The sequence below is a fragment of the Amblyomma mixtum genome, chromosome 4 (assembly GCF_055824585.1).
Source record: "Amblyomma mixtum isolate Tamu chromosome 4, ASM5582458v1, whole genome shotgun sequence".
In the NCBI taxonomy this organism is placed as follows: Eukaryota; Metazoa; Arthropoda; class Arachnida; order Ixodida; family Ixodidae; genus Amblyomma; species Amblyomma mixtum.
The window spans coordinates 72,913,404-73,198,051 of record NC_143015.1 but is presented as its reverse complement, the minus strand read 5'-3'; the positions used below and the strand labels follow the sequence as shown (position 1 = coordinate 73,198,051).

General features: G+C 47.0%; 6 protein-coding genes, 2 long non-coding RNA genes and 3 pseudogenes across 18 annotated transcripts; 8 read left to right on the top strand and 3 right to left on the bottom strand.

Moving 5' to 3' along the window:
• The first annotated feature begins 4,040 nt into the window (after positions 1–4,040).
• LOC149347003 (uncharacterized) lies at positions 4,041–4,903 on the top strand (annotated as a pseudogene).
• Positions 4,904–6,436: 1,533 nt separating this feature from the next.
• On the bottom strand, positions 6,437–12,131 carry LOC149347002 (uncharacterized). 2 transcript variants are annotated; one of them, XR_016292492.1, is made up of 6 exons: positions 11,656–12,131; positions 11,543–11,590; positions 10,172–10,330; positions 9,489–9,584; positions 9,060–9,214; positions 6,437–8,427 (listed from the first exon to the last, which is right to left on the bottom strand). It is a non-coding gene; the product is annotated as an uncharacterized LOC149347002 (long non-coding RNA). The 2 variants fall into 2 exon arrangements; XR_016292491.1 differs by having other exon boundaries at positions 6,437–9,214; positions 11,656–12,128.
• A 31,894-nt stretch (positions 12,132–44,025) lies between these two features.
• Positions 44,026–74,319, top strand: LOC149347001 (cytosolic endo-beta-N-acetylglucosaminidase-like). Of its 5 annotated transcripts, none has more exons than XM_089586817.1 (11): positions 44,026–44,794; positions 45,002–45,193; positions 45,765–45,913; positions 48,666–48,814; positions 50,989–51,306; positions 51,724–51,827; positions 52,342–52,450; positions 56,460–56,650; positions 61,963–62,205; positions 62,626–62,804; positions 70,398–72,708. In XM_089586817.1, the coding sequence occupies exons 2-11, from the start codon at positions 45,027–45,029 to the stop codon at positions 71,390–71,392; spliced, it is 2,604 nt and encodes an 867-aa protein (XP_089442943.1). In that variant the 5' UTR covers positions 44,026–44,794; positions 45,002–45,026; the 3' UTR covers positions 71,393–72,708. The 5 variants fall into 5 exon arrangements, with proteins under 5 accessions (XP_089442943.1, XP_089442942.1, XP_089442941.1 ...); XM_089586816.1 differs by having other exon boundaries at positions 44,026–44,839; XM_089586818.1 differs by adding an exon at positions 72,812–74,319 and having other exon boundaries at positions 44,028–45,193; positions 70,398–70,778.
• A 3,565-nt stretch (positions 74,320–77,884) lies between these two features.
• LOC149346997 (uncharacterized) lies at positions 77,885–140,707 on the top strand. 3 transcript variants are annotated; one of them, XM_089586823.1, is made up of 11 exons: positions 110,864–111,080; positions 111,288–111,479; positions 112,051–112,199; positions 115,040–115,188; positions 117,363–117,680; positions 118,093–118,196; positions 118,711–118,819; positions 122,831–123,021; positions 128,322–128,564; positions 128,986–129,164; positions 136,786–140,707. In XM_089586823.1, exons 2-11 carry the CDS (start codon positions 111,454–111,456, stop codon positions 137,778–137,780), a joined length of 2,463 nt encoding a protein of 820 aa, XP_089442949.1. In that variant the 5' UTR covers positions 110,864–111,080; positions 111,288–111,453; the 3' UTR covers positions 137,781–140,707. The 3 variants fall into 3 exon arrangements, with proteins under 3 accessions (XP_089442946.1, XP_089442949.1, XP_089442948.1); XM_089586822.1 differs by having other exon boundaries at positions 110,864–111,125; XM_089586820.1 differs by lacking the exons at positions 110,864–111,080; positions 111,288–111,479 and adding an exon at positions 77,885–78,457.
• LOC149347000 (uncharacterized) lies at positions 78,744–97,316 on the top strand. The gene is made up of 10 exons (XM_089586020.1): positions 78,744–78,771; positions 78,936–79,118; positions 80,884–81,032; positions 82,585–82,902; positions 83,318–83,421; positions 83,938–84,046; positions 84,795–84,982; positions 86,134–86,376; positions 90,200–90,378; positions 93,475–97,316. Exons 1-10 carry the CDS (start codon positions 78,744–78,746, stop codon positions 94,374–94,376), a joined length of 2,403 nt encoding a protein of 800 aa, XP_089442146.1. The 3' UTR covers positions 94,377–97,316.
• LOC149346999 (uncharacterized) lies at positions 101,788–102,704 on the top strand (annotated as a pseudogene).
• LOC149346998 (uncharacterized) lies at positions 107,133–108,997 on the bottom strand. 2 transcript variants are annotated; one of them, XR_016292489.1, is made up of 4 exons: positions 108,926–108,997; positions 108,816–108,863; positions 107,887–108,045; positions 107,133–107,302 (listed from the first exon to the last, which is right to left on the bottom strand). It is a non-coding gene; the product is annotated as an uncharacterized LOC149346998 (long non-coding RNA). The 2 variants fall into 2 exon arrangements; XR_016292490.1 differs by lacking the exon at positions 107,133–107,302 and adding an exon at positions 107,346–107,727.
• A 3,899-nt stretch (positions 140,708–144,606) lies between the features above and the next one.
• LOC149346994 (uncharacterized) lies at positions 144,607–270,173 on the top strand. The gene is made up of 21 exons (XM_089541459.1): positions 144,607–144,823; positions 145,358–145,506; positions 147,262–147,410; positions 148,964–149,281; positions 149,698–149,801; positions 150,318–150,426; positions 151,175–151,362; positions 152,526–152,768; positions 156,377–156,555; positions 159,649–160,549; positions 161,288–161,328; positions 176,147–176,465; positions 176,995–177,143; positions 178,901–179,049; positions 180,221–180,538; positions 180,965–181,068; positions 256,328–256,436; positions 257,184–257,371; positions 258,573–258,815; positions 261,198–261,367; positions 265,935–270,173. The coding sequence occupies exons 1-21, from the start codon at positions 144,657–144,659 to the stop codon at positions 266,918–266,920; spliced, it is 5,283 nt and encodes a 1,760-aa protein (XP_089397585.1). The 5' UTR covers positions 144,607–144,656; the 3' UTR covers positions 266,921–270,173.
• On the bottom strand, positions 212,486–249,103 carry LOC149346995 (cytosolic endo-beta-N-acetylglucosaminidase-like). Of its 3 annotated transcripts, none has more exons than XM_089586824.1 (10): positions 248,481–249,074; positions 247,759–247,904; positions 244,990–245,138; positions 243,092–243,409; positions 242,562–242,665; positions 240,012–240,120; positions 239,065–239,258; positions 228,590–228,832; positions 227,981–228,159; positions 212,486–215,073 (listed from the first exon to the last, which is right to left on the bottom strand). In XM_089586824.1, the coding sequence occupies exons 1-10, from the start codon at positions 248,645–248,647 to the stop codon at positions 214,082–214,084; spliced, it is 2,601 nt and encodes an 866-aa protein (XP_089442950.1). In that variant the 5' UTR covers positions 248,648–249,074; the 3' UTR covers positions 212,486–214,081. The 3 variants fall into 3 exon arrangements, with proteins under 3 accessions (XP_089442950.1, XP_089442951.1, XP_089442952.1); XM_089586825.1 differs by lacking the exon at positions 212,486–215,073 and adding an exon at positions 218,744–218,923 and having other exon boundaries at positions 248,481–249,092; XM_089586826.1 differs by lacking the exons at positions 212,486–215,073; positions 227,981–228,159 and having other exon boundaries at positions 228,596–228,777; positions 248,481–249,103.
• Positions 240,435–241,708, top strand: LOC149346996 (uncharacterized; annotated as a pseudogene).
• Positions 270,174–276,812: 6,639 nt separating the features above from the next.
• LOC149346993 (E3 ubiquitin-protein ligase PPP1R11-like) lies at positions 276,813–278,683 on the top strand. Its single transcript, XM_089585480.1, has 2 exons — positions 276,813–277,000; positions 278,219–278,683. The coding sequence occupies exons 1-2, from the start codon at positions 276,864–276,866 to the stop codon at positions 278,490–278,492; spliced, it is 411 nt and encodes a 136-aa protein (XP_089441606.1). The 5' UTR covers positions 276,813–276,863; the 3' UTR covers positions 278,493–278,683.
• The last annotated feature ends 5,965 nt before the right edge of the window (positions 278,684–284,648 follow it).

Genomic DNA, 284,648 nt, shown 5'->3' with positions numbered 1-284,648 from the left:
AGGGGGGGGGGGGTATGTTCGTAGCAAAAAGGCACTATTTGCGGAGTAAATTTATTTATTTATATACAAATAAAATAAATAAGTAAAATACACACATGAAAGAAAAATTACAAACAGCAAATTAAAGCGAGGCTAGGAGAGATACATTGGAGTTTATCAACGAAGAAACAATTAAAATTAATAAAAATGCAAAAAGATACTATCACTTCGTGGAGAAGAGTGCTCAGTCTTGCTGCATACGGGTTCTCGACACACCCGGATTGATGACCAGCACACAGCACAATATGTTCACAAACACGCAACGACAGTCACTCAGTCAGTCTTCCTTGAACAGAAACTGTAGACGCCTCGGATTTTTCTGGGCGAATTGCGTGATGACACTGGTGATAAATTCATTTCTGTGCTTCATTACACGCTCTCGGTGCACACTCATCATACAAAGGCCGTCCAGTCTGTCGTTTGTCATCGTTGAGCGTAGCCACGTTTTCACTCTCCTCATTGTACTGAAGGAGCGTTCGACCGTACAGGTAGTAACTGGCAAAGCCAGAGCCACCTCAATGGCTTTTGCAACACCAGGGAAGAATGTCTTGGCCTGATGTAGAAGCTCGCAGTAAGTTATTTCTGATGGGTCCCCAGTTTTGTTGCACCACATCTCGTACCAAGAGATGGCCTCTTCCTTGAAGTTGTCGATGCCGTAAAAGCACTGGAGTTCTTCGGCGAGAACAGCGAACTCAACACGGCTCAAGTGCTTCATTTTTGATGGATGCAGCTGGAGAAGTTTGAAGCTCCTCTCATTGCTTTCAGAAAAGCGCCGAGCTAAAGAAGCAGTGAGGGAGTCCAAGTACGGCACATATATTGCCACACGGTAGTATTCCTCTGGCGACTGAATCCCGTAGTTGTCTCGGTGGGCCTGACGAGAGACTTGTCTTGGTACAGATATCACCACATTTAAGTGATTGGCTGCCTCCCTTGCTGCATTCATGATGTTAGAGAACTCCTCTACAGCGTTTGTCCGGTGGCCGCGAAAAATACGTTGTAGCTCAGTGATGTGGCCATGCACAGAATGGAAGTCCATGGATACACCTTGCAGAATGTTCGTAGCTGGTTCGAGCCGAGCGCTGTACTTCGCTACAATATGCAAGCAGACGATGAAAGATGAGCTTGTTGTTGCGCAGTAGAGGATGTGAGCTCGTTGTCTAGTTGCAGCGTTCGAGCATGATTCCGTGGACGCGAGCTGCTCGAGTGCTTCGACTATGGCCACGTAATGCTGAGAGAAGATCCTAATAGACTTGTACTTTGCAGACCATCTTGTCTCACACAGCATCGGAATGTTGGGCACCAATTTTCTCCGGAGCACGCTCTCGCGGAAGAAGTTTATGGTTTGTTTGATTATCCCAATTGTGTTTCGAATTTCAGAGACGTCGTTCAAATCGTTGATGACGAGATTTAGTTTGTGACTTGCACAGTGGAAAAATAGTGCCTTCGGGAACTGTTTTTGTATAATTTTGTTCACTCCAGCTTCTTTTCCAGGCATTGTAGAGCATCCATTGTACCCCTGTCCAACGAGGTTCGAAAGAATCAGTCCGACATTCGTCAAAAGCTTCAAGATTGCCGCGGCGATGCAAGCGGAGTTTAATTGCTCCAGCTCTACAAATCCCAAAAACTGCTCTCGAACGCACACTTCGACTTCCGCCTTGTCAATAAAGCGAACGCCTATAGACATCTGCTCTTTCCTGAAATATCTGCAGTTTCGTCAGCAAGAACGGAAAAAGCAAACGCTTTGTTAGTTTCGGTAACTATCTGCTCTCTCAGGATGTCGCCACAGATTGTGATGATCTCGTTCTGGATGCGGACAGAAGTGTACTTGGCATTGCCAGCAGAAGAAGCGAAATGCTCCTGAAGTAGAGTATCTCCAGCTTCTACACGAAAGTCAAGCAGATCATTGAAGACTCCACTATCGGACTGCTTGCCGCGAATCGGCAAGTCATGCGTCGCGCAAAAGACAATGGTGGAAACTATTGGAAATAGTTTCTCACGGTTCCTTTCAACTTGCGCGTGCAGTGCTCTGTTCAGCTGCTGTACAACGGGTAGCTACTTGCCTTTCATCACATCCATAAAGTTCTGTGAGGCCGTCATTGCCTCCTGGTGCCATTGGGATTTTACGTGATCCCTGCACGCCTCGTGCATTTTTCTGTAGTTACTGAAAGCGCGCACGATAAAACTACCTTGAGTACCCCGGTGAACACGCGGAGGAAAAATGACGCAAAAACGACAAAAGGCGCCTTTCGCTGTCGCTGAGTACGCAAGCCAGGGGGCGTAATCTCCCAGCCACTGATGTCGAAAAGGCCTCTTTCCAGGTGTTACATCCTTCTTAAAATCATATGTGACATTTGGCGACCATGGCTTAGTAAGAAGACGTAACTTCAAAAAGTCCGGTATGCCAGTGAGTTTAGCTTTGCCTAGAAACTCTCCTAAGTCATATTCTTGAGGCAAGTTATTTGTTTTCTTGATGTTGTCTCCGGACTTCGATCCCAAGCAAGGAGAAAGGGAATCGTTTCGGCTTACTGCGTGACCGGAGCTCGCCGGTGGAGTTCCTTCCATGGAGACGACGACGCCGGCTACTGTCCGGTGATGAAAGGTTGCATCGCTCTGGTCAAATCCGGACTTGAATCCCAAGAAAGGAGAAATGGAATCATCTCGGCCTGCTGCATCACCTGAACTCACTGTTGACAGAGTCCCTTCCATGGAGTCGACGACATCAGCTACTGTCCGGTGATAAAAGCTTGCATCACTCTGTTCAAATGCTACACCGTTGTCACATGTCACACCAGAATCTGCAGGGGCGCATTTGGATAATGCTTCGTCAGACAACCGCTGACGCTTGAAGAAGCGTCGAATATCCATCATTCGGGACCGCGCGAGACAAAGCTGGCTATGGAGTTCCTCGGGGTTGGTAGTGTTAAAAATATATACACATTGATTGGAAAAACGGTTGAATGCGTACGTTGAAAACAAAAAATGACTATGTATGCAGCGAAAACTTATTTACAAGATAAATGCACGCTCGCAGCTTCATACACCTCGCTCCATCTTGCTCGCGCAACCGCACAGTCGAGTATTTGCACACACACTACTCGCCGCTCGTCGTTTTCTCGTCCGCTGTCTTGGTTGTTCTCAGCTTCGTTGACAACCGGCCACTAAACACCGAAGCACAAACAAAGAGGCGCGCACACGCAAGGAACGCCGCGCGACTTCCGAGGGGAAGGGACACTCGCCACTCCGGTCGGAAAATTTGTTTTGTGTGTTTTTATGAGGTTCAGAGCCCCAAAACGACTCAGGCTATGAGGGACGGACGGTCTCTTTACCATGCACTGACATCGCACAGTACATGGGCGCTGTTGGGATTTGAGGCCCAGCCAGAGGTGACAGGCGAGCCAGGCAGGCGCCATCGGGCTGCCTTGACCAAAGGCGCTGGTTTCCGGAGAAGACGCAAGGAACGCTGGTGTGGGGGCGCCTCTGGAGACTGCGTCGCCGTGAACAAAAGCAGCTAATCCCCTTTGCCGAAAATTCTGAAAGCGGCGCTTGTACCGAACTGCGCTCTCCCGTGGATCGGAGAAGACAGCGAGCGGCGGCGGCGCCAACTCATCGCCCGCTTGCCCCTGAGCAGTCCGACAAAGCGGGGATGGACACGGCTGATTTGTCCCTCCTTCCTGAAGAATTCATCGGTGGCCGGGGTGTGCACTGTCTGCCTCCGTGTCGCTATCTCTCTAGAGATCAAAGAAACAGGCACACATCTCAAGACGGCTCGAAACACATGCTCGCCGGTGCCGCTGTATGTCTGCAACGACGCGTCCCCTGACGCGGCACTTTGCAGATGTGACCCAAAGCGTGGAAGCAGGGCCGCTTTTACTCTTTTGGCTGAGCACACCGCCGCCCCTGACGTGCGGCCATCACTCACGGTTCGAGTGAGTGATTTTCCAGGGGGGTGCAGCCGCCCCCCCTTGCCCCCCCCCTCCGGACGCCCATGATTGTGAGGTGTTTAATATGCCGAAGGACCGGCATCGGCACTGCTACGCGCCTGGCTGTCGCACCGGTTACGCTGGTGTGGAAGCCACTCGAAAACTCTCCTTGTTCAGCGTGCCAAAGGACGAAGCCCGTAAGAAGCTGTGGGAAAAGAATCTACATCACGCCCACAAGCCGTTGGATAGCAAATGTGCTGTATGTGAACTGCATTTCGAGGACCGCTATATTCTCCGTGAGTACGTGCACATTGTGGGCGGGAAAGAAGTGTGGAGTGCCGGCGCTCGCAAGTGATGCAGTGCCTACAATACTGCCAAATGCCCCTAAATACCTAAGCAAGGCGGTCCCGGTCGAACGTGCGCCTCGCAAAAGGGAAGCGTCTACAAAGCTGCAGGGTGCAAGGCGAAAAAAAAGGAGGGAAGAGAGCCCATGCTCGACAACAGCTTTACAAGATGAACTAGAAAGCAACGATTGCGGCTCGCCAAGCATTGATGCGGATAATTTGAATCATCTTAAGACTCCGTCAGCCAAGTGGTCATTACACCGTTTCGAAAACTTCGAAGGCACCGTATATGCGCTCACACACCTGGAGGCGTGCACTGGAACAGTGCGCTCGATCGGACAGAGCGGTTCTTTTCAGCCTCAGTCAAAAGAAGGATGTCTCCTTCAAGGCATTTCTCGGAGGGAAACAGGTTTCCGAAGGAACTGTAAGAACTGTACTTGAAGCAGAAGAAGCCCTCCTTCTTGCCTCAAGTTTAATTACATGTTCTGGTGCCATTTGTGCGTCAACAATTAAGAGGATCTTACAAAATCACTCCTGCAAAAAACAGATGTCAAGCAGGGAAGTTTATACAGCAAAAAGTGCATGGTGAACAGAGGGTAAATATTTCTTCATCATCTTTATTGTCAGTTGCATGGATTTGGGCATTATTTTCATGTACTGATGCTAAACAGGCGGCTCGCTACAGGCTAAAAATCTAAAAGCTGCAAACTTGTCAAAGAGCTCGAATCATTCTTTTACAGTGCCTTTACTGCCCAGGGATAAAAGCACTCAGTCATTTCATTACCTATTCCTTGCTTGCAGCATATTTGTTGACTAACAAGATTGTGACTGCACATTATTTCTAGGATTGCCCTGCATGTCCTGTCGCTACCTGCGAAAAGCTCTTCTTACAAGAATCTCCTGGCTGAAGAATCAACGTGTCAAAAAGACCAAGACCGCTGCGCAGAACCCAAGCAACCACAGATATCCGTCGGACGTACGAGCTAGATCCGAACGTCCTTTGCCGCGATCGGACGTCCATCGGACGTACGAACACAATCCGATTTCGGATATCCGTATTCGTACATCCGCCGGACGTACGGACAGTGTCCACTTTTGTATATCCGCATGAGAGACGAGGTGTACGTCCGAAGGATGTAAGGCCGAGTATTTTCCCAGGCCATGAGTATGGACGTTTTTTATTTCACAGAATATTCGCGTCTTTCGTGTATGTATACTGTTTTATTTGCATCAGTTGGAGGGTTTAACGCGAAGATGTTTGTAAATTGGTGCGATTCCACTCCTACCTGCAGTGCAAGAGCCGCCAACGAGCTAAATTTATCTAAGAGGAGAAGCAGGTGTTGCAGAATTTTGCAAGAACTCAATGCCTAGTTTTATAATTCTATAACTTCTCCAAATTAGTGGAGCTCTGCGACATGTCCACCGTTTTCCTAGCTAAACTTGCCATTGAAACCATTCGTAAGTATCATAGAGTTTCTTACTATTACCTAGCGGGAAAGCTGGCAAGCCGTCTATGGGAGTTTGCATGGAGACCCCACGTGACCACCTCAGCCATAGAGTTTCTTACTATTGCCTAGAGGGAAAGCTGGCGGCGCTGCACTTCAGCCACCATGGACGCTCAAAGCATCATGGGGCTAGAGTTCCTGTATATGCTACCTTTGGTAGCATATACAGGAACTCTACATGGGGCGGTGAGCTACTTCCCAGACAACACACCTACATCCTAAGGACGTCCTTGGGAAGTCCGCGGCAGGACTTTACGCACATCCCGCGGATGTCCTGAAAAAATCCTGAAAACATCCGAAGTGAAACGCTGAAAGAAGTCCTTCGGATGTCTGACGAGTACATTTTTGGGACCTTCGCAGGACTGCAATAGGACGTTACTATTTTTATTTTTTCCTTGGCCAGGACCCAATATAACCTCGTGTCCTTTTCAAAAGTGTCACTACTGGTCACGCATGACGGACCAAAATACCAGAAGCAGAAGCAGTGCCTCATGGCCGCAACAGAACCAGCGTCAGCTTCTGGCATTTCGGCCAATTGCATATGGCCGAGAGCGATGCTATAGTAAAAACGACACAAAGTTAGAACACAGGCCTGGATTATGCTGCACAGTGATTTAAAACACGAAGCTTTGGCTAAAAGTTTTATTCAAATATATGGGGCATGCTGATGATCAGGCCGAATGCTGATTCACAGCTGAATTTTATTTTTAATAACAGCACATGACACAGAACTCACATAAAGGAAGCACTAACACAGCTTTAACAGCTCCTCTCAGGCATTTCTCGTTATTGAGAGCAAGGTCATGGATGGTGTGCACGTAGACCTTCCTTCGCAGTGTGTGTAATAGGCTTCATTAATTTTGTTTAGCTTGTCTGGTTAGTATTAGCCAAAATTATCACGTTTTCAAACTTGAAGCAGTAGGATTCCAATACAATAAGTAGCCAAGCCAACCCCAGATGCAGAGTTGCAAAATAGAGAGATGCAAAATAACTATACGGCTAAAACAGCAGGTATAAGACATATAAGTCATGTAAGGTCTAAACAGGCTTCGGGATGATTATCTTGGTCAGAACAAAAAATATTAATTGCACTGCAAAGGGTATGACATTAAAACAAACAGTAGCAGCAAACTCTAAGGCATAAATATTACATGACTGTCTTATAAATAATGAACGCAACAAAACACAAATATGCCACTCAGTGCCTCATTGGTCATATGGTGCTCGGCTGCTGACCCAAAAGACGCAGGTTCGATCCCAGCCATGGCAGTCCCATTTCGAAGGAGGCGAGAAGTTGAGAGGCCAGTGTACTGTGCGATGTCAGTGCACGCTAGAGGACCCCAGGTAGTCGAAATTATCTGGAGCCCTCCACTATGGCATCCCTTATAGCCTGGATCGCTATGGGATGTAAAACGCCAAAAAAAACAAACTAAAAACACAAATGCAACTTTTTTTTACTGAAACAACAATACAAGCATACGCAGCAGAGGTACAAAAATCTCGATCACACTGCACGTAGCATAGCTAAAATGAGGCAAATTATGTGACTGCAATAAGGTATAGGAACTATTGTCTTATTTAGAATAATCAATGTTGTTAAAACACAAATGACCCTTTCTTGCTATAACAGTAATACAACCCAACTACACAGATTAGAGATTAAAATATTAACACAAGCACTATCTGTCAGGATCAAATTTCAGCAAGCATGCAACTAGAGATAAAAGCAGGTATATAGCTGTGCATAAGTAGTAGGTGGCCTTCAAGGCAATTAGCCAGCATCAACCACAACAACAAGGCAAGATAAACATTTCAGTCAAGCTGCATGTCGAATGACTAAAATAAGACAGGTTGTCTGACTGCTACAAGGTACAGGAACTATGCTTGTCTCACTCAAAACAATAAAGATTATTAAATCACAAATAAGCCTTTTTTTGCTATAACAGCAATACATGCACACAGATCAGAGGTTAAAATACTGACACAAGCACTACCATTCAGACTCACATTTCAGCAAGCACTGGACTAGAAATAAAAAGCACACATAAGTGTGCATAAGGAGTAGATGGGCTTTAAGGCAACTAGCACGGCCAGAAAAAAAATCTAAAACATGCTGCATATGTATGATATTAACATTAACAAGTTATAAGACTGCTACAAGCCACAGGAAGTATGGTCGTCTCTTACATAGACCATAAAAGTCATTAAAATCCACATATCCTCTTTTTTTGCTGGAACAGCAATACAAACGCACTATGGGGGTGAAAAATAACTCTAGTAGTAGCAGTCAGGAACAAATTTACACAAGCATAGTGGGACTAGAGACAAAAACAGCAAGTATAGCTCGATACAAGCAAATTTCAGATGGGCAACAAAATGCCCAGCTTGGTCAGAGAAAAAAAAAATTGTTCATGCACAAAGCATCGCATTTCTAGACACTTAAGTATACTACAACTGCTAGGTATTAATAAAGTGACACATTTTCAAGATATTGCTTGGCTTCTCATTCTAGGCAGTCTTCTTTTCGGTTCTGCTATAGTGTCATCGAAAAGAAGAGTTATGTATACATGTAAAGCAGAAATCCTGTCACCTGGGCCAATGCTGAAATAGGCTGCCTTGCTGGAAGGAAGACAAAAAAGACCCTATACATATAGACACTTCTTTCAGTTCACCTTTTTTTTTTAAATCACTGACTGCATTTGAGAAAAAAAAAAAACTTGCAGCACAATATACAAATTGCAGCACCTTCACATGGTGTTGGCACCAAATGGTACTTGCGGCAAGGAATTAATCCTTGCAGAAGTAAATGTACATACTTCCAGGAGTAAAACCACCACAAACAGACGGCCAAGTAAAGAGAGGTGCATGAGGACTTAGCAGGCTAAGAATACCCAAGTTAACTTAAAGATACATTTCATGATTCTACCTAACTACACAGGCTGATATGCAGAAGTTTTCACAGTATTGTTACGAGGTGGCAAGCCTAGGAAAAGGACGACACATGATGAAAGATGATAATATGGTTTAATGGCTGTGGGCCTAGTTCAAGCGCTCCGTCCTGCACCACTGCCCTCTTCTTTGTCTTCGTAACAGTATCTATTGAAATAATCTACTGAATTCTGTGCTCTCTCAAAATCAATCATCTCTCAGCACAGTGTCACAGGAAAAATATCAACAGTTTGGAATGAAAAATCCTCAACCCAAGATGTTAACATCAACAAAAAAATGTAGCACACTAGCAACACACTCACCATTCAGTTTTGCTCAGGAGCACAGCTTTGTTCGCCAGTTTTCTTGCGCATTACCCGTTCAGTTGAATGCCGAAACTATGACATGGCTGCCTTTTGGATTTCTTTCAGCGTAGTTTGCCGAGCCTGAGTTGAGGTCTGCTGGTCGGTTAGGCAACCTATATACAAATGAGAGGGTATATGTTATGTATTTTTTATAGAAAAATATATCTCACCTCTAAAAAGTTTTGTAGCCAAACTTTACTGCATTTCCTTAATTTTGAACCAGCAGGCAAAGGGCATGGCAAAGGGCATGGGCTTGAGTAACAAAGGATGGCATATTTCTACACATCTTATTACCAATTCCATTGCTGGACCATGCCTTCTGTGCAGGCAGTATGAAAACAGTCCCAAATGCACACTATGAAAGCTGTAATTCTAGCTTGTTCTAACCTGTGGTAACATTCATGGCACTGCAGCCATAAGCCAATGAACCAGATGACAACAAAAATCCATGTGGCTAGTTGTGAAGTGCGTGAATGTGCAGATCTGAAAATAAACAATGAAAATTTGGCATTTTTTTTTCGAAGCAAATATCACTGGTCTTGATGCAATCCTACCAAGAGCTACAAATTCAATTATAAACACTTGCTGTAGATATTGATTCTGTGATCTGATTTATATTCGAAGTCTTAAAGGGATACAGACACAGTGTTTTGAGGTGTTCATTTTTCTGCTTTTAATGAGACGTAAAAGCCTATTAATCATGGAAATGAGCTTAAATATCTAATCCACAGTGTGAACAGTTAAACTGTTTTATATGAGTACTTTTGGTCTCTGTCAGGTCAATGCCAGTGCTGGAGTCCATTATGGCATCATGTGATGGCATGGTTAGGACTTACCCCATGTTTTGCTAGTGACTCTGCCAACCAGTCCATATATAGATGATAGATGTCAGCATTGGCTAACAGCTCCTCTGTCAATGATTTTTGGCATGTGGAATCAGTGAAATCAGAAAATTTGGAAAAGTAAGACCCTTTGCGCCCAGGACACAGATCGGATCACTTATTTGAGTTTAAAATTTTATATCTGTGCTCCTTTAAGATTTGAAATAGCTTCCTCCAAATAATACTTACTGCACATGATTTTGCATATATTCAGCTCACAGAGCCTGTTCTTCCCTTGGCACCATACCAGCTGTAGCTAGAAGCCAGTTCAGATGTTAGAATACTTCGCAGAATCTGAGATGTCTTTTCTCTTGCAGTGTCTCCATCTTGCACAGTCATGTGATTTCTCTAGATCAAAACAGAATTAGGTTCGAAATCAGACCAAGAAAATAAAATCAGGATTTCTCAAGTTAACAGAGGGGAACTCTATTGCTATAGTCAGTTTTTATCATATTGAAGGCAGCTGGCATGCTGTTGTGAGGTATCCCTAGGTGGTACAATTAAACATGCATATGCCGTCCATTATGAGCCATCCATATGACACAGGGGCAGATTTGGCCCTCGCCAGCAAAAAATTCATAAGTAAAAACATGCATGACCTCATTTTTTGGATGCAAAAGGCCCAAACAACACATATAGTTAAAATGAAATTGCAATAGTTCTCCAGGGTGGAAATTTGGGCAGGTCGGTATTGATCCATAGCATAAGAGTAGCCCAAAACCAGGATGACGGACACAAGGGGAGAGAACACACACCAACAACATAGGAGCCTGTGTTGTTGGTGTGTGTTCTCTCCCCTTGTGTCCGTCATCCTGGTCTTGCGCTACTCTTATGTTATGCAATAGTTCTTTTCAATACTATATATATCTAGGTTACAAACCAATAAAAGAAAATCTGTGCGCATGCAACAGTTATAAACAGAATACAAAATTAAAACAGCCCCGCCCCGGCAAAGTGGTTACTGCGCTCGGCTGCTGTCCCGAAAGGTGCGGGTTCGATCCACGCCGTGGCGGTCGAATTTCGTTGGAGGTGAAATTCTAGAGGCTCGTGTACTGTGCGATGTCAGTGCCCATTAAAGAACCCCAGGTGGTCGAAATTTCCGGACCCCTTCACTACGGTGTCCCTCTGAGCCATAGTTGCTTTGGGACGCTCAACCCAAACAAACCAATAAACCAAATCAAAATTAGAACAGGAACTTTAGGCGCATATTCAGTCGAATGTTGAAGGCACGGAACATGCGACGAGCTAGGATCTAGCTGCTCTTGCGACTTTGCAACAGCACACGGATCAGGAAGGGCCGTATGCAACACCATCGCCAGCAGCCGACGCTATTAGCTTAATATCACGACGTGCCTCTCGGCGTGCACCCCTGTAAGCAGTACTCCTCGGCACCGTCGCCATTATGCTGTCACCAAATTAATATACTGACCCCCAGTAAGCTTCTGCTCATGTTGAGCCAACATCAGTCACTGAACTTTAATACCGCCGCTAAAATTACTTCAAAAGCTAGAAATCACGCTACACGGCTCACACACCAGGCTCACACACACTGCCACTTACTTTCACTTGCCGCATGTGCCATCCGTGTTTCCCGCTGCTGGAACCTTGCTGAATACGTAAAAAAAATTACACTCGTTACGCAACGAACATGCAGTAGGAGCGTCAATAATTACCTGAAATTTTGGTCCAAAAAACGGAAAACTGGCTAACACACGCCTCAAACCTTCAGTTCATGCTTGTTACTTCAGTAGTGCGATGACGATGGTGGTGCCATTGAGCTAATGAGCAAAGAGCCTTTTTTTAAGCAACATGCACCTAAGACAAATATAGAACTGTGATCCTAAATAAACAAAAAAATAACTGCAGAAAATGATGTGTGTTATTAATTTTTATGATCACGGCTCTAAGAGCACGAACAAGTGGCCAGTTGTTTTTGCTGTGGTGTCACTGTCATCGTCAGTGGCTGTTATGGTCGGAAGGCGGGAATACAATTTTGCGTCAAGGTGGTTATGTTGTGAGCTTGGAGGAGAAGAGTGTAAGCTCACCCTCGATAGCTATAACAAAACGGGAATTAGACTATTTGAGCCAGGTTCAGTTAGGGTAATTAGGTCGCCCTTCCCTAATTTCGAAGTTTTAAAATTTAGGGTTTCTGTATTCAGCTAATGGCCGTTTTGGAATTGCTTATTTTCGTCCTGCTTTTAACAGGTTTTTTTTTGGCTCTTTCAAAAAATAAGTACTGGGTTGTGTATTACTTTGTGACATCTTGCGCTTATACATCGCATGGATTATTGTTTACTTGTTCTAAACAGCTGTATCAAGCCCGCTAGCCAAAGACGTCGGAAAAGGACAGTGGAGCGTGCCACTCGAGCGCTCATGAGAATTGTATGGCCATCTGCACGATTCAGACCCTCTGAATATAAACACTTCCTTGTAACAACCGATCTGCGACTGTTTTCGGGATGATCCCACCGCGGCTTTTATACGGATGTCATGTCCGTATAACGTTTGAGCCGCGACTGTTCCCGGGATAATCCCAGTGCGGACTTCATACGGATGTCCCAGGGACGTCCTGTTAGGGATGTGGGACGTGCGTACATTTTTGGGACGTCCTACGGATCTTTGGTGTTGTCTGGGTTCCCTAGTAGCACGCTTTGTTGCCTCAGTGTGGCCACAACGTTACCTTCTAACATTGCCTTAACGTGGCTAGCGTCCTCTTTTTGCCACGTTAACGCAACATACATAAGACAACGTTGAGACAATATTGCTCCAATGTTACACCAACTTTCAGTCAATGTTAAAGCAACTTCTGGAGACAATATTAATGCAACATTGCTACAACATTTTCTTAATGTTGATACAACTTTTTATTCGCACACATGCAACATTCCCACGACAATGTTACTACAATATTGCTGCAATGCTGTCATAATGTTTCAGAAACATTTAGACAGCATTCTAAATTACTGAAATATTTCAGCGACCAATAATGGCTGCTGCTCCATAAAGTGATCTCTTGAAAGACTAAACTGTGTACAATGGCATCATCATACCAGAATGGTTACAGCAGCTTAAGGTTACAAGAATGAGCAATTGAGCATTACTCCTTGCTACACAGTAATGCGGTGCTTGCTATAGAATACAAATACAAGACTGCACTGCACAACACATTGTATTTCCATACTTTCCAGACCGCTTGCTCTAAATAAATCCTTAAATGTTACATTCATTAGCTCTCTACCAGTGCTCCTATCGTTTAGATGCAACAAGATTCCATGACATGGTTATTCCGACAATTAGACTGATTTATTTAAATAGACAGAAATATAATTTCGAAAAAGGAAGCAGACTTATAATACACTCAACAATACAGCTTGAAAAATGCAACACGAGGGCTTACATTTTCACGGATATGATTTATTTATTTACTTCATAAAGAATTTTGCAACAAATCTAAAAAAACATGTGAGCTACTCGGGAACAAGAACCAGAGCTAATGTTTTAAACAGTTACTAGGCACATTACCATAGCATGAAAACGTGCACACACCTCTCAACTGGCATGTTATAAATACAAAACACTTGAGTAAACTATTTACACAACAATAGCACACCTTGAAAACATGCACCACCTGGACTTTGTATTTCCCAAATATAACACATTCATTTTGTGCACAAAATTGCAACAAATAAACAAAGTAGCAGTTCAACCTAGTTGGCCATTCAGAAACAAGGAGCAGAGGTATTATGAACAGCAGAGTTAGTTGTTGGGCTGTTTAACATCACTGATTTAAGTGCATAGTTTTCCAACCCTACGGAACACACACACACAGATACATGAGCCGCCGCGGTGGTTCAGTGGTTATGGTGCTCGCTGCTGGCCTGTTAAGACACGGGTTCTATCCTGGCCGCGGTGGTTGCATTTCGATGGAGGCAAAATGCTAGAGGCCCATAAATGCAATCTGCATGCAAGAGATCTAAAGAATGAAGACAGGTTCCAAACTTGTCAAGCACTGCAGTGATTGTACAGAGATTTTCAAGTGCGAAGATCCTTAGCAGAAGCAGACCACAAACCACATGTGAAGCGACAGAGACGCATCATATTAAAAAAGCTGGTTCACAATGTGCGAGCAATACTTCAATTGTATCATATAATGCAGATATGAAGTTTCTTTCATAGTTTTTATGATAAAGGCTGGTCTGAGGGCATTTAAGCAGTGTCTGTGCCGTTAAATAACCAGTTGTCAGTGAGCGCTGTGTTTTATCCTTCTTCCCAACTTCAGTAAAACGGCAAGTTGGTACATACTTGAAGAAAACAGCGCAGCAACAAGCACAAGAGAGAAGATGGGACAGGTCCTGACCAGCAACTGAAGGTTTATTGAAAAGGAACGCATAAAATATACTCACTTTACAACCAAGAGCGCACATGAGCTGCGCAAACAACACCGATAAGCTATCAACTTCAGTCATGGTGGTCAAGATTCAACAGTTCACAGTCATGAACGACTGTCCGTCCTTGTTCATGATTGTGAACTATTGTATCCTGACCACCATGACTGAAGTTGACAGGTTATCAGTGTTATTCGCGCAGTTTATGCGCACTCTTGGTTGTGAAGAGAGTATGTTTTATGCGTTCCTTTTCAATAAACCTTCACTTGCTAGTCAGCACCTGTCTCATCTTCTCTCTTGTCCCTGTTGCTGCGTTGTTTTCTTCAAGTATCCTTCTTCCCTTCTTTGGTCATGCACCGTTGCACTGGAAAACTACAAATTTAAAGTACTGTCAACATTTGCCTGAACAATTTAGCACGTCTAAAATATGCTTGTCTTCTGGTAGCCTCCAGCTGCTCACGATGATGGTCTCTTCTAATTCATGATGTCACAAGCGAAGCTGCATCCCTGCAAAAAAAAGAACAAAAAATTTCTTAATATAAGCATACACGTCTAATAACAAATCTTCTACACTCCTCAAGGAACACAGACATTGGACAGCTCTGTTTAAAGAACTTATGTCCAGTCACTTGGCTCAAACCAAAATAGTGAAAAAAAAAATGCCCTTCCCTGGCACCGCGAGCATATTTTAACAGCCTGAGCAACAAATTGTTCTGAAAGTGGCTAAAAAATGCATTCATTACATAAAGGAGATCGACTATTCATGCCACCTAAAATTCCTCCAAAGCAAGCAAATAATTTATAAACAAAAATTCCCATTCCCGCACCTCACAGCGATTGCCAGTGCTGCTGTCTCGCTTGAATCTTGCCTTACAAGCGGACATACTGATGTCATCCATGGGGACGACCATTCAATTGCTTAAAACCACAAGGGCGTTTGTAGATGAAGGCGTAGCCGGCTGGAGGTGGTTGCACATCACTCCCTTTGTCTTCCCTCAATTGTGCCATGGCGGGTGGCCAACAAAGTAAACCAAGCGAAGAGGGCAGGCCCAGCCTATAGTCTTTTTCAGTCTCACTGCTGTGCACAATTTGAAAGGCAAAGTTGCTAACGGCCGATTCTTCCTGGGCTACATAAGCTAGATCACAAACTGATGATGGGTGCAGGGGTCAAGTGGATGCAGCTAGCACAGGAAAGGACTAATTTGGGGAATATGGGAGAGGCTGTTGCCCTGCAGTGGGTATAGTCTGGCTGACGATGATGAAGGATGATTGAACACCAATGAATATTTCACTTTTCTTACCTTTGGCGCAAATCGCTGCACAGTCCCATAAATGTTGGTTATAAGGGTATACATCTGATTGGGAATGAGAGGGCAAAGACTAGTATAATGCAGCAGCGTCAGTTTCGAGTGAAAGAACAAATTCTGGTTCCTTGCTTAAAATGCCGCTGGATTTATACTATCTTCCAGTAGAATGCATGAGAACTGGTGTAATGCCCTCGCACAAAGTGCAGACGTTAAGGAACATGCACATGTTCTTCCAGAGAACGAAACATTCCAAAGTAGTGGTAATGACCATCGGTCATCACTGCTGGATCAGTATGCCTCTGCGTCTTTAGTAATTTTCTAGCATCCGTGGGTAACTCTGGATGGTATGGCTTCAGCACTTTAAGCAGGGAATGCAGGTGAGAAGCAGGCTATTAATTGCCCACTCGCGCAAGTCGTGCTCTAGACATTGAGTAGCGGCACCAGACTCAAGTGTCATCCTATCTTCATAAACCACCAACTCCTTATTGTCAGAAATCCGCGACAACTCCTATGTTGCCCTTTCTATGTCAGAGATGCTGCTAGCGGTGCTAAAATCCGACAAGTGAACTGCGGCTTTCAACTGCGTCCTCGCCTGGCGCTGATAAAGAGGATAAAATAATATTATGCGATCAAAAGGCATCTTGATACTGTTCCGCTCATGTTGCGTACAATCTGCTGCCATGACCATTATCAAGCCTAACAACAGAAAAACAGTTTTCTAGTTCGTCGTGAACAACCTCTGCTGTTCTTCGGCGTCGTTGCTGAATGGACACTTCGCTTACCGAACACTTCATTCTCTTCATGATACAACGAATGTAACACTTTATCAAACTATCACGAAGAACCAACACAACTCACAGCACAACAATGGAAGTCTAGAAATCACTCACCATTGAGGTCATCCTCTGGGCAAGCCTTTGTTGTTTCAGCTGAATTCCAGTGAAACCACAACGAAACACAGCAGCGCGGGCACGGCGACCGCAAGAAAAACTGTACTAGAAGAACAAAAAACGTGAATATCTTGCCACGACTGCCGCTGACACGCAACGCAGGTACAGTGCTCTAGAACCTTGGGCAGTGTGTCGTGCGGCGGCGGAGGAAGGGCTCTTTTCGCGATGACTGCTCCGCTGGCGGCCAGGGGGCGCTGCGTGTAACAGGTGTGCCAAGCAAGGCCTGCTCGGCTGCTCCGCGAGCCGTGCGCTGCGTTGCCGCGGTAGGGCCGCGGTACGTTGTTTAAGTACTGAGTGGTGCATTTTTGAGGTATTTGCTGGCTGCTGATGGCACATTTACCTAAGCAGGTGCAACATTTCAACAATAATGCGTTGTTTCGTGCAGTGCGCAGCAGTAGAAAACCGATAATACCAACGACGAAAATTTTGATCGGTGCACGCTTTAACGGCCGTTAGCCACGAGCTAAAGTACAGGTCGCATTCAGCGTGTGCTTGCTGGATCTCACGTTTCCGATACTGTGCACACAAGCTGGTAAATTCGTTGCGTGGAGGCAATTGTTCGAAGCCTGCGGCGTTTTGAAACTCACGCCCCGGACATTTTCATTGGTTTAGAAAGTTCGCGCATTGAGCGAAAACAACGGGTCAATGTGCTGACATTTATTTATTCAAGTTCCAAACATGACACAGCATGCAAAGCAGTGCCTTGGCAGGCTACATGCACCACAATCATTTGCACCTCCTCAGCTTAAGGTGCTTCAGTCGTTCTCGCTGAGAGCTCCTGTCTTTGTTCAAAGATTTCGTGTAGAATCTGAACCTGAGGAGCACATAAAACTTAACAATTCGAAGGGAGACATCACTATCATGGGCAGGACAGCCAACCATTGGAAGGGAAATACCATGCAGAAAGGAAGCAAAATCAGACATGCTTGCTGCACTAATCTTTCTGGTGCTAAAAAAAATAGTGAATGAGTCTTCCAGTGTGGTGATTAATTTTGCAAGTTGACCAGACGGATACAATAGGCCGCCACAATCAAACTGCCGGATAAACTCATTTTGCGAGATCTGGTTTGCAGCCACCTTGGAAATTGTCAAGCATTCAGCACAAAGGCTGCATCCTGTGCTCTGCAGCGCTTTACGGGCCACATACCCAGCAACGTAGTGCACGAGGCGGCTTGAACTCTTTTCAGCAATATAGTCCAAATGGTCTTCAGGAGGAAGAGAATTCAAAGCAGTTTCTGCCTCATCCAGCCTTCCTTCGTTAAGCAGCTTGTCCAGTGTATCAATAGGGTTTGCACGACTTTCAGTGGGCGCCATTCCATGATGTCCAAGCAATGAATTCATTACATCGGGGTTGCAGTTTCCAGTTTTGGGGGGCTGTGCTAAGTTATAAAAAGCGAGTGCATTCACTGCGACAAGAAATTGTGCTGGGGTTGGATGGTCATTATTTCCATTAAATTGCCTCACAATTCCGAATAAATTTTCTAGCTTGTCTTGGCTAAGTTTAGATGGTAGCAGGTATTTAAAGCTGCAACGTGAACAAAGGTAGTGCACAAGATCAAGTGTTGACTGCAGTGTCACACGAAGTCCCTCTGCTGTACTGTCGCTGAGAAAGCCATTTTTCGAGCTGTGTGCATGCAATTCCCATTCTGTCAAAAAATCGAGGAATTCCTGCAAAAACACGGCATTAGAAGAATCTGGTCTTAAAGCAGACTTCGAAATTCGTGCTGTCATGACCTTAATTAACCTCGACATCCGCGAGATGAATTCTTCAGTCTTTTGTGCTGAACAGCCATATGCCTTCTCCACCTGCTGGCGGTAAAAGAATAGTCCTTTTAGTACTTCTTCACTAAACAGCTGAAGCGCTGGGGCAACTCGCATCTTCTCAAAGTTGTTCGGATGAAGATGTAGTTTAGTGATGTGAGGCATTACTTTCAAGGTTACATTTGCACTGTCGTGTTTCCATGCTTCACGTATGTAACCAGCATGCACACGACCATTCGGTGTGTTAAATCCACTGCTTAGAAATGCATTGCGGACGTTTTTGACTAAATGCGGAAAGTCTGAAAAAAAGTGGAGATCACGACTGTCGTCCGCTGGGTGAAGGCATTTGCACCGGATGCTTGTGGCGGAACCTGCATTTCATGGAGAATAAGAGAACAGTTTATAACAAAGGCGGACTTTGATAAACATTCTGTGAAACAAGTGTAAAGTGCTGGCACACTTGTCAGTTCCAGTGCCATTTGACATGGCTTGCCTGTCAAATATCACAAGTTCCACAAAACAATGGTGTGAATAAACATTAGAAAAAAAATATGCAACCGCTTACCTCTAATCCCGAACTTCCTCCACATGCTGCGGTTCCAGCTCGCCCCATCGCAGGTCACTCCATCAACAAATAGGCCAGCCTTTTCACACAGTAACGTTGCCTCAAGCACTATCTTTGTGAGAACTTCTGCCTTCACATTGCTTTTTGATACAAAAGTTCCCAAAATTTGCATCCATTTTCCTGAAACAAGATACAGAGGTCGTAATACTGAGAAATTAATTCAAGCAACGAATGTTTGGTTAATTATTATTCCTAATTGTGCATTCCAAGCTAGAGCAAGAGAAAGTGCAGATTCTGGGAAAATAATATTTTTGACTAAAGTGTGGAGTGTTGAAGCCTCAAATTCAGTTACTTACCTGTAAAGGGTTGGAATGCAACCACCAAACCATGATCAGCGAGCTCTTCTGCGGAATTGTCTGAGTCGAACTGCCCTAAATCCACAAACCCTTCAATGGAGCCTGCACAGAATAGTGAATCATGCAGCATGCCAAAAATTATTATCACTACAACAAGGTAAGGCCACCAATAAATCGGTATACTGTGCATCTTCATTTTCTATCACGACTGATAGTCAGTCAAACTAGCCAAACATTTGAAAAAATATGAAAAGTGTGAAATCATACCTGAAGATTTTACATCGATGTGTTCAGACAGCTTCATTTCATCAAAAACTATAGTGCCGTGCCTGCTGAACTCGTCCATTGTCCTTGTTTTTTCATTGATTGTTGTAAAAACACTTGGATTGAAACCAAAGCCACTATTAAAGTGCTGTGTGGCTTTCTTGAGGCAGCTCCGGCCAGGCAAAGTCAGAATTTCATGCCTCCTCAAGTGTTCATACAGCTTAGGACTTCGCATTCTCATTAGAATGCACTCGAGAAGCCATTCATTTTCATATTTCATGCCCTTCTTCGACTTCCTTTGAGCTGCAAGAAAGCATGCGCGAACGGCAGCTTGTTGCTTGCAAGGCAGGCCTTTAATTCTCTCAGAAAGGACTTCCTCAGGCAGCTGCTCGTTTTTTGCTTTCAGCTCATCAAGATTCACGTTTGCTTTGCGCAGCTTCACTTTCATTCGTCGCAGTGCCCGGCGCACGTTAGCAGTTTTGCTCCTGGCGGCCACCTTTCGACACCTTCTTCGAGACAGCTGGTTCTGTATTAATTTGCGCTGGTACTTGCAGTGAACACATGCAATGGCTGTACCGTCATTCACCACAAGCGTGCACCTCTTGGAAAAGAAATTCCCATTGAATGATGAGCAATTACCAGTAACGGGTTGCACGCCTACACCAGAGCACAGATTCAGCTTACTGACGTGTTCAATCAGCGCCTCCGCATCTGCTGGCTTTGAAATGTCTCGCTGAAACAACTGTTTCCCTCTTATACATGCTTCAGCCACAACAACAGACTCCCCTACTGACTGCGTAGCCGACAGGTCAATTTTTATAAGCTTTTGCAAAGCCAATTTGCCTGTGTCTCCGGCAGCATCCAATGCACACTCAGCGTAATGAATGCACTTTTCGCAGCATGGCAAGGCGATTTTTGACCACATATCTGGTATTTTCAGGCTTGCATAATGTAAATACGCGTTTTCCTCGGCGGAAACCGCATTGTTTGGCTCCTCAGGAATGTCACAATCCGGCGTAGCTGTTCGCCGATTTCCTTGCGTGCTTAAACGACGCCTCCGTTTTGCGGCAGGAATAGTCTGCTCACAGATGTTCCTGTCCTTCCTCTTCTTTGGTAGCGACTTAGAAACATACTTTGGTGCATCCGGAAAGATGGTTGGAACAGCGTCATCTGTAAGCAGCGGCCGGTCTCGAGGGATCTCCACGACTTCGCCGTTTATGGTTGTTTTAAACGTGCGCTGAACGAAAATTGGTTCGAAATGGCGCTCGCACACAACGCTCCCTTGGTTCAGCACTCGATCTCCCCTCTTGATGTTCCGTGACCAAATCTCGCGGCGATCAGGGTCAGTGGGTACACGGAAAAGGGAGCGAGGTTCCTTGCACGACCGGTAACCACTGTTGCAGCCCGGCACAAAACAAGTGGTGTCCCTTTTGTCTCGTCGTCTCTCCGTCATTGTGCACGCATTACTCGCTTAATCCAACTCTTAAGCACAGTCAGACGTCAACAATACACCAGAAAAACGCAACACACGGCGATGCAACGCGCACAACAACAAAACACAAATTCTTCTCTGCCAGCACGTGAAACGACTGCGCGCTCGAGCTGCGCTTCCACCACTCCTTGGTGTAACCAGCCGGAGGAACGACGCTTACAGCAGCATGGTCAGTGCAAGAATGAACCACTGTTTATTGAAGGCACAGCTTTTATAGGCACCAGCAAGAGCGCTGTACCGGAGGGACGCGCTTGCCGGCGTTCTGGGCCAGCCGAGTGGGACGCGCGCCGGCGTTCTGGGCGAGCCGAGCGGGACGCGTGCCGGCGTTCTGGGCAAGCCGAGCGGGACGCGCGCCGGCGTTCTGGGCGAGCCGAGCGGGACGCGTGCCGGCGTTCTGGGCAAGCCGAGCGGGACGCGCGCCGGCGTTCTGGGCGAGCCGAGCGGGACGCGTGCCGGCGTTCTGGGCAAGCCGAGCGGGACGCGCGCCGGCGTTCTGGGCGAGCCGAGCGGGACGCGTGCCGGCGTTCTGGGCCAGCCGAGTGGGACGCGCGCCGGCGTTCTGGGCGAGCCGAGCGGGACGCGTGCCGGCGTTCTGGGCAAGCCGAGCGGGACGCGCGCCGGCGTTCTGGGCGAGCCGAGCGGGACGCTGTAACACGACACGACACGAACACGAACACGACACGTGTCCGTTACACTTGGCACTCCTCTTACTAGCAGCGCCCCCTGGCCGCCTGGCGCGCCTGTCATCGCTGCGACGGCCGCGCCTCCTCCATTGCTTCCCAGCCCGGACGGCACACTGCCCAAGGTTCTAGAGCACTGTAACGCAGGTTCTCCGATGAGCGCGCATCGCAGGATTGGCTCTCGGCGCGGCCGCGGTTTGGATTTGGATTTGTGATAGTGATCTCCATGGCCATTAGACTGCGGGGCGTCAGTGAAACCAGAACTAAATTTCTTCGGCAGTTTTAATTTTTTCTGCATGTTTAATTGAAAAACAAAGTACTTCCAGCTCATTAAAATATTTTAGATAGAAATATATCTTTCTACATTAGTGTCGCAGAGTGCAAGTACACTTGGACTGCTCACCATTTGCACATGCAAACAAACTTGCCCTCGAAGTAAAAATTAATAAATAAATAAATTAATACTGTCATGGTGAGTAGAAGTGATCTGGTACCGGCTTTTCTATTTGGGCTTCAGAAATAGCCCGAGAGGGCAGAGAATTAACCTATAGCATGAATGTTATATCAATGTCATCGTATGTGATTCAACATTTATTCATCATTTGACAATATTGCTGCAATGTAAAAAGACCACTTTAGGGCAACGTTATCAGCATGTTGCTTAGTAACATTGCAGCAACATTATCTAATGTTGAAGAATGTTAGCACAACATAGTACAACATTGGCAATGTTGTTGCAACATTGCAGTAACATACTGTGCTACTAGGGTTGTTGCGGAACTGCAACTTTTGGCCAAAAAATAATAAAAAAATAAGGCTGTTTGATAACTACAAACGTCCTAACATTCAATATCTTGTCTAATGATTACAACAACCGAGCAGAAAAGCATTTAAGTGCAAAGTTTGCCTAAATAAGAGATGACTAGCTTTCCTATTGGCCAAGTGATGAACACTAAAAAAACTAATATTTCGTAATTAACAGGCGCACTTTTAAAAGTAAATATGTTTTTAAAAAAATGTTGTTGCTTAGATACTTTAAGGCGTTTTTAATGGCATTTCGGAAGAGTAAAATCTTTATTGGCGTCGTGGGTCGTCGCGTTTTTACTACTATGACTTTTGCACACTGCGTGCGCGCGAAAGTCGTCTGCGCCATGCATTGACAAGAATGTGGCGGAAGTGACGTCAAAATTTAGGCTTAAAAAGTCGGGCCACTAGCAACGTTGTCGTTGTTGCTAAGAAAACTCGGGCCACTAGCAACGGCGTACGGCGTGTGTTGTTGTTGCTAGGGGCCCGAGTGTTTCTCGGTGGCGGTGTACGGGCCTTCCGGACGGTGTGTTCGGCCTTGAGTGTTAAAGTCTACATGCATGGCGTCGTGACGTTACGCGCGCATCTAACATTGCTTTTAAATGCAGCAAATAACCGCTCATTTGATATTCTGTTCGTCAAACTTGGTGTCGTTACGCGGAGCGATCGATGCATTGAAATGAATCTCGCGAAAAGGTGGCACTCCGGAACCGCGCTTCGACACACGAAGAAGCGTTGATTGTTTTGATCAGCGAACTTTCGAACCTCACCAAACAGCGCAGAAACATGAAGCCGCTCTCGGCGATGCTGAGCTGCGTTTCGAAGGCCACACGGCGGGTGTACGGTAGCCCGAGGAGGATGGTGAGCTGCTATAAGCGGCGCGCAATGTCGTCTTTCGTCGCCTGGCGTCGGAAAAGGTTCACCGCACCTGTGCGCCGGTCTGTGTCTAGGTGCGTGTTTGCGGGGAGGGAGGTGTAGGAGTGTAGCGGCGAGCGGCGCGGTTTTTTTTATACCTTTCTTTTACGAAGCGCTTGCGAGCCGCGCGCGATCCCCGCACCGTAGCTCGGTGGAGAAGGAAGATAGTGAGGAAAGCCGAGCCAACTTCCGGTTGCGGGGCGGCCTCGATCACCTCGCACCAGGTGCGCCCCGAAACTAGCGCGGTTTCCTGCGCACCGCGGCTATAGTGCCTAGAATATACCAGTATATTCTAGGCACTATACCGCGGCGGTGGCGCACCGGCGAAGGTCAACATCGAGGACAAATGATGCACCCCGGAGGGGCTCGTGCATGCAGCGCCGCCTTTAGGGTGCCTTTCTTCTGGCGCGTGCATTTGATTGTAAACCACAACACCGGTCACATTTATTTATTTATTATTTATTTATTTGAAAATACTGTTGGCCGTGAGGCAGTTACAGTGGTGGGGCGTGACACTTGGAAAGCAAAAAGGTTTCGACGATTATACAAAAATACAAAGTGAATCTTCATCTATACAATCATTTCTTACCGCGTAATGTTTCACTTTTTATACAGAAGCAGTGTTAATAAATATTAACTTGAAAAACAGTTATTTCACACAGAAAAGGAAAAAATAACAACAAAAATTTCTACATTCCCGGCCTTCACCTGATTAGGCGTATGACACACACACACACAAAAAAAGAAGAAAAAAAACTTTTTAGTGCGAAGTTGAGATAGCTTTTTCGAAAGTTGTTAAAAGAGAGATGCTGGTAAATTATTCCATTCTGCTATCGTCTTCGGAAAATAAGAATTAGCATACACATTAATGCGTGGGTTCGGGGTTTGGTAACAGTATTCATTGCTTGCTCTGAGATGTGTAAGTTGTTTTGGGACCAAGTAATGGGAGCTATTGATATTGAAGGAATTTCTTGAGAGCTGAAATAAAAATTTTAGTCTGGTTACTCGGCGACGTTCGGCTAGAGGTGGTAAATTGAGAACACACAACATCTCTGTTACAGAATCAGTACGTGCATATCTGGACAGTATGAATCGAGCTGCTCTTCTTTGCACATTTTCAAGTTTTTTTATCAAGCCACTTTCTACAGGATCCCATATAATGCAGGCATATTCTAATGTTGGTCGTACATAAGTTAAGGTGTGAGGCCACCTTTTTCAAAATTTTTTTAAATTTTGACCACTAAATTTTTATTTCACATTTACCTTATAAAGCACCACTTTATATGATATTCAAAAGCAAATAAGAGTGAAAAAAGCCATGCTGGCAATTATTATTCACAAAAAATTGCCCAAACATGGCTGTTATGCAAACACTCATAACTAATGAATGAAGAGCAGGAATTGTAAACTTTTCCGCACAGAGTGAGCCAACTAACCATACTGTGCAACCAACTAGGATCTTTGCCATTCGATAGTTGAGAAAAAAGTTATAGCAAAAATGCTAAAGAAAACAAAAAAAATGTGTCATTTTTGCCTACCTTCCTTGGCATAAAACACGATTATATCAAAACTCTCCATTCGATTTCATTTATCCTAGTTCATTGCACAGGCTAGTAACAAAGGAACTAGCGTGCAAAGTTTCATTGAAAAATATGTATTCATTTGGAAGTTATCATTGTTTGCGCAACACGAAAGTGCGAGAAATAAAGTTTTGAGAAAAACAAGAATAAAGTTTTTCAATCCTTGTAGAAACACGTCATCATGCCCTAGAAAGTTAAAATCCTCCAGGTTCATAGCTAGGGCCCTCCTTAGCTGGCACGAGCTCTCTTTTGGCATTTGTTGCTGCCCGTCTTTTCTTGCCCAGATGTTTTGCCTCGCCCGTTGATTGACGCTGGGCCTTCGTCACACGGTAATGGTCACTGGTGCAACATGCTACGAGAGTGTGGTGGCCAGATTCGATGCCTGCTTCCCTCAGAATATCTGCTGTACTTCTGCTGCCATCATTTGGACGAATCCGGTAGCATTCAAAGCGATAGCGTCAAGTGCGCTCAAAGTAAACAACTGAGACGCTTGCAGCCATTCTTGTAGCGTCTTGCATCCCCCTTGCGGAAATTTAAAGCAATGTTTAAAAGAAAGGAAGCATTACAAATTCCCTTTGAATAATCTTTTACATATCAGACTAAAAGAAAACAGAAAATTTTCAATATACGCCGCTGATTAAAGCTGAGTTATCATTTTCTGTTACCAAACCACATCAGTTTCGGTTTCAGAACTGTTCACCACCTGTTCGAAAGTTGGCTATATCTTTTGAACAAAATAAGATACGAACATTATTCTTGCTGCAAAAGATTTTTGAATGTTTGGGGATTCGCGAAATATAAAAAAGAAAAAATGTCATTTTTACAAAAAAAAAAAGATTTTTCAAAGGTGGCGACATACCAGCTAGCTTGGCAGACTGTGAGGCCAGTTTCAATCTTCGGCGCAAAAACCAGAGTTTCTTTTCAGCGGCTGAACAGATTTTTAGTACATGATTTTTCCAGCTTAGATCTCTAGAAATGAGGACTCCCAGGTATTTAAGTGTTTCCAATGTAGTAAGTGCGGTAGATCCTAGCGTATAACAGTACTCATGGACATGTTTTGTCCTGTTCGTGACGCGTAAAACTACTGTTTTCTCTTCGTTGATTTTCATTTTCCAGCATTGGCACCATTTTTCGACAGCTACGAGAGCATCATTAAGCGCTTTTTGATTATCTGTATTATTTATACAACAGTAGAGCAGGCAGTCGTCAGCGAAAAGTCTCACTGTTACATCTTTATCAATATGGGAAGCAATGTCGTTAATATAGATTAAAAATAAAACGGGACCCAAGACGGACCCCTGAGGTACACCGGAGGTTACGTTTAATGTTACGTCCTTTATTGCTGGTGGCAGGGTACAGACTGGCGGGAAAGCCGCCAACACGTGACACATGGTAGCTCAGGGTTGCTTGGCCCTAAAGATTGTCCCGCTATAACACTCCTTCCCCCTACGTCACGAAGTCCTTCAGATACGCAGGGCGGCTGCGTTGGCGCTGTGGTCGCTGGACTTGAAGGGAAGCACTCGCTTCACGGTCCTCACCACAGGAAGCAGATTCGGTACTGGGCGCTGCAGCCTCCTCCAGTCTTTCTCCTTGGTCCCGTCTTCCAGGGTCCTCTAGGCTTGAAGGAATGCCAAGCCCGGAACACCCTGCCGGGGAAGCAACCAGCGGTTCCTCCTCTTCACACATCCCAGAAGCGAAACTGTCCAATGCGTAGCTGGCAGAACGACTTCTGAGTTGGTCAACATGACGTCTCCATCGACGACCGTCCTTGGTGACGACCAAGTACGACACTGGTCCTGTGACAGCATCCACAATGCCCGGCAACCACTTGGGCCCATAGAGATAGTTGCGCACAAACACTCGATCCCCCACATCAAACAGTCGCACTGCCTGGCTACGGCGCTGCATCACCTGCTCTTGTTTCTGCTGCACACTGGACTGCAGGTCAGGATGCAGACGCTCTAACACAGTTGAAAGTTTCCTGCCCATTAGCAATTCGGCCGGGCTCTTGCCTGTTGTAGCATGAGGCAGGATATGCTGGGTCATTAAAAACCTAGCCAGACGTGTGTCGATATCGCCTCCAACCATTCGCTTGAGTACTCCCTTGGTTTCGCGCACCATGCGTTCTGCTTGACCATTCGAAGAAGGGTGATATGGGGCAACGGTCACATGTCGGATTTGATTCCGGCACATGAAGTCTCTGAACTCCTCCGAACAAAAGGCAGTGCCATTATCAGAAACAACAGTTTCTGGAATGCCATGGGTAGCAAAAAGGAAACGAAGCTTCGCACAAACTGTAGCTGTCGACATGGAATTCATCCGGCACACTTCCAACCACTTTGAGTGAGAGTCCACCACAATGAGGAAAACTTTGCCTTGGAAGGGCCCAGCAAAATCGATGTGTAGTCTTGTCCAAGGACGCTTGGTGAATTCCCAAGGGTGAATCTTTGCAGCTGCTGGCGCAGACCTGGATTCCTGACAACGTGCACAGTCTCTCACCTTCTGCTCAACATCTCTGTCGATTCCTGGCCACCACACGGCTCCTCTGGCAAGCCCCTTCATCTTGACAATTCCTGGATGAGCTGTGTGAAGAATGTCCATGACATACGGTCGAGCTGGCTCTGGAATGACCACACGACTGCCCCACAGCAAACAACCTTGGTACACCGACAGTTCATGCTTGCGGCTCACAAACGCTGCAAACTCTTCTGGCAGCTTACCCTCTGGCCACCCATGCTGCACCCAATTGCAGACTCTAGCCAACAGCTTATCCCTTGACGTGAATCTTGCCACCTTCCTAGAGTTCCACGCTACTTCCGGCGCCATTTCCAGCATCCCTACTTCCCAAAGACGCTGCTCCTCTTCCTCTGCCCTACTGGCTCTCAGTGGTAAACGACTGAATGCATCAGCATTGGAAAGCTTCTCCGCTGGTCGATACTCAATTTCATAGTCATAAGCCGATAACATGAGGGTCCAACGCAGCATCCGTGGTGATAGCACCTGGGGAATGGGCTTGGCATGGTGCAACAGTCCTAAGAGGGGTTTGTGGTCTGTCACAATTTTGAAATGTCTCCCATATAGAAACTGATGATACTTCTTTATGCCAAAGCCGATGGCGAGCGCTTCTCGGTCTGTCTGGGCATAATTCCGTTCTGCCGCACTCATAGTTCTCGACGCATATGCAACCGGTCTCTCGCTGCCATCTTCGCACACATGACTCAACACAGCACCCAGTCCGTACGGGGATGCGTCACAGGCCAGCACTAGGGGTTTGTTGACATCATAGTGCACCAGAACATGTGATGACTGTAGCAGATCTTTCGCCTGGCGAAATGCTTCCGCCTCAGCTTCCATCCAACGCCACTCGCGACCCTTGTCCAACAGCCGGTACAGTGGCTCCAAGGCATGAGCTGCTCCTTTAAGAAACTTGTTGTAAAAGTTCAGAGCTCCTACAAAGGCTTGAAGTTCCTTTTTGCATGTCGGCTCTGGGGCCTTGTGAATAGCACGCACCTTGTCTTCTGTCGGCTGTACACCTGCAGAGTTCACACGGAATCCCAAGTAACACACTTCCTCAACACCAAATTGACATTTGTCAAACTTTAGTCGCAGACCGTCTTCATGAATTCTTTTGAGCACTTCTTGTAAACGAGCATTGTGCTGTACCTCATCCTTTCCACCGATCAAGATGTCATCCAAGAACACAAGAACACCATCAATTCCATGCAACAGTTCTTCCATGTACCTCTGAAAGATAGCCACTGCCACTGCCACGCCAAATTGAAGACGGGTTACGCGGAACAGTCCCCGATGTGTTGTAACCGTCAACAAGTCAGCTGTTTCTTCATCAACAGTCTTCTGTTGATACGCCTGTCCGAGGTCTAGCCTTGAAAACTTCGAGCAACCTGCCAGCCTGGCAAACAGCTGCTCCGGTGTCGGCAGGGGATACGTCTCCCACTGCACTACACGATTGACTGTGCTCTTGTAGTCCCCACAGATCCTTATCGATCCATCTTTTTTGACAACTGGAACGACAGGTGTTGCCCACTTCGAGTGCCGCACAGGCTGGAAAATGCCTTGGCTCACCAACTTGTCCAGTGCTTCGTCCACCTTCGGTCTCAATGCAAACGGTACTTGTCGTGGCTTCAGAAATCGCGGCGGAGCTGCCGGGTTCACCTCTATGCGTACAGGAGGCCCTTTACTTGTCCCAAGTCCAGGCTCAAAGACTGAAGAATACTTCTTGAGCAAGGCTGTTGTTCCCCTACTGCCAGTTCGACTCGGCTCGTACACACTGTGAACACCACTCAGACTTATTCCCAAAGACTTGAACCAATCCCGACCGAGAAGTCCGATACTAGCACCCTTAACCACCACCAATCGCAGGCGATGTTCCTGCCCCTTGAATTCCACCTTCACGGTCAGTTCACCCAACACTCGTAGTTCCTTGTTATTGTAAGCTCGGAGATGAAGATTACTTGGGCGCAACGCCCTTTTCGATATTCGCAGCTTCTGCATAGTCCGGTCGTTGATGACTGAACACACTGCACCAGAGTCCACCTCCATCTCTAGGGGACTTCCGTTGACGCGCACTTCCACTCTCACGGCTGGCTCTTCACCAGACAGCACGAACACGTCGTAAACGTCCGACGCAGCATTCTTGTGACGGCCTCCACTGGCCCGTTTTTTGTTCTGAGAGTTGGGTTCAGCCGAAGCGCGAGCTGCCGCCTTCCTCCTGCATGCTCTCACTATGTGCCCTCGTTGCTTGCAGAAGTGGCACTGCATATTCATGAATGGGCAACTGCTTGGCGAATGCGCACCCTTGCAGCGGAAACATACGCTTGTGCTCCCAGGCGAACCAGCCTGCTTATGGGTACCCTCCTTGGCTGTCACTGGCGCAGAGACCTTCGCAACACACGGGTCGAAACGCTGCCCGCTCACGCTGCCAACTTCACACGATGCGGCACTGCCGCGAATTTGCTCGGTCTGTCGCTGCGCAGATTCCATTGCAATGGCTTTCTCCCGAGCTGTAGCAAACGTAAGCTCCGGCTCCGCCAGCAACCGACGCTGAAGGGTCTCGCTTCGCACCCCGCACACTAGCCGGTCGCGCAACATGTCATCGAGCGACGCACCGAAATCGCAGTGTTCCGAGAGACGTCGCAATTCTGCGATGTAGTCGGCAATTGACTCACCGGGCTGCTGTTGACGTGTGCCAAACTTGAAACGCTGTACTGTCACCGACGGTCGCGGCGAGAAGTGGTTTGAGAGACGCCTGACGATCTCATCGTAGGCCACGGCCGACGGCGCATCCGGAGAACAAAGGGAGCGAACGATGGCATACGTTGCTGGGCCGCAAACGCTGCAGAGCGTTGCTCGCTTCTTCTCGTTACCGTCGATGTCGTTTGCTTGAAAGAAAAATTCGAGGCGCTCCAAATACAAGGGCCAAGACGTCGCCTCTGTTGGAACGAATTCCCCAATCGTGCCCAGCGCAGTTGCCATTTTTACCTCGTCGCCAATTATATGTTACGTCCTTTATTGCTGGTGGCAGGGTACAGACTGGCGGGAAAGCCGCCAACACGTGACACATGGTAGCTCAGGGTTGCTTGGCCCTAAAGATTGTCCCGCTATAACAGTTAATAATTCTGATTTACTACCATTGATTTCGACAAATTGAGTTCTTCCGCTTAGATAAGCTGATATCCAGTGCACGATTTTATGATTAATACCCATTAATAGTAATTTGTTAATTAAATCACTATGTTGGACCCTGTCAAAAGCCTTCGAAAGGTCAAGGCATATTGCATCGATTTGTTGCTTGTCGTTCAGAGCCTTCGCGAAGTCATTAACGGTCTCTACTAGTTGTGTTACAGTAGACAACTGTTGCCGAAAACCATGCTGATTTGAAAAAAAAAAAGCTTTTGTTGATTCAAGATGTGTATAGATTGCCTTTGATATTATGTGCTCTAGAAGTTTGCAACAAACGCAAGTTAAAGAGATTGGCCTGTAATTTTCAACTGTCTGCCGGTTCCCAGTTTTGTGTACTAGGGATCACTTTAGCGGTAAGCCAGTCATTTGGGATCTGTTTCTGTTCGAGTGAGGTTTTGAATATAATAATCAGATAATGTAATGGGTTACCCATTCCGCATACCTGCGTAAAAAGGTGTTTGGTATGCTGTCCGGTCCAACAGACTTTTTTACGTTTATATTTAGTACAAGAGATAACACGCCTTCATAAGTGAGCTCAATATCGGGCATTGTTGATTCTTGTATTTGTGACGACAAATTCGATGACACAGTGTTTGTTGCTGGGGTGGTAAACACAGACTGAAAAAACTTACCCTGCTTACCCGAAAATGCTTTCGGAACTGCAGATAAATCACACATTTCACATGTCAAAGGTCATGCGCACTGCAGCTATACATGCCAAGCAGTGCAATGTAAATAGACGCTCACTCCGGTATCGGCGAGGCGCCTGAAGAGCCGATAAACGAATTTTCGGTCGTTCATCACCGTGTTTAGGCTGTCAAGTCGACTATCATGTCATCTTCGCTATCAGACGAACTTGACAGCAGTTCATCAATAGCGGCAACCATCCGTATTCTCTGCTCCATCGCGTGAGGGTACGCAGACACGAGCAGGATAGTATGGGCCACCGTGTACGGCTAAAGGCGGCTTGTCCGCAGCACGCGCCCCGCAACGCTTGCCGGGATTGCACCCTTGCGAACCGCCGATTTTCTGGGTGCGAGTCGGAGCAACGAAAAACTGACCCGGTAGGGTGCGCTTCCGGTGATCGGTGATGTAAATGTAACAATGGCGGCTGATCCCAACAAAATGGCCACTAGGAGGCCCAGAAAGAAAACTACGAAAAAGAAATTTAACGCCAGGATCAGTTACATAAACATGCAAGGGGGTAGAAAGAGAGCGAAATGGCTAGAAATAGAACAGCAGTTAAAGGACGAAGCAGTAGGTGTGTACGCTCTATGCGAGACACATCTGAGGGATCACCTTTCATCGATGGCTATGTCTGGGAAGGGTGCAACAGAACAACAACGGAGAAGAAGGGAGGAGGAGTAGGTATGCTGATACATCAAGGAACAAATTGGCAAAGAATAAAATCAACTTGCAAAGAACATGTCTGGGTATCAGGTACAATTGCTGGCAAAAGGACATGGCTAGAGGTAGTTTATTTAGGGACCGGGGACAAATGCAGGCAAGAAAACAAGGATCTAGTTAAGTGCCTCAATGACGATATAAAGCAGATTGGAGACGGTGTCGATATTATTTTGCTTGGAGACATGAACGGCCACATCGAGGATCTGGATGGATACACAGATTGTAACGGGAAGTTAATGCTAGACTTGTGTGAGCGGCACAACTTAGTTATTGTCAATAGAGAAACTAAATGTGAGGGACAAATCACGTGGGAATCCCGTAACAGGCAAACAACCATTGACTACTGTCTAATGTCGCAGGACATCTATAGCAAGCTCGCAATAATGGAAATAGACGAAGAGGGGAAGGAAAGCCTAGGAAGTGATCATAAACGTATTAGTCTACAGTTGGGAGCCCTAGTCAAAAGAGAAATGCAACGAAGTCCAAAAGACAACACAAAATTAAAGGGTCAGTCTACTGAATTTTATCGACCATATTTTCTTTGCGGCAACCGATAGCTCTCTACTCAAATTACCGTTTAGCCAGCTGTGGTTCCAAGAAGCGCGGTAGAACATTTTAAAATAGAATTTATTGATGTGGGAACACATCTGTATGAGATGGTAGTCTTATCTGGCAACCATCTGGATTTCCGCCGCGCGGCGACAAACATGGCGGCGCTCGTCGAAGCCGGACCTCTCGCTTCGGACTGAATTCTCGTTGTTGCTGCCTTTTTCAGTGCGTTCACTGACCATAAATTGGGCGCCGGTCTTTCGCTTCGTCTCATCTCGCCTATAAGAAAACGTATAAGAGATAGATTTGCTTTATTTTAATAATTAGAGTGACGACTCTGCCGCTCCTAGGCTTAAGTGGAGAGTCGGTTTGTTTACTGCAATGGTTCCCGTCCTGACAACCAGATGGCGCCACTATAGGCTGAGTTCATTTTTGCGTCTCTGCTAGCATACGCTGAACTAAAAGTGGGAATGTGCCTGCGTTTTGCGTACGTGTAACTATAAATATTCATGTGATTTAGAGAAAAAGCGAGCGCTACGCCTTCTACAGTTTATTAGAACAAAACGTGCTTTTCTCTGACATTGGGGCACACAAATGGTACGTAGTATATTCACTTATGCTTCTACAAAAAAAAGACTACCACTTTCTTGAACAAAATGAACGTTTGGGGTCGCCACCACGCATTTTTACGCGACTTTTAACGCCGAAATAAAATATAAATTCCTGCCTAAAGCGGGAGCAGTTCCCGTGTTATTGATGTTATAGGGTGCCAACTACCAGAATATGCCATTATTTATACACTCATCTCGGTGAGTAGACTGACCCTTTAAATGATGAACAAATAGCGCTAATATCAGCCGATATAGAAGAAGTAATTGAGAAGCGCCACATGGAAAATTGGGATTATAATCAGTTGGAACTGCTCATCGCTACAAAAATGAAACAAGTGAAAGGAGTTAACCGCTGGAGAGGAAAGAGGAAGCCACGAAGCTGGTGGAATATGGAAATTAAGGAGGCCATCGAACAACGACGGGTGGCTTCAAGGGAACACAGAGAAGCAAAGAGGGCGCAGTTATCTGTAGAGGAAATAGGAAAAAAATGGGAATCTTATCGACAAAAGAAACAGCAAGTTCAGGTCCTAGTCCAGGCTAAAATAAAGCAGTCCTCTGATAAATGGCTGGCTGATGTTCGCAAGGCAAATAAAGGGGGGCCAAGAAAATTCTGGAACCATATAAGCTGGTTGGGAAAAACAAATCAAAGAAAGCAGGAACAGATTATAGATGCTGAGGGAAAATGTTTGGAGGGAGACGATGCTGTGGACTACATTACGTCATTTATAGCTGCGTCTTTTAGCGACGCCAATGGGGTAATCTCCCCAAGAAGGCAGCGGATATCATTAACGAGCATGCGAAATGCGTGGGTCTCAGTTGCTCTCCGCAAAAGTCTGAGCTATTTGTAGCAATGAGCAAGCGCAGTCAAAGGATACCGGCAATCGAGGTTACACTTGAAAATAGAACGATACCAATTGTCGAGGAAATAAGAATCCTAGGCATGTATATTAACAGAAAAGGGAAAAACAAAAGTACGCTAGACAAGCTCACAGCGCAAGCTGAACTTGTCGTCAGAGCCTTCAGAAAGGTATCTAGAAGGGGGGAAGGACTCTCAGAGTCCAGCAAACTAAGACTCGCGCAGGCCTTCATCGTTAGCAGGATATGCTACGCAACCCCATTCCTGAAAATAAACAAAACCGAAGACAAGGCATTAGACACAATCATCAGAAAATGTGTCAAACGAGCGCTAGGGCTGCCCATTTCCACGTCCAATGATATACTGGAGAAAATGGGCCTGCATAACAATTGGAGAGAACTGACTGAAGCGGTTAGAACATCGCAAATCGAAAGGCTAACATCCACACCCGCAGGAAGGAAATACCTACAGCTAGCGAAATGGGCAACCGTAGATAGCACAGTGAACACCAGAACAGATCTGGGAAGAGAAATAAGAGAGCATCTTATTATCGCTCCCATACCTAGAAACATGCATCCCATCCACGACAAAGGCAGAAGGAAAAGCAGGGTCGCACAGCTGACTGCTAAGCTAGGCAAGATGCCACAGGGAACCGCGGCCTACACTGATGCCGCGGTAGGCACGCTAGGAGACACCGTCTCCGTAGCCGTCGGGGACTCAGGCAGAACGTTACGCGTTGTAAGACACCTTGACTTAAAACCCCTTGTGGCGGAGGAGGTTGCAATAGCGATCGCTCTAACTCAGCCAGGTACCAAATACGTAGTAAGCGACTGCAAAGCCGCAATTAGAAATTACAGCAAGGGACGCATCCACGAAATGGCGGCTAAATATCTAAAAGACTTTATCCCAGCCCACAATATTCTAATTATCTGGACCCCAGCCCACTCGGGTCTGGTTGGAAACGAGGCCGCCCACAGGCTCGCCCGCTCCTCTTTACCTCGGGGAGCCGTGGACACCTCATACGAATTCAGCACTAAAGAGGAAACCAATACCTTTAATAGCATCACAGACATTCAGAAAAAGAACAAAAGGATCTATCCTCCTCCGGATAGATCGCTTAGCTCGGCTGAGGCCTATGACTGGAGAAGACTCCAAGCTAGAAACTTCGCATCCCCGCTCTGGAGGAGCTGGACAGGAGGTGACACGAGGGAGGATGCGGAGGTGTGCGAGTTCTGCGGGCATACCGCTACACTCGAACACATACTATGGAGATGCCCCAGTGCCCCAGGATATGGCAGAATCAATAATGCAGAGGAATGGGAGACCATACTCAGAAGTGCCGACCTTAGCATACAACGATACGCTACCCGCCTGGCAGCAGAAGCTGCGCGACTATACCGTTGCTAGTCTTCCAGCTGCGACGCTGCCCCTCCCCGGACGCCTGCGTGCGGACCCGGAGGGGCACGGGTCTTCTTCTGGCGGAAATAAAGTTTCTTCACTCACTCACTCACTCACTCACTCACTCACTCACTCACTCACTCACTCACTCACTCACTCACTCACTCACTCACTCACTCACTCACTCACTCACTCACTCACTCACTCACTCACTCACTCACTCACTCACTCACTCACTCACTCACTCACTCACTCACTCACTCACTCACTCACTCCCCAAGTGAGGCGGCAACACAGGACAGCACAAAAGAGAACAGCTTAGAACTGACTAGTCTTAACTGGGAAAAGGCGGAAGCGAATATTCCTAAAACCACATCCGCAGGGATAGACGAAATTCCAATTAAGCTGATTAATGAACTTGGCCCAAGAAGCAAGGACGCGCTGATAAAAGCATTGGAGGCAGTCATAACAAATCAGCAAATTCCGCACAGCTGGAGACAGATAAAATGAATTTGATTTATAAAGGGAAAGGAGATAAGATGAACATAAAATCCTTCCGTCCGATTACGATAACATCTGTTATGTACAGGCTGGCAATGCAGGCGGTGAAATTAAAAATGCAGTCATGGGTAGAAGGGAATAGGATACTCGGAGAACTTCAGAATGGGTTCAGAAGGGGTAGGCGGTTAGATGATAGCCTGTTCGTGCTTACCCAATGCATAGAAATAGCTAAGGCGGAAAATAGACCTCTGTTTATGGCCTTTCTAGACATAAGCGGTGCATACGATAACGTGAACAGGGAACTCCTGTGGAGCATATTGAAAGATTTAGGTATTGGTGATGAGGTAATTGATTTTCTACAGGAAATCTACCGAGATAATGAAGTTGAAATTACATGGGAAGGGAAAAAAAGTACCACAACTGTAGGGGTGCACAAAGGATTAAGGCAAGGTTGCCCTAACCGCTGCTGTTCATGCTTTACGTGATAAATATGGAAAGAAGGCTAGAAGAAAGTAATCTGGGTTATAATCTATCGTACAGATTAGGCGGAAATGTAGTTGAGCAGCGACTCCCGGGTTTAATGTATGCGGACGATATTGTACTGTTAGCAGATAGCCAGGAAGACAAACTTTGGTTAATTGCTGTGGAGACGAAGGAGACGCTCTAGGATTCAGTTTTAGCGCAACTAAATCAGGTGTGATGATTTTTAACGATACAATTAACTGATCAGGTGCTTACAATACAAGGCCACGAAATACCCAAAGTGGCCGAATACAAATACCTCGGGATATGGCTAAACGAAGGGCAGATATACACGGAAAAGCATGAACAGGCTCTTAGGGCAAAAGGACGAAGAGACGCCGGGATAATGAAACATAGGGCATTATGGGGGTACAACAAATATGAAGTACTAAGAGGTATTTGGAAAGGAATAATGGTGCCGGGACTTACTTTCGGCAATGCGGTTCTGTGCTTAAGGGCAGAAGTTCAGTCGAGATTAGACGTAAATCAGAGAGCTGTTGGAAGATTAGCACTAGGTGCCCACGGCAAAACCACAAACGAGGCAGTACAAGGGGATATGGGCTGGGCATCGCTCGAGGCGCGGGAAGCTAAGAGTAAAATACTATATGAAGAACGCCTGAGGAAATTGGACGATAACAGATGGGCAGCTAAGGTATTTAAATATTTATACAGAAAGAACGTTGACTCACAGTGGCGGAAAAGAACTAGAAAACTAACCAGTAAGTATGCCGGTCATGAGGACGGAGAAAGAAAGAGCATTAAACGACAGGTCAAAAACGCGGAAGTTAAAAATTGGATGAATTCAATGGAAAAGAAACATAGTGTAGAACTATATATCGATTCTGGAAAAGGCAGATCAGGAAAGAATTTTTCTATGATAACTCAAGAGGCAGTGCCCTACTTTTTGAAGCTAGATCAGGGTGTCTTAGAACGCGCAGCTACAAAAAGAAATTTAACGAAGAAGATGACACATGTGCAGTGTGTGGTACCTCATAATCAAATGTGATGGTATCCATCCGGATGTCGATGCAGGCACAGTCACTCTTTCTGAGGCCCTAGGGTTTAAAGATAACAATGGTCATGTAAATAAATCTGCAGTGGAAGTCAGCAAAAAGCGATTGGAGGATTGGTGGCTGAAAAGCAGAGATGTGGCATAAGGTTAGAATAGTAGGAAACCGTAGGCAAAGGTGATGGAGAATCTTAATGAGAATTGCCAACACAGTAAACAAAAAAAATAATAAATAAAGAAAAGCTGAGCATGGTGGCAATTGCCACCACCCCGTTTCAAAGGGGGCGCTCCTATCCATCCATCCATCCATCGACCGCGGGTGCGCACCGGTGCAGTCACAGAAACTCTATGGGTGCAGTTGATCGAGGATGGAAGGTGCGCACCAAGGCGCCCCGGTGCGCACCGGTGCAGGCGATCGAGGATGCTATTAGTTCTTTCCTTCCTCCATGCCTGCGATTGTTCGCTCGGCTGCTCGTAGCCGTGCATGGAGGAAGGAAAACTAAGGAGAGGCCCTTCGTATTCCCAATGCATTGACGAAAATGTGGCGGAAGTGACGTCAAAATTTAGGCTTAAAAAGTCGGGCCATTAGCAACGTTGTCGTTGTTGCTAAGAGAACTCGGGCCACTAGCAACGGCGTACGGCGTCTTTAGCGTCGTTGTTGCTAGGGGCCCGAGTGTTTCTCGGTGGCGGTGGACGGGCTTTCAGCACTGTGTGTTCGGCCTTGCGTGTTAAAGTCTACATGCCTGGCGTCGTGACGTTACGTACGCATCTAGGATTGCTTTTAAATGCGGCAAATAACCGCTCATTTGATGTTTTGTTCGTCAAACTTGGTGTTGTTACGCGGAGCGATTGATGCATTGAAATGAATCTCGCGAAAAGGTGGCACTCCGGAACCGCGCTTCGACACGCGAAGCGTTGATTGTTTTGATCAGCGAACTTTCGCACCTCACCAAACAGCACAAAAACATGAAGCCGCTCTCGGCAATGCTGAGCTGCGTTTCGAAGGCCCCACGGCGGGTGTACGGTAGCCCGAGGAGGATGGTGAGCTGAGCAATAAGCGGCGCGCAATGTCGTCTTTCTTCGCCTGGCGTAGGAAAAGGTTCACCGCACCTGTGCGCCGGTCTGTGTCTAGGTGCGTGTTTACGGGGAGGGAGGTGTAGGAGTGTAGCGGCGAGCGGCGCGGTTTTTTTTATGGCTTTCTTTTACGAAACGCTTGCGAGCCGCGCGCGATCCCCGCCCCATAGCTCGGTGGAGAAGAAGATAGTGAGGAGAGCTGAGCCAACTTCCGGTTGCGGGGCAGCTTCACAAAAAGTGACGTCAGGGCCTCTCCTTAGTTCTTTCCTTCCTCCATGTAGCCGTGCCTCGTAGCCACGTAGCCACGTGCCGCGCGTGCCAACAGTGCGCTGACTTCTGCTACAGGCATGGCTACATGGAGGAAGGAAAGAACTAAGGAGAGGCCCTGACGTCACTTTTTGTGAAGCTGCCCCGCAACCGGAAGTTGGCTCTTCTTCTCCACCGAGCTATGGGGCGGGGATCGCGCGCGGCTCGCAAGCGTTTCGTAAAAGAAAGCCATAAAAAAAACCGCGCCGCTCGGCGTGTTTTTTTTTCAGCGCAAGCCCAGCCAGGCCACTGCTCATTGGGTCGCTCTACTGTTCACGTCACTTCCGCTTTAATTAGTACGCAAGCACTAAAAGTAAATGGCTGTTCTAAAGAAGTATCTATACAAACCTTTCATATGCATACAAAATATAATGAATCTTTGAGAAACTAAATTTCAAAGTTTAGTTTGGTCACGTGACTAGTGGTGGCGGGCGGCATGCAGACGACGCCCAAGAGTGTGATCACGTGACATGACGTCACTTTTGTCAACAGTCAAAATGGCCGCTTGAAAGGTCGTTGCGGCTGGTCGCGGCAGTCACGGTGTCTTCGGGCAGTTGTAAGCAAGTAATTCCAAGACCAATGCAAGCCGCCTAGTTGGATCCAGGATACTTGCCTCTGAATGGTTAAAGTGCGCCGATTCCAAGGTGCTATGTAAGCCGCGCGGTTGGATGCTAGATATGCGTATTGCATTGGTTTTCGAACCGACGTAGGACCTATGCGGTGGCGATGTCACGAAGCGTTTGCGGCCGTGTTGCAAGCGTTTCTAATTCCTGTGAGGATCACCACGGACAGCGACGAGTAACAGCTGCTCACCTTAGAGAAAGGAGGCTGCTCATGGTGAATTTCCTGTGCGTGCATAAGCTACACAGCACAGTGGCAGTGTCCGAGAAGTGAAAGTGGTTGCGGTCGGAGCTAGTGCTTCTCCGCCGAGGCAGAGAAATACGCACGTGCGAAGGCTCACTACGCACGCAGTGTTTTCCGAATGCTGATATGAACTTGGCGTTGAGCAGCTAATCGTACTGGTTGCAGTGATTGCGACCGAAGCGAGCGTTGTTATACGACGTTGTTTCTGTTACGTATCTATCACCGATTTTGATCGCGCTTCCTGTGGATACTGTGCTTCGAAACTGCTGTGTGCGACGTGACGCGATCTTGGCTGCGCAGCCGTCGAACTGTTTTCTTCCGCGACAACCACAGCGTCGCCATTCTTCGGCGTGTTGCTGCTTCATACAGTACATTGTGTGATTACGGATGCTCGGGTTACGACGTGCGAAAACATCGGTGTGTAGTGCAGTGGTCTCTTGTGGAGCGTCGATTTTTTTTATTTCCTGCCTGCTATGTGGACCTATGTCTGCAAAAATATTTGCGTTTAGAATTGGCGACATCACAAACTTCTCTGCATGATGGTGGGCTGAGCCAGAGTAGTAGTTCTCGGTTTAGGTTGTGACAACATGGTGCACTCCGTTTAAAAAGTGCTATAGCATTGTGGGCTGCGGAAAGGTTATAATGTAAGCTTGCGACTCTGTTCTTTATTGTTAAGCAGCTTAATTTATTTTGTGCATTGAGTAATCTGAGCCATGATGTGAGTCGCCGAGCACTGACAATGCTTTTGACACCAGAAAAAGAAGTGCTTTGGCATCCAGAAAGTGTGTGAGCAGGAGGAGTTGCTGGGCCTGGCAGTTCATGGGTTAACACAAAACTCTCTGCACACAGTGCGACAAGCAGTATGATGGCAATTACAGTGTGTAACAAAAGCATATGATTCAGGCTGTGCTTGACTTATCTACTCAAATTCAAGAAGTCTTAACAGTCTTTGCACTCTGCACAATTATGCGACAAAGGGCTGTATTCATTTTCACTCTGTCCACTGTGTTATGAGCGAGTTTCCATGTTATCGAGGTGTGAGTGCATTGAAAAAGTTTTACCCCCAGAAATACTGTCCATAATTTGAATCCATAATAATGGGGTCTGTATTAACGAGGCATGACCTTATAAATGAAATTATAGTTATTTTTAGTCCTGATGATGACAAAAGTTATTCAGCTGTGTTATTTGCCTAGACGACTTATGAAGTAAATTTGCCATTGCAAATTATGAAAGCTGATTAAAAGAATGTTGTATGGCACAGCAGTTTGGTGGGTGTAGAATAACAGTTGGCTTTACCTGACACCACTTTGAAACAGCGGATAGGAGAACAAGGCCTGTGGAGCTAGTGAAACTGCAAGGAACAAAGACAACAGGAAAGAACACCACCACCGCCGCACCCAGTAGAAATTCTTGTTCTGTCATTCTCGCCATTAGTAGCTCGTCGACATGCTGTCTTTCCAGCAGTTCACCCGACAGCACACTTAAGCCCTGTGAAACCTGGAGAATGCAACAGCAGGACAGGACACAGTGTGTACATATATCTTCTGCATGTCTCATCATAGCTTGGCCCCTGTATGTGTCTTGCCAGTCATCATTCAGCACCTATGACCCTATTTGTGCCGTTGGCATGTGCACCCAATTGTAAACATATTTTATACTCTTGTGGTGCTATAATGTTTTGGCCGATTAAGTTGTTTCATCCAAATTGGCAAGGCTTTAGAAAGCGTTCCTGCGATAGCCAACTTGCTCTCATTCTCCCTGAACGGCAACATCCCCCTTAACGCTTTTTTTCTGGGCTTTGAAAGAGCGTGTGATAAAATCCCTCATTCATATAAATAAGGTGTATTTTCTCATGCTATAACTTGGATCCAATTGCTCTAAACTGATTCCAAGCTTTAACAGCCAGCCGTCGACAGAATTCCCATACTAATTCTTACGCGTCCTGCTTTTTTCCTGCAATCTCGGGCGTCCCCAAGGCATTGCCCTTGGGCCCGAGGTTTTATTAAATACAATATGACCTTCCTTTCAGTGTTTCCTAACATGCCTTCATTGACAACAATGGAGTCTGCCCTCTGCAATCAATAACAGTATTTCAATTCTCAGAACAATATTTCGGATGATCTCGACTAGCCTGTTTGCTAATGTTATTAAGAATGCACCAACGTTTTTTACTTTCAGGATAACTACATCTTGCCTACTTATAAGGCCTTACTGAGAAAGACATATTCACTGCATACTGAAAAAAAAAATTGGTTTTTGAGGAACGGAAATGACGTAGTAAATGTCACATATCTCAGTGGATACTCGAACTCGCTGACAATGTAACATGGTCTCACCTAACAATCCTTCCTTATACAACTACCCACAGCCCAGGATATTTACACCATAGCATGTCCTTAGTGTCACCGTCTTCCATGTTGCTTGCATTCAAATCTCCTGTGCAGCATCAGCAGAATATTGTTATGCCACATGGCACAAATCTAATTTTTCTCAGATCCTGGGATGAATTCAGAACTGAGCTGCTTGTTTTATTCTCTCAGACTATTGTAGAAGCTCCAGCGTCACAGCACTAAATATGAATCTTCTAATTTCTTTGTCTCATGCAGAAACTGCGGGTTTTTTTTGCTCTTTACTGTCACATAACCAACTAATCTTTTCCTGCTCATGGTTCCTTCTGCACTAGCTGCACAAGCACTGTCCCTCCCTTAGCTTATGCCATTGCATTTCAAGATTCAATTTTGTTTTTGCCACGAAAGGCTAGAATGGTCTTCCATCTCGCAAGGCTACGCTTACTAACCTATTGTCCTTCGAACTGGTCACTGTAGAAATCCATGCAGTTAATGACAATGTAAGTTCAATATTTTTGAGGGATCCCCCAGTGTGGAGAACGTTTGCAATAAGGAAGTAATTGTTCATTTTCACCCACCCAACCGTAGCCATACGGCTACAAAAGAAAGCTACTCAGGTTCCACATAAACTTTGTATTTAGAGGAAAAGTTACCCTAGTCTAGGGTTCGAACCCGGGAATACTGCCTCACCGGGGCAGTTGCCCTACCAAGTGCGCGAACTGTATGGCTAGCATATGATGGGGTGAGCTCGAAATGGGAGCGGTGTTAGTCAAATATTTTAGGCGACTCCCTCAAAGTTGAAATGATTTCTAATAAGGTAGTCATTACTCATTGGCATCCACCCCAGCACGGCCATACGGCTACAAAAAGAGCTACAAAGCTTTTCTTTGCAGCTGCATGGCTGCGCTTGGATACTAATGAGTAATTATTCCCTTATTAGTACATTGCGAACTCATCAAGCTCCTACTTGCCTCATCATGTCAAAGTTCACCGCTCAGGTATTGCTACTTAGGACCGTTGAGGTATAATAAATATCAAAATAAATTGATCTAATAAAGTGCCTACTGACTCGTTCACTTGGGCAAACCAATAAAATGCTCTATTATGCATAATGTGGTCATCGAGAACTTTCCTCTATTTCGAGCAATATCACGGCGTATAAATATGTCGTTTGCACAGCCGCTTTTAGAAATGCTATCCTTTACTATGATACATGTAATGCCCCTCTGCTAAAGTTTTAGCCAGAGGCTGGCAGTGTTCCAAATAAATAAATATATGCGCACAGTAGTTGCATTCAGGCTAACTTGCACACTGTGCACACGAATCCTCTATCGGGCCGAACACACTGAGTGGAACAAGCCAGGCTGCAGTACAAGCTGCTAACAACCGTCATAATTACAAAATCACATTTTTCAAATAGCAAGGTTATATATTTTAAATTATTAGTGAGCGATTCAAAATAGCACACAGCAGTGATTTTGCATTTTTGATAGAAAAAAAAATACTGGCGAAGGGAAGGCGCAAAAAGGACGATCAGGAGAGAAGAGACAGGATGGGACGAGCGTTTCCCTAGCAGTGCACAGTAGTTGTCACTGTAATATGTAAACAGGCTTCCTCCCTGCTGACAGTCATTCTCGGACACTGCCACTGTGCTGTGTAGCTTATGCACGCACAGGAAATTCACCATGAGCAGCCTCCTTTCTCTAAGGTGAGCAGCTGTTACTCGTCGCTGTCCGTGGTGATCCTCACAGGAATTAGAAACGCTTGCAACACGGCCGCAAACGCTTCGTGACATCGCCACCGCATAGGTCCTACGTCGGTTCGAAAACCAATGCAATACGCATATCTAGCATCCAACCGCGCAGCTTACATAGCACCTTGGAATCGGCGCACTTTAACCATTCAGGGGCAAGTATCCTGGATCCAACTAGGCGGCTTGCACTGGTCTTGGAATCACTTGCTTACAACTGCCCGAAGACACCGCGACCAGCCGCGACGACCTTTAAAGCGGCCATTTTGACTGTTGACAAAAGTGACGTCATGTCACGTGATTGCAATCTAGTCACGTGACCAAAACGTTCAAATCTAGTTTCTCAAAGATTCATTATATTTTACATGCATATGAAACGTTTCCGTAGATAGTTCTTTAGAACAGCCATTTACTTTTAATGCTTGCGTACTAATTGGAGCGGAAGTGACGTGCACAGTTCAGCGAGCCAATGAGCAGTGGCCTGGCTGGGCTTGCGCTGAAAAATAAACACGCCGCCGCTCGCCGCTACACTCCTACACCTCCCTCCCACAGGAGTCTACGCTAGCGCCACGCCGCGGCAACCGCATTGAAAGCCTCACAGGAAGAGTGTCGCTTGTGTCACTACAGTATTAAAACACTGTACCCTATGGTGGATGAAGGGTAGCGCCGCCAGTTTTCCCTCGAGACAAATGACAAGGTTCGGCCCCGGAAAAAAACTTTCAAAACAGTGAAACAAGGCGATTACGGCGAGACGATTTTCAAATCATTGACGATGCAGCTACAGTGATGAATGCATCGAGATACCTTCGGCTCCATGTGTGAATTGTGACAAGAAAAGGATCAGCGGATCGAAAGGTTCGAGTGCTGAAAAGTTCTAAACGATTGGAACAAATGCTTGTGGTATGTCGTGCCCGATAATTTCGCTCGGCTTCGAGCTGCTGTTTCGCGGGTTTTTTAAAAAAGAAAAGTGTTCCTAGTGTTCCTAGAGCACAGACACTGCATATTTGTGCTGGTCCAGAACGTGCTCAGTCTTGATGCCTGTGTCATTCTTGTCCATGCAAGTTTGTCTCGGACGTCCATCGACGCGATGTCTGATCAGGAGGTCGCCGCACTGAAGACACTGGAGGAATTTCTGGGCTTCAAGAAACCGCTGCCATGTGCTGTCGAACTGCTCAGAGACGTGAAGCGGGGTGAACCGGATAACCCGAAGATTCTTTTCTGTCTCGATATGATGGGTGGCTCTCTGGAAGACAGGTCAGCAGAACAGCACTACACACGCGATCTAAACCGGTCAATACTGACAACTCTTGAAGGAAAAAAAGAGTGGCTCTGTTCGATGCCGAAAAGTAGTGCTTACTATCGCGTGCAAATTGAATACGAGCAGGGCAGCTAAACGGTTGCGTAAGGATAAAAATACTTCGGTTGTTAATGGCATTTCCATCCATAAACACGCGTAGCACGCTCGTTCAGCGATTGCATGTTTGTATAAATATCCGAAGTTGACCAATTGCACTTTCTTCGGACATGAACTTGCTGCATTGTTCTAGAGTGAGAACAAAAACTTAAATTTCGGAGGGACGGGACCCAAAGAGAAACTGGGGTCTGTTAGTGGCGCTAATTATGAAAGAAACAAGTTAGCACATGCTATTTTGTATTTCCTGCGACTGCATGCATCGCTGTCAGTATTAGCTGAATTTTGTCATAGTTGTTATTGTAACATTTAATTCCTATTAAAGTGTGTGAACACCTGTTAGCCGGCAGCCTTGTGTTTTTTGTTCTTTTTCATGGTAGCAGATGTTGAAGGCTACCACTTGTTTCCTACTAGGTTCATCCACGGCTGTGAGAACTCTGACAGCTACCGGTTCCACCACTGGCACTTGATCAACAGCTTCGTCTACTCTTCACACCACCTGGTCACGATCCCGCCTCCTGGGTGGATTTCTGCTGGCCATAAGCATGGCGTCAAGGTTTTAGGTGGGTAGCTCAATTCATACAACGGTTCAGCAGGATGTTTGCATACAGTTGCTGCAGCTTGGGTACTTTCTTTTTTCTGAGCAAAACTCTGAATATTATAGTCCCCATCATCAGTGTTTTCCTCATGGTATAATCATGGCCTTTTATGGTTTATTACAAACTTTTCAAAATTAGTAAACCGTTTGCCAGCAATAAAATGTTCCAAACGTTAAAAAAATGGCAACGATTCATTGGAGTTGAATGCGTGCCGGTGCCTGTTGCCAGGATGGCAACTGGAACCTGCAACAGCTACTTCATCAGGACAATGAGAGCTGTTAGCAAGTGAGAGACCATACCGAGTGTGTCGACCCCCAGGAGTTTAGACCTCTAGGAAGAGCACTCATCAAAGTGCAGGGGGTTGTTGTGTCAGAACTAGCAGTGTGGGGAACTGGGCAGCGACATCCTTGATCATGGAAGCATGTACCATTCTGATTGCTCGTAACAGCAGTCAGGATTTTGTGTACGGGCTCAGAATAAAACATTGGTTACTTACCTAACACTGCATAAAAGAGGCAGTGCTGGAAATGTTCTTATCTCGTGTGTGAAGTGCAGTATGCCGAATTCCTGCCTCCACAGGGGCTTCCTGTTCAACGTGCACAGCACCTAAAAGTATTCGCACACAAGACGGCTGTTGTACGATGCTCTAAAGCGTTCACACTACTCTCTGGCTGAACAAGCCTGCCCTATAACACAGCAGCTTCAGCACCTCTTGCTGCCTCTCCCAATCGAGCATGCCTGTGAGGAGCAACAGGGGCTTTCCTTGGGCACCAGTCCGAATGTTTGAAACGGAGTTTTCTCTCTTGGTGCTTTCCTGCAGCTCGCCTAGTGTCACTGGCTGCAGTTCCTAACAGAGTATCTTTCATCATCATCATCATCATCATCAGCCTAACGACACCTACTGCAGGACAAAGGTCTCCCTCGTATCTCTCAAATTAAGCCTGTCCTTTGCCATCTATGACCACCTTAACCCATGCAGAATTTTTTACCTCATCCACCCAATTAACTTTCTGCCAACCCCTGCCTTCTCTTGGAATCCAGTCTGTTGCCCTTAACAAACATTAGTCATCTTCCCTTCGCACTACATGCTTTGCCTTTGCCCGTTCCTGATTTCGACATCGTTAACTAGCGTTGGTTCCCTGACCCACTCTGCTCTCCTCATGTCACTTGACTCTTATGCAGAATGCAGAAATATGCAGAAATATTCCACAGTAATAGTTTGAATGCCTGCCCTTGTTCTTGAGCAAGGGACGTCATGTATTGTTGCTCGTCTCTGGGAGCTGTAATGCAAGGTGCTCTAGTCTATATGGATGCCATTAGCTGAAGCTCTTGTCCCTGTTACAGTTTCAAAGCAGTGTTAACGCAAGCACCGGTGAGTAAGAGTTACAAATTAGAAGTGCATTGTTTGGTCGGCTGTTTTACTGTATTTCATTGTGCCACACTGCTTTGTTATGTGTCGCTTGTATTTGCGATGCTTTTGGAGCCAAATGTCACAGCTTTGAAATTATCTGAGGGACCTTAAATTGGGACTTACTGGAACGTGTTGATGCTCTCTGCAGATTCACCAGCTTCTACACTGTACGCTCCATGAATAATGCGTAATGGCAGTCTGGTTTCTGAAGGTAGGGCCTTTGTCAGTAAAAAGCAAAGCAGGTCTGAGTTGGAAAGCACAGCTAATGTCACATTTGGTGGACATTCTCAGGGTGTAGGCTCCTGGATTAAAGGTGCCCTGCGATGTACATAAAGCATGGGTTCTTTATTCTTTGTATGCAGAGTAAGGGTCACTGTGAGTCCTGAACGCACAATGACATCACCGAAATCATAATATTTGATATTTTAATCTTCGCTAGAAATGCTTGTTTCGAGCCGATGGTGTCGCAACGCGGCGGCCATTTGCGGCTGCGGAAATGAGGTGGCATTCAGATAGGGCGCTGCCTTTCTCATTGGTTGGGCATCCAGTTTGCATATTGTTCCTTTATACTTGCGAAATGGATCCAAAATATTATGTCTCTGAGTACTGAAAGCTTTTCGCATGCCACAAAAACTGGAAAGAAGCAGGGAAAGCGAACGAAAACTAACAAGAATACAGCTAGGGGGCGACACTTTCCATTCCGCTTCAAACCTTCGTGGCGGCCAGCGCTGTTCAAAAAACGTTGGCTCAGACCAGAAAGCACGCGCGTCGAGACCGGCCGTGACCATACCAAGATGGCAGCGAAAAAAAAAGCCAGTCGACACACCTTGCTCAAAATTGTGAAGAGAAAGGCCGGACAGGAGACGGGAGTTGAGTTTGGGGGGGAGGGGGGCTACCACTGACTGCCTAACAGTCCGACTAAAAAAGAAACTTCGGGAGCTTCCTTTGTTGTTAGTCACCCCTGCCCTGACTACTGCGTCGCGTGCACGGGGGGAAGACGCCGTCAAAATGCGCAGCTGTCTACAGCCTCGACAAAGCAACAACTGCGTGTGCGCTAGGCGCGGTTCTGGTTGGTAGCGCCCAATCTTGGTACTGGGTGAGTGAAATGGGTGAGTGAAATGCGTTTTCATCTGAGCTTTTCATTTCGAATTTTCAGAGTGGAATAACTTTCGTTTGCATGCTCCGATTTCAATAATTCTTTTTGCTCTGGTCTCTGGAAAGCATGATGAATCTATTTAATGATATTAACTGGTACTGAGGAAATCATCGCGGTGCCCCTTTAAGTGACTGGTTCTGGCCTTTCAGGGGCCTTTACCGTGGAGCCAGGTCCAGGCTCCAAGATCCTCAGCAAGATCAGAAAAGGCAACCTTGTGTCCATAGTTGCGTCCCAGCTGGCCCACATCGCTGCTTCATGCAAGTTTGACGGATGGCTCATCAACATCAAGTGTGGGATGGTTGGTGTCATTTGTAACTGTGTCTCACTTCCTGGCATACATTGGTTTCAGTGCAGAAGGTGGTTGAGGATTCACATCCCTACCATTAATTAGCGTTTTTGTCGAGAGAGTTGTTGATGGTGCTGGGTGTATCTTTTAGTCTCTGTGAAGGTGCTGTATGCGTGGCGTCATTTTGAATGGGTGAGGAATTCCCATTCAGAAAGTTTAATTCACAGTAACTGTGTAGGTCTTCTTTCATGCACCCTAGAGCAAAATGTTGATTCTTGGGCATTGTCATTTTCAACATTCTGCAAGTTATCTCGGACAAGAGAGTGGGCACACCTCTTAGGTTCGGATTGTCGGAATGACCTTTGGTTCCATGCATATGGTCAAGAAAATGGGAAGTTTGCTGCAAGACACTGCATCGCTTTTCAAGAAGATATATTGACTTTGAATGACTGCTGAGCAGGACGGAACTCTTGCTAAGTAAGACAGCTGATTGTACAAACACGCCGAGGGTGTCCGTTACTTGACACCTCCCTGTGTGAATCAAGTTTTTGCTTTGCAGCACTTACAGTTCATGGGCAACGTCACACCGCGACTGTAAACATTTAGCTTGTGATACCTGGGTTGGTTTGAGGGACTAAAATGGTGGAAACACTGCCAGCTAAGCTGCTATGTAAAGATGTAAGCCTGACAGACTTGATTGCTACCGAACCAGTCTACCTCATCCTTTTTGTTGAGCCATGAAATCTGCTAGATACTTCAAAACTTTGGCTCAGCCAGACTTATTTTACACATTTCTGAAGTCTGCAATCAAATTATGCCATTCCTGAACAGTGGCACAGAGCCAGATGTCTCCTCGATCGAATGTGATTACAGATTTGACTACACAATTTCACCTCTTTTGATCTGGTGTATTGTGGCTGCAGCTCTACATAAAAGTTGTTCTTGGATGCATACTTTGTGTGCATACGCTTTAGGAATGTGACGTAAAGAAACACAAATATCTTATTCACTTGATTTAGCGCACTTTAAACAGGATATTATTAGGGAATGCTGTTTCCTTGCTGACTACTTCAGTATTGGTTAATTACAGAGCACACACAATTTCATCATTTGCTCTGTGGCTGATTTGCTTGGCCCTTGAGCACGAAGTCAGGGGGTGGAATTCCAGCTGTGACAGCCACAATCGATGGAGATGAAATGCAAAAAATGCCCGTGTACTCTGCGATGTCATTGATGTTGGACCCTGCGTACTATAGCTTACCTATAGCATGCAGCTCAGCCACCATTGGCAGTTAGCCTCTTGTTTTATACACACTTTGAAGTTCTTGGAGATAAAATTTATTGACTACTTTAGCTGTGTCTTAGAACTCTCAATGGCTCAGTCATTTTGACTTTGCAGCATTGCAAGAACTTTCCTCATTTTATTTGCGATGTGGTTTCAGACTTCAGTACTTGTTGTATCGACAACTAACAATATTACATTGCGTCATCAAATTGTGCTTGATGCGTTACTACTTCTCTTGCTGCCTTGCTCCACATCCCACGTAGCACCACTGCTGCTGCTTGAGCCTTTCTTTTCCATCTGGAGTTGATAGTGTGCCGAAGTTTTGAGGGACAGATCTTATATTTCTTTAATTTTATAGTATACCACTAGGTGCAGGAGAAAGAGGGGATGTGGTTATCATGGCACGGAGGGAGGGAGTTAGCAGTTATGAACAGATTAGGGTTAAGCAGCATGTAAGCCAGTTTGGTGCAGGGAAACACGCGCACGGTGTGACAGTATACATCAGCTGCAGTGTTCAGATGCCTCTTGGCACCATGTAGAAGTGGCAGTCAGTGTGGATGGACTAATGCAACTTGAATGGCACTTCATACTTGTCTAGTTGTTTGGGAACACCTCGAGATTTGGCAAGGCATTAACTTTCTTATACAAAGGGTCTGCAGATAGAGCTCAGGTGCCGTCCAGCATATTGCTCGCATTTGGAGAGCACGGAACGTAGGAGTTTGCGATGGTGAAAGTTTGGCAGCCCTTTAGGTGTGAGGATGTGTACAGCTAATAAAAGCACTGGAACCTAAATGGCAAATGTGGCAATGTGGACAGTAGTGTTTCAAGGCCGCTTAGCAGTCATGTGCTTGATCGGCATAAAGCAGACTGAGACAAATGGCATCGTGGCACCTGTTTCCAGGACGAGACCTGTGGCCCTTTTCTCTTGGAGTTCCTCAGGGCCGTAACCACGGAAACTCACCGCTCTGTGCCCGACTCATTGGTCATCTGGCACGACAGTGTGCTGCTGGACGGCAGGCTGGACTGGCAGAGCGAGCTCAACGAGAAGAATGCGTGCTTCTTCGACCTCTGCGACGGCATCTTCCTCAGATACAGCTGGACTGAAGACATGTTGCGGAAGTCCGCGGGCCATGCTGGCAACCGCAAGAGTGACGTCTATGTCGGCGTCGATGTGTTTGCACACCAGACAAAGCACTTTGGCGGCAGTGAGGCAGTCAAGGTGTGTGCAGCTCAGCCAGTCCTATGTCGTCTCATTTGATTGACTCGGGATAAGAACTGTGGGTCAAGGGGATCAGTTAATTAACAGAGACACCAGTAGTTGTTGAGAGTGTGAAGACCACTGTGCATGCTCTTATATTTGCAGTGGGGGAAGTCAATTGCAGAAAAAAAATTTCGGTGCAAAAACAAACAACATTTCTAGCACCGAGGAAAGTACAGCAAAATAGTCGTGCTCCTATTTTTGCTTTGGAATTGATCTTTGCTATTTCTGCAGATTGGAAAAAGTGCATGCCTTCTAGAAATAAGCAGAAATAAGGCAATCGCTTTCACAAACCTCACATTTTAATTGAATGTTTAGGCAATGTGCTCACTGCAAGGGATGACTGTGGCAGCCTTGGGGACTCAAATTTTGTTTCAGGAAGTTGAAGTAGCCCGCAAGCATGGTTTGTCGTCAGCCATTTTCGCTGCTGGCTGGGTGTACAAGAACCAAGACAAGGTGGAGTCTGCAGCCAGTCAGCGCCGGTAAGTTGTGCTGAAGATCTCTCTTTCCTGTGCTCAGTGTGGAACGTGCACTGCAGAGTGTGATTCATCGCTAACTACCAGTTGTGGAATCAGTTTTGAAGTGGAGACTAAACCTTTCTGCTAGCTAAGTTGCTGGGTAGTTAGCTCTCTTATTTCGTGCAGAAGTTGCATTCTGTCTCGAGTTTTGTTTGCCTTTGTATACTTAATTACACCGCAGTTATGATGAACAGTACCCTTGGCCTTCTTATTACATTTAATTCTACATTTGGTTGTATCACCTGCTTGTTTGTTTTGTTTATAACAAATAAATTGTGTTAGGTCATCTTGGACAGGTTGAACTTTACACCAGTGAGTCTCAATTTCAGTAAAAAACATTGCTAGCACCATGTGTTTCTAGAAATATGAGACTGCGTGAAGGAGCAGAATATCTGCGAGGCTTCTGCAAGACGTGTTAGGTAGTTTTTACCTCGTGATGGTTTATCTTTATTCTTGCACTGTGTTGCAACCTTTGCAGGTTCTGGGACTGTCTACAATGCTGCTGTCCCGAGACGTGTGTTAGGACACTGCCGCTCCAAACCAGTTTCTGTCAGGGATTTGGCCAAAAACTCTTTAAGGCAGGCCAGGTCAGCCATTTTCTTTGCATCTTTTAACTGCATTAGAGGGACAGTCTACTGCCGGAGACAAGCATGTAAATACTGGCTTGTTATTGCATATTTTCTCTTATGAGGACAGCAGCATGGGAACAGCTCTGATGTTTTTGCAGGATTACTCCAAAAGTTTGGCCAGAGCTGACAGTTGCATCTTGCTGTGTTAAAACTTCACAGCTGTCCAGGGAGTCTGGTTACAACGCCTGGAGTTGATATAATACACTTCATTAGCAAGAGTGATTGGAAAAAAATGTCATCTTTGTTATTTTTCTTGAAGAAACTCCAGACTTGGCTTAATTTTTTTCACTTGCAGCTAGTTACCCTGTTCTGTCTTATCATCACTTCTAATGTTTTCAAAAAGGCAGGCTGCCACTATGCTGCCAACGGCACTGCCATTGGAAATGCCACGAGCTATGAACTACCTACCTTATAAACGCGTGTATGGGCTGCACTCGTATATGGCCGCACCCCGTTTTCCCGAAGGAAATGTTTAAGAAAAAAAAATTCAGGGGCACTTTGACTGTCTAAAGTGTGTAGAGGCGAAAGTGTTTTCCGCACCACTTTGGCTCCTTCTGTGGCACTGGTGGCGTCACATGTAATTGAGTAGTAATTACTAAGTGATGGCAAATCACTACTTAATGGTTAATTACTGATTAATGCGTGAATACTGATTAACTGCTAATTAATGACGCTTAAGCTTCACCTTTAGGAGTGGAACGCGACAGCGTGTTGTAGCGCTGCCACGGAACGCCACCACCCGTTCCGCGCGATGCCTTGCCAAATGGAAATGGCGCAGTAATTCTCTATCTCAGTGGACGCGGTGTAGAGGAAGGGAGGAAGCGGGAGTGAAAGAAGAAAGACAAAGATTGCCTGTAATGAAGAAAACGAAAATTGTATTTGAGGAAAGGAAATTACGCAGTAACTGTCTCACATATCTCGGTGGACACCTGTCAAAATTCAGGGGGGGGGGGGGGGGGGTTGCACTTTTTTTACCTCAAGTGCGGTCACTGATGTGTGGTCAAGATGTTAAGCTTCGCCTCTAAGAGTGGAACCCGCCTCTAAGAGTGGAACCCGACAGCGTCTTGCAATGCTGCCAGGGAGTCCATACAACGCCATCGCCTTTTTGGGGAAAGGAAATCTATCTGTCTCTCATATCTTGGTGGACACCTAAACCTCGCCGGAAGGGAAGGGAGGAGGATGGCAGGGAGCGAAGACACGAAGACACCTATTCACTAGACGCGCCTTTGTTCATTCCAAACCATCGAGCTGGCATGGCGGAGTGGATAGCATGCTCGTCTCGCACTCCGAAGACCGGGGTTCGATTCCCGAGCTCGACCAATTTCCTACTCGCTTTTATTTATTTATATGGCCTGACTAGAAAAGTTAATTAGGCTAATTGTGTTAATTATGCTAATTAAGCAATTAACTAAGCTCAGTCCTACTTTCTTGGAGCGTCACTATATGATCCCTTCAATTGGTTGCATGGTTACTAGCCAAAGTACAATTGGCCCCGTTTGAAATTGGCGCACTGTGACGTCACGACCGTTTCGACCAACTGAAAAGCGTGACATTTCTGTCGACAACTGCTACTTACAACGATGAGACATTAAAGGCTTTCGACTTAATAAATTCTTGTAAGGGCCGCACCCCAACTTTCCACGACCCAGGTGGGAATAGCCTTTTAAATGCACGCGCTGTGCACTCCGTGATCAGCTCTGCCTGCGAGGAACGGTGCGCTTGATCGCGGAGGCCACGCACGCGCACAGGTGCTTCCATGTGCCGTCCTTGGATGGCGCCCGCGGTCGCAATCATCATCATCGTCAACTTCTTTTTTTTTTTTCCCCACGATCTCTCGCTATTCACGTCGGTATCGCCAGCTGCAGTCTTTTGTTGTTTTTGTGGCGTGTTTGTGTGCTCACCGTAGTCACCGTAGTTGTGGTGGTTGTGGCTTTCGCGTGCTGCCGCCGAGCATTGCAGTTTTTGCATGATGGGCAAGCACCTTAATAGCTACAAGGCTGGGACTTAGCTCTCGAACACTGCAAGTGTGTGGCGGGCAGGAAATTCGACGTGGCCGAGGAGTGCGTCCGATGATGGTGCAACTAAAAGTATGCATTGGGAAACACAAGCTATAAAAAGCGCTCTCCGAGGCAAGCCGTGCAGGTTTCCCGGACTAGAAGAAGAGCTGTTCCTCTGCGTGATGGAATTGCGGAACAGCAGCTACGCGTTGACAGCGGACATGCTGCGCGGCTTCTTTTGGGTTGAGCGTGCACCAGAGCACAGCACCAGCTCAGAGTCGAAATACTCCGCAAGTGATGATTGAACGCAGTGTAAATGCCGCTCATTCCCTGTTTGGGGTATTTTTAGATTAAAAAAAATTTTTTTAGAACATCGCTTGTATGGGCTGCGCCCCGAAAATTGGCCCTCAAATCTGGAAAAAAAGTGTGGCCCTTACATGCGTTTATACGGTATACCCGCTTGGTATACTACCTTGGATATAACGAACCTTAGTATGCCACCTTGGGGATAACGAACTTTAGTTCATCAAACTCTGACATACTGAACCTAAGTATGCCACCCCAGATGTCTGTATGTTAACCTCGGATATACAGTCGCCGACCGATTTTTCGGACTCGGTGGGACCCGAAAAATGGTCCGAATAATCGAACAGTCCGAAAAATCCGTGAACTTAAAAAAAAAACTTTTCAGCGTAAAACCAGCTTTCAAAATCGCGAAAATTGCCGCTCCCCATGTTCCGCCTACAAGCGATAATATTAGACTATATCTGAGTCATAGCCGTGCTTTCTTCATGTCCGCAGCCTATCTCATCATGATACCAGATAGTGGGGCGCAAATTTCCGGAGCCCTTCACTACCACTACGGCGTCCCTCATAGCCTGAGTTGCTTTGGGACGTAAAACCCCAATAAACCAATCCAAGATAGTGCGGCGCAAAGGGCGCGCGATCGCATTGATAACGGTACAGCGGGACAGCTGCAGCATCCGCCACGGCTTGGACGACGCACCCCGTGGTGCGTGAACTTAAAAAAAAAAACTTTTTTGCGTAAAACCGGCTTTCAAAATCACGAAAATCGCCGCTTCCCATGTTCCGCCTACAAGCGATAATATTACACTCTATCTGAGTCATAGCCGTGCTTTCTTCATGCCCGCATCCTATCACATCGTGATACCAGACAGTGTGACGCGGCCGCGGTCATGCCGTGAATGAATGAACTCGCTGCGCGAAGCAAGAACAGTCGGTTTGCATGGGGCAATAACGTTCGCGAAGACCGTGAGGTAACCCATGGGTAACCTGCGGGAAAACGCGAGCGGGAGTGAGCGCCTCTGATTGCACTCCCACCCTCGCCCCCGTCTACCGCGTTTGCTGTCCCGCTGTACCGTTTTCAATGCAATCGCGTGGCCTTTGTAGGCCATCTCGATGGTAATGGAGAGCATCTCATATCTCGACGATAGAGAACAAATAGCCAAACCTATCCAAGCCAGTCCGACTGCGCCCGCCGAGCCGATTCCGTTTAAATCCAAGATGCCGCCTTTCGCGGTGGTGGCAAACGGTTTGGTAGTGACAGCGATGCCCGCTCGCGTCTACATTAGGCCAAAATAACAAATTTTCGGTTGAAAAACGGTCACTGCAATATTGTTGGCGTCTATTTTAGTCCGCAAATTCGAACATTTAGACTCCGCAAAGTCCGAAATATCGGTCGTGAAAATGTACACGTTCCTATGAGGAGCGCGACGGTTCCTCAGCGAAGTCCGAAATATCGCGCTAGTCCGAATTATTGGAGTCCGAAATATCGGTCGACTACTGTAGTGAACCAAAGTACACTACCCAAGTAAGGTACACAGCACTAAATCTTCTATCTGAATGCTAGACGTCATAAGAAACAGCATAAGGGAGGGCACATTTTTTCTAGTTATGCGCACAAGTTACAAGTGGACAGTACACTGCTCCACACGACCGGGTCGGTGCAGGAGGTGAGCTCCGTGGCCTGGTCCGACCTGTCCCAGCAGCAGCTGCAGCCTCGCGACCAGGGACGCTCGCTCTGCGACGGCTGCGGAGTGGCCGAGGTGTGCACGGAGTGGGCGTACAACGGAGGGGGCTGCCTCCGCCTGCGCTTCACCCCAGAGGACGGGGCCAAGCCCAGGGCAGCCCCTTACTTCAGGTGAGGCGGCAGCAGTTCTCTGGGAACCCAGAGGAAGCAGGTCTTATGGCCCTGAAGACCTCATCAGGGGTGTCATGGGAGGGGGTGTTGTTACAGAAAAGATCAACACTCCTTTTGGAGACGAGGGCTTTAGCTATGTTCCCATGTTCCATAATGGGAGTTCGTTAATATGGGGCACAGTTAATACAACCAAGCATTGACTGCTTCTTAAGCACTGTAAAAACAGTACAGTGGACTGATTTCACAAAGTCCACTGTGCATGCGTACGTTTACCAGAAGCAGTCAAGCACCATGTTGGCTGTCCTTCACGGCAGCGTCTGTACGACTACCCACCTTATTTGGTGCCTTGACTGGCATTAAAGGGATCCTGAGAAGTTGAAGTTTCGCTTGTATCGACAGAATACCAGCTCCTGATCACAAAAAACACTCTTGCTTAAATCAAAGCTCCTGTAATGTAGAAAAGGGCAAAAACTGAAATACAGGTACGCTGCCACAGGCCAGTCTCGTAATTACAAGCGGTGTGATGAAATACCGGACTACTACACCTCGGATTTCTGAGGCTGACAATTGTGCATGAAGTTCACATGTTTGGATATTGTACTATGCAAGTTTCGTTTCGAAACTGCTTGTGCACTTTTATCACTTGTGGAAGATGGAAAAATGACAACCTGTATGTTGGAAGCCAGTGAAAACCTATACTTGGCGACGTAGCAGGTGGCCAGCTGAGCTTCAGTATGTTTTCGTGCTTCGTGGCTGTGCGCTTTGCATGCCCGCGTGGTTAGGTTTTTGACGCGCCTCGATTTACATGTGCGGAGCAGCAGAGGAACTTCAGGTGTCCGTCTAAGTGCTCCTTGGAAGAAGTTGATGCCGTGGTACACACCTGCGATGAGGAGAACGTCTGTGGCTAGCTAATTTTGCAAGCGCTTCAATGTTAGCTAACCCACCGCTCAGCGAGTTTGCTTTGGCAACGTACGAAGACGCTGAGCTGCGTAACCACTGCTACGAGGACTGTTATTACAGAATTGAAATATGTCCGTGCATAGTCTGCTCATTAACAGAACTTGCTGTTGGCGAGTTGGTTCGACATGAGTGTAGCAACCGGCGCTGAGAGAGGGACGAAAAAATTTTTGAAAGACACACGTAAGGCGCACTGACAACTCGAAGTTTGTTTCCTGTTACACAGATTACCATTCAAACACATGTAGGGGCCGCACCTTTCTTTCCAAGTTTCAGGGCCAATTTTCTGGGTGCGGCCCATACACAGGATGTGCGAATTATTTTATTTTTAATTAAAAACACGCCGATCAAGGAATGAGCGGCATATATTCTACATTCACTCATAACTGGCGGAGTCTTCTGACTCCGAGCTGGTGCTGTGCTCTGGTGCATGCTCATCCCACAAGAAGTCTCTCAGGATGTCCATTGTTAACGCGTAGCCGTTGTTCCGCACTTCCATCTCATAGCCAGCGCCTCCTCTATTTTTACAATGCCTGCCGAGTAAAGCCGATCTGACCGTCCAAGGCCCTCTCCTGTCCTCCTTTCCTACTCTCTCCCATCGGCTAGCCTTTGCGCCTGCTCTGCTTCGCTCCGGTGGGGGATAGTACCATCTGAGTGGGGCCTGACGACAGAAAGCGGACAAAAACAATTTGATGAAGACCTTCCCCCTTTCTTCTTGAGGCGGCGCTCTTCATCTCTGATGATGATCAGGCTGCCTGTCAGGTATGGACGCGTCACAGGGCGTGCCGTTCGTGCCGCTGCTCATCGTGTCGCTGCTCATCGGGGAACCAGTGCAGGCACTGGTTTTAAAAGGAGCCACAGAGAGTGCGGCGCAGCGGCGGTGGCATTGCGACGAAAGGCTGTGGCGGCTTGTTCAAATAGTGTTGGTCTTTTAGCTACAACGCTGAAACATTGCAGGAGAGGCACTGAAATCGCTTGGCGGAAGTATGAAATCAGATGGCAAATGTAGTCAGTAATAAGTTGTGCTATTTTGGCTTGCGATTCAGTCATGTTCAGCAAGGAAAATGGGAGAATGAAATAATGAAGGCATGGTAAATCTTCCAGAGAAGGCATTTTTTGAAACTACCAGGTAGCAATAGCTTTCAAGTCATAGCTCTACTTGTTGCAGGATAAGCTGTCATCGTTACGACAACTAGGTAAAGATTTCTCTCTGTCCATGGCAGCCTGCAGGTACGATTGATTTATGAAGCAAAAAGTGAACTTCATTCGCAAATGCGCGGTCGTGCACAACCAGACACTAATAAGATTATGCAAAACTGAAAAGAAGCGCTTGAAGAAAAGGAGGCAAGATAAAACTGAAATCGAGTTCGCTTGAGCACGTGATCAGGGGCAGTCACTGTTAAGCCGAACCACAAGGCAGCGTTTCTTCGACGCCTTGTCAGCTTCTCTTCTACCGGCGTTGTTGCTCGCCGCTGCAGGAGAGGGCGATCAAACACATGAGGGCGTACAAACTAGTGTCTCCACACGGGCTTTAGGTGTTTTGTTTTGTTTGTTGTTGTGCTGAGCTCGCGCATAAGGTGCTTTGTCCTCCTCGCGCGTGCAAAAGTAGTTGCGCTACAATGCAAATTTCTTACAACTGTAAATATACGTGTAAATACAAGCAAGTAGACAAAAAGTTTATGCAGTTAAATGGCTATAAATACAGAGTTGGAGTATATATAGCAGCAGATACGTACCAAGTATTGTATATATGCTATTCCTGTAAATAGGTGTGAATATATGTAAATAAATGCACTAGACGTCCCCTTCTTTTCTACAGTCTGTGCAGCGAAGTTCCTCAGCTCCACGTAAACAAGCCTAAAATCTCCCAGACTTCACGCAGAACTGAAAGCAGCAGCCCTACTGCACATAATTAACCGGTGCCATTTTACTGCTGTTGCGAGCACACCTCGTCAGCTTCGCGAACCACGCCATTTACCCACACAAAACAATTTTCGATAACCATGATGTCACGAAATGAACAAACATAACAGCACTTTATTCGTCTGGCAGGGAACAGCAATTAGCGGCGCACACAGCTCAAGCAGCACCTCAAGTATGCCAGCCGCGATCCTCAAGTGATCAGTGGAGCGAACGCCTCATCCCACCTCTGCAAATGACGAGCAAAGCTGCCGCTCCAGCGAGTTGTCGTTGGAAAAAGCGCCGCACCGTGGATGAAGCGAGGGCTGCACAAGAAGCGGTAGAAAGGAAGGATCTGACAGACGTGTGGGGTAGGAGTAGGACAGAGCTATCGCCACCACGCGCCCATGCGCAAGCGTGACGCATGCAGTGCTGCCATCTGGGTGGCGCCGCAACGTGGCAACTAACTGAAATGAGGTCTACCGACGGCTTCCATTGCAAAGCGGTAGATGCAGCTGGCATTGTAAAAATAGAGGAGGCGCTGACATAGCAAAGCAGCTCTTCTTCCAGATCCGGACACTGGCATGGCTTGCCTCGGAAAGTGCATCCTTTTGGTTGCGCCATCGTCGAACGCACTTCTTGGCTCGCACGCTTGCCGTATTTGAGAGCAAACTCCTAGCCGTGTAGCTATTAAGGTGGCGGTTGCCCATCGTGCTAAAATTGCAAAGCTCGGCGGCAGCACCCGAAAGCCACAGCTACGGTGAACTAACATGCTACCACAACTCGCATGCCTGTGACAGCCACAAAAAGCTGGAGGGGATGATACTGATGCTGATATGAATAACGAGCTTGCGGCGGAAGAAAAAATTGATAGGGGCTTAACGTGGTTAAACCGAGTAGACCTGCGAAAGCAGGTGCTCACTCTCCAATTGGAGGGGGCACTTAAACTCCGCCTTAGGGGTGTGGCATGATATTTATGGTGGGTGCACGTGTATGCTGAATTGGTAATTCATACTTAAGATTCATAGATGGCGGCTAGCCTTCATATACCACTACCAGCGCAATGGTTGAGTGATGCGCCACTGCACTGGCAGGTGGCCGTTTCTATCCCAGCCACCCATAGGGATTTTGCAACCCATGCTGCTCTTCCCGAGCAACCTCTTGCGCAGATGGCACGACGCCCGTCCGAACTTACTCGGGTTGCTAGGCAGCGGCACAAGATTGTATGTGCCGGTTTTGCCTGTCCACTTATGGTGTTAGCTTGTGGTTAAGCGTCTGGTTTAGCTCGTACCGGCTCCCTGGCCGGCACAGGGAGCCGGCATGACGCTGTCATGAGCTGTGACACCCAGCGCCTGTGCGAGGGTGGTGCCCTCTGAGTGTGTAGGCGGCAGCGGCGAGTGCCACCTGTTGGGGTGCAGCTGAAGCGGTTGCTAGGCAACAGGTCATTTGGTAGCTGCACCGCCACGAGCATACGCGATGAGCTCAGCTGGGCTCCAGTAATGTTGCTTTCGCCACAAAAGTTGATGATGATGATGATAACTCTCGGCCTTGGGCACCATCCATGGGCGCCACCTGGAAGCACCTGTGCGTGCGCGTGTCCTCCGCGAGCGAGCGCCCAGTTGCTCGCAGCCGGAACCAATCGCGGAGGCCACGGCGCGTGCATTTTGAAGGATGTTCCTGCGTGGGTCGTGAAAAGTTTGGGTGCGGCCCTTACATGGATTTTTTTTTAATACCTATTTCCTTCGGGAAAAGAGGGTGCGGCCCATACACGGGTGTGGCCCTGATATGCGTTTATATGAATTATATATCTGCGGCCATGAGATAAACGTGAAGAAAAACTCACGTCATGCACGAGATGTGCTTGACGTGAGTTTTTATGTACTAAAATAAATAAAAAAATCTCGTGAGAACAAGTACCATTTGTGCACTGGACCCCAGAAATGCTACCTCCTTTGCCGATAAAGACACTGACTACTACTGATGCAAGATTTGCCACGCTTCCTAATTTCCAAAGCTTCAGGTATTTCTCTGGTTATTTGGGTCTTAGCTCTTTTTAGTACGCATGTGTTCTTGAAGTCGGGTTGGCATTTATGTTTTTCCGGTTTTTCTCCCAGCAGAAATTGGTTTCGGATTGATTGCGCTTTTCAGTAGGGGTTTCGATTGGAACCCTGCAGCGCGGCTCAGGGTGTCACTCACTCTTAGTGCTGAACACTCAGCAGTGAATGTGGCTTTCAGCAGTTGTACGTTTCTCCTTATAGTCGCAGCCGCACTTCAATTCCGTGAGACTTTTCCAGTTAGTTGGTGTTTTTTTTGGGGGGGGGGGGGGGGGGTATCCTTTTTGTAACTTGGGACGCTTTTTATGTGGCTTATATTCTTTGAACCTCCAGTGTCATGTAGGTTGCTAGACTTTCTCTCAAGGTAGGTGCTACAAATCTGTGCGATGCTTTCTTTGACAGGTTGTTTGCGTGCGACATCGCATTGGGCTCCCTGAGTGTCAGCTACACCTTCCAGATGTACCCGGGCAGCTCCGAGACACTTGACATGGCACTCGTCTTGGTGGTTCGGACGGCAGTGGGAGAGAAAAAAAAGCTGCTGCTGGGTGCCACAGCCTCCATGCCTGAAGGCGAGTGGTGTGAGGCAACGCAACACATTTCTTCTCAAAGCTCTCCAAGTGCTGCCAAGTCCTCTTGGCAGACAAGGTGTGTAGTATCTTCATCATCATTTGAAATTGCATCCTCTGCAGAAAAAGGGCCCTCTCCGATTACATCCTAACCAGCAGTGGCTGCCCTTCCCCTGTATGATTCCAATTTCGTCTTTCCACACCTCAGTGGCCAGAGCTGGCTGTTTTCCTTTCCTTGAAATCCATTCTGTGGGTTCAATCACCTGTCAGTTTCTTTTTATTTCTGCAAATTGTTCATGCCGAAAGTGGTCCAGCTTTGTGGAAAAGCCCAACCGCATTTGTATCGAAATAGCTTTGCATTTTAAGAATTGGGTGTCCAGATAGGAAAGCATAGACAACACCTTTTTTTTTTCTTGACACAGTAAAGTGTGATTCCAGTGCACTACCTACAACCTTCAGATGGAGTTCTTTAATTGAGAGCTGCCCTCTTTGCTTTCAGAAAATTCCAGGTGAAGGATACCAACAGCGTGCCAAATGCCGTTCTCGAAGAAATCGGCATCTCCTTCTTGTCTTTTGACGCATCAGTGGCCAGTGTTTGCCTTTTGGGAGAACTCTCCATAGAGCGTGCAGCTGACAAGACTGGAAACAAGTCTGCAAATAACAGTTGCAGCGGTGAAGGTAACTGCTAAAAGTTTGCTTGCGAAGAGTGAACAACAGGCATCAAGGGTTACTGTAATGACACAGGCATGAAGCCTCTCTGATTCATACCTCGGCACCATGAGAGGTGGCTCAGTCACACTCATGCTCACGGCCACTCGCACTCACACCCACTCATTCACACTCATACACACTCACAACCACTCACTCACACCTGCACTCATGACCACTCGCACTCACAGCCACTCACTCGCCCTCACACTTATGACCACTCGCACTCACAACCACCCACCCACCCTCACTCTTATGACCACTCGCACTCAACCGCTCACTCACACTCATCATCACTCGCACTCGCAACCACTCACTCACACCTGCACTCATGACCACCTGTACTCACAACCACTCGCTCACTCTCACACTTATGACCACTCGCGCTCACGACCACTCACTCAGCTTCACACTTATGACCACTCACGCTCATCATCACTCGCACTCACAACCACTCACTCACACCTGCACTCATGACCTCGCACTCACAACCACTCACTCACACTCACACTTATGACCACTTGTACTCAACCGCTCACTCACACTCATCATCACTCGCAACCACTCACTCAGCCTCACACTTTTGACCACTCACACTCAACCACTCACACTCATCATCACTCGCACTCACTCGCACCTGTACTTATGACGACTTGCACTCACAACTACTCACTCAGCCTCACACTTATGACCACTCACACTCAACCACTCACGCTCATCATCACTCGCACCTGCACTTATGACCACTTGCACTCACAACCACTCACTCAGCCTCACACTTATGACCACTCACGCTCATCATCACTCGCACCTGCACTTATGACCACTTGCACTCACAACCACTCACTCAGCCTCACACTTTTGACCACTCACACTCAACCACTCACGCTCATCATCACTCGCACTCACTCGCACCTGCACTTATGACCACTTGCACTCGCAACCACTCACTCAGCCTCACACTTATGACCACTCACACTCAACCACTCACGCTCATCATCACTCACTCGCACCTGCACTTATGACCACTTGCACTCGCAACCACTCACTCAGCCTCACACTTATGACCACTCACGCTCAACCACTCACGCTCATCATCACTCGCACCTGCACTTATGACCACTTGCACTCGCAACCACTCACTCAGCCTCACACTCAACCACTCACGCTCATCATCACTCGCACTCACTCGCACCTGCACTTATGACCACTTGCACTCATAACCACTCACTCAGCCTCACACTTATGACCACTCACACTCAACCACTCACGCTCATCATCACTCGCACTCACTCGCACCTGCACTTATGACCACTTGCACTCACAACCACTCACTCAGCCTCACACTTATGACCACTCACACTCAACCACTCACGCTCATCATCACTCGCACCTGCACTTATGACCACTTGCACTCACAACCACTCACTCAGCCTCACACTTATGACCACTCACACTCAACCACTCACGCTCATCATCACTCGCACTCGTACCTGCACTTACCGTATAAACGCGTGTAAGGGCCGCACCCGTGTATGGGCCGCACCCCGTTTTCCCGAAGGCAATGTTTAAAAAAAAATAAATCCGTGTAAGGGCCGCACCCGAACTTTCCATGACCCAGGCGGGAATAGCCTTCTAAATGCACGCGCCGTGGCCTCCGCGATCGGCTCCGGCTGCGAACGGTGCGCTCGATCGCGGAGGCCAAGCACGCGCACAAGAGCTTCCAAAAACCGTCCATGGATGGCGCCCGAGGCCGCAGCCATCATCATCGTCCATTTTTCTTCCCCCCCCCCCCCCTTCTTGCTATCTAATCAGCATCAGTATCGCCAGCTCCAGCCTTTTATGGCGGATTAGCGCGTTCGCAGTAGTTGTGGCTTTCGCGTGCTGCCGCCGAGTAAGCACCTTATCAGCTACACGGCTGGGAGTTAGCTCTCGAACGCGGCAAGCGTGCGGCGGGCAGGGAACTCGACGTGGCCGAGAAGTGCGTCCGATGACCGTGCAATCAAAAGGGTGCATTGAGAAACACAAGCTGCAAAAAACGCGCTTTCCGAGGCGAGCCGTGCGAGTTTCCGGAACTGCTCTGCTAGTGATGGAAATGCGGAACAACGGCTACGCGTTGACAGCGGACATGCTGCGCGGCTTCGTTTGGGATGAGCGTGCACCAGAATAAATGCCGTTCATTCCCCGATTGCTGTGTTTTTGCTTAAAAAAATTTTTTTTTTCTAAATCGCGTGTATGGGCCGCACCCCGAAAATTGGCTCCCGAATCTGGAAAAAAAAGTGCGGCCCTTACACGCGTTTATACGGTATGACCACTTGCACTCACAACCACTCACTCAGCCTCACACTTATGACCACTCACACTCAACCACTCACGCTCATCATCACTCGCACTCACTCGCACCTGCACTTATGACCACTTGCACTCGCAACCACTCACTCAGCCTCACACTTATGACCACTCACGCTCAACCACTCACGCTCATCATCACTCGCACCTGCACTTATGACCACTTGCACTCACAACCACTCACTCAGCCTCACACTTATGACCACTCACACTCAACCACTCACGCTCATCATCACTCGCACTCACAAGCACTCACTCACACTTGCACTCATGACCTCGCACTCACAACCAGTCACTCACACTCATGTCCACTGACACACACAACCACTCACTCGCACTCATATCCACTCGCAACCACTCACTCACACTCATCACCACTTGCTCTCACAATGACTCACTCACGCTCATAACCATTCACTCACTCTCATTCACGTTCCTCACTCTTTCCTTGTTTGCTGACAACGGAGGAGATGAGAGATTTACTGCCGTGGCCGACTGCCCTCGTGGCTCCCCTCGCATAGCCTGAGTCGCACAGATGTGGTGGTGAGCCGTCCGGTGCTTTGTCGGTCTCTTTGGCCAATTTTGACAGTTTCGATGCTCGAAGGAAGTGGTCACGCGTCAAGCATATTCCGTGCACCCAATGCTACGTGTGCTCCCACGCTTGCTGCTGAGACGATGATTGCCTGTTTAGCGTTAGCTCAGATGCTTAGGCATGTTTTTGAAGAGTGTCTATAGGCGTACGCAGGGTTCTCCATGCGAATGAGCCAAGTTTCAGCTCACTGCCCCACCCCCAACCTCCTCTTACCTAGGCCCCTACACCCGAAACGGAGCAGATGAGGAATGACTATAAAGCATTTATTTCCATGTGATGGAATTGCAAAATGTACAAGATATTATTCAGCAGTAGTTTTTATCTTAATCTGTAAAACATCGGCAGAAGCCTGAGGGTGCTTGCCAGCGTTTCCACACGAGGTCTTGTCTTCACCCAGACGAAGGCAGTCCTCTTGTTGGAATGTTCGCAAGCACCCGGAGCCTTTCCCCTCCCTTGTTCACCACATGAGTACCAGCAGAGGAAGGCAGTCACTGCGTCGCTGAAGCAGCAGTGTAACAGTAACCGGCAAGGTAACTGCACTAACATCCACCCAATAAATCATTGGGGAAAGGAAAACATCAACAATTGGGAAAGGGCAAAATAGCCAATAAATGATTTTGGAAAGAAGATAACTCATCTCGGCAAAATCTGTACAAATGTGTACACTTTCCACCATCAAGATTCTCCCTTCCTCCCGCGAGCTTCGCGAACATTCTCGCTTTCCCTTGGTGCAGGTTGTTTCAACCTCTGGTTGATCCAGGTTTGAGGAAAGCCACCTCAAGGCCCATCTGTTCAGTACCGTCACTTACAAACTGTCTTTATGCCTGCAGCTAGCGTGTTAATGTCCTGTTGACCACGCCTCAAGCTGTCAACAGACACACGATGTGGATCTGCCTTGCCACAAGAACGTGCACAGTGGGATGCCATCTGACGTATACGTTTCCGGAGGGGGTTTGACCTTTCCCGTATTCTCGGAATCCTCCGCTGTCCGGCTCCCCTTATCCCGCTGGGTAGCGAGTGTGACTCACCCCCTCCTCTGCAGTTGTGGTGAGGGCAGAAAAAAAAAACACAATGCACATTCTTTTATCGCAAACCCAGACGCGGCAAACAATGCACAGCACCACGTGCTTCACTATCACCACCGGCACGAGACAGCCATTTCTGGCGCAAATTGAAACATAAAATATTATCATTTTGGATGTCTCCTTTTGCGTCAAAGGCATCATCATGTCTGATGCTATGCATCCAAAAATAAAAACCACATGCTTGATTTGAGATGCTGGGCTCGCTCAAGTACTTGATAGAAACAATAATCCTCTGGCACAACGTACCAGAGGATTATTCGCGTCGTTTCCGGGCTTGAGCCAAGCTTGTGCAGTTCAAGAGCTGGGTTAGGTCAGGCCATTCCACCGTACGAACCAATCAGTGGCGATATAAACAATGATAAAAGGGAAACTGCTGAAGCTGTCATTGTGAAACTTCATGAACTTAGAACGAAAACCACGCAAAGGACAATACACAGGGAAGAAGTAGACAGGACGAGCGCGGACTTGCAACTGCAGGACAGGACTTGCGCTCGTCCTGTCTACTTCTTCTCTGTGTATCGTCCTTTGCGTGGTTTTCGTTCTAAGTTCATGCATTACCAACTATCCCTCCATCGTACACTCCTTGAAACTTTATATCTGATTGTTTGAGGCTGTTTTAAGCCAGTCTGCCAAATTTCATTGCTGTAAGTCAAAAAATAGAAAAGTCACCTTCGATCCCCTCCCCCCCCACCTCAAATCTTTGTATTTGAGATAGAATCGTGCAAGAAGTGTGGCAAGAGACTTCTATTTATATTTTCAGTATTGGCAATGCAAAATTTGATAAAGGATCTCGCAAAACTCCTAGCGGCTTATGGCATCCGTAAAAGGCCTGTGCCCATGCCAACAGTGAACCACAAAAGCAAAGAAAGGTTGCCTTTCCCGTGCCAGCAGAATCCTCTGTCTCGGTTGTCCAAAGACACCAGCATGATGCCTTATGCTTCTTCTAGCACCATCAGTAGTGAATATTTGCTTCCCTCAGCTGTCAACAACATGAAAATAGCTAAGCCGGTATCGTCATCACAAAACATAGGGACCGACTTCATTGTCGCGTCCACTCACGTCCACTCACACTCGCAACCACTCACACTCATTGCCACCGACACTCATATCCACTCACTTGCACTCACGACCACTCACTCACACTGATGACTATCGACACTCACAACCGTTCACTCACTCCACTCACACTCATGACCACCCACACTCGCATCCGCCACTGACACTCGCGACCATTCACTCTTACTCACAGACGTGAGTGTGAGTGAGGCAGTACGAGGGCACTCGGGAGTGAGTGTGCCGACCTATGGCCTGAGTTGAAGACAGTTGCGCCAGTGAAGCAGATTCATTCGCTTATTTGTCCTGCTTGTTGAGAGTCAGTGCATTGGGCTCCAGGAGCTGCCAATGAGTGCCATATGTGCAAGACAAAGGCATTTGTGCGCTTCGAACTTCTGCCCCTAGCGAACTGTAAAACCTGGCTGAATACGAGGGGGTACCCAAAAGAAACCGGACTAATTTTTTGAATCGGCACAGCTTCTGTGGTACCGCGTTTTGCCGCTAGGAGCGCATAGAACGAACATTTCAGAGTCAGTAAGCCGAGTGCCGTCGCTGAAGGAGGTCAGACTACTTTAGGCAGAGTTTTAGAGTGACGACTGTTTTGTGTGAGTGTCGTTTTTGCAATGGCTGATTTTCGTGAACAGCGTGCGCCGGTGAAATTCCGATTCTTTCTCGGAAAAAGTGGAACAGAAACTCTTGAAATATTCAGAAAGATGTTCAAGGACGATGCTATGGGGACAACTCAAGTGTTCCTGAATTAAATCCTGAATCAAAGCAACAGTCATGCCAATGGAAAACTTCAAATTCACCTCGCCTCAAGAAAGCTCGTCAGGTGAAACCGAACCTCAAAACAATGCTGATTTGTTTTTTCGACGTGAGAGGAGTCGTCCATTCAGAATTTGTTCCGCAGGGTGAGACATTTAACCAGGCTTTCTGTTTGGATGTTTTGAAAAGATTGGGCAACAGTGTTTGGTGGAAGCGGCCTGATTTGTGGCAGACGGGTGACTGGTTTTTCCACCATGGCAATGCCCCTGCTCACACAGCCCTGTCTCTACGACAAATTCGGACCAAAAATGGCATGACCTCTGTTCCTCAACCTTCATACTCACCCGACCTTGCCAAGTGCTACTTTCTTTGTTTTGTAGAATGAAAAGACAGGTGAATGTAAAGCGTTTCGCTGATGTTGCTGAGGTGAAGAAAAAAACGACGGAGGGACTGTCAAGAATCCCAAAAGATGAATTTAAACAATGTTTTGAAAAATGGAATGAAAGATTCGACAAACGTATCATTGTAAGTGGAGAGTACTTTGAAGGATATTGAAGGTCTGTGCTGAAAATGTGAACAAATAAGTTCAAACAAAAATAAGTCCGGTTTCTTTTGGGTACCCCCGCGTACCTGCAAGCTGATCATGATTAATTCACTTTAATGTAGTGAGGCAAGCCTGGCCCAAGAGCTAGAGCAGTTAGACTGCCAGATGCACTTCAGTTTATCATCTTGTCAGGTAGGCACTGATTTCGCATTGTTTTGTGTGCACTGCTGATTTGGTAATGAAAACTGGCAGTACCACAGCAAGAAGGGCTCAGTCACTTTGACGGCACGAAAAACAAAGCAAGGAAAATAACTTTGTAGGTCTGCATGATTATTTGCAGTTTCTTGAGGCAGCGAGAGGGCTGATCTATGTTTTAGCTTGAGGTTTGTTGGGAAAGCACTAGCTTTGAAAATTTAGGCTAATTTTCAAATGCTGCACTGCTCACTGTTGAACAGCAAATATTCTTGTGGTTGTATGTGAAATTTCTTACTTGAATATTTTGCCGTTGTGGAGAGGTTAGTAGCCACTCGGACAATTTTTTCATCATGGAATTTGTGAACCGTACATGTTACATTTTCTTCGTTTTAGTCTGATGTGCATGGAAACGGACATAAAGTGTTTATTGTAAATGTAGCATAGTTAATGGCTCCGGCCGTCGCGGTGGCTCAGTGGTTATGGTGCTCGGCTGCTGACCCGAAAGATGCGGGTTCGATCCCGGCTGCGGCGGTCGAATTTCTTTGGAGGAGAAATTCTAGAGGCCCGTGTACTGTGCGATGTCAGTGCACGTTACAGAACCCCAGGTGGTCGAAATTTCCGGAGCCCTCCACTACGGCGTCTTTCATAGCCTTAGTCGCTTTGGGACGTTAAACCCCATACACCAAACCACCAGTTAATGGCTCCAGTCTCCTGTACTGCAGGTTATAACTCAGTGCTAACTTGTTTTTAAAAAAGCTGTCTTCTGTTTTTGGTCCTATCGATGAACTATTTGCAACCTGAAATTTTGTCATCTTTATCTTGAATTCAGAGCAGAAAAGGTTTGCAGAAAGCCCACTTTCTAAATTTGACTTTACGCAATCTAGCGCAGCATTGCCATTCACATTCACTATCTCAAGAACCTAGCACCAGGCCAGGCCAACCTTGCATCATATTGAAATTACTCTGGTGTTCACACGCAGGCTTGACCTCCGAAGACAGCAGACAAGACGCTTCTGGACAAAATTCGCCTGGAGAAATGTGCCCTGTGAGCCGCGGCACGACAGCTGCTGCTACCAGTGGGGGTAACCGCGAGGATGAACCCAAGGTTAAAAAACTGCATGAGTGTAGCCACTGTGGCAAAGCCTTCAAAAGGAGAAGCGATCTGAAAGCTCACATCCGCACCCATACGGGCGAACGTCCATACTGCTGCGACTACTGTACCAGTGCCTTTGCACAGAAGGGGGTCCTAGTCAGACACATGCAGCTCACTCACACGGGTGATTGTCCGTACAGTTGCGACCACTGTGGCAGTGCTTTTGCTAAAAAGTTCCACCTGGTCAAGCACATGAGCGTTCACACAGGTGAGCATCCTTACAGTTGCGACTACTGTGGCCGTGGTTTTCCTCTGAAGAGCCGTATGGTCGTCCATATGCGCACTCACACGGGTGAGCGTCCTTACAGTTGCGATTACTGCGGCAGCGCCTTTAAAGATAAGTCGAGCCTGGTAGTCCACCTCCGCTCCCATACAGGGGAGAAGCCACACCAGTGTGGATTGTGCCCCAAGGCCTTTGCACGATCCAGTTCCTTGGTGTCACACCTCCGCACTCACACAGGTGAGCGCCCTTACAGTTGCGACCACTGTGGCAGTGCCTTTAAAGAAAAGGTGAGTTTAACCAAGCACATGCGCACTCACACGGGTGAGCGTCCTTACAGTTGCAACTACTGTGGCCGTGGTTTTGCCGTGAAGAGCCATATGGTCGTCCATATGCGCATTCACACGGGTGAGCGTCCTTACAGTTGCGAGCACTGTGGCCGGGCCTTTAATGACAAGTGCGCTTTGGTAGTCCACCTCCGCTCCCACACGGGGGAGAGGCCATACCAGTGCGAGCTGTGCCCTATGGTCTTTGCACAAAATGGACACCTCAAGAGACATGTGCGGCGGAACCACAAGCACAAAAAAAACAATGTCGTGTGACTTGTGCCCAAAGGCATTTGCTAACAACCGGTGTTAAAAAAAAGTCAAAGCGACTATCACAGCTGGAAGAGTGAAGTTGTGGCACTCTTTTAGAACATGTTTTGTTAGCTATCTTGTTCTTACTTACCAGCTGACAACATTCCTGTGGCACGTGTTGCTAGTCCAGCTAACCTTTGCCAGTAGTTGCATTATCTGGTATCCTTGTTGAGAAGCTTCTTGTTTGAAATTGCACTTTACATGCCCTCTTTGGGTCCTGCTTAAGTGTTTCCCCCCACTAGAAGCTGGAGGCTGTAAAGGGGGGACACAGGTCTTAGGAAGCCAAAAAATTGTCAAAACATCGCTTTTTTTTTTACTGTGATTTTTGAAACCTCCAGCTAATTATTCACCTATATGCAAAGTTGTCTTCCTTCTGGGTTGAATATTTTACTTGCAAGACCAATTTGTACTGTCAGTGTCAACATAATTTGGGCCGAAATTGATTCGAAAACAGCGCTTCCACTACACGCGGATCCTATTCCTATTTCAAAGGGCAGTTTTCTCTCAGTTTCGCTCCCCTGATGTCTCCGTCCTTTCGTTGCTCAAAGAGACAAGCACAGCTTTTAAAATGAGTTACAGTCCTGTTCGTCACTAGGGACTGTTTTAGCCACTGTGCACTTACGAGGAAGGGAGCATAGCAAGCAGGTGCTGACAACACGTAGCGAGGCAGAATTGCTGGTACAGACAGTTTCTGCAATGGTCCTTTGCTGTGGGAGTGGCATAGAGCCAGTGCAAAGCCCCGCGCAGCCAAGCCAGTGCGCAGCCCTGTTGTGCACCACCAGAAAAGATGTGCACGACTCCTGGTTGACAGCTCATTTTGATAACCGTGGGCTAATTTATCCCACTGATGAGCTAGCAAAGGCTGCAAGGGTCATGGAGGATGCATTCACTGCCTTTTTCAGTAAAAATAAGCTGCACGAAGACAGTATGCAGGAGTTTGCGCAGTGTCTGCACTCTTTGACATATCCTCAGCTAGGGTGTCCCGAACACAGAAAAAATACTTTTTGGCAACTGTGCTTAAGTTTTACATTCTTTTACGATGTTGATTCCTTGCAAAAGGTGTGAACAGAGAGCGTCAAGGACAAAGGAAGCGGCAGAAGTATTTGAAGCTGCCGCGCTGCCAATAGTTCAAGGTAAAGCTCAAAAGTCAAATGCAGGTTTGCATAATTTGTATTGAGCTTGTGTATTTTGTATTGTGCATTTCTACTGTATTGTGTTGAGATGCCGAAAAAAAATCTCATTCTCTGATAAAATAAAAGCTGAAATCGTTTTGAGCACCATTTTTTATTCCCAGATTATTGATGTGCAAACACACACACCAAACTGTATGACCAGGCTGATAACTACATACTATTGACAGGTGAATCGTCTGCTTTTTTGCAGAAATATGAAAGCAGATAACAAAATACAAAACAGGAAACGGAACCTGGCACGCGGACAACACTGTGTTTTGCCTTCTGTAAATATAAAGACAAAAGACCTACAACGTCTTCAAAGAAACATGGGGAAGCTTCGTTTGTTGACCTCGTCACCCCTGCCCTGTCTATGGCGCGTCATCGGGGGATGACGCCGTCCAAACGTGCGACTGTGGGCTGCCCGGCAAAGCAACAGTTGCCTGCAAGTTTCCACTGCTTGCTTGCCGGCGCGCTTCTCATTGGTAGTGCCCATTATCAGTACTGGGCAATTGTAAAACGCGTTTTCGTCTGGTCTCTTTATTTGAATTTTCAAAGTGAAATAACTTTTATTTGCATCCTCCAATTTCAATAATCCATTTTTCACTGATCTATGGAACACATGGCGAATTTAATGTATAATTCGGCAGTAAGGAAAGTATCGTGGTGCCCCTTTAAATACAGCAAGCCAGAGGAAAGCAAAACTGTAGCATTGAATGCGAAACTCATTTTTCTCATCTCAAGTGACATCGAATGTGAACACGTATTCAACCATGTTTATGCCCACTCGTAGGGAATTGACTGCCTAGTGTACTATGTGACGAGCGTCATGTGCCACAAGTTGCTAAAGCTCATGTGATGTGCACCATACAGGATTGGTCTCAGTGAAACAGCTAAGATCATTGACAAGCCAGATGCAAAGCTGGTAAACTGCAAGTCTCGTGGAGGGCTGGAGCTTCCAAAAAAGTCGATTTTTGACTTTCATCAGGTTCCAGAGGCAGAATTTCGAAAGAATTCTGAAAAGAGGGATATGCTTATGAGAAGGCGACAGATGACATTGTCCACAGCTACGGTTATTGCTTCCCTTGCCTTGATCACAAGAAGACAATTATGGCACAGCTTTTTTATAACATGTGTTAGTGAGGATGCTTCAGTGTTGCAGAGCAAGGAGGAGAGATATGAAAAGAAAAAAAAAATTGGTTTTTGAGGAAAGCAAATGGCCCAGTATCTGTCTGGCATCTCAACAGACACCTGTACTGCACCATAAGGGAAGAGAAAAGGGATGGGGAGAGGTGTGTAATGGAAAGCTGTGGAATAGTTTACCACCTGGGGTTCTTTAGCGTGCACTGACATGCCACAGCGCGCGGTGCGAGCTCCAGTGTTTTGCCTCCATCGAAATGCGGCCGAGTTCGAACCCAGGAACTGCGGTTAACTAACCAAGCGCCCTAACCACTGAGGCACAGCAGCGGATGAGAAGTATGGGCAGCAAAGAACTCAAACCCGGAAGTAAATGTCTAAGCTTCCCAATTGCATCTTCTTAAGTCGGTTGGCAAAGTGGAAATACTGTAGAGTTTGTAAGGATATAAGAACATGTTATAATTTTCGTGCTGTTTGTCTTGTAAGCTGTGCTTTGTTTTCCTTCATTTATCAGTGGCAGTGATTTTGGAGTGTTTTGATTTCTTTGCTAATAAAGCTTGTCATATGTGCCCAAATGTGAAATACTGTGCAGCTTCAGTATCATACAGGCAGATTCCTAGTCAGCCCTGTGCATGTGATGCATGCATGAGAAACTTCTTCTTACTTTGTGAAGCATTTAAAGAATTTCGTTGATTTCATGGCTTTATTAAATAACACAGGAGATATCAGCGTCTGCTTAGCTCATAACAAGGCGTACAAAATGAGCCAGTTAGGCGCCTTCCCTTCCTCAAAACCAAGAAAGTGTTTATACTGCGAATAAGATTAAACAGTCCAGTTCCCAGTCTAGCCTTATCCCTTTTCTATACCCTTCACTGGATCTCGGGAAAGACTCATAACTGGCTCACATTGCCGGTGGACACATCAACCGCTCTGCAAAAGAAAAATATTAACGCCGACTAAACGGCAAACTAAATTGGGGATCAATGTACGTTAGCAAGAAAGTGTTGGAATATTGGGGAAGTATACATTGAGAGGCAGTGAGAACAACGTTTAAGTACAAAGCATAGCCATAATGAGTAAATATCGAAAATATAAGATTGATGTTTTCCGATAATTCTCGGTGTTTACCATTTGTTCTCGTGGAATTCAAGCTATTTAGATCGTGAGAAACATTGGGAATTCCAACAATTCACTTGCCACCAGGCCTATAAAAGGTGGATTCTTGTAGTGATCGGTCGTCCGTAATTCATCAGACCAAAAAACATTAAGGGGATTTAGTCCAACACGGCGAGCAGGTTGTCCGGGCAGTGGTGTCAACTTCTGTGATCAATTTGAGCAGAAAGCTTCCATTTTTGTATTACAGGTGAAACTTGGAATTCTTGGCATAGTGTGTAAATGTCACGCATGCCAAACGAGTACAGGCTTGACAGTGAATCGGCCATGCCCACAAAACACAAAAAGTGCTTGTAGAAATCTCCAAGTCATCTACACCAAGTCTATACCAAATGTAACCAAGATTTTATATAACCATCCGAAAGAAGCCTCTCTTGCCTAGGCTAATGCGACGCTATCTGTCTACTACAAGAGGTTTTCCTTGTCATCTTGTAGACTTCTATGTGATATTCTATTTAGCTGCATTTTATTAATGCGAAAGCTTATTTAGAAGGCTATGTTGACGCTGGAAGTGTCCGCAAAATGTGTCGCCGGAAGATGGTCCCCTGTGACGTCTTCGGTCATGAGACGTCAGAATCAAAAGAAAATTTAATAAAAACGAAGAGCATCGGGGGGATAGACTGCAGCGGTGACCCGTGTTCGTTTGAGCATCCGCCTCGCATGCGGGAGGTGCGGGGTTCGATCCCCAGTGCCGCGGGGGTAATGGGTACAAGCTTTCCCCTGGTCTGGTGCTCGGCTTCTTTAGGGTGAAAAGCTTGGAAAATGGGTCTTTGATCCCACCTCGAGTAGAAGAAAACACCTTCCATGGCACTATTTAGCCGCAGATGCCCTTGCGTCATAAGAATTCATATCATCAAAAGCACATATTGAAGTCAAATGAACCCAGACCTCTAACGTGCGACATATGACGTGACAGGTTGACGCAGAATTTAATTTGGAGAGTGAAGACGTCGCACTCGAGATGATTGACATTCGCTGCCACATGCAGACAGCAGAGAGGAGTAATGGTAGAGAGAAATGCGCAGTGCAAAACCTCGTCCGCCGAAGCAACAGATGTAGCAGCTGCAGACGAAATCACTGTTTGACGTCAGTATGGTGGCAGCATTCCCGAATACATTCTTCAACAAAATTTTTAGCAACCATTTGTGGAACAGCATTTCGTACGTGTCATAGCATTTCTCTTTGCAAGTAGCTTATACAGAGAATTCCGTTTTTATGTGCGGGAATTTAAAAAATTCCTGTGAGCAAACTACTGGCCTAATCGAGAGCAAACTTCGCTCACGGGGTAGCATATTATGGTCTACGTTATTTGAGATGTAATTAAACGTCGGTACTTGCCTGCATTTCCTGAAATTAAGAAGAAACTGCTGTCAACTGCGGGTAAAGCTGTCGCAGACGAGAGCTATACGCGAGCCGAGCAGCTGGTTTGACAGGTCGCGCCATCTGCCGGAAGACGAGGCAAACGACGTCCCGGCTCGTCTGCTCGTCGAATGTCGCCTTCCGGCAGATGGCGCGCCCTGTCAAACCAGCTTAGGGTGCCTCGATGCGCGCGCGCCCTCTAACGGAGCGCGCGCGCATCGAGGCACCCTAAACCAGCTGCTCGGCTCGCGTATAGCTCTCGTCTGCGACAGCTTTACCCGCAGTTGACAGCAGTTTCTTCTTAATTTCAGGAAATGCAGGCAAGTACCGACGTTTAATTACATCTCAAATAACGTAGACCATAATATGCTACCCCGTGAGCGAAGTTTGCTCTCGATTAGGCCAGTAGTTTGCGCACAGGAATTTTTTAAATTCCCGCACATAAAAACGGAATTCTCTGTACATTTTAGTCAAGTTAGAGGCCAGCTTGCAACAGGGGTTCAGACCAATGAACATGCACCTTCAGTTGCGTGCTTAATTGAGATATGTGAAGATCTGAGCTCTACTGCGCCCTTTCCTTTCCTCAAAACGCATGCTCTCGCAATATTCCTCCACGTAAGCAGACTTAAAGGGCTCCGAATTTCTTTTTGGTTATTTACTCATTATTGCTAAGTTTTGTATATAAACTAGTTGTTCTCATTGCCTCTCAAAGTATACTTTCACAGTATTCCAACATTTTCTTGCTAACGTCTATTGCTGCCCATTTAGTTCGCCGTTCCTAAGTTCAAAAGCGGGTCGCAGTCGTATGGCTCCATCTGGCCGAGCGCCGAGAACTGCAAGGGGTTTCGGTGCATCTGCGGAGCACTCGTTGGCTGAATCTCCGCGGCCGACGAACAAGATGGCGCCACCGGTGCAATCACTGAGAGAGCAGCCAGCTTCGTTTTATCGTCGCCGCTGTCGATGCGAATATCCGACGTTTTTTTTTATCGATTTAGGCAAATACCCTGAACAAATGTGGTATAAAGCAATTCCGCAGACCTAATCCCAATTCTGTGAGAAGTTTGAGCGCGAAAGATTGACCGATTTATCTGTGAGGTGCATTCTACGGAGTGCGTTTATTTGCCGAACACGCTGTAAATAGTAACAGGCCGCGGGCACGTACATTCTACAAATGAAGACCATTCATGCATTTAATTCACATTGTTACATAGTGCGCCATATACATTAGGACCATTTTTTTTACCTACACTGGCTACACTAGTGTAGCCAGTGTTTATTGATTTCATTATACACTTGCTACACCAGTGTAGCCAGTGTAGGTAAAAAAAATGACCCTATGGTTTCTCCTGCTAATTTGGACTTTATATATAAGTTCAATACGTCACTCCTGCGATTATTCCATCGGCTTCTCGTAGCCACGCGCCGTTCGTACCGTTGGCGCGCACCAACAGTGCGCCGACTTCTGCTCCAGGCATAGAGTTTCTTACTCAACTCTATGGCTCCAGGAGTCTACGCTAGCGCCACGCCGCGGCAGCCGTTTTATAAGCCACACAAGGAGAGCGTCGCTTGTGCCACTGAGCTTCAAAACACTGTACCCTATGGTGGATGAAGCGTAGCGCCGCCAGTTTTCCCTCGATGACAAATGACAAGGTTCTGCCCCGGGTGAAACAAGGCGATTACGGCGACACGATTTTCAAAGCGTTGACGATGCACCTACAGTTATGAAGACATCTGGATTCCTTCGGCTCCATGTGTGAATTGTGACAAGAAAAGGATCAGCGGATCGAAAGGTTTGAGTGTTGAAAAGTTCTAAACGATTGGAACAAACGCTTGTGGTTTGTCGTGCCCGATAATTTCGCTCGGCTTTGAGCTGCTGTTTCGCGGGTTTTTTAAAAAAGAAAAGTGTTCCAAGTAATGCAGAGCACAGAAACGGCATATTTGTGCTGGTCTAGAACGTGCTCCGTCTTGCTGCCTGTGTCATTTTGGTCCGTGCAAGTTTACCTCGGACGTCCATCGACGCGATGTCTGATCCGGAGGTCGCCGCGCTGAAGACACTGGAGGAATTTCTGGGCTTCAAGAATCCGCTGCCGTGTGCTGTCGAACCGCTCAGAGACGTCAAGCGTGGCGAACCTGATGACCCGAAGATTCTTTTCTGCCTCGATATGATGGGAGGCTCTCTGGAGGACAGGTACAGCACTACACACGTGATCTAACCGGTCAAAACTGACAACTCTTGAAGGAAAAAAAAAGTAGCTCTGTTCGGTGCCGAAAAGTAGTACTTACTATTGCGTGCAAGTTGAACACGAGCAGGGCAGCGAAACGGTTGCGTAAGGATGAACGTGACACGAGCGTAGCACGCTCGTTCAGCGATTGCACGTTTGTGTAAATATCCGAAGTTGGCCAATTGCACTTTCTTGGGATATGGACTTGGTGCATTTTTCTGGAGTAAGAACGAAAACTTAAATATTGCAGGGATGGGACCCCGAAGAGGAACTGGGGGCTGTTAGTCGGGCTAATTATGAAAGAAGCCAGTTAGCATATGCTATTTTGTATTTCCTGCGATTGCATGCCTCGCTGTCTGTATTAGCTGAACATTTAATTCCTATTAAAGTGTGTGAACACCTGTGAGCCGGCAGCCTTGTGTTTTTTGTTCTTATTCACGGTAGCAGATGTTGAAGGCTACCACTTTTTTCCTACTAGGTTCATCCACGGCTGTGAGAACTCTGACAGCTACCGGTTCCACCACTGGCACCTGATCAACAGCTTCGTCTACTCTTCACACCACCTTGTCACGATCCCACCTCCCAGGTGGATTTCTGCTGGCCACAAGCATGGCGTCAAGGTTCTAGGTGGGTCGCTCAATTCATACCACGGTTCAGCAGGATGTTTGCATGCAGTTGCTGCAGCTTGGGTACTTTTTTTTTTCTGAGCACAGTGCTGAATATTGGTCCCTCCAATCGTCAGTGTTTTCCTCATGGTATAACCATGGCCTTTTATGGTTTCTTACAAACTTTTCAAGATCAGTAAACCGTTTGCCAGGAATAAAATGTTCCAAACGTTAAAAACCTGGCTACGAGGATTGGAGTTGAACGCATGCCAGTGCCTGCTGCCAGGATGGTAACTGGAAGGTGGGACAGCTACTTCATCGAGACAATCAAAGCTATCAACAAGTGAGAGACCATACCGAGTTCGTCGACCCCCAGGAGTTTACACCTCTAGAAAGAGCACTCGTCCTAGTACAGGGGGATGTTGTGTCGGAACTAGCAGTGTGGGGAACTGGGCACCGACATCCTTGATCATGGGAGCATGTACCATTCTGATTGCTTGGAACAGCAGTCAGGATTTTGTGTACATACTCAGAATAAAACATTTGTTACTTACCTAACACTGCATAAAAGAGGCAGTGCTGGAAATATTCTTATCTCGTGTGTTAAGTGCAGTATGCCGAATTCCTGCCTTCACAGGGGCTTCCTGTTCAATGTGCACAGCATCTAAAAGTATTCGTACACAAGACGGCTTTTGTACGATGCTCTAAAGCATTCACATTACTCTGGTTGACCAAGCCTGCCCTATAACACAGCAGCTTCAGCACCTCTTACTGCCTCTCCCAATCGAGCATGCCCGTGAGGAGCAACAGGGGCTTTCCTTGGGCGGCAGTGCGAATGTCTGAAACTGAGTTTTCCCTCTTGGTGCTCTCCTGCAGCTCGCCTAGTGTCACTGGCTGCAACTGCTAACAAAGTATCTTTCATCATCATCATCATCAGCCTAACGACGCCTACTGCAGGACAAAGGACTCCCTCGTATCACTCAAATTAACCCTGACCTTTCCATCTGCGACCACCTTAACCCTGTATATTTCGTTACCTCGTCCACCCAATTAACTTTCTGCCAACCCCTGCCTTCTCTTGGAATCCAGTCTGTTGCCCTTAACAAACATTAGTCATCTTCCCTTCGCAGTACATGCTTTGCCTTTGGCCATTCTTGATTTCGACATCGTTAACTAGCGTTGGTTCCCTGACCCACTCTGAGTCTCCTCGTGTCACTTGACTCTTATGCAGAAATATGCCGAAATATTCCGCAGTAATAGTTTGAACGCCTGCCCTTGTTCATGAGCAAGAGACGTCGTGTATTGTTGCTCGTCTCTGGGAGCTGTAATGCAAGGTGCTCCATTCTGTGTGGATGCCATTAGCTGGAGCTCTTGTCCCTGTTACAGTTTCAAAGCAGTGTTAACACAGGCACCGGTGAGTAAGAGATATAAATTAGAAGTGCATTGTTTGGTCGGCTGTTTTACTGTATTTCATTGTGCCACACTGCTTTGTTATGTGTCGCTTATATTTGCGATGCTTTTGGAGCCAAATGTCACAGCTTTGAAATTCTCTGAGGGACCTTAAATTGGGACTTGCTGGAATGTGTTGATGCTCTCTGCAGATTCACCATCTTCTATACCGTGCGCTTCATGAGTAATGCATAATGACAGTCTGGTTTTGTGAAGGTAGGGCCTGCGTTAGTAAAAAGCAAAGGAGGTCTGAATTGAAAAGCACAGCTAATGTCACATTTGGTGGATATTCTCAAGGTGTAGGCTCCTGCATTAACTGACTGGTCCTGGCCTTTCAGGGGCCTTTACCGTGGAGCCAGGTCCAGGCGCCAAGATTCTCAGCAAGATCAGAAAAGGCAACCTTGTGTCCATAGTTGCGTCCCAGTTGGCCCACATCGCTGCTTCATGCAAGTTTGATGGATGGCTCATCAACATCAAGTGTGGCATGGTTGGTGTCATTTGTAACTTTGTCTCACTTACGGCGTACATTAGTCACAGTGCAGGAGGTGGTTAAGGAATCAAATGCATAGCATTGATTCATGCACGAGGTTGATGTAACCCTGGTCAACGAGGTTGATGTACTCCTAGACAAAGTAATCCACAGCTCTCCTATGTAGCATTTCTCATTATTTCAGGGCGGCTTTGGGATTTTGAACCCTGTGTACTGTAACTTACCATATGCTGTTTCAGCCGCCATTGGCAGTTGGCTTCGGAGATGATGTCATTTGAGTACTTTAGATATATCTTACAGAACTGTCAATAGCTCAGTCATTTCGACTTTGCAGCGCTGCAAGAACTCTCCTTATTTAATTTTCCGCATTTAAGCCTGTGTTTTGAGACTTTAGTATTCGTTGTATCGACAACTACTCATATATTGTGTCATCAGCTTGTGCTGCTTCTCTTACTGCTTTGCTCCAAACACCACGTAACATACCTGCTGCTGCTACAGCCTTTCTTTTCCCTCTGGAGTTTACAGGGAGCCAAAGTTTTGAGGGACAGATCTTATATTTCTTTTATTTTATAGTATACCACTAAGTGCAGGAGAAAGAGGGGAGAAGGTTTTCAAGGTTTGGAGGGAGGAAGTTAGAAAATTATGAACAAATTAGGTAGAAGTGTGTAAGCCAGTTCGGTGCAGGGAGACACGAGCACAGCATGACAGTATACATCAGCTACAGTGTTCGGATGGATCTAGGTACTGTGTAGAAGTGGGAGGCAGTGTGGATGGGCTAATGCAACTAGAATCGCACTGCATACTTGTATAATTGTTTGAGAGCACCTCGAGAATTGGTAAAGGCATTAACTTGCTGACACAAAGGGTCAGAGCTCAGGTGCCGTCCAACAAAATGCTTGCAATTGCAGAGCACAGAAGGTAGGAGTTGTGATGAAGTAAGTTGGGCAGCCCTTTAGGTGCGACGATGTGTGTGGCTAATAGAAGCACTGGAATCTCATAAAGACCGAAGGACAGCATCTATATAAAGGATTCAGCTTTCTTCTGACAGAGACGAAGCCACTGGACATGTAAGGGGGGGACAACGAGGCCTTCTTTCAGCAATTAGGCTTGTTTGTTGTGACTGCACTGTTGTGCCAAGAAGGCAGTTCAGGTTGGAAGTGGGGACGGAGTGAGTCCTGTTCGTCTCATATTGATCTGTGGATTCTGTGAGCATGTTCAATTGCACATATTCCTGCATCACCATAGTAGGCACCTGCTCCGTTCCTTATAAGTGGCCAGTGGCAACATTTATTCATGTTCTCTTTCAGTCCTATTAGGAGGTGCATAGAGTGCTTTGTGTTTCGGATATAGGAACCACCGCCTGGCAGTAGTTTTTGTTTACTGGTGCGACAAAGGTAACTTAGATGCGACATGAGCCTAGTAGGATGACAAATGCCTCTACGGCAAGTGTGCCAATACAGGCAGTAGTGTTTCAAGGCCGCTTGCCAGTCATGCACTTGATGAGCACAAAGCAGACTGAGATGAATTCCATCGTGGCGCCTGTTTCCAGGACGAGACCTGTGGCCCTTTTCTCTTGGAGTTCCTCAGGGCCGTAACCACAGAAACTCACCGCTCTGTGCCCGGCTCATTGGTCATCTGGCACGACAGTGTGCTGCTGGACGGCAGGCTGGACTGGCAGAGCGAGCTCAACGAGAAGAACACGTGCTTCTTCGACCTCTGCGACGGCATCTTCCTCAGATACGGCTGGACCGAAGGGATGTTGCAGAAGTCTGTGGGCCATGCTGGCAATCGCAGGAGCGATGTCTATGTCGGCATCGATGTGTTTGCACACAAGACAAAGCACTTTGGTGGTAATGAGGCAGTCAAGGTGTGTGCAGCTCAGCCAGTCCTATGTCGCCTGATTTGATTGACTCGGGATAAGAACTGAGGGTCAAGGGGATCAGTTAATTAACAGAGACACCAGTAGTTGTTGAGAGTGTGAAGACCACTGTGCATGCTCTTATATTTGCAGTGGGGGAAGTCAATTGCAGAAAAAAATTTCGGTGCAAAAACAAACAACATTTCTAGCACCGAGGAAAGTACAGCAAAATAGTCGTGCTCCTATTTTTGCTTTGGAATTGATCATTGCTATTTCCCTGGTTGGAAAAAGTGCATGCCTTCTAGAAATAAGCAGAAATAAGGCAATCCCTTTCACAAACTTCAAATTTTAATTGAATGTTTATGCAATGTGCTCACTGCAAGGGATGACTGTGGCAGCTTTGATGACTCAAATTTTGTTTCAGGAAGTTGAAGTAGCTCGCAAGCATGGTTTGTCGTCAGCCATTTTTGCTGCTGGCTGGGTATACAAGAACCAAGACAAGGTGGAGTCTGCAGCCATTCAGCGCCGGTAAGTTGTGCTGAAGGTCTCTGTTTCCTGTGCTTAGTGTGGAACATACACTGCTAAGTGTGATTCATCACTAAGTGCCAGTTGTGGAATCACTTTTGAAGTGTAGACTAAACCCTACTGCTAGCCGAGTTGCTGGATAGTTTGGTCACGTATTTCGTGCAGAAGTTGCATGCTGTCTTCAGTTTTGTTTATTGCCTGTGTATACTTAATTACTCTGCAGTTATGATAAACAGTAGCCCAAGACCTTTTTGTCACATTTAATGATACATTCGGTTTTATCACCTGCATGCTTGTTTTGTTTATAACAAAATAAACTGTGTTTTATCATCTTGGATAGGTTGAACTTTACACCAGTGAGGCTCAATTTCAGTGTAGAACATTGCTAGTGCCACGTGTTTCTAGAAATAGGAGAGTGTGAAGGAGCAGGATAACGGTGAGGCTTCCGCAAGACTTGTTAGGTATTATTATCTCGTGATGGTTTATTTTTATTCTTGCACTGTGTTGCAACCTTTGCAGGTTCTGGGACTGTCTGCAATGCTGCTGTCCCGAGTGGTGTATTCGGACACTGCCGCTCCAAACCAGTTTCTGTCAGGGATTTGGCGAAAAACTCTTTAAGGCAGGCCAGGTCAGCCATTTTCTTTGCATCTTTTAACTGCATTAAAGGGACAGTCTACTGCCAGAGACGAAGATTTAAATACTGACTTATTATTGTAGATTTTCTCTTATGATGACAGTAGCATGGGCACAACTCAAAAGTTTTCGTAGGATTATTGCAAAGGTTGGGTCAGAACTTACAGTTGCACTCAGCTGTGTTAAAACTTCACGGCTGTCCTGGGAGTCTGGTTACGACGCCTGTTGTTGATATAATAAACTTCATTAGTAAGACTGAGGGCAAAACAATTTCACCTTTGTTATTTTTTCATGAAGAAACTCCGGAATTGGCTTAATTTTTTTCACTTGCAGCTTGTTACTGTTGTCTTTCTCATCATGACCTCTAATGTTTTCAAAAGGGCAGACTGCCACTATGCTGCTGGTGGCACGGTGCCACGGGCTATGAACTGCCCATGCCAACTTGGTATGCTACCTTGGATATAACGAACTATAGTATGCCACCTTTGGGATAACGAACTTTAGCTTCTTAAACTTTGATGTACTGAACCTAAGTATGCCACCCCAGATGTAACAAACTTTTGTATGTTAACCTTGGATATAACAAACCTAAGTAGACAACCCAAGTAAGGTACACAGCATTATAGCTTTCTGAATGTTAGGCGTCATAAGAAACAGCATATAAGGGAGGGCGCATTTTTCCTAGTCATGCGCACAAGTTACAAGCAGACAAGACGCTGCTCCACACGACCGCGTCGGTGCAGGAGGTGAGCTCCGTGGCCTGGTCCGACCTGTCCCAGCAGCAGCTGCAGCCTCGCGACCAGGGACGCTCGCTCTGCGACGGCTGCGGAGTGGCCGAGGTGTGCACGGAGTGGGCGTACAACGGAGGGGGCTGCCTCCTCCTGCGCTTCACCCCGGACACCACAAAGCCCGAGGCCAGCCCTTACTTCAGGTGAGGCAGCAGTTCTCTGGAACCCAGAGGAAGCAGGTCTTATGGCCCTGAAGACCTCATCAGGGGTGTCATGGGAGGGGGGGGGGGGGGGGGGGGGTTGTTGCAGAAATGATCAACACTCCTTTGGGAGACGAGGGCTTTAGCCATGATCCCAGGTTCCATAATGGGAGTTCGTTAATACGGGGCACAGTTAATACAACCAAGCATTGACTGCTTCTTAAGCACTGTAAAAACAGTACAGTGGACTGATTTCACAAAGTCCACTGTGCGTGCGTACGTTTGCCAGAAGCAGTCAAGTACCATGTTGGCTGTCCTTCATGGCAGTGTCTGTACGACTGCCCACCTTATTCGGTGCCTTGACTGGCATTAAGGGGCGCTGAGGAGCAGTTGAAGTTGGCTTGTATCGATAGATTAAAACCTCCTAAACACTCTTGCTGAAAACAAAGCTCTTGTAATGTAGAAAAGAGCAAGAACTAGAATACAGGTATCGCCGCCACAGGCCAATCTTGCTAGTGCAAGCGTGGTAATGAAATTGGAGAAAAAATACCACAGAATTCTCAGGCTGACAAACATGCATGAAGTTTACATGTTTGGATATTGAAGTATATAAGTTTTGTTTTGAAACTGCTTGTGCACTTTTATCACTTGAGGAAGACGGAAAAATGACAACCTGAATGTCGGAAACCACTGAAAACCTATACTTGGTTACGTGGTTAAGCGTGGTTACGTTTTTGACGAGCCTTGATTTATAACTGGGGAGCAGCAGAGGAGCTTCAAGTGCCCGTCTAAGTGTTGCTTGGACGAAGTTCATGCCGCGGCACACACCTGCGGTGAGGAAAACACCTGTGGCTAGCTAATATTGCACACACTCCAACGTTAAGGAACGCACCGCTCAGTGAGTTCGCTTCGTCAGCGTATGAACATGCTGAGCTGCGTAACCAGTGCTCTGAGGACTGTTATTACAGAATTTAAATATGTCCGTGCATGCAAGTCTCTGCTCATCAACAGAGCGTGCTGTTGGGCGAGTTGATTCGACATGAGTGTAGCAACTGGCGCCGAGACAGGGACGAAAAAATTTTTGGTCCTGTTCTAGGTTGCTAGACTTTCTCTCAAGGTAAGTGTCACAATCTGTGTGATGCGTTCTTTGACAGGTTGTTTGCCTGCGACATCCCATTGGACTCCCTGAGTGTCAGCTACACCTTCCATGTGTACCCGGGCAGCTCTGAGACTCTTGACATGGCACTCGTATTTGTGGTTGGGACAGCACTGGGAGAAAAAAAGAAGCTGCTGCTGGGTGCCACAGTCTTCATGCCTGAAGGCGAGGGGTGTGAGGCAACGCAAGACATTTCTTCTCAAAGTTCTCCTGGTGCTGCCAAGTCCTGCTGGCAGACAAGGTGTGTAGTCATCTTCATCATCAGTTGAAATTGCATCCTCTGCAGAAAAAACTTCAGGGGGCACTTTGACTTCTAAAATGCGTAGCGGCGAAAGCGTTTTCGCACCACTTTGCCTATGGGACACTGGTGACGTCACCACTGGATTATGTCACACATAATTGATGACGAAGTAATGACAAATTACTAATTCGTGACTAATTACTGATTAATTACTAAATGTGAATTAACTGCTAATTAATGACTCTAATTAACGCCACCACGCAATGCTTTTTGAGGAAAGGAAATGGCACTGTAATTCTCAGTCATCTCAGTGGACACCTTAACTGCACCTAACAGGAAGAAGAAAGAGGGGCTGTAATGAAGAAACTGAAAATTGTTTTTGAGGAAAGGAAATTACCCAGTAACACTCCACCTGTCAAAACCCAGACACTGGCACTGTAATTCTCAGTCATCACGGTGGACACCTTAACTGCACCATACAGGAAGAAGAAAGAGGGGGCCATAATGAAGAAACTGAAAATTGTATTTGAGGAAAGGAAATTACACAGTAACTGTTCACCTGTCAAAACCCAGAGGCTGGTGCTGTAATTCTGTCATCTTGGTGGATACCTTAACTGCACTATACAGGAAGAAGAAAGGGGTGCTGTAATGAAGAAACTGAAAATTGTATTTGAGGAAAGGAAATTACACAGTAACCGTTCACCTGTCAAAACCCAGAGGCTGGTGCTGTAATTCTGTCATCTTGGTGGACACCTTAACTGCACCATACAGGAAGAAGAAAGGGGTGCTGTAATGAAGGAACTGAAAATTGTATTTGAGGAAAGGAAATTACACAGTAACTGTTCACCTGTCAAAACCCAGAGGCTGGTGCTGTAATTCTGTCATCTTGGTGGACACCTTAACTGCACCATACAGGAAGAAGAAAGGGGTGCTGTAATGAAGAAACTGAAAATTGTATTTGAGGAAAGGAAATTACACAGTAACTGTTCACCTGTCAAAACCCAGAGGCTGGTGCTGTAATTCTGTCATCTTGGTGGACACCTTAACTGCACCATACAGGAAGAAGAAAGGGGTGCTGTAATGAAGAAACTGAAAATTGTATTTGAGGAAAGGAAATTACACAGTAACCGGTCACCTGTCAAAACCCAGAGGCTGGTGCTGTAATTCTGTCATCTTGGTGGACACCTTAACTGCACCATACAGGAAGAAGAAAGGGGTGCTGTAATGAAGAAACTGAAAATTGTATTTGAGGAAAGGAAATTACCCAGCAGTAACATCCCTCCCTCAAAACCAGGACACATCTGTTGACAGTACTGCTGACAGGGATGCAGACACTGCTGCCAACACCAATTGCTAATGACAGGATGAGGCATTGAAGGCTTTCGCCCTAAAAAGGCCCTTTGTAGGGCTCTCCGATTACATCCTAACCAGCAGTGGCCGGCCTTCCCCAGTGTTAGTCTTTCCCCACCTCAGTGACCACAGCCGGCTGTTTTCCTTCCCTTGAAAGCTATTCTGTGGGTTTAGTAGACCTCTGGATATCTTTTTTTCACATTGTACATGGCTTTAGGGAGGATGTGTTACCCTCTATTTCGATTAGAATGTCATTTGCTCCACTTTGATCACTAATTCACCTGCTCTCTTTCCTAGCTCACAACTTCATCGGTCAGTTTTTTTTTTTTTTTTTCAAATACCTTTTGTACTGCTCTCAGTTTATCTTTAACCTTGTTTATTGGCCTCCTTGTTGCGGCCCTATAGGTGAGTCTTTGCAACTCTTGCGTATTTTTTTTTTAATGGATGTCACTGTAAGCTGCTGTTCATAACATGAGAGTTCCTCCCAAGTGCAGTCCAGCTCATCTCTATTCCCCATGAAGTTTGTTTTCTGTGATGTGGATTTGCAGACTAGAGTGCTACCTACCATTTTTAATCGTGTAGTGAACCCGCCCATCCACTTTATCATGAACTAACCTCGCACAAAAAGTGCCCACCTCACTTTACTAGGCTGGTGTTTTAGCATGTTCAGTTTGTCTTGCAGTGGGTGGCCGGTGCCGTCGACTATCACATACTAATTGTCAGATCGTTGATACCGAAAACACCGTTGGAAGTGAGTGCAACAAGGATACAACTTGTTGACCATGCGCTTTTGTTCGTGGACGGACAGACAGACAGTCGGGCGAATGGGCGGGCGGGCAGGCAGCATGGCAGATTGAAATTGCCGAGTCCTGCTTACTTGATTTGCTTTTGTCATTCACCTATTGTGGAAGAATCATTGTGGATATCATTGATTTTAAATTGTCTAAAGCGCGTGTTGACTGTATACCGGTTCGCTTTCATGCCAACCGTTCTCAAACACCAGACAGTGATTTTTCTCTTTGCTGTTTGATTTATTCCTTTGTGTCCTCGAGAAAAGAAGCTGGATCTTCAGGGAGCAGATTTCATGCTTTGGTGTTTTGTTAGGAAGATTTGTTTGTCTCCTGGGAGAATTTTCTCGTGTCCTGCATAGCTGCCCTACTTCCTACTTCAGTTCCACCCTGCATGAAAATCTCGGCAAGGTTTTCGTTCTTCATCCCTGCATCATTGCAATCTTCCTTGGTTAAAGCAGAATATCTGTCCTCGAGTGAGATACTGAATGGCTGTGCTTCTGTTTTCTCATCTGGCTCTCTTACGTGCCTCTTTTTGACTGCTTTCGCCACTGCTTCTTAAAATCGGGACTAACGATAGATTTCTACACAACACCGAGCCTGACATCTCAACATGCTAAAAAATTCCGTAATGCCGCATCTCTTGAAGTCATTTTTAGTATTTTCATTCGGTGTGTCCCATGTCTACTTCCCATTTTTGCATTTGTGGAAGGAGGAATTTTTTATTCTTTAGTTACTCTGTTTTTTCACCAAGAAACAAAAAAAAAAGGGCGCGAGACCACTGTCTGTCATCCTTAATTCTTTATAAAGTTTTTTTGGATTCATTTTTTTTTCCTTTACTTACCAAAGTTAGCCGGCTTCTTTTGCTAATACTGGAGGTGTGTAGTGAACCAGGATGGCTGCCTTTCAGAAACCACTGTTAGTTCTAGTGAAGACATTGTGCTCTCAGTCTACAGTAGGAAAGATGAGTAAGCTTGAGACAAACGAGCTTGCGGATTACAGAAGAAGGTGAAGTCACTCGCTCCCTGGCATAAGTCAGAAGCGGGGAAGTGGTCTTGGGTAGAAGCACGTCACAAGCAGAGCTTAGATAACTGGCGGTCTGGGTTAATGCATTGGAGTGCAGGAACATAAAGCCAAGCCAGTGGGCGGCAGTCAGGTGGGGACTTTAGGTTAGGGTATTTTATGGGACAGGGTGGCTGTGGATGGCTCAGACAGGGCTTATTGGACAGGGGAGGTAAAATCCTTTGTTCTGAAATGAGTGAATGGAAGTATTTCCCCAGGCTGCCTGCTGGACTGGGTCACTTTCTTCTGCTTGAAAGCAGGCAATATTGCTGGAAGTCATTGATCTTGAGCTCCTTTGTCCAGCACCGCACTATGGCATCTCATGTGACCAGTTGTAGCCTTGGGATGTGGAGCACCATAATTAGCACATTTAAGGTCAGCTGCCTGTCATCTATAAGTTTTTTTTTTAATTTTTGCACACTGTTCATGCGAAAAGTAGTCTAACTTTGTGGGGAAGCCCAACCCCATTGTTATCGAAATAGCTTTGAATATAAGAATTGGGCATCCAGATTGGAGGGCATAGACATCTCCTTATATTTTCAGGATGCAGAATAGTGCAATCCCAGTGCAGTGCCTAGAACCTTAAGGTGGAGTTATTTGAGAGCTGCCCGTCTTGCTTTCAGAAAATTCCAGGTGAAGGACACCAACAACGTGCCAAATGCCATTCTCGAAGAAATCGGCATCTCCTTCTTGTCTTTTGACGCATCAGTGGCCAGTGCGTGCCTTTTGGGCGAAATCATCATAGAGCGTGCAGCGGACAAGACTGGAAACAAGTCAGCGAATAGCAGTTCCAGCGATGAAGGTAACTACCAAAAGTTAGCTTGCGAAGAGTGGACAACTGGCATCAAAGGTTACTGTAATGACATGGGCATGAAGCCTCACTGAGTTAGACAGTTGCACCCAATTGCAACGAGTTTTCCCGAAAGAAATATTAAAAAAAAAAAGATCCGTGTAAGGGCCGCACCCAAACTTTCCACGACCCATGCAGGAATAGCCTTCGAAATCCACGCGCCGTGTCGTCCGTGATCAGCTCCAGCTGCGAGTAACAATGTGCTTAATCTCGGAGGCCACGCACGCGCACAGGAGTTTTTAGGTGCCGCCCAAGGATGGCAACAGAGGCCGGGGCCATCATCGTCGCAAACCTTTTTTTCTGCCATGAGCTCCTGCTATCCATATCGGCATCAGTATCACCAGCTCCTGCTTTTTGGGGCTGTCAAAGGCACAGGAGTTGTGGTATCGTGTTAGTTCACCGTAGCTGCGGCTTTCGTGTGCTGCCGCCGAGCATTGCAATTTTAGCACGATGGAAAACCACCTTAATAGCTACATGGCTGGGAGTTTGCTCTTGAACACAGCAAGCGTGCGGCGGGCTGGAAATTCGACATGGCAGAGAAGTGCGGCAGTTGCGACTGCGGCGTGCCTAAATTTTTGTATGTGACTCCAAGTGCCAATGTTTTCGTGGGCCAATGTCGGGAAAGTGTCCGGCTGGAAATGAAGCATTTCAAACGGATGCGTTAAGTGAGCACCCCTGAAAATGGTGCAGAATTCGGCATGTGGCATGCGCGGCTGTTCCGCGCGATGTCGTGCGTGCTATGGGTCCGCAGTGGTCAGTTCAGCGAAAGCTTTGTTAAAACAAGCGTGGAATGTGGAATGTGCATACGTTTTTTTTTTTTTTTTTTTTTTTACCTGAGTTGTGGGTGATGGGGGCTTGCAATTGTGTAAATACAGTATTGACCACAGTGCCAAGGTCAGGGTGCTCCTATTATGTGTGAAAATAAAAAAAGTCAGATTTTTCGCAACTAAACTGGGGGTGCGCCTAATATGTGAGTGTGCCTGTTGTGCAAGTAAATATGCTAGCTTTGCAATTTTGCATGATTATTTGCAGTTTCGTAAAATAGACCTTTTGAGACAGCAAAAGTGCTGATCTAGGTTTTTGCTTCAGATGTGTTTGGCAAGCACTAACTTTGTAAGTTTAGACGAATTTTTAAATTCTGCGCTTCTCACTGTTGAACAGCAAATATCCTTATGGCCGTACGTGAACGTTCTTAATTGAATACTGTGCTCTCCTCAAGGGTTCATAGCAACTCAAACATTTCTTTCATCATGGAATTTATGAATAGGTATTACGTTCACTGAGTTTTATTCTGATGTGTAAATGTGACATGAAATCTTTATTGTAAACGCATCGTAGTTAATGGCACCAATTCCTTGTGTTGCAGGTCCACTCTGTGCCAGATTGTTTTTAAAAAGTTGTCTTCCGTTTTTCTTCTTAATGATGAACTATTTCAACTACAGCGTAGACTGCTTATAACGTAGGTCGCGGGAGTCGTCAGGAAAATCCGCATTATAAGCGGTACCTCACTATATCAAATACGTCATTTTTTGGCTCTTATTCGCATGCAGTTATGCTCAACCCACCTTTAGTTATGTCTTTGTCAACTTAATGTGCAATAAAGCACCAGATTTAGACACTAAACAAAAAAGTTTTTCTTCATCCATGAAAAAATGCCGTTATCTTCATCTGGCGCCGAGCCTTCACCACATTATGCACTATCTCATCTTCAACAGCGATCAGATGCTTGAAAGCTTTTTCGCTCAAGCCCTTCGGCATGCAGTGCATCCTGAGCTTGCTGATGTAATCCAGTGCATCTCTGTGCGAAAGTTCCGGTGTGCTGTCTCCTTCGTCGTTATCATCGTCCAGTATGTCCAATCGTCGATCGTGTATTTCTGTGCTACAGAAGCCTTCTTTAGACCAATTTCAATGTCTTTAATGATGTTTTGCTTCGTCTCGGGAGGTAAAGCTTGCCGCTTTCTTGTGGTGGATGGGTCAGGCGGCATGGTAACTTAGCGCAGCGCGACACAAATGCGAGACAAGGAAACACGTTTGCCGGTAGCTAGGCAGCCGGTGAATGGACCACCCCCCGTGAATGGACTTTCCCAACGTTCCCCCATCTCGCCCTCTGAATGGGACCCACCCCATTACAACAGTGGCGCGGGTGCTCGGTCCCGGCCTTCGCGGCGGTGCCCAAGAAAATAAAAAGAAATGAAAGATAAGGCCGCTGGTTGCACTTCTTTACATGGTGTACCGTCTCTCTCTCCCCTATTTTTCTCCCCTCTTGCGGTGGGTTTCATGGCTTTCTTCTCTCTCTTTTTTAGAGGGTGAGGGCACCGTAGTGCGGGGCAGTGCGCTCCCTTCTCTTCGGAGAAACCGCTCTATACCCGGTGTTCCCTCATGCACGACCGCACACTAAGCGGTACGCTGACACTTTGAACTCTATGGGAGACGTACTGGTGGTCACATAAAGCCGCATTATGTGCGATCCCGCGCTATAGGCGGTTATGTTATAAATGGTCTATGCTGTATTTGCAACTCGAAATTTTGTCATCTTTATCTTGAATTCAGAGCAGGAAACAGAAAGCTGACTTTACGCAATCTAGCGCGACATTGCAATTCACATTCACTATCTAATGAACCTAGCACCAGGCCAGGCCAACCTTGCGTTATATTGAAATTACTCTTGTGTTCGCATGCAATTTATGAACCGTACATGTTAAATTCTCTTTGTTTTAGTCTGATGTGCATGGAAACGGACATGAAGTCTTTGTTGTAAAAGTAGCATAGTTAATGGCTCCAGTCTCGTGTATTGCAGGTTATAACTCAGTGCTAACTTGTTTTTGAAAAAGCTGTCTTCTGTTTTTGTTCTTAACAATGAACTATTTGCAACCTCAAATTTTGTCATCTTGAATTCGGAGCAAAAAGGTTTGCAGAAAGCCCACTTCCTAAATTTGACTTTACGCAATCTAGCGCAGCATTGCCATTCACATTCACTATCTCAAGAACCTAGCACCAGGCCAGGCCAACCTTGCATCGTATTGAAATTACTCTGGTGTTCACACGCAGGCTTGACCTCCGAAGGCAGCAGACAAGACGCTTCTGGACAAAATTCACCGGGAGAAATGTGCCCTGTGAGCCGCGGCACGACAGCTGCGGCTACCAGTGGGGGTAACAGCAAGGATGAACCCAAGGTTAAAGAACTGCATGAGTGTAGCCACTGTGGCAAAGCCTTCAAGAGGAGAAGCGATCTGAAAGCTCACATCCGCACCCATACGGGCGAACGTCCGTACCATGGCAGCTGCCGTGCCAATGCCTTCACACGAAAGGGGAATCTAGTCAGACACATGCAGCGTGCTCACAAGGACAATTGTCCTTATAATTGTGACCACTGTGGCAGCGCCTTTAAAAGAAAGATGAGTCTGGCCAAGCACATGCGCACTCACTTAGGTGAGCGTCCTTACAGTTGTGACTACTGCGGCAGCGCCTTTAAAGATAAGTCGAGCCTGGTAGTCCACCTCCGCTCCCATACAGGAGAGAAGCCGTACCAGTGTGAGTTGTGCCCCATGGCCTTTACACGGACTACTTACTTGGCATCACACCTCCGCACTCACACGGATGAGCGTCCTTACAGTTGTGACTACTGTGACAGTGCCTTTAGAGAAAAGCGAGTCCTGGTCAAGCACGTGCGCACTCACACGGGTGAGCGCCCTTACAGTTGCGACTACTGTGACAGTGCCTTTAGAGAAAAGCGAGCCCTGGACAAGCACGTGCGCATTCACACGGGTGAGCATCCTTACAGTTGCGAGCACTGTGGCAGGGCCTTTGCAGAAAAGGAGAACCTGGTAGTCCACCTCCGCCGCCATACGGGCGAGAAGCCATACCATTGCAAGCTGTGCCCTATGGCCTTTGCAGATAGTAGAAACCTCAAGAAACACTTGCGGACCCACAAGTGCAAAAACCCATCCTAGTGTCACTGATGCCCAAATACATTTGCTAGCATTGTGCAGTTTGAAAAAACACAAAGTGAACAGCAGCAGTGTACGGGGAAGAAGCCATACCATTGCAAGCTGTGCCCTATGGCGTTTGCAGAAAGTGGACACCTCAAGAGACGTGTGGACCCACAAGTGCAAAAACCCATCCTTGTGTGTCCCCAAATACATTTGCTAGCATTGTGCAGTTTGAAAAAACACAAAGCGAGCAGCAGCAGTGTACGGGGAAGAAGCCATACCATTGCAAGCTGTGCCCTATGGCGTTTGCAGAAAGTGGACACCTCAAGATACATGTGCGGACCCACAAGTGCAAAAACCCATCCTTGTGTGTCCCCAAATACATTTGCTAGCATTGTGCAGTTTGAAAAAACACAAAGCGAACAGCAGCAGTGTACGGGGAAGAAGCCATACCATTGCAAGCTGTGCCCTATGGCGTTTGCAGAAAGTGGACACCTCAAGAGACGTGTGGACCCACAAGTGCAAAAACCCATCCTTGTGTGTCCCCAAATACATTTGCTAGCATTGTGCAGTTTGAAAAAACACAAAGCGAACAGCAGCAGTGTATGGGGAAGAAGCCATACCATTGCAAGCTGTGCCCTATGGCGTTTGCAGAAAGTGGACACCTCAAGAGACGTGTGTACCCACAAGTGCAAAAACCCATCCTTGTGTGTCCCCAAATACATTTGCTAGCATTGTGCAGTTTGAAAAAACACAAATGGAACAGCAGCAGTGTTGAATGAAGTTGTGGCACTCTTTTAGAACATGTTTTGTTAGCTATACTGTTTTTACCAACCAGCTCACAACACTTCATTAAGGCAGCCTGTGAAGCATGTGGCTAGTCAAGCCAATCTTTAACAGCAGTTTTCTGGAGTCCTTGTTGAGAAGCTCCTTGTCTGGAATTGCAATTTACATGCCCTATCTGGATCCTTTTTAAGTGTTTCGCCCACGAGAACGTGGTGCCTGTTGGGGAGAGGGGCCAGGGGAGGAAAGGGGGACACACAGGTCTTAGAAGGCCAAAAAATTGCCACAACATTATTTTTTTAAATGTTATTTTCGAAACCTGCAGCTAATTATTCACCTATCTGCAAAGTTCTCTTGCTTCTGAGTTCAATATTTTAGTTGCAAAAACCATTTATACTGATGCTGTCAACATAATTTGCCCCGAAATCGACTCCCGCTATGCGCAGCTTCTATTCCAAGCATGCTACCGGAGCCATTTTAGTCTCATTTCAAAAAGCAGATTTCTCCCAATTTTTCTCCACTGATGTCTGCATCTGTTCATTCCTCAGAAAGATGAGCAAGCCATAAAAATTAAGTACAATCCTGTTCGTTACTAGGGACACGTGGCTAGTAAAGAGTGGTATCTAATTGACTGAATCCTGCTTTGCTTTCTGCTTGATGTGCACATCCATGGTGGCAGTGCACAAGCCAAGTGCCGCTGTGTTTTTGCGATGTCGATGCAACAGGACGCAATGCATTGACGAGCTGTGAAATTTATTTTGTGCCAGACATCAGCTTGGCAAGAAGTCAGTGCATTCTTTGATCAGTAACTTCAGTTCAGTTCAGTTCAGTTTATTTACCTTAAAGGCCCCCTTGTATCGGGGGTATTACATAAGGGGTGGGATTTTAATAAAATGAGCAAACAAAACAGCGAATATTATTCAGCACTGAAGGTGATCGGTTACATGTTCTTGAAAAGTAGAGGATGAAGCGATGTTGACGATGTCAGGGGGTAGGCCGTTCCAGTCCGTTGCTGCTCGAAAGAAAAATGAAGCGGAAAAGGTGGCAGTATGCGATGGCGGCCGGGCAACTTGTAGGGGATGACTGGTGCGGTGAGATATGCGTGCGGCTGCTGTGATATACGGTGACCGATTGAGGGAAGAATGAAATAATTTGTGATAAAGGGTGAGACTTGAAATGCGACGACGGAACGAAAGGGGCGGTAGTCCTGATAATGCTTTCAATGAAGAAATGCTGACGTCATATGAGTATGCACTGCATCGTGACAGAATGTCCAAGACAATGAGCGTCACGCATCTCGTCATGGGTACGCCGAAGCCACGGTGAGAGAATATAAAAGGTGTAACAATTGCACTGCTTGTTCTGCACTTGGAACGTTTTTCTTGCTGTTTCGTTGTTTGCCGACAATGGCGATGCAGAAAAACGGGTGTCCCAGCCATTCTGCTGTTGTCATCTGCTTGCTGTGAACGCATTCCTGAACATAAGTTGTGTTCAGTGCAGACTTGAATTCATTCTGTAGTTTTTGCCTTGAGTGAAATATGACTGCATTTTGATTGTGGGCGCGTATGGTGCTGTTCCCAGTGCTTTGGTATCTTGTCGATGGGGTGCAAGTGCTTTGCTGCACAGTGTACGATAGGTTACAAATAATGCAAAAAAAAAGATGTTGCTGTTTTCTGCACCTAAGGACAAAGAACTTTTGAAAGTATGAAGAAGTGCCATCCGACTTAATAATTGTTTGCAGCCACCTTTGGATTTCTTATATGAGGAGCATTTCAAGCCTCATATTGTGTCTGAAATATGGGAAGTCATGTAAAAGGGTCACATACTTGCATGTACACTAAAACCCCATTAATTCCGATTTCGTGAGACTGGAAGAAATGTCCGAGTTAACCGAATGTTGAATGATCGAGAAGGGCAGAAATAAACGCAACAAATAGCTCCACATCAAAATATCTTTATTTTTCTGCCTTGTGTGGAAAACTTGCATCGCTACTACTGCTTTGTGCACTTCTGCCAAATGGTCCAGTGTGCGCATGCGGTCTGCAGAACCTGCACATACGCCTTCGAGAACACTCAGGGCCTCAACAGCATCCGTCGCAGTGTGACACAGCAGTTCATCACACGCGTCGTCATCATCTTTGGAACTCGGCTGTTCACTCCCTACAGCTTCTTCAACGATTTCGCTGTCGGTGAGATGGCCGGCAGCAACAGCGTTACTGTCGATTGTGACATAATCGCACATCTGAACATTAGAATGCTTTTATAGTCTCTCTTTCTTCCTCATAATTGGCGTCCGGTTCATCCACATAGGTGGTGTCAATGTTCTCAGTGAAACCACTGTGTTTGAAGCAGCTTACAATTACTGCAGGTGGTTCATTGCACCACACATGCACTAATGCATTGCACTAAGAAGAGGGATGCCATACTTTCGACCTGCTTCCAAGCATAACAACATGCGTTCAAGCACCTGCTTGCGGTACTGGGTTTTTACGTACTGAATTATTCCCTTATCCAAGGGTTGGAGGGAAGCAGGGGTGTTAGGAGGCAGAAAGAGCAGCTCAATATTCTCCAGCCCTGACACGTTGTTGTGTGCACTGCAGTTGTCAATGACAAGCAGTACCTTGTGTATTTTCGCACAAAAGCTGCGGTCTAGTTGGTGTAACCAAGTTTGGAGTATTTCAGATGTCATCCAACCCCTTCTACTGGATGAGTAGTCTATGGGTAGCTGTTTTATATAATAAGCAGCAGCGGCAGCCGCTTCGTGCCGGTCATATTTATAGCAAGCAAAACCATCACCCTGTCCTTACTTCATTTGCCACCAACGCAAGGGTCTCCTTTAAAAGCAAGTGCCTTATCTGGCAGGGCCTCATAGATAAGTGCTGTCTCATCGGCATAAAATACGTTACAGGGCACATAAGTAGTGTGGCGCCTCGGAAGCTCAGTCTCCAATCGATCTCCACGCTTGCATCCACAGCACCTTTCTCGCCGCAGACACTGTGGAAGGCCAAATTATGCCTCTTCTTGAAGCGGTCAAACCACCGTTCTGGTGCACTGAAGCCTCTGATGTCCATCATTAGGGCGTACTTTTCTGCTTGTGCGTAGATGAGAAGTCCGCTCAAGGGCAGCTGTGAATTTCACGGGTCCGCAATTGATCAAAGCAGTGCTTCTTCCAGCTTCCGATGTGCTGCCATTTGGAGTCTCTTCCGTTTGTCGGAGAACTGTTGCCCATCCTAAGCTTGCTAAATTTGAGCTTCTTTTTTGATGTACATAGTCAGTCACACTTAGAGGGAACACGGCTCCGTGTGGCTGCGCACACGCGGAGCACCATTGCGACGAAGCCAGTGGCAAACCCATGCAAAGGGGCAGATGACACGAAGCACCACGTCGAGGTCCCTCTTGTGCACCACTCTGCATTGATTCATGCACGGCTTAGAGGCAATGGCACTCTGCAGGTGCGTGGCCATGCGGAGCCGTGTTCCGTCTGAGTGTGATTGACCTTGCATGAGCTCAGCGTGCTCCTATTGGTAGTGCCCATTATCAGTACTGGGCGAATGAAATGGGCAAGTAAAATGCCTGGTCTGGTCTTTTTCGTCTGGTCTTTTTATTTAAAGTTTCAAAGTGAACTAACTTTCATCTGCATCCTCCAATTTTTATAATCCATATTTCACTGATCTGTGGAATGCGTGGTGAATTTATTTAATATATTATTTGGCACTGAAGAAAGCATCGTGGTGCCCCTTTAAAGACAGCAAGCCAGAGCAAAGCAAAAGTGTAGCATTGAATGCGAAACTCACTTTTTTCGTCTCAAGTTACATCGAATATGAACACGCATTCGACTATGTTAATGCTCGCTCATAGGGAATTGACTGCCTAGTGTACTATGTGATGAGCTTCATGTGCCACAAGTTGCTAAAGCTCATGTGATGTGCACCATATAGGATTGGTCTCAGTGAAACAGCTAAGATCATTGACAAGCCAGATGCAAAGCTGGTAAACTGCAAGTCTCGCTGAGGGCTGGTGATTCCAAAAAAGTCGATTTTTGACTTTCATCAGGTTCCAGAGGCAGAATTTCGAAAGAATTCTGAAAAGAGGGATATGCTTATGAGAAGGCGACAGATGACATTGTCCACAGCTACGGTTATTGCTTCCCTTGCCTTGATCACAAGAAGACAATTATGGCACAGCTTTTATATAACATGTGTTAGTGAGGATGCTTCAGTGTTGCAGAGCGAGGAGAGATATGAAAAGAAAAAAAAATTGGTTTTTGAGGAAAGCAAATGGCCCAGTATATCTGTCTCGCATCTCAATGGACACCTGAACCGCACCATAAGGGAAGAGAAAAGGGATGGGGAGAAAGAGGAAACGAAGAAAGAGGTGTGTAATGTAGGGCTGTGGAATAGTTTAGACCACCTGGGGTTCTTTAGCGTGCACTGACATGGCATGGTGCCTCCAGCGATTTGCCCCCATCAAAATGTGGCCGAGTTCGAACCCAGGAAGTCCGGATATGTAACCGAGCGCCCTAACCACTGAGCCATCGCGGTGGGTAAGAGGTATGGAGAGCATAGAACTCAAACCCGGAGTTAAATGTCTAAGCTTTCTTAATTGGATCATCTTAAGTCGGTTGGCAAAGTGGAAATACTGTAGAGTTTGTAAGGATATAAGAACATGTTATAATTTTTGTGCTGTTTGTCTTGTAAGCGGTGCTTTGTTCTCCTTCATTTATCAGTGGCAGTGATTTTGGAGTGTTTTGATTTCTTTGCTAATAAAGCTTGTCATATGTGCCCAAATGAAGTTACGTGTGAAATACTGTGCAGCTTCACTATCATGCAGGCAGATTCCTAGTCAGCCCTGTGCATGTGATGCATACATGAGAAACTTCTTACTTTGTGAAGCATTTAAAGAATTTCGTTTATTTCATGGCTTTATTAAATAGCACCGAAGATATCAGCGTCTGCTTAGCTCATAACAAGGTGTACAAAATGAGCCAGTTATGTGCCTTCCCTTCCTCAAAACCAAGAAAGTGTTTATACTGCGAATAAGATTAAACAGTCCAGTTCCCAGTCTAGCCTTATTCCTTTTCTATACCCTTCACTGGATTTCGGGAAAGACTCATAACTGGCTCACATTGCCGGTGGACACATCAACCACTCTGCAGAAGAAAATTATGAATGCCGACTAAACGGCAAACTAAATTGGGGAGCAATGTACTTTAGCAAGAAAGTGCTGGAATATTGGGAAAGTATGCATTGAGAGGCAATGAGAACAGCGTTCAAGTACAAAGGTTAGGCATAATGAGTAAATAACGAAAAAATAAGCTGGATGTTTTCCGATAGTTCTCGGTGTCTACCAGTTGTTCTCGTGCCTTCAATTTATTTGGCGTGTGGGAAACATTGGGAATTCCAACAATTCGCTTGCCACCAGGCCGATAAAAGATGGATTCTTGTAGTGATCGGTCGTCCGTAATTCATCAGACTGAAAAACATTAAGGGGATAAAGTCCAACACGGCGTGCAGGTTGTCTGGGCAGTGGTGTCAACCTCTGTGAGCAATTTGAGCAGAATCTGATAGCTTCCATTTCTGTATTACACGTGAAACTTGAAATTCTTGGCATAGTGTGTAAATGTCACGCATGCCAAACGAGCTCAGGCCTGACAGTGAATCGGCCATGTCCACAAAACACAAAAAGTGCTTGTAGAAATCTCGAAGTCATCTACACCAAGACGTTATGACATCTTAAAGAAGTATAGCCAAGATTTTATATAGCCGTCCGATGTCCTGAAGACCTCTGTTACCTAGACTAATGCGACACTATCCGTCAACTACGAGAGGTTTTCCTTGACATCTTGTAGACTTCGAGGAGATATTCTTTTTAGCTGCATCTTACTAATGGGAAAGCTTTAGAAGGCTATGTTGACGCTGGAAGTGTCCGCAAAATGTATCGCCGGAAGATGGTCCCCTGTGACGTCTTCACTCATATGACGTCATAAGACATTAGAATCAAAAGAAAATTTAATGGAAATGAAAGAACATTGGGGGATATAGACTGCAGCGGTGGCCTATAGTCGTTTGAGCATCCGCCTCGCATGCGGGAGGTGCGGGGTTCGATCCCCAATGCCGCCGGGTACCCACTGGTGATACAATGGGTACAGCTTTCCCCTGCCTGGTGCTCGGCTTCTTTAGGGTGAAATGCTTGGAAAATGGGCCTTTGATCCCACCTAGAATAGAAGAAAGCACCTTGGGCCATGGCGCTATTTAGCCGCGGATGCCTTTGCGCTATGAAAATTCATATCATCAAAAGTACATTGGGGCTCCAGCAGAGCCGTACTAGGTGAGAAGTGAACCCGCGGACCTCCGGCGTGCGATGTATGCCGTGAAAGGTTGACGCAAAATTTAATTTGGAGAGTGAAGGCGTCACACTTGAGCCGATTGACAAGCGCTGCCATGTGCAGACAACAGACGGAAGTAGAGATCGAAATGTGCGGTGCAAAACCGCGTCCGCCGAAGCGACAACACTGGTATTTCAGACAAAAGCTGCATTCGATTCAGCCGTGGTAGAGTATACTAGAATAGGTTGAGTGCCGCGACCCGCGCTGACGCGCATGCTTTCGAATGACGCTCCGCGCGCGGAAAGCTATGCGGGGGCGCTGCGGTCGAGGTGGATTGGGAAGCGCCGGCCGCGCCGGGTCCCACTCGGAGAGATGTGCTGATGGTGGAGTGAGTGCGAAGCGTTGTTTGTTGTGTTTTGCAATGAAATTCTTCACTGAGATTGGCTGAGATTGTGAGGTGTTTAATATGCCGAAGGACCGGCATCGGCACTGCTACGCGCCTGGCTGTCGCACCGGTTACGCTGGTGTGGAAGCCACTCGAAAACTCTCCTTGTTCAGCGTGCCAAAGGACGAAGCCCGTAAGAAGCTGTGGGAAAAGAATCTACATCGCGCCCACAAGCCGTTGGATAGCAAATGTGCTGTATGTGAACTGCATTTCGAGGACCGCTATATTCTCCGTGAGTACGTGCACATTGTGGGCGGGAAAGAAGTGTGGAGTGCCGGCGCTCGCAAGTGATGCAGTGCCTACAATACTGCCAAATGCCCCTAAATACCTAAGCAAGGCGGTCCCGGTCGAATGTGCGCCTCGCAAAAGGGAAGCGTCTACAAAGCTGCAGGGTACAAGGCGAAAAAAAAGGAGGGAAGAGAGCCCATGCTCGACAACAGCTTTACAAGATGAACTAGAAAGCAACGATTGCGGCTCGCCAAGCATTGATGAGGATAATTTGAATCATCTTAAGACTCCGTCAGCCAAGTGGTCATTACACCATTTCGAAAACTTCGAAGGCACCGTATATGCGCTCACACACCTGGAGGCGTGCACTGGAACAGTGCGCTCGGACAGAGCGGTTCTTTTCAGCCTCAGTCAAAAGAAGGATGTCTCCTTCAAGGCATTTCTCGGAGGGAAACAGGTTTCCGAAGGAACTGTAAGAACTGTGCTTGAAGCAGAAGAAGCCCTCCTTCTTGCCTCAAGTTTAAAGGGGCCCAGAAACACAATTTTAGTCAACTGTTTTGCCTGTTGATTGCATACAGTGAGTTATAATGGTGCTATTAGCGTCGGTAATACCGCGTATATTCCGTTTTTTAATATTTTAATGTCCTCCCAAAAACAACTTCATGGCTCTGATGGTGTCGCCACACAGTGGCGGGTTTTTTGCAGCGGATATGACATCACCTGGCGCGAGCTTGATGATCGGACAAACAGTAAATATACTACAAATTGTGTGAATAAATAGAGACACATTTTGTCACCTGTCGGCGTTTTATATTAGATCAACAAAAACAACTTGTTTGTCTTAGATAAAAGCCCTGCAAAGCAAGTAAAATAAAAATACACCACCAGGGGCGCTCTGGCATGGAAACGACGCTGCTAGTCTCAGCAAGAACGAGTTAGAGAGAGCAGGCAACCACGGAGTACAAACTTCCGCGACGTGCTCTGGCTGGCTGTTTTGATTGGTTGCACCAGGTGGCGTCATGGGAGAGCGAAATAGGAGTGGGAAGCCCCGCCAAAATCGAGTTGAGGGCAGCGTTTTGTTTGCTTGTATTTTGAAATTTCTTCACTGAATAACTCCCGTTCCTGTGCATCAATTCCTGTAATTCTTTTTAAGTCAGCATCTGTGTGACATAAACAACCCACCTGAAGTATAGCCGGTATCCCCCCAAGCAGTGTTTCGCAGCCCCTTTAAGTTTAATTACATGTTCTGGTGCCATTTGTGCGTCAACAAGAGGATCTTACAAAATCACTCCTGCAAAAAACAGATGTCAAGCAGGGAAGTTTATACAGCAAAAAGTGCATGGTGACAACAACAACAGAGGGTAAATATTTCTTCATCATCTTTATTGTCAGTTGCATGGATTTGGGCATTATTTTCATGTACTAATGCTAAACAGGCGGCTCGCTACAGGCTAAAAATCTAAAAGCTGCAAACATTCTCTGTTGTCAAAGAGCTCGAATCATTCTTTTACAGTGCCTTTCCCAGACAACACACCTACATCCTAAGGACGTCCTTGGGAAGTCCGCGGCAGGACTTTACGCACATCCCGCGGATGTCCCGAAAAAATCCTGAAAACATCCGAAGTGAAACGCCGAAAGAAGTCCTTCGGATGTCTGACAAGTACATTTTTGGGACCTTCGCAGGACTGCAACAGGACGTTACTATTTTAATTTTTTCCTTGGCCAGGACCCAATATAACCTCGTGTCCTTTTCAAAAGTGTCGCTACTGGTCACGCATGACTGACCAAAATACCAAAAGCAGAAGCAGTGCCTCATAGCCGCAACAGAACCAGCTTCCGCTTCTGGCATTTCGGCCAACTGCATATGGCTGAGAGCGATGCTATAGTAAAAACGACACAAAGTTAGAACACAGGCCTGGATTATGCTGCAGAGCGATTTAAAACACAAAGCTTTGGCTACAATAGTTTTATTCAAATATATGGGGCATGCTGATGATCAGGCCGAATGCTGATTCACAGCTGAATTTTATTTTTAACAGAACATGAAACAGAACTCACATAAAGGAAGCACTAACACAGCTTTAACAGCTCCTCTCAGCCATTTCTCGTTATTAAGAGCAAGTTCATGGATGGTGTGCACATAGACCTTGCTTTGCAATGTGTGTAATAGGCTTCATTAATTATGTTTAGCTTGTCAGGTTAGTATGAGCCAACATTATCACATTTTCAAACTTGAAGCAGTAGGATTCCGATACAATAAGTAGCCAAGCCAACCCCAGATGCAGAGTTGCAAAATAGAGAGATGCAAAATAACTATACGGCTAAAGCAGCAGTCATATAAGTCATGTAAGGTCTAAACAGGCTTCGGGATGATTATCTTGGTCAGAACAAAAAATATTAATTGCACTGCAAAGGGCATGACATTAAAACAAACAGTAGCGGCATACTGTAAGGCATGAATATTATATGACTGTCTCATAAATAATGAACGCAACAAAACACAAATATGCCACTCAGTGCCTCATTGGTCAGATGGTGCTCGGCTGCTGACCCAAAAGACGCGGGTTTGATCCCAGCCATTGCAGTCCCATTTCGAAGGAGGTGAGAAGTTGAGAGGCCAGTGTACTGTGCGATGTCAGTGCATGCTAGAGGACTCCAGGTAGTCGAAATTATCTGGAGCCCTCCACTATGGCATCCCTTATAGCCTGGGTCGCTTTGGGATGTAAAACGCCAAAAACCAAACTAAAGACACAAATGCAACTTTTTTTTACTGAAACAACAGTACAAGCATATGCAGCAGAGGTGAAAAAATCTCTATCACACTGCACGTAGCATAGCTAAAATGAAGAAAATTATGTGACTGCAATAAGGCATAGGAACTATTTGTCTTATTTAGAATAATCAATGTTCTTAAAACACAAATGACCCTTTCTTGCTATAACAGCAATACAACCCAACTACACAGATTACAAATTAGAATAATAACATAAGCACTATCTGTCAGGATCAAATTTCAGCAAGCATGCAACTAGAGATAAAAGCAGGCATATAGCTGTGCATAAGTAGTAGGTGGCCTTCACGGCAATTAGCATGGTCAGAAGATAAACATTTCAGTCAAGCTGCATGTGGAATGACAGGTTGTCTGACTGCTACAAGGTACAGGAACCATACTTGTCTCCCTCAAAATAATAAAGAATATTAAATCACAAATGAGCCTTTTTTTCGCTATAACAGCAATACATGCACACAGATCAGAGGTTAAAATATTGACACAAGCACTACCATTCAGAATCACATTTCAGTAAGCACAGGACTAGCAATAAAAAGCACATATAAGTGTGCATAAGGAGTAGATAGGCTTTACGGCAACTAGCACGGCCAGAAGAAAAAAAATCTAAAATACGCTGCATATAGTATGATATTAACATTAACAAGTTATAAGACCCCGCTACAAGCCACAGGAACTTTGGTTGTCTCTTACATAGAGAATAAAAGTCATTAAAATCCACATATCCTCTTTTTTTTTTTGCTGGAACAGCAATACAAACACACTATGGGGGTGAAAAATAACTCTAGTAGTAGCAGTCAGGAACAAATTTACACAAGCATAGTGGGACTAGAGACCAAAACAGCAAGTATAGCTCGATACAAGCAAATTTCAGATGGGCAACAAAATGCCCAGCTTGGTCACAGAAAAAAAAATTGTTCATGCACAAAGCATCGCATTTCTAGACACTTAAGTATACTACAACTGCTAGGTATCAATAAAGTGACACGTTTTCAAGATAATGCTTGGCTTCTCATTCTAGGCAGTCTTCTTTTCGGTTCTGCTATAGTGTCATCGAAAAGAAGTCATGTATACATGTAAAGCAGAAATCCTGCCACCTGGGCCAATGCTGAAATAGGCTGCCTTGTTGGAAGGAAGATGGTTTGGTTTATGGGGTTTAACGTACCAAAGTGACTAAGGCTATGAGAGATGCCGTAGTGGAGGGCTCCGGAAATTTCGACCACCTGGGGTTCTTTAACGTGCACTGACATCGCACAGTACACGGGCCTCGAATTTCTCCTCCAAAGAAATTCAACCGCCGCGGCTGGGATCGAACCCGCGTCTTTCGGGTCAGCAGCCGAGCATCATAACCATTGAGCCACCGCGGCATCGGGAAGGAAGACAAAAAAGACCCAATACATAAAGACACTTCTTTCAGTTCACCTTTTTTTTCAATCACTGACTGCATTTGAAAAAAAAAAAAAACTTGCAGCACAATATACAAATTGCAGCACCTTCACATGGTGTTGGCACCAAATGGTACTTGCGGCAAGGAATTAATCCTTGCACAAGTAAATGTACATACTTCCAGGAGTAAAACCATCACAAACAGACGGCCAAGTAAAGAGAGGTGCGTGAGGACTTAGCAGGCTACGAATACCCAAGTTAACTTAAAGATACATTTCATGATACTACTTAACTACACAGGCTGACATGCAGAAGTTTTCACAGTATCTATTGAAATAATCTACTGAATTCTGTGCTCTCTCAAAATCAATCACCTCTCAGCACAGTGTCATAGGAAAAATATCAACAGTTTCGAATGAAAAATCCTCGACCCAAGATGTTAATATCAACAAAAAATGTAGCACACTAGCAACACACTCACCATTCAGTTTTGCTCAGGAGCACAGCTTTGTTCGCCAGTTTTCTTGCGCATTACCCGTTCAGTTGCATGCTGAATCCATGACATGGCTACCTTTTCGATTTCTTTCAGCGTAGTTTGCTGTGCCTGATTTGGTCTGCTGGTCAGTTAGGCGACCTATATACGAATAAGAGTATATATATGTTATGTATTTTTTATAAAATATATATCTCACCTCTAAAAATTTTTGTACCCAAACTTTACTGCATTTCCTTAATTTCGAACCAGCAGGCAAAGGGCATGGGCTTGAGTAACAAAGGATGGCATATTTCAACACATCTTATTACCAATTCCATTGCCGGACCATGCCTTTTGTGCAGGCAGTATGAAAACAATCCCAAATGCACACTATGAAAGCTGTAATTCTAGCTTGTTCTAACCTGTGGTAACATTCATGGCACTGCAGCAATGAGCCAATGAACCAGATGACAACAAAAATCCATGTGGCTAGTTGTGAAGTGCGTGAATGTGCAGACTGAGAACAAGCAATGAAAATTTGCCATTTTTTTTCGAAGCAATATCACTGGTCTTGACGCAATCCTACCAAAACCTACAAATTCAATTATAAACACTTAATGTAGATATTGATTCTGTGACCTGATTTATATTCAAAGTCTTAAATGGATATAGACACAGTGTTTTGGGGTGTTCATTTTTCTGCTTTTAATGAGACGTAAAAGCCTATTAATCATGGAAATGAGCCTAAATATCTAGTCCGCAGTGTGAACAGTTAAACTGTTTTATATGAGTACTTTTGGTCTCTGTCAGGTCAATGCCAGTGCTGGAGTCCATTATGGCATCATGTGATGGCATGGTTAGGACTTACCCGATGTTTTGCTAGTGACTCTGCCAACCAGTCCACATATAGATGATAGATGTCAGTATTGGCTAACAGCTCCTCTGTCAATGATTTTCGGCATGTGGAATCAGTGAAATCAGAGAATTTGGAATAGTAAAACCCTTTGTGCCCAGGACACAGATAGGATCACTTATTGAGTTTAAAATTTTATATCTGTGCTCCTTTAAGATTTGAAATAGCTTCCTCCAAATAATACATACTGCACATGATTTTGCATATATTCAGCTCACAGAGCCTGTTCTTCCCTTGGCACCATACCAGCTGTAGCTAGAAGCCAGTTCAGATGTTAGAATACTTCGCAGAATGCGAGATGTCTTTTCTCTTGCAGTGTCTCCATCTTGCACAGTCATGTGATTTCTCTAGATCAAAACAGAATTAGGTACGAAATCAGACCAAGAAAATAAAATCAGGATTTCTCAAGTTAACAGTGGGGAACTCTATTGCTATAGTCAGTTTTTATCATATTGAAGACAGCTGGCATGCTGGTGTGAGGTATCCCTAGGTGGTACAATTAAACATGCATACGCCCTTCATTATGAGCCATCCATATGACACAGGGGCAGATTTGGCTCTCGCCAGCAAAAAATTCATATATAAAAACATGCATGACCTCATTTTTTGGGTGCAAAAGGCCCAAACAACACATGTAGTTCAAATGAAATTGCAATAGTTCTCTTCAATACTATATATATCTAGGTAACAAACCAATAAAAGAAAACTGTGCGCATGCAACAGTTATAAACAGAACACAAAATTAAAACAGCCCCTTTAGGCGCATATTCAGTCGAATGTTGAAGGCACGGAACATGCGACGAGCTAGGATCTAGTTGCTCTTGCGACTTTGCAGCAGCACACGGATCAGATTAAGAAGGGTCGTATGCAACACCATCGCCAGCAGCAGCTCAATATCACGACGTGCCTCTCGGCGTGCACGCCTGTAAGCAGTACTCCTCGGCACCGTAGTCATTAAGCTGTCACCAGATTAATATACTGGCCCCCAGTAAGCTTCTGCTCATGTTGAGCCAGCATCAGTCACTGAACTTTAATACCGCCGCTAAAATTACTTCAAAAGCTAGAAATCACGCTACACGGCTCACACACCAGGCGAGGACTACCGACTGCCACTTACTTTCACTTGCCGCATGTGCCATCCGTGTTTCCCGCTGCTGGAACCTTGCTGAATACGTAAAAAAATTACTCGTTACGCAACCAACATGCAGTAAGAAAGTCAATAATTACCTGAAATTTTGGTCCAAAAAACGGAAAACTGGCTAATACACGCCTCAAACCACCAAGCTAAGCAAATATAACTTGCATTATTGTTTCAGTCATAGAGTTTCTATGGTTTCAGTAGTGCGATGACGATGGTGGTGCCATTGAGCTAATGAGCAAAGAGCCTTTTTAAGCAACATGCACCTAAGACAAAAATAAAACTGTGATCCTAAATAAACCAAAAAATAACTGCAAAAAAAGATGTGTGTTATTAAGTTTCATGATCACTGCTCTAAGAGCACGAAAAAGTGGCCAGTTGTTTTTGCTGTGGTGTCACTGTCATCGTCAGTGGCTGTTATGGTCGAAGGCGGGAATACAATTGGCGTCAAGGTGGTTATGTTGTGATCTTGGAGAAGAGTGTAAGCTCACCCTCGATAGCTATAACAAAACGGGAATTAGACTATTTTAGCCAGGTTCAGTTAGAGTAATTAGGTCGCTCTTCCCTAATTTCGAAGTTTTAAAGTTTAGGGTTTCTGTATTCAGCTAATGGCCCTCTGCTTTTAACGGTTTTTTGGCTCTGAAAAAATAAGAACTGGGTTGTGTATTACTTTGTGACATCTTGCGCTTATACATCGTATGGATTATTGTTTACTTGTTCTAAAAAGCTGTATCAAGCCCGCTAGCCAAAGACGTCGGAAAAGGACAGTGGAGCGTGTCACTCGAGCCATCAGCACGGTTCAGACCCTCTGAATATAAACACTTCCTTATAACAACCGATCTGCGACTGTTTTCAGGATGATCCCACCACGGCTTTTATACGGACGTCATGCCCGTGTAACGTTCGAGCCGCGACTGTTCCCGGGATAATCCTAGTGCGGACTTCATACGGATGTCCCAGGGACGTCCTGTTAGGGATGTGGGACGTGCGTACATTTTTGGGACGTCCTACGGATCTTTGGTGTTGTCTGGGTATTTTGCCCCTACAGGCTGATAAAAATGAGAATGCCTCACTGACGAGGCAGGCTGACCATGGAGGTTTGTTGAACGCTTCAAAACGGATAGAAGTGTTAATAACTATACACTAGAAAATGCATTCAGTGCCTTTTTCAACAGAAACGATCGAGCTGCATGCTGGTAGCATGATGTCTTTTTTACATTTTCTACAACGGCATGAACTCCAAGAAGTTGGCTGCAGCGAGCACTCCCGCACTCTTACAAGGGATGTGATTAAGTTATATGTATTGACGAGGTGGCATTTTTTACTAAGGTAATGAGCAAAGATAAGGCGTCCAATCGCGAGAAGCAAAATCTGCTCAAACTGAGGCGGTGCCAGTGAAACTGCATCAGTGAAATGTTCCTGTAAACAAACATTACGTTAATGTGTTCTGTTCCCTTATTTATGTGATTACATTATCGCATTTAGGGCTGTAACGACCATCCGCGAGTGGTGCCTTCCACACGTGAGGCCGGAATTTCGCTCGGTCGTTACACGAGACAAGCTCAATCTCTTGGATGACGAGCCTTTCTTGCTTTTGCGCATGTCGTGTTGTGCTAGTTCCTTTCCCTTCGTCGCTGTCTTCTTGCACAGCTTTTCTTTGTTCCTTTTTCCGCGAAAATGGGTCAACCAAAGCATAAAAAACCAAAAATATAACTGCTCGCGGCTTCAACACTCTGTGTCCACCTGAAGCAGTAGCTTCGAAAGTGGTTTGCTGAGAATACCGCTGCTGACCGACGCCGCATGCACCGCAGAACATATATCGACACTCGTATTATATTTTATGCTTTCGCCGGACGAATATCGCAGCCGTTACAGCGAGATGCGCGCAGCGAAACGCGTTTCCCGGCATTGCTGCCGAGCGCGCGCGCAACACACCTGCTAGCGGCAGCGCCATCTGTGAGCCGTCATTGCAAACCATTTCCTCTCCGCTGGCGCGTTCACGACACTAGTCAAACCTTCTAGCCTCTATAACCCTATGGTGGATGAAGGGTAGCGCCGCCAGTTTTCCCTCGAGACAAATGACAAGGTTCGGCCCCGGAAAAAAACTTTCAAAACAGTGAAACAAGACGATTACGGCGAGACGATTTTCAAATCATTGACGATGCAGCTACAGTGATGAATGCATCGAGATACCTTCGGCTCCATGTGTGAATTGTGACAAGAAAAGGATCAGCGGATCGAAAGGTTCGAGTGCTGAAAAGTTCTAAACGATTGGAACAAATGCTTGTGGTATGTCGTGCCCGATAATTTCGCTCGGCTTCGAGCTGCTGTTTCGCGGGTTTTTTAAATAAGAAAAGTGTTCCTAGTGTTCCTAGAGCACAGACACTGCATATTTGTGCTGGTCCAGAACGTGCTCAGTCTTGATGCCTGTGTCATTCTTGTCCATGCAAGTTTGTCTCGGACGTCCATCGACGCGATGTCTGATCCGGAGGTCGCCGCACTGTAGACACTGGAGGAATTTCTGGGCTTCAAGAAACCGCTGCCATGTGCTGTCGAACCGCTCAGAGACGTGAAGCGGGGTGAACCGGATAACCCGAAGATTCTTTTCTGTCTCGATATGATGGGTGGCTCTCTGGAAGACAGGTCAGCAGAACAGCACTACACACGCGATCTAAACCGGTCAATACTGACAACTCTTGAAGTAAAAAAAGAGTGGCTCTGTTCGATGCCGAAAAGTAGTGCTTACTATCGCGTGCAAATTGAATACGAGCAGGGCAGCTAAACGGTTGCGTAAGGATAAAAATACTTCGGTTGTTAATGGCATTTCCATCCATAAACACGCGTAGCACGCTCGTTCAGCGATTGCATGTTTGTATAAATATCCGAAGTTGACCAATTGCACTTTCTTCGGATATGAACTTGCTGCATTGTTCTAGAGTGAGAACAAAAACTTAAATTTCGGAGGGACGGGACCCAAAGAGAAACTGGGGTCTGTTAGTGGCGCTAATTATGAAAGAAACAAGTTAGCACATGCTATTTTGTATTTCCTGCGACTGCATGCATCGCTGTCAGTATTAGCTGAATTTTGTCATAGTTGTTATTGTAACATTTAATTCCTATTAAAGTGTGTGAACACCTGTTAGCCGGCAGCCTTGTGTTTTTTGTTCTTTTTCACGGTAGCAGATGTTGAAGGCTACCACTTGTTTCCTACTAGGTTCATCCACGGCTGTGAGAACTCTGACAGCTACCAGTTCCACCACTGGCACTTGATCAACAGCTTCGTCTACTCTTCACACCACCTGGTCACGATCCCGCCTCCTGGGTGGATTTCTGCTGGCCATAAGCATGGCGTCAAGGTTTTAGGTGGGTAGCTCAATTCATACAACGGTTCAGCAGGATGTCTGCATACAGTTGCTGCAGCTTGGGTACTTTCTTTTTTCTGAGCAAAACTCTGAATATTATAGTCCCCATCATCAGTGTTTTCCTCATGGTATAATCATGGCCGTTTGTGGTTTATTACAAACTTTTCAAAATTAGTAAACCGTTTGCCAGGAATAAAATGTTCCAAACGTTAAAAAAATGGCAACGATTATTGGAGTTGAATGCGTGCCGGTGCCTGTTGCTAGGATGGCAACTGGAACCTGCAACAGCTACTTCATCAGGACAATGAGAGCTGTTAGCAAGTGAGAGACCATACCGAGTGCGTCGACCACCAGGAGTTTAGACCTCTAGGAAGAGCACTCTTCAAAGTACAGGGGGGTGTTGTGTCAGAACTAGCAGTGTGGGGAACTGGGCAGCGACATCCTTGATCATGGAAGCATGTACCATTCTGATTGCTCGTAACAGCAGTCAGGATTTTGTGTACGTGCTCAGAATAAAACATTGGTTACTTACCTAACACTGCATAAAAGAGGCAGTGCTGGAAATGTTCTTATCTCGTGTGTGAAGTGCAGTATGCCGAATTCCTGCCTCCACAGGGGCTTCCTGTTCAACGTGCACAGCATCTAAAAGTATTCGCACACAAGACGGCTAATGTACGATGCTCTACAGCGTTCACATTACTCTTTGGTTGAGCAAGCCTGCCCTATAACACAGCAACTTCAGCACCTCTTACTGCCTCTCCCAATCGAGCATGCCTGTGAGGAGCAACAGGGGCTTTCCTAGGGCGCCAGTGCGAATGTCTGAAACAGAGTTTTCCCTCTTGGTGTTGTTCTGCAGCTCGCCCAGTGTCACTGGCTGCAGCTGCTAACAAAGTATCTTTCATCATCATCAGCCTAACGACGCCTACTGCAGGACAAAGGTCTCCCTCGTATCTCTCAAATTAAGCCTGTCCTTTGCCATCTATGACCACCTTAACCCATGCAGAATTTTTTAACTCGTCCACCCAATTAACTTTCTGCCAACCCCGGCCTTCTCTTGGAATCCAGTCTGTTGCCCTTAACAAACATTAGTCATCTTCCCTTCGCACTACATGCTTTGCCTTTGCCCGTTCCTGATTTCGACATCGTTAACTAGCGTTGGTTCCCTGACCCACTCTGCTCTCCTCATGTCACTTGACTCTTATGCAGAATGCAGAAATATGCAGAAATATTCCGCAGTAATAGTTTGAATGCCTGCCCTTGTTAAAGAACCCCAGGTGGTCGAAATTTCCGGAGCCCTTCACTACGGCGTCTCTCATAGCCTTAGTCGCTTTGGGACGTTAAACCCCACAAAACCAAACCAAACCTTGTTCATGAGCAAGAGACGTCATGTATTGTTGCTCGTCTCGGGGAGCTGTAATGCAAGGTGCTCTAGTCTCTGTGGATGCCATTAGCTGGAGCTCTTGTCCCTGTTACAGTTTCAAAGCAGTGTTAACGCAGGTGGATAAGAGATACAAATTAGAATTGCATTGTTTGGTCGGCTGTTTTACTGTATTTCATTGTGCCACACTGCTTTGTTATGTGTCGCTTGTATTTTCAATGCTTTTGGAGCCAAATGTCACAGCTTTGAAATTATCTAAGGGACCTTAAATTGGGACTTACTGGAACGTGTTGATGCTCTCTGCAGATTCACCAGCTTCTACACTGTACGCTCCATGAATAATGCGTAATGGCAGTCTGGTTTTTGAAGGTAGGGCCTTTGTCAGTAAAAAGCAAAGCAGGTCTGAGTTGGAAAGCACAGCTAATGTCACATTTGGTGGACATTCTCAGGGTGTAGGCTCCTGGATTAAAGGTGCCCTGCGATGTACATAAAGCATGGGTTCTTTATTCTTTGTATGCAGAGTAAGGGTCACTGTGAGTCCTGAACGCACAATGACATCACCGAAATCATAATATTTGATATTTTAATCTTCGCTAGAAATGCTTGTTTCGAGCCGATGGTGTCGCAACGCGGCGGCCATTTGCGGCAGCGGAAATGAGGTGGCATTCAGATAGGGCGCTGCCTTTCTCATTGGTTGGGCATCCAGTTTGCATATTGTTCCTTTATACTTGCGAAATGGATCCAAAATATTATGTCTCTGAGTACTGAAAGCTTTTCGCATGCCACAAAAACTGGAAAGAAGCAGGGAAAGTGAACGAAAACTAACAAGAATACAGCTAGGGGGCGACACTTTCCATTCCGCTTCAAACCTTCGTGGCGGCCAGCGCTGTTCAAAAAACGTTGGCTCAGACCAGAAAGCACGCGCGTCGAGACCGGCCGTGACCATACCAAGACGGCAGCGAAAAAAAAAGCCAGTCGACACACCTTGCTCAAAATTGTGAAGAGAAAGGCCGGACAGGAGACGGGAGTTGAGTTTGGGGGGGAGGGGGGCTACCACTGACTGCCTAACAGTCCGACTAAAAAAGAAACTTCGGGAGCTTCCTTTGTTGTTAGTCACCCGTGCCCTGACTACTGCGTCGCGTGCACGGGGGGAAGACGCCGTCAAAATGCGCAGCTGTCTACAGCCTCGACAAAGCAACAATTGCGTGTGCGCTAGGCGCGGTTCTGATTGGTAGCGCCCAATCTTTGTACTGGGTGAGTGAAATGGGTGAGTGAAATGCGTTTTCATCTGAGCTTTTCATTTCGAATTTTCAGAGTGGAATAACTTTCGTTTGCATGCTCCGATTTCAATAATTCTTTTTGCTCTGGTCTCTGGAAAGCATGATGAATCTATTTAATGATATTAACTGGTACTGAGGAAATCATCGCGGTGCCCCTTTAAGTGACTGGTTCTGGCCTTTCAGGGGCCTTTACCGTGGAGCCAGGTCCAGGCTCCAAGATCCTCAGCAAGATCAGAAAAGGCAACCTTGTGTCCATAGTTGCGTCCCAGCTGGCCCACATCGCTGCTTCATGCAAGTTTGACGGATGGCTCATCAACATCAAGTGTGGGATGGTTGGTGTCATTTGTAACTGTGTCTCACTTCCTGGCATACATTGGTTTCAGTGCAGAAGGTGGTTGAGGATTCACATCCCTACCATTGATTAGCGTTTTTGTCGAGAGAGTTGTTGATGGTGCTGGGTGTATCTTTTAGTCTCTGTGAAGGTGCTGTATGCGTGGCGTCATTTTGAATGGGTGAGGAATTCCCATTCAGAAAGTTTAATTCACAGTAACTGTGTAGGTCTTCTTTCATGCACCCTAGAGCAAAATGTTGATTCTTGGGCATTGTCATTTTCAACATTCTGCAAGTTATCTCGGACAAGAGAGTGGGCACACCTCTTAGGTTCGGATTGTCGGAATGGCCTTTGGTTCCATGCATATGGTCAAGAAAATGGGAAGTTTGCTGCAAGACACTGCATGGCTTTTCAAGAAGATATATTGACTTTGAATGACTGCTGAGCAGGACGGAACTCTTGCTAAGTAAGACAGCTGATTGTACAAACATGCCGAGGGTGTCCGTTACTTGACACCTCCCTGTGTGAATCAAGTTTTTGCTTTGCAGCACTTACAGTTCATGGGCAACGTCACACCACGACTGTAAACATTTAGCTTGTGATACCTGGGTTGGTTTGAGGGACTAAAATGGTGGAAACACTGCCAGCTAAGCTGCTATGTAAAGATGTAAGCCTGACAGACTTGATTGCTACCGAACCAGTCTACCTCATCCTTTTTGTTGAGCCATGAAATCTGCTAGATACTTCAAAACTTTGGCTCAGCCAGACTTATTTTACACATTTCTGAAGTCTGCAATCAAATTATGCCATTCCTGAACAGTGGCACAGAGCCAGATGTCTCCTCGATCGAATGTGATTACAGATTTGACTACACAATTTCACCTCTTTTGATCTGGTGTATTGTGGCTGCAGCTGTACATAAAAGTTGTTCTTGGATGAATACTTTGTGTGCATACGCTTTAGGAATGTGACGTAAAGAAACACAAATATCTTATTCACTTGATTTAGCGCACTTTAAACAGGATATTATTAGGGAATGCTGTTTCCTTGCTGACTACTTCAGTATTGGTTAATTACAGAGCACACACAATTTCATCATTTGCTCTGTGGCTGATTTGCTTGGCCCTTGAGCACGAAGTCAGGGGGTGGAATTCCAGCTGTGACAGCCACAATCGATGGAGATGAAATGCAAAAAATGCCCGTGTACTCTGCGATGTCATTGATGTTGGACCCTGCGTACTATAGCTTACCTATAGCATGCAGCTCAGCCACCATTGGCAGTTAGCCTCTTGTTTTATACACACTTTGAAGTTCTTGGAGATAAAATTTATTGACTACTTTAGCTGTGTCTTAGAACTCTCAATGGCTCAGTCATTTTGACTTTGCAGCATTGCAAGAACTTTCCTCATTTTATTTGCGATGTGGTTTCAGACTTCAGTACTTGTTGTATCGACAACTAACAATATTACATTGCGTCATCAAATTGTGCTTGATGCGTTACTACTTCTCTTGCTGCCTTGCTCCACATCCCACGTAGCACCACTGCTGCTGCTTGAGCCTTTCTTTTCCATCTGGAGTTGATAGTGTGCCGAAGTTTTGAGGGACAGATCTTATATTTCTTTAATTTTATAGTATACCACTAGGTGCAGGAGAAAGAGGGGATGTGGTTATCATGGCACGGAGGGAGGGAGTTAGCAGTTATGAACAGATTAGGGTTAAGCAGCGTGTAAGCCAGTTTGGTGCAGGGAAACACGCGCACGGTGTGACAGTATACATCAGCTGCAGTGTTCAGATGCCTCTTGGCACCATGTAGAAGTGGCAGTCAGTGTGGATGGACTAATGCAACTTGAATGGCACTTCATACTTGTCTAGTTGTTTGGGAACACCTCGAGATTTGGCAAGGCATTAACTTTCTTATACAAAGGGTCTGCAGATAGAGCTCAGGTGCCGTCCAGCATATTGCTCGCATTTGGAGAGCACGGAACGTAGGAGTTTGCGATGGTGAAAGTTTGGCAGCCCTTTAGGTGTGAGGATGTGTACAGCTAATAAAAGCACTGGAACCTAAATGGCAAATGTGGCAATGTGGACAGTAGTGTTTCAAGGCCGCTTAGCAGTCATGTGCTTGATCGGCATAAAGCAGACTGAGACAAATGGCATCGTGGCACCTGTTTCCAGGACGAGACCTGTGGCCCTTTTCTCTTGGAGTTCCTCAGGGCCGTAACCACGGAAACTCACCGCTCTGTGCCCGACTCATTGGTCATCTGGCACGACAGTGTGCTGCTGGACGGCAGGCTGGACTGGCAGAGCGAGCTCAACGAGAAGAATGCGTGCTTCTTCGACCTCTGCGACGGCATCTTCCTCAGATACAGCTGGACTGAAGACATGTTGCGGAAGTCCGCGGGCCATGCTGGCAACCGCAAGAGTGACGTCTATGTCGGCGTCGATGTGTTTGCACACCAGACAAAGCACTTTGGCGGCAGTGAGGCAGTCAAGGTGTGTGCAGCTCAGCCAGTCCTATGTCGTCTCATTTGATTGACTCGGGATAAGAACTGAGGGTCAAGGGGATCGGTTAACAGAGACACCAGTACTTGTTGCGAGTGTGAAGACCACTGTGCATGCTCTTATATTTGCAGTGGGGGAAGTCAATTGCAGAAAAAAATTTCGGTGCAAAAACAAACAACATTTCTAGCACTGAGGAAAGTACAGCAAAATAGTCGTGCTCCTATTTTTGCTTTGGAATTGATCTTTGCTATTTCTGCAGATTGGAAAAAGTGCATGCCTTCTAGAAATAAGCAGAAATAAGGCAATCCCTTTCACAAACCTCACATTTTAATTGAATGTTTAGGCAATGTGCTCACTGCAAGGGATGACTGTGGCAGCTTTGATGACTCAAATTTTGTTTCAGGAAGTTGAAGTAGCCCGCAAGCATGGTTTGTCGTCAGCCATTTTCGCTGCTGGCTGGGTGTACAAGAACCAAGACAAGGTGGAGTCTGCAGCCAGTCAGCGCCGGTAAGTTGTGCCGAAGGTCTCTCTTTCCTGTGCTCAGTGTGGAACGTGCACTGCAGAGTGTGATTCATCGCTAACTACCAGTTGTGGAATCAGTTTTGAAGTGGAGACTAAACCTTTCTGCTAGCTAAGTTGCTGGGTAGTTAGCTCTCTTATTTCGTGCAGAAGTTGCATTCTGTCTCGAGTTTTGTTTGCCTTTGTATACTTAATTACACCGCAGTTATGATGAACAGTACCCTTGGCCTTCTTATTACATTTAATTCTACATTTGGTTGTATCACCTGCTTGTTTGTTTTGTTTATAACAAATAAATTGTGTTAGGTCATCTTGGACAGGTTGAACTTTACACCAGTGAGTCTCAATTTCAGTAAAAAACATTGCTAGCACCATGTGTTTCTAGAAATATGAGACTGCGTGAAGGAGCAGAATAACTGCGAGGCTTCTGCAAGACGTGTTAGGTAGTTTTTACCTCGTGATGGTTTATCTTTATTCTTGCACTGTGTTGCAACCTTTGCAGGTTCTGGGACTGTCTACAATGCTGCTGTCCCGAGACGTGTGTTAGGACACTGCCGCTCCAAACCAGTTTCTGTCAGGGATTTGGCCAAAAACTCTTTAAGGCAGGCCAGGTCAGCCATTTTCTTTGCATCTTTTAACTGCATTAGAGGGACAGTCTACTGCCGGAGACAAGCATGTAAATACTGGCTTGTTATTGCAGATTTTCTCTTATGAGGACAGCAGCATGGGAACAGCTCTGATGTTTTTGCAGGATTACTCCAAAAGTTTGGCCAGAGCTGACAGTTGCATCTTGCTGTGTTAAAACTTCACAGCTGTCCAGGGAGTCTGGTTACAACGCCTGGAGTTGATATAATACACTTCATTAGTAAGAGTGATTGCAAAAAAATGTCATCTTTGTTATTTTTCTTGAAGAAACTCCAGACTTGGCTTAATTTTTTTCACTTGCAGCTAGTTACCCTGTTCTGTCTTATCATCACTTCTAATGTTTTCAAAAAGGCAGGCTGCCACTATGCTGCCAACGGCACTGCCATTGGAAATGCCACGAGCTATGAACTACCTACCTTATAAACGCGTGTATGGGCTGCACTCGTATATGGCCGCACCCCGTTTTCCCGAAGGAAATGTTTAAGAAAAAAAAATTCAGGGGCACTTTGACTGTCTAAAGTGTGTAGAGGCGAAAGTGTTTTCCGCACCACTTTGGCTCCTTCTGTGGCACTGGTGGCGTCACATGTAATTGAGTAGTAATTACTAAGTGATGGCAAATCACTACTTAATGGTTAATTACTGATTAATGCGTGAATACTGATTAACTGCTAATTAATGACGCTTAAGCTTCACCTTTAGGAGTGGAACGCGACAGCGTGTTGTAGCGCTGCCACGGAACGCCACCACCCGTTCCGCGCGATGCCTTGCCAAATGGAAATGGCGCAGTAATTCTCTATCTCAGTGGACGCGGTGTAGAGGAAGGGAGGAAGCGGGAGTGAAAGAAGAAAGACAAAGATTGCCTGTAATGAAGAAAACGAAAATTGTATTTGAGGAAAGGAAATTACGCAGTAACTGTCTCACATATCTCGGTGGACACCTGTCAAAATTCAGGGGGGGGGGGGGGGGGGGTTGCACTTTTTTTACCTCAAGTGCGGTCACTGATGTGTGGTCAAGATGTTAAGCTTCGCCTCTAAGAGTGGAACCCGCCTCTAAGAGTGGAACCCGACAGCGTCTTGCAATGCTGCCAGGGAGTCCATACAACGCCATCGCCTTTTTGGGGAAAGGAAATCTATCTGTCTCTCATATCTTGGTGGACACCTAAACCTCGCCGGAAGGGAAGGGAGGAGGATGGCAGGGAGCGAAGACACGAAGACACCTATTCACTAGACGCGCCTTTGTTCATTCCAAACCATCGAGCTGGCATGGCGGAGTGGATAGCATGCTCGTCTCGCACTCCGAAGACCGGGGTTCGATTCCCGAGCTCGACCAATTTCCTACTCGCTTTTATTTATTTATATGGCCTGACTAGAAAAGTTAATTAGGCTAATTGTGTTAATTATGCTAATTAAGCAATTAACTAAGCTCAGTCCTACTTTCTTGGAGCGTCACTATATGATCCCTTCAATTGGTTGCATGGTTACTAGCCAAAGTGCAATTGGCCCCGTTTGAAATTGGCGCACTGTGACGTCACGACCGTTTCGACCAACTGAAAAGCGTGACATTTCTGTCGACAACTGCTACTTACAACGATGAGACATTAAAGGCTTTCGACTTAATAAATTCTTGTAAGGGCCGCACCCCAACTTTCCACGACCCAGGTGGGAATAGCCTTTTAAATGCACGCGCTGTGCACTCCGTGATCAGCTCTGCCTGCGAGGAACGGTGCGCTTGATCGCGGAGGCCACGCACGCGCACAGGTGCTTCCATGTGCCGTCCTTGGATGGCGCCCGCGGTCGCAATCATCATCATCGTCAACTTCTTTTTTTTTTTTCCCCACGATCTCTCGCTATTCACGTCGGTATCGCCAGCTGCAGTCTTTTGTTGTTTTTGTGGCGTGTTTGTGTGCTCACCGTAGTCACCGTAGTTGTGGTGGTTGTGGCTTTCGCGTGCTGCCGCCGAGCATTGCAGTTTTTGCATGATGGGCAAGCACCTTAATAGCTACAAGGCTGGGACTTAGCTCTCGAACACTGCAAGTGTGTGGCGGGCAGGAAATTCGACGTGGCCGAGGAGTGCGTCCAATGATGGTGCAACTAAAAGTATGCATTGGGAAACACAAGCTATAAAAAGCGCTCTCCGAGGCAAGCCGTGCAGGTTTCCCGGACTAGAAGAAGAGCTGTTCCTCTGCGTGATGGAATTGCGGAACAGCAGCTACGCGTTGACAGCGGACATGCTGCGCGGCTTCTTTTGGGTTGAGCGTGCACCAGAGCACAGCACCAGCTCAGAGTCGAAATACTCCGCAAGTGATGATTGAACGCAGTGTAAATGCCGCTCATTCCCTGTTTGGGGTATTTTTAGATTAAAAAAAATTTTTTTAGAACATCGCTTGTATGGGCTGCGCCCCGAAAATTGGCCCTCAAATCTGGAAAAAAAGTGCGGCCCTTACATGCGTTTATACGGTATACCCGCTTGGTATACTACCTTGGATATAACGAACCTTAGTATGCCACCTTGGGGATAACGAACTTTAGTTCATCAAACTCTGACATACTGAACCTAAGTATGCCACCCCAGATGTCTGTATGTTAACCTCGGATATACAGTCGCCGACCGATTTTTCGGACTCGGTGGGACCCGAAAAATGGTCCGAATAATCGAACAGTCCGAAAAATCCGTGAACTTAAAAAAAAAAAACTTTTCAGCGTAAAACCAGCTTTCAAAATCGCGAAAATTGCCGCTCCCCATGTTCCGCCTACAAGCGATAATATTAGACTATATCTGAGTCATAGCCGTGCTTTCTTCATGTCCGCAGCCTATCTCATCATGATACCAGATAGTGGGGCGCAAATTTCCGGAGCCCTTCACTACCACTACGGCGTCCCTCATAGCCTGAGTTGCTTTGGGACGTAAAACCCCAATAAACCAATCCAAGATAGTGCGGCGCAAAGGGCGCGCGATCGCATTGATAACGGTACAGCGGGACAGCTGCAGCATCCGCCACGGCTTGGACGACGCACCCCGTGGTGCGTGAACTTAAAAAAAAAACTTTTTTGCGTAAAACCGGCTTTCAAAATCACGAAAATCGCCGCTTCCCATGTTCCGCCTACAAGCGATAATATTACACTCTATCTGAGTCATAGCCGTGCTTTCTTCATGCCCGCATCCTATCACATCATGATACCAGACAGTGTGACGCGGCCGCGGTCATGCCGCGAATGAATGCACTCGCTGCGCGAAGCAAGAACAGTCGGTTTGCATGGGGCAATAACGTTCGCGAAGACCGAGAGGTAACCCATGGGTAACCTGCGGGAAAACGCGAGCGGGAGTGAGCGCCTCTGATTGCACTCCCACCCTCGCCCCCGTCTACCGCGTTTGCTGTCCCGCTGTACCGTTTTCAATGCAATCGCGTGGCCTTTGTAGGCCATCTCGATGGTAATGGAGAGCATCTCATATCTCGACGATAGAGAACAAATAGCCAAACCTATCCAAGCCAGTCCGACTGCGCCCGCCGAGCCGATTCCGTTTAAATCCAAGATGCCGCCTTTCGCGGTGGTGGCAAACGGTTTGGTAGTGACAGCGATGCCCGCTCGCGTCTACATTAGGCCAAAGTAACAAATTTTCGGTTGAAAAACGGTCACTGCAATATTGTTGGCGTCTATTTTAGTCCGAAAATTCGAACATTTAGACTCCGCAAAGTCCGAAATATCGGTCGTGAAAATGTACACGTTCCTATGAGGAGCGCGACGGTTCCTCAGCGAAGTCCGAAATATCGCGCTAGTCCGAATTATTGGAGTCCGAAATATCGGTCGACTACTGTAGTGAACCAAAGTACACTACCCAAGTAAGGTACACAGCACTAAATCTTCTATCTGAATGCTAGACGTCATAAGAAACAGCATAAGGGAGGGCACATTTTTTCTAGTTATGCGCACAAGTTACAAGTGGACAGTACACTGCTCCACACGACCGGGTCGGTGCAGGAGGTGAGCTCCGTGGCCTGGTCCGACCTGTCCCAGCAGCAGCTGCAGCCTCGCGACCAGGGACGCTCGCTCTGCGACGGCTGCGGAGTGGCCGAGGTGTGCACGGAGTGGGCGTACAACGGAGGGGGCTGCCTCCGCCTGCGCTTCACCCCAGAGGACGGGGCCAAGCCCAGGGCAGCCCCTTACTTCAGGTGAGGCGGCAGCAGTTCTCTGGGAACCCAGAGGAAGCAGGTCTTATGGCCCTGAAGACCTCATCAGGAGTGTCATGGGAGGGGGTGTTGTTACAGAAAAGATCAACACTCCTTTTGGAGACGAGGGCTTTAGCTATGTTCCCATGTTCCATAATGGGAGTTCGTTAATATGGGGCACAGTTAATACAACCAAGCATTGACTGCTTCTTAAGCACTGTAAAAACAGTACAGTGGACTGATTTCACAAAGTCCACTGTGCATGCGTACGTTTACCAGAAGCAGTCAAGCACCATGTTGGCTGTCCTTCACGGCAGCGTCTGTACGACTACCCACCTTATTTGGTGCCTTGACTGGCATTAAAGGGATCCTGAGAAGTTGAAGTTTCGCTTGTATCGACAGAATACCAGCTCCTGATCACAAAAAACACTCTTGCTTAAATCAAAGCTCCTGTAATGTAGAAAAGGGCAAAAACTGAAATACAGGTACGCTGCCACAGGCCAGTCTCGTAATTACAAGCGGTGTGATGAAATACCGGACTACTACACCTCGGATTTCTGAGGCTGACAATTGTGCATGAAGTTCACATGTTTGGATATTGTACTATGCAAGTTTCGTTTCGAAACTGCTTGTGCACTTTTATCACTTGTGGAAGATGGAAAAATGACAACCTGTATGTTGGAAGCCAGTGAAAACCTATACTTGGCGACGTAGCAGGTGGCCAGCTGAGCTTCAGTATGTTTTCGTGCTTCGTGGCTGTGCGCTTTGCGTGCCCGCGTGGTTAGGTTTTTGACGCGCCTCGATTTACATGTGCGGAGCAGCAGAGGAACTTCAGGTGTCCGTCTAAGTGCTCCTTGGAAGAAGTTGATGCCGTGGTACACACCTGCGATGAGGAGAACATCTGTGGCTAGCTAATTTTGCAAGCGCTTCAATGTTAGCTAACCCACCGCTCAGCGAGTTTGCTTTGGCAACGTACGAAGACGCTGAGCTGCGTAACCACTGCTACGAGGACTGTTATTACAGAATTGAAATATGTCCGTGCATAGTCTGCTCATTAACAGAACTTGCTGTTGGCGAGTTGGTTCGACATGAGTGTAGCAACCGGCGCTGAGAGAGGGACGAAAAAATTTTTGAAAGACACACGTAAGGCGCACTGACAACTCGAAGTTTGTTTCCTGTTACACAGATTACCATTCAAACACATGTAGGGGCCGCACCTTTCTTTCCAAATTTCAGGGCCAATTTTCTGGGTGCGGCCCATACACAGGATGTGCGAATTATTTTATTTTTAATTAAAAACACGCCGATCAAGGAATGAGCGGCATATATTCTACATTCACTCATAACTGGCGGAGTCTTCTGACTCCGAGCTGGTGCTGTGCTCTGGTGCATGCTCATCCCACATGAAGTCTCTCAGGATGTCCATTGTTAACGCGTAGCCGTTGTTCCGCACTTCCATCTCATAGCCAGCGCCTCCTCTATTTTTACAATGCCTGCCGAGTAAAGCCGATCTGACCGTCCAAGGCCCTCTCCTGTCCTCCTTTCCTACTCTCTCCCATCGGCTAGCCTTTGCGCCTGCTCTGCTTCGCTCCGGTGGGGGAAAGTACCATCTGAGTGGGGCCTGACGACAGAAAGCGGACAAAAACAATTTGACGAAGACCTTCCCCCTTTCTTCTTGAGGCGGCGCTCTGCATCTCTGATGATGATCAGGCTGCCTGTCAGGTATGGACGCGTCACAGGGCGTGCCGTTCGTGCCGCTGCTCATCGTGTCGCTGCTCATCGGGGAACCAGTGCAGGCACTGGTTTTAAAAGGAGCCACAGAGAGTGCGGCGCAGCGGCGGTGGCATTGCGACGAAAGGCTGTGGCGGCTTGTTCAAATAGTGTTGGTCTTTTAGCTACAACGCTGAAACATTGCAGGAGAGGCACTGAAATCGCTTGGCGGAAGTATGAAATCAGATGGCAAATGTAGTCAGTAATAAGTTGTGCTATTATGGCTTGCGATTCAGTCATGTTCAGCAAGGAAAATGGGAGAATGAAATAATGAAGGCATGGTAAATCTTCCAGAGAAGGCATTTTTTGAAACTACCAGGTAGCAATAGCTTTCAAGTCATAGCTCTACTTGTTGCAGGATAAGCTGTCATCGTTACGACAACTAGGTAAAGATTTCTCTCTGTCCATGGCAGCCTGCAGGTACGATTGATTTATGAAGCAAAGAGTGAACTTCATTCGCAAATGCGCGGTCGTGCACAACCAGACACTAATAAGATTATGCAAAACTGAAAAGAAGCGCTTGAAGAAAAGGAGGCAAGATAAAACTGAAATCAAGTTCGCTTGAGCACGTGATCAGGGGCAGTGACCGTTAAGCCGAACCACAAGGCAGCGTTTCTTCGACGCCTTGTCAGCTTCTCTTCTACCGGCGTTGTTGCTCGCCGCTGCAGGAGAGGGCGATCAAACACATGAGGGCATACAAACTAGTGTCTCCACACGGGCTTTAGGTGTTTTGTTTTGTTTGTTGTTGTGCTGAGCTCGCGCATAAGGTGCTTTGTCCTCCTCGCACGTGCAAAAGTAGTTGCACTACAATGCAAATTTCTTACAACTGTAAATATACGTGTAAATACAAGCAAGTAGACAAAAAGTTTATGCAGTTAAACGGCTATAAATACAGAGTTGGAGTATATATAGCAGCAGATACGTACCAAGAATTGTATATATGCTATTCCTGTAAATAGGTGTGAATATATGTAAATAAATGCACTAGACATCCCCTTCTTTTCTACAGTCTGTGCAGCGAAGTTCCTCAGCTCCACGTAAACAAGCCTAAAATCTCTGACTTCACGGAGAACTGAAAGCAGCAGCCCTACTGCACATAATTAACCGGTGCCATTTTACAGCTGTTGTGAGCACACCTCGTCAGCTTCGCGAACCACGCCATTTACCCACACAAAACAATTTTCGATAACCATGGTGTCACGAAATGAACAAACATAACAACACTTTATTCGTCTGGCAGGGAACAGCAATTAGCGGCGCACACAGCTCAAGCAGCACCTCAAGTATGCCAGCCGCGATCCTCAAGTGATCAGTGGAGCGAACGCCTCATCCCACCTCTGCAAATGACGAGCAAAGCTCCCGCTCCAGCCAGTTGTCGTTGGAAAAAGCACCGCACCGTGGATGAAGCGAGGGCTGCACAAGAAGCGGTAGAAAGGAAGGATCTGACAGACGTGTGGGGTAGGAGTAGGACAGAGCTATCGCCACCACGCGCCCATGCGCAAGCGTGACGCATGCAGTGCTGCCATCTGGGTGGCGCCGCAACGTGGCAACTAACTGAAATGAGGTGTACCGACGGCTTCCATTGCAAAGCGGTAGATGCAGCTGGCATTGTAAAAATAGAGGAGGCGCTGACATAGCAAGCAGCTCTTCTTCCAGATCTGGACACTGGCATGGCTTGCCTCGGAAAGTGCATCCTTTTGGTTGCACCATCGTCGAACACACTTCTTGGCTCGCACGCTTGCCGTATTTGAGAGCAAACTCCTAGCCGTGTAGCTATTAAGGTGGCGGTTGCCCATCGTGCTAAAATTGCAAAGCTCGGCGGCAGCACCCGAAAGCCACAGCTACGGTGAACTAACATGCTACCACAACTCGCATGCCTTTGACAGCCACAAAAAGCTGGAGGGGATGATACTGATGCTGATATGAATAACGAGCTTGCGGCGGAAGAAAAAATTGATAGGGGCTTAACGTGGTTAAACCGAGTAGACCTGCGAAAGCAGGTGCTCACTCTCCAATTGGAGGGGGCACTTAAACTCCGCCTTAGGGGTGTGGCATGATATTTATGGTGGGTGCACGTGTATGCTGAATTGGTAATTCATACTTAAGATTCATAGATGGCGGCTAGCCTTCATATACCACTACCAGCGCAATGGTTGAGTGATGCGCCACTGCACTGGCAGGTGGCCGTTTCTATCCCAGCCACCCATAGGGATTTTGCAACCCATGCTGCTCTTCCCGAGCAACCTCTTGCGCAGATGGCACGACGCCCGTCCGAACTTACTCGGGTTGCTAGGCAGCGGCACAAGATTGTATGTGCCGGTTTTGCCTGTCCACTTACGGTGTTAGCTTGTGGTTAAGCGTCTGGTTTAGCTCGTACCGGCTCCCTGGCCGGCACAGGGAGCCGGCATGACGCTGTCATGAGCTGTGAAACCTAGCGCCTGTGCGAGGGTGGTGCCCTCTGAGTGTGTAGGCGGCAGCGGCGAGTGCCACCTGTTGGGGTGCAGCTGAAGCGGTTGCTAGGCAACAGGTCATTTGGTAGCTGCACCGCCACGAGCATACGCGATGAGCTCAGCTGGGCTCCAGTAATGTTGCTTTCGCCACAAAAGTTGACGATGATGATGATAACTCTCGGCCTTGGGCACCATCCATGGGCGCCACCTGGAAGCACCTGTGCGTGCGCGTGTCCTCCGCGAGCGAGCGCCCAGTTGCTCGCAGCCGGAACCAATCGCGGAGGCCACGGCGCGTGCATTTTGAAGGATGTTCCTGCGTGGGTCGTGAAAAGTTTGGGTGCGGCCCTTACATGGATTTTTTTTTAATACCTATTTCCTTCGGGAAAAGAGGGTGCGGCCCATACACGGGTGTGGCCCTGATATGCGTTTATATGAATTATATATCTGCGGCCATGAGATAAACATGAAGAAAAACTCTTGTCATGCACGAGATGTGCTTGACGTGAGTTTTTATGTACTAAAATAAATAAAAAAATCTCGTGAGAACAAGTACCATTTGTGCACTGGACCCCAGAAATGCTACCTCCTTTGCCGATAAAGACACTGACTGCTACTGATGCAAGATTTGCCACGCTTCCTAATTTCCAAAGCTTCAGGTATTTCTCTGGTTATTTGGGTCTTAGCTCTTTTTAGTACGCATGTGTTCTTGAAGTCGGGTTGGCATTTGTTTTTCCGGTTTTTCTCCCAGCAGAAATTGGTTTCGGATTGATTGCGCTTTTCAGTAGGGGTTTCGATTGGAACCCTGCAGCGCGGCTCAGGGTATCACTCACTCTTAGTGCTGAACACTCAGCAGTGAATGTGGCTTTCAGCAGTTGTACGTTTCTCCTTATAGTCGCAGCCGCACTTCAATTCCTTGAGACTTTTCCAGTTAGATGGTGTTTTTTTTTGGGGGGGGGGTATCCTTTTTGTAACTTGGGACGCTTTTTATGTGGCTTATATTCTTTGAACCTCCAGTGTCATGTAGGTTGCTAGACTTTCTCTCAAGGTAGGTGCTACAAATCTGTGCGATGCTTTCTTTGACAGGTTGTTTGCGTGCGACATCGCATTGGGCTCCCTGAGTGTCAGCTACACCTTCCAGATGTACCCGGGCAGCTCCGAGACACTTGACATGGCACTCGTCTTGGTCGTTCGGACGGCAGTGGGAGAGAAAAAAAAGCTGCTGCTGGGTGCCACAGCCTCCATGCCTGAAGGCGAGTGGTGTGAGGCAACGCAACACATTTCTTCTCAAAGCTCTCCAAGTGCTGCCAAGTCCTCTTGGCAGACAAGGTGTGTAGTCATCTTCATCATCATTTGAAATTGCATCCTCTGCAGAAAAAGGGCCCTCTCCGATTACATCCTAACCAGCAGTGGCTGCCCTTCCCCTGTATGATTCCAATTTCGTCTTTCCACACCTCAGTGGCCAGAGCTGGCTGTTTTCCTTTCCTTGAAATCCATTCTGTGGGTTCAATCACCTGTCAGTTTCTTTTTATTTCTGCAAATTGTTCATGCCGAAAGTGGTCCAGCTTTGTGGAAAAGCCCAACCGCATTTGTATCGAAATAGCTTTGCATTTTAAGAATTGGGTGTCCAGATAGGAAAGCATAGACAACACCTTTTTTTTTTCTTGACACAGTAAAGTGTGATTCCAGTGCACTACCTACAACCTTCAGATGGAGTTCTTTAATTGAGAGCTGCCCTCTTTGCTTTCAGAAAATTCCAGGTGAAGGATACCAACAGCGTGCCAAATGCCGTTCTCGAAGAAATCGGCATCTCCTTCTTGTCTTTTGACGCATCAGTGGCCAGTGTTTGCCTTTTGGGAGAACTCTCCATAGAGCGTGCAGCTGACAAGACTGGAAACAAGTCTGCAAATAACAGTTGCAGCGGTGAAGGTAACTGCTAAAAGTTTGCTTGCGAAGAGTGAACAACAGGCATCAAGGGTTACTGTAATGACACAGGCATGAAGCCTCTCTGATTCATACCTCGGCACCATGAGAGGTGGCTCAGTCACACTCATGCTCACGGCCACTCGCACTCACACCCACTCATTCACACTCATACACACTCACAACCGCTCACTCACACCTGCACTCATGACCACTCGCACTCACAGCCACTCACTCGCCCTCACACTTATGACCACTCGCACTCACAACCACCCACCCACCCTCACTCTTATGACCACTCGCACTCAACCGCTCACTCACACTCATCATCACTCGCACTCGCAACCACTCACTCACACCTGCACTCATGACCACCTGTACTCACAACCACTCGCTCACTCTCACACTTATGACCACTCGCGCTCACGACCACTCACTCAGCTTCACACTTATGACCACTCACACTCAACCACTCACGCTCATCATCACTCGCACTCACAACCACTCACTCACACCTGCACTCATGACCTCGCACTCACAACCACTCACTCACACTTATGACCACTTGTACTCAACCGCTCACTCACACTCATCATCACTCGCACTCGCAACCACTCACTCAGCCTCACACTTTTGACCACTCACACTCAACCACTCACGCTCATCATCACTCGCACTCACTCGCACCTGCACTTATGACCACTTGCACTCACAACTACTCACTCAGCCTCACACTTATGACCACTCACACTCAACCACTCACGCTCATCATCACTCGCACTCACTCGCACCTGCACTTATGACCACTTGCACTCACAACCACTCACTCAGCCTCACACTTATGACCACTCACACTCAACCACTCACGCTCATCATCACTCGCACCTGCACTTATGACCACTTGCACTCACAACCACTCACTCAGCCTCACACTTTTGACCACTCACACTCAACCACTCATGCTCATCATCACTCGCACTCACTCGCACCTGCACTTATGACCACTTGCACTCGCAACCACTCACTCAGCCTCACACTTATGACCACTCACACTCAACCACTCACGCTCATCATCACTCGCACTCACTCGCACCTGCACTTATGACCACTTGCACTCGCAACCACTCACTGAGCCTCACACTTATGACCACTCACGCTCAACCACTCACGCTCATCATCACTCGCACCTGCACTTATGACCACTTGCACTCGCAACCACTCACTCAGCCTCACACTTTTGACCACTCACACTCAACCACTCACGCTCATCATCACTCGCACTCACTCGCACCTGCACTTATGACCACTTGCACTCACAACCACTCACTCAGCCTCACACTTATGACCACTCACACTCAACCACTCGCGCTCATCATCGCTCGCACCTGCACTTATGACCACTTGCACTCACAACCACTCACTCAGCCTCACACTTATGACCACTCACACTCAACCACTCACGCTCATCATCACTCGCACCTGCACTTATGACCACTTGCACTCACAACCACTCACTCAGCCTCACACTTATGACCACTCACACTCAACCACTCACGCTCATCATCACTCGCACTCGTACCTGCACTTACCGTATAAACGCGTGTAAGGGCCGCACCCGTGTATGGGCCGCACCCCGTTTTCCCGAAGGCAATGTTTAAAAAAAAATAAATCCGTGTAAGGGCCGCACCCGAACTTTCCATGACCCAGGCGGGAATAGCCTTCTAAATGCACGCACCGTGGCCTCCGCGATCGGCTCCGGCTGCGAACGGTGCGCTCGATCGCGGAGGCCAAGCACGCGCACAAGAGCTTCCAAAAACCGTCCATGGATGGCGCCCGAGGCCGCAGCCATCATCATCGTCCATTTTTCTTCCCCCCCCCCCTTCTTGCTATCTAATCAGCATCAGTATCGCCAGCTCCAGCCTTTTATGGCGGATTAGCGCGTTCGCAGTAGTTGTGGCTTTCGCGTGCTGCCGCCGAGTAAGCACCTTATCAGCTACACGGCTGGGAGTTAGCTCTCGAACGCGGCAAGCGTGCGGCGGCAAGCGTGCGGCGGGCAGGGAACTCGACGTGGCCGAGAAGTGCGTCCGATGACCGTGCAATCAAAAGGGTGCATTGAGAAACACAAGCTGCAAAAAACGCGCTTTCCGAGGCGAGCCGTGCGAGTTTCCGGAACTGCTCTGCTAGTGATGGAAATGCGGAACAACGGCTACGCGTTGACAGCGGACATGCTGCGCGGCTTCGTTTGGGATGAGCGTGCACCAGAATAAATGCCGTTCATTCCCCGATTACTGTGTTTTTGCTTAAAAAAATTTTTTTTTTCTAAATCGCGTGTATGGGCCGCACCCCGAAAATTGGCTCCCGAATCTGGAAAAAAAAGTGCGGCCCTTACACGCGTTTATACGGTATGACCACTTGCACTCACAACCACTCACTCAGCCTCACACTTATGACCACTCACACTCAACCACTCACGCTCATCATCACTCGCACTCACTCGCACCTGCACTTATGACCACTTGCACTCGCAACCACTCACTCAGCCTCACACTTATGACCACTCACGCTCAACCACTCACGCTCATCATCACTCGCACCTGCACTTATGACCACTTGCACTCACAACCACTCACTCAGCCTCACACTTATGACCACTCACACTCAACCACTCACGCTCATCATCACTCGCACTCACAAGCACTCACTCACACTTGCACTCATGACCTCGCACTCACAACCAGTCACTCACACTCATGTCCACTGACACACACAACCACTCACTCGCACTCATATCCACTCGCAACCACTCACTCACACTCATCACCACTTGCTCTCACAATGACTCACTCACGCTCATAACCATTCACTCACTCTCATTCACGTTCCTCACTCTTTCCTTGTTTGCTGACAACGGAGGAGATGAGAGATTTACTGCCGTGGCCGACTGCCCTCGTGGCTCCCCTCGCATAGCCTGAGTCGCACAGATGTGGTGGTGAGCCGTCCGGTGCTTTGTCGGTCTCTTTGGCCAATTTTGACAGTTTCGATGCTCGAAGGAAGTGGTCACGCGTCAAGCATATTCCGTGCACCCAATGCTACGTGTGCTCCCACGCTTGCTGCTGAGACGATGATTGCCTGTTTAGCGTTAGCTCAGATGCTTAGGCATGTTTTTGAAGAGTGTCTATAGGCGTACGCAGGGTTCTCCATGCGAATGAGCCAAGTTTCAGCTCACTGCCCCACCCCCAACCTCCTCTTACCTAGGCCCCTACACCCGAAACGGAGCAGATGAGGAATGACTATAAAGCATTTATTTCCATGTGATGGAATTGCAAAATGTACAAGATATTATTCAGCAGTAGTTTCTATCTTAATCTGTAAAACATCGGCAGAAGCCTGAGGGTGCTTGCCAGCGTTTCCACACGAGGTCTTGTCTTCACCCAGACGAAGGCAGTCCTCTTGTTGGAATGTTCACCACATGAGTACCAGCAGAGGAAGGCAGTCACTGGGTCGCTGAAGCAGCAGTGTAACAGTAACCGGCCAGGTAACTGCACTAACATCCACCCAATAAATCATTGGGGAAAGGAAAACATCAACAATTGGGAGAGGGCAAAATAGCCAATAAATGATTTTGGAAAGAAGATAACTCATCTCGGCAAAATCTGTACAAATATGTACACTTTCCACCATCAAGATTCTCCCCTCCTCCCGCGAGCTTCGCGAACATTCTCGCTTTCCCTTGGTGCAGGTTGTTTCAACCTCTGGTTGATCCAGGTTTGAGGAAAGCCACCTCAAGGCCCATCTGTTCAGTACCGTCACTTACAAACTGTCTTTATGCCTGTAGCTAGCGTGGCAATGTCCTGTTGACCACGCCTCAAGCTGTCAACAGACACACGATGTGGATCTGCCTTGCCACAAGAACGTGCACAGTGGGATGCCATCTGACGTATACGTTTCCGGAGGGGGTTTGACCTTTCCCGTATTCTCGGAATCCTCCGCTGTCCGGCTCCCCTTATCCCGCTGGGTAGCGAGTGTGACTCACCCCCTCCTCTGCAGTTGTGGTGAGGGCAGAAAAAAAAAACACAATGCACATTCCTTTATCGCAAACCCAGACGCGGCAAACAATGCACAGCACCACGTGCTTCACTATCACCACCGGCACGAGACAGCCATTTCTGGCGCAAATTGAAACATAAAATATTATCATTTTGGATGTCTCCTTTTGCGTCAAAGGCATCATCATGTCTGATGCTATGCATCCAAAAATAAAAACCACATGCTTGATTTGAGATGCTGGGCTCGCTCAAGTACTTGATAGAAACAATAATCCTCTGGCACAACGTACCAGAGGATTATTCGCGTCGTTTCCGGGCTTGAGCCAAGCTTGTGCAGTTCAAGAGCTGGGTTAGGTCAGGCCATTCCACCGTACGAACCAATCAGTGGCGATATAAACAGTGATAAAAGGGAAACTGCTGAAGCTGTCATTGTGAAACTTCATGAACTTAGAACGAAAACCACGCAAAGGACGATACACAGGGAAGAAGTAGACAGGACGAGCGCGGACTTGCAACTGCAGGACAGGACTTGCGCTCGTCCTGTCTACTTCTTCTCTGTGTATCGTCCTTTGCGTGGTTTTTGTTCTAAGTTCATGCATTACCAACTATCCCTCCATCGTACACTCCTTGAAACTTTATATCTGATTGTTTGAGGCTGTTTTAAGCCAGTCTGCCAAATTTCATTGCTGTAAGTCAAAAAATAGAAAAGTCACCTTCGATCCCCTCCCCCCCCACCTCAAATCTTTGTATCTGAGATAGAATCGTGCAAGAAGTGTGGCAAGAGACTTCTATTTATATTTTTAGTATTGGCAATGCAAAATTTGATAAAGGATCTCGCAAAACTCCTAGCGGCTTATGGCATCCGTAAAAGGCCTGTGCCCATGCCAACAGTGAACCACAAAAGCAAAGAAAGGTTGCCTTTCCCGTGCCAGCAGAATCCTCTGTCTCGGTTGTCCAAAGACACCAGCATGATGCCTTATGCTTCCTCTAGCACCATCAGTAGTGAATATTTGCTTCCCTCAGCTGTCAACAACATGAAAATAGCTAAGCCGGTATCGTCATCACAAAACATAGGGACCGACTTCACTGTTGCGTCCACTCACGTCCACTCACACTCGCAACCACTCACACTCATTGCCACCGACACTCATATCCACTCACTTGCACTCACGACCACTCACTCACACTGATGACTATCGACACTCACAACCGTTCACTCACTCCACTCACACTCATGACCACCCACACTCGCATCCGCCACTGACACTCGCGACCATTCACTCTTACTCACAGACGTGAGTGTGAGTGAGGCAGTACGAGGGCACTCGGGAGTGAGTGTGCCGACCTATGGCCTGAGTTGAAGACAGTTGCGCCAGTGAAGCAGATTCATTCGCTTATTTGTCCTGCTTGTTGAGAGTCAGTGCATTGGGCTCCAGGAGCTGCCAATGAGTGCCATATGTGCAAGACAAAGGCATTTGTGCGCTTCGAACTTCTGCCCCTAGCGAACTGTAAAACCTGGCTGAATACGAGGGGGTACCCAAAAGAAACCGGACTAATTTTTTGAATCGGCACAGCTTCTGTGGTACCGCGTTTTGCCGCTAGGAGCGCATAGAACGAACATTTCAGAGTCAGTAAGCCGAGTGCCGTCGCTGAAGGAGGTCAGACTACTTTAGGCAGAGTTTTAGAGTGACGACTGTTTTGTGTGAGTGTCGTTTTTGCAATGGCTGATTTTCGTGAACAGCGTGCGCCGGTGAAATTCCGATTCTTTCTCGGAAAAAGTGGAACAGAAACTCTTGAAATATTCAGAAAGATGTTCAAGGACGATGCTATGGGGACAACTCAAGTGTTCCTGAATTAAATCCTGAATCAAAGCAACAGTCATGCCAATGGAAAACTTCAAATTCACCTCGCCTCAAGAAAGCTCGTCAGGTGAAACCGAACCTCAAAACAATGCTGATTTGTTTTTTCGACGTGAGAGGAGTCGTCCATTCAGAATTTGTTCCGCAGGGTGAGACATTTAACCAGGCTTTCTGTTTGGATGTTTTGAAAAGATTGGGCAACAGTGTTTGGTGGAAGCGGCCTGATTTGTGGCAGACGGGTGACTGGTTTTTCCACCATGGCAATGCCCCTGCTCACACAGCCCTGTCTCTACGACAAATTCGGACCAAAAATGGCATGACCTCTGTTCCTCAACCTTCATACTCACCCGACCTTGCCAAGTGCTACTTTCTTTGTTTTGTAGAATGAAAAGACAGGTGAATGTAAAGCGTTTCGCTGATGTTGCTGAGGTGAAGAAAAAAACGACGGAGGGACTGTCAAGCATCCCAAAAGATGAATTTAAACAATGTTTTGAAAAATGGAATGAAAGATTCGACAAACGTATCATTGTAAGTGGAGAGTACTTTGAAGGATATTGAAGGTCTGTGCTGAAGATGTGAACAATTAAGTTCAAACAAAAATAAGTCCGGTTTCTTTTGGGTACCCCCGCGTACCTGCAAGCTGATCATGATTAATTCACTTTAATGTAGTGAGGCAAGCCTGGCCCAAGAGCTAGAGCAGTTAGACTGCCAGATGCACTTCAGTTTATCATCTTGTCAGGTAGGCACTGATTTCGCATTGTTTTGTGTGCACTGCTGATTTGGTAATGAAAACTGGCAGTACCACAGCAAGAAGGGCTCAGTCACTTTGACGGCACGAAAAACAAAGCAAGGAAAATAACTTTGTAGGTCTGCATGATTATTTGCAGTTTCTTGAGGCAGCGAGAGGGCTGATCTATGTTTTAGCTTGAGGTTTGTTGGGAAAGCACTAGCTTTGAAAATTTAGGCTAATTTTCAAATGCTGCACTGCTCACTGTTGAACAGCAAATATTCTTGTGGTTGTATGTGAAATTTCTTACTTGAATATTTTGCCGTTGTGGAGAGGTTAGTAGCCACTCGGACAATTTTTTCATCATGGAATTTGTGAACCGTACATGTTACATTTTCTTCGTTTTAGTCTGATGTGCATGGAAACGGACATAAAGTGTTTATTGTAAATGTAGCATAGTTAATGGCTCCGGCCGTCGCGGTGGCTCATTGGTTATGGTGCTCGGCTGCTGACCCGAAAGATGCGGGTTCGATCCCGGCTGCGGCGGTCGAATTTCTTTGGAGGAGAAATTCTAGAGGCCCGTGTACTGTGCGATGTCAGTGCACGTTAAAGAACCCCAGGTGGTCGAAATTTCCGGAGCCCTCCACTACGGCGTCTTTCATAGCCTTAGTCGCTTTGGGACGTTAAACCCCATACACCAAACCACCAGTTAATGGCTCCAGTCTCCTGTACTGCAGGTTATAACTCAGTGCTAACTTGTTTTTAAAAAAGCTGCCTTCTGTTTTTGGTCCTATCGATGAACTATTTGCAACCTGAAATTTTGTCATCTTTATCTTGAATTCAGAGCAGAAAAGGTTTGCAGAAAGCCCACTTTCTAAATTTGACTTTACGCAATCTAGCGCAGCATTGCCATTCACATTCACTATCTTAAGAACCTAGCACCAGGCCAGGCCAACCTTGCATCGTATTGAAATTACTCTGGTGTTCACACGCAGGCTTGACCTCCGAAGACAGCAGACAAGACGCTTCTGGACAAAATTCGCCTGGAGAAATGTGCCCTGTGAGCCGCGGCACGACAGCTGCTGCTACCAGTGGGGGTAACCGCGAGGATGAACCCAAGGTTAAAAAACTGCATGAGTGTAGCCACTGTGGTAAAGCCTTCAAGAGGAGAAGCAGTCTGAAAGCTCACATCCGCATCCACACGGGCGAACGTCCATACTGTTGTGACTACTGTACCAGTGCCTTTGCACAGAAGGGGGTCCTAGTCAGACACATGCAGCTCACTCACACGGGTGATTGTCCGTACAGTTGCGACCACTGTGGCAGTGCTTTTGCTAAAAAGTTCCACCTGGTCAAGCACATGAGCGTTCACACAGGTGAGCATCCTTACAGTTGCGACTACTGTGGCCGTGGTTTTCCTCTGAAGAGCCGTATGGTCGTCCATATGCGCACTCACACGGGTGAGCGTCCTTACAGTTGCGATTACTGCGGCAGCGCCTTTAAAGATAAGTCGAGCCTGGTAGTCCACCTCCGCTCCCATACAGGGGAGAAGCCACACCAGTGTGGATTGTGCCCCAAGGCCTTTGCACGATCCAGTTCCTTGGTGTCACACCTCCGCACTCACACAGGTGAGCGCCCTTACAGTTGCGACCACTGTGGCAGTGCCTTTAAAGAAAAGGTGAGTTTAACCAAGCACATGCGCACTCACACGGGTGAGCGTCCTTACAGTTGCAACTACTGTGGCCGTGGTTTTGCCGTGAAGAGCCATATGGTCGTCCATATGCGCATTCACACGGGTGAGCGTCCTTACAGTTGCGAGCACTGTGGCCGGGCCTTTAATGACAAGTGCGCTTTGGTAGTCCACCTCCGCTCCCACACGGGGGAGAGGCCATACCAGTGCGAGCTGTGCCCTATGGTCTTTGCACAAAATGGACACCTCAAGAGACATGTGCGGCGGAACCACAAGCACAAAAAAAACAATGTCGTGTGACTTGTGCCCAAAGGCATTTGCTAACAACCGGTGTTAAAAAAAAGTCAAAGCGACTATCACAGCTGGAAGAGTGAAGTTGTGGCACTCTTTTAGAACATGTTTTGTTAGCTATCTTGTTCTTACTTACCAGCTGACAACATTCCTGTGGCACGTGTTGCTAGTCCAGCTAACCTTTGCCAGTAGTTGCATTATCTGGTATCCTTGTTGAGAAGCTTCTTGTTTGAAATTGCACTTTACATGCCCTCTTTGGGTCCTGCTTAAGTGTTTCCCCCCACTAGAAGCTGGAGGCTGTAAAGGGGGGACACAGGTCTTAGGAAGCCAAAAAATTGTCAAAACATCGCTTTTTTTTTTACTGTGATTTTTGAAACCTCCAGCTAATTATTCACCTATATGCAAAGTTGTCTTCCTTCTGGGTTGAATATTTTACTTGCAAGACCAATTTGTACTGTCAGTGTCAACATAATTTGGGCCGAAATTGATTCGAAAACAGCGCTTCCACTACACGCGGATCCTATTCCTATTTCAAAGGGCAGTTTTCTCTCAGTTTCGCTCCCCTGATGTCTCCGTCCTTTCGTTGCTCAAAGAGACAAGCACAGCTTTTAAAATGAGTTACAGTCCTGTTCGTCACTAGGGACTGTTTTAGCCACTGTGCACTTACGAGGAAGGGAGCATAGCAAGCAGGTGCTGACAACACGTAGCGAGGCAGAATTGCTGGTACAGACAGTTTCTGCAATGGTCCTTTGCTGTGGGAGTGGCATAGAGCCAGTGCAAAGCCCCGCGCAGCCAAGCCAGTGCGCAGCCCTGTTGTGCACCACCAGAAAAGATGTGCACGACTCCTGGTTGACAGCTCATTTTGATAACCGTGGGCTAATTTATCCCAGTGATGAGCTAGCAAAGGCTGCAAGGGTCATGGAGGATGCATTCACTGCCTTTTTCAGTAAAAATAAGCTGCACGAAGACAGTATGCAGGAGTTTGCGCAGTGTCTGCACTCTTTGACATATCCTCAGCTAGGGTGTCCCGAACACAGAAAAAATACTTTTTGGCAACTGTGCTTAAGTTTTACATTCTTTTACGATGTTGATTCCTTGCAAAAGGTGTGAACAGAGAGCGTCAAGGACAAAGGAAGCGGCAGAAGTATTTGAAGCTGCCGCGCTGCCAATAGTTCAAGGTAAAGCTCAAAAGTCAAATGCAGGTTTGCATAATTTGTATTGAGCTTGTGTATTTTGTATTGTGCATTTCTACTGTATTGTGTTGAGATGCCGAAAAAAAATCTCATTCTCTGATAAAATAAAAGCTGAAATCGTTTTGAGCACCATTTTTTATTCCCAGATTATTGATGTGCAAACACACACACCAAACTGTATGACCAGGCTGATAACTACATACTATTGACAGGTGAATCGTCTGCTTTTTTGCAGAAATATGAAAGCAGATAACAAAATACAAAACAGGAAACGGAACCTGGCACGCGGACAACACTGTGTTTTGCCTTCTGTAAATATAAAGACAAAAGACCTACAACGTCTTCAAAGAAACATGGGGAAGCTTCGTTTGTTGACCTCGTCACCCCTGCCCTGTCTATGGCGCGTCATCGGGGGATGACGCCGTCCAAACGTGCGACTGTGGGCTGCCCGGCAAAGCAACAGTTGCCTGCAAGTTTCCACTGCTTGCTTGCCGGCGCGCTTCTCATTGGTAGTGCCCATTATCAGTACTGGGCAATTGTAAAACGCGTTTTCGTCTGGTCTCTTTATTTGAATTTTCAAAGTGAAATAACTTTTATTTGCATCCTCCAATTTCAATAATCCATTTTTCACTGATCTATGGAACACATGGCGAATTTAATGTATAATTCGGCAGTAAGGAAAGTATCGTGGTGCCCCTTTAAATACAGCAAGCCAGAGGAAAGCAAAACTGTAGCATTGAATGCGAAACTCATTTTTCTCATCTCAAGTGACATCGAATGTGAACACGTATTCAACCATGTTTATGCCCACTCGTAGGGAATTGACTGCCTAGTGTACTATGTGACGAGCGTCATGTGCCACAAGTTGCTAAAGCTCATGTGATGTGCACCATACAGGATTGGTCTCGGTGAAACAGCTAAGATCATTGACAAGCCAGATGCAAAGCTGGTAAACTGCAAGTCTCGTGGAGGGCTGGAGCTTCCAAAAAAGTCGATTTTTGACTTTCATCAGGTTCCAGAGGCAGAATTTCGAAAGAATTCTGAAAAGAGGGATATGCTTATGAGAAGGCGACAGATGACATTGTCCACAGCTACGGTTATTGCTTCCCTTGCCTTGATCACAAGAAGACAATTATGGCACAGCTTTTTTATAACATGTGTTAGTGAGGATGCTTCAGTGTTGCAGAGCAAGGAGGAGAGATATGAAAAGAAAAAAAAAATTGGTTTTTGAGGAAAGCAAATGGCCCAGTATCTGTCTGGCATCTCAACAGACACCTGTACTGCACCATAAGGGAAGAGAAAAGGGATGGGGAGAGGTGTGTAATGGAAAGCTGTGGAATAGTTTACCACCTGGGGTTCTTTAGCGTGCACTGACATGCCACAGCGCGCGGTGCGAGCTCCAGTGTTTTGCCTCCATCGAAATGCGGCCGAGTTCGAACCCAGGAACTGCGGTTAACTAACCAAGCGCCCTAACCACTGAGGCACAGCAGCGGATGAGAAGTATGGGCAGCAAAGAACTCAAACCCGGAAGTAAATGTCTAAGCTTCCCAATTGCATCTTCTTAAGTCGGTTGGCAAAGTGGAAATACTGTAGAGTTTGTAAGGATATAAGAACATGTTATAATTTTCGTGCTGTTTGTCTTGTAAGCTGTGCTTTGTTTTCCTTCATTTATCAGTGGCAGTGATTTTGGAGTGTTTTGATTTCTTTGCTAATAAAGCTTGTCATATGTGCCCAAATGTGAAATACTGTGCAGCTTCAGTATCATACAGGCAGATTCCTAGTCAGCCCTGTGCATGTGATGCATGCATGAGAAACTTCTTCTTACTTTGTGAGGCATTTAAAGAATTTCGTTGATTTCATGGCTTTATTAAATAACACAGGAGATATCAGCGTCTGCTTAGCTCATAACAAGGCGTACAAAATGAGCCAGTTAGGCGCCTTCCCTTCCTCAAAACCAAGAAAGTGTTTATACTGCGAATAAGATTAAACAGTCCAGTTCCCAGTCTAGCCTTATCCCTTTTCTATACCCTTCACTGGATCTCGGGAAAGACTCATAACTGGCTCACATTGCCGGTGGACACATCAACCGCTCTGCAAAAGAAAAATATTAACGCCGACTAAACGGCAAACTAAATTGGGGATCAATGTACGTTAGCAAGAAAGTGTTGGAATATTGGGGAAGTATACATTGAGAGGCAGTGAGAACAACGTTTAAGTACAAAGCATAGCCATAATGAGTAAATATCGAAAATATAAGATTGATGTTTTCCGATAATTCTCGGTGTTTACCATTTGTTCTCGTGGAATTCAAGCTATTTAGATCGTGAGAAACATTGGGAATTCCAACAATTCACTTGCCACCAGGCCTATAAAAGGTGGATTCTTGTAGTGATCGGTCGTCCGTAATTCATCAGACCAAAAAACATTAAGGGGATTTAGTCCAACACGGCGAGCAGGTTGTCCGGGCAGTGGTGTCAACTTCTGTGATCAATTTGAGCAGAAAGCTTCCATTTTTGTATTACAGGTGAAACTTGGAATTCTTGGCATAGTGTGTAAATGTCACGCATGCCAAACGAGTACAGGCTTGACAGTGAATCGGCCATGCCCACAAAACACAAAAAGTGCTTGTAGAAATCTCCAAGTCATCTACACCAAGTCTATACCAAATGTAACCAAGATTTTATATAACCATCCGAAAGAAGCCTCTCTTGCCTAGGCTAATGCGACGCTATCTGTCTACTACAAGAGGTTTTCCTTGTCATCTTGTAGACTTCTATGTGATATTCTATTTAGCTGCATTTTATTAATGCGAAAGCTTATTTAGAAGGCTATGTTGACGCTGGAAGTGTCCGCAAAATGTGTCGCCGGAAGATGGTCCCCTGTGACGTCTTCGGTCATGAGACGTCAGAATCAAAAGAAAATTTAATAAAAACGAAGAGCATCGGGGGGATAGACTGCAGCGGTGACCCGTGTTCGTTTGAGCATCCGCCTCGCATGCGGGAGGTGCGGGGTTCGATCCCCAGTGCCGTGGGGTACCCACCAGTGATACAATGGGCACAAGCTTTCCCCTGGTCTGGTGCTCGGCTTCTTTAGGGTGAAAAGCTTGGAAAATGGGTCTTTGATCCCACCTCGAGTAGAAGAAAACACCTTCCATGGCACTATTTAGCCGCAGATGCCCTTGCGTCATAAGAATTCATATCATCAAAAGCACATATTGAAGTCAAATGAACCCAGACCTCTAACGTGCGACATATGACGTGACAGGTTGACGCAGAATTTAATTTGGAGAGTGAAGACGTCGCACTCGAGATGATTGACATTCGCTGCCACATGCAGACAGCAGAGAGGAGTAATGGTAGAGAGAAATGCGCAGTGCAAAACCTCGTCCGCCGAAGCAACAGATGTAGCAGCTGCAGACGAAATCACTGTTTGACGTCAGTATGGTGGCAGCATTCCCGAATACATTCTTCAACAAAATTTTTAGCAACCATTTGTGGAACAGCATTTCGTACGTGTCATAGCATTTCTCTTTGCAAGTAGCTTATACAGAGAATTCCGTTTTTATGTGCGGGAATTTAAAAAATTCCTGTGAGCAAACTACTGGCCTAATCGAGAGCAAACTTCGCTCACGGGGTAGCATATTATGGTCTACGTTATTTGAGATGTAATTAAACGTCGGTACTTGCCTGCATTTCCTGAAATTAAGAAGAAACTGCTGTCAACTGCGGGTAAAGCTGTCGCAGACGAGAGCTATACGCGAGCCGAGCAGCTGGTTTGACAGGTCGCGCCATCTGCCGGAAGACGAGGCAAACGACGTCCCGGCTCGTCTGCTCGTCGAATGTCGCCTTCCGGCAGATGGCGCGCCCTGTCAAACCAGCTTAGGGTGCCTCGATGCGCGCGCGCCCTCTAACGGAGCGCGCGCGCATCGAGGCACCCTAAACCAGCTGCTCGGCTCGCGTATAGCTCTCGTCTGCGACAGCTTTACCCGCAGTTGACAGCAGTTTCTTCTTAATTTCAGGAAATGCAGGCAAGTACCGACGTTTAATTACATCTCAAATAACGTAGACCATAATATGCTACCCCGTGAGCGAAGTTTGCTCTCGATTAGGCCAGTAGTTTGCGCACAGGAATTTTTTAAATTCCCGCACATAAAAACGGAATTCTCTGTACATTTTAGTCAAGTTAGAGGCCAGCTTGCAACAGGGGTTCAGACCGATGAACATGCACCTTCAGTTGCGTGCTTAATTGAGATATGTGAAGATCTGAGCTCTACTGCGCCCTTTCCTTTCCTCAAAACGCATGCTTTCGCAATATTCCTCCACGTAAGCAGACTTAAAGGGCTCCGAATTTCTTTTTGGTTATTTACTCATTATTGCTAAGTTTTGTATATAAACTAGTTGTTCTCATTGCCTCTCAAAGTATACTTTCACAGTATTCCAACATTTTCTTGCTAACGTCTATTGCTGCCCATTTAGTTCGCCGTTCCTAAGTTCAAAAGCGGGTCGCAGTCGTATGGCTCCATCTGGCCGAGCGCCGAGAACTGCAAGGGGTTTCGGTGCATCTGCGGAGCACTCGTTGGCTGAATCTCCGCGGCCGACGAACAAGATGGCGCCACCGGTGCAATCACTGAGAGAGCAGCCAGCTTCGTTTTATCGTCGCCGCTGTCGATGCGAATATCCGACGTTTTTTTTATCGATTTAGGCAAATACCCTGAACAAATGTGGTATAAAGCAATTCCGCAGACCTAATCCCAATTCTGTGAGAAGTTTGAGCGCGAAAGATTGACCGATTTAGCTGTGAGGTGCATTCTACGGAGTGCGTTTATTTGCCGAACACGCTGTAAATAGTATCAGGCCGCGGGCACTTACATTCTACAAATGAAGACCATTCATGCATTTAATTCACATTGTTCCATAGTGCGCCATATACATTAGGGCCATTTTTTTTACCTACACTGGCTACACTAGTGTAGCCAGTGTTTATTGATTTCATTATACACTTGCTACACCAGTGTAGCCAGTGTAGGTGAAAAAATGACCCTATGGTTTCTCCTGCTAATTCGGACTTTATATATGAGTTCAATACGTCACTCCTGCGGTTAGTCCATCGGCTTCTCGTAGCCACGCGCCGTTCGTACCGTTGGCGCGCACCAACAGTGCGCCGACTTCTGCTCCAGGAGTCTACGCTAGCGCCACGCCGCGGCAACCGTTTTATAAGCCACACAAGGAGAGCGTCGCTTGTGCCACTGAGTTTCAAAACACTGTACCCTATGGTGGATGAAGCGTAGCGCCGCCAGTTTTCCCTCGATGACAAATGACAAGGTTCGGCCCCGGGTGAAACAAGACGATTACGGCGAGACGATTTTCAAAGCGTTGACGATGCACCTACAGTTATGAAGACATCTAGATTCCTTCGGCTCCATGTGTGAATTGTGAAAAGAAAAGGATCAGCGGATCGAAAGGTTTGAGTGTTGAAAAGTTCTAAACGATTGGAACAAACGCTTGTGGTTTGTCGTGCCCGATAATTTCGCTCGGCTTTGAGCTGCTGTTTCGCGGGTTTTTTAAAAAAGAAAAGTGTTCCAAGTAATGCAGAGTACAGAAACGGCATATTTGTGCTGGTCTAGAACGTGCTCCGTCTTGCTGCCTGTGTCATTTTGGTCCGCGCAAGTTTACCTCGGACGTCCATCGACGCGATGTCTGATCCGGAGGTCGCCGCGCTGAAGACACTGGAGGAATTTCTGGGCTTCAAGAATCCGCTGCCATATGCTGTCGAACCGCTCAGAGACGTCAAGCGGGGCGAACCTGATGACCCGAAGATTGTTTTCTGCCTCGACATGATGGGAGGCTCTCTGGAGGACAGGTACAGCACTACACACGTGATCTAACCGGTCAAAACTGACAACTCTTGAAGGAAAAAAAAAGTACCTCTGTTCGATGCCGAAAAGTAGTACTTACTATTGCGTGCAAGTTGAACACGAGCAGGGCAGCGAAACGGTTGCGTAAGGATGAACGTGACACGAGCGTAGCACGCTCGTTCAGCGATTGCACGTTTGTGTAAATATCCGAAGTTGGCCAATTGCACTTTCTTAGGATATGGACTTGGTGCATTTTTCTGGAGTAAGAACGAAAACAAATTTTGCAGGGATGGGACCCCGAAGAGGAACTGGGGGCTGTTAGTCGCGCTAATTATGAAAGAAGGCAGTTAGCATATGCTATTTTGTATTTCCTGCGATTGCATGCCTTGCTGTCTGTATTAGCTGAATTGTGTCATATGTTGGAATTGTAACATTTAATTCCTATTAAAGTGTGTGAACACCTGTGAGCCGGCAGCATTGTGTTTTTTGTTCTTATTCACGGTAGCAGACGTTGAAGGCTACCACTTTTTTCCTACTAGGTTCATCCACGGATGTGAGAACTCTGACAGCTACCGGTTCCACCACTGGCACCTGATCAACAGCTTCGTCTACTCTTCACACCACCTTGTCACGATCCCACCTCCCGGGTGGATTTCTGCTGGCCATAAGCATGGCGTCAAGGTTTTAGGTGGGTCGCTCAATTCATACCACGGTTCAGCAGGATGTTTGCATGCAGGTGCTGCAGATTGGGTACTTTTTTTTTTCTGAGCACAGTGCTGAATATTGGTCGCTCCCATCGTCAGTGTTTTCCTCATGGTATAATCATGGCCTTTTATGGTTTATTACAAACTTTTCAAGATCAGTAAACCGTTTGCCAGGAATAAAATGTTCCAAACGTTAAAAACCTGGAGACTAGGATTGGAGTTGAACGCATGCCAGTGCCTGCTGCCAGGATGGTGACTGGAAGGTGTAACAGCAACTTTATTGAGACAGTCAAAGCTATCAACAAGTGAGAGACCATACCGAGTGCGTCGACCACCAGGAGTTTAGACCTCTAGGAAGAGCACTCTTCAAAGTACAGGGGGGTGTTGTGTCTGAACTAGCAGTGTGGGGAACTGGGCAGTGATGTCCTTGATCGTGGGAGCATGTACCATCCTGATTGCTTGTAACAGCAGTCAGGATTTTGTGTACGTACTCAGAATAAAACATTTGTTGCTTACCTAACACTGCATAAAAGAGGCAGTACTGGAAATGTTCTTATCTCGTGTGTCAAGTGCAGTATGCCGAATTCCTGCCTCCACACGGGCTTCCAGTTCAATGTGCACAGCATCTAAAAGTATTCGCACACAAGACAGCTGTTGTACGATGCTCTAAAGCATTCACATTACTCTCTGGTTGAGCAAGCCTGCCCTATAACACAGCAGCTTCAGCACCTCTTGCTGCCTCTCCCAATTGAGCGTGCCCGTGAGGAGCAACAGGGGCTTTCCTTGGGCACCAGTGCGAATGCTTGAAACGGAGTTTTCTCTCTTGATGCTCTCCTGCAGCTCACCTTGCATCACTGGCTGCAGTTCCTTACAAAGTATCTTTCATCATCATCATCATCAGTCTAACGCTGCCTACTGCAGGGCAAAGGACTCCCTCGTATCTCTCAAATTAAGCCTGTCCTTTGCCATCTGCGCCCACCGTAACGCCGCATATTTCGTTACCTCGTCCACCCAATTAACTTTCTGCCAACCCCTTCTTGGAATCCAGTCTGTTGCCCTTAACAAACATTAGTCATCCTCCCTTTGCACTACATGCTTTGCCTTTGCCCGTTCTTGATTTTGACATCGTTAACTAGTGTTGGTTCCCTGACCCACTCTGCTCCCCTCATGTCACTTGACTCTTATGCAGAAATATGCAGAAATATTTCGCACTAATAGTTTGAATGCCTGCCCTTGTTCATGAGCAAGAGACGTCATGTATTGTTGCTCGTCTCTGGGAGCTGTAATGCAAGGTGCTCCATTCTGTGTGGATGCCATTAGCTGAAATTCTTGTCCCTGTTACAGTTTCAAAGCAGTGTTAACGCAGGTGGATAAGAGATACAAATTAGAATTGCATTGTTTGGTCGGCTGTTTTACTGTATTTCATTGTGCTACACTGCTTTGTTGTGTGTCACTTATATTTGCGATGCTTTTGGAACCAAATGTTGCAGCTTTGAAATTCTCTGAGGGACCTTAATTTGGGACTTGCTGGCATGCGTTGATGCTCTCTGCAGATTCACCAGCTTCTATACTGTACGCTTCATGAATAATGCGTAATGACAGTCTGGTTTTGTGAAGGTAGGGCCTGCGTTAGTAAAAAGCAAAGGAGGTCTGAATTGAAAAGCACAGCTAATGTCACATTTGGTGGATATTCTCAAGGTGTAGGTTCCTGCATTAACTGAGTGGTCCTGGCCTTTCAGGGGCCTTTATCGTGGAGCCAGGTCCAGGCGCCAAGATTCTCAGCAAGATCAGAAAAGGCGACCTTGTGTCCATAGTTGCGTCCCAGCTGGCCCACATCGCTGCTTCATGCAAGTTTGATGGATGGCTCATCAACATCAAGTGTGGGATGGTTGGTGTCATTTGTAACTGTGTCTCACTTCCTGGCATACATTAGTCGCAGTGCAGGAGGTGGTTAAGGAATCAAATGCATAGCATTGATTCATGCACGAGGTTGATGTAACCCTGGTCAACGATGTTGATGTACTCCTAGACAAACTAATCCAGAGCCCTCCTATGTATCATTTCTCATTATTTCAGTGCGGCTTTGGGATTTTGAACCCTGCGTACTGTAACTTACCACATGCCGTTTCAGCTGCCATTGGCAGTTGGCCTTGGAGATGATATCATTTGAGTACTTTAGAGATATCCTAGAGAACTGTCAATAGCTCAGTCATTTCGACTTTGCATCACTGCATGAACTCTCCTTATTTTATTTGCCGCTTTTAAGCCTGTGCTTTGAGACTTTAGTATTTGTTGTATCGACAACTACACATATATTGTGTCATCAACTTGTGCTGCTTCTCTTACTGCTTTGCTCCAAACACCACGTAACATACCTGTTGCTGCTACAGCCTTTCTTTTCCCTCTGGAGTTTATAGGGAGCCAAAGTTTTGAGGGACAGATCTTATATTTCTTTAATTTTATAGTATACCACTAAGTGCAGGAGAAAGAGGGGAGAAGGTTTTCAAGGTTTGGAGGGAGGAAGTTATAAAATTATGAACAAATTAGGTAGAAGTGTGTAAGCCAGTTCGGTGCAGGGAGACACGTGCACAGCGTGACAGTATACGTGAGCTACAGTGTTCGGATGGATCTAGGTACTGTGTAGAAGTGGGAGGCAGTGTGGATGGACTGATGCAACTAGAATCGCACTGCATACTTGTATAATTGTTTGAGAGCACCTCGAGAATTGGTAAAGGCATTAACTTGCTGACACAAAGGGTCAGAGCTCAGGTGCCGTCCACCAAAATGCTTGCAATTGCAGAGCACAGAAGGTAGGATTTGTGATGATGTAAGTTGGGCAGCCCTTTAGGTGCGAGGATGTGTATGGCTAATAGAAGCACTGGAATCTCATAAAGACTGAAGGACAGCATCTGCATAAAGGATTCAGCTTTCTTCTGACAGAGACGAAGCCACTGGACATGTAAGGGGGGGACAACGAGGCCTTCTTTCAGCAATTAGGCTTGTTTGTTGTGACTGGACTGTTGTGCCAAGAAGGCACTTCAGGTTGGAAGTGGGGACGGAGTGAGTCCTGTTCGTCTCGTATTGATCTGTGGATTCTATGAGCATGTTCAATTGCACATATTCCTGCATCACCATAGTAGGCACCTGCTCCGCTCCTTATAAGTGGCCACTGACAACATTTATTCATGTTCTCTTTCAGTCCTGTTAGGAGGTGCATAGAGTGCTTTGTGTTTCAAATAATGGAACCACCACCTGGCAATAGATTTTGTTTACTGGTGCGACAAAGGTAATATGGATGCTACATTAGCCTAGTAGGATGGCAAATGCCTTTACGGCAAGTGTAGCAATACAGACAGTAGTGTTTCAAGGCCGCTTGCCAGTCATGCGCTTGATGAGCACAAAGCAGACTGAGATGAATTCCATCGTGGCGCCTGTTTCCAGGACGAGACCTGTGGCCCTTTCCTCTTGGACTTCCTCGGGGCCGTAACCACGGAAACTCACCGCTCTGTGCCCGGCTCATTGGTCGTCTGGCACGACAGTGTGCTGCTGGACGGCAGGCTGGACTGGCAGAGCGAGCTCAACGAGAAGAATGCGTGCTTCTTCGACCTCTGTGACGGCATCTTCCTCAGATACGGCTGGACCGAAGGGATGTTGCAGAAGTCTGCGAGCCATGCTGGCAACCGCAAGAGCGACGTCTATGTCGGCATCGATGTGTTTGCACACAAGACAAAGCACTTTGGTGGTAATGAGGCAGTCAAGGTGTGTGCAGCTCAGCCAGTCCTATGTCGCCTCATTTAATTGACTCGGGATAAGAACTGAGTGTCGAGGGGATCGGTTAAAAGAGACACCAGTAGTTGTTGAGAGTGTGAAGACCACTGTGCATGCTCTTATATTTGCAGTGGGGGAAGTCAATTGCAGAAAAAAAATTTCGGTGCAAAAACAAACAACATTTCTAGCACCGAGGAAAGTACAGCAAAATAGTCGTGCTCCTATTTTTGCTTTGGAATTGATCATTGCTATTTCCCTGGTTGGAAAAAGTGCATGCCTTCTAGAAATAAGCAGATATAAGGCAATCCCTTTCACAAACTTCAAATTTTAATTGAATGTTTAGGCAATGTGCTCACCGCAACGGATGACTGTGGCAGCCTGCCTTGGTGACTCAAATTTTCTTTCAGGAAGTGGAAGTAGCTCGCAAGCATGGTTTGTCGTCAGCCATTTTTGCTGCTGGCTGGGTGTACAAGAACCAAGACAAGGTTGAGTCTGCAGCCACTCAGCGCCGGTAAGTTGCGCTGAAGGTGTCGGTTTCCTGTGCTCAGTGTGGAACGTGCACTGCAGAGTGTGATGCATAGCTAAGTGCCAGTTGTGGAATCACTTTTGATGTTGAGACTAAACCCTACTGCTAGCCGAGTTGCTGGATAGTTTGGTCTCGTATTTCGTGCAGAAGTTGCATGCTGTCTTCAGTTTTGTTTATTGCCTGTGTGTACTTAATTACTCTGCAGTTATGATAGACAGTAGCCCAAGACCTTTTTGTCACATTTAATGATACATTCGGTTCTATCACCTGCATGCTTGTTTTGTTTATAACAAAATAAACTGTGTTTTATCATCTTGGATAGGTTGAACTTTACACCAGTGAGGCTCAATTTCAGTGTAGAACATTGCTAGTGCCACGTGTTTCTAGAAATAGGAGAGTGTGAAGGAGCAGGATAACGGTGAGGCTTCCGCAAGACTTGTTAGGTATTATTATCTCGTGAGGGTTTATCTTTATTCTTGCACTGTGTTGCAACCTTTGCAGGTTCTGGGACTGTCTGCAATGCTGCTGTCCCGAGTGGTGTATTCGGACACTGCCGCTCCAAACCAGTTTCTGTCAGGGATTTGGCGAAAAACTCTTTAAGGCAGGCCAGGTCAGCCATTTTCTTTGCATCTGTTAACTGCATTAAAGGGACAGTCTACTGCCAGAGACGAAGATTTAAATACTGACTTATTATTGTAGATTTTCTCTTATGATGACAGTAGCATGGGCACAACTCAAAAGTTTTCGTAGGATTATTGCAAAGGTTGGGTCAGAACTTACAGTTGCACTCAGCTGTGTTAAAACTTCACGGCTGTCCTGGGAGTCTGGTTACGACGCCTGTTGTTGATATAATAAACTTCATTAGTAAGACTGAGGGCAAAACAATTTCACCTTTGTTATTTTTTCATGAAGAAACTCCGGAATTGGCTTAATTTTTTTCACTTGCAGCTTGTTACTGTTGTCTTTCTCATCATGACCTCTAATGTTTTCAAAAGGGCAGACTGCCACTATGCTGCAGGTGGCACGGTGCCACGGGCTATGAACTGCCCATGCCAACTTGGTATGCTACCTTGGATATAACGAACTATAGTATGCCACCTTTGGGATAACAAACTTTAGCTTGTTAAACTTTGATGTACTGAACCTAAGTATGCCACCCCAGATGTAACAAACTTTTGGATGTTAACCTTGGATATAACAAACCTAAGTAGACTACCCAAGTAAGGTACACAGCATTATAGCTTTCTGAATGTTAGGCGTCATAAGAAACAGCATATAAGGGAGGGCGCATTTTTCCTAGTCATGCGCACAAGTTACAAGCAGACAAGACGCTGCTCCACACGACCGCGTCGGTGCAGGAGGTGAGCTCCGTGGCCTGGTCCGACCTGTCCCAGCAGCAGCTGCAGCCTCGCGACCAGGGACGCTCGCTCTGCGACGGCTGCGGAGTGGCCGAGGTGTGCACGGAGTGGGCGTACAACGGAGGGGGCTGCCTCCTCCTGCGCTTCACCCCGGACACCACAAAGCCCGAGGCCAGCCCTTACTTAGGGTGAGGCAGCAGTTCTCTGGAACCCAGAGGAAGCAGGTCTTATGGCCCTGAAGACCTCATCAGGGGTGTCATGGGAGGGGGGGGGGGGGGGGGGTTGTTGCAGAAATGATCAACACTCCTTTGGGAGACGAGGGCTTTAGCCATGATCCCAGGTTCCATAATGGGAGTTCGTTAATACGGGGCACAGTTAATACAACCAAGCATTGACTGCTTCTTAAGCACTGTAAAAGCAGTACAGTGGACTGATTTCACAAAGTCCACTGTGCGTGCGTACGTTTGCCAGAAGCAGTCAAGTACCATGTTGGCTGTCCTTCACGGCAGTGTCTGTACGACTGCCCACCTTATTTCGTGCCTTGACTGGCATTAAGGGGCGCTGAGGAGCAGTTGAAGTTGGCTTGTATCGATAGATTAAAACCTCCTAAACACTCTTGCTGAAAACAAAGCTCTTGTAATGTAGAAAAGAGCTAGATACTAGATACTAGATACTAGAATACAGGTATCGCCGCCACAGGCCAATCTTGCTAGTGCAAGCGTGGTAATGAAATTGGAGAAAAAATACCACAGAATTCTCAGGCTGACAAACATGCATGAAGTTTACATGTTTGGATATTGAAGTATATAAGTTTTGTTTTGAAACTGCTTGTGCACTTTTATCACTTGAGGAAGACGGAAAAATGACAACCTGAATGTCAGAAACCAATGAAAACCTATACTTGGTTACGTGGTTAAGCGTGGTTACGTTTTTGACGGGCCTTGATTTATAACTGGGGAGCAGCAGAGGAGCTTCAAGTGCCCGTCTAAGTGTTGCTTGGATGAAGTTCATGCCGCGGCACACACCTGCGGTGAGGAAAACACCTGTGGCTAGCTAATATTGCACACACTCCAACGTTAAGGAACGCACCGCTCAGTGAGTTCGCTTCGTCAGCGTATGAACATGCTGAGCTGCGTAACCAGTGCTCTGAGGACTGTTATTACAGAATTTAAATATGTCCGTGCATGCAAGTCTCTGCTCATCAACAGAGCGTGCTGTTGGGCGAGTTGATTCGACATGAGTGTAGCAACTGGCGCCGAGACAGGGACGAAAAAATTTTTGGTCCTGTTCTAGGTTGCTAGACTTTCTCGCAAGGTAAGTGTCACAATCTGTGTGATGCGTTCTTTGACAGGTTGTTTGCCTGCGACATCCCATTGGGCTCCCTGAGTGTCAGCTACACCTTCCATGTGTACCCGGGCAGCTCTGAGACTCTTGACGTGGCACTCGTATTGGTGGTTGGGACAGCACTGGGAGAAAAAAAGAAGCTGCTGCTGGGTGCCACAGTCTTCATGCCTGAAGGCGAGGGGTGTGAGGCAACGCAAGACATTTCTTCTCAAAGTTCTCCTGGTGCTTCCAAGTCCTGCTGGCAGACAAGGTGTGTAGTCATCTTAATCATCAGTTGAAATTGCATCCTCTGCAGAAAAAACTTCAGGGGGCACTTTGACTTCTAAAATGCGTAGCGGCGAAAGCGTTTTCCGCACCACTTTGCCTATGGGACACTGGTGACGTCACCACTGGATTATGTCACACATAATTGATGACGAAGTAATGACAAATTACTAATTTGTGACTAATTACTGATTAATTACTAAATGTGAATTAACTGCTAATTAATGACTAATTAACACCACCACGCAATGCTTTTTGAGGAAAGGAAATGGCACTGTAATTCTCAGTCATCTCAGTGGACACCTTAACTGCACCTAACAGGAAGAAGAAAGAGGGGCTGTAATGAAGAAACTGAAAATTGTATTTGAGGAAAGGAAATTACCCAGTAACTGTCCACCTGTCAAAACTCAGACACTGAAAATTGTATTTGAGGAAAGGAAATTACACAGTAACTGTTCACCTGTCAAAACCCAGAGGCTGGTGCTGTAATTCTGTCATCTTGGTGGATACCTTAACTGCACTATACAGGAAGAAGAAAGGGGTGCTGTAATGAAGAAACTGAAAATTGTATTTGAGGAAAGGAAATTACACAGTAACCGTTCACCTGTCAAAACCCAGAGGCTGGTGCTGTAATTCTGTCATCTTGGTGGACACCTTAACTGCACCATACAGGAAGAAGAAAGGGGTGCTGTAATGAAGAAACTGAAAATTGTATTTGAGGAAAGGAAATTACACAGTAACTGTTCACCTGTCAAAACCCAGAGGCTGGTGCTGTAATTCTGTCATCTTGGTGGACACCTTAACTGCACCATACAGGAAGAAGAAAGGGGTGCTGTAATGAAGAAACTGAAAATTGTATTTGAGGAAAGGAAATTACACAGTAACTGTTCACCTGTCAAAACCCTGAGGCTAGTGCTGTAATTCTGTCATCTTGGTGGACACCTTTGCACCATACAGGAAGAAGAAAGGGGTGCTGTAATGAAGAAACTGAAAATTGTATTTGAGGAAAGGAAATTACCCAGCAGTAACATCCCTCCCTCAAAACCAGGACACATCTGTTGACAGTGCTGCTGACAGGGATGCAGACACTGCTGCCAAGACCAATTGCTAATGACAGCATGAGGCATTGAAGGCTTTCGCCCTAAAAAGGCCCTTTGTAGGGCTCCTAACCAGCAGTGGCCGGCCTTCCCCAGTGTTAGTCTTTCCCCACCTCAGTGACCACAGCCGGCTGTTTTCCTTCCCTTGAAAGCTATTCTGTGGGTTTAGTAGACCTCTGCATATCTTTTTTTCACATTGTACATGGCTTTAGGGAGGATGTGTTACCCTCTATTTCGATTAGAATGTCATTTGCTCCACTTTGATCACTAATTCACCTGCTCTCTTTCCTATCTCACAACTTCATCCGTCAGTTTTTTTTTTTTTCAAATACCTTTTGTACTGCTCTCAGTTTATCTTTAACCTTGTTTATTGGCCTCCTTGTTGCGGCCCTATAGGTGAGTCTTTGCAACTCTTGCGTATTTTTTTTTTAATGGATGTCACTGTAAGCTGCTGTTCATAACATGAGAGTTCCTCCCAAGTGCAGTCCAGCTCATCTCTATTCCCCATGAAGTTTGTTTTCTGTAATGTGGATTTGCAGACTAGAGTGCTACCTACCATTTTTAATCGTGTAGTGAACCCGCCCATCCACTTTATCATGAATTTAATTTCTAACCTCGCACAAAAAGTGCCCACCTCACTTTACTAGGCTGGTGTTCAGCATGTTCAGTTTGTCTTGCAGTGGGTGGCCGGTGCCGTCGACTATCACATACTAATTGTCAGATCGTTGATACCACAAGCACCTTTTGAACTGAGTGCAACAAGGATGCAACTTGTTGACCATGCGCTTTTGTTCGTGGACGGACAGACAGACAGTCGGGCGAATGGGCCGGATGGCAGGCAGCATGGCAGATTGGAATTGCCGAGTCCTGCTTACTTGATTTGCTTTTGTCATTCACCAGTTGTGGAAGAATCATTGTGGATATCATTGATTTTAAATTGGGTCTAAAGCGGGTGCCGCTTTCATGCCGACCGTTCTCAAACACCAGACAGCGATTTTCTCCTTGCTGTTTGATTTATTTCTTTTTTGTCTTCGCGAAAAGAAGCTGCTTGGCTCACACAAAGTTGCCACCATCGACTCTCTTTTTGTTGATGGTGGATCTTTGGGAAGTGAATTTCATGCTTTGATGTTTTCTTATGAAGATTTTTTTGCCACCTGGGATAACTTTCTCGTGTCCCGCCTAGCTGCCCTTCTTCCTACTTCAGTTCCACCCTGCATGAATATCTCGGCAAGGTTTTCGTTCTTCATCCCTGCATCATTGCCATCTTCCTCGATTAAAGCAGAATATCTGTCCTCGAGTGAGATCCTGAACGAGAGCACTTTTTTCCTTGCATCTGGCTCTGTTAAGTGCTTCTTTTTGACTGCTTTCGCCACTGCTTTTTAAAATCGGGACTAATTATAGATTTCTACACCACACCGAGCCTGACATCTTAGCATGCTGAAAAATTCCGCAATGCCGCATCTCTTGAAGTCATTTTTAGTATTTTCATTCGGTGTGTCCCAAGTCTACTTCCCATTTTTGCGTTTGTGGAAGGAGGAATTTTTTATTCTTTAGTTACTCTGTTTTTTCACCAAGAAACAAAAAAAAGGTGCGAGACCACTGTCTGTCATGCTTAATCCTTTCTGAACATTTTCGGATCTGTAATTTATTTGCTTTACTTACCAAAGTTAGCCGGCTTCTGTTGCTAATAGTGGAGGTGTGTAGTGAACCAGGATGACTGCCTTTCAGAAACCCCTGTTAGCTCTAGTGAAGACATTGTGCTCTCAGTCTACAATAGGAAATTATGAGTAAGTTTAAGACAAACAAGCTTGGGGATTACAGAACAAGGTGAAGTCACTCGCCCCCTGGCTTAAAGCAGGAAGTGGTCTTGGGGAGGAGCACGTCACAAGCAGAGCTTAGATAACTGGCGGTCTGGGTTAATGCAGTGGAGTGCACGAACATAAAGCCAAGCCAGTGGGCGGCAGTCAGGTGGGGACTTTAGGTTAGGCTATTTTATGGGACAGGGTGGCTGTGGATGGCTCAGACAGGGCTTATTGGATAGGGGAGGTAAAATCCTTTGTTCTGAAATGAGTGAATGGAAGTATTTCCCCAGGCTGCCTGCTGGACTGGGTCTCTTTTTTCTGCTTGAAAGCAGGCAATATTGCTGGAAGTCACTGACCTTGAGCTACTTCGTCCAGCACCACACTATGGCATCTCATGTGACCAGTTGTAGCTTTGAGATGTTAAGCACCATAATTAGCACATTTAAAGTCAGCTGCCTGTCACCTATCAGTTTGTTTTTTAATTTTTGCACACTGTTCATGCGGAAAGTAGTCTAGCTTTGTGGGGAAGCCCAACCCCATTGTTATCGAAATAGCTTTGAATATAAGAATTGGGCATCCAGATTGGAGGGCATAGACATCTCCTTATATTTTCAGGATGCAGAATAGTGCAATCCCAGTGCAGTGCCCAGAACCTTAAGGTGGAGTTATTTGAGAGCTGCCCGTCTTGCTTTCAGAAAATTCCAGGTGAAGGACACCAACAACGTGCCAAATGCCATTCTCGAAGAAATCGGCATCTCCTTTGTGTCTTTTGACGCATCAGTGGCCAGTGCTTGCCTTTTGGGCGAACTCATCATAGAGCGTGCAGCTGACAAGACTGGAAACAAGTCTGCCAATAACAGTTCCAGCGATGAAGGTAACTGCCAAAAGTTAGCTTGCGAAGAGTGGACAACTGGCACCAAAGGTTACTGTAATGACATGGGCATGAAGCCTCACTGAGTTAGACAGTTGCACCCAATTGCAACGAGTTTTCCCGAAAGAAATATTTAAAAAAAAAGATCCGTGTAAGGGCCGCACCCAAACTTTCCACGACCCATGCAGGAATGGCCTTCGAAATGCACGCTCCGTGTCGTCCGTGATCAGCTCCAGCTGCGAGTAACAATGTGCTTAATCTCGGAGGCCACGCACGCGCACAGGAGTTTTTAGGTGCCGCCCAAGGATGGCAACAGAGGCCGGGGCCATCATCGTCGCAAACCTTTTTTTCTGCCATGAGCTCCTGCTATCCATATCGGCATCAGTATCACGAGTTCCAGCCTTTTTGGGGCTGTCAAAGGCACAGGAGTTGTGGTATCGTGTTAGTTCACCGTAGCTGTGGCTTTCGTGTGCTGCCGCCGAGCATTGCAATTTTAGCATGATGGAAAACCACCTTAATAGCTACATGGCTGGGAGTTTGCTCTTGAACACGGCAAGCGTGCGGCGGGCTGGAAATTCGACATGGCAGAGAAGTGCGGCAGTTGCGACTGCGGCGTGCCTAAATTTTTGTATGTGACTCCAAGTGCCAATGTTTTCGTGGGCCAATGTCGGGAAAGTGTCCGGCTGGAAATGAAGCTTTTCAAACAGATGTGTTAAGTGAGCACCCCTGAAAATGGTGCAGAATTCGGCATGCGGCATGCGCGGCTTTTCCGCGCGGTGTCGTGCATGCTATGGGTCCGCAGTGGTCAGTTCAGCAAAAGCTTTGTTAAAACAAGCGTGGGTTGTGGAATGTGCATACGTGTTTTTTTTTTTTACCTGAGTTGTGGGTGATGGGGGCCTGCAATTGTGTAAATACAGTATTGACCACAGTGCCAAGGTCAGGGTGCTCCTATTATGTGTGAAAATAAAAAAAGTCAGATTTTTCGCAACTAAACTGGGGGTGCGCCTAATATGTGAGTGTGCCTGTTGTGCAAGTAAATATGGTAGCTTTGCAATTTTGCATGATTATTTGCAGTTTCGTAAAATATACCTTTTGAGACAGCAAAAGTGTTGATCTAGGTTTTCGCTTCAGGTGTGTTTGGCAAGCACTAACTTTGTAAGTTTAGACCGATTTTCAAATTCTGCGCTTCTCACTGTTGAACAGCAAATATCCTTATGGCCGTACGTGAACGTTCTTAATTGAATACTGTGCTCTCGTCAAGGGTTAATAGCAACTCAAACATTTCTTTCATCATGGAATTTATGAATAGGTATTACGTTCACTGAGTTTTATTCTGATGTGTAAATGTGATATGAAATCTTTATTGTAAATGCATCGTAGTTAATGGTACCAATTCTTTGTATTGCAGGTCAACTCTGTGCCAGATTGTTTTTAAAAAGTTGTCTTCCATTTTTCTTCTTAATGATGAACTATTTGAACTACAGCATAGACTGCTTGTAACATAGGTCGCGGGAGTCGTCAGGAAAATCCGCATTATCAGCGGTACCTCACTATATCAAATACGTCATTTTTAGACTCTTATTCACATGCAATTATGCTCAACCCACCTTTAGTTATGTCTTTGTCAACTTAATGCGCAATAAAGCACCAGATTTAGACACTAAACAAAAAATTTTTTCTTCATCAATGAAAAAATGCTGTTATCTTCATCTGGCGCCGAGCTTTCACCGCATTATGCACTATCTCATCTTCAACAGCGATCAGATGCTAGAAAGCTTTTCGCTCAAGCTCTTCGGCATGCAGTGCATCCTGAGCTTGCTGATGTAATCCAGTGCATCTCTGTGCGAAAGTTCCGGTGTGCTGTCTCCTTCGTCGTTGTCATCGTCCAGTATGTCCAATCGTCCATCGTGTATTTCTGTGCTACAGAAACCTTCTTTAGACCACTTTCAATGTCTTTAATGCTGCTTCGCTTCGTCTCAGGGGATAAAGCTTGCCGCTTTCTTGTGGTGGATGGGTCAGGCGGCATGGTAACTTAGCGCAGCGCGACACAAATGCGAGACAGGGAAACACGTTTGCCGGTAGCTAGGCGGCCGGTGAATGGACCACCCCCAGTGAATGGACTTTCCCAACGTTCCCCCATCTCGCCCTCTGAATGGGACCCACCCCATTACGACAGCGGCGGGGGTGCTCGGTCCCGGCCTTCACGGCGGTGCCCCCCCCCCCAAAAAAAAAGAAATGAAAGATAAGGCCGCTGGTTGCACTTCTTCACACTGTGTACCGTCTCTCTCTCTCTCCCCTATTTTCCTCCCCTCATGCGGCGGGTTTCATGGCTTCCTTCTCTCTTTTTGTAGAGGGTGAGGGCACCGTAGTGCGGGGCAGTGCGCTCCCTTCTCTTTGGAGAAACCGCTCTATACCCGGTGTTCCCTCATGCACGACCGCACACTAAGCGGTACGCTGACACATTGAACTCTATGGGAGACGTACTGGTGGTCACATAAAGCCGCATTATGTGCGATCCCACGCTATAGGCGGTTACGTTATAAATGGTCTATGCTGTATTTGCAACTCGAAATTTTGTCATCTTTATCTTGAATTCAGAGCAGGAAACAGAAAGCTGACTTTACGCAGTCTAGCGCGACATTGCAATTCACATTCACTATCTCATGAACCTAGCACCAGGCCAGGCCAACCTTGCGTTATATTGAAATTACTCTGGTGTTCGCATGCAATTTATGAACCGTACATGTTAAATTCTCTTTGTTTTAGTCTGATGTGCATGGAAACGGACATGAAGTCTTTGTTGTAAAAGTAGCATAGTTAATGGCTCCAGTCTCGTGTACTGCAGGTTATAACTCAGTGCTAACTTGTTTTTGAAAAAGCTGTCTTCTGTTTTTGTTCTTAACAATGAACTATTTGCAACCTCAAATTTTGTCACCTTGAATTCGGAGCAAAAAGGTTTGCAGAAAGCCCACTTTCTAAATTTGACTTTACGCAATCTAGCGCAGCATTGCCATTCACATTCACTATCTCAAGAACCTAGCACCAGGCCAGGCCAACCTTGCATCGTATTGAAATTACTCTGATGTTCACACGCAGGCTTGACCTCCGAAGGCAGCAGACAAGACGCTTCTGGACAAAATTCACCTGGAGAAATGTGCCCTGTGAGCCGCGGCACGACAGCTGCTGGTACCATTGAGGGTAACAGTAAGGATGAACCCAAGGTTAAAGAACTGCATGAGTGTAGCCACTGTGGCAAAGCCTTCAAGAGGAGAAGCACTCTGAAAGCTCACATCCGCACCCACTCGGCCGAACGTCCGTACCATGGCAGCTGCCGTGCCAATGCCTTCACACGAAAGGGGAATCTAGTCAGACACATGCAGCGTGCTCACAAGGACAACTGTCCTTATAATTGTGACCACTGTGGCAGCGCCTTTAAAAGAAAGATGAGTCTGGCCAAGCACATGCGCACTCACTTAGGTGAGCGTCCTTACAGTTGCGACTACTGCGGCAGCGCCTTTAAAGAGAAGTCGGGCCTGGTAGTCCACCTCCGCTCCCATACAGGAGAGAAGCCGTACCAATGTGAGTTGTGCCCCAGGGCCTTTACACGGAACACTTACTTGGCATCACACCTCCGCACTCACACGGATGAGCGTCCTTACAGTTGTGACTACTGTGACAGTGCCTTTAGAGAAAAGCGAGTCCTGGTCAAGCACGTGCGCACTCACACGGGTGAGCGCCCTTACAGTTGCGACTACTGTGACAGTGCCTTTAGAGAAAAGCGAGCCCTGGACAAGCACGTGCGCATTCACACGGGTGAGCATCCTTACAGTTGCGAGCACTGTGGCAGGGCCTTTGCAGAAAAGGAGAACCTGGTAGTCCACCTCCGCCGCCATACGGGCGAGAAGCCATACCATTGCAAGCTGTGCCCTATGGCCTTTGCAGATAGTAGAAACCTCAAGAAACACGTGCGGACCCACAAGTGCAAAAACCCTTCCTAGTGTCACTTATGCCCAAATACATTTGCTAGCATTGTGCAGTTTGAAAAAACACAAAGGGAACAGCAGCAGTGTACGGGGGAGAAGCCATACCATTGGAAGCTGTGCCCTATGGCGTTTGCAGAAAACGGACACTTCAAGATACATGTGCAGATCCACGAGTGCAAAAACCCATCCTAGTGTCACTTGTGCCCAAATGCATTTGCTAGCATTGTGCAGTTTGAAAAAACACAAATGGAACAGCAGCAGTGTACAGGGGAGAAGCCATACCATTGGAAGCTGTGCCCTATGGCGTTTGCAGAAAACGGACACTTCAAGATACATGTGCAGATCCACGAGTGCAAAAACCCATCCTAGTGTCACTTGTGCCCAAATGCATTTGTTAGCATTGTGCAGTTTGAAAAAACACAAAGGGAACAGCAGCAGTGTACGGGGGAGAAGCCATACCATTGGAAGCGGTGCCCTATGGCGTTTGCAGAAAACGGACACTTCAAGATACATGTGCAGATCCACGAGTGCAAAAACCCATCCTAGTATCACTTGTGCCCAAATACATTTGCTAGCATTGTGCAGTTTGAAAAAACAGAAAGGGAACAGCAGCAGTGTACGGGGGAGAAGCCATACCATTGGAAGCTGTGCCCTATGGCGTTTGCAGAAAACGGACACTTCAAGATACATGTGCAGATCCATGAGTGCAAAAACCCATCCTAGTGTCACTTGTGCCCAAATGCATTTTCTAGCATTGTGCAGTTTGAAAAAACACAAAGGGAACAGCAGCAGTGTACGGGGGAGAAGCCATACCATTGGAAGCAGTGCCCTATGGCGTTTGCAGAAAACGGACACTTCAAGATACATGTGCAGATCCACGAGTGCAAAAACCCATCCTAGTGTCACTTGTGCCCAAATACATTTGCTAGCATTGTGCAGTTTGAAAAAACACAAAGGGAACAGCAGCAGTGTACGGGGGAGAAGCCATACCATTGGAAGCTGTGCCCTATGGCGTTTGCAGAAAACGGACACTTCAAGATACATGTGCAGATCCACGAGTGCAAAAACCCATCCTAGTGTCACTTGTGCCCAAATACATTTGCTAGCATTGTGCAGTTTGAAAAAACACAAAGCGAACAGCAGCAGTGTACGGGGAAGAAGCCATACCATTGCAAGCTGTGCCTTATGGCGTTTGCAGAAAGTGGACACCTCAAGAGACATGTGTGGACCCACAAGTGCAAAAACCCATCCTTGTGTGTTCCCAGATACATTTGCTAGCATTGTGCAGTTTGAAAAACCACAAATGGAACAGCAGCAGTTTTGAATGAAGTTGTGGCACTCTTAGAACATGTTTTGTTAGCTATACTTTTTTTACCAACCAGCTCACAACACTTCATTAAGGCAGCCTGTGAAGCATGTGGCTAGTCAAGCCAATCTTTAACAGCAGTTTTCTGGAGTCCTTGTTGAGAAGCTCCTTGTCTGGAATTGCAATTTACATGCCCTATCTGGATCCTTTTTAAGTGTTTCGCCCACGAGAACGTGGTGCCTGTTGGAGAGGGGGGGGGGGGAGGAAGGTGAGTTAAGGGGGATACACAGGTCTTAGAAGGCCAAAAAATTGCCACAACATTATTTTTTTTAAATGTTATTTTCGAAACCTGCAGCTAATTATTCACCTATCTGCAAAGTTCTCTTGCTTCTGAGTTCAATATTTTAGTTGCAAAAACAATTTATACTGATGCTGTCAACATAATTTGCCCCGAAATCGACTCCCGCTATGCGCAGCTTCTATTCCAAGCATGCTACCAGAGCCATTTTAGTCTCATTTCAAAAAGCAGTTTTCTCCCAATTTTTCTCCACTTATATTGCATCTGTTCATTGCTCAGAAAGATGAGCAAGCCATAAAAATTAAGTACAATCCTGTTCGTTACTAGGGACGCGTGGCTAGTAAAGAGTGGTATCTAATTGACTGAATCCTGCTTTGCTTTCTGCTTGATGTGCATAGCCATGGTGGTAGTGCAGAAGCGAAGTGACGCTGTGTTTTTGCGATGTCGATGCAACAGACACAATGCATTGACGAGCTGTGAAATTTATTTTGTGCCAGACTTCAGCTTGGCAAGAAGTCAGTGCATTCTTTGATCAGTAACTTCAACGAGTGCACTGCATCGTGACAGAATGTCCAAGACAATGAGCGTCACGCATCTTGTCATGGGTACGCCGAACCCAAGGTGAGAGATTATAAAAGGTGTAACAATTGCACTGCTTGTTCTGCACTTGGAACGTTAGAGTTTTTCTTGCTGTTTCGTTGTTTGCCGACAATGGCGATGCAGAAAAACCGGCGTCCGGGCCGGTCTGCTGTTGTCATCTGCTTGCGGTGAACGCATTCCTGAACATAAGTTGTGTTCAGTGCAGACTTGAATTCTGTCTGTAGTTTTTGCCTTGAGTGAAATATGACTGCATTTTGATTGTGGGCGCGTATGGTGCTGTTCCCAGTGCTTTGGTATCTTGTCGATGGGGTGAAAGTGCTTTGCTGCACAGTGTACGATAGGTTACAAATAATGCAAAAAAAAAAAAAGATGTTGCTGTTTTCTGCACCTAAGGACAAAGAACTTTTGAAAGTATGAGGAAGTGCCATCCGACTTAATAATTGTTTGCAGCCACCTTTGGATTTCTTATATGAGGAGCATTTCAACCCTCACGTTGTGTCTGAAATATGGGAAGCCATGTAAAAGGGTCACATACTTGTATGTACACAAACCCCATTAATTCCGATTTCGTGAGACTGGAAGAAATGTCCGAGTTAACCGAATGTTGAATTATCGAGAAGGGCAGAAATAAACGCAACAAATAGCTCCACATCAACATATCTTTATTTTTCTGCCTTGTGTGGAAAACTTGCATCGCTACTACTACTTTGTGCACCTCTGCCAAATGGTCCAGTGTGCGCATGCGGTCTGCATAACCTGCACATACGCCTTCGAGAACACTCAGGGCCTCAACAGCATCCGTCGCAGTGTGACATAGCAGTTCATCACACGCGTAGTCGTCATCTTTGGAACTCGGCTGTTCACTCCCTACAGCTTCTTCAACGATTTCGCTGTCAGTGAGATGACCGGCAACGGCAGCGTTACTGTCGATTGTGACATAATCTCACATCTGAACATTAAAATGCTTTTATAGTCTCTCTTTCTTCCTCATAATTGGCGTCCGGTTCATCCACATAGGTGGTGTCAATGTTCTCAGTGAAACCACTGTGTTTGAAGCAGCTTACAATTACTGCAGGTGGTGTATTGCACCACACATGCACTAATATATGCATTGCACTAAGAAGAGGGATGTCATACTTTCGACCTGCTTCCAAGCATAACAACATGCGTTAAAGCACCTGCTTGCAGTACCGGGTTTTTACGTACTGAATTATTCCCTGGTCCAAGGGTTGGAGGGAAGCAGGGGTGTTAGGAGGCAGAAAGAGCAGCTCGATATTCTCCAGCCCTGACACGTTGTGTGCACTGCAGTTGTCAATGACAAGCAGTGCATTGTGTATTTTCGCACAAAAGCTGCGGTCTAGTTGGTGTAACCAAGTTTGAAGTATTTCAGATGTCATCCAACCCCTTCTACTGGATGAGTAGTCTATGGGTAGCTGTTTTATATAATAACCAGCAGCGGCAGCCGCTCCGTGCCGGTCATATTTACAGCAAGCAAAACTATCACCCTGTCCTTACTTCATTTGCCACCAACGCAAGGGCCTCCTTTAAAAGCGAGTGCCTTATCTGGCAGGGCCTTATAGATAAGTGCTGTCTCATCGGCATAAAATACGTTACAGGGCACATAAGTAGTGTGGCGCCTCGGAAGCTCAGTCTCCAATCGATCTCCACGCTTGCATCCACAGCACCTTTCTCGCCGCAGACACTGTGGAAGGCCAAATTATGCCTCTTCTTGAAGCGGTCAAACCACCGTTCTGGTGCACTGAAGCCTGTGATGTCCATCATTAGGGCGTACTTTTCTGCTTGTGCGTAGAAGAAGTCCGCTCAAGGGCAGCTGTGAATTTCACGGGTCCGCAATTCATCAAAGCAGTGCTTCCAGCTTCCGATGTGCTGCCGTTCAGAGTCTCTTCCGTTTGTCGGAGAACTGTTGCCCATCCTAAGCTTGCTAAATTTGAGCTTCTTTTTTGATGTACATAGTCAGTCGCATTTAGAGGGAACACGGCTCCGTGTGACTGTGCACACGCGGAGCACCATTGCGACGAAGCCAGTGGCAAACCCGTGCAAAGGGGCAGATGACACGAAGCACCACGTCGAGGTCCCTCTTCTCGTGCACCACTCTGCATTGATTCATGAACGGCTGAGAGGCAATGGCACTCTGCAGGTGCGTGGCCATGCGGAGCCGTATTCCGTCTGAGTGTGATTGACCTTGTACGAGCTCAGCGTGCTCCTATTGGTAGTGCCCATTATCAGTACTGGGCGAATGAAATGGGCAAGTAAAATGCCTGTTCTGGTCTTTTTCGTCTGGTCTTTTTATTTAAATTTTCAAAGTGAACTAACTTTCATTTGCATCCTCTAATTTTTATAATCCATATTTCACTGATTTGTGGAATGCCTGGTGAATTTATTTAATATATTATTTGGCACTGAAGAAAGCATCGTGGTGCCCCTTTAAAGACAGCAAGCCAGAGCAAAGCAAAAGTGTAGCATTGAATGCGAAACTCGCTGTTTTCGTCTCAAGTTACATCGAATGTGAACACGCATTCGACTATGTTAATGCTCGCTGATAGGGAATTGACTGCCTAGTGTACTATGTGATGAGCTTCATGTGCCACAAGTTGCTAAAGCTCATGTGATGTGCACCATATAGGATTGGTCTCAGTGAAACAGCTAAGATCATTGACAAGCCAGATGCAAAGCTGGTAAACTGCAAGTCTAGTTGAGGGCTGGTGCATCCAAAAAAGTCGATTTTTGACTTTCATCAGGTTCCAGAGGCAGAATTTCGAAAGAATTCTGAAAAGAGGGATATGCTTATGAGAAGGCGAGAGATGACATTGTCCACAGCTACGGTTATTGCTTCCCTTGCCTTGATCACAAGAAGACAATTATGGCACAGCTTTTTTATACCACATGTTAGTGCAAATGCTTCAGTGTTGCAGAGCAAGGAGGAGAGATATGAAAAGAAAAAAAAATTGGTTTTTGAGGAAAGCAAATGGCCCAGTATGTCTCGCATCTCAATGGACACCTGAACCGCACCATAAGGGAAGAGAAAAGGGATGGGGAGAGGTGTGTAATGGAAAGCTGTGGAATAGTTTACCACCTGGGGTTCTTTAGCGTGCACTGACATGCCACAGCGCGCGGTGCGAGCTCCAGTGTTTTGCCTCCATCGAAATGCGGCCGAGTTCGAACCCAGGAAGTCCGGATATGTAACCGAGCGCCCTAACCACTGAGCCATCGCGGTGGGTAAGAGGTATGGAGAGCATAGAACTCAAACCCGGAGTTAAATGTCTAAGCTTTCTTAATTGGATCCTTTCAAGTCGGTTGGCAAAGTGGAAATACTGTAGAGTTTGTAAGGATATAAGAACATGTTCACTTCACTTTCACTTCACTTTATTACCTTAAAGGCCCCCAGGATTGGGGGTATTACATAAGGGGTGGGTTACATTGAAAAATCAGATTAAATAAACAAAGAAAAAACGTAAGATACAAATATTATTCGCTGTTAAAGGTAGCAGTTAAACAGTTCGCAAATGTTGATGGGCAGGTGATTGCGGCGATGTCGTGTGGAAGGCTGTTCCAGTCCTTGGCTGAGCGTGGAAAAAATGACGATGCAAATGTAGTTGTACGCGTACATGGCCGGGCTACTTGAAGGGGATGACCAATGCGGAGGGAAATGCGTGCCGGCGGATTGATGTAGGGAGGACGACGAAGTGAGCTGAAATAAAATTTGTGAAACAAGCACATACTAGTAATACGACGCCTACAAGCCAGGGATGTTAATCCTGCCTCTGCTTTTAGTGCTGATATGCTGACATTATATGAATAGCACGAATGTATGAATCTTGTGGCTCGATTTTGTACTGATTCTAGAGAATTTATTAGATAATTTTGGTTAGGGCTCCAAATAGCAGAGGCGTATTCTAATTTAGAACGGACAAGTGATTTGTAGGCAAGCAATTTTAGGTTTTGTGGCGCATGACGTAGATGTCGTTTTAAGAATCCAAGGCTTCTGTTAGCGGATGATATGATTTTAGTGACATGCGCGTTCCAGGTTAGATCATTGGACAATGTTACTCCGAGGTAATTGTAAGTCTGAGCTAATTCTACCGTGACATGCGAGATTTTATAGGAGAAGAGGACAGGGTTACGTTTTCGGTGAAATGACACGACTTTACATTTATTGGGGTTTAGTTCCATGAGCCAGTTGTTACACCAGTCCTGTATGCTGATTAAGTCATTCGAACTGATCAGAGGCGTTGTTGATAGTGCGATAGATGACACAGTCATCGGCAACAATACGGACGTTACAAGAGACATGCGTTGGAAGGTCATTAATGTATATTAAAAATAATAGCGGACCAAGGACTGATCCTTGCGGGACACCTGATGTTACCGGAACAGAGCTAGAGGCTTGATTATTAACGTTAACGAACTGGGTGCGGTTAGCCAGGAATTCGCTTATCCACTGTAATATGTTAGGATGAAGGTTTAACCAGGACAGTTTTAGTAGTAAGCGTTTGTGGGGTACTTTGTCAAATGCTTTCGCGAAGTCCAGGAATATTGCGTCAGTTTGTAGGTTACAGTCAAGGTTCACATGCAGGTCATGGATGAAAATAGCCAACTGTGTATCGCACGATAGGTTCTTACGGAAACCGTGTTGAGCAGGATGAAAAAAATTTATAGAGTCAAGAAAGTTCATTATATGAGTATAAATGACATGTTCCATGATTTTGCATGGCACACTTGTTAAAGAGATGGGACGGTAATTAAGGGGTGATTCTTTGTTACCTGATTTGAAGACCGGAACAACCTTCCCCACCTTCCAATCACTGGGTATGCTACCTGTGGAAAGTGATTGTGCAAACAGTTTTGACAGATACGCTGCGGAAGCATGGCAAGTATTTTTTAGGAACTTGGGGGTGATATCATCAGCACCTGCAGAAGATGACATCTTGATATTTTTAATGATAGATATAATGCCGTGCACAGAAAAGATGATTGGAGGCATATGCGAACTCAGGTTGTCAGTTACGGTACAAAGTGGCATATCAGTTTCGTGTGTGAAAACTGATGAAAAAGCGGAGTTAAAAATATTAGCACATTCAATGCCACTGGTCATCTCACCAAGCGGGTTAGCAAGTGTGATGACCGGCGCCTGTTCGGGGTTTAATACTTTCCAGAATTTCCTCAGGTTATTTGTTAGAATCTTGGGGAGGTCAGTTTGGAAAAATGTTCGTTTGGCATCATGGATAGACTGCAGGTATGTTGACTCGGCTTCGTAATATTTCTTCCATGCACATGCACTCGGGTTACGTTTAGCTGCACGGAAAAATATCTTCTTTTTGTTTTCAAGTGTTTTCAAATGTTTCAAGTGTTTTTCAAAAATTTCAAATGAAATTTTCGTGCTGTTTGTCTTGTAAGCGGTGCTTTGTATTTGAAGTATTTGAAGCGGCAGAAGTATTTGAAGCTGCCGCGCTGCCACTAGTTCAAGGTAAAGGTCAAAAGCCGAATGCAGGTTTGCATAATTTGTATTGAGCTTGTGTATTTTGTATTGTCCTTTTGTATTGTGCATTTGTACTGTATTGTGTTGAGATGCCGAAAAAAAATCTCTTTCTCTGATAAAATAAAAGCTGAAATCGTTTTGAGCACCATTTTTTATTCCCAGATTATTAATGTGCAAACACACATACACCAAACTGTATGGCCAGGCTGATAACTACTATCAGCAGGTGTATCATCTGCTTTTCCGCAGAAATATGAAAGCAGATAACAAAATACAGAACAGGAAACGGAACCTGGCACGCGCACAACACTGTGTTTTGCCTTCTGTAAATATAAAAACAAAAGACCTACAACATCTTCAAAGAAACATGGGGAAGCTTCGTTTGTTGACTTCATCACCCCTGCCCTGTCTATGGCGCGCACGTGGGGGGATGACGTCGTTGAAACGTGCGACTGTGGGCTGCCCGGCAAAGCAACAGTTGCCTGCAAGTTTCCACTGCTTGCTTGCCAGCGCGGTTCTCATTGGTAGTACCCATTATCAGTACTGGGTAAGTAAAAAGCGTTTTCGTCTGGTCTTTTTATTTGAATTTCAAAGTGAAATAACTTTTATTTGCATCCTCCAATTTCAATAATCCATTTTTCACTGTTATATGGAACGCATGGTGAATTTATTTAATATATAATTCGGCAGTAAGGAAAGTATCGTGGTGCCCCTTTAAAGACAACAAGCCAGAGGAAAGCAAAACTGTAGCATTGAATGCGAAACTCATTTTTCTCATCTCAAGTGACATCGAATGTGAACACGCATTCGACTGTGTTTATGCCCACTCGTAGGGAATTGACTGCCTAGTGTACTATGTGACGAGCTTCATGTGCCACAAGTTGCTAAAGCTCATGTGATGTGCACCATACAGGATTGGTCTCAGTGAAACAGCTAAGATCATTGACAAGCCAGATGCAAAGCTGGGAAACTGCAAGTCTCGCGGTGGTGGTGGCGAAAAACTTTAATATTCAAACAGAGCTTGAGGGTTAAAAAAAAAACCCTGCTGCATGGTCGGTATCCTTAGTCCAGGACACTGCACGACGAGGCCCCGTCTCGCGCCCGCTTGACCAGAGCCCTTTGGGACTCCAGCGTGGAGCAGTTGAGGAGGGCAGTCTCCCATGCCTCTCGGGTGGGGGTGGGGGAAGGTGAGGATTCTGAGTACATGCCCACACCATGTGAAAGATATCGCAGATCTCTCCACAGTGCGGGCAGCGCCCATCTGTGTTCGGATCGAAGTGTTTTGCTATGGCAGGACAGAGAAGGGTTCCTGTCTGCAGGCGCCGCTCCTCCGCCTTACTCAGCCCCTTGGCAGGTGCCGGTTAGAGACAGTGGCTGTCGCAATGATGAGTTAGGATTTCGCGGAACCGCAGAAGCGGTTTATGAGCTTCTGAGCCAGGAGAGCTAGGATGAGGAGCCCGGTGTGTGAGCGCTCGGGCGGCCGCATCAGCGGCCTCATTGCCTCGTAGACCCTGGTGGCCAGGAGCCCAGATCACTTTTGTGCGAGTTGGATCGGTGAGAGCGCGTCTTAGAATTTGAGAGGCAAGAGGTGATATTTCGCCTGCAAGATAATGTTCACAGGCCCGGCGAGAGTCTGTGATAACCGTTTTCGATTTTGGATCGGCGGCAGCGAGAGCTATTGCGACTTCCTCCGCTCGTGTTGAATTTGGGGCCCGAAAAGATAGCCCATCGACATTCATTCCCCCGGTGGACTACAGCAGCCGTGAAGAATCCCGCGGGCGATGGCCCTGTGATATCCACGTAGTAGACGCCCTCTTTATATCCATATTGCCTCTCAAGCGTGCGAACCCGCGCTTGTCGTCTGCCTTCATGTGAACCCATGTCCATGTTACGCGGGAGCGGAGCAACCCAGAGCATGTGGCGCCACAGCACCGGGATGTTCTCCGTCCCCTCTGGTATGCATGTGTGTTGGATGTGTAAGCGGTTTAGCAGGCGGCGCCCAGGAACCGTCTGCGATAGCCACGTATATTGGTTCACGAGGTGGGCCTCCCGCAACTCCTGATAGGAGTTTACCACTCCCAACGCCTTCAGTTTGGCGTTGGAGGTAGCCACCGGGAGGTCCAGTGCTCGCTTTGTTGCCTTCCTGATGATGGCGTCAATGCGCTCATCTTGTTGTTTGGTGGTGCGTAGGTACGGCACGGCGTAGAGGATCTGGCTGGTCACGAAGGCATAGGCGAGCCGTAGCGCATCCCTGCCCCGCAGACCACCCCGCTTGTTTGAAACACGGTGAATCATGCGCCCTACCTGTTCACCTATGCTCTTGAATCTCCACCCTTCGTCTTACGTTGCTCACGGATCCATCTTGCCCCACACGTGTGGGCAACTCGGTCACCTGTGACACGTGTCTTGACTTATCTCTGGTTAGGAACACTACAAACACCACATGGGAGAACCTGGGGGATACCCTGGGCAGCGACCACTGCCTTCTCCGCATCACGCTTTTGGCGAAGGCAGCCCGTAAAAAATGGGGACAGGCGAAAATAACCAATTGGCAGCAATTTCGAACTCAGGACATCCCTCCCGTACTATTCTCCGACGGCTATGCGGAGTGGGCAACACAGGTCACCAACATACAGAAACAACACACGCAAACACTTCACACCACCGACGAGATCCCCGCAGTGGACAATCACCTCCTGCATCTTTGGGAGGCGCGCCAGAGCTTAACGAAACGATGGAAGAAACACAAGACGAATCGCAAGCTTAGAGCTCGCATTGCACAACTTACGGAGCAGGCTGCGGCATATGCCGCCCAGCTCACAGACACCAATTGGATAGAACGCTGCAACTCGGCAGCGCGTCAGAAGAGCTCAAAGGGGACTTGGCGTCTCTTATGCAGCCTCATCGACCCTTCTCAAACGAAAGGGGAGACGCAAAAACAGCTCCGGCGGGCTCTGCACGGGTACCAAGGTACGACGGCGCAACTTGCGGACACTTTGTGCGACAGGTATCTCTGCCGCACAAATGACCCGGTTGGGCCCGAGTACACGTACTCCGGCAAGCCAAATCAGGATTTAGACGTCCCTTTTGAGTTGCATGACCTTAAGGCGGCCCTGGCTAAAATGCGCCGAGGTGGGGCACCGGGTCGGGATCGCATAACAGTGAAACTGTTGGCGAACCTCTCCGACTCTGCATACCTCCATTTGCTACAATACATAAATCAGATCTGGGATGGTTGTCCACTTCCACTCGAATGGAAAACATCGCTTGTAACGTTCATCCCCAAAGCAGGTAAAGCCGTGACTACGGACAACTTGAGACCCATCTCATTAACCTCGTGTGTGGGAAAGCTCATGGAGACGATGGTTCGGGATCGCCTGTCTCCATACATGGAGGGTAAGGGCCTCTTTGCAGACACTATGTTCGGGTTCCGCCCGCACATGTCTGCACAGGATGTCCTACTCCAAATACACAGGGACATAATACAACCCACAACCATGCAACAAAACGACAAGGCCATTCTCGCCCTCGATCTTAAGGGGGCATTTGACAATGTTAAACATGGCACCATACTCTCTAACTTGAACACCACTAACTGCGGGGCGAAGGTCTTCGCCTATGTCAGAGACTTCCTCTCTGCGCATCAGGCACTCCTCCGGATCGAGGACGAGGAATACGGCCCGTACTCTATGGGTACACGAGGTACACCACAGGGGGCGGTGTTATCACCGCTCCTTTTCAACATCGCCATGATGCACCTGCCCGGCCGACTGGCTCAGGTGGAGGGCATAAAACACGCACTCTACGCAGACAACATTACAATCTGGACCACCGAGGGGAGCCTTGGGGAGATGGAGGACCGCCTTCAGCAGGCCGCCTCCATAGTCGAAGCATATGCTGCCGACTGTGGTCTCCAATGTGCTCCCACCAAATCAGCTTCTACACGTCAGGACAAACCACAAGGACAACACGTCTCTACACATATCTCTGTCGGGTGGTCCCATCAGAGAAGTGGCAGAGCTCCGGATCCTGGGTCTGTTCATCAATAACAAACTTAGGCCGGACTCTACTATAGCGAAACTCAAGTCTCGCGGAGGGCTGGTGCATCCAAAAAAGTCAATTTTTGACTTTCATCAGGTGCCAGAGGCAGAATTTCGAAATAATTCTGAAAAAAAGGGATGCTTATGAGAAGGCGACAGATGACATTGTTCACAGCTGCAGTTATTGCTTCCCTTGCCTTGATCACAAGAAGACAATTATGGCACAGCTTTTATATGCCATGTGTTAGTGAGGATGCTTCAGTGTTGCAGAGCAAGGAGGAGAGATGGAAAGGAAAAAAGAATTGGTTTTTGAGGAAAGGAAATGGCCCAGTATCTGTCTCCCATCTCATTGGACACCTTAACCGGACCATAAGGGAAGAGAAAAAGGGATGGGCAGAAAGAGGAAATGAAGAAAGAGGTGTGTAATGTAGGGCTGTGGAATAGTTTAAACCACCTGGGGTTCTTTAGCGTGCACTGACATGCCACAGCGCACGGCGCGAGCTCCAGCGTTTTGCCTCCATCGAAATGCGGCCGAGTTCGAACCCAGGAACTGCGGTTAAGTAACCGAGCACCCTAACCACTGAGGCACCGCAGCGGATGAGAAGTATGGGCAGCAAAGAACTCATACCCGGAAGTAAATGTCTAAGCTTTTCCAATTGGATCATCTTAAGTCGGTTGGCAAAGTGGAAATACTGTGAGTTTGTAAGGATATAAGAACATGTTATAATTTTCGTGCTGTTTGTCTTGTAACCTGTGCTTTGTTTTCCTTCATTTATCAGCGGCAGTGATTTTGGAGTGTTTTGATTTCTTTGCTAATTAAGCTTGTCATATGTGCCCAAATGAAGTTACGTGTGAAATACTGTGCAGCTTCAGTATCATGCAGGCAGATTCTTAGTCAGCCCTGTGCATGTGATGCATACATGAGAAACTTCTTCTTACTTTGTGAAGCATTTAAAGAATTTTGTTGATTTAATTCGTGGCTTTATTAAATAACACAGAAGATATCAGCGTCTGCTTAGCTCATAACAAGACGTACAAAATGAGCCAGTTATGCACCTTCCCTTCCTCAAAACCAAGAAAGTGTTTATACTGCGAATAAGATTAAACAGTCCAGTTCCCAGTCTAGCCTTATCCCTTTTCTATACCCTTCACTGGATCTCGGGAAAGACTCATAACTGGCTCACATTGCCGGTGGACATATCAACCGCTCTGCAAAAGAAAAATATGAACGCCGACTAAACAGCAAACTAAATTGGGCAGCAATGAGTAAATAACGAAAATATAAGATATATGTTTTCCGATAGTTCTCGGTGTTTACCATTTAATTGTTCTCGTGGCCTTCAGGCTATTTAGCTTGTGAGAAGCGTTGGGAATTCCAACAATTCACTTGCCACCAGGCCGATAAAAGGTGGATTCTTGTAGTGATCGGTCGTCCGTAATTCATCAGACCAAAAAACATTAAGGGGATTTAGTCCAACACGGCGAGCAGGTTGTCGGGGCAGTGGTGTCAACATCTGTGAGCAATTTGAGCAGAATCTGATAGCTTCCATTTTTGTATTACAGGTGAAACTTGGAATTCTTGGCATAGTGTGTAAATGTCATGCATGCAGGCTTGACAGTGAATCGGTCATGCCCACAAAACACAAAAAGTGCTTGTAGAAATCTCCAAGTCATCTACACCAAGTCTACACCAAATGTAACCAAGATTTTATATAACCATCCGAAGTCCTGAAGCCTCTGTTGCCTAGGCTAATGTGACACTATCTGTCTACTACAAGAGGTTTTCCTTGACATCTTGTAGACTTCTAGGTGATATTCTCTTTAGATCCATGTTATTAATGCGAAAGCTTTAGAAGGCTATGTTGACGCTGGAAGTGTCCGCAAAATGTGTCGCCGGAAGATGGTCCCCTGTGACGTCTTCGGTCATGAGACATTAGAATCAAAAGAAAATTTAATAAAAACGAAGAGCATCGGGGGGATAGACTGCAGCAGTGACCCGTGTTCGTTTGAGCATCTGCCTCGCATGTGGGAGGTGCGGGGTTCGATCCCCAGTGCGTCCGGGTGCCCACTGGTGATACAATGGGTAGAAGCTTTCCCCTGCCTGGTGCTCGGCTTCTTTAGGGTGAAATGCTTGGAAAATGGGTCTTTGATCCCACCTCGAGTAGAAGAGAACACCTTGGGCCATGGCACTCTTTGGCCATAGAGCCTTCGCCATAAAGTTCATATCATCAAAAGCACATTGAGGTCTAGGTGGGAAACGAACCCAGACGTCTAACGTGCGACATATGCATGACGTGACAGGTTGACGCAGAATTTAATTTGGAGAGTGAAGACGTCACACTCGAGCTGATTAATATTCGCTGCCACATGCAGAGAGGAGTAATGGTAGAGAGAAATGCGCAGTGCAAAACCTCGTCCGCCGAAGCGACGGCGCTGGTTTGAACAACAGGTGTAGCAGGTGCAGACGAAATCCCTGCGATGTCTTCACTTTTTGACCTCAGTATGGTGGCAGTATTCTCGAATACATTCTTCACCAAAATTTTGAGCAACCGTTCGTCGAACAGCATTTCGTACATGTCGTAGCATTTCTCTTTGCAAGTAGCTTATACATGTCAGCTTGCAACAGGGGTTCGGACCGATGGACATGCACCTGCAGTTGCGTGCTTAACCGAGACATGTGAAGATTTGAGCTCTACTGCGCCCTTTCCTTTCCTCAAAACGCATGTTTTCGCAATATTCCTCCACGTAAGCAGACTTAAAGGGGCTGCTTAATTAAGTGCCCTCCGAATTTCTTTTTGGTTATTTACTCATTATGGCTCAGTTTTGTATATAAACTAGTTGTTCTCATTGCGTCCCAAAGTATACTTCCACAGTATTCCAACATTTTCTTGCTAACGTCTATTGCTGCCCATTTAGTTAGCCGTTTCTAAGTTCAAAAGCGGGTCGCTGTCGTATGGCTTCATCTGGCCGAGCGCCGAGAACTGCAAGGGGTTTCGGTGCACCTGCGGAGCACTCGTTGGCTGAATCTCCGCGGCCGACGAACGAGATGGCGCCACCGGTGCAATCGCTGAGAGAGCAGCCAGATTCGTTTTATCGTCGATCGCCTCTCTCGATGCGAATATCCGACGTTTTTTTTTATCAAGCAAACACCCTGAACAAATGTGGTATAAAGCAATTCCGCAGACCTAATCCCAATTCTGTGAGAAGTTTGAGCGCGAAAGATTGACCGATTTAGCTGTGAGGTGCATTCTACGGAGTGCGTTTATTTGCCGAACACGCTGTAAATAGTATCTGGCCGCGGGCACGTACATTCTACAAATGAAGACCATTCATGCATTTAATTCACATCGTTCCATAGTGCGCCATATACATGGTTTCTCCTGCTAATTCGGACTTTATATATAAGTTCAATACATCACTCCTGCGATTATTCCATCGGCTTCTCGTAGCCAGCGCCGCGCTTACCGTTGGCGCGCACCAACAGTGCGCCGACCTCTGCTCCAGGAGTCTACGCTAGCGCCACGCCGCGGCAAGCGTTTTATAAGCCACACAAGGAGAGCGTCGCTTGTGCCACTGAGCTTCAAAACACTGTGCCCTATGGTGGATGTAGCGTAGCGCCGCCAGTTTTCCCTCGATGACAAATGATAAGGTTCGGCCCCGGGTGAAACAAGGCGATTACGGCGAGACGATTTTCAAAGCATTGACGATGCAGCTACAGTGATGAAGACACCGAGATACCTTCGGCTCCATGTGTGAATTGTGACAAGAAAAGGATCAGCGGATCGAAAGGTTCGAGTGTTGGAAAAGTTCTAAACGATTGGAACAAACGCTTGTGGTTTGTCGTGCCCGATAATTTCGCTCGGCTTTGAGCTGCTGTTTCGCGGGGTTTTTTAAAAAAGAAAAGTGTTCCAAGTGATGCAGGGCACAGAAACGGCATATTTGTGCTGGTCCAGAACGTGCTTCGTCTTGCTGCCTGTGTCAGTTTGGTCCGTGCAAGTTTGTCACGGACGTCCATCGACAAGATGTCTGATCAGGAGGTCGCCGCGCTGAAGACACTGGAGGAATTTCTGGGCTTCAAGAAACCGCTGCCATGTGCCGTCGAACCGCTCAGAGACGTGAAGCGGGGCGAACCGGATGACCCGAAGATTCTTTTCTGCCTCGACATGATGGGAGGCTCTCTGCAGGACAGGTACAGCACTACACACGTGATCTAAACCGGTCAAAACTGACAACTCTTGAAGGAAAAAAAAAAAAAAAAGTTGCTCTGTTCTATGCCAAAAAGTAGTACTTACTATTGCGTGCAAATTGAACACGAGCAGGGCAGCGAAACGGTTGCGTAAGGATGAACGTAGCACGAGCGTAGCACGCTCGTTCAGCGATTGCACGTTTGTATAAATATCCGAAGTTGGCCAGTTGCACTTTCTTAGGATATGGACTTGGTGCATTTTTCTAGAGTTAGAACGAAAACTTAAATTTTGCAGGGACGGGACCCCGAAGAGGAACTGTAATTATGAAAGAAACCAGTTAGCACATGCTGTTTTTTATTTCCTGCGACTGTATGCATAGCTGTCAGTATTAGCTAAATTTTGTGATATGTTGTTATTGTATCATTTAATTCCTATTAAAGTGTGTGAACACCTGTGAGCCGGCAGCCTTGTGTTTTTTTGTTTTTTTTTCACGGTAGCAGATGTTGAAGGCTACCACTTGTTTCCTACTAGGTTCATCCACGGCTGTGAGAACTCTGACAGCTACCGGTTCCACCACTGGCACTTGATCAACAGCTTCGTCTACTCTTCTCACCACCTGGTCACAATCCCGCCTCCCGGGTGGATTTCTGCTGGCCATAAGCATGGCGTCAAGGTTTTAGGTGGGTCGCTCAATTCGTACAACGGTTCAGCAGGACGTTTGCGTACAGTTGCTGCAGCTTGGGTACTTTCTTTTTTCTGAGCAAAACACTGAATATTATAGTCCCCATTATCAGTGTTTTCCTCATGGTATAGTCATGGCCTTTTATGGTTTATTACAAACTTTTCAAGATAAGTAAACCGGTTGCCAGGAATAAAATGTTCCAAATGTTAAAAACCTGGCGACGAGGGTTGGAGTTGAACGCATGCCGGTGCCTGTTGCTAGGATGGCAACTGGAACCTGCAACAGCAACTTCATCGGGACAATCAGAGCTGTTAGCAAGTGAGAGACGACCCCCAGGAGTTTAGACCTCTAGGAAGAGCACTCATCAAAGTACAGGGTTTGTTGTGTCGGAACCAGCAGTGTGGGGAACTGGGCAGTGACATTTTTGATCATGGGAGCATGTACCATTCTGATTGCTTTGAACGGCAGTCAGGATTTGGTGTACGTGCTCAGAGTAAAACATTTGTTACTTACCTAACACTGCATAAAAGAGGCAGTGCTGGAAATGTTCTCATCTCGTGTGTTAAGTGCAGTATGCCGAATTCCTGCCTCCACACGGGCTTCCAGTTCAATGTGCGCAGCATCTAAAAGTATTCGCACACAAGACGGCTGTTGTACGATGCTCTAAAGCATTCACATTACTCTCTGGTTGAACAAGCCTGTCCTATAACACAGCGACTTCAGCACCTCTTACTGCCTCTCCCAATTGAGCATGCCCGTGAGGAGCAACAGAGGCTTTGCTTGGGCGCCAGTGCGAATGCTTGAAACTTAGTTTTCCCTCTTGGTGCTCTCCTGCAGCTGGCCTAGTGTCACTGGCTGCAACTGCTAACAGAGTATCTTTCATCATCATCATCATCAGCCTAACTACGCCTACTGCAGGACAAAGGACTCCCTCGTATCACTCAAATTAACCCTGACCTTTCCATCTGCGACCACCGTAACGCCGCATATTTCGTTACCTCGTCCACCCAATTAACTTTCTGCCAACTCCTGCCTTCTCTTGGAATCCAGTCTGTTGCCCTTAACAAACATTAGTCATCTTCCCTTCGCACTACATGCTTTGTCTTTGCCCGTTCCTGATTTTGACATCGTTAACTAGCGTTGTTTCCCTGACCCACTCTGAGTCTCCTCATGTCACTTGACTCTTATGCAGAATGCAGAAATATGCAGAAATATTCCGCAGTAATAGTTTGAACGTCTGCCCTTGTTCATGAGCAAGAGACGTCATGTATTGTTGCTTGTCTCTGGGAGCTGTAATGCAAGGTGCTCCATTCTGTGTGGATGCCATTAGCTGAAATTCTTGTCCCTGTTACAGTTTCAAAGCCGTGTTAACGCAGGCACCGGTGAGTAAGAGTTACAAATTAGAAGTGCGTTGTTTGGTCGGCTGTTTTACTGTATTTCATTGTGCTACACTGCTTTGTTATGTGTCGCTTGTATTTGCGATGCTTTTGGAGCCAAATGTCGCAGCTTTGAAATTAACTGAGGGACCTTAAATTGGGACTTACTGGAATGTGTTGATGCTCTCTGCAGATTCACCAGCTTCTACCCCGTACGTTCCATGAATAATGCGTAATGACAGTCTGGTTTTGTGAAGGTAGGGCCTGCGTTAGTAAAAAGGAAAGGAGGTGTGAATTCGGAAACACAGCTAATGTCACATTTGGTGGATATTCTCAAGGCGTAGGCTCCTGCATTAAGTGACTGGTTCTGGCCTTTCAGGGGCCTTTACCGTGGAGCCAGGTCTAGGCGCCAAGATCCTCAGCAAGATCAGAAAGGGCAACCTTGTGTCCATAGTTGCGTCCCAGCTGGCCCACATTGCTGTTTTGTGCAAGTTTGATGGATGGCTCATCAACATCAAGTGTGGAATGGTTTGTGATATTTGTAACAGTGTCTCACTTCCTGGCATAGATTAGTCGCATTGCAGGAGGTGGTTAAGGATTCAAATGCATAGCATTGATTGATGCACGAGGTTGATGTACTCCTGGTCAAAGTAATCCGAGCCCTCCTCTGTAGCATTTCTCATTATTTCAGTGCGGCTTTAGGATTTTGAACCCTGTGTACTGTAACTTACCACATGCCGTTCGTTTCAGCTGCCATTGGCAGTTGGCCTCGGAGATGAAGTCATTTGAGTACTTTGGATATATCTTAGAGAACTGCCAATTCTCAGTCATTTCGACTTTGCAGCACTGCAAGAACTCTCCTTATTTTATTTGCCGCTTTTAAGTCTGTGCTGTGAGACTTCAGTGCTTGTTGTATCGACAACTAAGCATATATTGTGTCATCAACTTGTGCTGCTTCTCTTGCTGCTTTGCTCCAAACTCCGCATAGCATACCTGTTGCTGCTACAGCCTTTCTTTTCCCTCTGGAGTTGATAGGGAGCCAAACTTTTGAGGGACAGATCTTATATTTCTTTAATTGTATAGTGTACCACTAAGTGCAGGAGAAAGAGGGGAGGTGGTTATCATGGCATGGAGGGAGGAAGTTAGCAGTTATGAACAGATTAGGGTTAAGCAATGTGTAAGCCAGTTTGGTGCAGGGAGACACATTCACGGTGTGACAGTATGCATCAGCTGCAGTATACGTCAGCTGCAATGTTCGGATGCATCTGGGCACCGTGTACGAGTGGCTGGCAGTTTGGATGGACTAATGCAACTTGAATGGCGCTGCATACTTGTCTAGTTGTTTGAGAACACCTCGAGAATTGGTAACATTCCTGCATCACGATGGCAGGCACCTGCTCTGCTCCTTATAAGTGGCCGCGTGTTTGCGTGCAACATTTATTCTTGTCCTTTTTCAGTGCCATAAAGGGGAACATATATCGCTCTGTGTTTCGAATAATGGAGCCACCATCTGGTAGTATTTTATGTTTACTGGCGGCACAGAGGTCATTCGCTTGCTGTGTTCGCCACGTAGGACAACAAATGCCTGAATGGCAGATGTGGAAGTACAGACAGTAGTGTTTCAAGGCCGCTTACCAGTCATGCACTTGATGAGCACAAAGCAGACTGAGATAAATGGCATCATGGCACCTGTTTCCAGGACGAGACCTGTGGCCCCTTCCTCTTGGAGTTCCTCAGGGCCGTAACCACGGAGACTCACCGCTCTGTGCCCGGCTCATTGGTCATCTGGCACGACAGTGTGCTGCTGGACGGCAGGCTGGACTGGCAGAGCGAGCTCAACGAGAAAAATGCGTGCTTCTTCGACCTCTGCGATGGCATCTTCCTCAGATACAGCTGGACCGAAGACATGTTGCAGAAGTCTGCGATCCATGCTGGCAATCGCAAGAGTGACGTCTATGTTGGCATCGATGTGTTTGCACACAAGACAAAGCACTTTGGTGGCAGTGAGGCAGTCAAGGTGAATACAACTTAGCCAGTCCTATGTCGCCTCATTTGATTAACTCTGGATAAGAACTGTGGGTCAAGGGGATCAGTTAATTAACAGAGACGACAGCAGTTTTGGAAAGTGAGAAGAGCACTGCGCATGATCTTATACTTGCAGTGGGGGAAGTGAATTGCAGAAAAAAAATTGGGGTGCAAAAACAAACTACACACCAGCACTTCTATACTCAGAGGAAAGTACAGCATAATTGTGTTGCTCCTACTTTTGCTTCGGAATTGATCTTTGCTATTTCTGCAGGTTGGAAAAAGTGCGTGCCTTTTATAGTAAGTAGAAAAAACACAATCCCTTTCACAAACCTCAAATTTTATATTGAATGTTTAGGCAATGTGCTCACTGCAAGGGATGACTGTGGCAGCCTTGGTGACTCAAATTTTGTTTCAGGAAGTTCAAGCAGCCCGCAAGCATGGTTTGTCGTCAGCCATTTTTGCTGCTGGCTGGGTGTACAAGAACCAAGACAAGGTTGAGTCTGCAGCCATTCAGCGCCGGTAAGTTGTGCTGAAGGTCTCGGTTTTCTATGCTCAGTGTGGAACGTGCACTGCAGAGTGTGATTCATAGCTAAGTGCCAGTTGTGGAATCACTTTTGAAGTGTAGACTAAACCTTTCTGCTAGCTAAGTTGCTGGGTAGTTTGCTCTCATCTTTCATGCAGAAGTTTCCTTCTGTCTTGAGTTTTGTTTATATGCTGTGTATATTTAATTATGCTGTAGTTTTGATGAACAGTACCCAAGACCTTCTTATTACGTTTAATCCTACATTTGGTTGTAACAACTACTTGCTTCTTTTGTTTGTAACAAATAAACTTTGTTATGTGATCTTGAACAGGTTGAACTTTACACCAGTGAGGCTCAATTTCAGTGAAAAACATTGCTAGTGCCACGTGTTTATAGGAACTTGAGGCTGCATGGAGGAGCAGAATAACTGTGAGGCTTCTGCAAGACCATTTTCTCATTGTAGTTTATTTTTATTATTGCACTGTGTTGCAACCTTTGCAGGTTCTGGGACTGTCTGCAATGCTGCTGTCCCGAGTGGTGTATTCGGACATTGCCGCTCCAAACCAGTTTCTGTCAGGGATTTGGCCAAAAACTCTTTGAGGCAGGCCAGGTCAGCCATTTTCTTTGCATGTTTTAACTACATTAAAGGGACAGTCTACTGCCGAAGATGAGCATATAAATACTGGCTTGTTATTGTAGATTTTCTCTTATGATGACAGCACGGAGTCATCTGGGAAGTTTTCGCAGGATTGTGCCGAAGGTTGCGCCAGAACTGACAGTTGCATTCTGCTGTGTTAAAACTTCATGGCTGTCGAGCTAGTCTGGTTACGATGCCTGCTGTTGATATAATAAACTTCATTAGTAAGACTGAGGGCAAAAAAATGTCACCTTTGTTATTTATTCTTGAAGATATTCCGTACTTGGCTTAAATTTTTTCACTTGCAGCTTGTTACCGTTAGTTGCCCTGTTTTCTGATCATCACTTCTAATGTACTCAAAGAGGCAGACTGCCACTATGCTGCCAGTGGCACTGTGCCACGGGCTATGAACTGCCCATGCCAGCTTGGTATGCTACCTTGGATATAACGAACCATGATATGCCACCTGGGGATAACGAACTTTAGCTTGTTAAACTCGGATGTACTGAACCTAAGTATGCCACCCCAGATGTAACAAAGTTTTCTGTGTTAACCTCGGATATAACGAGCCAGAGTACACTACTACCTAAGTAACGTACACAGCACTATATATATTACCGAATATTAGATGTCATAAGAAACAGCAGCAGGACGCATTTTTTCTAGTCATGCGCACACACAAGTTACAAGCAGACAAGACGCTGCTCCACGTGACCGCGTCGGTGCAGGAGGTGAGCTCCGTGTCCTGGTCTGACCTGTCCCGGCAGCAGCTGCAGCCTCCGGACCAGGGACGCTCGCTGTGCGACGGCTGCGGAGTGGCCGAGGTGTGCACGGAGTGGGCGTACAACGGAGGGGGCTGCCTCCTCCTGCGCTTCACCCCAGAGGACGGGGCCAAGCCTAGGGCAGCCCCTTACTTCAGGTGAGGGGGTGGGGGGGGGGGAAGGGCAGTTCTCTGGGAACCAGAGGAAGCAGGTCTTGTTGCCCTAAAGACCTCATCAGGGGTGTCATGGGAGGGGGGCGGTGTTGCAGAAAGGATCAACATTCCTTCAAGAAAAAAGGGCTTTAGCCATGCCGCCATGTTTGTTAATGGGAGTTCGTTACACTCTTCTCATTGGGATATTTGTGCTTTTGTCTGGAATTGATAATTTTCTGGAAGTGATTGACGGTTTCGAATCAGATTGGCGTCCTGGTTTGTTCTTCACAGCAATCATCACAGGTGGCCATGTGTCCTGTGTGACTTCGAGCAGAGTACTTTTTGGCGGTTCTTCATAGGTCTACACGTTCACACGATTGCACTTGCATCCACTCGCTCGCTCTCACAGACTCTGACATCACCAGTGAGCGTTGGCCTGCTGCTTGTACATCAGCAACGTTGCGATCACCAGTCGCAGTATACGCACTGCGAGTAACTAGCTGTGGCCGCACGGCTGTAAATAAATGCCGTAAATACCTTTGAAGCAAAAGACTGGGCAGCCACTACCATAGCTTTGTTGGTAAAGCACTATACACGAAATGTGGAGGTCGTGGGTTCAGATCCCGCAAACAGCATGTGGTTGTGGTTTCTTTTACATACTTTCTATTGAAATGTCTTTCAGCCATTAAGTGAATATATTACTAATTTCCCTTCGGTCAACAGCATCATGATCATCAGTCTGACTACTCCCACTGCAGGGCAAAGGCCTCTCCCATATCTTCCCAATTAACCATGTCCTGTACCAGCTTCGGCCACCCTATCTCAGTAAACTTCTTATTCTCACCCGCCCACCTAACTCCTGCGCCCCATGCTACGCTTGCCTTCTCTTGGAATCGAGTCCATTACTGTTAACCATTGGTTATTTTGCCTTTTCTTTTGCCTTTGCCCTGCCTTTGTTCAAGGCCACAAATACCGTATTTACTCGCATAATGATCGCACTTTTTTTTCCAAAAAATGATGCAAATTTAGGGGCGCAATGATTACGCGGGGTAAATTTTTTACAAAAAATTCGCGGCTGTGAGCGTAAAACTAGCTTGTATCACAGTTGTTACTCCTACCAGCAGCTCGGTACAGGTCAGCGACCCTCAAGGCGGATTCATTTTTGACGTTCCAGTATCCCAGGGCTTATTATTTACGAGAATAAGGAAGTTTAGCCGGATCACCGCGTCACTTCGATCGTTGCACCGCAACCCAGAACATTGGCGAGCCTTGTGACAATGGGGAAACGTGATTCGAGATAACCGCAGGTAAGTTTGGTGTCCGCGGTTAAGCATAACCGCATTTAGACTGCCCGTGTGACCGCAGGTCAACCAACAGGTGGCATGCCGCTGTAATGCTGACAGAGCAAGATGGTCACCTGCATGCACCATCTGTCAGACAGATCGCAAGTACCATCATTGCAGCTAGACTCGACATCGTCGACAAATTGCAGTGGCAAGTTAGGGGTGTTAAGGGTGCGATCATTATGCGGGGGATAAAAAAAATGAATTTTGACAACAAAATTCGGGGGTGCTATTATTACGCGAGTGCGATCATTATGCAAGTAAGTACAGTAAAAGAAAAAAATGGAAGTATTCCTCAATGCCTTTCTTTGTTTCAGTGACTGTTGGCTTCTTTAATACGGCTCACGCAGTAGCCATTTAGTGGCAGCTTTGAATCTGTGTGCACCCCCGCATACAGAACTCTAGGTGTGCCAACAGTAAAACCGTAGTCCTTCAATGCTTTTATGGTCATGAAACTTCTCCGTAACGCTATGGGAGAGCTTCATATGTTGACCGCGCCTTCCACGAGGCGGCGCTAGGAGTCCTGTGGGGGCAACGACGCGAGGAAGTGAGCGTCTCTACGGCCGCGAGTCTACGGGCGGAATGGGACGCCGGTGGTGCGGCAGCAACTATTTTTTCTTCTCACTTCACCTTCGTTTGCAAAATAAGTACAGTGCACATGACACGCAAGCCTGCAATGCCGAATACTTGCGTGACGGGTTGCCGCTCCGGCTACAGAGGTACGCAGGAAAAGGCCTCGCTGTTCTGTCTGCAGTGTCGCCGCAACGCGAGAAGCTGGAACAGGCTCGGCGCCGTCCCACGGGTATTCGAAGGCCAACCAGCGTACAGTGAAAGCTCGTTAATTCGACCCCCGTTAATTCGGAAAATCAGATAATTCGACGCGCACGCGCGGTCCCTACAATTATACATAGGAGTCTATGGGGCGAAACTCTCTTTAATTCGAACAAATTTTGCCGCGCGTCGGTTAATTCGACTTCACACCGCAGCCCGCCAAGCCGGTGCGCCGAGAGCAAAAATAAAAAACATTGCCACGAGTGGCGCTACTGTACGGCTGATAGGCCATCCGTATGGTCATTGTCATCAGCAGCGTGAGAGAGGGAAGCGAGGTTAGCGGCGGCCGAAGCGGCTGGCGTCTTTTTTTTTGTGCTTTGTTGTGTCGCAGCAGTCGCTACGATCGCGGTTATTTACGGCACCTTTTTTGGTGATTGCGCGCTTTGTCAGCGTGTTTACTGCGCTGCTTGTTGTTGCTGTTTTGTTGCGACTGAGAGAAGGGTGAAAGGAAATTGCACGGGCTTGCCTACTGGCTCAGCCAAGCCACCACCGCTGCCATGTGCAGATAGAGGAGAGTTAAAAGATCAGAGGAAAGATAAAGAGAAAAGATAAGACGGGCATCTCAGCAACAACCGTGTCCTGCGGATGCTGGCTGAAAAAACAGATAAGCGGCCGGAGCTGCGCTCACATCACCTCCTCCCCGCGCTGCTTTCGGGTGGGTAGTGGGTAGCGCGTGAGTAGCGCGCAGTGCCTGCGCGCCTCGTCTTTGTGTCCTGTCAGCTGACCAAGGATGAAATAATTAAAGTGACAGGCACTGACAACGACCATTCGTCGGAAGGTGACGATTCTGAGCAGTTGTCCCAAATGCCGAAGTGCACGGTGAAAGAAGCCGCAGAAGCCTTGTCTGTGCGGGAGGACTTCTGTGAACAAATTCCTGAGGCGCGTGTGCCGCGGAGCACCTGGCAGCTGTTAGAGCTATCGTAGTCGCTCAAATTCGCTCGAAAAAGCAGACAACGATAACAGATTTCTTTGCCAAATAAAGGTACGTCCTGTTGTGGCAAACATTGTTTTTTGTTGTTCATTCAATAATTCGACATTCGGATAATTCGACAATTTTTCGCGGTCCCGTCAGTGTCGAATTAACGAGCTTTTACTGTACTTGAGCACGAATCTCTGACGATGCTGCATTTCAGACAGCTGTACTCTTCAATGTGCTGATGGCTTTTGGTGCGAAAGCACTGCTTCATGGGATCAAACACAACCAAGAATCTTGTGGCATCCCTGAATTTAAGGGTGCAGAAATAAAATAAATATTGCCGCGACTGGAAATTTCGAACCCCCGGCGGTGCGAACGGATCATCTTTGCTGGCCACTCCACAAGAGCACTGTGCTATCGCAGCAGCCGAACACGCCTCGTGTTGTTGTTGTTGTTGCCTCAAAAGTGATGCAACATACCCACAGTAGGAGATTGGCCAGGGTTTTGTGCAGAGCCAAACAGGAAAAAAACTGAACTGCAACACACACTCGCGCGGCGCTCATTGTACATCGTGGTCTTCATCAACGTCCACCTTCGGAACGAACACATTAGACCAGCTTAACCTCGATGATAGCATAACTTCACTCTAATATCGTCGCCAGACGTGCCAACGACCCAGCAAAGCAAAACAATGAGCTAAATATGCTAAACACATGCGTTCCCACGTCTGCTCGGTTCAACCACGTTAAACTCCTAGCATTTTTTATTTTTTGTACATGTTTCTCTGTGATTTCTATCATTGCTCATTTTTTGGTTTATTGCGTGGCCGGTCACAGCTTGTCTCTTATTTTAGTAGTGCGAAGCCAGCACATGAGCAATTACCACAAAAAATTCACAATTTCCTTGCACTCGCCAGCGCCTCCGTAGTCGCAGAGTGACAAAGTGTAAATTAATGGCTCATATAGCAAGTGTCTTCCGTAGCTGGCTTTGCCACCTCCGAAAGTGTCAGCAAAAAAACAAAAAAAAAACTGAGATAGCACCATCAAACTACCGGTGCATTCATCATGTGATCGCTTTTGTAGCGTGCACTCCAGTTCTTAAAATGCCGCCATAACGTCTTGTTTTCAGCACCATTGAGATTGCAGTATTTCTCACAAGGTAAACGCCAGTCTTAAGCAGCCTTGTGCTATTTGATGAAAGCGAGGACTCGGCCAAGACAGGCGCAGCGCAGACACATATAGATATGTTACGGGTTGCTGCGCTAATCTTCCAGAATGACGTTGCTAATCTTCCAGAATGACGTTGTGGGCAAGTTGCGGTTATGCGAAGGCTGGACCAATGTACAAAAATCGCTTTTTTGTAAAAAGCAACGAGAGAAAGTAAGCGCGTTAATTGTTTGCCAGAAAACAGCTAACAAGGCTTACTAGCGGCCGTCATCGATCGCACAGGGTTTTTAGTGTCTCGATGTTGCAGCCAAGCTTTCAGGTGATAACCAGTAAAGTAGCGTCCATCCTATAAGCCCAAATACCGATCCCCAGAAAGCACAACTACCAAGCGAATATGAGCCTGTTGGCCGGAAAACAGTTGCTGCGAGCAGGGATCGCGCAGCGACTCGTGCCCCCTCGCCGACAGCCGTGCCACTAGCGGCGCGCGCTGTCCCCATATGAAACTTTGGCCAGAGTTTCGGGACCAGAAAAAAACATTGAAGGACTATGGTAAAACTCACCATGTTACTTCAGCATCGATTTTGGTTTCTATTCATGGGGGGGGGGGGGGGGGGGGGGCACAGTTAACACACGCAAGCAATGATTGCTTCTCAAGCACTGTAAAAACAGGACAGCGGACCGATTTCACAAAGCCCACTGTGCATGCGTATACATTTACCAGAAGCTGTCAAGCGCCATCTTGGCTGTCCTTCACGGCAGCGTCTGTACGACTGCCCAGCTCATTTGGCGCCTTGAGTGGCATTAAAGAGACGCCAAGGAGAAGTCGAAGTTGGCTTGTATTGATAGAATACCAGCTCCTAACCACAAGAAGAGCACTCTTGCTGAAATAAAAGCTCCTTTCAGGTAAAAAAGGCCAACAACTAAAATACAGGTAGGCTGCCATAGGCCCGTCTCAGAAGTACAAGCGCTGTGATGAAATACCAGATTGCACCTCGGATTTCTGAGGCCGACAGATGTGCATGAAGTTTACATTTTTGAATACTGAAGTATACAAATAATGTTTTGAAACTGCTTGTGCACTTTTATCACTTGAGGAAGATGGAAAAATGACAACCTGAATGTCAGAAGCCAATGAAAACCTATAATTGGCGGCGCAACAGGTGGCCAGCCGAGTTTCAGTATGTTTTGGTGCTTCGCAGCTATGTGCTTTGCGTGCCCGCGTGGTTACGTTTTTGACGTGCCTCGATTTACATGTGCGGAGCAGCAGGGCAACTTCAGGTGTCCGTCTAAGTGCTCCTTAGACGAAGTTCATGCCGCGGCACACGCCTGCGATGAGGAAAACGCCTGTGGCTAGCTGATATTGCACGCACTTCCACGTTAGGGAACACACCGCTCAGCGAGTTCGCTTCGTCAACGTACGAAGACGCTGAGATGAATTTAAATATGTCCTTGCATGCTCATCAACAGAACGTGCTGCTGGGCAAATTGGTTCGACATGAGTGTAGCAACTGGCGCCGAGACAGGGACGAAAAAAGTTTTGGACCATGCATGTAAGAAGCGCCAATAGCTGGAAGTTTATTTGTTTCCTGCAACACAGATTATGCAGTCAAACCTCAATATAGCGAACACGGATATTACGAATTATTGACTCTATCGAACTCTTCGTAAATGTTTTTGACAAGCTTGCAATTTCTACTTTATATGTCGAACTTGGTTGGCCATGAAACGGACATATCAAACTCCCCACCTGTGCCCATTCAGATGGTGGGCGGCGGGCTTCGCCGCAATGCACAAGTGACTGGTGGTGATGTGCCAAGCATTCGCGCCAAGGTTTGCACTTTTATCATGCACTTGCCAACAGCGGCGTGTAGGGTCGTAGTCTGGCAGTCAGCCACACGTTCACGCCTCTGGCCCCTGTCAACAGCGCCACAGGAAGCAGTGCCGTAGGTGGTTGCAAGCTTGCAGTAACAATCCTGCGCTAATGTTGACTGTTGCGGAGGTAGTGAAAACGGCGATGGCTTTCGCTTTGACGTAGGACCTTCTATGCGACACGGCTATTATATAGGGAAGCCATTGTAACCGGCACTTAACCTGCGCTTGCGGTGATGTGCGGGGAAGCCTACCTGACTGGCGCTCGGCTTTTTGCGGCCTTCGGAATAGCCGCGAGCGCCTTCGAAACGCCGCCAAAACGTCGGAAAACGTCTCTCCGTTTCTCTAGTAAGGATCACCAGACTTGCTGTCCCTTCAATGACTAAATGACTTGCCACTTTTGCACACGTTTCTGGCGAACGAAATTTTATATTACGAATTCCGGCTATAGTGAACTATTTTATGATTTTTTACTTGTTCGCTATAACGAGGTTTCACTGTATATCTGTGGCCACGCGATAAACGTGAAGAAAAACTCCCGTCATAAACATCTCCTGAGAACACGCGCCGCTCATGCACTGGACGCCAGAAACGCAAGCTCCTTTGTAGCTAAAGGTACTGATGGGCTACTGGTGCAGGATTCGCCACACTTCCTGATTTCCAAAGCTTCAAGTATTCCTCTGGCTATTTGGCTGTTCGCTCTCTTTAGTGTGGTTTCCAGTAGGGGTTCCGATGGAACCCAGCAGCGCGGCAGAGGATTTCACTCACTCTTGATGCCGAACACTGAAGTCTGATTGTGCCTTTCAACAGTTGTGTGTTTCTTATATTCATAGCCATACGCTAATTCTGTGAGACTGTTTCGTTTAGTTGGTGTTTGTTTTGGTGTCCATGGACCTTTTTTTTAATGTTTGCTGCTTTTTACACGGCTTATGTTCTTTGAAGCTCCAGTGCTACGTAATTTGCTAGACTTTCTCTCAAGGTGAGTGTCACAATCTGTGTGATGCGGTCTTTGACAGGTTGTTTGCCTGCGACATCCCATTGGGCTCCCTGAGTGTCAGCTACACCTTCCAGGTGTACCCGGGCAGCTCCGAGACACTTGACGTGGCACTCGTCTTGGTGGTTCGGACGGCACTGGGAGAGAAAAAGAAGCTGCTGCTGGGTGCCACAGTCTTCATGCCTGAAGCCGAGTGGTGTGAGGCAACGCAAGACATTTCTTCTCAAAGCTCTCCTGGTGCTGCCAAGTCCTGGTGGCAGACAAGGTGTGTAGTCTTCATCATCATTTGAAATTGCATCCTCTGCAGAAAAAGGGCCCTCTGTAATGACCTCCAATTACATTGTAACCAGCAGTGGCTGCCCTACCCCTGTATGATTCCAATTTCATCTTTCCACACCTCAGTGGCCAGAGCTGGCTGTTTTCCTTCCCTTGAAATCTATTCTGTGGGTTCAATCACCTGTCAGTTTCTTTTTATTTCTGCAAATTGTTCATGCCAAAAGTGGTCCAGCTTTGTGGGAAAGCCCAACTGCATTTGTATCGAAATAGCTTTGAATTTTAAGAATTGGATGTCTAGATAGGAGGGCATAGACAACACCTTATTCTTTCTTGACACAGAATAGTGTGATTCCAGTGCACTACCTAGAACCTTAAGGTGGAGTTCTTTAATTGAGAGCTGCCCTCTTTGGTTTCAGAAAATTCCAGGTAAAGGATACCAACAACATGCCAAATGCCGTTCTCGAAGAAATCGGCATCACCTTCTTGTCTTTTGACGCATCAGTGGCCAGTGTTTGTCTTTTGGGAGAACTCTTCACAGAACGTGCAGCTGACAAGACTGGAAACAAGTCTGCAAATAACAGTTGCAGTGGTGAAGGTAATTGCTAAAAGTTTGCTTGCGAAGAGTGGACAACAGGCATCGAAGGTTACTCTAATGACATAGGCATGAAGCCTCAGTGATTCATACCTCGGCACCATGAGAGGTGGTTCAGTCGCACTCATGCTCACGGCCACTCGCACTCACATCCACTCATTCACACTCACAGTCGCACTCACAACCACTCACAGCTGCACTCTTGACCACTCGCACTCATAACCACTCACTCACCCTCACACTTATGGCCTCTTGCGCTAAACCACTCACTCACACTCATCACCACTTGCGCTGGCAGCCACTCACTCGCCCTCACACTTATGACCACTCGCCCTCACAACCACTCCCTCATCACCACTCGCACTCACAGCTGCACTCATGACCACTCGCACTCATAACCACTCACTCGCCCTCACACTTATGACCACTTGCACTCAACCACTCACTCACACTCATCACCACTCGCACTGGCAACCACTCACTCGCTCTCACAAGCACTCACCCGCCCTCACACTTATGGCGACTCGCACTCACAACCACTCACACTCATCCCCACTCACTCGCCCTTGCACTTATGACCACTCGCACTCACAACCACTCACTCACACTCATCCCCACTCACTCACCCTCACACTTATGACCATTGCACTCACAACCACTCACTCGCTCTCACACTTAAGACCATTCACACTCACACTCATTTCACTCACTCGCCGTCACACTTATGATCATTCGCAATCACAACCACCCACTCACACTCATCCCAACTCACTCGCACTCACAACCACTCACTCACACTCATCCCCACTCACTCACCACTCGCACTCACAACCACTCACTCACACACATCCCCACTCACTCGCCCTCACACTTATGACTATTCGCACTCACAACCACTCACTCATACTCATCCCCACTCACTCGCCCTCACACTTATGACCATTCGCACTCACAACCACTCACTCACACTCACTCTCATCCCCACTCACTCGCCCTCACACTTATGACCACTCACACTCATCCCCACTCACTCGCCCTCACGCTTGTGACCACTCGCACTCACAACCACTCACACTCACTCGCCCTCACACTTATGACCACTCACACTCATCCCCACTCACTTGCCCTCACACTTATGATCAGTCGCACTCACTCACACTCATCCCCACTCACTCGCCCTCACACTTATGACCACTCGCACTCACAACCACTGACTCACACCCATGACCAACCTTACTCATGTTCACTCATTCACACACGTCCACTCGCACTCATGACTACCCACACTCATGACCACCCACACTCGCAACCACTTACACCCATGACCACCCTCACTCATGTTCACTCACTCACACACGTCCACTCGCACTCATGACTACCCACACTCACTCGCACTCATGACCACCCACACTCACATCTACTCACTCACACTCATGACCACCCAGTGACTTGCACTCACGTCCACTCACACTCTCAACCACACACTCACACTTATGACCACTGACACTCATATCCACTCCCCTGCACTCACAACCTCTCACTCACACTCATGACCACCCTCACTCATGTTCACTCACTCAACCACTCACACTCATGGCCACTGACACTCACGTCCACTCGTACTCATGACTACCCACACTCACTCGCACTCACACTCATGACCACCCACACTCACATCCACTCATTCACACTCATGACCACCCACACTCCTATCCAGTGACTTGCACTCTTTGTCCACTCACACTTTCAATCACACACTCACACTTATGACCACCGACACTCATATCCACTCACTTGCACCCACGTTCACTCACACTCACAACCATTCGCTCACATCCACCACTCACACTCACGTTCTCTCACGCTCACAACCGTTCACTTGCATTCACTCATGACCACCCACACTCACATCCACTCATTAACACTCATGACCACCCACACTCATATCCAGTGACTTGCACCCTTTGTCCACTCACACTTATGACCACCAACACTCATATCCACTCACTTACACCCATGTTCACTCACACTCAACCATTCGCTCACATCCACCACTCACACTCACGTCCACTCACACTCACAACCGTTCACTTGCACTCACTCATGACCACCCACACTCACATCCACTCATTCACACTCATGACCACCCACACTCATATCCAGTGACTTGCACTCTTTGTCCACTCACACTCTCAACCACACACTCACTGTTATGACCACCGACACTCATATCCACTCACTTGCACCCACGTCCACTCACACTCACAACCATTCGCTCACACTCTCGACCACCCACACTCACGTCCACCACTCACACAACTGTTCACTCGCACTCACACTCATGACCACCCACACTCACATCCACCACTGACACTCGCAACCATTCACTCTTACTCACAGACGTGACTGTGAGTGAGGCAATATGAGTGCACTCGGGAGTGAGTGTGCCGACCTATGGCCTGAGCTAAAGACAGTTGCGCCAGTGAAGCAAATTCATTTGCTTATTTGTCCTGCTTGTTGAGAGTCAGTGCACTGGGCTCCAGCAGCTGCCAGTGAGTGCCATATATGCAAGACAAAGGCATTTGTGCGCTTCGAACTTCCGCCCCTAACAAACTACACAAAACCTTGGCTGAATACCTGCAAGCTGATCATGATTAATTTATTTTAATGTGGTCAGGCAAGCCTGGCCCAAGAGCTAGAGCAGTTAGACTGCCTGATGCACTTCAGTTTATCATCTTGTCAGATAGGCACTGCTTTCGCGTTGTTTTGTGTGCACTGCTGATTTGGTAATGAAAACTGGCAGTACCTTAGCAAGAAGTGCTCGGTCACTTTTGCCACAAGAAAAACAAAGCAAGGAAAATAACTTTGTAGGTCTGCATGATTATTTGCAGTTTCTTGAGGCAGCGAGAGGGCTGATCTAGGTTTTAGCTTGAGGTTTGTTGGGAAAGCACTAGCTTTGTAAATTTAGGCTAACTTTCATGTTTACTGTTGAACAGCAAATATCCTTGTGGTTGTATGTGAAGTTTCTTACTTGAATATTGTGCTGCTGTCGAGAGCTTAGTAGCAACTCGGACAATTTTTTCATCATGGCATGAAGTCTTTATTGTAAAAGTAGCATAGTTAATGACTCCAATTTCCTGTATTGCAGGTTATAACTCAGTGCTAACTTTTTAAAAAAAAGCTGTCTTCTATTTTTGTTCTTAACGAGAAACTATTTGAAGTATTTGCAACCTGAAATTTTGTCATCTTTATCTTGAATTCAGAGCAGAAAAGGTTTGCAGAAAGCCCACTATCTAAATTTGACTTTACGCAATCTGGCGCAGCATTGCCATTCACATTCACTATCTCAAGAACCTAGCACCAGGCCAGGCCAACCTTGCATCGTATTGAAATTACTCTGGTGTTCACACGCAGGCTTGACCTCCGAAGACAGCAGACAAGACGCTTCTGGACAGAATTCACCTGGAGAAATGTGCCCTGTGAGCCGTGGCACGACAGCTGCTGGTACCTTTGAGGGTAACAGCAAGGATGAACCCAAGGTTAAAAAACTGCATGAGTGTAGCCACTGTGGCAAGGCCTTCAAGAGGACATGCGATCTGAAAGTTCACATCCGCACCCATACAGGCGAGCGTCCATACAGCTGCGACTACTGTGGCCGTGGTTTTGCTCGGAAGAGCCGTATGGTCATTCATGTGCGCACTCACACGGGTGAGTGCCCTTACAGTTGCGACCACTGTGGCAGTGCCTTTAGAGAAAAGCGTGTCCTGGTAACCCACCTCCGCTCCCATACAGGGGAGATGCCACACAAGTGTGGATTGTGCCCCGAGGCCTTTGCACGAACCGATACCTTGGTATCACACCTCCGCACTCACACGGGTGAGCGCCCTTATAGTTGTGACTACTGTGGCAGGGCTTTTAAAGGAAAGGGGGGTTTTGACAGGCACATGATCACTCACACGGGTAAGTATCCTTACAGTTGTGACTACTGTGGCCGTGGTTTTGCCCTGAAGAGCCGTATGGTCATCCATACGCGCCGCATTCACACGGGTGAGCGTCCTTACAGTTGCGAGCACTGTGGCAGTGCCTTTAGTGACAAGTACGCTTTGGTAGTCCACCTCCGCTCCCACACGGGGGAGAAGCCATACCAGTGCGAGATCTGCCCTATGGCCTTTGCAACAAGTACAGGCCTCAAGAGACATGTGCGGAGGCACAAGCGCAAAAAAAACAATGTAGTGTCACTTGTGCCCAAAGACATTTGCTAACAACCGCCATTCAAAAAACACAAAGCGACTATCACAGATGGAACAGCAGGGTTAAGTGAAGTTGTGGCACTCTTTTAGAGCATGTTTTGTTAGCTAGCTTGCTCTTACTTACCAGCTCACAACATTCCTGTGGCGCGTGTTGCTAGTCGAGCTAAGCTTTGCCAGTAGTTGCATTTTCTGGTGTCCTTGTTGAGAATCCTCTTGTCTGAAAAGCAGTTTACATGCCCTCTTTGGGTCCTGTTTAAGTGTTTCCCCCCACAAGAAAGTGGAGGCTGTAAAGGGGGGACACAGGTCTGAGGAGGCTAAAAAATTGTCAAAACATTGCTTTTTTTTAATGTAACTTTTGAAACCTCTTGCTAATTATTCACCTATATGCAAAGTTCTCTTCCTTCTGGGTTGAATATTTTACTTGCAAGACCAATTTGTGCTGCCACTGTCAACATAATTTCGGCCGAAATTGATTCGAAAACAGCACTTCCACTACACGCGGATCCTATTCCACGCATGCTGTCGGAGCCATTTTGGTCTCGTTTCAAAGGGCAGTTTTCTCTAAAGATACAAGCACGCCATTTAAATGAGGTACAATTGTATTCGTTACTTGGGGCACTTGACTAGTAAAGAGTGGTATGTAATTGACTGAATCCTGTTTTGCTTTCTGCTCGATGGGCACATCCATGGTGGCAGTGCACAAGCCAAGTGCCGCTGTGTTTTTACGATGGCGATGGAACAGGACGCAACACATCGATGAGCTGTGCAATTTATTTTGTGCCAGACATCAGCTTGGGAGGAAGTCTATGCGTTCTTTAATCAGGAACTTCAACGAGTCCACCGCAACACGACAGAATCTTCAAGATGACGAGCCTCACACGTCTGGTGACAGTACGTCGGCACCACGGCACCGCACCTCCACCAAATGTAGAAGGACGTCGGGGACGGCGTCGAGGTCGGCGATGTAGCAGGGCGACCAAGACCAACATGATCTGCGCGATGGCAATCCCACAACCGCTTCTTCTTCATTGGCGTCCAGCGAAGGGGTCCATCTTCTTCTTCACAGAATATAAAAAGTGTAAGAATTGCACTGCTTGTTCTGTGCTTGGAACAGAGTTAGTTATTCTTGCTGTTTCGTTGTTTGCCGATGATGGCGATGCAGAAAAACGGGCGTCCCGGCCGTTCTGCTGTTGTCATCTGCTTGCGGTGAACGCATTCCTGACCATAAGTTGTGTTCAGTGCAGACTTGAATTCCATCTGTAGTTTTTGCCTTGAGTGAAATATGACTGCATTTTGATTGTGGGCGTGTATGGTGCTGTTCCCAGTGTTTTGATACCTTGTTGATGGGGTGAAAGTGCCTTGCTTCACAATGTACGATAGGTTACAAATAATGCAAAAAAAAAAAACGCTGTTTTCTGCACGTAAGGACAAAGAACTTTTGAAAGTATGAAGGAGTGCTATCCGACTCAAAGATTGTTTGCAGCCACCTTCGTATTTCTTATATAAGGAGCATTTCGACCCTCGTATTGTGTCTGAAATATAAAACCATGCAAAAGGGTCACATACTTGTATGTACAGTAAAACCCTGTTAATTCAATTTCACGAGAGTGGAAGAAATGTCTGAATTATCCGAATGTCGAATGATCAAGAAGGGCAGAAGTAAACGCAACAAATTGCTCCACATCAACATCCCTTCGGCCTTGTGTGGAAAACTTGCATCGCTAGTACTGCTTTGTGCACTCCTGCCAAATGATGCTGTGCACGCAAGCCGTCCGCAGAACCTGTACATAGGTCTTCGAGAACACTCAGGGCCTCAACAGCGTCCGTCGCAGTGTGACGCAGCAGTTCATCACACACGTCGTCGTTATCTTTGCAACTCGGCTGTTCACTCCCTACAGCTTCTTCAACGATTTCGCTGTCGGCGAGATGGCCGGCAGCAACAGCGTTACTGTCGACTGTGACATAATCGCACATCTGAACATTAAAATGCTTTTATAGTCTCTCTCTTCCTCATAATTGGCGTCCGGTTCATCCACATAGGTGGTGTCAACGCTCTCAGTGAAACCACTGTGTTTGAAGCAGCTTACAATTACTGCAGGTGGTGTATTGCACCACACATGCACTAATATACGCATTGCACTAAGAATAGGGATGTCATACTTTCGACCTGCTTCCAATCATAACAACATGCGTTCAAGCACCTGCTTGCGGTACTGGGTTTTTACGTACTGAATTATTCCCTGGTCCAAGGGTTGGAGGGAAGCAGGGGTGTTAGGAGGCAGAAAGAGCAGCTCGATATTCTCCAGCCCTGACACATTGTTGTGCGCACTGTTGTTGTTGATGACAAGCAGTACCTTGCGTATTTTTGCACAAAAGCTGCGGTCTAGTTGGTGTAGCCAGGTTTGAAATATTTCGGATGTCATCCAAGCCTTTTTACTTGGTGAGTAGTCTATGGGTAGCTGTTTTATATAATAACCAGCAGCATCAGCCGCTCCGTGCCGGTCATATTTACAGCAGGCAAAACCATCACCCTGTCCTTGCTTCGTTTGGCACCGCATAAGGGTCTCCTTTAAAAGCGAGTGCCTTATCTGACAGAGCCTTGTAGGTAAGTGCTGTCTCATAGGCATTAAATACGTTGCAGGGCTCATAAGCATTGAGGCGCCTTGGAAGCTCAGTCTCCAGTTGTTCTCCACGCTTGCATCTACAGCACCTTTCTCGCCGCAGACACTGCAGAAGGCCAAATTCTGCCTCTTCTTGAAGCGGTCAAACCACCGTTCTGGTGCACTGAAGCCTCTGATGTCCATCATGAGGGCGTACTTTTCTGCTTGTGTGCAGATGAGAGGTCCGCTCAAAAGTAGCTGTGAATTTCGTGCGTCCACAATCCATCAAACCAGTGCTTCTTCCAGCTTCGGGTGTGCTGCCGTTTGGAGTCTCTTCCGCTTGTCAGAAAACTGTTACCCATTGTAAGCTTGCAAAATTTGAGCTTCATTCTTGATATACGAGCTCAGCGTGCTCGTCTCCACGTTAAATCTTGTCATGATGGCCTGTCGCAGAATTCCCTTCATGACAGCCTTCAACATTTCGACTTTCTTTGCCAAGTCCTTCACCACATACTTCAGCTGCTTCTCTGGGGCCTTAGTAGCCATCGCAGGAGCCGAAGAACACAGTGTTATCTGGATTATTGCAGTGAAGAACGCTGTCCAAACACCACCCCCCAGCATGCACAAACCTCGCTCCACAACGCATGCACAAAAGAAAAAAAATTTCGAGGTGCAGCAGCCTAGCCGGGCAACAAAAAAAGAAATAACCCATCCTCTGCCTTCTTGGCTGATGTTTACATTGATGTGGATAGCGTCTTTACATTTGGGTTTAACACCAGCGCCGCTCCCGCTCTCATCATCATCTCACCTCTGCTGTGCTCATGGCCTCCCTGTGCACACGCACGCTCCGCCGCCTGTCCGAATTAACGGCAGGGCATCCAAATTTGTCCAAATCAACGGGAGTCTAATGCCATAGAATAGTATATGTGGTTTGCAGGTCCGCATGGGCTGTCCGAATTATCCGATTTTCCGAATTAACGAGGCTCAAATTAATGACGTTTTGCTGTACACTGCTGCAACTGTGTCTTGCAAAAGAATGCGGTGCCAACAAGATTGCTCTGCACACCTGTTGAAAGTCAGGAAAGAACGATAAAGGTCTACCAAGGGGCACAACTTTCCGGTAACAAAGAAACATGTTCAGGAAGCACTCGACGGTGATTAGGAGAAGGAAGTGGATCAAGGCTCATCTTCCAAGTATTGCCCGCAGGAACCACGCTTGGATTCCATGTTGTGTAGCTTCAGGTCCTTTGAATGATCCTTTCAATGATCAGGGCAATGGTTTCGAGATTTTGGATACGCTGCACTTTGTAAAATGCCTCGAAGATCGCTTGCATGCACAGAAGGTTTTGAAAATGAACGGCAAGTACATAAAATTGTCTCACTGTGAAAGCTTGCATTTTTCAGACACCAAGCATCTTGGACATTTGAGTGTCTATCTGAAGGTAACCTCCACTAGTACCAACCCTTCCAGCACGGAGAAGATGTGCATGAAACTCTCCACATGAGTGTTCAGCAGAAGCGTTGACAAAGGCCTTGAATTTTACTTGAAAAGGGGTGTTCAAGGCCTTGAAAATGTAAAGGAAGCAATCTACTTCACTTTGTGAATGAATGTGTTAATCGCAGCCGTTCAAAGAGAGGCATCAAAATTTGGTCACGTCTTTCACATCCTCAAATTATTCCTTCATTGCCTGAATATCTGGCAGAAGGATGTGAAGTCAGTTTTTTTACTGCATCAACAACTGAAGGCTTGAGGATTACCTTCATTTCAGCACTATAGCTCTCTAGGTACATGCTGAAGCACTACGGTTTTAAGTACATTTTGACGACGAAATTCGACCGGGACATCATGGAGAGGTTCTTGGCATCATCCATGACGCAGGCAGTCAAAATGACCTCAATTCAATCAACATTTCTCCAGCGCTACAATACACTGTGCATTTTCAGTTTAGCGGAGGCTCCGAAATTTGGCAACTACCTCATTGACATGTCCGAGGATTTTCCAGGTTTGACATTGAGCGACTTCATGTTTGTATTTAAAGGGGCACTACATATGACGTACGCGGCACGCAAAGCTTCTTCCAACCCACGTAGTGTAGCTTACGCTACAAAATGAAAGAACATTGGGGGGTGGCCTGTACATTGGGCCTATAGTCGTTTGAGCATCTGCCTTGCATGCAGGAGGTGCGGGGTTCGATACCCAGTGCCGCCGGCTACCCACCGGTGATACAATGGGCACAAGCTTTCCCCTGCCTGGTGCTCGGCTTCTTTAGGATGAAATGCTTGGGAAATGGGTCTTGGACACCCCACCTTGAGTAGGAGTAAAAACACCTTGGGCCATGGCGCTCTTTGGCCGCTGATGCCCTTGTGCCATAAAAATTCATATCATCATCAAAAGCACATTGAGGGTCTAGCAGAGCCGTACGAGGTGAGAAACGAACCCGGACCTCCGGCGTGCGACATATATGCCCTGAAAGGTTGACGCAAAATTTAATTTGGAGAGTGAAGACGTTGGACTCGAGCTGATTGACAATCGCTGCCGCGTGCAGACAGCAGAGGGGATAAAGACAGAAATGTGCGGTGCAAAACCACGTCCGCCGAAGCGGCGGCGCTGGTTTTTCAGACCTCAATATGGTGGCAGTATTCCCGAATACATTCACCAAAATTTTGAGCAACCGCCCGTCGAACAGCATTCCGTATGTGTCATAGCATTTCTCTTTGCATGTAGCTTATACATGTTTTAGTCATGTTAGAGGCTAGCTTGCGACAAGGGTTCGGTCCAATGACATATGCACCTTCAATTGCATGCTTAACCAATATATGTCGAGATTTGAGCTCTACTGCGCCCTTTCTTTTCCTCAAAATGCATGCTTTCGCAATATTCCTCCACGTAAGCATACTAAAGGGGGCTGCTAGCTGATTAAGTGCCCTCAGAATTTCTTTTTGGTTATTTACTCATAATGGCTAAGTTTTGTATATAAACTAGTTCTGATTGCCTCCGAAAGTATACTTCCACAGTATTCCAACATTTTCTTCCTAACATCTATTGCTGCCCTCTTAGTTCGCCGAATTTAACTTCAAAAGCGGTCGCAGTCGTGTGGCGCCATCTTGCCGAGCGCCGAGAACTGCTGCTAGGGTTCGGTGCGCCTGCGAAGCATTCGGCTGAATCTCAGCGGCCAAAGAACGAGATGGCGCCACCGGTGTAATCGCTGAGAGAGCAGCCCGCTTCGTTTCATCGTCGCCGCTGTCGATGCGAACCCAAGCAACTACAGATATCCGTCGGACGTCCGAGCTAGATCCGAACGTCCTTTGCCGAGATCGGACCTACGAACACAATCCGATTTCGGATATCCGTATTCGTACATCCCCCGGACGTACGGGCAGTGTCCACTTTTGTATATCCGCTTGAGAGACGAGGTGTACGTCCGAAGGATGTAAGGCCGAGTATATTTTCCCAGGCCATGCATGAGTATGGACGTTTTTTATTTCACAGAAAATTCGCGTCTTTCGTGTATGTACGAGGTCTGTTAGAAAAGTATCCGACCTTTCGCCGAAGAAAAAAAACCGGCATAGATGGAGCGTTGGAAATCTAATCACCTTCAAAGTAGTGCCCTTGGGACTCCACATACTTCTCCCAGCGGCGCTGCAGTTGTTGAAAGTATTCCGAAAAGGCCCCTTTCGGAATGGAGTTTAGCTCAGCTGTCGTTGCAGCCATAATGTCCTCTCTTGTCTGAAATCGCGCTCCTTTCAATGGCCTCTTGATGTTGAGAAACAGCCAGAAGTCACAGGAGGCCACATCAGGAGAGTAAGGAGTCTGTTGAACTACAGCAGTCTGGTTTTTCGCGAAAAAAGTGTGAATTTAGTGCGAGGAACGTGCAGGAGCATTGTAGTGATTGATGCGCCAATTTCCTGTTGGCCTCAACTCCGGCCTCTTGCGCCGCACAGTACCACGCAGGCGGCTGAGGAGATCCCTGTAGTACTCCTTTGGTCATTGTTTACCCTGTGGGGTGCGTACACGTGGTGTGCCACATAGAGGGAGTAAAAAAAGCAGTCAGCATTACTCTGACATTGCTGCGCACTTGGCGGGCCTTCTTTTTCCATTGTGACGACTGGGATTTGGTTTACTGGTCGTGCCTGTACACCCAAGACTCGTCACCAGCGATTATGGTGTTGATGAAGTCGGGGTCACTGTTTTGTGCAATCCAGCCTATCCTGTGAGACGTCAACACGAAGCTGCTTTTGCTCCACCGTGGGCAGCTTCGGCACGAATTTGCCGCATCTCTCTCCATGGCCAAATCTTCTGTGATAATGGAATGTCCAGAAAAATTGGCGATGTCCACCTCTTCCGCAATTTCTCGGATAGTCACACGACGGTCCCGCATCACCACAGCGTTCACTTCGGCAATGACCTGGTCGTTTCAGCATGTTGATGGCCGACCGGAGCGTGGCTCTCTCTGCACCGATGTGCGACCCTCTTTAAACCAATTGTACCACTGCTTAATCTTTGTGCTGCTATTAGCATTGTCACCGAAAGCCGTCTGAATATTCCGAATGGTTTCCACTTGGCTGTCGCCTAGTTTCTGGCAAAATTTGATGCAGTAGCGCTGCTCCTGTCGCTCCGCCATTTTCCTTGCAATAAAAAACCGACGAGAGCACTGCGCACTGCCTCACTCAAACGCTGCGTGCCAGTGAATGACGCTATCGGCAGGCGGGAAAAAACATGGGAAAAATTTGTGCATGAGCACGAAACTTCTAGGTAGGCTGGTGCACGCGTGCTTGTTTCAAATCCATCAGGTGTTCGCAAAAAAAAAAATAAATAAAGTCGGATACTTTTCTAACAGACCTCGTATACTGTTTTATTTGCATCAGTTGGAGGGTTTGACGCGAAGATGTTTGTAAATTGGTGCGATTCATGGAGCGATTCCACTCCTACCTGCAGTGCTAGAGCCCCCATCAAGCTAAATTTATCTAAGAGGAGAAGCAGGTGTTGCAGAATTTTGCAAGAACTCAATGACTAGCTTTACATTTATAAAACTTCTCCAAATTAGTGGAGTTGTGCGACATGTCCACCGTTTTGCTAGCTAAACTTGCCATTGAAACCGTTTGTAAGAATCAAAACTTCCGGTTCAGGTAAACTTCCGTGCATTCTGCTATCACCATCATCATAGATGTCAGTTCGCGGTCAGTCCAATCCAATCCATCAGTACGGCTCTGTAGCGCTGTTAGCGCTGTTGTTGATTTGTCGCGTAGTGTTGTCACGCAGAGCTTTATAGCTCTGTTATTATAATGTGTGGCTTTGTTCGGTCTGTGGACGAAAGTAGTATGTAACTTAAGCAATTCGAAAGATACGAGAAGCGCTTGAAGCTCTTCTGGAACACCGGAATCCCGTACTGCGTCGACCTTGGTTTAAAGAAGGCTTAGTGCATTTATGATTGCCTACAAAGGTATGTATCCAGTACACTTCTTGGAACTTGCTTCTAGGACAATGCAGCATGCTCATATAACATTCGTTCACAGGACAGTGGGAGCAGTAAGCGCGATTAGATGGCTTCCACAAGCGTGTGCTGTTCTCACACTTTCGGGAGCCTACATCACAGCTGCGGGAGCTCTTAATAGACCTTATGCGAAATGCACTGCCATCTAGCGGTCGCCGCGCGCGATCCGCCATGTTGGAGGATAGCCACCGGATTGACAGCACGTACTGGTGCACGCTCGTCGCGCGCGCTCAAGTTTCACCGTCCTCAATAGGGGACCGCAGCTTCGCAGGGGGACGCTGCGGACGCCACTGAAAAGCGCCCTCTCCGGCCGACTCCGCACTATTGTCCGGGCAAACCGGTCTCCCTCCCATTGAGTAGCTGCGCGAGCAGCGCGCTTTCTCCTGAAAAAAAAAAAGCCAGTTCTGCACGTACTTTGCACGTGTTGGCCAGCCTGCAAATCTCTTTGTGCAGTCGCGAGCTTTTTCCCTCGTGCTTGAACGCTGACGAGCTTCAGAGGATTAGCAAAATGTACAGGGGCACTAGAAAAAAATGCGGACTGCACGGCGCCCACGCGCTGTGCAGTCGGAATTTATCTTCAATGCGTTTTTATCTCGGTAGTAACAAAAAGACGCTAGAGTGGTACATTATTGTATCACGGATGTCTCCAGCGTATTTGTGTTGCGAGCCAAGTATAAGCGTGACGAAAATAAATTCCAACAGCGGAGCGCCTAGGCACTGCGCTGTTCGCATTTGTTTCTGTCGCGGCAGTACGCTCTCAGATAGCGGACAGTGAATTTTTTTTTTCGCTGTGCAAACTTGAAAAATGAACTGCTAGTGGATCAGGCCCACTACGTGAAGCAGATTGTTGACGAAAAAGCCGGTACCGTAACGGCGAAATGTGTATCGCAAGTAAATGACGAGGTCATTTAAGACGTGGAATTCGAGGTAAATACCATTTTTTTTTTGGCGCAGCCATCTTCGCAAGATGCTTAATTTCGTTGGGTGGCTGAGCAGTTAGATGCATGCAGGTTTGTTGGCGAAATAATAAGGAATTTGTTACGTGTTTCGCTGAAAAATAATGGAAATAATTTTTATTTTAACTTAAAATAAAGTGGCCTTAAGGCGACACACGACGCTGAGGAGAAAAACGAAAACACTCACGAAATGCGCCTACCAGCTTCTTGCTATATACGGCAAAGAGAAAAAATGCTCTAGTTTGGTCAATCGCTCACGCGCATCCCCAATTTATTTGCAGAGCCATCGCTCATATGCAAACGCTCATTCATGTGCAAGCAAACATTTTGATTATTTTTGTTTTTAGAAATTTTTTACATGTAAAGCAACTTCGAAAATTGAGCCAGGCGTCACAAGTCGGAACATTGAGGCGATCACTGACCTTGCCTCTCACGCGTCTGCATAATGCCCCTAGCTGTTGTCAGTCTCCAAAATAAAAAATGGCAAAAGAAATGAGTTTCGTTAGCGCGAGCTTTACTAAACACTGCATGCTTAGTGAATTACAACAAAAACTGCTCAGAAATAATATTACGCGTGCAACATGCCAAACGTGTTCAGCAACAGGCAAAAGCTTACTTCACCCTGCCCATAGCAGTTATCGAGGCCTGCCGTTTCTCGTTCTCATCCATTTCATACACCGGACAAAAACACTTTTTAATAGGAAAAAGTGTATGAACGCATTTTTTTTTTCATATACTGGAAGATTTCACTATAGCAATCTCCCATCGATAGGCTTGCATTTTTTTTTTCGTTTCAACGTTTTTCCTATCGTCAACCGCTCGATACGAGCGATGAAAAATATTTAAGATTTTGCTGCATATAGAAAGGGTGGACCATTACCTTCAATATTTCCGTTACTGTACGTTACAATTTTCCAATATTAAATTTTTTCCCCCAAGAATGTAGGACATCTCCAGGAAATCTGTAGAATTCCACGGGCAGTCCTTGGCCGTCGATGTTCAGAGAACTATTGTGACAGCCCCAGACACAAGTTTCTCCACTCTTAGAACGTCGCGGAATGCACAGCGAGCGGCAACAACACTTTTGTGCGCCCGCGAGCAGGACGGCGCGTGCTCACAATGAAAGAGAGAGTGACAGCTGCGCGAGCAGCACGCGCATACCAGTCGACAGGCTGCTGGCTCAATGCGCTCCGCCCGCGACGTGCCCGGACGGAAACGCCAAAATGACCGGCAGGGGAGAAGTGGCGCTGGTGCAGTGGCAGCAAACTTCAGGTGCGCTTCCCTATATGCCCACATATTGCTTAGTGACTTGCTGTACGCAGAAAGGTCACAAAGGCGCCCTGGGAAAAAAGGCAAGAGCGCTTGATTTGAGTGAATTTTTATTTTTGGACTGCGATCTCCGACATCCGCGGCACAAATGTTGCAGAAGCGTCGCTAGATGTCGAGACATCGCGCAACACATTTCGCTATCGCCATGTGGAAAATGAAATTAGAAATAAGCTTTGTAGGCACGAATATCGCACAAAAGCTGTTTTTCTCCTGTGATTGCCCGTGAAGTGCTGCGATTATCGGCCTCGCAAGAGAGTAATCGTGATCAGCTGTTCAGTGGTACGGGTCGCGCTTTGTGAGATCCGTCGTTCCTAGCCTTATCCGCCGCAGCGGTTACAAGCGTTAGTTTTTAGTGTGAATATTTGTTTCGACGGAAACACTAGCACGGGTCAAGTGGCCGTGGCACGGAACGTTCGCACTCTGCAAGTCAGTCAATCGTTTCTGACAAAAATTGTAATAGCGCTGCAATAAGACGTACACAAGAAAGACTGACACAGGACATGCGCTAATCTTGTGTACGTCTTATTGCAGCGCTATTACCATTTCTGTCTTAAATAATGCACCATCTAGCCCAAATTGACGTTCTTCTAAACAATAGTTTCTGTTAGACCAGCGAAAGGTGCCTATTTTGTGGAGCGACGGCTTGTATGAATGTAGCGATTTCACTTAACCTACCGGTTTCCACGAAGCCGTGTGCTGTGCAAAAAAAAAAAGAAAACAAAGGACCCGCTCAAGCGGTACCATAGTTCCAACTAGTACCGGGGATGCATAACGCGTGTAGAATCCTCCAAAAATCTCGGTGCACAACTGCTTGCTCGTCGTGGTAAAACCATAGACACTGCTGCATTCACGGGCTACCTGTTTTTAACGGCGGTAGTCCATGAATGGTAAACACTTGTGTAGTGGGGTCGTGCGGTGACCTAGGGGTCTATGTGCCCGGTAATAATAATAAAGTGTTTTCTCTCTCTGTCTAGGACTCTTGGGCAAACTAAGGGCTCTAAGGCACTAGAGCACTAGGGCAAACAAACAAATGCTGTATGAACTTTTCAAAGAAAATAAAAAGGGTCGCATGTTGAGAGGCCACTTTTTTCGACACTACGTGAGGTTTACTATCGTTTGCTTTCGGCGCCGACGCAACACACAGAAAACGCTACCACAACAACAGCAATTCAAGCGGCACGCCCGTTCGCAAAAAGTATCGAACCAAATAAAAACTGACTCAAACTAGACCGAAATGCGCACATTTTTAGCCGCAAAAGAAAATTACACTTGCTTCGTACATTTCTTGGTGTTCAGCGTTGGCAAACTGACGTAGGACTCCGTGAAAAACTTGTAGCTCCGTACGCGGTGGCGTTCGGAAAGTATTTTGGACGTGTAGGAAGTGTCTGCGAATTGACTTGGAAACTTGGGCAGCAGAAACAGGACGACTGACCATTCAGTCATGTTTACAGGCTCAAGTGACAGGAAATAATATTTTCGAGCCAGCACTGCAGTAAGGAAGCTAACACAGGGCACGCGTAAATCCAGAGAGCAGAGGCGGAGCGAGCTTCAGTCATCCTCCAACATGGCGGCTTTCCACTGGTTCTTCTTTTCTCCGATAGATGGCAGCAATTTTGCATAAGGCCTATACCCCTGTCAGACGAGCAAGTTTAGTGTCATTTTCAACGAGTGGCACTCGCCTGTAGTGTCATTCGCATCGTGTCACACGATGAACTTTAATGACACTCGCTGCTGAACGCACTGGGCAAGAAGTGAGTTTGGGGAACTCACTTCACTTTTCCCGAGGGGCGAAGTGTATATAGTGTCATTCGCATTGTGTCACACGATGAACTTTAATGACACTCGCTGCTGAACGCACTCGGCAAGAAGTGAGTTTGGGGAACTTACTTCACTTTTCCCGAGGGGCGAAGTGTATAGCCTCGGTAGCAGCGTTTCGAAATCAAAATACGTCGGCAATAAAAAATGGCGTTTTATTGAACGCAGCTAATTTTTTTTGCCCTCTTGTTCATGTAAACTTATTTGCGTTGCCATTAAATATATATACCGCACATATTCCGATATTCTTGTTTTCAGCTGCAATAATTTTTTAGGCAGCCGCCGCGGTATGGCTACTTGTTACGGCACAGTCGTAGTTTTTCGGAAACATGGAGTGGCGCTACTAAGACGTTTCATTCCGAAAACTCTGTTCGTGTGTGCGCAGATGACTTCGCGCGAACGCAGTGTGCAAAACCCATAGTAGTGAAAACGCGACGACACACGACGCCAATAAAAGGTTTCACTTTTCCGAAATGCCATTAAAAAACTCTTATAGTATTTAAGCAACAGCATCTTTTTTGAAAACATATTTACTTTTAAAAGTGCGCCTGTTAATTACGAAATATTAGCTTTTATAGTGTTCATTACTAAGCCAATAGGAGAGCGAGTCGTCTCTTATTTTGGGCGAACTTTGCACTTAAATGCTTTTCTGCTCGTTTGTTGCAATCATTAGACAAGATATTGAATATTAGGACGTTTGTAGTTATCAAACAGCTTAATTTTTCTATTATTTTTTGGCCAAAAGTTGCAGTTCCGCAACAAGTAGCTCACCACCCCATGATGCTTTGAGCGCCCATGGTGGCTGAAGTGGTCTCGAGGGGTCGCCATGCAAACTCCCATAGACGGGCTACCAGCTTTCCCTCTAGGTAATAGTAAGAAACTCTATGATGGCAACCGTAGTACCGTAGCAACCATCTGCAACCGTTTCGGTGTGGCGGTGCAACAGTCACAATATTGCACAAAGCTCCTTGATAATCATAAAAGAGTGCTTGCAGTTTGCAATCTACTGTACATTAACTGTACATTAAAGCTTTGAAGCGCGAAAAGTAATATTTTTGTGCCTTACTTGAAAAGCCATCGTCAACACCATCAATTCCGAATGACACTTTATTTTTCCGTGTAGCAGCACGCCCCGAAAGTGTCACTCGTTCTGGAGAAGTGCACTTCGTTAAAGTGTCACTAAACTTGCCCGTGTGATTCCCACTCCTCTTCAAAGATGCGGGACGGAGTATTTTCGCATTTTGTTAATTTTTAAGGCATCGCTAGGTTCACTGCCTATATAAAGAGTGACAACGCGCGAAAGGCAGACCATAGGAAGCACGTGTAGTTCGCAGTGGTTCGCAACGGATGCTTTGCGGCTCTCTGTGCACAGTCGCGTACAGTGCTGCGCAGGTTAGTGCCCTAGGGCCCATGAGAATAAATAAAGAACAGATACATTGTCAAATATGGTGTGGAAAAGTGAGAGCTGTTATTGCCTTATACTTATTGAGGTGTTTGTTAAAGTGCATTGTCTGTTATACTTGCAGCATTAAACACTTCTATTAATTGGTTCCAATGTTTTTACTTGGGATGCTGCATTGTGCCATTTGTTTCACATGACTGACGTTTGCCGCATTCTTTTTTATTTCAGAAATTCTGTGTGTCCCAAGCTTGCCACATTTGAAGAGTCACATTTAAGAAATTTTCCGAATATAACCCATTGCTCTGCTTATGTATCATCAACCCCAATAAAATATGCGTGCTATGCATCAAATTGTTTTTGGTTTTATTGCATCGCGCGGAGTGTAAAAAGCACGTATGCACCATATATGCGAATATTCGAGAAAGATCCGCCAATGGACGTACTCAACTGGACGTCCGTCGGCGAGCGAACCGTATACCTTTGGCCACCTTTCGGACAGCCAACGCATGTCTACCGGCTGTTTGCGGATGTTCAGCGGACGTACAGAACATCCAAAACAGACCTCTGTCGGCCGTCAGAAGGATATCGGTGGTTGCTTGGGTTGCTCAAAATTTTGGTGAATGTATTCGGGAATACTGCCACCATATTGAGGTCAACCAGTGATGACATCGCTGGGACTTTGTCTGAAAAACCAGCGCCGTCGCTTCGGCGGACGCGGTTTTGCAGCACACATTTCTGTCTTTACTCATCTCTGCTGTCTGCACGTGTCAATCAGTTGGAGTGCGACATCGATCTTCACTCTCCAAATTAAATTTTGCGTCAACCTTTCAGGGCATACGTCGCACGCCGGAGGTCCGGGTTTGTTTCTCACCTCGTACGGCTCTGCTAGACCCCCAATGTGCTTTTGATGATGTTATGAATTTTTATGGCACAAGGGCATCAGCAGCCAAAGAGCGCCATGGCATGAGGTGTTCTCTTCTACTCGAGGTGGGGTGTCCAAGACCCATTTTCCAAGCATTTCACCCTAAAGAAGCCGAGCACCAGGCGGGGGAAAGCTTGTACCCATTGTATCACCGGTGCGTAGCCGGCGGCACTGGAGATTGAACCCCGCACCTCCGGCATGCGAGGCAGATGCTCAAACGACTATAGGCCCAATGCATAGGCCACCGCTGCAGTCTATCCCCCCACTGTTCCTTGATTTTGTAGCGTAAGCTACACTACGCGGGAAGAAGCTTCGCGTGCCGCGTCATAGTGCCCCTTTAAATACATGAAGTCGCTCAATGTCAAACCTGGAGAATCCTCGCACATGTCAATGTGGGAGTTGCCGAATTTCGGAGGCTCCACTAAACTCCAAATGCACAGTGTACTGTGGGTGGAGAAATGTGATTGAATTGAGGTCATTTTGACTGCCTGCGTCATGGACGATGAACCTCTCCATGATGTCCCGGTCGAATTTCGCTGTCAAAACGTGTTTAAAACCGTAGTGCTTCAGTATGTATCCTGACAGCTATAGTGCTGAAATGAGGGTAATCCTCCGGCCTTCAATTGTTGATGCAGTAAAAAAGCTGACTTCACATATCCTTCTGCCAGATATTCAGCCAATGAAGGAATAATGTGAGCATGTGAAAGACTTCTGACCAAATTTTGATGCCGTTCTTTGAACGACTACGATTAACACGTTCATTCACAAAGTGAAGTAGATTGCTTCCTTTACATTCTCAAGGTCTTGAACACCCCTCTTCAAGTAAAATTCAAGGCCTTTGGCAACACTTCTGCTGAACACTCATGTGGAGAGTTTCATGCTCATCTTTTCCATGCTGGAAGGGTTGGTGGAGGTTACCTTTCGATAGACACTCAAGTGTCCAAGATGCTCGGCATCTGAAACACACAAATTTTCACACTGAGACAATTTTATGTACTTGCCATTCATTTTCAGAACCTTCTGTGCATAAGCGATCTCCGAAACATTTTACAAGGTCCAGCGCATCCGAAAACACGAAACCATTGCACTGATCATTCAAATGATCATTCAAAGGAGCTGAAGCTACACAACATGGAATCCGAGGGTGGTTCCTGTGGGCAGTCCTTAGTAGATGGGCCTTGATCCGCTGCCTTCACCTAAGCACTATCGAGTGCTTCCTGAACATGTTTCTTTGGGACCGGAAGGTTGTGCCTCTCGGTAGGCCTTTATCGTTCTTTCCCGACTTTCAACAGGTGTGCAGAGCAGTCAGGAAACCTTGTTGGCACCGCATTTTTTTGCAAGACGCAGTTGCAGCAGAGTACAGTAAAACATCATTAATTTGAGCCTCGTTAATTTGGAAAATCGGATAATTCGGCTAGCCCATCCGGACACGGCTTTGCCAGCTGCTTGGTTGCAATGGTGCTCCGCGTGGCTGCGGACACGCGGAGCACCATTGCAGATGACACGAAGCACCGCGTCGAGGTCCCTCTTCTCGAACGCCACTCTGCATTGATTCATGCATGGCTTAGAGGCAATGGCTCTCCGCAGGTGCGTGGCCATGCAGAGCCGTGTTCCTTCTAAGTGTGATTGAAGATCAAAAATGAAGCTCAAATTTTGCAAGCTTAGGATGGGCAACAGTTCTCCGACAAGTGGAAGAGACTCCAAACTGCAGCACATCCGAAGCTGGAAGAAGCACTGCTTTGATGGATTGCGGACGCGCGAAATTCACAGCTGCCCTTGAGCGGACCTCTCATCTACGCACAGGCAGAAAACTACGCCCTAATGATGGACATCAGAGGCTTCAATGTACCCGAAGGGTTGTTTGACCGATTCAAGAAGAGGCATAATTTGGCCTTCCGCAGTGTCAGCGGTGAGAAAGGTGCTGTGGATGCAAGCGTGGAGAACGACTGGAGACTGAGCTTCCGAGGCACCTCACTGCTTATGAGCCCTGTAACGTATTTTATGCCGATCAGACAGCACTTATCTACAAGGCCCTGGCAGATAAGGTACTCGCTTTTAAAGGAGACCCTTATGTGGTGCCAAACGAAGCAAGGACAGGGTGATGGTTTTGCCTGCTGTAAATATGACCGTCACGGAGCGGCTGATGCTGTTGGTTATTATATAAAACAGCTACCCGTAGACTACTCACCAAGTAAAAAGGCTTGGGTGACATCCGAAATATTTCAAACCTGGCTACACCAACTAGACCGCAGCTTTTGTGCGAAAATACGTAAGGTACTGCTTGTCATCAACAACAACAGTGCGCACAACAATGTGTCAGGGCTAGAGAATATTGAGCCGCTCTTTCTGCCTCCTAGCACCACTGCTTCCCTCCAACCCTTGGATCAGGGAATAATTCAGTACGTAAAAACCCAGTACCGCAAGCAGGTGCTTGAATGCGTGCTGTTATGTTTCTTGGAAGCAGGTCGAAAGTATGGCATCACTCTTCTTAGTGCAATGCATATATTAGTGCATGTGTGGCACAATACACCACCTGCAGTAATTGTAAGCTGCTTCAAACACAGTGGCTTCACTGAGAGCATTGACACCCCCTATGTGGATGAACCGGACACCAACAATGAGGATGAGAGAGACTATAAAAGCATTCTAATGTTCAGATGTGAGATTGTCACAATCGACAGTAACGCTGCCGTTGCCGGCCATCTCATCAACAGCGAAATCGTTCAAGAAACTTTAGGGTGCAAGGGTGGAAGAGCAGGCTAGTTGGTAGTTCATCTTGGGGAAAAACACAGCGCACTCCTGAGACACGGACAAAAAGACAAGACGATACAGTGCTATATCGTCTTGTCTTTCTTGTCCGTGTCTCAGGAGTGCGCTGTGTTTTTCCCCAAGCTTTAGGGAGTGAACAGCCGAGTTCCAAAGATGATGACGACGCGTGTGATGAACTGCTGCGTCACACTGTGACGGACGTTGTTGAGGCCCTGAGTGTTCTCGAAGACGTATGTGCAGGTTCTGCAGACCACATGCGCACACTGCATCATTCAGCAGAAGTGCACAAAGCAGTAGTAGTGATGCAAGTTTCCCACACAAGACAGAAAAATAAAGGCATGTTGATGTGGAGCAATTTCTTGTGTTTATTTTTTCCCTTTTCGTTAATTTGACATTTGGTTAAATCGGACATTTCTTCCAATCACACGAAATCTGAATTAATGGGGTTTTATTGTACATACAGGTATGTAACCCTTTCACATGGATTCCCATGTTTAAGACACAATGTGAGGGTCGAAATGCTCCTAAGAAATGCTCATAAGAAATCCGAAAGTGACTGTAAACAATTCTAAGTCGGATAGCACTTCATACTTTCAAAAGTTCTTTGCCCATAGGAGCAGAAAACAGCGGTATCTTTTCTTTGCATTACATGCAACCTGTCATACATTGCGGAGCAAAACACTTTCACCCCATCGACAAGGTACCAAAGCACTGGGAACTGCACCATACACATCCACAATCAAAATGCAGTCATATTTCACTCAAGGCAAAAACTACAGATAGAATTCAAGTCTGCACTGAACAAAACTTATGTTCAGGAATGCATTCACCGCAAGCAGATGACAACAGCAGAACGGCCGTGACGCCCGTTTTTCTGCATCGCCATCGTCAGCAAACAACAAAACAGCAAGAATAACTAACTCTGTTCCAAGCGCACAACAAGCAGTGCAATTGTTACACCTTTTATATTCTTTCACCGTGGCGTCGATGTACCGTCACCAGACGTGTTAGGCGCGTCGTCTTGAAGATTCTGTCGTGTTGTGATGCACTCGTTGAAGTTCCCGACTAAGAACGCATAGACTTCCTCCCAAGCTCATGTCTGGCACAAAATAAATTGCACTGCTCGTCGATGTGTTGCGTCCTGTTCCATCGCCATCGTAAAAACACAGCGGCACTTGGCTTGTGCACTGCCACCATGGATGTGCACATCGAGCAGAAAGCAAAGCACGATTCAGTCAATTACGTACCACTCTTTACTAGTCAAGTGCCCCAAGTAACGAATACGATTGTACCTCATTTTAATGGCGTGCTTGTCTCTCTCAGCAATGAATGGATGAAGACATCAGTGGAGGGAAATTTAGAGAAAACTGCCCTTTGAAACGAGACCGAAATGGCTCCGGCTGCATGCGTGGAATAGGATCCGCGTGTAGTGGAAGTGCTGTTTTCGAATCAATTTCGGCCCAAATTAGGTTGACAGTGGCAGCACAAATTGGTCTTGCAAGTAAAATATTCAACCCAGAAGGAATAGAACGTTGCATATAGGTGAATAATTAGCTGGAAGTTTCAAAAATTACATTTAAAAAAAAAGCAATGTTTTGACAATTTTTTGGCCTCCTAAGACCGCTGTCCCCCCTTTACAGCCTCTAGCTTTTTGTGGGGGGAAACACTTAAACAGGACCCAAAGAGGGCATGTAAACTGCTTTTCAGACAAGAGGCTTCTCAACAAGGACAGCAGAAAATGCAACTACTGGCAAAGCTTAGCTCGACTAGCAACACGTGCCACAGGAATGTTGTGAGCTGGTACGTAAGAACAAGCTAGCCAACAAAACAGGGTCTAAAAGGGTGCCACAACTTCATTTAACCCTGCTGTTCCACCTGTGATAGTTACTTTGACTTTTTTTTAACAGCGGTTGTTAGCAAATGTCTTTGGGCATAAGTCACACTATATTGGTTTGTTTGCGCTTGTGCCTCCGCACATGTCTCTTGAGGTATGTACTTGCTGCGAAGGCCATAGGGCACAGCTCGCACTGGTATGGCTTCTCCCCCGTGTGGGAGCGGAGGTGGACTACCAAAGCGTACTTGTCTTTAAAGGCACTGCCACAGTGCTCGCAACTGTAAGGACGCTCACCCGTGTGAATGCGCATATGGACGACCATATGGCTCTTCACGGCAAAACCACGGCCACAGTAGTTGCAACTGTAAGGATACTTACCCGTGTGAGTGATCATGTGCCTGTCAAAACTACACTTTTTTTTAAAAGCACTACCACAGTAGTCGCAACTATAAGGGCACTCACCCGTGTGAGTGCGGAGGTGTGAAACCAAGGTATCGGCTCGTGCAAAGGCCTTGGGGCACAATCCACACTGGTGTGGCTTCTCCCCTGTATGGGAGCAGAGGTGGGTTACCAGGACACGCTTTTCTTTAAAGGCACTGCCACAGTAGTCGCAACTGTAAGGACGCTCAGCCGTGTGAGTGCGCATATGTACAACCATACGGCTCTTCAGGGCAAAACCACGGCCACAGTAGTCGCAACTGTAAGGATGCTCACCCGTGTGAACGCTCATGTGCTTGACCAGCTGAAACTTTTTAGCAAAAAAAATGCCACAGTGGTCACAACTGTACGGACAATCACCCGTGTGAGTGAGCTGCATGTGTCTGACTAGGTCCCCCTTCCGTGCATAGGCACTGGTACAGTAGTCACAACAGTATGGACGTTCGCCCGTGTGGATGCGGATGTGAGCTTTCAGACTGCTTCTCCTCTTGAAGGCTTTACCACAGTGGCTACACTCATGCAGCTTTTTAACCTTGGGTTCATCCTTGCTGTTACCCCCACTGGTAGCAGCAGCTGTCATGCCGCGGCTCACAGGGCACATTTCTCCAGGTGAATTTTGTCCAGAAGCGTCTTGTCTGCTGTCTTCGGAGGTCAAGCCTGCGTGTGAACACCATTGTAATTTCAATACAAGGTTGGCCTGGCCTGGTGCTAGGTTCTTGAGATAGTGAATGTGAATAGCAATGCTGCACTAGATTGCGTAAAGTCAAATTTAGAAATTGGGCTTTCTGCAAACCTTTTCTGCTCTGAATTCAAGATAAAGATGACAAAATTGCAGGTTTCAAATACTTCAAATAGTTTCTCGTTAAGAACAAAAATAGAAGACAGCTTTTTTTTAAAAAGTTAGCTCTGAGTTATAACCTGCAATACAGGAAATTGGAGTCATTAACTATGCTACTTTTACAATAAAGACTTCATGCCATGATGAAAAAATTGTCCGAGTGGCTACTAACCTCTCGACAGCAGCACAATATTCAAGAAATTTCACATACAACCACAAGAATATTTGCTGTTCAACAGTGAGCAGTGCAGCATTTGAAAATTAGCCTAAATTTACAAAGCTAGTGCTTTCCCAACAAACCTCAAGCTAAAACCTAGATCAGCACTTTTGCTGCCTCAAGAAACTGCAAATAATCATGCAGACCTATAAAGTTATTTTCCTTGCTTTGTTTTTCTTGTGGCCAAAGTGACTGAGCCCTTCTTGCTATGGTACTGCCAGTTTTCATCAGCAAATCAGCAGTGCACACAAAACAATGCGAAATCAGTGCATATCTGACAAGATGATAAACTGAAGTGCATCGGGCAGACTAACTGCTCTAGCTCTTGGGCCAGGCTTGCCTGACTACATTAAAATAAATTAATCATGATCAGCTTGCAGGTATTCAGTCAAGGTTTTACAGTTCGTTAGGGGCAGAAGTTCGAAGCGCACAAATGCCTTTGTCTTGCATATATGGCACTCACTGGCAGCTCCTGGAGCCCAATGCACTGACTCTTAACAAGCAGGACAAATAAGCAAATGAATCTGCTTCACTGGCGCAACTGTCTTTAACTCAGGCCATAGGTCGGCACAATCACTCCCAAGTGCACTCATATTGCCTCACTCACACTCACGTCTGTGAGTGTGAATGGATAGCCGAGAGTGATGGATGTCAGTGTGGGTGCAAGTGAGTGGATATGAGTGTCGGTGGTCATAAGAGTGAGTGTGTGGTTGAGAGTGTGAGTGGACAGAGTGCAAGTCACTGGATATGATTGTGAATGAGTGGATGTGAGTGTGGGTGGTCATGAGTGTGAGTGCAAGTGACGGTTGTGAGTGTGAGTGGTGGATGTGAGCGAATGGTTGTGAGTGTGAGTGAACGTGGGTGCAAGTGAGTGGATATGAGTCAGTGGTCATAAGTGTGAGTGGACAAAGAGTTCAAGTCACTGGATATGAGTGTGGGTGGTCATGAGTGTGAATGAGTGGATGTGAGTGTGGGTGGTCATGAGTGTGAGTGTGGGTAGTCATGAGTACGAGTGGACGTGAGTGTCAGTGGCCATGAGTGTGAGTGGTTGTGAGTGAGTGAACATGAGTGAGGGTGGTCATGAGTGTGAGTGAGAGGTTGTGAGTGCAAGGGAGTGGATATGAGTGTCGGTGGTCATAAGTGTGTGCGGTTGAGAGTGTGAGTGGACGTGAGTGCAAGTCACTGGGTGGTCATGAGTGTGAGTGCGAGTGAGTGTGGGTAGTCATGAGTACGAGTGGACGTGTGTGAGTGAGTGAACATGAGTGTGAGTGGATGTGTGTGTCGGTGGTCATGAGTGAGTGCCAGTGAGTGGTCGTGAGTGTGAGTGAACATGAGTGAGCGGATGTAAGTGTGAGTGGGTGGTTTGAGTGTGAGTGGATGTCAGTGTGGGTGGTCATGAGTGCGAGGGAGTTGGTAATGAGTGTCGGTGGTCATGAGTGTGAGTGGTTGCAAGTTTGAGTGGACGTGAGTGTGAGTGCAAGTCAGTGGATGTCAGCATAGGTGGCCATGATTGTGAGTGAGTGTAAGTGGAGTGGAGATGAGTGTGAGTGCGAGTGAGTAGATGTGAGTGTAAGTAGAGGTGAGTGGAATGATTGATGAGAGGATGTGAGTGGCAATGGGTGGATGTGAGTGGTGGGTGGACGCGACAGCGAAGTCGGTTGCTAAGTTTTGTGATGACGATACCGGCTTAACTATTTTCATGTTGCTGACAGCTGAAGGAAGCAAATATTCATTACTGATGGGGCTAGAGGCAGCATAAGGCATCATGCCGATGTCTTTGGACAACCGAGACAGAGGATTCCGCTGGCACGGGAAAGGCAACCTTTCTTTGTTTTTGTGGTTCACTGGTGGCACGAGCACAGGCCCTTTGAGCATGCAATGAGCCGCTACGAGTTTTGCGAGATCCTTTATCAAATTTTGCATTGCCAATCCTGAAAATATAAATAGATGTCTCTTGCCACACTTCTCGCATGGCTTGATCTCAGATACACAGAGTTAAGGGTGGGTGAGGGGATCGAAGGTGACTGTTCTATTTTTCGACTTAGAGCAATGAAATTTGGCAGATTGGCTTAAAAGAGCATCAAACAATCAGATATAAAGTTTCAAAATGACAGCTTCAGCTTTTTCCCTTTTATCATTGTTTATATGTTGTCCCCATGTCGTTTGCTTGTGGAAAGTCTAGCATGACACAAAAAGCAGGCTACAGGTCTGCAAATGCTGTTAATATTTACTAAGAAGTGTGCTGTAGATCAAGACTCTCTTAATTTTTTTTTTAGTTTCTCTACTTTTTTTTTAAGGACACAATATGCACCTTCTCCTTATGTTTAGAATGTATCATGCTCTAATTACCATGTAATAAAAACATGCCAGTCTAAATGATAAATCTCAGACAGTCTCGATGCAGACCACATTTCAGTGGTGACAACAAAACAAACGGGGTAAAAATCCATGCACCTATTGCTGCGCTACGCTTTCCACAAGCAAGGTACTAAGCTCAAAACAAACTTTCGAGAAAACAAGCCTAAAAGTTCTAAGCTAGCACACATTGTCTATGTGTAGATGCCGACAAATATATTTATTTGGAGTGCTTAAAGTTTATTTTTTGGTGAAATATTTCAGTACAACATAGAAACAGTGTTGGAGATGAAAAAAGCGTACTTTTCAAAAATCGTCTTTTTTCGCGATTTTTGAGTGCTGCAGTGGACTTTTTTTTTTTTTGTGCCGAGGTGTGCGCACTGCAGAGCTCTGCTCTGGCCACAATTTGTTGACTGGGCCGTACCCACGAGAAAACCTGACCTAGCCCAGCTCTTGAACTGCACAAGCCCGGAAACAACGCGAAAACGAAGTGCATTTTTTGGTAGGTCGTGCCAGAGGATTATTGTTTCTATCAAGTACTTGAGCGAGCCCAGCATCTCAAATCAAGCATGTGGTTTTTATTTTTGGATGCATAGCATCAGACATGATGATGCCTTTGACGCAAAAGGAGACATCCAAAATGGTAATGTTTTATGTTTCAATTTGCGCCAGAAATGGCTGTTTTGTGCCGATGGTGATAGTGAAGCACGCGACGCTGTGCATTGTTTGCTGCGTCCAGGTTCGTGAATGTGCATTGTGTTTTTTTTTTTTCTGCCTTCCGCACAACTGCAGAGAAGGGGGTGAGTCACACTCGCTACCCAGAGGGATAAGGGGAGCCGGACAGCGAAGGATTCCGAGAATACGGGAAAGGTCAAACCCCCTCAGGGAACGTAGTATACGTCAGGTGGCATCTCACTGTGCGTGTTCTCGCGGCAAGGCGGATCCGCGTCGCGTGTCTGTTGACAGCTTGAGGCGCAGTCAACAGGACATTGCCACGCTAGCTGCAGGCATGAAGACAGTTTGTAAGTGATGGTACAGAACAGATGGGCCTTGAGGTGGATGTCCTCAAACCGGGATCAACCAGAGGTTGAAACAACCTGCACCAAGGGAAAGCGAGAATGTTCGTGAAGCTCGCGGGAGGAAGGGAGAATCTTTATGGTGGAAAGTGTACATATTTGTACAGATTTTGTCGAGATGAGTTATCTTCTTTCCAAAATCATTGACTGGCTATTTTGCCCTTTCAGAATTGTTGATTGGTGATGTCTTCCTTTCGCCAATTATTTATTTGGTGGATGTTAGTGTAGTTACCTGACTGGTTACTGTCCCCATTGAGGGTGGGGCCATAAGGTTTAAAACCAGCTGTTTTGGTGGGACCAAGGGCTGGTTTTGTCCCATAAAACTACAAGTCAGTCAAATGTAAATAAGCTTTCTCCTTGCTTGTATCTTTCATTATTTTATTAATTGATAATAAAAAAGTTGACCTCTCAAGAAGTGTCCTCTAGCAATGTGTTTGAGCAATATCAAATCTGCAAGACGTCAACATCCTTCAATAATCATCATCAATGCAATTTCGGTTGGTTGGTTGGTTTATGGGGTTTAACGTCCCAAAGTGACTAAGGCTATGAGAGACGCCGTAGTGGAGGGCTCCGGAAATTTCGACCACCTGGGGTTCTTTAACGTGCACTGACATCGCACAGTACACGGGCCTCTAGAATTTCTCCTCCAAAGAAATTCTAGCCGCCGCGGCCGGGATCGAACCCGCGTCTTTCGGGACAGCAGCCGAGCACCATAACCGCTGAGCCACTGCGGCGGCCAATGCAATTTCCTTCAACAAGACTGAGAGGAATGCTCAACTGGGTTGAAACGTTGAGGCGATTTTCAACAGTGGATATAAGGTGGCAACCGAATTGGCCGCACCGTTTTGATGGGTTTCACGCACAGTTCGAACTTAATTTTTATGTTTTCGGCAAAGCAATATAATATAGAATGTCTCTGAGTATTGTCACCGTTTCACTCGAGAAAAAAAATTACAAAAATAAAAGCAGTACAAGTGAATTAAAGTTAATAAGAATCAAGCTAGGGTGGCAGTTTTCGTTTCACCTAAAATTATTGTGCAAGCGAGTGCTGGTGTTCAAACTGCCAATACCGAAAAAGCAGCGAAGAAAAAATCTTATGACGGATGCCATAGCGAAAAAAATTCAGGGGGGCACTTTGTTGACTTAAAGTGCGGTGAGGCGAAAGCCTTAAGCGCAGTGTTGCTGCTTGCGTCACTGATGTGTGGTTAAGATGTTAAGCTTCGCCTCTAAGAGCGGAACGAGACAGCGTCTTGCAACGCTGCCAGGGAGTCCATAGAACGCCATCGCCAGTTCGGTTCTATGCCTTGGGAAATGTATATGTCTCTCATATCTCGGTGGACACCTAAACCTCGCCGTAACGGGAAGGGAGGAAGATGGGAGTGAACGAAGACACCATATTCACTAGACGCGCCTTTGTTCATTCCAAACCATCGAGCTGGCATGGTGGAGTGGTAGCGTGCTCGTCTCGCACTCCGGAGACCGGGGTTCGATTCTCCAAGCTCGGCCAATTTCCTACTCGGTTTTATTTATTTATCTGGTCTAACTAGAAAGGTTAATTAGGCTGATTGGTTAAGTAAGCAATTAACTACACTCAGTCGCACTTACTTGGAGCATCACTATACGATCCCTTAAATTGGTTGCATGGTTAGTAGCCAAAGTACAATTGGCCCCGTTTGAAATTCGCGAACGGTGACGTCACGACCGTTTCGACCAATTGAAAAGCGTGACATTTCTGTCGACAACTGCTGCTTACAACGATGAAGCATTAAAGGCTTCCGCCTTAAAATGTGACCAGAAGAGAACAGAAAACTGAGGGCGGAAGGGGGGGCCAGGAGCTTTTCACAAACAGGTCGAAGGGTGCCGGCATGTTCAACACTGGACTGTGCTCGCAGAACAGGAAAGAGTTGAAAAATAAGCTCCCCCACACTCTCCACGGAGTCCAAAAAAAAATTATTTTTTTTTGTGGTCGTGAAAAGGTTCCCGTCAGTGTCATGTAAGCGGAACTCCATCGCTGATAATTTCAGCAGCCGAGGGCTGCCCTGGCAAGTCAACTGCATACAAGCTTCCGCTGTATGTGCGCAAGGCATGGTTCTGATTTGTGACACCTAATTTTTGGCACTGGGCAAGTGAAATCGAAATGGGCTTGTAAATTGCAATTTTGTTTATTTTTGGAGTTTTCAGCAAAGTGAGTGGATTAACATCTGTTTGCACGAACTGATTTCAGCAATCCTACCCGCACTATCTGGACAGCATGAGGTATCCTCTGAGCCGGTACTACGATTTCCTCTAAGAACTTCTGGATAGCGTCTTTTCCGAGTAAAATCCTATTGTTTCAGAAGGGCGTGCGCTACAAAATGGCTCACAAGTTAGCTGCATACGCATTCTTTCACAAACGACGTTGGAGAATAATCTGCACCCCTTATTACCACGTGGATGCGCACGTGGTCTTGCCCGCACTGGCCTCAAAAACAGCACACTGGTTTGTAAAACCTCCGTCAGACAGGGATTATGAGCAATGCGGAAAACGTACTGCACTGCAGACATGCCCAAAGATCGGTCCCACATAGTAAGCTTAGGAGGTTTTGTAAATGGATTGATAATGGCAACTCCCAATAGCATCATTATTACGCGGGGAAATCCTCTACTTGCAGCCAAGTCCAGCCACTTCCCTTTCCGTGAGGAAATCACTCGATCATTTGAAAAATAGGCTACATTTTCCATGCTGCGAAAAGTATTCATAGTTGCCACCTGACTCCAAGCTTGCCGTCCCGGTTAGCTCACTTGGTAGAGCGACTGCTCCGGTGAAGCGGTGGTCCCATGTCCGAACCCCAGACCAGGCCGAATTTTTCTTTAACTACGAAACTACTGAGAAAGCTGTATAGCTTTCCTTTGTGGCCGTATTGCTGCGCTTGGGTGGATGTCAATGAGTAATTACTCCCTTATTTGAAATCTACTTCACCTTGGGGGATTCCCCTAAAAACATTTGACCGACTCCATTGTGTTCATGCAGAGACATGGACACGTCATTGTCAAGGAAGACCAAATATTGGTAATCAGACAGCATCGAAGACTACTGTCATGGCAAACTCATTATTGTTACCTAGACACCGTCATAGGTGCGTTCACAGGGATGGGAGGGTGCACTCAGGCAATGCTAGGGAAGCCATGAGGGCAGTCGGCCGCAGCAGTAAATCCCTCATCTCCTCCATTGTCAGCAAACAAGGAAAGAGTGAGCGAACGTGAATGAGAGTGAGTGAATGGTTATGAGCGCGAATGAGTCGTTGTGAGAACAAGTGGTGATGAGTGTGAGTGAGTGGTTGCGAGTGCGAGTGAGTGGTTGTTTGTGTCAGTGGACATGAGTGTGAGTGAGCGGTTGTGAATGCAGTGGTGATGAATGTGAGTGCAAGTGGTGATGAGTTTGAGTGAGTGGTTGATTACAAGTGGTCATAAGTGCGAGGGCGAGTGAGTCGTGAGTGCGAGTGGTCATAAGTGTGAGGGTGGGTGAGTGCAAGTGGTGATGAGTGTGAGTGGTTGTAAGTGCAAATGGTCATAAGTGTGAGGGCGACTGGGGATGAGTGTGAGTGAGTGGTTGTGAGTGCGAGTGGTCATAAGTGTGAAGGCGAGTGAGTGGTTGTGAGTGCAAGTGGTGATGAGTGTGAGTGAGTGGTTGAGTGCAAGTGGTCATAAGTGTGAGGGCGAGTGAGTGCGAGTGGTGATGAGTGGTTGTGAGTGCTAGTGGTGATGAGTGGTTGCGAGTGCTAGTGGTGATGAGTGTGAGTGCGAGTGGTCATAAGTGTGAGGGCGAGTGGTGATGAGTGTGAGTGAGTGGTTGTGAGTGTGAGGGCAAGTGAGTGGTTCGGAGTGCAAGTGGTGATGAGTATGATTGAGTGGTTGTGAGTGCGAGTGGTCATAAGTGTGAGGGCAAGTGAGTGGTTCGGAGTGAAAGTGGTGATGAGTGTGAGTGAGTGGTTGAGTGCAAGTGGTCATAAGTGTGAGGGCGAGTGAGTGGTGAGTGCGAGTTATGATGAGTGGTCGTGAGTGTGAGTGGTGATGAGTGTGAGTGGTTGTGAGTGCGAGTGGTCATAAGTGTGAGGGCGAGTGAGTGGGGATGAGTGTGAGTGAGTGGTTGTGAGTGCGAGTGGTCATAAGTGTGAGGGCGGGTGAGTGGTTGCGAGTGCGAGTGGTGATGAGTGTGAGTGGTTGTGAGTGCGAATGGTCATAAGTGTGAGGGTGAGTGGGGATGAGTGTGAGTGAGTGGTTGTGAGTGCGAGTGGTCATAAGTGTGAAGGCGAGTGAGTGGTTGTGAGTGCAAGTGGTGATGAGTGTGAGTGAGTGGTTGAGTGCAAGTGGTCATAAGTGTGAGGGCGAGTGAGTGGTGAGTGCAAGTGGTGATGAGTGGTTGTGAGTGCGAGTGGTGATGAGTGTGAGTGGTCATAAGTGTGAGGGCGAGTGAGTGGGGATGAGTGTGAGTGAGTGGTTGTGAGCGCGAGTGGTCATAGGTGTGAGGGCGGGTGAGTGGTTGCGAGTGCGAGTGGTGATGAGTGTGTGTGGTTGTGAGTGCGAATGGTCATAAGTGTGAGGGTGAGTGGGGATGAGTGTGAGTGAGTGGTTGTGAGTGTGAGGGCAAGTGAGTGGTTCAGAGGGCAAGTGGTGATGAGTGTGATTGAGTGGTTGTGAGTGCGAGTGGTCATAAGTGAGGGCAAGTGAGTGGTTCGCAGTCAAGTGGTGATGAGTGTGATTGAGTGGTTGTGAGTGCGAGTGGTCATAAGTGTGAGGGCGAGTGAGTGGTGATGAGTGTGAGTGCGAATGGTCATAAGTGTGAGGGCAAGTGGGAGTGTTGTGGTCATAAGTGTGAGGGCGAGTGAGTGGTTGTGAGTGCGAGTGGTGATGAGTGAGTGGCTGTGAGTGCAAATGGTCATAAGTGTCAGGGCAAGTAAGTGAGGATGAGTGTGAGTGAGTGGTTGTGAGTGCGAGTGGTCATAAGTGTGAGGGCGAGTGAGCGGGGATGAGTGAGTGAGTGCGAGTGGTCATAAGTGTGAGGGCGAGTGAGTGGGGATGAGTGTGAGTGAGTGGTTGTGAGTGCGAGTGGTCATAAGTGTGAGGGCGAGTGAGTGGTTGTGAGTGCGAGTGGTGATGAGTGAGTGGCTGTGAGTGCAAATGGTCATAAGTGTGAGGGCAAGTAAGTGAGGATGAGTGTGAGTGAGTGGGGATGAGTGTGAGTGGTCATAAGTGTGAGGGCGAGTGAGTGTGAGCGAGTGCGAGCAGTCATAAGTGTGAGGGCGAGTGAGTGGGGATGAGTGTGAGTGAGTGGTTGTGAGTGCAAGTGGTCATAAGTGTGAGGGCGAGTGAGGATGAGTGTGAGTGAGTGGTTGTGAGTGCCAGTGGCCATAAATGTGAGGGCGAGTGAGTGGGGATGAGTGAGTGAGTGCGAGTGGTCATAAGTGTGAGGGCAAGTGAGTGAGGATGAGTGTGAGTGAGTGGTTGTGAGTGCGAGTGGTCATAAGTGTGAGGGCGAGTGAGTGGGGATGAGTGCGAGTGGTCATAAGTGTGAGGGCGATTGAGTGGGGATGAGTGTGAGTGAGTGCGAGCGGTCATAAGTGTGAGGGCGAGTGAGTGGGGATGAGTGTGAGTGAGTGGTTGTGAGTGCCAGTGGTCATAAGTGTGAGGGCGAGTGAGTGGGGATGAGTGCGAGTGGTCATAAGTGTGAGGGCGAGTGAGTGGGGATGAGTGTGAGTGAGTGCGAGTGGTCATAAGTGTGAGGGCGAGTGAGTGGGGATGAGTGTGAGTGAGTGGTTGTGAGTGCGAGTGGTCATAAGTGTGAGGGCGAGTGAGTGGGGATGAGTGCGAGTGGTCATAAGTGTGAGGGCGATTGAGTGGGGATGAGTGTGAGTGAGTGCGAGCGGTCATAAGTGTGAGGGCGAGTGAGTGGGGATGAGTGTGAGTGAGTGGTTGTGAGTTCGAGTGGTCATAAGTGTGAGGGCGAGTGAGTGAGGATGAATGTGAGTGAGTGGTTGTGAGTGCCAGTGGTCATAAGTGTGAGGGCGAGTGAGTGGGGATGAGTGCGAGTGGTCATAAGTGTGAGGGCGAGTGAGTGGGGATGAGTGTGAGTGAGTGCGAGCGGTCATAAGTGTGAGGGCGAGTGAGTGGGGATGAGTGTGAGTGAGTGGTTGTGAGTGCGAGTGGTCATAAGTGTGAGGGCGAGTTAGTGGTTGTGAGTGCGAGTGGTGATGAGTGAGTGGCTGTGAGTGCAAATGGTCATAAGTGTGAGGGCGAGTGAGTGAGGATGAGTGTGAGTGGTTGTGAGTGCCAGTGGTCATAAGTGTGAGGGCGAATGAGTGGGGATGAGTGTGAGTGAGTGCGAGTGGTCATAAGTGTGAGTGAGTGGTTGTGAGTGCGAATGGTCATAAGTGTGAAGGCGAGTGAGTGGGGATGAGTGTGAGTGAGTGGTTGTGAGTGCGAGTGGTCATAAGTGTGAAGGCGAGTGAGTGGGGATGAGTGTGAATGAGTGGTCATAAGTGTGAAGGCGAGTGAGTGGGGATGAGTGTGAGTGGCTGTGAGTGCGAGTGGTCATAAGTGTGAGGGCGAGTGAGTGCGAATGGTCGTAAGTGTGAGGGCGAGTGGGGATGAGTGAGTGCGAGTGGTCATAAGTGTGAGGGCGAATGGTCGTAAGTGTGAGGGCGAGTGGGGATGAGTGGTTGTGAGTGCGAATGGTCATAAGTGTGAGGGCGAGTGAGTGGGGATGAGTGTGAGTGAGTGGTTGTGAGTGCGAATGGTAATAAGTGTGAGGGCGAGTGAGTGGGGATGAGTGTGAGTGAGTGCGAGTGGTCATAAGTGTGAAGGCGAGTGAGTGGGGATGAGTGTGAGTGGCTGTGAGTGCGAGTGGTCATAAGTGTGAGGGCGAGTGAGTGCGAATGGTCGTAAGTGTGAGGGCGAGTGGGGATGAGTGGTTGTGAGTGCGAGTGAGTGGGGATGAGTGTGAGTGAGTGGTCATAAGTGTGAAGGCGAGTGAGTAGGGATGAGTGTGAGTGGCTGTGAGTGCGAGTGGTCACAAGTGTGAGGGCGAGTGAGTGCGAATGGTCGTAAGTGTGAGGGCGAGTTTGGATGAGTGGGAGTGAGTGCGAGTTGTCATAAGTGTGAAGGCGAGTGAGTGGGGATGAGTGAGTGGCTGTGAGTGCGAGTGGTCATAAGTGTGAGGGTGAGTGAGTGGGGATGAGTGTGAGTGAGTGGTTGTGAGTGCGAATGGTAATAAGTGTGAGGGCGAGTGAGTGGGGATGAGTGTGAGTGAGTGCGAGTGGTCATAAGTGTGAAGGCGAGTGAGTGGGGATGAGTGTGAGTGGCTGTGAGTGCGAGTGGTCATAAGTGTGAGGGCGAGTGAGTGCGAATGGTCGTAAGTGTGAGGGCGAGTGGGGATGAGTGGTTGTGAGTGCGAGTGAGTGGGGATGAGTGTGAGTGAGTGGTCATAAGTGTGAAGGCGAGTGAGTAGGGATGAGTGAGTGGCTGTGAGTGCGAGTGGTCACAAGTGTGAGGGCGAGTGAGTGCGAATGGTCGTAAGTGTGAGGGCGAGTTTGGATGAGTGGGAGTGAGTGCGAGTTGTCATAAGTGTGAAGGCGAGTGAGTGGGGATGAGTGAGTGGCTGTGAGTGCGAGTGGTCATAAGTGTGAGGGTGAGTGAGTGGGGATGAGTGTGAGTGAGTGGTTGTGAGTGCGAATGGTCATAAGTGTGAGGGCGAGTGAGTGGGGATGAGTGTGAGTGAGTGGTTGTGAGTGCGAGTGGTCATAAGTGTGAAGGCGAGTGAGTGGGGATGAGTGTGAGTGAGTGGTTGTGAGTGCGAGTGGTCATAAGTGTGAAGGCGAGTGAGTGGGGATGAGTGTGAGTGGCTGTGAGTGCAAGTGGTCATAAGTGTGAGGGCGAGTGAGTGCAAATGGTCGTAAGTGTGAGGGCGAGTGGGGATGAGTGGTTGTGAGTGCGAATGGTCATAAGTGTGAGGGCGAGTGAGTGGGGATGAGTGTGAGTGCGAATGGTCATAAGTGTGAGGGCGAGTGAGTGGGGATGAGTGTGAGTGAGTGGTTGTGAGTGCGAGTGGTCATAAGTGTGAAGGCGAGTGAGTGTGAGTGAGTGGTTGTGAGTGCGAGTGGTCATAAGTGTGAAGGCGAGTGAGTGGGGATGAGTGTGAGTGGCTGTGAGTGCGAGTGGTCATAAGTGTGAGGGCGAGTGAGTGCGAATAGTCGTAAGTGTGAGGGCGAGTGGGGATGAGTGGTTGTGAGTGCGAGTGGTCATAAGTGTGAAGGCGAGTGAGTGGGGATGAGTGTGAGTGAGTGGTTGTGAGTGCGAGTGGTCATAAGTGTGAAGGCGAGTGAGTGGGGATGAGTGTGAGTGGCTGTGAGTGCGAGTGGTCATAAGTGTGAGTGCGAATGGTCGTAAGTGTGAGGGCGAGTGGGGATGAGTGGTTGTGAGTGCGAGTGGTCATAAGTGTGAAGGCGAGTGAGTGGGGATGAGTGTGAGTGAGTGGTCATAAGTGTGAAGGCGAGTGAGTGGGGATGAGTGTGAGTGGCTGTGAGTGCGAGTGGTCATAAGTGTGAGGGCGAGTGGGGATGAGTGTGAGTGAGTGGTTGTGAGTGCGAGTGGTCATAAGTGTGAAGGCGAGTGAGTGGGGATGAGTTTGAGTGGCTGTGAGTGCAAGTGGTCATAAGTGTGAGGGCGAGTGAGTGGGAATGGTCGTAAGTGTGAGTGGGGATGAGTGGGAGTGAGTGGTTGTGAGTGCGAGTGGTGATAAGGGAGTGGTTGTGAGTGCGAATGGTCATAAGTGTGAAGGCGAGTGAGTGGTGATGAGTGTGAGTGAGTGGTTGAGTGCAAGTGGTCATAAGTGTGAGGGCGAGTGAGTGGTTGTGAGTGCGAGTGGTTGTGAGTGCAAGTGTGAGTGTGAATGAGCGGATGTCAGTGCGAGTGGCCGTGAGCATGAGTGCGACTGAGCCACCTCATGGTGCCAAGGTATGAATCACTGAGGCTTCATGCCTATGTCATTAGAGTAACCTTCGATGCCTGTTGTCCACTCTTCGCAAGCAAACTTTTAGCAGTTACCTTCATCGCTGCAACTGTTATTTGCAGACTTGTTTCCAGTCTTGTCAGCTGCACGTTCTATGAAGAGTTGTCCCAAAAGACAAACACTGGCCACTGATGCGTCAAAAGACAAGAAGGAGATGCCGATTTCTTCGAGAACGGCATTTGGCACGTTGTTGGTATCCTTTACCTGGAATTTTCTGAAAGCAAAGAGGGCAGCTCTCAATTAAAGAACTCCACCTTATGGTTCTAGGAAGTGCACTAGAATCACACTATTCTGTGTCAAGAAAAAATAAGGTGTTGTCTATGCCCTCCCATCTAGACATCCAATTCTTAAAATTCAAAGCTATTTCGATACAAATGCGGTTGGGCTTTCCCACAAAGCTGGACCACTTTTGGCATGAACAATTTGCAGAAATAAAAACAAACTGACAGGTGATTGAACCCACAGAAGAGATTTCAAGGGAAGGAAAACAGCCAGCTCTGGCCACTGAAGAGTGGAAAGACGAAACTGGAATCACACTGGGGAAGGGCAGCCACTGCTGGTTTCAATGCAATTGGCGGTCATTACAGAGGGCCCTTTTTCTGCAGAAGATGCAATTTCAAATGATGATGAAGATGACTCCACACCTTGTCTGCCAACAGGACTTGGCAGCACCTGGAGAGCTTTGAGAAGAAATGTCTTGCGTTGCCTCACACCACTCGCCTTCAGGCATGGAGACTGTGGCACCCAGCAGCAGCTTCTTTTTCTCTCCCAGTGCCGTCCAAACCATCAAGACGAGTGCCACGTCAAGTGTCTCAGTGCTGCCCGGGTACACCTGGAAGGTGTAGCTGACACTCAGGGAGCCCAATGGGATGTCACAAGAAAACAACCTGTCAAAGAACGCATCACACAGATTGTGACACTCACCTTGAGAGAAAGTCTAGCAAATTACGTAGCACTAAAGCTTCAAAGAACATAAGCCACATAAAAAGCAGCAAACATTAAAGGGATGCTGAAAGGTTTCCCAGAAAAATTGAGTGGAGAGATGCACTTTACAGTTTTCCACCCTCGGAATTCGAATTTCTCGTCGAAATTAGGCAAAGGAAAGCGCAAACCTATTTTATTTTGGCGAGAAGTGCAGCAGCAGCCTCGGGCGAGCTCGCGCGCCTTGTTGCTGCCTGTGATTGGTTGGGCACCTCGTGACGTCAACAATGGCGCTGGCTCGGTTGGCTCGGCCGCCGCCGCCGCTGCACATGAACCGCGGCGCTCGGCGGTTCGAGGTTGTTATTTTGCTTCTTATACGACGATGGAACACATCGAAGATTACCCGGAGGATCTTGGCGTCATCCCCTACATGTTAGAACCGATTGCAAAGAGCAAACCTCTCCAAGAAAGAAACGATACTGGCGCAAGCCGTGATTTTGACTCGAACAAAAGCGAAGTGTCAGCATCTCCACGTGTTGGAAATGGCTTTGGTAAGTATACTTTTCTTGCCAAACTACATTCAGAGATACAATGGATGAATTTTGAGGCGCGCAAATGCAGTATAGCACTGCCCGATGTAATTTTCCTAATACAATGTAAGCGGGATGCGATCGTCAGCATTTTTGTCTTACCGCTTGTCAGTGCTGCCACAAATCTGCTTGTAATCCAGAAAGATCATTGGCATGCGCAATAAGTTATCAGGCTCTTTTTTGCACGCAAATTTTATGCTTGCACCACTTCATGGTCGCTGCATGCCGGCTCGATTCATAACATACAAGTACACAGCACTTTGCGACAAAACTCGTCTAGGTGACAAACGTGCGCCTTCCGTTTTGCGTGCCAAGATGGGAGCTAGCAGTAAATTAAAATCCTTGTTTAGGCGAATTCTTTCATGCTACAAGTCCTTGTAAGAATACTTTCATCCGTTTGCGCCGCCTTTATCGTGCTTGTTGTTCAGATCTAGCGGCAAGGTTTTTTTTTCACTAACTAGATGGACTCGTGCTGCAGCCGAGCAGGACGAATCGCAAGGCTGGCTGTAGCAACACTTGGCGCACAATTACATAATATTATTATTACTGTATGAAGCCATGCGGCAGTCGGCAATTCTTTACGACTACATGCGTTATTAGAAATGTATTCCTGGCAGTTGAGCGATGTCGTTGTAAACACTCTACTTCCAAAACAGGTGTTCCTCCGTCCGCTGCATTCCAGAGGGGAATGAAGAAGACTGCTGGTGCTGCCAAGAAATTGATAAAATTATCAGAAAACAGACGGTATTGCACCAGGTTTCAGTTGAGCTGACTGTTGACAGTGAATGCATTGCCGACAGGCTCTGGTGATAGTCTTCATCACGAATGTGGTCAGAGCATAGCAGTGTTGCCTTTGACGGCTTGAAATCCCTTCGCCTCACAGCGGCGACTCACTTCGTGGAGAGCCTCTTTTTTTGAGGGCAATAATGAAAGACCACATCGTCGCGGCCGCAGATGTTTGTGCAGCCAAGGGCTACGCAGAACGCCGGCAGGATGGGTCCACCGCTTCATTCGATGCTGCACACCTTTCTGTACGTCACCACAAACATAAATACGCATAAATAAAGAAACATAAGGCAGCTCGAAGCAGCTTATGATGGCACGCACGCAGAAACAAGCACGGCCGCGGAGGCTCTGAAGCGACGGATCCCCGGTGTTTACGTCACCACTCCGCGGTTTCCGGTTTTGGCTCGCATCGTCAGGGTCATCAGCAGCGCTCGGCGGACCGCGGGGGGCGGAGCTACCGCGTAATTTTAAACGGCGATTACGTCGCTCCAAAGTTATGAATCTGTAAAAAAATTTCACCCGCATGATTTATAAAGTTCCCACATCCACACGTGAGCATTTTAATGAATTCGAAAAACTCTTCAGCTTCCCTTTAAAAAAAAAGGGCCACGGACACCAAAACAAACACAAACTAAACGAAAAAGTCTCACAGAATTTGCGTATGGCTATGAATATAATAAGAAACACACAACTGTTGAGAGGCACAATCAGACTTCAGTGTTCGGCATCAAGAGTGAGCGAAATCCTCTGCCACGCTGCTGGGTTCCATCGGAACCCCTACTGGAAACCACACTAAAGAGAGCTAACAACCAAATAACCAGAGGAATACTTGAAGCTTTGGAAATCAGGAAGCGTGGCGAATCCTGCACCAGTAGCCCGTCAGTACCTTTAGCTACAAAGGAGCTAGCGTTTCTGGCGTCCAGAGCATGAGCGGCGCGTGTTCTCAGGAGATGTTTATGACGGGAGTTTTTCTTCATGTTTGTCGCTTGGCCACAGATATACAGTGAAACCTCGTTATAGCGAACAAGTAAAAAATCATAAAATAGTTCACTATAGCCGGAATTCGTAATATAAAATTTCGTTCGCCAGAAACGTGTGCAAAAGTGGCAAGTCAATTAGTCATTGAAGGGACAGCAAGTCTGGTGATCCTTACTAGAGAAACGGAGAGACGTTTTCCTATGTTTTGGCGGCGTTTCGAAGGCGCTCGCGGCTATTCCGAAGGCCGCAAAAAGACGTGCGCCAGTTAGGTAGGCTTTCCCGCACATCACCGCAAGTGCAGGTTAAGTGCCGGTTACAATGGCTTCCCCACATAATAGCCGTGTGACGTAGAAAGTCCTACGTCAAAGCGAAAGCCATTGCCTACCTCCGCAACAGTCAACATTACCGCAAAATTGTTACTGCAAGCTTGCAACCACCTACGGCGCTGCTTCCTGTGGCGCTGTCAACGGGGGCCAGAGGCGTGAACGTGTGGCTGACTGCCGGACTACGACCCTACGCGCCGCTGTTGGCAAGTGCATGATAAAAGTGCAAACCTTGGCGTGAACGCTTGGCACATCACCACCAGTCACTTGTGCATTGCGGCGAAGCCCGCCGCCCGCCATCCGAATGGGCACAGGTGGGGAGTTTGATATATCCGTTTCATGGCCAACCAAGTTCGACATATAAAGTAGAAATTGCAAGCGTTTGTCAAAAACATTTATGAAGAGTTCAATATAGCCAATAACTCGTAATATCCGTGTTCGCTATATTGAGGTTTGACTGTATAATCTGTGTTGCAGGAAACAAATAAACTTCCAGCTGTTGGTGCTTCTTATATGCATGGTCCAAAACTTTTTTCATCCCTGTCTCGGCGCCAGTTGCTACACTCATGTCGAACCAATTTGCCCAGCAGCAAGTTCTATTGATGAGCATGCAAAGACATATTTAAATTCATCTCAGCGTCTTCGTATATTGACGAAGCGAACTCGCTGAGCGGTGTGTTCCCTAACGTGGAAGTGCGTGCAATATCAGCTAGCCACAGGCGTTTTCCTCATCGCAGGCGTGTGCCGCGGCATGAACTTCGTCTAAGGAGCACTTAGACGGACACCTGAAGTTCCTGTACTGCTCCGCCAAATCGAGGCACGTCAAAAACCTAACCACGCGGGCACGCAAAGCACACAGCCGCGAAGCACCAAAACATATTGAAACTCAGCTGGCCACCTGTTGCGCCGCCAAGTATAGGTTTTCATTGGCTTCCGACATTCAAGTTGTCACTTTTCCGTCTTCCTCAAGTGATAAACGTGCACATGCAGTTTCAAAACAAAACTTATATACTTCAATACTCAAACATGTAAACTTCATGCACATTTGTCAGACTCAGAAATCCGAGGTGTAATCCGGTATTTCATCACAACGCTTGTGCCTCTGAGACGGGCCTGTGGCAGCCTACCTGTATTTTAGTTGTTGGCCTTTTCTACCTTAAAGGAGCTTTTATTTCAGCAAGAGTGCTCTTTTTGTGGTCAGGAGCTGGGATTCTATCAATACAAGCCAACTCCGACTTCTCCTCGGCGTCCCTTTAAAGACAGTCAAGGCGCCAAGTGAGCTGGGCAGTCGTACAGAAGCTGCCGTGAAGGACAGCCTAGGTGGCGCTTGACTGCTTCTGGTGAATGTATACACATGCACAGAGGGCTTTGTGCAATCGGTCCACTGTCCTGTTTTTACAGTGCTTAAGAAACAGTCATTGCTCGTGTGTGTTAACTGTGCCCCCCTCCCCGTCAATGCACCACAACAAAATCGATGCTGAAGTAACATGGCGAGTTTTACCATAGTCCTTCAATGTTTTTTACTGGTCACGAAACTCTGGCCAAAGTTTCATATGGGGACAGCGCACGCCGCTAGTGGCATGGCTGTCGGCGAGGGGCACGAGTCGCTGCGCGATCCCTGCTCGCAGCAACTGTTTTCCGGCCAACAGGCTCATATTCGCTTGGTAGTTGTGCTTTCTGGGGATCGGTATTTGGGCTTATAGGATGGACGCTACTTTACTGGTTATCACCTGAAAGCTTGGCTGCAAAATCGAGACACTAAAACCCAGTGCGATCGATGACGGCCGCTAGTAAACCTTGTTAGCTGTTTTCTGGCAAACAATTAACGCACTTACTTTCTCTCGTTGCTTTTTACAAAAAAGCGATTTTTGTACATTGGTCCAGCCTTCGCATAACCGCAACTTGCCCACAACGTCATTCTAGAAGATCTAGCGCAGCGACCCTTAACATATCTATATGTGTCTGCGCTGCGCCTGTCTCGGCCGAGTCCTCGCTTTCATCTAATAGCACAAGGCTGCTTAAGGCTGGCGTTTACCTTGTGAGAAATACTGCAATCTCAATAGTGCTGAAAACAAGACGTTATGGCGGCATTTTAAGAACTGGAGTGCACGCTACAAAAGCGATCACATGACGAATGCACCGGTAGTTTGATGGTGCTATCTCAGTTTTTTTTTTGTTTTTTTGCTGACACTTTCGGAGGTGGCAAAGCCAGCTGCGGAAGACACTTGCTATATGAGCCGTTAATTTACACTTTGTCACGCTGCGACTACGGAGGCGCTGCCGAGTGCAAGGAAATTGTGAATTTTTTGTGGTAATTGCCCATGTGCTGGCTTCGCACTACTAAAATAAGAGACAAGCTGTGACCAGCTACGCAAGAAACCAAAAAATGAGCAATGATAGAAATCACGGAGAAACATGTACAAAAAATAAAAAATGCTAGGAGTTTAACGTGGTTGAACCGAGCAGACGTGGGAACGCATGTGTTTAGCCTATTTAGCTCATTGTTTTGCTTTGCTGGGTCATTGGCACGTCTGGCGACGATATTAGACTGAAGTTAAGCTCTCATCGAGGTTAAGCCGGTCTATGTGTTCGTTCCGAAGGTGGACATTGATGAAGACCACGATGTACAATGCGCGCCGCGCGAGTGTGTGTTGCAGTTTAGTTTTTTCCTGTTTGGCTCTGCACGAAACCCTGGCCAATCTCCCACCGTGGGTATGCGCCATCGCTTTTGAGGCAACAACAACAACACGAGGCGTGTTCGGCTGCTGCGATAGCACAGTGCTCTCGTGGAGTGGCCAGCAAAGATGATCCGTTCGCACCGCCGGGGGTTCGAAATTTCCAGTCGCGGCAATATTTATTTCATTTCTGCACCCTTAAATTCAGGGATGCCACAAGATTCTTGGTTGGGTTTGATCCCATGAAGTAGTGCTTTCGCACCAAAAGCCATCAGCACATTGAAGAGTACAGCTGTCTGAAATGCAGCATCGTCACAGATTCGTGCTCAAGTACGCTGGCTGGCCTTCGAATATCCGTGGGACGGCGCCAAGCCCGAGTTCCAGCTTCTCGTGTTGCGGCGACACTGCTTCTCCGTTGATCACGAACTCGTGAGGCCAAATGAAAATCGCGGGGCAAAATGCCTCTCGCAGACACGGATATGCTTCGAGTCTAAGCTAAAGCCACCGCTTTCCTGTCGGACTGTCGCCCGCATCCATATTTTACGCTGCTCGGCGGCGCTCGGCAGACACAACAGCGAGGCCATTTCCTGCGTACCTCCGTAGCCGGAGCGGCAACCCGTCATGCAGGAAGTATTCGGCATTGCAGGCTTGCACATCACGTGCACTGTACTTATTTTGCAAACGAAGGTGAAGTGAGAAGAGAAAATAGTTGCTGCCGCACCACCGGCGTCCCATTCCGCCCGCAGACTCGCGGCCGTAGAGACGCTCGCTTCCTCGCGCCGCTGCCCCCGCAAGACTCTTAGCACCGCCTCGTGGAAGTCGCAGTCAACATATGAAGCTCTCCCATAGCGTTACGGAGAAGTTTCATGACCATAAAAGCATCGAAGGACTATGGTTTTACTGTTGGCACACCTAGAGTTCTGTATGCAGGGGTGCAGACAGATTCAAAGCTGCCACTAAATGGCTACTGCACGAACCGTATTAAAGAAGCCAACAGTCACTGAAACAAAGAAAGGCATTGAGGAATACTTCCATTTTTTTCTTTTACTGTACTTACTTGCATAATGACTGCACTCGCGTAATAATAACACCCCTGAATTTTGTTGTCAAAATTCATTTTTTTTTATCCCCCGCATAATGATCGCACCCTTAACACCCCTAACTTGCCACTGCAATTTGTCGACGATGTCAAGCCTAGCCGCAATGATCGTACCTGCGATCTGTCTGACAGATGGCGCATGCAGGTGACCATCTTGTTCTGTCAGCATTACAGCGGCAGCCGCCTGTTGGCTGACCTGCGGTCACACGGGCAGTCTAAATGCGGTTATGCTTAACCGCGGACACCAAACTTAACTGCGGTTATCTCGAATCACGTTTCCCCATTGTCACAAGGCTTGCCAATATTCTGGGTTGCGGTGCAACGAACGAAGTGATGCGGTGATCCGGCTAAACTTCCTTATTCTCGTAAATAATAAGCCCTGGGATACTGGAACGTCAAAAATGAATCCGCCTTGAGGATCGCTGACCTGTACCGAGCTGCTGGTAGGAATAATAACTGCGATAAAAGCTAGTTTTACGTTCACAGCCGCGAATTTTTTGTAAAAAATTTACCCCACGTAAGGATCGCACCCATAAATTTGCGTCATTTTTTTTAAAAAAGAAAGTGCGATCATTATGCCAGTAAATACGGTAATTGTGGCCTTGAACAAAGGGAGGGCAAAGGCAAAATAACCGATGGTTAACAGTAATGGACTCGATTCCAAGAGAAGGCAAGCGTAGCATGGGGCGCAGGAGTTAGGTGGGCGGGTGAGAATAAGAAGTTTACTGAGATAGGGTGGCCGAAGCTGGTACAGGACATGTTTAATTGGGAAGACATGGGAGAGGCCTTTGCCCTGCAGTGGGAGTAGTCAGACTGATGATCATGATGCTGTTGACCGAAGGAAAATTAGTAAGGGTGTGCGAATATTCGATAATTTCGAATATTCGATCGAATAGCACGGTATTCGATATTCGCTTCGAACCGAATTCTCGGTATTCGAAATTTCGAAGTATTCGCCTCGCGCGAATAGTGTTTCTGGGGCGCTTGCCCGCTTGCTTCATGTGGTTTCAGTTCCGAGTATTGCCGCATAGATGGCTTTTTTTTATCGCGCAAATTTCAACGCTCGGGGGTCAGTCAATACACGAATCACAACCAGGTCGGGGTGCGAACCCAGCTACAAACGAAATAAAGGTGAGGGCGACGCGCTCTTGCGGAAGATCCTGCTTTCTGGCCGTCTCCGAGCCTCCGCACCATGCTCCGCACTAAGGCTGCCATAAGCCGCGTCGCTGCCACCGTGTCGAGGCAGACGCAAAGAAGGAAGAGCACAGCCATCAGTCGTCTAAGCTTCAAAACAAGAAACCTCAGTTTACTGTTTTTGTTGTTGCGACTGAGCGAAGGATGAAAAGGAAAGTGTACGGGCCTGCCGACTGGCTCTAGCCGAGCCACCACCGCTGCCACGTGCAGATAGAGGAGAGTTCAAAGATAAGAGGAAAGAAAGAAAAACGAAAAAAGACGCGCGTCACACAACGCAACAACCGCGTCCGCAGCGGCGTACGCTGGCTGGAAGATCAGATAAGCACCGAAGCCGCACCCGCTCCACCGCCTCTCGATTTTTTTTCCCGTTAGAGTTGCGGAAAAGATTACCAGATAGGACAGATGCGAAGATAAACACGCAGCCCTACCGCGCTATCGCTTCACCCTGGTGACGAATCATGTGTACGGAACATGAGCGATCGTTCTCGGCAGCTTTCAAGCAAGCCATCATATTACCGGCGGAGGCGCGAAAAATTCAGCGGCAGCGCGGGGACTCGATGTCGCCGAAGTGTATACTTACGTCAATGGGAAGGGCGCCTTTAGCGTGTGATAACGCTAAGCTTATTGTGCACCCGTGGAGGACTACTGCCGTTAACGCTCGGCATCTACGACTGGCGTCTTTTCTTGCTATTCTGACTGCTTGCGCGTTGATGGGAACGGAACGCCGCCGTAATCAGGGCATTGAGCCATCTTCGGTGGTGTGCCGAACTCCGTCGCCGCAACTCGGGCACTCCCATACGTTGGAGGCTGAGAGCATTCTTGATGGAAGCGCGATGCTGAGTGCTGCTCGGAAGTAATACCGGGGACAATTTTGCCAGGACGCGCGAGCGGTGCGAATGACGTTTCGCTTGCGGCGCGAGTTTTGTACAGCCGTTTCCATTCTTGCTCGAGGGAATGCAAGTCTGGGAATGTAAAAGTTGTTCTTGCAGTATAAATTGCCAGTAAAAATTGTTCTTCACTCTAGGTGTTAAAATTTTGAAGTGTGGTTTTAAATAAAGCCTCAGTGCAGTGTGTAATGGCATCGTGTGTTGGGAAAATAAATGGTATTGGAAATGCCTGCTGTCACTCAGCCTCTTTTTAGTGCCAGAAGTACTATTCGAACTATTCGCTTCGAAATTATTCGAAGAAAATTGCTATTCGCTTCGAATTCGCTTCGAATCAAAAACCACTATTCGCACACCCCTAAAAATTAGTAATATATTCACTTAAAGGTGCACTGAAGAGGAATCTGAACTCGTCTTTTTGCCGCGGGAACTCGATCTGCACGTTTCGAGCATTCTTAGAAACATCGACTTATTGCCCTGTCTGACCGATTTCCCTAATTAAATCAATTAACGTCCGGCTCCCGCCTTTATTTTTTGAATTCTCCCCGTACGGTGCGTGAAGTCGACCAACGCGTGGAGTGCCTTTCAGCCAGCTCCGTGGAGGCTTTGCTTTTGCTTTATTTTGTTTTTTTTTAGGTTTCCGTGAATAAATAGTTTCATTCGTGAATAATATAGCCGCAAATTAAGACCGCAGAAATAAACATACGCGTGGACTATTTGCTTCTACGGATTACTACGTATTACTCCGCCGATGGCACAGCGGCAAGCCGCCACGGGACTGGGTGAAAGGCATTCCAAGCGTTGGTTGACTCCGCCCACTGTACGGGGAGAATTCGAATAAAAAAGGCGGGAGCCGGACGTTAATTCGATTTAATTAGGGAAATCGGCCTCAAAGGGCAATAAATCGAAGTTTCTAAGAATGCTCGTAGCATGTAGATTGAGTTCCCGCGGCAAAAAGACGAGTTCAGATTCCTCTTCACTGCACCTTTAATGGCTGAAAGACATTTCATTAGAAAGTAAAAGAAAACACAACCACATGCCGCTCGTGGGATCTGAACCCACGACCTCCATACTTCATGTATGGTGCTTTACCAACAAAGCTTTGGTAGTGGCTGCCCAGTCTTCTGCTTCAAAGGTGTTTATGTGATTTATTTACGGCCATGCGGCCACAGCTGACTACTTGTGCGTATATTGCGACTGGCGATCGCAACGGTGCTGATGTACAAGCAGCAGGCCAACGCTCACTGGTGATGGCAGAGTCTGTGAGAGCGAGCAAGTGGATGTAAGTGCAAGTGCTATCATGTGTGAGCGTGCAGACCTATGAAGAACCGCCAAAAAGTACTCTGCTCGAAGTCACACTGGACACATGACCACCTGTGATGATTGCCGTGAAGAACAACCCAGGATGCCAGTCTCATTCGAAACCGTCAATCACTTCCAGAAAATTATCAATTCCAGATGAAAGCACAAATATCCCAATGAGAAGAGTGTAACGAACACCCATTAACGAAAAAATGGGGTCATGGCTACAGCCCTTTTTTCTTGAAGGAATGTTGATCCTTTCTGTAACAACCCCCCACCCCCATAATAGCCCCGATGAGGTCTTCAGGGCAATGAGACCTGCTTCCTCTGGTTCCCAGAAAACAGACCGCCCCCCCCCCCCCCTCACCTGAAGCAAGGGGCTGCCCTGGGCTTGGCCCCGTCCTCTGGGGTGAAGCGCAGGAGGAGGCAGCCCCCTCCGTTGTACGCCCACTCCGTGCACACCTCGGCCACTCCGCAGCCGCCGCACAGCAAGGAGCGTCCCTGGTCGTGAGGCTGCAGCTGCTGCTGGGACAGGTCGGACCAGGCCACGGAGCTCACCTCCTGCACTGACGTGGTCGTGTGGAGCTGCGTTTTGTCTGCTTGTAATTTGCGTGCATAACTAGAAAATCTGCGTCCTCCCTTAGGCTGTTTCTTACGACATCTAACATTCAGAAAGATATATAATGCTGTGTACTTTACTTGGGTAGTGTTCTTTAATTCATTATATCCAAGGTTAACACACAAGAGTTTGTTACATCTAGGGTGGCATACCTAGGTTCAGTACATCCAAGTTTAACAAGCTAAAGTTCGATATACCCCAGGTGGCATATCATGGTTTGTCATATCCAAGGTAGCATACCAAGTTGGCATGGGCAGTTCATAGCCCGTGGCACAGTGCCACAAGCAGCATAGTGGCAGCCTGCCCTTTTGAGTACATTAGAAGTGATGATCAGAAAACAGGGCAACTAACGGTAACAAGCTGCAAGTGAAAAAATTTAAGCCAAGTCCGGAATATCTTCAAGAATAAATAACAAAGGTGACATTTTTTTGCCCTCAGTCTTACTAATGAAGTTTATTATATCAACAACAGGTGTTGTAACCAGACTGCCTGGACAGCCGTGAAATTTTAACACAGCAGAATGCAACTGTCAGTTCTGGCGCAACCTTCGGCACAATCCTGCGAAAACTTCCCAGTTGTGCCCGTGCTGCTGTCATCATAAGAGAAAATATGCAATAATAAGCCAGTATTTACATGTTCGTCTCCGGCAGTAGACTACTTTAATGTAGTCTAGAGATGCAAAGAAAATGGCTGACCTGGCCTGCCTCAAAGAGTTTTTCTCCAAATCCCTGACAGAAACTGGTTTGGAGTGGCAGTGTCCGTATGCACCACTCGGGACAGCAGCATTGTAGACAGTCCCAGAACCTGCAAAGATTGCAACACAGTGCAAGAAATAAAAATAAACCATCACGAGATAATAATATCTAACACATATTACAGAAGCCTCACAGTTATTCTGCTCCTTCATGCAGTCTCAAGTTTCTAAAAACACAAGGCGCTAGCAATGTTTTTTACTGAAATTGAGACCCACTGGTGTAAAGTTAAACCTGTCCAAGATGACATAATACAGTTTATTTGTTATAAACAAAACAAAAAAGCAGGTGATATAACCCAATGTAGCATTAAACGTAATAAGAAGGCCAAGGGTACTGTTCATCATAACTGCGGAGTAATTAAGGGGAGATGCGGGTCGAAAAACGCGGGTTTTTACGAAAATTATTGATTTTTTGTTTTTGCTTGTTTTGTCAAATTTAGTATCTCTATTTTTATGAAAATAAATATCAAAGCTGAATTTGAACGGGAAATGGGCTAAAATTGCGATTAAAGAGCACAAAGTGGATGTTAAAAGACCGAAAGTACGCTATTTTTGAGCGTCTCGCGGGCGGCACAGCATGGTTGCTCGCCGCTGCGGATCGCGTGAGGAGATCAGCCAAGCCGCATTCTCTCGATCACCACAGTTGCCGGGTTTCGGCAGTGCAAGAAATAATAAAAAAAAGCACGCCTTTGCCGCGTTTCTCGAGCGCTGCGACTGGGTTTTTAAATCACGTGGTACGATTTGGGGACCGCCATTGGCCGCCGTGCGCGTACATGTGGCGAAGCCTCCTTGCTGGGTGCATGCTCCGTCGAGGGACGCTTCAGTGTGACGATCGTGAGCCAACTCAATCTTCGGTCATGGATGAAGCAGGATCGAGCAAGCGAAGTCATCGTGCTGTGAAACACCGTTCTATTCATAAATATCGAGGACGACGGCGAAAGTCGAAGGTGAAGGCTCGTCCAGCGACAACTCGATCCGCGGTGATTAGGCCTAGCGGCGTCGGACCCGACGCCGATCATCCTAGTGTTTCAGATGCCTCTGGGGAATTCGAAGCAGCAATAGAATATGTGAATGCTTCAGAAAAGAAGATTGGATATTTCCAAGGTGAGGAAAGAGCCTGTGATGAGGCGTCATCTGTCCTTATTGATTTGACAGCGCTGAACATTCTCGCGAGTGGCGCGATTTGCCCTACATGCCAGCGTTCGGGACTTCCGAGTCCGGGAGCCGGCCGCGACGCGCAAAGGACTCGCTTCATTCCTTGAACTACTCTGTGAGAACTGTGCGTGCCCACAAAGTGTTCTTTCCGCAACCCATACATCGCGGCGAGTTGTGACGTGCAGCGACGCCTCCAACAACGCAAGCCGGGACTATGACGGCGGGAGCTCGCGTGAAAGCTTCGCCGTCAATGTCAAAGCTGCTGTGGCGGCCCGTTCAATAGGAATGGGATATGACCAGCTGGTACGCTTTACCGCAATTATTGGACTCCATAAGCCAATGCATCATAAATCTTACGCTGCAATGAACAGGAAAGTACACGATGCTGCGATGAGTGCAGTCTCAGAGAACCTCGAGAAATCGGGGGCCATTACAAAGAGCGATGTCGGCGGGGATAATAATATCCACTCGCAAGGGCCGTGAGGGGGAGACGTATGCTGCAGGGTGTTTCTAGTGGCAGTGGCTGCTTCAGGGACAACTTGCTTCCTTTGTGCCAAAGTTTGATTGAAATTGAAGCTCTTTTCTAAATAAACATGTAATTTTAACTTCAAATCCATTTTTCTCAAAATGCAATTTTGGGCAATTTTTTGAGTTTGCCCTTCTTTTGGTACTTCTGGTGATCGTATCAGAATTAAATTTTGCACACATTTTCTCTGAGATGTGAGAAGTGCCGTTATCTCAGTCAAATGTAAATACTGACCAGATATTTACAAAAAAAAAATTAATTTCCACATGGTGATGTCGTGAAAATGTACACTACCAGGTTGAAAATTTTTCACTTCATTAGCACATTCTATATGCGCTTTATAATTAGTTTTTGGCACTCTACAGTTTATATGGATCAAAATGAGCCATCAATTGTCTGTGAGCATGGAAGTTTAGTATGACAAAAACAGGGGGCATAAAAGCATACATTTTGTACATTGTCACTGAATAAAAAAAAAACTATGCAACTTGCAATAAACCTAATTGCAGATTTGAAACCAGCATAAAAAACTAAGTTAAAAGCCAGAATTTAATAGCTCTAAGTCAAATATTAATTAAAAAGTGTCTTCGAGTAGCATCTCCCCTTAAGTATACAAAGGCAAACAAAACTCGAAACAGAATGCAACTTCTGCACGAAATATGAGAGCTAACTACCCAGCAATTTAGCTAGCAGAAAGGTTTAGTCTCCACTTCAAAACTGATTCCACAACTGGTAGTTAGCGATGAATCACACTCTGCAGTGCACGTTCTACACTGAGCACAGGAAACCGAAACCTTCAGCACAACTTACCGGCGCTGAGTGGCTGCAGACTCAACCTTGTCTTGGTTCTTGTATACCCAGCCAGCAGCGAAAATGGCTGACGACAAACCATGCTTGCGAGCTACTTCAACTTCCTGAAACAAAATTTGAGTCCCCAAGGCTGCCAAAGTCATCCGTTGTGGTGAGCACGTCACCAGAACATTCAATGAAAATGTGAGGTTTGTGAAAGGGATTGCCTTATTTCTACTTACTATAGAAGCCATACACTTTTTCCAATCTGCAGAAATAGCAAAGATCAATTCTGAAGCAAAAATAGGAGCACCACTGTTGTGCTGTACTTTCCTCGGAGTCTAGAAGTGCTAGCAGTGTTGTTTGTTTATGCACCGAAATTTTTTTTTTGCAACTGACTTCCCCCACTGCAAGTATAAGAGCATGCGCAGTGTTCTTCTCACTCTAAACAACTACTGGTGTCTCTTTTAATTAACTGATCCCCTTGACCCACAGTTCTTATCCCGAGTCAATCAAATGAGACGACATAGTACTGGCTGAGCTGCACTCACCTTGACTGCCTCACTGCCACCAAAGTGCTTTGTCTGCTGTGCAAACACATCGATGCCGACATAGACGTCACTCTTGCGGTTGCCAGCATGGCCCGTAGACTTCCGCAACATGTCTTCAGTCCAGCCGTATCTGAGGAAGATGCCGTCGCAGAGGTCGAAGAAGCACGCATTCTTCTCGTTGAGCTCGCTCTGCCAGTCCAGCCTGCCGTCCAGCAGCACACTGTCGTGCCAGATGACCAATGAGCCAGGCACAGAGTGGTGAGTTTCCGTGGTTACGGCCCTGAGGAACTCCAAGAGGAAGGGGCCGCAGGCTTTGTCCTGAAAACAGGTGCCACGATGAAATTCACCTCAATTTGCATTGTGCTGATCAAGCGCATGACTGGCAAGTGGCCTTGAAACACTACTGTCCACATTGCCACATCTGCCATTCAGGCGTTTGTTGTCTTACATGGTGAACGCAGCAAGCGAATGACCTTTGTGCCGCCAGTAAACATAAAATACCACCAGATGGTGGCTCCATTATTCGAAACGCAGAGCGATATATGTTCCCCCTTGTAGCACTGAAAGAAGACAAGAATAAATGTTGCACGCAAACAGGCGGCCACTTATCGGGAGCAGAGCAGGTGCCTGCCACGGAGATGCAGGAATGTGTGCAACTGAACACGCTCACAGAATCTACAAATCAATATGAGACGAACAGAACTGGCAGGGCCTCACTCCGTCCCTCCTTCCAACCTAAACTGCTTTCAAGGCACCATAGCACACCCACAAGAAACAAGCCTAATCACCGAAAGAAGGCCTCGTTGTCCCCCTTACATGTCCAGTGGCTCCTTTTCCACCAGAAGAAAGTTGCATCCTTTATGCAGATGCTGTTCTTAAGCCTTGAGAAGGTTCCAGTGTTTTTTTAAGCCATACATATCCTCACACTTAGAGTGCTATCCAGCTAACACAATCGCGACTCCTACCCCCCATGTTCTGGAATTGCAAGCATTGTTGGACGGCAGCTGCGCTCTACCTGCACACCCTTTGTATCAGCAAGTTAATGCCTTTGCCAATTCTCGAGGTGTTCTCCAACAGCTATACAAGTACGCAGTACCATGTCAAGTTAATGGCATTAGCCCATCCACACTGCCTCCCACTTCTCCACAGTGCCTAGATGCGTCCGAACACTGTCGCTGACGTATACTGTCACGCTGTGCACGTGTCTCCCTGCACCAAACTGGCTTCCACACTTCTACCTAATTTGTTCATAATTTTCTAACTTCCTTCCTCCAAACCTTGAAAAACCTTCTCCCCTCTTTCTCCTGCACTTAGTGGTATACTATAAAATTAAAGAAATATAAGATCTGTCCCTCAAAACTTTGGCTCCCTATCAACTCCAGACGGAAAAGAAAGGCTGTAGCAGCAGCAGGTATGCTACGCGGAGTTTGAAGCAAAGCAGCAAGAGAAGCAGCACAAGCTGATGACACAATATATGGTTAGTTGTCGATACAACAAGCACTGAAGTCTCAAAGCACAGACTTAAAAGCGGCAAATAAAATAAGGAGAGTTCTTGCAGTGATGCAAAGTCGAAATGACTGAGCTATTGACAGTTCTCTAAGCTATCTCTAAAGTACTCAAATGACATCATCTCCGAGGCTAACTGCCAATGGCAGCTGAAACGGCATGTGGTAAGTTACAGTACGCAGGGTTCAAAATCCTAAAGCCGCACTGAAATAATGAGAAATGCTATAGAGGAGAGCTCTGGATTGCTTTGACCAGGGGTACATCAACCTGTTTGACCAGGGTTACATCAACCTCGTGCATCAATCAATGCTATGCATTTGAATCCTTAACCACCTCCTGCACTGCGACTAATGTATGCGAGGAAGTGAGACACAGTTACAAATGACACCAACCATCCCACACTTGATGTTGATGAGCCATCCATCAAACTTGCATGAAGCAGCGATGTGGGCCAGCTGGGACGCAACTATGGACACAAGGTTGCCTTTTCTGATCTTGCTGAGGATCTTGGCGCCTGGACCTGGCTCCACGGTGAAGGCCCCTGAAAGGCCAGAACCAGTCACTTAATGGAGGAGCCTACACCTTGAGAATATCCATCAAATGTGACATTAGCTGTGCTTTCCAACTCAGACCTGCTTTGCTTTTTACTAACGCAGGCCCTACCTTCACAAAACCAGACTGTCATTACGCATTATTCATGGAACATACGGTATGGAAGCTGGTGAATCTTCAGAGAGCATCAACACATTCCAGTAAGTCCCAATTTAAGGTCCTTCAGAAAATTTCAAAGCTGCGACATTTGGCTCCAAAAGCATCGAAAATACAAGCGACACATAACAAAGCAGTGTGGCACAATGAAATACAGTAAAACAGCCGACCAAACAATGCAATTCTAATTTGTATCTCTTATCCACCTGCGTTAACACTGCTTTGAAACTGTAACAGGGACAAGAGCTTCAGCTAATGGCATCCATGCAGACTAGAGCACCTTGCATTACAACTCCCAGAGACGAGCAACAATACATGACGTCTCTTGCTCATGAACAAGGGCAGGCGTTCAAACTGTTACTGCGGAATATTTCTGCATATTTCTGCATTCTGCATATTTCTGCATTCTGCATAAGAGTCAAGTGACATGAGGGGAGCAGAGTGGGTCAGGGAACCAACGCTAGTTAACGATGTCCAAATCAAGAACGGGCAAAGACAAAGCATGTAGTGCGAAGGGAAGATGACTAATGTTTGTTAAAGGGACACTGAGGAGAGCACTATTAATATTTTTTTTATAGCAAAATCCGATAGTTCGGCATTTCATGGCTTTGTTGCCACTTGGCCGGCAGCGAAAGATGCATTTATTTCTAAGAAATTTGGATTCGATGTTGAAATAGTTTTTCGCGCCGCTCTGATTCAAACTTGGGGTTCTGCTATGACGACACAGAACTAAGTGACGTGAAACATGACATTCACATGACGTAACGCAGACTCCGTGATTTCTGGCGGGCAGCAGTGCGGCCCAGCAGCAGCCGAAAAGAAAGCTACCGCCGGCCGCACGTTGAAGGCATCTATCGGCTATTGCGGCCGTCGCTTCGTTTACATTTGCACCGGCGTTTTGCCAGCGTTACAATGGATCCCGTTCTCGAAGTCGTCAACGAAGTTCTCGCAAATAGACGCCTTTAGCATACCGTACGTGTACCTTGTTACCGTTAGCGGAATACCGGGAGCCCCCATACCGCTGAGAGCAAGCGCTGATTGGTCCCGGCGCTGCAGGAGCGCGCGTAGCTATCGGGTACGTGGCGCCATCTGGCGACGTCAAGGAGATTTGCGCATGCATTTGCTGCGCCTCAGTGATTCGTAGCTTCTCGTGTCCTAGTGTTGCTAGAACTATTGGTTCTAGCAACACTGTTTTGTGCTATGACGCCATGAAGCTTGTACTTGCGAGTTTGGCCTGTGGCGGCGATACCTGTATTTTGGGTCTTGCTCTTTTCTATGTTACAGGAGCTTTGTTGTCAGTATGAATGGCGTTTTTGTAATCAGGAGCTGGTATTCTGTCGATGCAAGTCAACTTCAATTTCTCCTCAGTGTCCCTTTAAGGGCAACAGACTGGATTCCAAGAAGGGGTTGACAGAAAGTTAATTGGGTGGACGAGGTAACGAAATATGCGGCGTTACGGTGAGCGCAGATGGCAAAGGACAGGCTTAATTTGAGAGATGCGAGGGAGTCCTTTGTCCTGCAGTAGGCGTCGTTAGGCTGATGATGATGATGATGAAAGACACTTTGTTAGGAGCTGCAGCCAGTGACACTGGGCAAGCTGCAGGAGAGCACCAAGAGGGAAAACTAAGTTTCAAGCATTCGCACTGGCGCCCAAGCAAAGCCTCTGTTGCTCCTCACGGGCACGCTCAATTGGGAGAGGCAGTAAGAGGTGCTGAAGCTGCTGTGTTATAGGGCAGCCTTGTTCAACCAGAGAGTAGTGTGAACGCTTTAGAGCATCGTACAACAGCCGTCTTGTGTGCGGATACTTTTAGATGCTGTGCACATTGAACAGGAAGCCCCTGTGGAGGCAGGAATTCAGCATACTGCACTTCACACACGAGATAAGAACATTTCCAGCACTGCTTCTTTTATGCAGTGTTAGGTAAGTAACAAATGTTTCATTCTGAGCACGTACACAATATCCTGACTGCCGTTCCAAGCAATCAGAATGGTACATGCTCCCATGATCAAGGATGTCGCTGCCCAGTTCCCCACACTGCTGGTTCCGACACAACAACCCCCTGTACTATGATGAGTGCTCTTCCTAGAGGTCTAAACTCCTGGGGGTCGACACACTCGGTATGGTCTCTCACTTGCTAACAGCTCTGATTGTCCCGATGAAAGTAGCTGTTCCACCTTCCAGTTACCATCCTGGCAACAGGCACCGGCATGGGTTCAACTCCAACCCTCGTCACCAGGTTTTTAACATTTGGAACATTTTATTCCTGGCAAACGGTTTACTAATTTTGAAAAGTTTGTAATAAACCATAAAAGGCCATGACTATACCATGAGGAAAACACTGATGATGGGGACTATAATATTCAGTGTTCTGCTTAGAAAAAAGAAAGTACCCAAGCTGCAGCACCTGTATGCAAACATCCTGCTGAACCGTTGTATGAATTGAGCTACCCACCTAAAACCTTGACGCCATGCTTATGGCCAGCAGAAATCCACCCGGGAGGCGGGATCGTGACCAGGTGGTGAGAAGAGTAGACGAAGCTGTTGATCAGGTGCCAGTGGTGGAACCGGTAGCTGTCAGAGTTACAGCCGTGGATGAACCTAGTAGGAAACAAGTGGTAGCCTTCAACATCTGCTGCCGTGAAAAAAAAAAAACAAAAAACACAAGGCTGCCAGCTCACGGGTGTTCACACACTTTAATAGGAATTAAATGTTACAATAACAAAGTATGATAAAATCCACTTAACACTGATAGTGATGTATGCAGTCGCAGGAGATATAAAATAGCATGTGCTAGCAGGTTTCTTTCATAATTAGCAAGAAAAACAGCCCCCAGTTTCTCTTCGGGGTCCCGTCCTGCGAAATTTAAGTTTTTGTTCTCACTCTCGAAAAATGGACCAAGTCCATATCCGAAGAAAGTGCAATTCGTCAAGTGCGGATATTTTTACAAACATGGTATCGTTGAACGAGCGTGCTACGCGTGTTTATGGATGGGAACGCCATTAACAACCGAAATATCTTCATCCTTACGCAACCGTTTATCATCGCAACTGTCGGGTTCAATTTGCACGCGATAGTAAGTACTACTTTTCGGCATTGAGCAGTTGCACTCTTTTTTTCCTTCAAGAGTTGCCAGTTTCGACCGGTAGAACTCGTGCGTAGTGCTGTTCTGCTGACCTGTCCTCCAGAGAGCCTCCGATCATATCGAGGCAGAAAAGAATCTTCGGGCCATCCGGTTCGCCCCGCTTCACGTCTCTGAGCGGTTCGACAGCACATGGCAGCGGTTTCTTGAAGCCCAGAAATTCCTCCAGTGTCTTCAGTGCGGCGACCTCCTGATCAGACATCGCGTCGATGGACGTCCGAGACAAACTTGCACGGACCAAAATGACACAGGCAGCAAGACGAAGCACGTTCTGGACCAGCACAAATATGCCGTTTCTTAGCTCTGCATCAGTTGGAACACTTTTCTTTTTAAAAAAAACCCGCGAAACAGCAGCTCGAAGCCGAGCGAAATTATCGGGCACGATATACCACAAGCGTTCCAACCGTTTAGAACTTTTCAGCACTCGAGCCTTTCGATCCGCTGATCCTTTTGTTGTCACAATTCACACATGGAGCCGAAGATATCTCGATGTCTTCATCACTGTAGCTGCATCGTCAGTGCTTTGAAAATCGTCTCGCCGTAATCGCCTTGTTTCACCCGGGGCCGAACCTTGTCATTTGTCATGGAGGGAAAACTGGCGGCGCTACGTTTCATCTTGAAACTCAGTGGCACAAGCGACGCTCTCCTTGTGTGGCTTATAAAACGGTTGCCGCGGCGTGGCGCTAGCGTAGACTCCTGGAGCAGAAGTCGGCGCACTGTTGGTGCGCGCCAACGGTAAGCGCGTCGCTGGCTACGAGAAGCCGATGGAATAATCGCAGGAGTGATGTATTGAACTTATATATAAGGTCCGAATTAGCAGGATGGTGGCTTGGCTAGAGCCAGTAGCAGGCCCGTGCAATTTCCTTTTCATCCTTCTCTCAGTCACAACCATAGAGTTTCTTACTAATAATAGTAACCTATTACTAATAATAAGAACCACCTGGGGTTCTTTAACGTGCACTGACAAGTAATAATAGTAAGAAACTCTATGGTCACAACAACAGAAACCATGTATATGGCGCACTATGGAACGATGTGAATTAAATGCATGAATGGTCTTCATTTGTAGAATGTATATAGTGGGCGTCGTACCTGCTTCCGCTTCACTGCTTGAAAGAGCTTCAAGCAGTGAAGAAAAAATCAGGGGGCACTTTGGCTCTCGTAAAGTGCTGCAAGGCGAAAGCGTTTCCCGGCCACTGTTTGTTTTTATTTACTTTTTTATTTAATTTTTTGCTCCTTTTCTTAATTTTATTGTTTTTTATTTCCACATCTTATTTTTGTTTTGCTTTTATTGTTGTTTATTTTGTTATTTTTATTTTCCTTTTCTTGACTTTACACCTTTTATTTCATTTATGAAGCCCATGCATTCACTAGATGCGCCTTTATTCATGCAGGAACCTTGAGTCTTTTAAGCAGTGACGCCGAAAGGCGGACGAATCTGCCAACGCGTCTGTCGACACGGCATGCCGACGCGTCTGCTAACGACAGTATGAGGCATTAAAGGCTGTCGCCTTAAAAAGAGTCCCCGAGAACCCCGCGCGGTCCTCCCATTGTTGTAAACCGGACCCCGCTTCCCGCGCGCGCGCGAGCGCCCGTGCGCAGGCGCCGATATCTGACATGCACAGCTGGCGCGTCGCGCCTTGCGCATGCGCAGACAAGCTCCAGTGTACGCCCGTGCGCGTAGGCGCTTCGCGTGTACGCCTCGGTAGTTTGTTTGTTTGTTTATTTCGTCTAACGTCCCAAAGCGACTAAGGCTATGAGAGACGCCGTAGTGGAGGGCTCCAGAAATTTCGACCACCTGGGGTTCTTTAACGTGCACTGACAAGTGTCCATTTGAGTAGTATCAAGTCGGGTACGACGCCCACTATACATATTCACCAAATGAGAGCCATTCATACATTTAATGCACATTGTTCCCTAGCGCGCCATATACTTTGTTTTTCCTGCTAATTCGGACCTTATTAAGTTCCATACGCCACTCCTGCGATTGATCGGTCAGCTTATCGTAGCCACGCGCCGCGCGCACCGTTGGCGCATACCAACTGTGCGCCGACTTCTGCTCCAGGAGTCTACGCTAGCGCCACGCCGCGGCAACCGCATTGAAAGCCTCACAGGAAGAGCGTCGCTTGTGTCACTACAGCACTACAGTTTCAGAACACTGTACCCATGGTGGACGAAGCGTAGCGCCGCCAGTTTTCCCTCGATGACAAATGACAAGGTTCGGCCCCGGGTGAAACAAGGCGATTACGGCGAGACGATTTTCAAAGCACTGACGATGCAGCTACAGTGATGAAGACATCGAGATACCTTCGGCTCCATGTGTGAATTGTGACAACAAAAGGATCAGCGGATCGAAAGGCTCGAGTGCTGAAAAGTTCTAAACGATTGGAACAAACGCTTGTGGTATGTCGTGCCCGATAATTTCGCTCGGCTTCGAGCTGCTGTTTCGCGGGTTTTTTTAAAAAAGAAAAGTGTTCCAACTGATGCAGAGCTAAGAAACGGCATATTTGTGCTGGTCCAGAACGTGCTTCGTCTTGCTGCCTGTGTCATTTTGGTCCGTGCAAGTTTGTCTCGGACGTCCATCGACGCGATGTCTGATCCGGAGGTCGCCGCACTGAAGACACTGGAGGAATTTCTGGGCTTCAAGAAACCGCTGCCATGTGCTGTCGAACCGCTCAGAGACGTGAAGCGGGGCGAACCGGATGGCCCGAAGATTCTTTTCTGCCTCGATATGATCGGAGGCTCTCTGGAGGACAGGTCAGCAGAACAGCACTACACACGAGTTCTACCGGTCGAAACTGGCAACTCTTGAAGGAAAAAAAAAAAGAGTGCAACTGTTCAATGCCGAAAAGTAGTACTTACTATCGCGTGCAAATTGAACCCGACAGTTGCGATGATAAACGGTTGCGTAAGGATGAAGATATTTCGGTTGTTAATGGCGTTCCCATCCATAAACACGCGTAGCACGCTCGTTCAACGATACCATGTTTGTAAAAATATCCGCACTTGACGAATTGCACTTTCTTCGGATATGGACTTGGTCCATTTTTCGAGAGTGAGAACAAAAACTTAAATTTCGCAGGGACGGGACCCCGAAGAGAAACTGGGGGCTGTTTTTCTTGCTAATTATGAAAGAAACCTGCTAGCACATGCTATTTTATATCTCCTGCGACTGCATGCATCGCTATCAGTGTTAAGTGGATTTTGTCATACTTTGTTATTGTAACATTTAATTCCTATTAAAGTGTCTGAACACCCGTGAGCTGGCAGCCTTGTGTTTTTTGTTTTTTTTTTCACGGCAGCAGATGTTGAAGGCTACCGCTTGTTTCCTACTAGGTTCATCCACGGCTGTGAGAACTCTGACAGCTACCGGTTCCACCACTGGCACTTGATCAACAGCTTCGTCTACTCTTCTCACCACCTGGTCACAATCCCGCCTCCCGGGTGGATTTCTGCTGGCCATAAGCATGGCGTCAAGGTTTTAGGTGGGTAGCTCAATTCATACAACGGTTCAGCAGGATGTTTGCATACAGGTGCTGCAGCTTGGGTACTTTCTTTTTTCTAAGCAGAACACTGAATATTATAGTCCCCATCATCAGTGTTTTCCTCATGGTATAGTCATGGCCTTTTATGGTTTATTACAAACTTTTCAAGATAAGTAAACCGGTTGCCAGGAATAAAATGTTCCAAATGTTAAAAACCTGGCGACGAGGGTTGGAGTTGAACGCATGCCGGTGCCTGTTGCTAGGATGGCAACTGGAACCTGCAACAGCGACTTCATCGGGACAATCAGAGCTGTTAGCAAGTGAGAGACGACCCCCAGGAGTTTAGACCTCTAGGAAGAGCACTCATCAAAGTACAGGGGTTGTTGTGTCGGAACCAGCAGTGTGGGGAACAGGGCAGCGACATCCTTGATCATGGGAGCATGTACCATTCTGATTGCTTGGAACGGCAGTCAGGATTTTGTGTACGTGCTCAGAATAAAACATTTGTTACTTACCTAACACTGCATAAAAGAGGCAGTGCTGGAAATGTGCTCATCTCGTGTGTTAAGTGCAGTATGCCGAATTCCTGCCTCCACACGGGCTTCCAGTTCAATGTGCGCAGCATCTAAAAGTATTCGCACACAAGACGGCTGTTGTACGATGCTCTAAAGCATTCACATTACTCTCTGGTTGAACAAGCCTGTCCTATAACACAGCGACTTCAGCACCTCTTACTGCCTCTCCCAATTGAGCATGCCCGTGAGGAGCAACAGAGGCTTTGCTTGGGCGCCAGTGCGAATGCTTGAAACGGAGTTTTCTTTTTTGTGCTCCCCTGCAGCTCGCCTTGTGTCACTGGCTGCAGCTCCTAAATGTATCTTTCATCATCATCAACCTAACTACGCCTACTGCAGGACAAAGGACTCCCTCGTATCTCTCAAATTAAGCCATCTGCGCCCACCGTAACGCCGCATATTTCGTTACCTCGTCCACCCAATTAACTTTCTGCCAACCCCTTCTTGGAATCCAGTCTGTTGCCCTTAACAAACATTAGTCATCTTCCCTTCGCACTACATGCTTTGTCTTTGCCCGTTCTTGATTTTGACATCGTTAACTAGCGTTGGTTCCCTGACCCACTCTGCTCCCCTCATGTCACTTGACCCTTAGGCAGAATGCATAAATATGCAGAAATATTCCGCAGTAATTGAACGCCTGCCCTTGTTCATGAGCAAGAGACGTCATGTATTGTTGCTCGTCTCTGGGAGCTGTAATGCAAGGTGCTCTAGTCTGCATGGATGCCATTAGCTGAAGCTCTTGTCCCTGTTACAGTTTCAAAGCAGTGTTAACGCAGGCACCGGTCAGTAAGAGTTACAAATTAGAAGTGCATTGTTTGGTTGGCTGTGTTACTGTATTTCATTGTGCCACACTGCTTTGTTATGTGTCGCTTGTATTTGCGATGCTTTTGGAGCCAAATGTCGCAGATTTGAAATTCTCTGAGGGACCTTAAATTGGGGCTTACTGGAATGTGTTGATGCTCTCTGCAGATTCACCAGCTTCTATACCGTACGTTCCATGAATAATGCGTAATGACAGTCTGGTTTTGTGAAGGTAGGGCCTGCATTAGTAAAAAGCAAAGGAGGTCTGAATTGGAAAGCACAGCTAATGTCACATTGGATGGATATTCTCAGGGTGTAGGCTTCTGCATTAAAGGGGCTGCGAAACACTGCTTGGGGGAATACCGGCTATACTTCAGGTGGGTTCTTTATGTCACACAGGTGCTGACTTAAAAAGAATTACAGGAATCGATGCACAGGAACGGGAGTTATTCAGTGAAGAAATTTCAAAATACAAGCAAACAAAATGCTGCCCTCAACTCGATTTTGGCGGGGCTTCCCACTCCTATTTCGCTCTCCCAATGACGGCACCTGGGGCAACCAATCAAAGCGTCGCGGAATTTTGTACTCCATGGTTGCCTGCTCTCTGTAACTCGTTCTTACTGAGACTGGCAGCGTTGTTTCCATGCCAGAGCGCCCCTGGTGGTGTATTTTTATTTTACTTGCTTTGCAGGGCTTTTATCTAAGACAAGCAAGTTGTTTTTGTTGATCTAATATAAAACGCAGACAGGTGACAAAATGTGTCTCTATTTATTCACACAATTTGCAGTATATTTACTGTTTGTCCTGTCATCAAGCTCGCGCCAGGTGATGTCATATCCGTTGCTAAAAACCCGCCACTGTGTGGCGACACCATCAGAGCCATGAAGTTGTTTTTGGGAGGACGTTGAAATATTAAAAAACGGAATGTTCGCGGTATTACCGACGCTAATAGCAGCATTATAACTCTCTGTATGCAATCAACAGGCAAAACAGTTAACTAAGATTGTGTTTCTGGGCCCCTTTAAGTGACTGGTTCTGGCCTTTCAGGGGCCTTTACCGTGGAGCCGGGTCCAGGCGCCAAGATCCTCAGCAAGATCAGAAAAGGCAACCTTGTGTCCATAGTTGCGTCCCAGCTGGCCCACATCGCTGCTTCATGCAAGTTTGATGGATGGCTCATCAACATCAAGTGTGGGATGGTTAGTGCCATTTGTAACTGTGTCTCACTTCCTGGCATACATTAGTCACAGTGCAGGATGTGGTTAAGGATTCAAACGCATAGCATTGATTGATGCACGAGGTTGATGTAACCCTGGTCTACGAGGTTGATGTACCCCTGGTCAAAGCAATCCGGAGCCGTCCTATGTAGCATTTCTCATTATTTCAGTGCGGCTTTAGGATTTTGAACCCTGTGTGCTGTAATTTACACATCCTGTTTCAGCCATCATCGCTCTGTGTTTCGTATAGTGGAGCCACCGTCTGGTAGTATTTTATGTTTACTGGCGGCACAAAGGTCATTCGCTTGCTGCGTTCGCCGTGTAGGACAACAAACGCCTGAATGGCAGATGTGGAAATATGGGCAGTAGTGTTTCAAGGCCGCTTAGCAGTCATGTGCTTGATCAGCACAAACCAGACTGAGACAAATGGCATCGTGGCACCTGTTTTCAGGACGAGACCTGTGGCCCTTTTCTCTTGGAGTTCCTCAGGGCCGTAACCACGGAAACTCACCGCTCTGTGCCCGGCTCATTGGTCATCTGGCACGACAGTGTGCTGCTGGACGGCAGGCTGGACTGGCAGAGCGAGCTCAACGAGAAGAATGCGTGCTTCTTCGACCTCTGCGACGGCATCTTCCTCAGATACAGCTGGACTGAAGACATGTTGCGGAAGTCTGCGGGCCATGCTGGCAATCGCAAGAGTGATGTCTATGTTGGCATCGATGTGTTTGCACACAAGACAAAGCACTTTGGTGGAAATGAGGCAGTCAAGGTGAATACAACTTAGCCAGTCCTATGTCGCCTCATTTGATTGACTCGAGATAAGAACTGAGGGTCAAGGGGATCGATTAACAGAGACACCACTAGTTGTTGAGAGTGTGAAGAGCACTGTGCATGCTCTTATATTTGCAGTGGGGGAAGTCAATTGCAGAAAAAAAATTGGGGTGCAAAAACAGACTGCACCGCCAGCACTTCTAGACTCAGAGGAAAGTACAGCACAATAGTGGTGCTCCTGTTTTTGCTTCGGAATTGATATTTGCTATTTCTGCAGATTGGAAAAAGTGCATGGCCTCTATATTAAGTAGAAAAAAGGCAATCCCTTTCACAAACGTCACATTTTCATTTAGTTTTCTGGTGATGTGCTCACCGTCAGGGATGACTGTGGCAGCCTTGGTGACTCAAATTTTGTTTCAGGAAGTTGAAGTAGCCCGCAAGCATGGTTTGTCGTCAGCCATTTTTGCTGCTGGCTGGGTATACAAGAACCAAGACAAGGTGGAGTCTGCAGCCATTCAGCGCCGGTAAGTTGTGCTGAAGGTCTTTCGGTTTCCTGTGCTTAGTGTGGAACGTGCACTGCAGAGTGTGATTCATCGCTAACTACCAGTTGTAGAATCACTTTTGAAGTGGAGACTAAACCTTTCTGCTAGCTAAGTTGCTGGGTAGTTAGCTCTCTTATTTCATGCAGAAGTTGCATTCTGTCTCGAGTTTTGTTTGCCTTTGTATATTTAATTACACCGCAGTTATGATGAACAGTACCCTTGGCCTTCTTATTATGTTTAATTCTACATTTGGTTGTATCACCTGCTTGTTTGTTTCCTTTATAACAAATAAACTGTGTTATGTCATCTTGGACAGGTTTAACTTTACACCAGTGATGCTCAATTTCAGTGAAAAACATTGTTAGTGCCACATGTTTTTAGGAATGTGAGACTGCGTGAAGGAGCAGAATAACTGTGAGGCTTCTGCAAGACTTGTTTGGTATTATTATCTCATGATGGTTCATTTTTATTCTTGCTCTGTGCTGCAACCTTTGCAGGTTCTGGGACTGTCTACAATGCTGCTGTCCCGAGACGTGTGTTAGGACACTGCCGCTCCGAACGAGTTTCTGTCAGGGATTTGGCCAAAAACTCTTTGAGGCAGGCCAGGTCAGCCATTTTCTTTGCATCTTTTAACTACATTAGAGGGGCAGTGTACTGCCGGAGACAAACATTTAAATACTGGCTTATTATTGTAGATTTTCTCTTATGATCACAGCTGCACGGGCACAACTCTGAAGTTTTCGTGGGATTATTGCAAAGGTTGGCTCAGAACTGACAGTTGCACTCACCTGTGTTAAAACTTCACGGCTGTCCAGGTAGTCTGGTTACGACGCCTGTTGTTGATATAATACATTTCATTAGTAAGAGGGAGGGCAAAACAGTTTCATCTTTGTTATTTTTTCATGAAGAAACTCCGGAGTTGGCTTGATTTTTTTCGCTTGCAGCTTGTTACTGTTGTCTTTCTCATCATGACCTCTAATGTTTTCAAAAGGGCAGGCTGCCGCTATGCTGCTGGTGGCACTGTGCCACGGGCTATGAACTGCCCATACCAACTTGGTGTAGTACCTTGGATATATCGAACCATAGTATGCCACCTGGGGATAACGAACTTTAGCTCGTTAAGCTCTGATGTACTGAACCTAAGTATGCCACCCCAGATGTAACAAACTTTTCTATGTTAACCTTGGATATAACGAGCCAAAGTACACTACCTAAGTAATGTACACAGCATTATATATCTTTCTGAATGTTAGATGTCATAAGAAACAGCCTAAGGGAGGACGCAGGTTTTCTAGTCATGCACGCGAATTACAAGCGGACAATATGCTGCTCCACCCGACCGGGTCGGTGCAGGAGGTGAGCTCCGTGGCCTGGTCCGACCTGTCCCAGCAGCAGCTGCAGCCTCGCGACCAGGGACGCTCGCTGTGTGACGGCTGCGGAGTGGCCGAGGTGTGCACGGAGTGGGCGTACAACGGAGGGGGCTGCCTCCGCCTGCGCTTCACCCCGGACGTGGCCAAGCCCAGGGCAGCCCCTTACTTCAGGTGAGGCGGCAGCAGTTCTCTGGGAACCCAGAGGAAGCAGGTCTCATTGCCCTGAAGACCTCATCGGGGCTATTATGGGGGGGGGGGGGGTTGCAGAAATGATCAACATTCCTTCAAGAGATAATTACATTAGCCTTGACCCCATGCTTCTCAATGGGAGTTTATTAATACAGGGCACAGTTAATACAAGCAAGCATTGATTGCTTCTTAAGCACTGTAAAAACAGTACAGTGGACCGATTACACAAAGCCCACTGTGCATTGGTACGTTTACGAGAAGCAGTCAAGCGCCATAATGGTTGTCCTTCACGGCAGCGTCTGTAAGACTGGCCACCTGATTTGGCGCCTTGATTGGCATTAAAAGGGCGCTGAGGAGCAGTTGAAGTTGGCTTGTATCGATAGATTAAAACCTCCTAAACACTCTTGCTGAAAACAAAGCTCTTGTAATGTAGAAAAGAGCAAGAATTAGAATACAGGTATCGCCGCCACAGGCCAATCTTGCTAGTGCAAGTATGGTGATGAAATTGGAGAAAAAAGCACCACATATCTGTGAGGCTGACAAACATGCATGAAGTTTATATGTTTGGATCTTGAAGTATACAAGTTTAGTTTTGAAACTGCTTGTGCACTTTTATCACTTGAGGGAGACGGAAGAATGACAACCTGAATGTTGGATGCCGATGAAAACCCATACTTGGCGACGCAGCAGGCTGCAAGCTGAGTTTCGGTATGTTTTGGTGCTTCGCAGCTGTGTGCTTTACGTGCCTGCGTGGTTACGTTTTTGACGCACCTTGATTTATATGTACGGAGCAGCAGAGGAACTTTAAGTGTCCGTCTGAGTGCTCCTTGGGCGAAGTTCATACCGCGGCACACACCTGCGATGAGCAAAACCCCTGTGGCTAGCTAATATTGCACGCGCTTCCACGTTAGGGAACGCACCGCTCAGTGAGTTCGCTTCATCAACGTACGAGCACGCTGAGCTGCGTAACCAGTGCTCTGAGGACTGTTATTACAGAATTTAAATATGTCCGTGCATGCAAGTCTCTGCTCATCAACAGAGCGTGCTGTTGGGCGAGTTGGTTCGACATGAGTGTAGCAACTGGCGCCTAGACAGGGACGAAAAAATTTTTGGTCCTGTTCTAGGTTGCTAGACTTTCTCTCAAGGTGAGTGTCACAAATCTGTGCGATGCGTTCTTTGACAGGTTGTTCTCCTGCGACATCCCAGTGGGCTCCCTGAGTGTCAGCTACACCTTCCAGGTGTACCCGGGCAGCTCTGAGACACTTGACGTGGCACTCGTATTGGTGGTTGGGACAGCACTGGGAGAGAAAAAGAAGCTGCTGCTGGGTGCCACAGTCTTCATGCCTGAAGGCGAGTGGTGTGAGGCAACGCAAGACATTTCTTCTCAAAGCTCTCCAGGTGCTGCCGAGTCCTGTTGGCAGACAAGGTGTGTAGTCATCTCCATCATCAGTTGAAATTGCATCCTCTGCAGAAAAAGGTCCTTTGTAATGACCTCCAATTACATCCTCACTAGCAGTGGCTGCCCTTCCCCTGTGTGATTCCAATTTCATCTTTACACACCTCAGTGGCCAGAGCTGGCTGCTTTCCTTCCCTTGAAATCCATTCTTTTGGTTTAATAGACCTCTTTATATCCGTTTTTCACATTATACGTCCTTTAGGCAGCACATTTTACCCTTTGTTTCGATTATTATATCATTTGCTCAAGTTTGTTCGTTAATTCACCTACTCTTCCTGTCTCTCAACTTCACCCATCAATTTTTTTCCAATGCCGTTATGTACTTCTTGCCTCCTGGCAAGGATTTTCTTGCCTCCTGGGATAATTTTCTAATCTTGGTAAGGTTTCTGTTCTTCATCCCTGCGTCATTCCTGTCTTCCTCGGTTAAAGCAGAATATCTGTCCTCAATCGAGATCCTGAATGGCTGTACTTTTGCCCTTGCATCTGGTTCTCTTACCTGCCTCCTTCTGACTGCTTTTGCTGCTGCTTTTTAGATAGAATCGGGACTAATGCACCACACCTAGCCTTTCATCTCAACATGCTGGAAAATTCCACAATGCCGCATCTCTTGAAGTCATTTTTAGTCTTCCCGTTCGGTCTGTCCCATGTCCTGTTTTTTGCGTTTGTGGAAGAAGGTATTTTTTATTGTTTGGTTACTCTGTTTTTCACCAGGAAACAAAGAAAAAGGATGCAAGACCACTGTCTGGCATGCTTAATCCTTTCTGAACTTTTTTGGATCAGTAATTTATTTGCTTTACTTACCAAAGTCAGCCGGCTTCTGTTGCTAATACTGGAGGTATGTAGTGAACCAGGATGACTGCCTTTCAGAAGCCACTGTTGGTTCTAGTGAAGACATTGTGCTCTCAGTCTCCAATAGGAAAGATGAGTAAGCTTGAGACAAACAAGCTTGCGGATTACAGAACAAGGTGAAGTCACTCGCTCCCTGGCTTAAGTCAGAAGCAGGAAGTGGTAGTTGAGATCCTCTGTCGATTTTGCGAGTTGAGTTTCCCCTTCAGGTGGCGATGTGGGGAAACATTTGATGATGATGAATAGATTGTTCGGACTCGCAAACAATCACGTTACTCGATGGTGGAACAAGAAGGTTGACTACTTATATTAACACATGAATAAACGAGAAGAAACAAGCAAGGAGAAAAGTATTTACAACATGACTGAACCGTTGATTACACGAAATCAGCCCCCTTAACTGGGAGCGTCCCGTTTTAAGCCTTCTGTCTCCGCCCTTCGCGGGGATAGCAACCAATCAAATACTGGGGAAAGGATGCCAGCGAATCAAATACCTAGGAAAGGAGAGGTTCCGAGCACGCACAGCACTGAACTCGCCGCGTTCCGAACCTCCGCCTTGCTCTTCGTTTCCCCTCCCGCACACGTGCATACAAAACCGCACGTATGTCACGGGAACAATCACCGAAGGCTCCTTATAAAAAAGGAAAGCTGTCGCTGAGGGGTCCAGCGTCCAGTGGTAACAAACACGACGACTGCAGGCGTTCAAACCTGCACTGCAGAACGCTTCGTGCTACAAAGTATGTGTGGTGGGGAGGCAAACCGGAGAGAGAACGAGCGATGCCGCCAGCAACAATAGAGAATAGAACATTCGATCACCCTTCAACCGGGGACAGGTGCACTGTGCTGAAGGCTGGATGGCACCGCAGAAAGTTCAGCGAACTTAACAGTGGTCTTGGGGAGAAGCACGTCACAAGCCGAGCTCAGATAACTGGTGGTCTTGATCAACGCACAAGATTGCAAGAATATGAAGCCAAGCCAGTTGGTGGTAGTCAGGTGGGGACATTAGGTTAGGGTATTTTATGGGACAGGGTGGCTGTGGATGGCTCAGACAGGGCTTATTGCATAGTGGAGGTAAGATCCTTTGTTCTGAAATGAGTGAATGGAAGTATTTTCGCAGGTGACCTGCTGGACATAGCCACTTTCTTTTGTTTGAAAGCAGACAATATTGATGGAAGTCACTGACCTTGAGCTACTTCGTCCAGCACTGCACTATGGCATCTCATGTGACCAGCTGTAGATTTGGGATGTTAAGCAGCACAATTAGAGTCAGATGCCTGTCACCTATAAGTTTTTTTGTTGTTTTTTTTTTGCACACTGTTCATGCCAAAAGTGGTCGAACTTTGCGGGGAAGCCCAACCGCATTTGTATCGAAATAGCTTTGAATTTTAAAAATTGGGTGTCCAGATAGGAGAGCATAGGCCACTCCTTATTTTTTCTCGACGCAGTGCACTACCTGGAACCTTAAGGTGGTGCTCGTTAACTGAGAGCTGCCCCCTTTGCTTTCAGAACATTCCAGGTGAAGGACACCAACAATGCCGTTCTTGAAGAAATCGGCATCTCCTTCTTGTCTTTTGACGCATCAGTGGCCAGTGCTTGCCTTTTGGGCGAACTCATCATAGAGCGTGCAGCTGACAAGACTGGAAACAAGCCAGCGAATAGCAGTTCCAGCAATGAAGGTAATTGCCAAAAGTTTGCTTGCGAAGAGTGGACAGCAGGCATTAAACGTTACCGTAAGGACATAGGCACGAAGGCTCACAGAGTTGAAGGCAATTGCACCGTGTTTTCGCGAAGGAAATATTAAAAAAATGATCCGTGTAAGGGCCGCACCCAAACTTTCCACGACCCCTGCAGGAATAGCCTTTGAAATGCACGCGCCGTGTCGTCTGTGATCAGCTTCGGCTGCGAGTAACAGTGCGCTTAATCTCGGAGGCCACACACACGTACAGGAGCTTTCAGGTGCCGCCCACGGATGGCGACAGAGGCCGGGGCCATCATCGTCAGGAACTTTTTTTTCTGCCATGAACTCCCGCTATCCATGTCGGCATCAGTATCACCAGCTCCAGCTTTTTGGGGCTATTAAAGGCACGGGAGTTGTGGTAGCGTGTTAGTTCACCATAGATGTGGCTTTCGGGGGCTGCCGCCGAGTGGTGCAATTTTAGCACGAAGGGCAAGCACTTTGATAGCTACACGGCTGAGAGTTTGCTCTCGAACACGGCAAGCGTGCGGCGGGCTGGAAATTCGACATGGCCGAGAAGTGCGGGAGTCGCGACTGCGGCGTGCCTAAATTTTTGTATGTGACTCCAAGTGCCGATGTTTTCGTGGGCCACTGTCGGGAAAGTTTCCAGCTGGAAATGAAGCTTTCCAAACAGACGTGTTGAGTGAGCATCCCTGAAAATGGTGCAGAATTCGGCATGCGCGGCTGTTCCGCGCGATGTCGTGCGTGCTATGGGTCCGCAGTGGTCAGTTCAGCAAAAGCTTTCTTAAAATAAGCTTGGGTGTGGAATGTGGATGCGTTTTTTTTTTTTACCTGAGATGTGGGTGGGCGGGGGGGGGGGTCTTGCAATTGTGTAAATACAATATTGACCACATTGCCAAGGTCAGGGTGCACCGATTATGTGTGAAAATAAAAAAAGTCAGATTTTTCGTGACCAAACTGGGGGTGCGCCTAATATGTGAGTGTGCCTATTTTGCAAGTAAATATGGTAGCTTTGCAATTTTGCATGATTATTTGCAGTTTCCTAAAATATACCTTTTGAGACAGCAAAAGTGTTGATCTAGGTTTTCGCTTCAGGTGTGTTTGGCAAGCACTAACTTTGTAAGTTTAGACCGATTTTCAAATGCTACGCTATGCACTCTTGAACAGCAAATATCCTTATGGCCGTACGTGAACGTTCTTAATTGAATACTGTGCTCTCGTCAAGGGTTCATAGTAACTCGAACATTTCTTTCATCATAGAATTTATGAATAGGTATTACGCTCACTGAGTTTTATTCTGATGTGTAAATGTGCCATGAAATCTTTATTGTAAACGCATCGTAGTTAATGGCACCAATTCCTTGTGTTGCAGGTCCACTCTGTGCCAGATTGTTTTTAAAAAGTTGTCTTTCGTTTTTCTTCTTAATGATGAACTATTTGAACTACACTGTAGACTGCTTGTAACGTAGGTCGCGGGAGTCGTCAGGAAAATCCGCATTATAAGCGGTACCTCACTATATCAAATACGTCATTTTTAGACTCTTATTCACATGCAGTTATGCTCAACCCACCTTTAGTTACCGTATTTTCCGGTGTATAAGACGCACCTGCCATATATGCAGGCTGTTATTAGAAAAGTTGGCATATAAGATGCACCCGTGTATAAGACGCACCCCAATTTACCCAGTTAGGCTTAATTAAACATGCTTGTGTGACCATCGTGAAATGCACCGTACCTGTGAGTTCTTAAGCAACGCTAAGTGATCGATAAGGCAACACTCATGCCATAAACGCCCACGTTTTAGCAAAAAAAAAAACGAAAGAGCTCTCCTTATGTCCATAACAACATTTTATTTTCACTTAAAACCTTTGAAGTCTTCATCTTCGGATGCGCTATCAAAAAGTTTGCCCCTTTCTGGAGGCAATGCAGCTGAAACATTCTCTTGGCACAATGCACGTACTACGTACACAGAGCAAACAAAGTTGCAAAGGGAGACTAAAAAAAATGCCGGCTTGTCTTGACAATGGCGAAAAGCGCGATTATCGCCATCTTTTTGGCATTTCACATTACTTTTGCTTGGGGCCTCTGAAACGGCCGCGCGTTTATGATCCCGGAAGTCATCATCCCCGCCGTTTCATGATAAAGCTCACCTAAAAAAGTTGCGCATGGCGGTCCCCGTATCATAGCCGTGTTACAACCGCGTTATTGGTAGCGATAATTTTCCGGTGAAGAAAGCTTCAACATGAACCTGAGTAATTTCTGAACTCACAAAGAAAAGCCGAAAAATTCGCATATAAGACGCACCCTTGTATAGGACGCACCAGCAAGATTTTTGAAAAAAAGCCGCGTCTTATACACTGGAAAATACGGTATGTCTTTGACAACTTAATGCGCAATAAAGCACCAGATTTAGACACTAACCAAAAAAGTTTTTCTTCATCCATGAAAAAATGCTGTTATCTTCATCTGGCACCGAGCCTTCACCACATTATGCACTATCTCATCTTCAACAGCGATCAGATGCTAGAAAGCTTTTTCGCTCAAGCCCTTCGGCATGCAGTGCATCCTGAGCTTGCTGATGTAATCCAGTGCATCTCTGTGCGAAAGTTTCGGTGTGCTGTCTCCTTCGTCGTTGTCATTGTCCAATATGTCCAATCGTCCATCGTGTAGTTCTGTGCTACAGAAGCCTTCTTTAGACCACTTTCAATGTCTTTAAGGGGGGACACTGGTCTTTGAGAGCAAAAAATGACCAAAAAATTGATTTTATAAAAATGACATTTGTGGAATCTACACGTAATTATTTTCCAGCTGTGCCAATTTTTCCCTTCAAGAAATCAGCATTTTGAGCATAATATTAAATTGAGATCATCATATGGGCTGAATTTATGCAGGAGCAGGTAATTTAATGGCATGAAAATTTTGTACATCTGGCTGTCTTAGTATGTCGATATCTCAACATCTAGGACAGATTGAGATGTCATATTGTTTAAGGGAAGCTGAAGGCACAGTGTGTACAATAATCGAAGCAGATTTGTTCAGTCGCACTTCAAAAATTTATAATTTCGCAAAGTTTATCGGTGCATTACATTCACACCCTAAACATTCATATTCCAAGTGTTGTAAAATTACTAATGGGGGTAAAATGGAAAAAAAGGTTTTGATTATTGCACTCTTTACTCACCGTACTACGCAGCCATGGATTAAAAATTATTTTTCATTGAGCAGTTTTTTTGCACCAAGGCACGAATGAATGATTAATTAAAATTAATTATCTTGGGAACCGACTAATTTATGAGAGAGGTAATTTAATTCTTGAAGCCAGCATTTAAAGCTGAGCAAGGTGGTACAGTTTCATTAGGATTGGACTAAAAATAAGGAAAATAGGTCTAAGACCAGTGTCCCCCCTTAATGCGGCTTCGCTTCGTCTCGGGATAAAGCTTGCCACTTTCTTGTGCTGGATGGGTCAGGCGGCATGGTAACTTAGCGCAGTGCGACACAAATGCAAGACAGGGAAACACATTTGCCGGTAGCTAGGCGGCCGGTGAATGGACCACCCCCAGTGAATGGACTTTCCCAACGTTCCCCCATCTTGCCGTCTGAATGGGACCCACCCCATTACGACAGCGGCGGGGGTGCTCGGTCCCGGCCTTCACGGCGGTGCCCCCCCCCCCCAAAAAAGAAATGAAAGATAAGGCCGCTGGTTGCACTTCTTCACACTGTGTACCGTCTCTCTCTCTCTCCCCTATTTTTCTCCCCTCTTGCGGTGGGTTTCATGGCTTCTCTCTTTTTGTAGAGGGTGAGGGCACCGTAGTGCGGGGCAGTGCGCTCCCTTCTCTTCGGAGAAACCGCTCTATACCCGGTGTTCCCTCATGCACGACCGCACACTAAGCGGTACGCTGACACATTGAACTCTATGGGAGACGTACTGGTGGTCACATAAAGCCGCATTATGTGCGATCCCGCACTATAGGCGGTTACGTTATAAATGGTCTGTGCTGTATTTACAACTCAAAATTTCGTCATCTTTATCTTGAATTCAGAGCAGGAAACAGAAAGCCGACTTTACGCAATCTAGCGCAGCATCGCAGTTCATATTCACTATCTCATGAACCTAGCACCAGGTCAGGCGAATCTTGCGTTATATTGAAATTACTCTGGTGTTCACATGCAATTTATGAATTGTACATGTTAGATTCTCTTTGTTTTAGTCTGATGTGCATGGAAATGGACATGAAGTCTTTATTGTAAAAGTAGCGTAGTTAATGGCTCCAGTCTCGTGTATTGCAGGTTATAACTCAGTGCTAACTTGTTTTTGAAAAAGCTGTCTTCTGTTTTTGTTCTTAACAAATTAACTATTTGCAACCTCAAATTTTGTCATCTTTATCTTGAATTCAGAGCAGAAAAGGTTTGCAGAAAGCCCACTTTCTAAATTTGACTTTACGCAATCTAGCGCAGCATTGCCATTCACATTCACTATCTCAAGAACCTAGCACCAGGCCAGGCCAACCTTGCATTGTATTGAAATTACTCTGGTGTTCACACGCAGGCTTGACCTCCGAAGACAGCAGACAAGACGCTTCTGGACAGAATTCACCTGGAGAAATGTGCCCTGTGAGCCGTGGCACGACAGCTGCTGGTACCATTGAGGGCAACAGCAAGGATGAACCCAAGGTTAAAGAACTGCTTGAGTGTAGCCACTGTGGCAAAGCCTTCAAGAGGAGAAGCACTCTGAAAGCTCACATCCGCACCCACTCGGGCGAACGTCCGTACCATTGCACCTGCTGTGCCAATGCCTTTACACGAAAGTGGAATCTACTCAAACACATGCAGCGTGCTCACACGGACGATTGTCCTTATAATTGTGACCACTGTGGCAGCGCCTTTAAAGGAAAGATGAGTCTGGCCAAGCACATGCGCACTCACTTAGGTGAGCGTCCTTACAGTTGTGACTACTGCTGCAGCGCCTTTAAAGATAAGTGGAGTTTGGTAGTCCACCTCCGCTCCCATACAGGAGAGAAGCCGTACCAGTGTGAGCTGTGCCCCATGGCCTTTACACGGACTACTTACTTGGCATCACACCTCCGCACTCACACGGATGAGCGTCCTTACAGTTGTGACTACTGTGACAGTGCCTTTAGAGAAAAGCGAGCACTGGTCAGGCACGTGCGCACTCACACGGGTGAGCGCCCTTACAGCTGCGACTACTGTGACAGTGCCTTTAGAGAAAAGCGAGCCTTGGTCAAGCACATGCGCACTCACACGGGTGAGCGTCCTTACAGTTGCGACTACTGTGACAGTGCCTTTAGAGAAAAGCGAGCCCTGGACACGCACGTGCGCATTCACACGGGTGAGCAGCCTTACAGTTGCGAGCACTGTGGCAGGGCCTTTGCACAAAAGGAGAACCTGGTAGTCCACCTCCGCTCCCATACAGGAGAGAAGCCGTACCAGTGTGAGTTGTGCCCCAGGGCCTTTGCAGATAGTAGCAATCTCAAGAGACACATGCGAACCCACAAGTGCAAAAACCCATCCTAGTGTCACTTGTGCCCAAATACATTTGCTAACATTGTGCAGTTTGAAAAAACACAAATGGAACAGCAGCAGTGTACGGGGGAGAAGCCATACCATTGGAAGCTGTGCCCTATGGCCTTTGCAGAAAATGGACACTTCAAGATACATGTGCAGATCCACGAGTGCAAAAACCCATCCTAGTGTCACTTGTGCCCAAATACATTTGCTAGCATTGCGCAGTTTGAAAAAACACAAATGGAACAGCAGCAGTGTACGGGGGAGAAGCCATACCATTGGAAGCGGTGCCCTATGGCCTTTGCAGAAAACGGACACTTCAAGATACATGTGCAGATCCACGAGTGCAAAAACCCATCCTAGTGTCACTTGTGCTCAAATACATTTGCTAGCATTGTGCAGTTTGAAAAAACACAAAGCGAACAGCAGCAGTGTATGGGGGAGAAGCCATACCATTGGAAGCTGTGCCCTATGGCCTTTGCAGAAAGTGGACACCTCAAAAGACTTGTGCGACCCACATGTGCAAAAACCCATCCTAGTGTCACTTGTACCCAAATACATTTGCTAACATTGTGCAGTTTGAAAAAACACAAATGGAACAGCAGCAGTGTACGGGGGAGAAGCCATACCATTGGAAGCTGTGCCCTATGGCCTTTGCAGAAAGTGGACACCTCAAAAGACTTGTGCGACCCACATGTGCAAAAACCCATCCTAGTGTCACTTGTGCCCAAATACATTTGCTAACATTGTGCAGTTTGAAAAAACACAAATGGAACAGCAGCAGTGTACGGGGGAGAAGCCATACCATTGGAAGCTGTGCCCTATGGCCTTTGCAGAAAACGGACACTTCAAGATACATGTGCAGACCCACAAGTGCAAAAACCCATCCTTGTGTGTTCCCAGATACATTTGCTAGCATTGTGCAGTTTGAAAAAAAAACACAAAGGGAACAGCAGCAGTGTTGAATGAAGTTGTGGAACTCTTTTAGAACATATTTTGTTAGCTACCCTGTTTTTACCAACCAGCTCACAACATTCCGTTAAGGCAGCCTGTGATGCATGTTGCTAGTCAAGCTAATCTTTTCCAGTAGTTGTTTTTTCTGGAGTCCTTGTTGAGAAGCTTCTTGTCTGGAATTGCAGTTTACATGCCCTATCTGGGTCCTTTTTGAGTGGTTCCCCCACAAGAACCTGGAGCCTGATGGGGGGGGGGAGACATAGGTCTTAGGAGGCCAGAAAATTGCCATAACGTTATATTTTTAAAAATGTTATTTTCAAAACCTTCAGCTAATTATTCACCTATCTGCAAAGTTCCCTTGCTTCTGTGTTCAATATTTTAGTTGCGAGAACAATTTATACTGTCGCTGTTTGAGCCAAAATTGACTCCCGCTATGCGCAGCTTCTATTCCAAGCATGCTACCGAAGCCATTTTGGTCTTTCAAGAAGCAGTTTTCTCCCAATTTCCCTCCACTGATGTCTCCATCCGTTCATTGCTCAGAGAGGAAAGCACTCCATAAAAATGACTTACAATCCTGTTCGTTACTAGGGGCACATGACTAGTAAAGAGTGGTATCTAATTGACTGAATCCTGCTTTGCTTTCTGCTTGATGTGCACATCCATGGTGGCAGTGCACAAGCCAAGTGCCGCTGTGTTTTTACGATGGCGATGGAACAGGATGCAACGCATCAACGAGCCGTGAAATTTATTTTGTGCCAGACATCAGCTTGGGAGGAAGTCAATGCATTCTTTAATCAAGAACTTGAACGAGTGCACCGCAACGCGACAGAATGTCCAAGACGACGAGCATCACGCATCTTATCATGGGTATGCCGAAGCCACATTGAAAGAATATAAAAGGTGTGACAATGGCACTGCTTGTTCTGCACTTGGAACCGAGTTAATTATTCTTGCTTTTTCGTTGTTTGCTGACATTGGCGATGCAGAGAAACGGGTGTCCCAGCCGTTCTGCTGTTGTCATCTGCTTGCGGTGAACGCATTGCTGAATATAAGTTGTGTTCAGCACAGACTTAAATGATCTTTGTAATTTTTTGCCTTGACTGAAATATGACTGCATTTTGATTGTTGGGGTGTATGGTGCTGTTGCCAGTGCTCCGCGATGCACGATAGGTTAGAAGTCATTCAAAGCAAAGATGTTATTTTCTGCACCTAAGAACAAAGAAGGTTTGAAATTATTTAGAAGTGCCATCTCGCGTAAAGATTGTTTGCAGGAACCTTCGGATTTCTTATGTGAGAAGCATTTCAACCCTCACCTCGTGTCCGAAACATGGGAAGCCATGTAAAAGGGTCACACACTCATATGTACGCTACTGTGACTGTACTATGTCTTGTGAAAAATGCAGTGCCAAAAATTTTTCCTGACTGCTCTGCACACCTGCCAAATGTCAGCAAGGAATGAAAAAGGCCTGCCGATTGGCGCAATCTTCCGGTACCAAAGAAACGTGTTGCTCAGAAAGCACTCGACGGTGATTAGGAGAAGGCACCGAATCAAGATGCATCTAATGAGGAGTGCCCACAGGATTCATCCTCAGATTCCATGGTGTGTAGCTTCAGCTCCTTGTTCAGTGTTGCTGAACGTTTCACCTTCGAACTCTTGGGTCTACCATTAACCCGAACTAGATGGAGTAAGAATCGTGTACTTTTTGAAAGCTGAGTGCATCAAAGCTTCTGATCACTCGACAGAACTGTTAGTTCCGTTGCCTCCAGTCATATCGACAAGGATTGCAGACATTACTGGCAACATTAGAGTGAAGGTGTTTATGTTGGGAAGGCAAATCTCATTAGATAAATTTGAGCTGCCAAGCGATACCGCAGCTTCGTAAATGTGGCCGCTTTGCACAAGTAATTGAACAATACTGTTGTCCGTCGTGGTGGTGCTGTCATGTTTAGGCACATACCCACGGTACGTCAGTTTACTGGACACCTTGAAACTCTGGTAAAGAGGTTAATGAAGAGTGGTCAGGCAGCTGGAACACATAGGTTTCGTTTCATGTCTCCACCAAATACGGAACAAGCGGCAACACTGAGAAGGACGAACTACGCTTTAGAGTTCGATGAACCTCTTTAGGATGCGATTGAAAACCATAGGCAAAGATCTCAAGAAAGCCCGCAGCAAGATGCATGGCACTGTTTTTGAATCGCTCAAAGAGAAACTAAGCAAATATGACTTTCCAGAACCACAGCTGACAGTCAGAGTACATATCTGCAGCGAAATGCACCAATAAAATAAACAGGCATTGCACTGGAAGCTGGCTGTTGATGTGTCTTCTTCTGCACATAGACATTTCCCTTGGCTATTCATTCCTAAGCAATGACATATTAATGCAACGAAGCATTGCTACTGTGAGAAAGTAGCTCTTCATGGTGGTAGTGAAATGGGGATTCGGCAAATTTTTGTTGTGTTAGCAACACTACGCCAGGTTTTCGCCTCGTCGCGTAGCCTGTGGCCGGTAGGAACGAATGGCCTTGAACAGCCGTTGCCTAGCAACCATTTCAGCCGAGCTCCGCTAGGTGGCGTCGTTGGCGCCGCTGCCGCGCGCTTAGTCGCTCGCTCCCGCCAGATGCTTGCTCTCCGCCGAGGTAGAGGGTGAGGAGGTGGTGCTTTGCGGGGGTGTATGTGCGCTTCACCTCGGTGGAATCTTGCCGTTATGGAGGGCGCTAAAGAGAAGCAGCGGCGACAGGACCAAGCTAGAAAGAGACAACGCGCTCGAGAGACAGCAGAAGAATGCGCTGCACGGCTCAAAAAGCGTCGCAGCTAACGCATCTGACCAGGCTTAGCCAGAGCTAAAGCACGCCTAATTTTTTTTAGATACATTTGTCTGCAATGGGGGAGCAACAAACAGGACAGTGTGGAAGTAGTTTTCTTTAAATGGGTTTCCTGACAGCATGAACTCTTCTGTGCATCCTTTGAATGATCAGTGCAATGTTTTCGTGTTTTGGGATGTACTGCCCTAGTAAAATGTGTCGGAATCAGTTGCATGCACAGAAGGTTTTGAAAATCAGTGGCAAGTACGTAAAATGGTCTCACTATGAAAACTTGTACATTTCAGACACCGAGAATCCTGGACACTTGAGAGGCTGTCCGAAGGTAACCTTCACTAGTACCAACCCTTCCAGCACGGAAAAGATGCGCATGGAACTCTCCACACGAGTATTCAGCGGAAGTGTTGCCAAAGACCTTGAATTTTAACAAGACCTCGAGGATGGAAAGGGAGCAATCTACTTCACTTTGTGAATGAGCGTGTTAATTGCAGCCATTCCAAGAAAGGCATCAAAGTTGGGTCAGAAGTCTTTCATATGCTCGCAACATTCCTTCACTGGCTGGATATCTAGGAAAACGATGTGAAGTCAGCTTTTTTACTGCATCACCAGTCGAAAGCCTGAGGGTGATCCTCGTTTCAGCACTATAGTTGTTAAGGTACATACTGAAGCACTACGGTTTTAAGCACGTTTTGATGGCAAAGTTCAATGGAGAGGTTCTTTGGCATCATCCATGATGTAAGCAGTCAAAATGACCACCATTCAATCCCGATATTTTTCTAGCGCTTCAATACGCTGTGCATTTGCAGTTTAGTGAAGCCTCCGAAATTTGGCAACTCCCATATTTACACGTCTGAGGATTGTCCAGGTTTGACATTGAGCGACTTCAAGTCTGTATTTAAAGACAGTGAGCCAAAGGAAAGCAAAACTGCAGCATTGAAAGCAAAACTCATTGGTCTGATCTCAAGTGACATGGAATGTGAAGACGCATTCGACCATGTTTATGCCCACTCAGAGGGATTTACCACATACTAGTATATTTTATGTGATGGGCTTCATGTGCCGCAAGTTGCTGAAGCTCATGTGGTGTGCACCATGCAGGATTGGTCTCAGCGAAACAAGAGCTCTGGAATTTTTGATCACCTGGGGTTCTTTAACGTGCACTGACACCGCACAGTACACAGGCCTAATTTCGCCTACATCAAAATTCGACTGCCGCGGCTGGGATTGAACCCGTGTCTTTCGGGTCAGAAGCCGAGCACCATAACCACTGAGCCACCGCGGCTTCAGAAATCAAAGGTACCAGTAACCTCCTTCACGAAACCCCACTAAGCTCCATCATGGCTATGACTAGTAAAAGCAAACGGATAAGGCATACAATGAGCACCGCTAGCAGAAATGAATGGCAGCTTTGAAGAAGAAAAACCTTGATACAAGCTGGTGAACAAACAAGTGAACAAGGCCAACTTCTCCTGACTCGAGAGAAACAAACAAATTGTCTCTACGCACAGACTTCCGCTGAGAGCGCCAAACAAAGGCCGCGAATAGGTGGTGAAAGGATTTATTGATTCTTGAGCCTTATGATTACAGCCAACTGACTGGTAGGCTTGATATCGCGTAGGGTGGCCAGGAGCTTGTGGCTCTCGGCGACTCTTAAGAGCCCAGCCCACCAGCTGCTTTTGTGTGGCCGGGTCCGAGCTGGACACTGCGATCTCCCATCGCTCTATGTCGGTGAGCTGCCATTCGGAGGGTGGCTGGAGCTCAGAGAAAATGTAGAGGATATGCTGAAAATGTGCGCTGGGTGCCCCGCAGAGGGTGCATTCAGAGGAGAAAAGGCCGGCGTGGATAAGGGCACGGTGAGCTGGGAATGTAAAGGTACCGGACTGAAGCTGACGCCAGGTCACCTGCTCGAGTTTAGAGAGGGATCTGTGGAGGGGTGGATACTGGAGCCATTGCTCCCTGTAGCAGAGAGAAATTTTGTTATAGGTAACCAGGTGTTTGCGTGCACTGCTTGGTTGACGTGCGCTCAAGCTGTGTTGAGGACTGCTTCATCCCCAGGGTTGCCCGCATGAGCAGGTACCCATAGGAGGTGAACTGATCTGGTCGGGGGTTCAATAGCATTGAGAAGAAAGCAGGCGAGTGCAAAATTTCAGATCAAAATTATAGTTTTCGAATGAATGAAAATTAGTGTAGCAGTGGTTGAGGAGACTGTCAAGGCAATTGCGGCTTCCTCCACCTCTAGTGAGGATGTAGCTTTGGTCGAAGCAGAAACTGTAGGGTGGAGTGCGTTGGAGACTATGCTCAAGGCTTGATGATTGGCATATTCTGCGGCGTCCACATAGACTGCACTGGCAGTATAGTCTGTGCAGCGCTTGTATACCTTCTTCCTCGCACAGTGTATCACATGCTATGCGTAGACAAGCTTTGCAACCAAGATGCTGCAGACTTGTGCCCGAGCAAGATTCAAGCACTCCTGACCCATCCACGCCTGCGTTTGGCACCTCACAGAGAAAATTTGTGACTCCCAATAAGACCCACATTCTGAACCTTATGAATGGGTACCCGAAGATACTGTAGGGAATCAAAGTTTCAGCTTCATCATCATCAGCCTGACTACACCGACTGCAGGGCAAAGGCCTCTCCCATGCCTCTCCAGGTAACCCGATCCTTTGCCAGCTGCAGCCACCGTATCCCTGCAAACTTAATCTCATCCGCTGACCTTTCTGGTGCCCCATGCTATGCTTGCCTTCACTTGGGACCAGCGGTTTCTTATCTTCGCATTACATGCCTTGCCCAAGCCCATTTTTAAGAGCGTTAGCTCATATTCACCGCGTTTCTCAATTTCTTGGGATCTGCTACCACCTCCCTTCGGCATGAAATTTTGTGACCGAGGAATTCAAGATGGCGGCCGCCATAGTAAATAGATATAGCAACCGAATTGGTGGTTGATTGGTGACATCATTAGTATATCGAATTGATGATTGGCGACGTCACTGATTTTGTGATGTTGTAATTAACTAGTCACATGTTTAAGTCTAATTGCTTTTAACTCAGTAATTAATGAGGCATCATAAAATGAATTGGATATCTGGAATCCTCTATATGAGTAGAACAGGTTAGACACCAAAGTTAACTAACCGATAACGTCATGATCTAACTAATGGATATTCGTAACAGGTTCGATGAGTAGGACGTTATACACCAAATTGTCCAATTGGGTTAATATTTACTTATGGTTAGGCTGAACATGACGGCGATGACGTCAGCACTCGGCAGCTGAAAATTTCATACCTCATGGCGACTGGGCACCTACCGCCTAGAGGTAAGGAAAAATGGCCCTCCAGAGCCGAAAAACCTTTTCGGCCCAAATTGGTCGAAACTATCCGTACTCAAGGCGGTAGGCGCCCGCTCGCCGTAAGGTATTGAAAAGTATCCTCATTACGTGGCAGTGCATCACATGGACGACAGATGGCGCTATCGAGAGCTAACGCTCGTTACTTCGTCTTCCAGACGATGGCGGCATTTTTTGTAGCGAGAGCTACACTACGCCAGCTCTTCGAGCCTTCAGCGTGGCACCCCTTCAGCTCCGTGGCCTTGAGCCGGTTGGTCACGTGGTGCGGAGCAGCTGGGCGAAACCTAACTAGCGAAACCGAGCTTCGCGCCGTGTCGAGGGGGGGAGGGGGAGAGGTGTTGCAGCTGGTACTTTAGTGGAGCGGGCGAGGTTCCTTTCAACCTCAGTCTACTTTCTCTATAAGTAGACGTCTCGGCAGAGCTCTTGCGTGACTGCCATATGCGCTCCTCCCCATTCTTATCCTAGTTATTTCCCTCTCATGATCCGGATCAGCACCCATTACCTGCCCTAAGTACACGTATTCCCTTACCACTTCCAGCACTTGCTGGCCAGCGATCGAGGACGAGGAAGCGCAACGAATCCTTGTGCGCCGAGCCACGATGGCAGAAGTCAAGTGCGGCATCCTGGACCAAGGATCGACCACGGCGCCCAGTGACCCATAAGGGTCAAGAACACCAATTTATTAACAATAAAGTTTTTTCCATCCACCCGTCCGTCCATCCACCCACCCACCCAAACCCATCCACCCACCCATCCGTCCGTCCACCCACCCATCCACCCACCCACCCATCCATCCATCCATCCATCCATCCATCCATCCATCCATCCATCCATCCATCCATCCATCCATCCATCCATCCATCCATCCATCCATCCATCCATCCATCCATCCCCATCCATCCATCCGTCCGTCCGTCCATCCATCCATCCATCCACCCATCCACCCACCCACCCACCCATCCATCCATCCATACATACATACATCACCTCGTTACCAATTGTGAACTACTGTTCCTTTGCTAGACGTGAACAATTCATTGGTCTTCTGCATGTTAATTTGAAGACCTACCGTTCTTCTCTGCCTGTCTAACTCATATTGATCATGCTTTGCTGCTCATCTCCTGAGTGACTTAGCAAGGAAATGTCATTAGCGAATCGCAGATTACTGAGGTATTCTCCATTGACTATTATCCCCAACTGTTCCAAGTCTAGACCTCGGAACACCTCCTGTAAACAGGCAGTGAATAGCATTTGAGATCGTGTCTCCCTGCCTGACACCTTTCCTTATTGACGCTGACATTCAGGCGCGGGGCTCCGGTCACCGCCAGCGGGGTGAGGCCTCGTGGGCAGAAACGTTCTTCCGCATCTCGTCCCGTCCAGCCGTGGATTATCTCCCCTGCCCATGTGTGGGCGAACATTCGCTTGTAACCCGTGCTGGTGAGTCAGACGTCCTCGACTTTTAGCGCATTTTGGTTGCTAGCTGACGTTGTTGTAGCAATAAACGCCTTGTTTGTGTCAGCCAGTGTCCTTTGTTCCCTCAGAGCAAGGCCCGCCTTTGCCGGCGTGTGCTCGGTAGCGTGCGATCACGGGGTGGGGTTCGGGCGGTTTTAAAATATGTCAGGCGCGGTTAAGCAGGGAAAACGTATTTATTCCCCTATTTCAACCCCACAACTCTGGCAACGCACCATCCACAGCCCCCTCGTGAGGAGCTTCTATCTGCTGAGGCACTTGCGTGACAAAAGGCTCATTCTCAGCAAGAACAGGGCGCAGTGCATCAAGCTCGCTTTGGCCAGGGTCCGGAGACTTGGGATCAGGAGGCTTGAATGCTGTATCTTCCGCCCTCTCACAATGAGGCGGTGCCAACTTTGGAGGGTCGACACATGGAGCCTCATTGTTGACCTCACCAGAGGCGTCCGCAACCTCCGAAATATCCATAATGTGATCAGTGGCTGCATCTTCCTCTTTCGACCAATTACCCTGTCGCAACCTATCGGCGTACGTCATGATACTGTTGTCGACAGAGTGGCCAAAACGATGGCATTGTGTACATCGTGGAGTACGGCACTGTATTCGTAAATGACCAACCCTGCTGCACCGTAGGCACGTGGGTCTACCGTAGACTACAGCCAATCACTGGATGTCACGTACTGACAGTGGAGGGGGGATTCTAAAAGTTGAAACACTATACTTTAGCGACAGCGCCGTTTCCAGGGCTCTGGTACAGCGGGCGCGAGACGAGGCTTCGTTGTGCGGCGTCCCGGACTAAGGATGCCGACCACGTAGCGGTGTCTTCTGACCCCCATAATCTTTCTCAGCATTAAAAAAAATTTTCACCACCACCGCCTTTCCACGTTAAACTTGACTCGCTTGTATGATCGAATTGTTATTTCCTATCCTTCGATGAAGGAAGAAACAGTGTAAGACACACGGGGCACGCTCGTCGCTACTGCCAAGTGCCCCGTATCTCGTCAGAGGTGCTTCTTTTGTAGTGGACATAATGAAATTAGTACTTCTCGCCGCGGGTGATTTGATTGAAAAACATTTATTTCGTCAAGAGCTTGGTTATCGGAGGGCCGTGTTCGGTGGCCGCCCACTCGACGGCCCGGACTTGCGTCTTCGGGTCTGAGCTGGCCAGCACAGCCTCCCACCGCTCGAGAGGCCGCGGGTGAAACAGTGCGCACTGAAAAATAATGCGGAGATGCTGTTGAAGGACGAAGTGTGCATAGGAGAGAGGAAGACGACGGCGACAAAGTCAGAAGTCTGGCCCAAGCAGGGGACGAGGCGGTGCCGGCGGTCCCCGAGGGCTGCGGGGAGGGAGGCGGCGGCATGTCGAACACGGCGACCGCGGCTGCCGAGGTGACCGCCTCCGGCAGCTTGACCCAGGTGCTGAACCCTGACCAGCAGGCGCCCGCTGAGAAGCCGCTCAAGATCACTAAGAAGAGCTCCAAGCAGAAGGTCCGAAGGTGAGCGTCCAACCTACGCAGGCGCGGATTTTGGAAACTCTCGCTGCTTGCCCGTTACACAGGGTTCCTGTCACTGATTACTTGATGCATAGCTATACTTTTAAGATGTATCCTACGGGCCAATTGCGCGTGTCCGTACGGCACGTTTTCGTGAATTGCAACACAACAAAAAAAAGAAAAGCAGGGTGATGGACGGATACTCGCCACGGTGGCTCAACGGTTAGCGCGCGCGGATCCTGAGCCGGAGTACTCGGATTCGAACCCAAACGCGTCGGCAGAGTTTTCATGGAGGAGAAACGCAAAAGACGCCCATGTGCTGGCGTCGTCAGTGCACGTCTAATATGCTCAGGTGGTCGAAATTATTCCAGAGCCCTACACTACGGCACCTCTTTCTTCTCTTACTCCCGCCTTCCTCCCTTCCCTTTCAGCGGGGTTCAGGTGATGTGAGACAAGTACAACGTAATTTCAATTTCTCACAAATCAATTTTGAAATGCACTGTGGAGGATTCGGGGCGCACCAAGAACAATAGCAACCCAGACGCTACTCCCTCCCGCAGCAGAATTTGTGCGCATTGCATTGCAGCACTCGCCTTCGCCACCCGGTACTGCAGCTCCCGGGTGGTCGGCGCTCTCAATTTAATTAAAAGTTAGGCAGGGCTTAACCGCGGCTATACCCAAAGATCGAACGGAAACTTTTTTCTCAAAGGCCCGGGCCAAATTTGGAGGTCGCCATGGTGTTGGGCGCGCACAATTATGGCTGGACATCAATTTTGGTCTGAATCAGCAGAAGTCAAATTTCGGAGGTGTCCCTGGCCAAATTTGGAGGTTGTCATCGTGTCGAGCACGCTCCATTATGGTAGGACATTTTGGTCCATATAGGCCAAGGTCAAGTTGCGGGGTTGGCCGGGGCAAATTTGGAGGTCCTCATCGTGTCAGGCACGGTCAATTTATATGGTTGGTCATCGCTTTCGGCCAAGGTCAATCTGTCAAAGTCAATCTAGCTATGCTTGCTTCTCAAGGTTAGACCAACGTCTGATCAGGCACGGAATGATGAGTGACTTTTGTGTTGAGTAGAACTACCGCTCTAAAAAATGGTCTATACCTGCCTTGCATCCTTAAACCCTTAACCTTTGTGCGTTTTTGTGAGTCATTTTGATGCTGTGTTCGTGGCGCCCTGCGTGCTTCGCTCCAATCTCGAACTCCCCCTGCGGAACGCAGGACCGTGTCCTGGACAACCGACACCGTGGACAACGAGCACCTGAACCGCAAGAGCTCCAAGTGCTGCTGCATCTACGTGAAGCCGACCAAGTTCGGCGACGACGAGCCCGACGACGAGGAGGGAGACTGCGAAAACTGCCGCGGTCACATCCCCAAGGGTGGCAAGCACCGGGACGGACACCCGTGCGGACCTGTTCCGGAGCCAGAGATGGCCGCGCCACCCGGCGTACCGGCGCCGCCACCACCGCCGGCTCCGCCGCCGCCTTCTGTGTAGCGACTACCTGCGGCGGCTAGATACGCTCTTCCTAATGTCCTGTTCTGGCATCGTCTTCGTGGGCTGCAGCTAGTACAATGATGCTCAATCGACATGCCTATCTGGAGACCACAAAATCTGCCCTCATGGGTGTTTTTACACTGTGATCATCTGTAGTGTCCGTTCGGTGCGTGGTCGACAGAGAAGCAGCGGACGACAGCCCTCTTGCGGTACTCTTTGAGGCAATTTCTCAGGCGTACATGGCTTCACTGAGAAACCCGTTCGGTGCGTGGTCGACAGAGAAGCAGCGGACGACAGCTCCCTTGCGGTACTCTTTGAGGCAATTTCTCAGGCGTACATGGCTTCACTGAGAAACCGCGTAACCTAGATAAGGAAGACAGATTGTGCAGAGTAGTTGGGCTCCAGTTACTGGTCTTTCGTGCCGTCTTCCTTTAAGATATGGAGCAATTTGTGACGTATGCACCGAGACACCTACTCTCGTTGTTAGCGCTCGAACGGGACGGGCTGTCTGCGTCAAGCAGGGAAAATGGGCGGAGCCATGTCCCCAGCGGTAAAGATGGCCCTCTTCAAAGATTGCATTAGGGCCACGTGAATGATGCCAGCGGCGTATCATCACTCCGTTGGCAGACACCCGCAGATTTAGTGCATGAACCGGGTGAATCCATCGTGATTCAGTATATCTGTGCTCCTAAGAGAGAATCGATGCACGCCTACGAACGTCCTTGCCGACGAAGATATCTTTGTCTCCTCCTGGGTAGCTGCCATTGTAATGATGAGAAAGATGTGAGGTTTTTCTTTGCTCGTCGTTCATTTGGGTCCCGTTTGTGCCGCTTCGATAAGATTCGAATTAAGGGGAAGCGTTGTGGAATAAAGATTCGCTCTTTATTTTTCTCTTCGCTCCCTCCTGCCTTTCATTTCTTTCATTTCTTTCATTTCATCGGTGCGTTTGACAGTGCTAGAAACGCCGCACTCTGCCCGTTGCATTGCGATTGCGTTTTCTCTTGGGCGAGTTCGAAAGAAGGCTTACGTCCAGCTTCAAGCACGGCGGCGTTAACTACTAATTTTTAAAAACAGGCATTTTGGGGTAAAAATATGGCTTCCGTGGCACAGTATTACCAGTCTAGCAACTGCTATTTTTTCTTAAGTTGCATCATATTATAATAGGTTTATGGGAGTTTAACGTCCCAAATCGACTCTGGCTATGAGGGACGCAGTAGTGAGGGCTCGAGAAATTTCAACCACTTTAACGTGCGCTGACATCGCACAGTACACGGGCCTCTAATTTCGCCTGCATCGAAATTCGACCGCTGCGGCCGGAATCGAGCCTGCGTCTATCGGATCAGCACCCGAGTGCCATAACCACTGAGACACCCCGGCGGCGTCATGCTATAATATATAACAGTTAATGAATGACGAACTTTTTAACATACTATAATAGTTAAAAAGTTAATTATTAAAAATTAGTTAACCAGCTTACTAAATACGATTCCCCGGTTTTCTAGTGTCCGCCAACACAGTAATATGGTGAAAAAGCAGTATTTTTATATAATTGAGAATTAGTTAGACTTCCCTGAAGCACATTGTAGTAGGGTACAAATTAAACAGCAGTTGGCAACAATAACCCATAACTCACATGGGTGGCATGGAGGAAGGAAATTTTAGTCCAGATTTTACAGGAGAGGCCCTCACGCCACATTTTGTGAAGCCAAAAACCGCCATGTCCGGGCGCGCTTTACTTTTTCCGCCGCACCACTCGTGCCGTAGGCATGCGCGATTGACCTCGCGTTTCAAACCCAGCGAAGGAGCCGGCCTAAAGAGACTCCAGCGCGCGCAAGAGAGGAAAGCATTATTATTGCCAAGGAATTCGGGGCACGCCCCAGGGTCCTCGCACGACCCCACTGCACTCAAGTGTTTATGTTCCTAAGGTCCATAACACTGGCAGCCCGGCCGGTGGCGATGGTCTGCACGGCCGGGTCCTCCGAGCGCAGTAGGGTCTCCAAGTCCTCCCAGGTCTTGAGGCTCTCTAGGTTCCGCGGGGCAGGGTCCGCCGGCAAGAATGAGAGGACGTGGAGTGAAGAGGCGGAGGGTTCTGGGTATAGAGTGCATGCCGGAGTGGGGAAGGAGGGATGGTAGTGGGCTAGGGTAAGGGGTGAGGGGTGTGTGTGTCTGTAGTCTGCGCCAGAGTGTTGCGTGGCGCTTGGTTTCTGGTTGGTCATCATGTAAGGGAGATTATAATAACCCGGAAATATTCCTGCTGTAGACATTCGGCTGCTTCCAGTTGTTGCTGTGGGCCGCATCGTCTCCGCGTCATCCCCGTTCTTTTATTCGAACGAAACAGTCCGGTTTTGGCCAAAATCAAGTAGCAACCGGCGAAGACGCTTGTCGCAGCTGCGGTAAGCGCGGGAAGGAACTTTCGCTTTCAGTTATTGCGGTAGCCCACCTTGGTATGCAGTGTTCTTCGCCGCTTTTGCCTGCGTCGTTTTGCGACGATAGAGGTGCGCGTCCCTGCGGCCCCTTGCAGGCAGCACTTGGAGAAATATACACGTTGACTTACATCCTGGCCATCGTAGTGTCACGTTTATCACGGCGCTAAAATGTTACTTGCGCCAGATGAAGAGCAGGGCACAAAGTATTAGTGCAGTGAAATTGTGTGTAAATACAAAGCTGCTGCTCAAATACAGCAGAATTAAAGTAAGAGAACCACATCCAGCATACACTCTGAAGAGCATCCTTGTTTAGGTTCTCTTTTTTTCTTATATAAATTGTTACACAAGGTTCCACCGAAATAGAACTTTTATTTTTACGTTGCAGCGCGTATCACCTTTCATTCCTATTTTTTCTACTGTGTTTCCTAGATCGTGCTGTATATTTCATGAATCTCCCGAACCAACTACCCTGGCTTAAGGCTGTTTAAAGTAGAGCTTTTAAGCTGAAGCTTCGTGAAAAGTTGTACATGGCTGCCCTGGAAGCTACCTGTGTCCAGCTTGCTGCCACTAGTCTTATATTCAATTGGCACTCTGCAGCACTTTGCACTTTGAGAACACAGTGATTTTTTTCAGAGGAAAACTGTAGACATGTTCATGAAGTTATGAACAAAAATCTTTCTTTCCTACAATGGATTTAGAACTTGATGCTTGAGATCACTGAGCAAGGTTTTTGATGTCGGGTTGTTTTCATACTATTTTAGTTGTGAAAGTGGCTGACATATTTGCCATACTTTAGCCACGCTCTCTGATTGATAGCAGAACTAGCTCTCTCAGTTTTATGCTGATTGAATGTGCATGTGTCTGCTTCTGGCTGGGTCGTGAATTTGTTGCCATGCGTGGTGCCAACAATGCGTTCTACTGCAGCAGTGAGGACAGAAAAAATCCCACAGTGTATAGTTTTTAGTCTTTAATACTGCATTTAGCTTCATAGCATGTTTTCATGCGGGTGGCCGTGCCAGGAATTGAAGTGAATCGACAAGAGGTTGGCGAAGAACGAAGCTTTATTAACAGTTAGTAGCTTTTATAGCTTGAGGCTAGTGACGTCATCGAGACCACTAGCGCTAACAGATAGCTTGCATGGTCGGTGAACCCATAGTGTGAGATCAGCACGGCACGTGTCGGTAGCGCATGCGGATTCACAACAACTCTTTAAGGAGCGCAGCGGTGGGAGGGGGCTAGGGCTTGCGTTTCGATCTACGCCGTGTCACTTCAGCGCCCTCAGCCACCATGTGCATCGTTGGTAAGTAAAGTCGTCGGCTTGCGTGTCTAGCGCCGTTTGAATGTTCGTGCCTGCATGAGACTGACTGTCCCTACTGCCGTGAACATGAGGCTGCGATTCTACGGATGCGCTAGCGCTTTCTTCAGCCGGTAATGTTTCCGTGGGCGTCTCGAGCCAAATCTCCACTACTTCCACACTGGTCCTCCTGGTCTTTTACGGGTCGAGGTGGGGGCGATGCTCCTCCCCAACTGCTGTCTTTACGGTTGTCATGCGTGAGCCCTTGCAGGACTCTACCACGCCTGTTTTCGAGGTGAGGGCGATGCCCGGATTCGTTGCCTTCGAAACCCGTGTGCGTAGCAACGAGCTCTAGGTTTCACTGCCGATGGAAACAGGAGCGCGACTGGCGCGCAGGCACCCACACGCACACTGCGCAAACAAGGCACAAAACATTCGCGCAATACGCCGACGACCGCTCTGCAGCGCACGCCGTATTCAGTCACTGGTGAACGAAGAGCGCGAATGTCCTTCAATGAATAGCGGCTTTCTCCCGACGGCGCCCAGCTGTGTCGCAGTAGACGAAACGCCCGTGCGATCGTTGTCGCCGAGCGCGTTCAAATCCGTGCTGCAAGAACGAGAGTCACTGCACTGAATTCCACTTTGAGGTATGAGTGAACGGTACCAACGTCAGCTTGTGAACACGACCAAAAACAGAAACTCGAGCAGTTAACGAAAGTATACGCCCACCTCTCATGGTACGCCGCGGCTCGCACCTGCCGCCCGTACTATAAACAGCGTGCTATGACGCAGTTGCTAAGCTGCGGACAAGATGGCCTCTCGATCGAAAAAAAAAAAAAAACCGCGTGATTTCTTCCACACTTTTCTCCCAGGACATATGTCCCAGGGTATTGTATGGGCAGGGCCTCTCCAAAGTTTTCCTTCCTCAATAATGGGGAGGCATTTAGCGTTGGCTTCCATAACTAATCAAAACAGCACACAGAATGCACGTTTTAATTCTACACTTTATAAAACTAGCGTAGACACTAAAATGGGAATACCTGTAATGACAAGTTGTTTAGCTTTTCGCTCGGGTGACAACGAACGCTTTATCGGGAGACTGATTATCACGGAGGAAGAATGGGCGTCGGATATAGATGCGAGCGGTGCTTTCTCGCTTTAGGGTGAGCGCTGTTCGCATATGGCATTCAGGTCTAGAATATCAAGTAATTGTTCTGTTAGAAACACGGGTGTTTCGGGTACCACCGGTGCCACTGACCACCAAAGTTAGAAATATTAAAACTGTAATAATAATGGAGTAATTACTCGCTAGCATCCATCCAATCGAAGCCAAACGGCTACCAAGAAAAGCTATACAGCTTTCACGAAAACGTCGCAGTTGGAAAAAAAATCATCCTGGTCTTGGGTTCGAATCCGGGGCCACCGCCTATCAAAGGGCACACTCTAAACGGAAAGGAGTACAAGTGAGTAAGCTGTGCTGTAGTGCACTCCCTTTTACAAAAGGGTGTTCGCTAGAGGACATCTTTACTCCCTTTCTTACTCCCATATAGGCGTATTTGTGTTTAGGGTGCAATCACTCTACCAAGTGAGCATACCAAGGGGGCTATAGTCGGATACAACTTAAGTCTGCAGCGAAGCTCCGCCCACATTCAGCCTCCGCGCACAGAATTCCTCCACGACAAAAAAGTAGTCCGATGCTTAAACGCTTCTTGTTACCTAAACAAGAAGCTTATCACAAGAAAAAAAAAATATGAGCTCTAGAATTTTGATACATGGATTGATTGATATAGTCAAACATTAAAAAGCTGATTTCGTTTACAGCTGCGATTGGCCAGCGGAGTAATACAGGACGCCGCGGACCGTGGCCCAGTGTTAGCAACTGCTGTTTTTTAAAGTTGTATCCTACTATAGTAGATGGTAAGACGTGAGCAAATTGATCAATAACCACCATGTCAACTCAAAGTGCGAATCGTATTGGTCCTATGTTCAATGGAATTCCTCAAGTTGGAGTAGATTTGTAATCAGGTAGCAATCACTAATTACAATTACGCACCAAAAAGCAATTTGTGTACTTCAAATACAACTGATAGATTTATTATTGTGCCAATAATATTGTTTCCACGTTCAAAGGGTAACAAGTAATGTAAAACATTCTAGACAAAACAGTCCATTAATTAACGTCGCAAGCACCACTCGTGCACGTTGTGCCTATGCAACGTTGTGCCTATGCAAACGTTGTGCCTATGCAAACGTTGTGCCTATGCAAACGTTGTGCCTATGCAAACGTTGTGCCTATGCAAACGTTGTGCCTATGCAAACGTTGTGCCTATGCAAACGTTGTGCCTATGCAACGTTGTGCCTATGCAACGTTGTGCCTATGCAGCGTGCACGTTGCACACGTTGTGCCCTGAATTGCACGCACAACGTGCGTCCGAT

What these genes read in the sequence shown, in the direction of transcription:
- LOC149347000 (XM_089586020.1), top strand. Translation starts at nt 78,744, where the DNA reads ATGGGACCCCGAAGAGGAACTGGGGGCT. An exon ending in TCAACATCAAGTGTGGCATG is followed by an intron (nt 81,033 to 82,584) that starts GTTGGTGTCATT and finishes GCCTGTTTCCAG; the next exon opens with GACGAGACCTGTGGCCCTTT. An exon ending in TCTGCAGCCATTCAGCGCCG is followed by an intron (nt 83,422 to 83,937) that starts GTAAGTTGTGCT and finishes CAACCTTTGCAG; the next exon opens with GTTCTGGGACTGTCTGCAAT.
- LOC149346995 (XM_089586824.1), bottom strand. Translation starts at nt 248,647, where the DNA reads ATGTCTGATCAGGAGGTCGCCGCACTGAAGACACTGGAGGAATTTCTG. An exon ending in TCTGCAGCCACTCAGCGCCG is followed by an intron (nt 240,121 to 242,561) that starts GTAAGTTGTGCT and finishes CAATCTTTGCAG; the next exon opens with GTTCTGGGACTGTCTACAAT. An exon ending in AAGTCCTGTTGGCAGACAAG is followed by an intron (nt 228,160 to 228,589) that starts GTGTGGAGTCAT and finishes CTTTGCTTTCAG; the next exon opens with AAAATTCCAGGTAAAGGATA.
- LOC149346993 (XM_089585480.1), top strand. Translation starts at nt 276,864, where the DNA reads ATGTCGAACACGGCGACCGCGGCTGCCGAGGTGACCGCCTCCGGCAGC. An exon ending in TCCAAGCAGAAGGTCCGAAG is followed by an intron (nt 277,001 to 278,218) that starts GTGAGCGTCCAA and finishes TGCGGAACGCAG; the next exon opens with GACCGTGTCCTGGACAACCG.
- LOC149347001 (XM_089586817.1), top strand. Translation starts at nt 45,027, where the DNA reads ATGTCTGATCAGGAGGTCGCCGCACTGAAGACACTGGAGGAATTTCTG. An exon ending in GGTGGCTCTCTGGAAGACAG is followed by an intron (nt 45,194 to 45,764) that starts GTCAGCAGAACA and finishes GTTTCCTACTAG; the next exon opens with GTTCATCCACGGCTGTGAGA. An exon ending in AGGGCAGCCCCTTACTTCAG is followed by an intron (nt 56,651 to 61,962) that starts GTGAGGCGGCAG and finishes TTTCTTTGACAG; the next exon opens with GTTGTTTGCGTGCGACATCG.
- LOC149346994 (XM_089541459.1), top strand. Translation starts at nt 144,657, where the DNA reads ATGTCTGATCCGGAGGTCGCCGCGCTGAAGACACTGGAGGAATTTCTG. An exon ending in TCTGCAGCCACTCAGCGCCG is followed by an intron (nt 149,802 to 150,317) that starts GTAAGTTGCGCT and finishes CAACCTTTGCAG; the next exon opens with GTTCTGGGACTGTCTGCAAT. An exon ending in AACTCTTTGAGGCAGGCCAG is followed by an intron (nt 256,437 to 257,183) that starts GTCAGCCATTTT and finishes GGGTCGGTGCAG; the next exon opens with GAGGTGAGCTCCGTGGCCTG.
- LOC149346997 (XM_089586820.1), top strand. Translation starts at nt 78,291, where the DNA reads ATGTCTGATCCGGAGGTCGCCGCGCTGAAGACACTGGAGGAATTTCTG. An exon ending in GGAGGCTCTCTGGAGGACAG is followed by an intron (nt 78,458 to 112,050) that starts GTACAGCACTAC and finishes GTTTCCTACTAG; the next exon opens with GTTCATCCACGGCTGTGAGA. An exon ending in GCATGGCGTCAAGGTTTTAG is followed by an intron (nt 112,200 to 115,039) that starts GTGGGTAGCTCA and finishes CTGGCCTTTCAG; the next exon opens with GGGCCTTTACCGTGGAGCCA.